This window comes from Hemitrygon akajei, chromosome 23, assembly GCF_048418815.1.
Source record: "Hemitrygon akajei chromosome 23, sHemAka1.3, whole genome shotgun sequence".
Lineage (NCBI taxonomy): Eukaryota > Metazoa > Chordata > Chondrichthyes > Myliobatiformes > Dasyatidae > Hemitrygon > Hemitrygon akajei.
In genome coordinates this window covers 33577711-33794573 of record NC_133146.1, presented here as the reverse complement: position 1 = coordinate 33794573, position 216863 = coordinate 33577711, and the positions used below count along the sequence as shown (strand labels likewise).

At 42.5% G+C, this 216863-nt stretch overlaps 1 protein-coding gene across 2 annotated transcripts; it reads left to right on the top strand.

Moving 5' to 3' along the window:
* Window positions 1-24425: 24425 nt before the first annotated feature.
* Window positions 24426-190124, top strand: rnls (renalase, FAD-dependent amine oxidase). 2 transcript variants are annotated; one of them, XM_073027362.1, is made up of 7 exons: window positions 24426-25095; window positions 37076-37181; window positions 38694-38839; window positions 44908-45060; window positions 183368-183541; window positions 184514-184689; window positions 188619-190124. In XM_073027362.1, exons 1-7 carry the CDS (start codon window positions 24978-24980, stop codon window positions 188769-188771), a joined length of 1026 nt encoding a protein of 341 aa, XP_072883463.1. In that variant the 5' UTR covers window positions 24426-24977; the 3' UTR covers window positions 188772-190124. The 2 variants fall into 2 exon arrangements, with proteins under 2 accessions (XP_072883463.1, XP_072883464.1); XM_073027363.1 differs by lacking the exon at window positions 44908-45060.
* Window positions 190125-216863: the final 26739 nt, after the last annotated feature.

Below are 216863 nucleotides of genomic sequence, written 5' to 3'. Positions count from 1 at the left end.
TTTAAATGGTAGCAGTTGTATGTGGTTGTGTTCAAAAAGCAGTGATTTTTGTCAATGATAGTTGGTGAGAATTTAGAACTGTTTTGCTCACTGCAGTTTCAAGCATTCAAGCTAGAGGGTGCCAGAAATGGCCCGAGTGCAAATGAAATGATTTCACTAGTTCAACAAGTTAGGAATTATGTAGAATTTGAAGGTATCAACAATCATCTTGAACATTACAATGAAAATGAAGATTTGAAGGACGCAATTGTCAAAAGCATTGTATGAAGGCAGTCCATTATCTGCACCTGGTGTCTGTGCTAATTTTGTTCATTTATAGTCAATCAGAAGTGTACACTAGATGAACTCCGTCATCGATAACTATTAGGAATTAATATGCAGTTTTATAGTGTAGTGTGGGCCGAAGATGACCGACGCCGCATCTGTTCATGCAGTTTCATTGAAACTGCCAAGCTTCTGGACGCTGCGACCTCACCTATGGTTCCCTTCATCGCGTTCACAGACCACAAGCCGCTTACCTTTACGTTCACGAAGGCGTCCGATCCCTGGTCGTCCCGCCAGCAGCGCCATCTGTCCTACATCTCTGAATACACGATGGATGTCCGGCACATCTCGGGTAAGGACAATGTTGTGGCAGATGCACTCCCTCGCCCTAACATTCATGCCCTTTCCCAAGGGGTAGACTTTGAGGTGCTGGCAGAGGCGCAGCAGGCAGACGAGGAGATCCCGAGTTACAGAACCGCAGTCTCCGGTTTGCAGCTCCAGGACCTCCCCATAGGCCCAGGCAAGAGGACCCTACTCTGTGACGTCACCACCGGCCAACCCCATCCTGTCGTCCCGGCACCTTGGCGGCGACGCGTTTTCGACTCCATTCATAACTTGGCGCACCCCTCCATCAGGACAACCGTCCAGATGGTCTCCAGCAGGTTTGTTTGGCACGGACTCTGCAAGCAGGTCAGTGAATGGGCCAGAACGTGCATGCACTGCCAGACGGCCAAGGTGCAGCGGCACACCAAAGCTCTGCTGCAGCAGTTCCACCCCACCCACCGGCGTTTCGACCACATTCATGTGGATATCGTGGGCCCCCTGCCAGTGTTGCGAGGAGCGCGGCACCTCCTGACTATCATGGACCGGTTCACAAGATGGCCAGAGGTGGTCCCGCTCACCGACACCACCTCCGATTCTTGTGCCCGGGCACTGCTCGCCACCTGGGTGTCCCGCTTTGGTGTATCGGCCCACATTACCTCCGACAGAGGCGCCCAGTTCACCTCCGGCCTGTGGTCAGCTATGGCCAGCCTTTTGGGGACACAGCTGCACCACACAACTGCCTACCACCCACAGGCCGTTTGACTGAAGGCCAGGAGTAGCTGGTTGATATTAGCTGGTTGGACAGGTGGACAAGGAATGTGGATGTGAGCTGGGTTTAAATAGGTTGCAGGTAATGAGTTGGAAATGAATGGCAGGTGACTCCCGTTACGTGGCTAGTGACTGGGAGGTGCCTCCTGATAGTATCCCACCCTCCTACCCAGGGCGATCCAGATGGATCTGATGGAACTTCTTGATGAGTGATGGATCGAAGATGAAACGGATCCCTCCCCGTTGACCAGGTGCTGCACACCCCATCCACGACAATGTGAATGCATCAACCAGCGAATCACATACACTGGGCCATTTTCCACCACCCTAGGTTCCAGATGTGCGGGCTCAGATGGGTTGAGTGGTCCATGGACAATGTATTTGAAGCAGGACACGCCGAAGGAGGGTCTGATCCTAAGAGATCATGGAAGCTGGAGATGGTAAGTGACTGGATTGATGTGGGATTTGGTTGAGCTTGCAGGAGTCAGTGCACCGGGTTATACCTCGGCTGGGCAGCCAGACATAGTCCCCAGTCGGAGTAGTCTGGCTGGGCTCTGCCAGCGGTTGACCTAATGGCAGTAGGCCCGTTTGGCAGCTAGGATGGCTCTCCATGCCCTCTTCCAAGCATTCCAGCAGCAGTGAACCAGTTCCCTGGCAGGCAGGACCACCACCATTGGCTCGTCTGAGGGGAACAATGGAGGTTAGTAACTATGAAGCACTTCTAAAGGGAACACACCTATGGCAGAGGAGGAGGATTGTGGGTCAGCTCGGAACAGAGTAAATTCTTCTTCCAAGTGGTTAGAGGTGGACCCTGAGCATGATGTCACATGTGACATGGGCTTCATTGTAGGTGGGAACCAAGGACCTGTAGCCAGAACTTGGTAAGCACCAGGGACCAGGCTGAGTGTGGACAAGTCAAGTTCTTACCCTGTGTCACATCCCAGTTACCTCACAGTGCAGGGCTTCAAGGTAAGCTGTGTGAAGATGTTGCCTACAGTTCCTTTTAAAGTACTGTGGTTGTCCTGGGGATTAACAATGCTTCCTCTATGGCCTCCGTTTTCTTTGCAGGAAAATTGAAAGATAGCAATATTACTCATCAGGGGCAGGAGTGGGCCACTGGCTGATATCTGGACAGAATAATATTATAGCTGATCTATCCCCAGTGTTTTTTATTTATCTCCTAACTTATCAAAAACCTATCAATCTCTGCCTTAAATGAGTTAAATGGACAACACCCTATTTATAAACAGTAAACCCAGTGCAGATGCTCCTACAAGAGGAAATATCCCCTTCATGAACTTATCCACGGTCAATGTAACTGAACCACAACTTCTTAATGCCCTTCTCAATGAACAATCATTCTCTGTAGATTTTGAATTACTTGTTGCACCTGCACACTTCCCTTTCATGAATCATGCACTCAGACTCCCAATCTTTGCTGCATCTCAACACTCTGCCATCTCTCACAATTAAGACAAAGTTCTTTAATTTCCTTGCCCAAATGTGATTTCCCGTAAAATACAGGACCGCTGGCATCTTTAATGGACAGGAACTGCCTTTTCAGACCCTGCCAAAGCATAAAATTACACCTGACGCTAGAAGAGAGGCACTGACGGAGAAGTGGCTCCAGCACAGGAATAACGTCGACAGCTGCCACTATCAGAAGACTGCAGAGAGATGGAAAGAGTGGATAGTGCTAACCACACAATTCCTTGACTTACACTTCCCTAACCCACTTCAAGAACAAGGCCAGCAAGTTTAAACAACAAATCTCCAAATAAAGTTTCGGATCACACACAATTGAAAATAACATGTTATCACCACTCTTAAGAAAATAAAACATGTGCTTTAAAAATATTTATGTTCATTTCATGAAATAAATTATATAAATTGCATTTGTTATAAAACAATTTTATGTTAAGAGTCTGGCTGGCAATCTTTCTTGACGATTATTCCTCTTCTATGACCAGATTGTTAATCAGAAATGTATTAATCTTCTGCTTGGAAGATAGAATGATGGAATTTTCGGATGTGAACTATAATCAGACCTTAACTTTTCTGTCAATGATTTTGCAGCATCAATTTCTCTCTTTCCCCTTTACCATTTTCCCCTGATCTCCTTCGCTGTGAGCTAAATATTCATTTGGTTCGGTTCGGATCCCGCAACCTGCATGTCAGCTGTAGGGGTGTTTCCGCATGTCTTGGAGCAGTGCCCACTCCTCTCCAGGCAGGACCACAACCCTTGTCCTCCAACCCGAAGGCTCGCCCTGGTCTCGAGCACGTGGCCTTCCTAGTTCTTCAGTGAAACTCATCGGCCCCGGCCAGTAACTTTGTCGACGAGGTCCTTCGCCCAGTGGTGCCAGGTTAACACCACCCCCTCACGTCGTTTAGCCCGCCAGCTGAAGTGGTGTACCAGGATGTGCTTCTTGGGGGCTGACGTGAGAAATTTAGGAGATGGATGAGGACCAGTGCCCATTCACCCTACGAGGTAGAGTGCGGCTGCCAGATATCAAAGGTACTACCTCTTTCCAGAGCCCCCTACACCCCTGGTTTAAATATTACTTTGCATGAAAGTATAGCAGGCTGGTTGTACATTTATTTCTCCTGTGTTGTATGCCCAGATACATAATTTAAAACAATTACTGGAAGCCAGTGCAAGAAGTCACAGTCAAACTATTGTTCTGTATTCGGGTACACTAACTGCTGCATCCTTTGTGTCAGCGGATTGGGCTAGTTATTACTGGCTGTCAAATGTATTATGGCCAGATTTCCTTGGCACAATCGTTGCATAAAGTGATTCCATGTCTCCACTTACCCGAATGTCCTGCAGCACCCCAGATGAGGCCCTGAATGCCAGCAACACTGAGGAAGCTCCAAATGGTTTGAAAGCTTTCAGGGCTGACAAGGCCCTATTCCCAGCTTTGCCAGGTGCCAGAGTATTTAGATACCTCTAGATGGGCTCAGATGTGCCGAGACATAAAATAACTAAATCTGAAAGTAACTTCTTAAATTAAAATTATTAAATGTTTCTAAAAACAAAAAAAATGGTAACTCATACAAATCTTGTACTGGTTTCTCCTGGCACCAGATATGAGAAGCAACTTTTCCCTTCCTTCCTAACATCAGGAAGCTGGGATTTCTAACACTTGCCTCAGTGGTGAGCATATTAACAGATATGATGTGACCACTACTGACATTTGAGTTTGAATCTTCTATCTCATGTACAGAAGTCTCAGACTGTCTTCCATTGAATGGGTAGACATTAACTATTCCATTTGGAGACAATCATTAGAAATAATATCCAAATCAAATCAAATTCAAGTTTAATTATCACTCAACCAGACATAAATACAGCCGAATGAACAAGCGTTCCTCTGGGGCCAAGTTGCAAATACACACACACACACACACACACACACACACACACACACACACACACACACACACACACACACACACACACACACACACACACACACACACACACACACACACACACACACACACACACACACACACACACACACACACACACACACACACACACACACACGCTCAGCAGTGCACAACCACTATAATCTGGGCCCAGCACATAAATGCCATTACGAAGAAAGCATAACAGTGCCTCTACTTCCTTCGAAGTTTACGAAGATTTGGCATGGCTTTTAAAACTTTGATTAATGTCTATAGATGTTTGGTGGCGATTATATTGACTGGTTGTATCACAGCCTGGAATGGAAACACCAAGGCCCTTGAATGGAAAATCCTACCAAAAGTAGTGCATATGGTCCAGTCCATCACAGGTAAAGCCCTTCTCACCTTTGTTGTCTTCTTGCTGCTGCTGTCAGGAAGAAGGCACAGGAGCCTCAGAACAAAAGGAACCAAAGGGAATAACTTCACTCAACTTCGCTTGCCCCATCACTGAACTGTTCCCACAACTTATGGACTCACATTCAAGGACTCTTCGTCTCATACTCTCAATAGTTATTGCTTGCTTGCTTATTTATTTGTTTGTTTGTTTGTTCTTTTGTACTTTGCAGTCTGCTGTCTTTTGCATATTGGTTGTCTGTCCTTTTGGGTGCAGTCTTGCATTAATTCTCTTGTGTTCCTTGGATTTACTGTGCAGGTCCACAAGAAAATAAATCTGTTTATGGTGACATATATGCACGTTGATAATAAAATTAATTTTTACTTTTGAATATGGTTGAGAGGGATAATAAATCAGCCCTGATGGAGCAGACTGAATGGGTCACATGGCCTAATTCTTCTATACCTTACAGTCAAGAGGCTAAAACAATCTGGCCAACTTTAGAAATGATTTTCCAACACTGCCGACTTTCCCCAAAGATTATGAAACACCTCCACTCGTAGTTTCTGATATTACTTCCTTCCTCTATCCTCACCAACCTTCAGTCACCTGAGTTATCCTCAGAAAGTCACTCAACAACTTTCTCAAATACTGCGAAGCGGCCATAAATGTTTTTATGCTCTGTTCTTATTGAAAAGGAAGACTTCTTGGTATCTAACCACTTTTGACTAACAAAGTTTCTGTTCCTATGACAACTTGGATAAATTCTTGCCCAACTCAACAGCAACAAGCAAGTCAAGAGGAAAACCTGAGTCCTAGTTCTGTCCCATGATTATTATTTTGAAATACAAGGGCTCCAGCAGGAATTACTCAGTCATGGGAACAGCACAAGATCTTGTGATAAATTAAGAAGCAGATTATTTCAAGGCCATAATGCAACCTCTATAATACATATTGCTGCTGATGACATTACAGTATTTGTTCTGAAGGGTTACTAATCCCAGTAGCTGGATGTGAAACTTCCTGCTAGATCTGGAAAACAGAATATAGTTTTTCTATATCCTGCCCTTCAATAAATAAGTTTGTAACATATCCTGCTCCTTTATCTTAAAAATTATAGGGAATTAATTCATGTCCATCTGTTTAATTTTCTCTAAATATTTGTCTCAAAACTCCCATTTTCTTTATTCTATATACCAACAAGCAGAATTTTCATGAATGACCATCTTGCATTAACTCCTTTCTAACAATTAAAAAGACTAATGAAAAGAAAACATTCATCAGCCTTTAACACTTCCATGTTACAAAGATTTTTTTCTTTGTGAGTAATAGGATTCAAGTAACAGTGTTTTCTTATTTTCACTAATTACAGTACAACTGGAATGCATTAACACATTTAACCTTGTTTCAGTCCTAAAAGATTAAGTTCATTGTACAAAAATGTTCAATGACTTTTAACTTTAATTGTAACAAAAATGCATCAAAGTGCCACACATTACAACCAAGTGTGGCATGTGGCCAAGTGGTTAAGGCTTTGGGCTGGCGACCTGAAGGGTTGTTAGTTTGAGCCTCAGCCAAGGCAGTGTGTGTGTCCTTGAGCAAGGCGCTTAACCACACAACACACTGCTCCTGCATGTTTATAGCCCAGTGACGGCGGTTGGTGCAGTATGGACAAGACAAGACAAGCCGTGCCTTTCTTTTTCGGAATACATGCAACAGGTTTTGTTTCAGCCTTATTTACAGTCCCACCTTCAGCTCAACTGCACTGGTACTGCTTTCTGCATTTGTGCTGACCCTTTGTTATCAATTTCTGCCCTTCTCTCATCTTCACATGTGCCTTCCGACTCTTCCTTCTGGCTCTCTGCCTTCATCACAGAAAGTGAGCTGTAAGGAAAGACAAAATTCCACTCAAAGTCCACAGACTACGACAAGTACAAGATATCTTACACCAGTGGTCCCCAACCACCGGGCCGCGAGGAAACGATACGATATGGCAGAATGAAGCGATCTGAGTCAGCTGCAGTAATAAAGTCAATTCAATTATCTCTAACAACCACTCTATTTTTATGGCACTTTGCCATACAACCACAGAAGCTGCCAATTTTTTCTCAATATTTCTTCCCAACATCCAGCAAGACTTCAAAGTAAACCAATGGCTCACTTGTACTTCCTCCAATCAGAATCCTGCAATCAATGTTCCCACTGCAGTCTCCACTTTAGGGGAGAAATTAAACACTGATTATGTCAGCATTTTGCAGAGCACCGGGATTCAGCCTACGGGTGGTGTTCTGTGCGTAACCCAAGAGTGGAGATGGTGTTCCCCGTGTCACCCTCATACAAGTTTTCAGTGTCCAACTGGTCAGTGCAAATGGTATTCAATGTGTGTAACCCAACAGTAGAGGGAGAGTTCACAGTGTAGCATCTGTGTACATTGGAGATGGTGTTCACCGTACACAATGTGTCAGTGCACGTGTGTTCAGTGTGTAACCTGTCATTACAGGTGGTATTCAATGTATAATCCACTAGTGGAGCTACTGTTCACAGGGTTGTTTACTTACCAGTGATATTCAGTGTACAGCCTGATGGTGGAAGTGGTGGTCACCGTGTGTGATCTGTCACAGTGTATAACCAGACAGTGGGGTTGGCATTCACAATGCATAACCCTCCAGTGGAGATGGTGTTCACAGGGTGCAACACACCTTTGGAGTCCTGTACTCACTCGTAAGATTGCCACGTTTGATGCTCCTTCCTCATGCACCACAGCAGCTCCTCCAGTCTCTCTGAACGAGAGCACAACGAAGCTGAAATGCCTTCCAGCATTTTGCCCATTCTTCATTGCTGCCCCATCAGAACATCACTGTTTGTAGGTCCTGAGGTGCAATGCCTGTTTCCATTTGAACAGGTGTTTGGTGGTCTTGGGCCTCCTGTGCAAGCCCTGGCTCTGACATCTGTTCTCACTCAGATGCAACGTATTGGTCACCTTATGAAAACACAACTCTGTCCTTCAGCATCCGATCTGTTATGGTCTTCAGATGGCAGAACAAATCGTGTCACTTACAACCTTCTCTGAGGTGTGTTCATCATTCTTCTCTTTTATGGGAAAGTTGAACACACATGAGAGATCAAAGACAGGAATTACAATTTTCAGGGAGGGAATACTTTGTTCATTATATGTGATAGAATGGAAGAGCAGACTTGATGGGCTGAATGGCCTAATTCTGCTCCTATGTCTTATGGTCTTCTGATCTTATACATGCAACTATACTCAGTGGCCACATTATTAGATATACCTGAATACCTGCCTTATCTAATCAATCAATCATGTGGCAGCAACTCAGTGCATTAAAGCATGAAGACAAGTTCAAGAGGTTCAGTTGTTGTTCAAACCAAACATCAGAATAAAGAAGAACTGTGATTTAAGTGTGATTTTTACCATGTTGGTGCCAGATTTGGTGGTTTCAGTATCTCAGAAACTGCTGACCCCCTGGGATTTTCACGCACAACAGTCTCTAGGAGTTTACGGAGAATGGTGCAAAAATGAAAAACGTCAAGTGAGCGGCAGTTCTGTGAACGGAGTTAATGAGAGAACTCTGAGGGGAATGGTCAGACTAGTTCAAGCTGACAGGAAGAGGACAGAAACTCAAATAAGCACACGTTACAACAGTGTTGTGCAGACGAGCATCTCTGAATGCACAGTACGGCAAACCTTGAAGTGGATGGGCTACAGCAGCAGAAAACCATTAGACCTTACGATACAGAAACAGAATTAGGTCATTTGGCCCATCCAGTTAACTCTGCTCTTTCATCGTGGCTGATCCAATTTTCCTCACAGCCCTAATCTCCTGCCTTCTCCCCACCCCTTCCTCCCCCATACCCTTCATACCCTGCCTTAATCAAGAATCTGTCAACCTCTTCCTTTAATATACCTAAAGACTTGGCCTCTACAGCTGCCTGTGGCAAAGAATTCCAGATTCACCACTCTCTGTCTGAAGAGATTTCTCTTCATTTCCATTCTAAAAGGATGCGCTTCTATTTTGAGGCTGTGTCCTCTGGTCTTAGACTCTCGCACAAGAGAAAACATCCTCACCACATCCACTCCATTAAGGCCTTTCAGTATTCCATAGGTTTCAATGAGGTCACCCTTCATTCTTCCGAATTCTAGCGAATACAGGTCCACATCCATTAAAATCTCCTCGTATGACAAGCCATTCAATCCTGGAATCATTTTCGTGAACCTCCTTGAACCCTCTCCAGTTTCAGCACATCCTTTTTAAGGGGCCTAAACCTGCTCACAATACTCACCAGTACTCACAATACTCACCAGCGAGGCCTCACCAGCGCTTTAAAAAGTTTCAATATTGCATCCTTCCTTTTGTATTCTAATCCTCTTTAAATGGATGTAATATTGCATTTGCCTTCCTCACCACAGACTCAACCTATAAATTAATCTTTAGGGAATACTGCAAGACTCGTTGAAACCTTTTGAATGTTGAAAGGCCTAGACAGAGTGGATGTGGAAAGGATGTTTCCCATGGTGGGAGAGTCTAGGACAAGAGGGCACAGACTCAGGATAGAGGGGTGCCCTTTCAAAACAGAGATGCTGAGAAATTTCTTTAACCAAAGGGTAGTGAATTTGTGGAATTTCATGCAGCTGTGGAGGCCAGGTCATTGGGTGTATTTGAGGTAGAGATTGATAGGCTCATGATTGGCCATGGCATCAAAGGTTACAGGGAGAAGGCCATGATTGAATGGTGGAGCAAACTACTTATGGTCTTATGACTTTAGTATTTTCTCTCCATTTAGAAAATAGTCAACTCTTCCATTTTTTCTACCAAAGTACATAACCATACACTTCTCAGCACTGTATTCCATCTGTCATTTCTTTGCCTATTCTCCTAATCTAAGTCCTTCTGTAGCCTCTCTAATTCCTCAAAACTATCTGCCCCTACATCTATCTTCATATCATCTGCAAACTTTGCAACAAAGCCATTAATTCCATCATCCAAATCATTGACATATAATGTAAAAAGAAGTGGTCCCAACACAGACCCCTGCGGAACACCACTAGTCACTGGCAGCCAAGTACAAACCCCATTTTCAGAAAAGTTGGTGTATTTTCCAAAATGCAATAAAACAAATATCTGTGATATGTTAATTCATGTGAACCCTTATATAACTGACAAAAGTACAAAGAAAAGATTTTCAATAGTTTTACTGACCAACTTAATTGTATTTTGTAAATATACACAAATTTAGAATTTGATGGCTGCAACACACTCAATAAAAGTTGGGACAGAGTTAAAATAAGATTGAAAAGTGCACAGAATATTCAAGTAACACCAGTTTGGAAGACTCCACATTAAGCAGGCTAATTGGTAGCAGGTGAGGTATCATGACTGGGTATAAAAGTAGCGTCCATCAAAGGCTCAGTCTTTGCAAGCAAGGATGGGTCGTGGCTCACCCATTTGTGCCAAAATTCGTGAGAGAATTGTTAGTCAGTTCAAAAGGAACATTTCCCAACACAGGATTGCAGAGAATTTAGGTCTTTCAACACCTACAGTACATAATATTGTGAAACGATTCAGAGAATTCAGAGACATCTCAGCGCATAAAGGGCAAGGTCAGAAACCACTGTTGAATGCGTGTGATCTTCGAGCCCTCAGGCAGCACTGCCTAAGAAACCGTCATGCTACTGTGACAATTATAGCCACCTGGGCTCGGGAGTACTTCGGAAAACAATTGTCACTTAACACAGTCCTTCGCTGCATCCAGAAATGCAACTTGAAACTGTATTACGCAAGGAGGAAGTCGTACATCAATTCTATGCAGAAACGCCGGCGAGTTCTCTGGGCCTGAGCTCATATCAGATGGACCGAAAGACTGTGGAACAGTGTACTGTGGTCAGATGAGTCCACATTTCATCTAGTTTTTGGAAAAAACGGGCGTCCAGTTCACCGTGCCAAAGATGAAAATGACCATCCTGATTGTTATCAGCAAAAGGTGCAAAAGCCAGCATCTGTGATGGTATGGGGGTGCATCAGTGCCCACGGCATAGGTGAGTTGCATGTATGTGAAGGTACCATTGACTCCGAGGCGTATATTAGGATTTTAGAGAGACATATGCTGCCATCAAGGCGACGTCTCTTCCCGGGACGTCCATGCTTATTTCAGCAGGACAATGCCAGACTACATTCTGCACGGCCTACAACAGCGTGGCTTTGTAGACACAGAGTGCGTGTGCTTGACTGGCCTGCTGCCAGTCCAGATCTATCTCCTATTGAAAGTGTATGGCACATCATGAAGAGGAGAATCAGACAACAGAGACCACGGACTGTTGAGCAGCTGAAGTCTTATATCAAGCAAGAATGGACAAAATTTCCGATTGCAATCTACTACAATTAGTATCCTCAGTTCCAAAACAATTAAAAAGTGTTACTAAAAGGAAAGGTGATGTAACACTGTGGTAAACATGCCTCTGTCCCAACTTTTGTTGAGTGTGTTGCAGCCATCAAATTCTAAATTTGTGTATATTTACAAAATACAATTAAGTTGGTCAGTAAAACTATTGAAAATCTTTTCTTTGTAATTTTGTCAGTTAAATAAAGGTTCACGTGAATTAACATATCACAGATTTTTGTTTTTATTGCATTTTGGAAAATATCCCAACTTTTCTGGAAATGGGGTTTGTAGTAGAAAGAGCTCTTTTTATTCCCACTCTTTACCTCTTGGCAATCAGCCTCTGCTTTATCCATACTAGAATCTTTCCTATAATACCATGGGTTTGTAAATGGTTACGCAGCCTCACGTGCAGCACCTCAAGTACACAACATCAATGGATTCTCCTTTGTCTATCTTGCTCAATACTTCTTCAAAGAATTCCAGTAGATTTGTCAGGCAAGACTTTCCCTTGGAGAAACCATGATGACTATGGCCTATTTTATCATGTGCCTGCAAGTACCCTGACAGCTCATCCTGAAAAATCGATCCAACATCTTCCCAACCACAGAGGTCAGACTAACTGGCCTATAGTTTCCTTTCTTCTGCCTCTCTCCCTTCTTGAAGAGTGGAGTGACATTTGCAATTTTCCAGTCTTCCGGAACCATTCCAGAATCTAGTGATTCTTGAAAGATCATTACTAATGCCCCCACAATCTCTTCAGCCACCTCTTTCAGAAGCCTGGTTTGGGTGACTTATCTACCTTCAGACCTTTCAGTTTCCCAAGAACCTTCTCTTTAGTTATGGTAACTTCATACACTTCAAGCCCCCTGACACATGGAATTTCCACCATACTGCTAGTGTCTTCCACAGAGAAGACTGATGCAAAATACTTATTCAGTTTGTCCCCCATTCCTACCTCTCCACCATCATTTTCCAGTGGTCCAAAAGCCACTCTCGCCTCTCTTTTACACGTTACGTATCTGAAGAAACTTTTGGCATCCTCTTTAATATTATTGGCTAACTTACTTTCATATTCCATCTTTACCTTCTTAATTACTTTTTAGTTGCCTATTAGTTTTTAAAAGCTTACCAATCTTCTAACTTCCCACTAATCTTTGCTCTATTATATGCCCTCTCTGTTTTTTTTATGTTGGCTTTGACGTCTCGTGTTAGCCATGGTCGTGTCATCTTTACTTTAGAATCTTTCTCTTTGAGATGTATATATCCTGTGCCTTCCGAATTGCTTCCAGAAACTCCAGCCATTGCTGCTCAGCCGTCATCCCTGGCAGTGTTCTTTTCCAATCAATTCTGGCCAACTCCTCTCTCATGCCTCTGTAATTCCCTTAACTCCACTGTAATACTGATACATCTGATCTTAGCTTCTCCTTCTCAAATCTCAGGGTGAATTCGATCATATTATGGTCACTTTCCCCGAAGGGTTCTTTTACCTTAAGCTCTCTAATCAACTCTGGTTCATTGCACAGCATCCAATCCAGAACAGCTGATCCCCTACTGGGCTCAACCACGAGCTGCTCTAAAGAGCCATCTCGTCGTCACTCTAGAAATTCATCCTCCTGTAATCCAGCACCAACCTACCTGCATATTGAAGTAACATTGCCCTTTTGGCATGCATTTTCTACCTCCCATTGGAATCTGTAGACCACATCCTTACAACAGTTTGGAGGTCCGTATACAATTCCAATCAGTGGCTTTTTACCTTTGCAGCTCCTTAGCTCTGTCCATAATAACTCAACAGCCTCTGACCCTATGTCACCTCTTCCAAATGATCTGGTTCCCATCTGCCAACTCTAGTTTAAACCCCACCATGCAGCATTAACCTACCTTCCCACTAGGATATTATTCCCCTCCAGTTCAGGTGCAAACCATCCCTTCTGTACAGGTCTCACTTTCACTGGAAGAGAGACCAATGATCCAAAAATCTTGCACCCTCCCTCCTACACCAGTTCCGTAGCCATGTATTGAACTGAATCTTCATAGTTCTAGCTTCACAAGCACACGGCACGGGTAGCAATCCTGAGATCACAACCCTGGAGGGCCTGTCCTTTAACTTAGCACCTAACTCCCTGAATTCCCTATGCAGAACTTCATCACTACCCATGTTATTGGTACCTACATGGACCACAACTTCTGGCTGTTCACTCTCCCACAAGAAGGCAGAGGAGTCAGATATCCTGGACCCCAGCACCTGGGAGGAAACATACTATCCGGGAATCTCGTTCTCACCCACAGAACCTCCTGTTCGTTCCCTTAACCAATGAATCCCTCATCACCACAGCTTACCTCTTCTCCCCCCTTCCCTTCTGAGTCACAGAGCCATGTGCAGATCCAAGAGCAGGGAAATAACTGGGCGGCGCGGTAGCCTCGTGGTTAGCACAACAGCACAGGCAACCTGGGTTCAATTCCCACTGCTGCCTGTAAGTTTGTACTCTCTCCCTGTGACCGTGTGTGTTTCCTCCAGGTGCTCCAGTTTCCTCCCACAGTCTAAAGATGTACTGGCCAGTAGGTTAATTGGTCACTGTAAATTGACCTGTGATTTGGCTAGCGTTAAATTGGTGGGTTGCTGTGTGGCGTGGCTCGAAGGGCGGAAGGGTCTACTCAGCACTGTATCATAATCAATCGATAAATAATTAAATAAACAACCATGGACCTGCGTGTAGGTTTTCATGAGCACTCCAGAGTGCAGGCCCAAGGACAGGGAATCAGGTTTATTATCACAGACATCTGTTGTGAACTGTGTTGTTTATGGCAGCAGTGCAGGTGTAACAAATTACTGAAGTTACAATATAAATGAACGAATGACTAAATAAAGCAAAAGAGGAAGAGCATGGTAGTGTTCATGGACTGTTCAGAAATCTGATGACAGAGGGGAAGTTGTTCCTAAAACATTGAGTGCTGGTCTTCAGGCCCCTGTACCTCATCCCCAATTGTGGTAATTAGGAGAGGGCATGTCCCAGATGGTGAGAGTCCTTGATGATGGATGACACCTTCTTGAGGCACGGACCTTTGAAGGTGTCCTCGATGGTGGGGAAGCTTGTGCCCGTGATGGAGATGGCTGAGTCTACAACCCTCTGCAGCCTCTTTCAAACCTGTGCACTGGAGCTTCCGTACCAGGCAGTGATGCAACCAGTCAGAATGTTCTCCATAGCACATCTTACACACATGCTAACTCTGTTCTTGTGTCTTATGATCTTATCTGCAGAAATTCCCTTAAAGTCTTCAGTGACACACCAAATCTCCTCAAACACCTAAGGAAGTGTAGCTGCATGAATGCCTTCTTAATGTATGGATTCAAATGTGGGGAGGCAGAAGTAGACCTGGGGTGAGAGATAGATATGCAGATCAAAATGGATATCTGGTCCAAGTCAAAGTACAGGAGAACAAGCATTGGTCTCAGCTAAAGAAAGCACGTATGTAAATGTAAGTATAGGCTTGCATGGGCCGATTTGAATTCAACAGTAGTTGTGCCTTTTGAGATCCCTGGAATCTTCCCTCTGGCTAAAACATTTAGCATGCAATGTGTTAACGTGCAGAGAGATCTTGGGTTTGATGTCCATAGCTCTCTGAAAATGGCAACTAGTAGGTAGAGTATTAAAGAAGAGGCATGGCATGTTTGCCTTCATCAGTTGAGTTTAGAAGTCACGTTGTAGCTGCATAAAATTTGGTTGGGCCACACTTGGAGTACTGTGTGCAGTTTTGGTCACCCCCTTGCGAGGAAGTTTTGGGGATGAGGTTTACCAGGATGCTGCCCAGACTAGAAAGTGTAAGTGATAAGAAGAGGTTGGACAATCGTGGATTGTGTTCTCTGGAGCATCAGAGACTGAGCAGAGACATGATAGAAGTTTATAAAGTTATGAGAAGCAGAGACAGGGTAGATAGTCAGAATCTTTTCTCTGGGGTGAAGTCAAATACTAGAGGGAAGAATGCAAGAAAAACTTAATTGCAGCAGTATCACAGGTACACTACATACATTTAAATACATTATAAAAATTATACATGTAAGAACACATTTAAAACAAAAGCCTATGGTAATGCAAAACAGTCAACGTAATTATAGTGCTGCTATACTGAGGTAGTGGTTGGGGTTGTCCATGATGGTTCAGGAACTGGATAACTGAAGGGACATAGTTGTTCTTGAACTTGTTGGTGTGAAACTTCAGGCTTCTGTACTACCTGCTCAAAGGTAGCTGCAAACTGATGGCACGGCCCAGATAGAGGGGATCTCTGATGATAGATGTTGCCTTCTTGAGGTAGCGCCTAAAATAGATACTACCAAAGTGAAAGGGACTTTACCATCAAAGTAAACTTTATTCATAACAAAAAATATTTACAAGAATAAACAATGCAATGCCTTTTCATTATTACATTCATGGTCAATGTGTTAAGTAGTGTTTTATTACATTCATTAAAACCAACAGGACTCCTGGGGTGGTACACTACTACAATAATTGAAGACTTCCTCACCCAACCCGGACCCTCCCTCTCCTATAGCTGAAAATCCCTATACTGTGGGCCTTCCCCATCACACCCTGGTGGTGGCTGCACCAAGCTTCAGTGTGTCCCTCAGCACGTACTCCTGCAGCCTGGGATATGCAGCAGCGTTCCCCTACAGACATCTCAATGTGCTAGCAGACCAACAAGTTTTGTGCAGACTAAAGGCCATCTTTCACCAGTTGTGAGGGATGTACCGTGGATTCTGGTTAATTGGGCCACTGGCTAACCGGGGCAGCCGCTTACTTGGGAGAACTCTTAAAGAACAAAATCAAATCAGGAAAATAGGTGGGATTCCCATCGTTTACTTGGGACACTGTGTCTCTTATTTGGGACAGGAAACTGTGCCGAACGGTTTCTTGTTAGTATCAGTCACGTGCACATTGTGTGGCTGTTAGACATAACACCGTGCATAGGGCAAACAATTTTTAAAGGCCATCAGTTATGTGTGTTTGTGTTCTAAAAGCAATGATTTTTGTCATTGATAGTTGGAGAGTAATATGCTGAAAAACAATTCATAATTGTTTTGCTCTCTGCCTTTTCAAGCAGAGAAATGTCCGAAGCAGTTGGGAGTGAAAATGAAACGATTTCATTACTTCAAGTTGGGTACTATGAAGAATTCGAAGGTATTGACAATCATCCTGAGTGTAACAATGAAAATGAAGATTTGGAGGATGCTGTCCTCAGGGAAATCTCCTGGACCTGATGGGTTCCCTGTGGAATTTTATAAATCATTCTCCTCACTTCTTTCTCCTCAGTTACTTTCAGTATTATCTGACTCGTTTAACTACGGCAAATTGCCACCCTCTTTCAATGAAGCATCTATTATTCTTCTTTTAAAAAAGGGCAAAGACCCAACAGAGTGTTCCTCGTACAGGCCGATCTCTCTGCTCAATGTTGATGTAAAGATCTTAGCTAAAGTGTTGGCTCATAGATTAGAAACCGTTATTCCCTCCATTATCTCTGATGACCAAACAGGCTTTATTAAAAACTGTCTCCCTTTTTTTAACATTCGGCGTCTATTTAATATTTTATACTCAGTTCCAACTGGGACTCCTGAATGTGTTATCTCCCTTGATGCGGAGAAAGCATTTGATCGTATAGAGTGGAACTACCTTTTGCAGTCTTAGAAAAGTTTGACCTCGGCCAAAGTTTCATCTCCTGGTTCCAATTGCTGTACCTGTGTCCTACTGCTTCTGTTCTAACTAACTTTCAGAAATCCCAAGTATTCAATCTCAAACGTGGCACCCGTCAGGGATGCCCCTTAAGTCCCTTTCTCTTTGATTTGGCTATAGAACCTCTGGCGATAGCATTTCGAAAATGTCCTGAACTGACCGGGATTTGGAGAGGGGGTGTTGAGCATAAAGTCTCTCTCTATGCTGATGACTTACTACTCTTTCTCTCATATCCGTCTACATCCTTACCTCTAATGTTTTCACTTCTTGACCAGTTTAGCCAGATCTCTGGCTATAAACTCAACTTACATAAGAGTGAACTTTTCCCAATTAATAAAGAAGCACAAGAACTAATATTTCGTGATCTCCCTTTTAAAGTAGTCCATAATCAATTTACTTATCTTGGAATTACAGTCACAAGGAAGTTTAAAGATCTCTTTCGTGAAAACTTTGTCAATCTTTCATATGCTACAAAACAGAATCTGGTACAATGGTCACCTCTATCTATGTCCTTGGTAGGTCGTATCAATGTTGTCAAAATGTATGTTCTCCCCAAATTTTTATACTTATTTCAATCTATCCCAATTTTTATTCCTAAAACTTTTTTTGATTCCTTAGACTCTATTATTTTGTCATATCTGTGGCAGAATAAGCGCTCTAGAATTAATAAAATCCACCTCCAAAAATCTAAAAAAGAGGGTGGCATGGCTTTACCTAACTTTCGCTTATATTACTGGGCAGCTAATATACGTTGTGCTGCCTTCTGGTCTTTCTTCCACGGTCAACCTGAGTGCCCTAACTGGGTGGCAATGGAGTTGAGCTCCACTAAAGAATTATCTATATCTGCACTTCTTGGCTCTGCACTCCCTAGCAGTCTGCCCAGATCAATAGCTAATCCTCTGGTTAGACACACTTTGCGTATATGGGCTCAGTTCAGGAAATGCTATGGTTTCCAGGGGTTTTCCATTTCTAGCCCTGTCGCACATAATCACCTTTTTTTACCTACCACGTTCGATTCAGCATTCCATGTTTGGTACAGGAAGGGCATCAGACATTTTGAAGATCTCTTCATTGATAACCGCTTCGCTTCTTTTCAACAGCTCTCTGTTAAGTTCAACCTGCCTAGCGCTCACTTTTTCAGATATCTCCAAATCCGACACTTTACTGCTCCATTAATTCCTAACTTTCCTGAAATGCCTGTGAAAAATGCTATGGACCTATTTCTCTCCATTAATCCACTAGGTAAAGGTTTAATTTCAATTATCCAAGATAAACTAGCAGCCTTACAACGGGCCCCTGTGGATAAAATTAAAATGGCCTGGGAGCAGGATTTAAATATCTCCTTATCCGAGGAGAGCTGGGACTCAGTTCTCAAATCGGTTAACTCAACCTCTCTTTGTGCTCGCCATTGTCTCTTACAGTTTAAGATTGTTCATAGAGCCCATATGTCTAAATCTAAACTATCTCGATTCTACCCTGGCATTAGTCCGCTCTGTGATAAATGCAAGAGGGGCGTGGCCTCTCTCATCCATATGTACTGGCTCTGTCCTAGCTTGGAGAAATTCTGGAAAGATGTCTTCACTACACTATCGGGTATTCTGAATCAGCACCTAGAACCTAACCCCTTAATTGCTCTGTTCGGTTTTTGGGGCGAGACAGATTTATGTCTGGGTCCGACCAAATGCCGAATACTATCCTTTGCCTCTCTCCTGGCGAGACGCTTGATCCTCCTTAGATGGAGAGATGTTGCCCCGCCCACTCATGCGCAATGGCTTAATGACATTATGGCCTGCTTGGACCTCGAAAAAATTCATTATTCAGTTCTCTATTCGGATTTAAAGTTCCATAAGATCTGGGGGCCTTTTATCGAGTACTTTCATAACCTTCCTCTTGACTAGGGTTTTTTTTTCTTTTCGGTCCCTTGCTTTCAGCTCCCTTTTTTTTTCTGGTAGTAGGCATTATTATCCTCTGTTGCTAAGTGTATTCACAGTCTGGGAGTTTGACTGTCCGGACTTATACTCTCTATATTGTGTGGTGGTTGGTCTGGAATTGTTTTTTTCCTTGTGTTGTGGGGTTTGGGGAGGACACTAAGCTCACTTGTCTTTAATTTAGGTGCTTTTTTGTTAAATTCTCTTCCTTTGTAGCATATTGTTATTGTATGCTTAACCTTGCTCTGTATTAATGCTCCTCACTGGGATTTGGGGTTTTTAATTTTGTAAAATGTTTTGAAAAACTAATAAAAAAAAATTAAAAAAAAAGATTTGGAGGATGGAATCATCGAAAATATTGCACGATGGCAGTAAATTATCTGTACTAGTTGGCTGTGCAGATTTTTCATTTACGGTCAATCAAAAAAACAAAGGCATATAATTCCTCCGAAGATAACTATTACGAACTAAAACATTTTCATGCTACTGTAGTACTTTAGGTAGTGTTCTAATTTGTTCTGCATTTCATTTTATTACATAACTTGCTACTCAGTTAAATAGTAGGGTTTTTTTCTGTTTTTATACCTTTTTAACTATTTCCGTGAAACTTCAGCTAATTGGGGCAACTGTTTAAATGGGCCAAAGTGAACTGGTCCCAATTAACCGGAATCAACTGTATTAGATTGAGTCCATCCACTACGCTCTCCACAGCTTCTTACCTTCTGTGCAATCGAAGTACAGGAATGTACATAACTTCACGGTGAGAGGGATAGAGTTTAAAGGAGAAAGGCGGGCCATTCCTTTTATGGAACTCGGTGCTGGGGTGGTGTTGAAAGCAGGTTAGATAGGTACATGAATATGCAGGGTTAATGATATGGATAATGAATTAGTTTAATTTGGCGCCATGTTTGGCAGAGATACCGTGGGCATTAGGGCCTGTATCAATGCTAAAATATACTTGCTCCCAACAACCTATGGGAGCATGCAACACTTTAGTACCATATGTACCTGGGTCTAAACATTTCTCCTACGCTTCGTTCAGTTGTTTCCCTTTACAATATAACTGACAAATGTATACAACATTTAGAAATGAAATTATAATAATGTAACCATATAACAATTACAGCATGGAAACAGGCCATCTCGGCCCTTCTAGTCCGTGCCGAACGCTTACTCTCACCTAATCCCACTGACCCGCACTCAGCCCATAACCCAGTCCATTCCTTTCCTGTCCATATACCTATCCAATTTTGCTTTAAATGACAATACCGAAACTGCCTCAACCACTTCTACTGGAAGCTCATTCCACACAGCTACCACTCTCTGAGTAAAGAAATTCCCCCTCATGTTACCCTTAAACTTTTGCCCCCTAAGTCTCAACTCATGTCCTCTTGTTTGAATCTCCCCTACTCTCAATGGAAAAAGCCTATCCACGTCAACTCGATCTATCCCCCTCATAATTTTAAATACCTCTATCAAGTTCCCCCTCAAACTTCTACGCTCTAAAGAATAAAGACCTAACTTGTTCAATCTTTCCCTGTAACTTAGGTGCTGAAACCCAGGTAACATTCTAAATGGATGAAATGATTTGGTTACTCACTTCCTCCGTTTCTTAGAGCTTAATTCATTTCTGAATCCAGTTCTGATTAAAGTTCTCAGATCATAAAACGTTAATTATTTTTCTAGTCGCGAATACAGTACTACCTGATCTGCTCAGTATTTGCCATAATTTGTTTCTGTTTCCGATAGCTAGCATTTGCAGCATTTTGCCTTGGTGCTCCCGACCCTCGGTTCTGGGGAAATTTCAACGCTGTGCGTTTATAATGCGCGGGCTATTAATTAGATCACTATATATAAAACATCTCCGGTTGTGTTTAAGGCTCTCGGCTGAACAGTGGAATCGGCTAAGGTGCATACCAGTTCCCGAAGTCTCTCACCTCGGTGTCCACCAGACCCGGGATACGCAGCTTCCACAGCCGCCTGTCTCAGTATCAGACCCCGCACGGCAAACTCATCACATCCTGAACGGAGCAAAAGCGCAGAGTACGGAGGCGTGTACACTGAAACAGAGAGCTACTGGAGGGGAACACGTTACGTAAAAGAAATAAATTACATTGTTATATATTTTAACCCGTCTCGTCCCGTATAATTGCATGACTTAAACTGTTTCTGCATCTGGCTCCACGCCTCATTTCCAGAAACCGGTGTGCTTACTAACTTTTTGCAAATTACCGCAACAAATATAATCAAGTACGATTTTCCCCGCAGATTTTCCCTGATATCTTCCAGCTCAATACAATTTTAAAAGTTCACCCCGCAATTCAGAAAGCGCGTAGGTTATTTCCCCGCTGACTGACGTTTCGTGATTACTTGGGTAACTGCTTAGTTGGACAACTCCATTTAACCGGAACGTAACAGGGTTAGAGGTCAACTCCGTCTCCCGCGGTGCAAATTAAAATGGCTCCTTTAACTTTAACTTGTATTAGTAATGCCGTGAAATGCGGTAAATGTTCAGTGGCGCATTTCACTTTTGTTGCAGTGTGTATAAGTTGTATAGAGCATGCAACAATCAAAGATGTAGCTTCAGAACTTGCACAATATTAGAACAATTTCGGACAGATTTAGTACAACAATCTTGACATCCGGTGGAGTTCTGGACATGCTGTCTGGTTAGATGGAAGTGTGGACCTGTAAAGTTTCTTTAGTGACTTAGTGTTTGCTGATCCTGGGAAAGAGGCTCGGCTTGAAAGCTCGTAGATGAATAATGCTTTAACTCAAAAACTTTCCTTCAGAATAACTACAAGTTTAAAAGGATCACAGCAGGTGCTGAAAGTCTCGAATAAAAAACGGAAGCTGGAAAGCCCCAGCAGTTTAAGCAACATCCCTGGAAAGAGAAATAGTAAAGTTTTAGGTCGCAGACCCTTCACCATTCACAGAATAAATCTAACATGGACAAAGGTCTCAATTTGCTGATTCTGTAACTCCACTTGCCACTAAACAGGTCTTCGCAATGACCCAAGTATCATTTGTTACTGAATTTCAAAATGAAATGAGATTTTAAAATTCAGTGTGCTCTGCACCTTTTCAGTTTAGAAACATAGATTTCAGGGTTGATGTTGGAAATGCAGGCTGATTTTAAGGGGAAAAGTTCAGGATCATATTAAGGAAAAGCTTTTGAATGTGTTCCGCTATATTCCTTTTCTGTTAAACCACAGTGTTGAAATGAAATACTGAAAAGTAACCATAGAACCATTGAACAGTACAGGCCCTTCAGCCCTCCATGTTGTGCCGACCCATATAATCCTTAAAAAAAGTACTAAACCCACACTACCCCATAACCTTCCATTTTTCTTTCATCAATGTGCCTGTCCAAGAGGCTCTTAAATACCCCTAATGTTTTAGCCTCCCCCACCATCCCTGGCAAGTCATTCCAGGTACTCACAACCCTCGGCGTAAAAAAACTAACATTGAACTAAAGTAAAATAAGCCCTTTTTTTTGAATAAAGCTTTGGGAACTAAGTGTGGAATTATTTGGAAGTCTACTTCCAGAATGACTTCTTTCCGAAGATTGGAAAGATAATCACAGTATCTGCATCAAGGAATGGTCACATTGAGTCTCGGCCCGAAGCTTCTTTTTCCAAAGATTCTGCCAGACCTGCTGAGTTCCTCCAGCATTGTGTGTTGCTTGGATTTCCTGCATCTGCAGATTTCCTCTTGCTTGTGATCTCTTAGTACCATTTACTCTCGAGATCTCGTGCATTTTAACAGCAGAGCAATCTGTCCTAACACCATCCATCTCTAACCCCTACCTTAGCCTCCCTGAGTCCGAAGCTTTCTGCCACGCACTACCACCAGCAGACCGGACAGTGCTGGTCCTCCCAATGGGCCTCATATCCGCTCTTGAAATTTCTGTCCACTGCTCCACATAGAACATAGGATAGTACCCTTGGGCTTACGATATTATGCCAATCTTTCAACCTACCCCACAATCAAACTAACCTTTCCCTCCCACTAGGGATGAATTTTCTTTCATCTATATGCCTTCGCAATCCAGTTTCTCATCAATTTCCAGTCCCTGGGGCCAGATGGGATATAGCTCAAGTTACCACAGGAAGCAAGGACAAAACTGCTGCACAATTGGGGAATCATCTCTGTGTTCTCACTAGCCACAGGAGTAGTACCAGAAGACTGGAGGATGGCAAATGTTATTGCATTGTCCAGGAAAGGTAATAGGAATAATCCTGGGAATTATAGACCAGCGAATCTGACATCAGTGGTAGGCTAACTACCGGGCAGTGTTCTTAGAGTCAGGGTTTATGCACATTTGGAGAAGCATCATCTGCCTAGGGATAGGTGATGTCTTTGTGAGGGGCAGGCCATGCTTCAAGAGCCTGACTGACTTCTTCCAGGAAGAGACAAAATCAGTTGATGGTGAATGTGGTACACGTGGATTTAGTAAGGCATTGGACAAGGCTCCCCACAGAAAGCTCATACAGAAGATTAGGAGGCATGGGATCCAGGGAAACTTGTCTGAGTGGAATTGGCTTGCTTGCAGAAGGCAGAAGGTGGTATGAGATGCGGTGTATTCTGCCTGAGGGTCTGTGTCTGCAGTGATCTGTTCTGGGACCACTGCTCTTTGTGAATTTTACAAATGACTTTGATGAGCTAGTGTAACGGTGGGCTAGTAAAGGTTGGTGGTGTTGTGGATAGTGTAGGTTCCAATAGCATATAGACAGGGATGCAGAGTTGGGCCGAAATTTGGCCGATGGGATTCAATCCTGAAAAGTGTGAATTGATACAGGATCGAACAGAGGACAAAGGTTAACGGCAGGATTCTTAGCAATGTGGAGGAATAGAGAGATATTAGGGTCCAAGTTCATAATCCCTCAAAGTTGATAGGGTGGTTAAGAAGGTGCATTGGCCTTTATTAGTTAGTGTTTTGTGTTCCCGAAGGCCATGAGGTAATGTTGCAGCTCTATGAAACTCTGGTCAGACCACACTTGGAGTATTGTGTTCCATTCTGGTTACCTCATTATAGGAAGGGTGGAAGCTTTAGAAGGATGTGCAGATGAGATTCATACCAGGATCAGAGAGCGTGCCTAATGAGGAAAGGTGAAGCAAACTCGGGAGCAAAGGAGGATGAGAGTGATGCACCATCAATAACTCACTCTGAGACGTAAGAAGCGAGATATCGGCTTTTATTGACTGGAAGAATGAACAACACTACATCCAGGAGAATGAGGCTGGGCTCAGGCCTCAATCGCCTTTATACAGGGGTCTGTGGGAGGAGCCACAGGAGCAGTCCAGACAGGTATATGTAGTTCACCAGAGGGAGGTTACTTGATAGAAGTGTATAAGATTGTAACAGGCATAGATTTAGTGGAGAGCCAGCACCTTTTTCAGCAGAGCAGCAATGCTAATAGTAGAAGATAATCCTTTTGCAGTGAGTGGTGTAAAGATTAAGGAAGATATCCGAGGTCTTTTGGTTAAGTGCCTGGAAGGCATTGCCGGTGGTAGATGCAGGTAAGAGTAGGAACGATTCCTGGGAGCTGGCTTCTTCTGGAAGAGGTTTTTCTAGAGCTCTAGGAGTTCGGAGATTTGCAAACTGAAGCACACGGCTGTCCGATGAGTAAGACGTCGGCATGCCTGGGATCCCGCTGCAATCCCGGGTAAAGCTTTGCTCGGGCAGTCGCCGTGCGCTACCGGCCGGGAGGTACCGCTCCCACCGCGCCAAGCCGGTTAGCAGGCTGGAAAGCCGCGGTCATGGCTCGCGTCCTCATCATCGGGGCAGGTCTAACGGGCAGCCTGTGCGCGACCCTCCTGCGGAGAGAAACGATGAACAGGCTGCATGTTGTGGTCTGGGAGAAGGCGAAAGGAGCAGGTCAGTACGAAACTGAACACAAAATGCTGGAAGAACCCAGCAGGTCTGGGCAAGTACCCATAGAGGGAAATAAACAATGGACATTCGGGGCTAACTTCCTTTAACAGGACAGAACAGTAGAGTGGGTGGTAGCAATAACTACGTGACTCTCGGCCAATTGATGGATGCCGGGGGCGGGGCAGACCCGGGGCTGCAGCTGCCCAACCTGGGCGCTAGGGGGCGTGTGCGCACCGGGCAGCAGCAAGGCCGAGGGTAAATGGGAAATTAATCCATAGAAATAAATATTGGAACGGATTCAGTCTGGCGTCCCCAAATTCCGTGTTTTCATTTTGTGAAGAAAAGGAAAGAACGCTCGTGTGAAGTTTCAAAGAGCAACTGCTGCATGATGCTTTGAAGTCACTTTATTATGAATTTCCTATTATAATCAAGTGTAGAAAGAAATAGCTTGCAGTCAATTCGCATACAGCAAGGACCCTGCACCCCCAAACTAGCACATGAAAAGGGGCAACATACAAAGAAAATCGCTGGACAAACTCAGCAGGTCAGGCAGCATCTATGGAGGGAAATAAACAGTTGGCTTTTTGGGACGAGACCCTTCATCAGGATGAGAAAGAAAGAAAGGGGGCAAAAGCTGGAATGAAAGGATGAGGAGTGGTGGGGGAGCACAGGCTGCCAGGTGATAGGTGAATCTGGGTACGAGGGGGAAGGTCAGAAGATGAGGGGAGAAGTGGAAACAATGGGAGGTGATTGGTGGAAGAGGCAAAGGGATGAAAAAGATGCAATCTGATAGGAGTGGTGAGTAGACCATGGAATGAACAGAAGGAGATGGGGAACCAGAGGGAGGAAGGTGTTGGTGCTGGGGGGGGTGGTGAGGGTGGGGGGGGGTGAGGGAAGAGAAGGGGTAATGGAATCAGATAAGTGAAAACAAGGGGCAGTTATGGTGGAGATAAAGGGGGGCGGTAGATGGAAATTAGCGAAACTGATGTTGATGGCATCAGTTGAAGACTTTCAAGACGGAAAATGAGTTGTTGATCCTCTAATCTGCATCTAGCCTCAACTTGGCAGTAAAGGAGGCCGTGGACAGACATGTCAGTGTGGGAGTGGGAAATGGAATTAAAATGGAGGCCACCATGAGATCCTGGCTGTTACAGCAGGTGGAGTGAAGGTCTCGCTGATGGAGAGGAGGCCACACTGGGAGCACCAGATACAATAAATGATACTGATGGACTCACATGTGAAGTGCTACCTCACCTGGAAGGACTATTTAGGGTCCAGAGTGGTTGTCAGGGAGGAGATATAAGGGCAGGTGCAATATTTGGAATGGTTGCAGGGATAAGTACATAGAGGGGAGTTGTTAGGGAGGATTTAGTGGACAAAGAAAACATGGAGAGAGTGATCTGTGGGAAACACAGAGAGTGGAAGGGAGGGGAAGATATGCCTGGTGGTGGGATTCCACTGGGGTTGGCAGAAGTTGTGGAGAATGATATGTTGGATATGGAAGCTCATGGGGTGGTACATGAAGATGGGTATCTTTCACTATTATGTCTTGGGAGAGCACACATATGAGAAATGGAAGAGATGCAGATGAGGCTGCATCGATAGCAATGGGGGGGGGGTGTGAGTGGAGAGAGGGGCAGCCCTGATTTCTGGGATTTCTCAATATGAGAACAGAAGTGGTGGAGATGGAGGACTGAGAGAAGGGACAGGGTGGGAAGAAGTGTAGTCAATGTAACTGTGGGAGTCAGTGGGTTTGTAAGAGATGTTGGTCGCTTATCTGTCTCCTGAGATGGGGACAGAGAGATCAAGAAATGAGGGAGAGGTGTCAGAGATGGACCAAGTGAACTTAAAGGAGGGTGGAAGTTGGAGGCGAAGTTGATAGAATTGACAAGTTCTGCATGGGTGCATGAAGCAACACCAATGCAGTCATCAGGGTAGTGGAGAAAGATTTGGTGAGTGTTACCAGTGAAGGTTTGGAACGTGGATGGTTCCACGTAGCTAACAAAAAGGCAGACATAGCTGGGGATCATGTGGGTGCCAATGGCTACACCTTTGTTCTGGGCAATGTGGGAGGAGGCAAAAGAGACATTGTTATGGGTGAACACTGACTCTGCTCCTCAGAGGAGGGGAACTGGTTGGGTTTGTTTTCAGAGATAGACAGAGAGCCCTGAGGCCTTCCTGATGGTGGGGGTTGGGTGGGGGAGTGTAGTATGGAAGTATACGGGGATTGGATGTCCATGGTGAAATGAGGTGATCAGGGCCAGGGAATTGAAAGTGGTTGAACTGCTGGAGAGCTTGTGAACTGTTGTGGATGTAGGTGTGAAGGGACTGAACCAAGGGGGAGTTGGGATACAAGCACACGAGTTCACTGAGGCAGGAATAGACAGAAACAGTTACCCTGCTGGTGCAGTTAGGTTTTGTAGTTAGATAGGAGGGCACATCCTTCTCTTCCCTCCTCTCTGCTTTCCACAGGGATTGCTGTCTCCACAACTCTCTGGTCTGCTCGTCCCTCCGAACTGACCCAGGCACTTATCCCTGCAACCGTCTGAAATGTTACACCTGTCCCTACACCTCTTAACTCCCCACCATCACGGTCCTAAACTGTCCTCCCAGGTGAATCCATCAGTGTCCTTTATTACATCTGGTTCTCCTGGTGCGACTCCTCTACGTCGATGTAAGCCAATGCAGACTGGGAATCACCTTTGCTCCACCTGCTCTAACAGCCAGGATACCTGGTGACAAGACATTTCAATTCCACTTCTACACTGACAGGCCTGCCTACAGCCAAGGAGAGGATTGGTACTGCTTAAAATGCTTTCCAACCTTATTTTAACTTACTTTTGACTTGATAAAGTTCAGTATCTAGATTTGTGTATCATGCAGTTTGAAGATGGCTTTAAATTTAATTTTACCTTGTGGCTTGTCCTTTTCTAGATTGAGTGATAGTGTCAGTCATGTGGAGGGTGTATTCCTGCACTGTTGTAGTCACAGGTTGTGCAAGAACTGTTGCAGTTTTCATTTTACAGCAAGATGGAACCAACAGATTACCAGCGTAAGTGAATCAGAGTCACCCACTGTTTTGTTCCTTACCAGTTTCTCCTTCATAGGGATCTTGCCCAAAGTGAAATCGGTCACAATTTGCCAAGGCATTGAGAATCAGGAAATGAAAAATAATCTCGGGGAAAAAATGTGCAAAACTAATTTTATAATACACCCACTGATTCCAGGAAGATCTATGGCTTAATGTAACCCAGCAGTGTTTATTGTCAAGGAATTTTTGCAGAAACATTTGTAATTCTAATACTGTATCTTCTAAATGACACATCCCTCATGCTTCTGAATACACAGAGAAGTATTCAGTTCCCATTTTACTGCTCCCATTAGCCAGGAATTCCTGGTCTCTACGAATTATGTAGATGGCTATGGGGAATGTAGACAATAATTGTTAAATATCAGCTATAGCACTCAGGGAATATTAATGGAGAATTGATGGCAAATAAGTCAGTTGCATCAATAGTGAGGTGGTCACACCTAGAGAACAGTGACCACTAGGAGAGTTAAAGGGTAGAAACTGGGACTGCAATGCTTCCCATGGCTTTTCCCCTAAGTGGCAAGTATACAGCTGGAGGGAGAAGCTCTCAGGGCACAGCAGCAGTAGCAAGGTTGGTGGCACTGAGACTCTGCAGGAAAAGAGAAGTCAGGGAGGGCAGCAGTGATAGAAGACTGGGTAGTCGGGGGGGACAGACAGGAGCATCAGAGATGCCAGGATGAGTTATTGCCTTTTGGGTGCCAAGATCATGGATGTCAAGAAGTGGATGCAGAATATTCTCAAGGGAGTTGGGGGTGAACAGCAAGAGGCAATGGTGCATGTAGGTGCCAACAACATACAAAGAGAGTGGGATGGGGTCCTGCACTGAAAATAGGGAGCAAAGAGAGAACTTCAAAAGCAGGACCTCAAGGGTTCAAAGTAAATTTATTGCCATAATACATATGGATGGATGGATGGATGGATAGATACTTTATTCATCCCCATGGGGAAATTCAACTTTTTTCCAATGTCCCATACACTTGTTGTAGCAAAACTGATTACATACAATACTTAACTCAGTAAAAAAAAAATATGATATGCATCTAAATCACTATCTCAAAAAGCATTAATAATAGCTTTTAAAAAGTTCTTAAGTCCTGGCAGTAGAATTGTAAAGCCTAATGGCATTGGGGAGTATTGACCTCTTCATCCTGTCTGAGGAGCATTGCATCGATAGTAACCTGTCGCTGAAACTGCTTCTCTGTCTCTGGATGGTGCTATGTAGAGGATGTTCAGAGTTATCCATAATTGACCGTAGCCTACTCAGCGCCCTTCGCTCAGCTACCGATGTTAAACTCTCCAGTACTTTGCCCACGACAGAGCCCGCCTTCCTTACCAGCTTATTAAGACGTGAGGCGTCCCTCTTCTTAATGCTTCCTCCCCAACACGCCACCACAAAGGAGAGGGCGCTCTCCACAACTGACCTATAGAACATCTTCAGCATCTCACTACAGACATTGAATGACGCCAACCTTCTTAGGAAGTACAGTCTACTCTGTGCCTTCCTGCACAAGGCATCTGTGTTGGCAGTCCAGTCTAGCTTCTCGTCTAACTGTACTCCCAGATACTTGTAGGTCTTAACCTGCTCCACGCATTCTCCATTAATGATCACTGGCTCCATATGAGGCCTAGATCTCCTAAAGTCCACCACCATCTCCTTGGTCTTGGTGATATTGAGACGCAGGTAGTTTGAGTTGCACCATATCACAAAGTCCTGTATCAGTTTCCTATACTCCTCCTCCTGTCCATTCCTGACACACCCCACTATGTCACCATACACATTTTCTTTCAGGCAATCACAATAAATACAAGAAACACAATAGAATCAATGAAATACCGCACTCAACAGGGCGGACAACAACCAGCGTGCACAAACAAAACCAACAAACTATGCAAATACAAAAAGAAAAATAATAATATTGATGTTAAATAAATCAGCAATAAATATCAAGAACATGAGATGAAGAATCCTTGAAAGTGAGTCCATAGGTTGTGGGAACAGTTCAGTGATGGAGCGAGTGAAGTTGAGTGAAGTTGAGTAAAAATAAGAGAAAATCTGCAGATGCTGGAAATCAAAATAATACACACAAAATGTAGGAGGAACTCAGCAGGCCAGGCAGCATCTATGGAAAAGAGTAAACAGTCAATGTTTTGGGCCGAGACACCTCATCAGGACCCTTCAGCTAGTCCTGATGAGGGGTCTCGGCCAGAAACATCGACTGTTTACTCTTTTCCGTAGATGCTGCCTGGCCAGAAGAGAACATGGCCTGGATGGTGGGGCCCCCTGATGACGGATGCTAGTTTCCTGCGACAGTGCTCCATATAGATGTGTTCAGTGCTGCGGAAGGCTTTACCTGTGATGGACTGGGCCATATCCACTACTTTTTATAGGCTTTTCTGTACAAGGGCATTGGTATTTCCGTACCAGGCTGTGACGCAAACAGTGATACTCTCCACCGCACATCTACAGAGGTTTGTCAAAGTTTTAGATAATGTGCCAAATCTTCACAAGCTAGTAACAAAATAGAGGCACTACTGTATTTCCTTTGTAATGGCTCTTGCATGCTGGACCCAGGACAGATCCTCTAAAATGATAACATAGATGAATTTAAAATTGCTGACCCTCTCCACTGCTGATTCCCGAAGAGGACTGGCTTATGGACCTCCAGTTTCCTGCTCCTGAAGTCAATAAATCAGCTCGTGATCTTGCCAACATTGAGTGAGAGGTGATTGTTACAGCACCACTCAGCCAGATTTTCAATCTGCCTCCTACATGCTGATTCGTCTCCACCTTTGATTCGGCCAATGACAGTGGTGTTGGCAACAGTCTTAAACATGGCATTGGATCTGTGCTTAGCCTCACAGTCATAGGTATAAAGCAAGTAGAGCAGAGGGCTAAGCACACAACCTTGTTGTGACCTGTGCTGAGGGAGCTTGTGAAGGAGACGTGGTTGCCAGTCTGAACTGACTGGGTGTGAGGAAATCAAGGATCCAATTGCACAAGGAGGTATTGAGGTCAAGGTCTTGAAGCTTATTGATTAGTTTTGAGGAGATGATAGCATTGAATGCCGAGCTGTAGTCAATGAAGAGCATGCTGATGTATGCATCTTCCCTGTCCAGGTGTTCCAGGCTGAGTGAAGAGCCAATGAGCTGGTATCTTCTGGGGACCTGTTGCAATTGTAGGCAAATTGGAGTGGATCCAAGTTGCTTCTCAGGCAGGAGTTGATATGTTTCATCACAAACCTCTCAAAACTTTATCATTGTGGATGTAATTGCTGCTGGATGATAGTTATTGAGGCGGGTTTCCACGTTCTTCTTAGGGATAGGTATAATTGAAGTCTGCTCAAAGCAGGTTGATACATCAGACTGCTGAAGCAAGAGGTTAAAGATATCAGTGAAGCTCTCCTGCCAGTTGATCAGCACAGGTATTTTGTACTCGGCCAGGTACCTCGTCTGGGGCAGGATGCTTTCCGTAATATCCTCCTCTTGAAGGATGCTCTCCCGTCTGCTTCAGAGACTGAAATCACAGGGTCACTGAGGGCTGTGGGAGTTTGTGAAGGTGGTCCATGTTTTGATAGTCAAAGTGAGCATAAGAGAGCATTGCTGTCATCTGGGAGCAAAGCTTTGTTGTCACCTATGTCACTTGGTTTTACTTTGTCGGAGGTGATAGTATTCAAGCCCTGCTGTGGCTGCCAAACATTCTTCAGAGTTTGGTCTGGAATTGCCACTTCACATGTGAGATGGCCTTCCCAAGATTGCACCTGGATCTATTGTATTTAACTTGGTCCCCAGACCTGAATGCCATTGATCTGGCCCCAGCAGACCGCAGATCTCATGGTTCATCTGGAGCTTCTGCTTAGGAAAGACTCTTGAGGGGACACACTAGTCTACAACCGTTTTTATAAAGTCCGTGACAATGGTGGTGTGTTCATTCAGATCCTGTGATGAGTCCTTCAAAATGACCCACTACCAACGAGAGCAATGCCACAGCTGCCCCTCAGCCTCCTGCGACCACCTCTTTGTTATCCTTATCTGTGGAGCCTTGCTCTTTAACCATTCAGTACATGGAGGACAGCGAAGTGATCGGATATCACAAAGTACGGAATGGGCACGAAACGGGAGGCATTCTGTAGTGTAACAGTGATCAAGAGTGTTGGGACCCCCCGGTACCACAGGTGATATGTTGATGATAATCAGGCAGAGATTTCTTCAAACAAGTCTGATTGAAGTCACCGAAAATGATTTGAATGGCGTCGGGTAGGCTGGTTCTCGTTTGCTAATCGCAGCACTTAATGCTTACTCAACACCTACCACTGGTGGTATGTAAACTGTGGTTAAGATCACAGAGGAGAACTCTCTAGATAAGTAGAATGGTTGGTACTTAATCATCAGGTGTTCCAGGTCAGGGGGAAGAAGAGTGCAACGAGACCACTGTGTCTGAACACCACCAAGAATTTATCATGAAACACAATCCAACACCTTTTGCCTTCATCGAATCAGGAGTCTGGTCCATTCGGTGTATTGAGAGCCCTCAGGTATCGATGTGTCCGGAATGAGCCATGTCTCCCTGAAAAGCAGAATACAGGAATTCTTCAATTTCCCTCAATACAACAATATCGCCCATGGGTCCTCAAACTTCTTCTCCAGCGACTATACATTTGCTAACAAGATGTTGGGTAGAGGAAGTTACATTCCCTGGTGTATCAGCCTGGCTTGGAGTCATCGCTTTCTCCTCTTACGGCCATGGTAATGTACCTTCATCCACTTAAAGGTGCCATACCTGCCTACTTGAGAGTTAAGTCCGCCAAGCCCTTCAGAAGGTCGTGAAATTGAGATGGCTCAAAAGTACATTACTTAAAGGGAAATTACAGGTTGCAGATTGCCGTGAGGGTAGTTCAGATGAAGTATATTTAGAAGTTTTGTAAGCAGCCTGCAACATGTTGCTGTGGTTCACCAGTGCCATCTTGGAAGGAGGTAATAATGATGTAGTAATTTCTGCATTAGTTGTAGTACCAGGCGCTAGTGAGGGTAGAATTAGAAAGATAGCTAAAATGAGTGTTTGGCTGAGGAGCTGGTGCAGGAGGCAGGACTTAATTTTCTTGGACCATTGGGATCTCTTCTGGGGTAAGGATAGCCTGTACACGTGAAATTGGTTGCATCTGAACTGGAGGAGGACAAATATCCTGGCTGGCAGATTTGCTAGTTCTGTTGGGAGGGTTTAAACTAGATTGCCAGGGGTTGACATCCTGATGCTGGTAAGAATTCAGGGGAAAATACTGTAGCCAATGAGAGTGAATTTAGTTGTCAGAATAGACAGGACACGGTAAAAGGAGAGGAAAAAATATTGGTTTAAGTTGCATTTAATTCAATGTAAGAGCTAGACAGGCAAGGTGTGTGATGGTTTGGCTCTGGAGACTGGGATATCATTGCCATAGTAGAAACATGGTTGAGGGAAGGACAGGACAAACAGCTCAGTTTTCCAGGATACTGGTGCTACAGGCATGACAGAGGTATGGGTAACACAAGGAGTTGCCTTCTCAGTGAAAGAGAACACGACAACAGTGTTATGATATTCTTGAAGGATCACCCAGTAAGGCCATATGGATAGAGTTTAGAAAGGAGACGGTTACTGTGATAAGATTGCGTTATCGACTCCCCAATAGACAGTGGGAGTAGAGGGAGCAGATATATAAAGAGATTACAGCTAGTTGTAAACATATCAGTATTACGGGGAAATTTTAACTTGCATAATATTGACTAAACTATAATAATGACAATAGCTTAGACTGAGTGGACTTTGTGAAACGTGTTCAGGAAAGCTTCCTTGGTCAATATACTCCTACTAGAGAGGGGCAACACTGCACGTCCTTCTGAAGCGTGAGGTAGGGCAAGGGTGGAAGTGTCTGCCAGTCAGCACTTTGGGCCCAGTAACCATAATTCTATTAGAATTAAAATAGTTATGGAGCAGGCTACAGCTGGTTCACAGGTTAAGATCCTGAACGGGGACAGAGTAAATTTTGGAGCCATTAGGTGGAATTTTGCAGATTGTTTGCAGGGAAAGGGGTATCTGCCAAGGGGTGTGAGATCCAGATTTTAGGTAGTGCATGTTCCTCATGGTGAAAGGCAAGTCTGGAAGGTGAAGGGAATCCTGGATGACTAAAGATATGGAGGCTCTGGTTAAGAAAAAGTAAGGGGATAAGCAATTGGAATCTAGTGAACTGCTTGATGATGCGTTTAAGAGAGTACTTAGGAGAGAAGTTAGGACAGCAAGAGGAGGATATGAGAAGGATCTGGCAAACAAGATCACAAAGGATTCTACAGGTAAAAGCAAAATGGTGGCTATGGAGAAAATAAATCCCCTTAAAGATCTGTGTGTGTGTGTGTGTGTGTGTGTGTGTGTGTGTGTGTGTGTGTGTGTGTGTGTGTGTGTGTGTGTGTGTGTGTGTGTGTGTGTGTGTGTGTGTGTGTGTGTGTGTGTAGCCAAATGAAATGGGTGACAATGCAATGAATATTTCCCTTCAGTTAAGGAAGTCTGGGAAATGAGTGGGTTTGGCTTGGACCACATTTGAATTAGCAGGGAAGAAGTTCTGGAGGCCCTGAAGTGTATTAAGGTAGATGAATCCCCTGGGCCTGTCCTGGTGCATTCTCAGACCTGTGGGAAGCGAGACAGGAAACTGCGGAGGCCTTTGCAGAGACTCTGACCACAAGCAAGATTCCAAAGGTCTGGATTGTGGCTAATATTGTATAAAAGGGGAGTAAAATTAGGAAATGACAGGCCAGTGAGTCTGACATGCTGTAGCTGGTGGGTAAATTGCTGGAAGGAATTCTGAGAGACAGGATCTACCAGCATTTGGAGAGACAGCATTTGGTCTGATTCAGGACAGTCTGCATGACTTTGCAGATTGGACGTTGTGTCTAACAAATCTTCTGGAGTTCTTTGAGGAGGTAACCAAGAGGGTTAGATGAGAATAGGTCCATTGATGTTGTATATACAGACTTCGGAAAGACCTTTGACAGGGTCCCTGATCACAGGCTAGTCTGGAAGATTAAATTACATGGCATCCAGTGAGAGATAGTGGATTGGATTTATAATTGGCTTACTGGTCCTTTTCTCTGGTTATTTTGGTTCTCAGATCTTAACCTTTTCCACTCATTCCTTTGTGTCTCACAGCAGTGATACAGAAGCATCTGGGACCAGGTTTATCTCAACTTAGATTTAATTGACAATGAGGGTCCGAGGATTTTACCTTCTTCTGATACTCTCACTGCAGTAGGGTGCAGGATCAGCTGAAGAAATGGTGTGGAGCAGGAATACCAAAATGGGAAAATAGCTCTTGTGGGATCATGTAAGGGCACGCCAAATCTGGTTGACGTACCATCCATGTAAAGAATATGGTGTGAAATTTTGTGGTATCCAAAGCTGCCTCCAGTCCGTACTCTCCTAAGCATGTCATGAAATCTAATATTTAAACATCATTCAGATTCATAGAGTCATCGAGCACCTACAGCACAGAACAGGCCCTTCAGCCCATCTAGTATGTGCCGAACTGTTATCCTGACTAGCCCATTGATTGGCACCTGGGTCAAAGCCTTCCATATATATTTCCCCTCCCATCTCCCATCCATGTATGTATCCGAACTTCAGATAAACTTTGAAATCGAACCTGGATCCACTACTTCGCCAGCTAGTTTATTTCATATTTACACCACTCTCTGAACGAAGAAGTTCCCCCTCAGGTCCCCCTTAAGTATTTCACCTTTCACCCTTAGCCCATGACCTCTAGTTCTAGTTCACCAAACCTCAGTGAAAAAAGTCTGCTTGCATTTACCCTATTTATATCTTTAATAATTTTATATACATCTATCAAATTTCCTTTCGTTCTCCCACACTCCGGGGAATAAAGTCCTAAACTATTCAACCGTTCCCTATAGCTCAGGCCTTCAAGTCCACATCCTTGTAAATTTTCTCTGCACTCTTTAAAACTCATTGATTTATTTTTCCTGTAGGTAGGTGACCAGAACCTGCACGCAATACTCCAAATTAGTCCTCTCCAACTTTTAACGTCTCAATTCCTGGCCATGGCACCAAAATGTATTCTTTTTCTCCTTGTGAATCTATTCAAATTAGTTAAAGTATTTGCTGCCATTGTGCAGGCTGTCATTTGAGGTTAATATGAAAGAGCAGAACAGGAATGTTAAAGTTATCAATCCATCCAGGATTGATGTAATGATATCAACAATGTACTCAATATACATTGTGGCCACTTTATTAGGTAGATCTGCGCAAATATCTAATCAGCCAATCACGTGGCAGCAACTCAATGCATAAAAGCATGCAGATGTGTGAACAGATACAGTTATTGCTCAGACCAAACATCAGAACGGGGAAGAAATGTGATCTAAATGACTTTGACCACGGAATGTTTGTTGGTGCCAGATGAGGTGGTTTAAGTATCTCAGTAACTGCTGGTCACCCGGGATTTTCTCACACATCAGTCTCTGAAGTTTATAGAGAATGGTGTGAAAAATAAGAAAAAAGATTCAGCGAGCAGTAGTTCTGTGACTGAAAAGGCCTTGTTAATGAGAGAGATCAGAGGAGAATGGCAGGACTAGTTCACGCTGACAGAAAGGCAGCAGTGACTTAAATAACAAAGAGTTACAACCGTGGTGTGCAGAAGATGAATGCGCAGCACATCGAACCTTGAAGTGGATGGGTTCATCCGAAGACCATGAACAGGCACTCAGTGGCCACTTTATTAGGTACAGGACTTACCTAATAAATCGGCCACTGAGTGTATTCTCTCTAGCTTCTGGTGAGAGTGTAATGAGAGTGTAACTTTGCGCCATGTGATGAGGAATGGCAATGTTAAAACTAAACTTTTTTTTTGTTTTAAGGGGGAAGAATGTGCACCACCAGGAGTCCCCACAATCCAAACTGTACAGCTGACCTAGGAGCACAGTACATTACAGTGACCCCGTACTACGCAGAAAAGCATCAGAGGTACTTGCTTTATATGATTAATCAGTACCAATGCAGCAACCTTGATAAAGCAACAGAACTGTTATAAGGCATCATTATCTTAACGTTAAAACAATGAGTGAACAACACAAGCGACACAGCCAACAACAAAACAACAGCAAAACGCGCTCCTTTCTCATCCTCCCTCTCACTCACCAACCCACCCACCCACTCACACACCCCGACAGGTCTCCAACTCCATGACAGGCCGCTTCCAAGCCTCTGACCTCCAGATTGACATCAAGGTTGCAGGTGTAGTGGACAGTGAGGAAGGCTATCTGAACCTGCTGGAAAAATGGCGGATAGAATTTAATGCAGTGTGGTGTTGCACTTTTGAGGACAAACCGGGGTAGGACTCACACAGTGAATGGTAGTGCACTGAGAGTGCAGTAGAATAAAGTGATCTGGTAGCATCACAGCTAGATAGGGTCATAAAGAGAGCTTTTTGCACATTGTCCTTTCTGAATTGATGTATTGAATACAAGTGTTGGGATGTTATTGGTGAGGCCAAATTTAGAGTATTGTGTGCATTTTTGGTCAACTACTTACAGAGAAGATATCAGTAAGAGTGAAAGAGGAAAGAGAAAACTTACAAGGATGTTGCTGGGACTTGAGGACCTGAGTTCTAGGAAAGGTTAGGACTTCATTTTCTGGAGTGTAGGAGAATAAGGGGAGATTTGATAGATGTATACAAAATTATGAGGGATATAGAGAGGCTTTTTCCACTGGGGTTGGGTGAAAGTAGAACTAGAGGTCATAGGGTTAAGGGTGAAAGGTGAAATATTTGAGTAGAACCTGAGGGGGAGTTTCTTCACTCACAGGGTGGAATGAGTTGCCAATGGAAGTGAAGGATGCAGGTTCAATTACAACATTTAAGAGAAGTTTGGATAAGCACATGGATGGGAAGGGTAGGGAGGGCTCTGGTCCAAAGTGTGAGCGATGGGACTAGGCAGAATAACAGTTCTCAATGGGCCAAAGGACCTGTTTCTCTGCTGTAGTGTTCTTTAGCTCTATGTTGTAGCGCAAGTTGTTTGAAAACAAATATCAGGATTTGTTTGATGAAGGGTTTCGGCCCGAAACGTCGTCACTACCTCCTCCCATAGATGCTGTCTGGCCTGCTGAGTTCTCCCGGCATTTTGTGTTTTTATCAGGATTTGAACTTATTAAATTCCAGTACAAGTAATCAATGTGGATCAGCAAGATTAGCATAGGGAGGTAGGCAAGGGGAACAGAATGTGGACGACATGGTGGAGTTTGTCTTGAAGTTTATGAAGACTTAGAAAAATTAAGATTAGATATAACATGGCTAAAGATTCAAGAAGCAACGTGGCTGGAGTATGAATTTGTGCAAGTCACCCTGCATTAGTGGAGTGATGAGATTTGCAAATTACCTTCGGATAAGCTCCAGTTCTATTTCAATTCAGTATTGGTGAATATCTCATTTCGATAAAGTGGAAAAATTGCAAAAAGACATCTGAATGATTTTTCTTTCAGTTTTTATGAAGAGTTGCTGTCACATGGCATTTTAAAACCCCTGCTCAGTCGTGTGGAAGGAATGACAATAAAAGAAGAAGGAATCCGTAACTATGTGGCCCCACAAGGGATCTCTTCTATTGTCAAATATTATCTTAGTGACTCAGGTAATGGAGCGTGGATCAATTTTATGATAGCTGTTTTGCCAAATGCTTAACAATAGCTGTTTGCCAAAGCAGAAGTTCTACAATGAATATATCCAAGTGGTGATGTCACACTTAATAAGTTAGTTGCAATTTATGAGCACGGATAAGGAATATTTTGTTATTTTTACAAGTGTTGATTTTACCTTTGAATTTGCTGAAAGTCTCAGAGCATAAAAGGAGGTTCAGGGAAAATCCAGCAACAACACATCTGGAGTTTATGAGTCAGTTAGCTAGCAGATAACAAATTATCTTGTGACAGTGTTAGTATTTTGAGTGTAAAAGTCTAGAGGATAACCTGTGGGTAGGTTACTGTACTAATCCTTGACCCTGTTAGATTACTGAGCAGAAAGAAACATAGACCTCATAAAGATAGGTGTGTTGCTATTAGAAAGGTAGTTAATTAGGGGATGTGCACTCCAAGAACGGTGTTGCCAACACAAAAGGTGATGTTAAAAGAGATCCAGGGGAAATGTAGACTCAATAGCAAACATCTCTGATAACTAGAGGAAACCACCAATAAAACAAATGGGTTGCTGAGTTATAAAGCACGTTTAACAAGAGTGGTGGGTTAAATACTGATCAGAGATCTGCATGAAGAACAGAGCCCCGTTGTGATCATTTTACTGCTCGAAAGGGATTTAAAAATTGAAAAATTCTTGATTAGTCAGGGCATCAAAGGTTACAGGGAGAAGACAGAAGAATGGGGTGGAGAGGGATAATAAATCAGCCTTGGTGGAATGGCAAAGCAGACTTGATGGTCCCAATGGCCCAATTCTGCTCCTATGTCTTATGGTCTAAGGTTGATCCATGGGAATCAGCCGATGTTTGCATCCGTTTGATGCAGATCACTTACCATTTGTCATTCTGTGAAAAACAATTCAATAGTAGATTGACTTTCATTGAAAGATACAGATGTTGACTGAAGAAATTTGGGAGTTTGAGGCATGTTAACATTGGAACCTCACTATCATGGCAGGAGCATAAGGGAGAGGGAGAAATCTGCCTTCCAAGCCCAAGAGGAATGCAATATAAAGCTATTATTTGGCAACGCTAGCCTACCCTTTATACACACAAAATGCTGGAAGAACTCAGCAGGTCAGGCAGCATCTATGGAAAAGAGTCAACAGTCAAGCTGGTTTGTTCAGGGGATAGGGACATTCACTGGAGAGAAAGGGAAGTGTTCTGCTTAGGGAACTGACCCTACAGGTTATGGAGATTTGACCACAGACCGTGGAATTTTGAATTAGTAATGTCTGTCCCCTGACTTCATCTGAGTGACAGAAGTGGCTTCATGTTGAGTGGCGAGCACTTTGCATTAGGCAGCAGCTTAGCTCCTGCTTTTGTCGAAATAGGATGTGTGGAGCTCTGTGGCAGGACGTGGTCCAACACCCGATGAGGCCAGTAGTGTTGAAGGTTTATTTCCCACCATTGACCTGCTGAGTTCCTTCAGCATTCTGTGCGTGGGTTGCTCAAGATTTCTAGCATCTGCAGAATCTTGTGTGTTTCTGAGATCGTGAGTCTGCTTGGGATAGGGTCTCTTTAGAAGCAGGAGGGGGGATAGGTTGTGAGGTCTTTTAGGATGATGTGGAAAGGAGGTAGAATGGGAAAAGAACCTGTATTCCTCTTGGCCCACAAGTGGTGCTTCAGGGGCCTAGGGAATTTAACTGGCCTAGGGTAAACTTGTAAATTTGGAGCTCAGTATAATGTTTAAGTAACCAGCTCTCTTCTCAGGATTGTCTGCAAACACTCTGTCCACTCCATTAACTCTAGTACTAAGCGGGTTAGATGGTTTTAAAAGTATTAAATCTCATCCCAGCCTTATACTGCCCATGTTGCAGGTTGAAATGATCACCAAACCATAAGAAGGAAAAAAAAACAGTGAAAGTTTTGTTTTACAACTCTTGCAAATTGGTTGTTTCTCAGTCCTTGAATAAGTATAGTTATTCATAAATTCTAATGTATTTCTTTATTTTTCCTATAAATGTCTGCAAGAAAATTAATCTCAAGGTAGTATATATTAATGTATATGTACTTAGATTTACTTTGACTTTGACTTGACTTTGAAAAGGAGGCCTATGTTGGTCATATAGAGGAAAAGGGCAATAGACAGACTGCAAAGCAGGTAGACCTAGAAAATAACTTCAGCAAAGCATTCAAAAACCAGTTCAAATATTTAGTGATCTTATAACTGGAAGAAATGCACCTTTTAGTCCATATCACTGAACAGTCATATTTCCAGTTACTTTGAACTCCTTCTCAGCAGATGACCTTTACCAGCTAGTGCATTGTGAATTATGTCAATCCCTGAACAGGAATTCTTTCAGTTCAGTCTGTGTGATTTATTCTGCACACAAAAGGCAAGTTAATTCTTCCTTGAGCTTCTTTATATGTTATACTTACAGCAAAACCGTTGCACTGTTGTCAATGCAAGTTGCAATGTGCATGTTTCCAATGTGCAATTAATCCTGCTGTATATTTCCATAGAAGCCTTAATTCTTCTTGACAATACTTAAGCAGCTATTCTTGAAAAAGCAGCAGTCCAAGTAACTAGTATTATGCAAATCTCTGATTTTCCAAAGATTAATGGAATACTGGAACTGATACAGCAAAGCATTACACAGGGAATCCCAACATTACTGCTTTGGGAAATTGGCATTGCAAGATCATGGTGCTTATGGCTTTTTAAAGAAGTAATATTGGCATGCCATGTAATACTATTTTAGTTTGAGAAAAACATGGGAATGGAATTTCTAAGCTAAAGTACTCCTATCTGTAATGAAATCACTTTGTAGTGAAAAATAATATCTCATGATGCAACAGTGCACATTACACAGACCATTGTCCATTTATGGTGCATTTATGGAAGTTTATTCTGGATTCTCACTGCAGATGATGTACCTTGTGTGGATGCAGTGAGGTTGAATGACACACAGTTATCACTTTGACACCATTTTCATGAAATGATAAGGATTTTGAACAATGAAGGTCTTTTGGGGGAGGGATGATGGTCAGTATTTGCTGTTAGATAATGATTGTGCTCCCTTCTGTCCAAGAGTCTTACCCACTAACCCTTCCTGCCAATGTCAGCAGTCATGCTCCTACCACTTTCCCTGTCTTTAACTGCCCCACAACCATCTCCCCCTGAATACTCCCACCGCACTAAATACCTCAATCACCTCTCTTGCTGATATTAACCCTGACCTGGCTTCATCTATCACTGTGGTGAATTACATATACCTGTCTGGACACGCCCCTCTGCTGACTGCTCCTGTGGATCCTCCCACAGACCCCTGTATAAAGGCGATTAGAGGCACTGCTCCTCCCTCAGTCTCCAGGATGTTGTGTGGTGGTCTCTTGCTGCTAATCGTGGTCTCTAGCAGCTAATAAAAGCCTATCATTCGCCTCCCATCTCCTAGAGTTATTGATGGTGCATCAATCACCTTCCAGCTTGTACTCCTTCCTCTCTCCCCACCTTCTTATTCTGGCTTCTGTCCCCCTCCTTTGCAGTCCAGATAAAGGGTTTCAGCCCAAAATGTCAACTATTTATTCCTTTCCAGAAATGCTGCCTGACCTGCCGAGATCTTCAAGCATTTTGTGCGTATTACTCTGAATTTCCAGCATCTGCAGAATCTCTTGTGTTTACGATATTAACTCCTCCCTCCTTCCTGCCTGCTGATACCAGTCACCCCTTCCCCCAACAATCATTTCCCGAACTAAAACTACCCTGCCTGCACAGTTTTTTTACATAGTTCAGTCTAGTTTTTGTACTGTGTCATGTAACACCATGATCCTGAAAAACGTCTCATTTTAACTATGCACTGTACATAGCAGTTATGGTCAAAATGACAATAAAAGTGACTTGACTTGACTTGAAGAGATTCTGGAGATACTGGAAATCCAGAGCAACACACACAAAATGCTGGAGGATCTTAGCAGCTCAGTCAGCATCTACGGAACTGAATAAACGGTTGACGTTTCAGGCAGATACTCTTTATCAAGACTGGAAAAGAAGGGGTTAAAAGCCAGAACCCCCTTCTTTTCCAGTCCTGATGAAGGATCTCAACTGAAAACACCAACTGTTTATTCATTTCCATAGATGCTACTGGCTTGCTGGGTTCCTCCAACATTTTGTGCTGTGATGGTCATGGGTATTCTGACTAAAGAGAGTTTATATTGTAACTGCCAAATCTTCAAAAGCTAGTTCACTTCCATGGCAAGTTATTGGCCAAGACCCATTGTTTGAGTGATGGGACCCCCTCCCTACCAAGAAGATACTTCCAGCTAACAAAGTTGTTTAAACACAGTTCATTTATTTTCAGTGATACATGATTAAATTCAAACATTCTTAAAATACACTTAAACACAGAGGATTTTCTATCTTATAGAAGATTTCCAAATTACAAGCCATTTCTAAAACACAAAGAATTTCCAAATCATTGATACTATTCCTATAAGCTAAAAAGACATACCCATGAGGTGCAGACAAACCAGTCATCTGTCGCAAAAATCAAAGGCAGAGGAATGAATTCTAATTTACTGTAATTCTATCATTCTTCTTGATGTTCCTGGACGATCCCTAAAAAGTGTAAACTGCTCTCTTAATTTATACTGTCTTTTTATCACCTGGGTAACTTCACACACATGTGATATTTTTCAGATACCTTTTAGCATAAGTGGTCTAAAAGCACCTGGAGACAGAGTTCCCAGGTACCCACAATTAATGCTGTGAAGCTGACTCCATAAGTACATAAATTTTCCAGCTATTAACAGATCTCTATTGATTTACTAAGTGATTATATCCATCTGGTCTGCAAGCTTCCTTGAACTAAATAACCTAGCAGCATTGTGTGGTTTGAAACAAGCCAAGTTAAATAACCTATTGGCTTACAATGGTCATCCTGAAAGGTTAGGACAGGTGATGTGGGGCAACATCCTGCATTCTATAAAGAATGGATCCGTTTGCATAGCTGTGTTTTTAAACTTCAAACTGATCACTCCCTGCCATTTACATTTTAAGAACTCCTGGCTCCTATTTCTGACCAGAAGCTAAACAAAGAATATTGGTTGGAAGTTTAACTTATTCAAAAGCAACACTTGGATCTTCAGAACTATCAGCTACTAATTTAGAAAGCTGAGCTCGGCAACAAACAAGAACTGATTAGGCTCTGAACAGTGAATATCCATCACAGTGTGTGTTGCTCTAACTTTAATTTGCCTGCTCTTGAAGAATATAAACATGCACTGCACCAGAAGCTACCAGAATTCATTCTTCACTGTCTAGTTATGATTCATTACATTCAAGAAAGAACGAGATCAGGAAATTGAAAACGATAAGGAATGGATGAGCACAAGTCTGTGATTTGCATTTTGCTTCAAATTTAATACAGGCCGTCCCCAGGTTATGAACGCCCAACTAACTGACATCAGTGGATACAAATGAGCTCACATAATAGTAATAAATCTGAAAGTTTAACATACATACAAATAAATTCAAAAGTCTAATGAATGTATGTTCATTCCTATGATTGGCAAAACCAGTTTCTTTTCTTACAGAACATGGAACATAGAACAATACAGCACAGCACAGGCCCTTTGGCCCACAATGTTGTGCTGATGTTTTAACCTACTCTGTGATCAATTTAACCCTTTCCTCCTACATAGTGCTCAATTTTTCTATTATCTATGTACCTCTCTAAGAGTCTCTTAAATGCCTCAATGACTCTACTACCACCCTGGCAGGGCATTCCTCTCTTTCTCCACTTTTGGTAATTGTTCTTTCATACCAGTCTTACGACGTAGTTTTGACACCTTTCATTGTAGTACAGTGGAGGTGTGGTTACCACATTGAATCACTCTTGTATATTTTCTGATTTATAAATAAAATTGACTTATAGACGTATGTGAAAATGGAACACATTCGTCACTTGGGGATGGTCTGAAAGTTTTGAAATCAGTGATTGAAATGTCTCTTATTTTTCTTTACCTCATATTTCCGTCTTTGTTCATTTCTACTTACTCTCAAAATTTAGATGTGTTGTACAATCATCATGTTACCCACATTAACCTCAAAGGAGGAAAACTGGAAGTCTGCCACAAATTCGGACCTTCAGAAGTATTTGATGCAGTTGTCTTGACAATACCTGCTCCACAAATTCTTCAGCTACAAGGAGATATGAAGTCCTGTGAGTACACTTTTTAATAAAGAGAGCAAAGAATCGTTATCATCATTTCATGCATCACGTCTGCCAACACCTGAGACTTGATTTTGTATCACAAAGTATGTGGATTCTTGGTGCTTTGGTATTCATAATTCTCACCAGTTCTGTCAATGTTATTCTCAATTTGTATCAAAGTGTGAACAATCAGCCAAACAGCAACATAGCTGTTTGAAATTCATATGCCAGATTGATTGTTCCAGATGCTTGGAAGGTAATGAGTGGTAATATGTGGTCAGAGTGACAGAGGTGGAGACAAAACTATATTTGATCAAACCAAAATGTTTGGACTTGTAGAAATATATATTGGATAATCCTAGCCGCTCTATGAGCCAGGTGCCACATGATCTAATTTCTAAATCTTTCTGTCTTCGTGAAGTCTTTTTCTGAGCTCCTCACTGTTTATTACAGTTTCAAATTTTGAATCATCTGCAGACTTTGCATACGCTTACACACACAAATTCATCAAAATATCAAGAAGAATCCAAATCCAATTTCCTCTGGAGTGAAAGGGAATCATTTACTACTATTTTTGACTCTCTATCCTGTAGCCAATTTCATTTACATATTGTCACTTTCCCTTAAATCCTATGGACTTTATTTTCCCAACATCCATTGTGTGGCACTTTGCCAAGATGCTACACACTGTCTACTACACAACCCTCAACATCCCCCTCCATCAAAGAACTAACTCTATTTCCTATTTACAATCTATAACAATTAAATGAACAGAATATTTAAAAAGTTACACCATTTCATAAATGCACCTGTAAGTTTACTTCTGAGTGACACGTATTGATGTCCAAGAGATTAACTTTCAATTGCTAGAGACTCCATGACGATCCCAAGAGTTGACATCTCCAGGAATATGGAAATAGAGTAGTTCTTTGAGAGACCATTGAATTGAATTAAATTGAATTGAATTGACTTTATTTCTTACATCCCTCACATACATGAAGAGTGCAAATCTTTACGTTACATCTCCATCTAAATGTGCAAGTGTAATCATAGTAATTTCTAATAATTTATAATAAATAGAGCAGTCAATATAACATAGAAATACTCTTACATCAGTGTAAGTTAATCAGTCTGATGGCCTAGTGGAAGAAGCTGTCCTGGAGCCTCTTGGTCCTGGCTTTTATGCTGCGATACCATTTCCCGGATGGTAGCAGCTGGAATAGATTGTGGTTGGGGTGATTCAGGTCTCCAATGATTCTTCGGGCCCTTTTCTCACACCTGACTTTGTAAATATCCTGAATCATGGGAAGTTCACAACTGCAGCTGTGCTGGGCTGTCTGCACCATTCTGCAGAATCCTTGTGATTAAGAGAAGTATTGTTCCCATGCAACCAGTCAGCATGCTCTCAATTGTGCCCCTATAAAAAGTTCTTAGGATTTGGGAGCCCCTACCAAATTTACTCAACTGTCTTGAGATGAAAGAGGTGCTGTTGTGCCTTTTTCACCACACAGCCAGTGTGTACAGACCACATGAAGTCCCCAGTGATGTGGATGCTGAGGAACTTAAAGCTGTTAACTCTCTCAACCCCAGATCCATTGATGTCAATAGGGGTTAGCCCGTTTCCATTCCCCCTGTAATCCACAACCAGCTCCTTAGTTTTGTAAAATTGAGGGTGAAGTTGTTTTCTTGACACCACTGTGTCAGAAAGATGACTCCTTCCCTGTAGGCCACCTTGTTATTGTGGAGATTAGGCCAATCAATGTAGTGTCGTCGGCAAATTTAATTAACAGATTAGAGCTGTGGGTGGTGACATAGTCATGGGTATACAGGGAGTAAAGGAGGGGGCTTAGTCCACAGCCCTGAGAGGCTCCTGTGTTGAGGGTCAGAGGGGCAGAGGTGAGGGAGCCCACTCTTACCATCTGCTGGTGATCTGACAGGAAGTTCAGGATCCAGCTGCACAGGCAGGGTCAAGGCCGAGGTCTCTGAGCTTCCTGTCGAGCCTGGATGGAACTATGGTGTTGAATGCTGAACTGTAGTCCAAGAACAGCATTCTCACATAAGCGTCCCTCTTCTCCAGATGTGTAAGGACGGTATGTAGAGCTGTGGTTATTGCGTCATCTGTCGATCAGTTGTGTCGGTAGGCGAATTGTAGGGGGTCCAATGTGGGTGGTAGCATGCTGCAGATGTAGTCCTTGACCAGCCTCTCAAAGCATTTGCTTATATTGAGGTTTATTATTGGTCATTAGTTATAGACGACAGCGGTTGTATTTGAGAATAGATGCCAGGCTAGGCTAAAATACTTCGGTTTCCAGGTTCATTGCCCTTGAATAGTTAAATGGTGTGCACAACTTGCCAAACTAAAGTAACGGTTCTTGATTTGAGCTTTTTTTTAGGATAACTATAATGTCCTTTGAAGCCCTGGTCATAAAACCAGCTTATTCTGTGGATTTTTCACTCCTTGGGTCCATTAAGTTCTTTATTTCCTTTATTTTACCAATGTTAATTTTGGCAAGTCCTTGTCCCTGAGTCATTAGTTTCCTCAGGATATCTTGGGGTAGTGTCCACCTTCTTTAGCATAAAAACTGGCTGTAAGTAATAGTTCAAATCTTAGTTTTCTTATTTAAAATTAAAAACATAATTGGTGTTTATTTTAAGAGACCCACGTTGTTTTTGAACAGCCTGGTTTCCCTTATTGTAGTTTTTCTATCAGATTCCCAGTTTTCGTAGAATCTGTTATGCCATCAGTCACTGTTTTTCATGTTTCCTGGATCTTCTGTTAGACTGTATTTTATATTTTCCTCATCCCCATTTGGTTGTTTATTTGTGAAGCAGAGCTCTTGCCCTTTAGGAGTATTAAACTGGTTCTGTGTTATATTGCTTCTGATGACTTCTTGCTTGTTCCATTGTGCTTTTACCATTCAAGCTGTCTGGAGATTTGAAAGCCAATTTTATCCAGAATAAGATTTGTGTAGCAGGTTTGAGTTTTATCCCTCGGATTGCTACGCTGAACTTTGTGAGTGTTTATAATTAAACATAAATGCACTGTTAGGCTGATAATTAAATGCAGTTAATTATCTGTTATAAACCGAATATAGCCTGCTTACTTGTTGGTTCTTAGAGTACTTTTGCAGGAAAGGACCTTGTATATATTTGAGCAATTAAATACTTTTAAGACATAAGCTATTCCTGGTGACATGAAATTTAAAGCCATGCTGCCTTTGTTAGTTGCTTGTCTAAGTCTGCCTTTGTGGATACTGCTGCTACCAGAAAAGTTTAAATTCAACACCCCCCCCCCCCCCACTAAAGCCTTTCACTATTTCTTAATTTTACTCAGAGAAACTTTAGCAAACAGATTGCCCCTTTTACCCTATCTGGTTGATGATATGAATTAAACCTTAGCCACTGATTACTCCAATTGCTTAATACTTCACAGTGATATCCTGTGGGCTTTTGACATGGAATACTGAGCTCCCAGTTCTGACTGTTATGCTATCAGTCGTCAATAACATCTAAGTGTCAAAGGCTTCAAGTTAAATTTCAATCTACAATGCATACAATTTATTTTTTATACTTTCTGTTTGTGCAAAGAAAATTTACATATGTATTGGCATTTCATTTATCCTTCTGTTCTTTTCTGCCTATTTTATATTTAGCTCCCCTGATCTGACTATCTTACATCTTATAGCTCTCTAATGATCTCTCATTAGCTGTCATTATCGTTGGTGCCAAGTTCATTGTATCCGGTGAATAGGACAAGGTCTGCAGATCCCCGTTCTCTTTCTCGCTTCAGTTTCCCTGTGCCCAGAAGGGGTTAGCCCAACCCCATTCTGATCCTGTCTCTCACTGTGCGATGTGGAGCAGACCATTCTGGTTCTTCTCTCCTTCTTCATGCAATACTTTATTTTGTATTCTGCTTCTGGTTTTCCCTAGGTCTACCTCAGTTCACAGATGCGACAAAATGATCTGTATGGTTGTCATACAAAAACAAAGTTTTTCACTGTACCTTGGTACACGTGACAATAATAAACTAACTTACAAACTTAACAGCGTTAAATGGTTTTAATGGTTCTGGGTTAGAGAGTTCCAAGCCAAAAACACTGAGAAAGTTTTCCTCTCTGTCAGCTTCTGCACTCTATTGCAAATGCATAACCTACAATGCTATTCATATTAATATTTATTTTGTGATGTTTCAGTCCAATTTATTCAGTCCTGGTTTATTGCAAAACTTGAGCACTGGTTAAAATTCTAAACGCATACTGCCTTTAAGTCTACCGTTATATCCGGCAAGCAACTCAACTTTATTTTCTCTTCCTTACTTGCTTCCCATTCTGACTAAATTTGTAACTCTGATCAGGAAGCACACTGTTTCAGGCCACTATTTTGATCAACCCCCAACTATAAGCAATGATTCAGCTACCCACACACTATATAATTAATCAGATGGGCATTTACAGCTGACAAATTGTTCAGTGCAGATGGTAATGGTGAGAATAAGGCTGAGGTCCAGAGCTTTCACAGGGAACCCTCCTTCTGCAAGAAATCAAATCAGTGTCTTCCATCCTGTGTGTGAGCACCTAGATGCTTAGTCCTGGGACATTTGTCTTCTAACACAGTTTCTGAGCTGAGAAAGAAGCCAGATCGGAATTCCTTAGAGTTCAGAAGAATGAGAAGTGATCTTATCGAAACATGTAAGGGTAAATGACAGGGCTGATATTGAGACGTTTCCTCTAGTGTGAATCTTAAACAAGGGGATGTTTTTATAAGATGAGCATGTAGCCACTTAAAACTGAATTTAATAGGAATTACTTCAAACTTCGAAGTACATTTATTATCAAAGTATGTATAAATTATACAACCTTGAGATTTGTCTGCTTACAGGCAGCCACAAAACAAGAAACCCAAAAGATCCCAATTAACAAAAAGACAGACCAAACCCAATCAAGAGAAAAAAAAAGCACAAATCATGCAAACAATAGAAGTAAGCAACAGCATTCCGAGCCAAAATGAGTCCATAACCAAATCCCGGGAGCAGCTGGAGTAGGCCCAAAGCCTCAGTCTCAAGTTCATCAGAAGGCGGGGGAAGCCGTCGCGATCCTCACAGACATGGAGAGGGAGCAAAACCAGCCTGACCCTCGCTCCGGTCCTGGCACCCTGCCCTTACAGTCTATCTGGGCCAGTGTTTAAATCATGCAAACACCGGGTCATGCCCCAAGGGGCCCAAGTGCAGGGCCTAGGCCTTGCCAGCCAGCCCAGAACCATTCTCAACCTCTCCAAGTCAGCTCAGTGCTTAGGGCGATGCAACCTCGCACCCGGTTTGGATGGATGGGTGCCAAAACCTCTTCGCCTTGACTCTTCTTCGAATGACTCACTCCAATTCCATCTCCGTCTTTGAAACTGCCTTGAACACGTTGTGCCCTAACTTTGCAATGCACTAGCGTGGCTCATCCCTCGAGACATCTTCACCTCCGCTCGCATCTTCATTGTTTGTGGTGATAGTATACCACAATTTACCACGTAAAAGTTGTTATTAATGATGTTTTAGTCATATTTCTTGCCTTCTGAATTACCAGTAAGCTGTCACACACTTGAGTAGCACCATACTTTTTGCAGAATAAGGTTAATCTCCAGAATTCTCTTTCTCAGGGGGTTGTGGAGGTGAAATTGTTGGGACTATTTAAAGCGAAGATAAATACACTCTTTTAAGGTGGAGGAATACAGACTATGAGGGAAGTGATACAGAAATAAGTTGTATCCTGGGGCAGATCAGCCATGATTATATTGATTGGCAGTCAGGCTTTGGGTGGGTGGGGGGGGGGGGGGGTTGGTGCTGGTGGCCTATATCTGATTCTGGTTTCTCTGAAACTGAAGTACAAATAAAATTCCACCAATATGTCTTTTCGTGTATTTACATCTGTAGGAATAAAGGAAAGTATACTGGAATAGAAATAGATCTTTTAGGCCTAAGTATGTTCCTAGATTAAATTAGATTGCTAATCAACCACATATATCCATTGACTGGTTGTGAATCCATAACCCTTAGTATCCCGACTTAACACAGGCATGTTAATCATAGTTTTGAAGATTTCATTTTGCCCCAAGTCCTGGTAACTTTTCTTGTGGGAAGCTTTTGAATTCAGAACTCAGATTTGTGTGAAGAAATAATTTTTTGTTATCATCTCTAATGGCTGAACTCCAATTTTAAGGTTATGCCCTTATTGTGTCCTTTCTCCAAAAGAGGAAATAATTTCTCAGCACACACCCTAATAAGTCCTTTAATTATTTTAAACACATCAATTTGATCACTCCTTAATCTTTTGCATTCACTGGGATAGAAATCAAGTCCGTGACCTTGTAACTTAACTCTTTCAGTCCGAGTAGCATTCTGCTCAATCAGCGCAAAGGCTGCTCAGGAAGCATGTTTAAAGAAAGGACATCACACACTTAGAAGTAAATGGGATTTAAAAAAGCACCTCTGATTACATCTGTAGGTGTTGCTTAGTAACTGCATCAGAAAGTGAGGATTGAAAAAAGGAAGTGAAATTAAACTAATTGCTGCTCACACCAAGGTCATGAAAGGTGAGTAAACCAGTAACATTTCTACATTCCTCTGGGGAATTTCGGTCTGAGTTCAGCAGTGATGTAACCAGTTCTGCTTTTCAATTTGTATTTTTAGAAGAGTATAATATAATGTCAAACTGTTTTAACAATTTACAAAAAAATCTTGTCTGACCAGCTACCTTCACCAACTTGTGTCTGTAGAGAAACACACTCCTTGGCCACTTTAATGGGTACATCTGTACACCCGCTCATTAATGCAAATATCTAATCAGCCAATCTTGTGGCAGCAACTCAATGCATAAAGGCTGTATTGTCAAGAGGTTCAGTTGTTGTTCTGACCAAACATTAGAATGGAGAAGAAATGTGATCTAAGTGATTTTGACTGTGGAATGATTACCGGTGACAGAAGGGATAGTTTGAGTACCTCAGAAGCCACAGGTTTCCTGGGATTTTCACACTCAGCAGTCTCTAGGGTTTACAGAGAATGGTACGAAAAACAAAAAAAAACATCCAGTGAGTGGCAGTTCTGTGGAAAAAGTCTCATTAATGAGAGAGGTTGGAGGAGAATGGCCAGACTGGGTCGAAGCTAACAGGAAGGTGACAGTAGATTTAAAGACAAGTGATTCAAAGTACATTTATTAACAAAGTACGTACGCAGTATACAACTCTGAAATTCATCGTCCACACAGACAGTAACGAAACAAAGAAGAACCATGGAACGAACCCGTTCAAAGAAAAATAGCAAATATAAAACCCCCACTCCCACCCACGCGCAAGAAATTGTGCAAGATGGCAGCAAAATGAAAAGAGCAGAAACACAGAATCACACAAAATCAGTAGATTTCAGCTCAAATAACCACACGTTACAACAGTGGTGTGCAGAAGACCGTCTCTGAACGCACATGTTGAACCTTGAAGTGGATGGGCTACAGCAGCAGAAGATCACGAGCATACACTCAGTGGCCACTTTATTAAGTACAGGAACTATCTAATAAAGAGGCTGTATTGTAAGATGGCACTCAATGTAACTTGATTCTGTACTATGGCAGATCTCTATGAGAACCATGACAATTACCTATTAGCCATCTGCAAAGATGTAATTTCTGAAAAATATACTTCATAGATTAGGTGTGCTTTTAAATAATATCAAGTCTAGAAATTGACTGTCAGTGGATTCTGAGGTTGTAGCGATCCTGAGATAGATTATTGTCAAAGCCTTGTGTCATTGCTGCTTAAATATTTACAATCCCAAAAGGTTATGGAGCTGGAAATGTAAACCAGGTCTGTGATAAATTATTTAAAAAGTAATCTAATGGTTTAAAGATTGTTTGTGCTAATGCTTCAGATTGTTGTTCTCTGCCTTCTGTTTGCCATCTTCATCTGCACGGATTATGTTGCGTTAGAGCTCAAAAAGCTCTAAGTGCAATTTTAGATCAAAGGAACTAAAACCTAAATAAGCCAAAAATTGGCAACTATGTTGCAGAAATAATCAGAATACAAATATAATCAAAACACAGGGTAACTGTGTGCTTCTTGGGTTCTGTGCTGGTTCTAATTTGAATAGATTAGAAAAGTACTGTATCAGTACTGAATATGTTTCATACTAAAATGTGCAAACCCAGGTGGAATGACTCCTCAGCTTTTCTCCTCCACTCCTGTCGAAGGGTTTCGGCCCAAAACGTCTACTGTACTTTTTCCCATGGACGCTGCCTGGCCTGCTGAGTTCCTCCAGTGTTTTGTGTGTTTTGCTCGGATTTCCAGCATCTGCAGATTTTCTGTTGTTTGTGACATGAACTTTATCACTTTGCCTAATGGTTTCCCTTGTGTCTGCTGGCTCTGTAGCTGTCTAATAGAGGGGATGTGCACAAAATAAACTCATTAATTCCTATTGTATTAGCCCATTATTGAACGTAGGGCATACAGCATTGTATAGTACAGACCCTTTAGCCCACGATGTTGTGCTGACCTTTTAACCTACTCTAAGATCAATCTAATACTTCCCTTTCACATAGCCCTCAGTTTTTCCATCATCCATATGTCTATCTAGGAGTCTCTTAAATGCCCCTGTTATATCTGCATCTGCCAGCACTCCTGGCAGGGCATTCAACACACCCACCAATCTCTGTGTTTAAAAACAAAATTACCTCTGACATCCCCCCTGTACTTTCCTCCAATCACCTTAAAATTATGCACCCTCATATTAACTATTTCTGCCTTGGGAAAAAGCCTCGGGCTCTCCACTCAATCCATGCCTCTTATCATCTTGTACACCTCTATCAAGTTTCCTCTCGTTCTCTTTCACTCCATGGAGAAAAGTCCTAGCCTGCTCAGCCTATTTGAACAGCATAAAGTACTAGGCAGTGTAACTTTGGCAACCTACCATAAGACTTCAGTTGAGATTCATTTCTTTTGATGGTGGTTGAACTAGATATTGGGTCTGTCTTATCACAGTGACCATTTGATGCAGTACACCTTAATTGAAGGCACAAAAACAAATCTTTGTCTTATACATCTAGTTTTCTAAAACACAATTAATAACATTCCTCATAAGTGTTATTAATCATGTGCTCAGATCTTGAGAGTAGTCTGATGAGTAGGAAAGGGCAGGATTTGGTGCAGTTTAATAGTGTTAGAAGGGAGAAAAGGGCAGGACAATTGCCTCAGAAGGCTCAGGATTCTAATTCACACTAGTGCCAAAGTGAGATGCAGAACATTAAAAGTAAAATCCATGATCATGTCTGCATTTTTCAGCAAGACATGAGGGATACATTCTATCAGTAGATAGAGCACAGAGAACTACAGAGTTGTCCACATGACAGCAGCTCGGTGGCTTTCTTGTAATATTACAAGGAGGATGTGGTGGACGAGATCCAAAAATGTAAAAGGAAAGTTCGAACAACTCCTTGAAATCGATTTAAAAGAGGAATCAAGATTCACGATTCAAGGTACATTTATTATCAAAGAATGTATATATTACACAACCTTGAGATTTGCTTGCTCACAGGTAGCCTCAAAGCAAGAGACCCGAAAGAACCCAATTTAAAGGGGAAAAAATAAAAATCCAACACTCGATGTGCAAGAGAAAGAAAAAAACACAAGTCATGCAAACAACTGAAGCGAACAACAGCATTCCGAACCAAAATTGAGTCCACAGATCCGAACCCTGGAGCAGCTCGGAGTAGGCCCAAAGCCTCACTTATCAGCTCATCGATGTTGGTCAGAATTGGGAAAACATAAATTTAGGCCTGGAGTAAAAATGTTCTTCATCAAAGAGTGGTCAACACATAGAGATACTTGGTAGTAGGAAAGACTGTAGAATTGTTTAAAGCAATTTGGATGCTGTAATCATTTTGGTATCTTTCACTAACATTTGGGAGAATTAACAAATATCGATTATTTATAACATAAAGGATTTGTGCAAAGCAGTATTTTTTATGGTGTTTTTCTCTATATAGGCAGATGGCCTCTGACAGCACCCACATATTGTAGCAACATATGGAGGGTATTTAGTCATGTGCATTTAAGTTCTTAAAGTGGTACAGATATGTCTATCATAGAAATGTGGAGATTAATTTTGGACAGATGATGATAGAGTAGACTTGTGGCTTTTCTCAGTAATCATCCTGCAGGTCGTCAGTGTGTCTGTTTCGATCCCTCCAGATAACCTGGCTTGCACTGCTATCTTCTGGAATTGATGTTGAATCTTCAAGTCACAGCTGGAGGCAACTCAGGAGAGAAGTTACATGGACAGGAGTATCGATTATAGCAATGATGTGAAAATGGATTTTGAGACTCAATAATTATTCAGTTGAGTTTCAGGTGGATGTGGCGCACCTAGGGAGTGAGCATGTTGAGTGACCAATAATGGGAGTGGTGGTGAGGGAATAGCAGATGCATGTAAAATCTAAAATCAATGCATTATTTCCAATACAGCAGTTAGAAACCAGACATTTCTTGTTCAGTTTTCAACCCTGAGAGTCACAGCTTGGGAACTGCTGAAAAAAGACTTCACTGTTCAGAAGGAATTGCCTGGCAACCTAAATGTATATGCAATCAAGCGTATGTGTTTTGTTTCCATCAGGCATTCTGAAATTGACATTGGGAGTGTGCGTAACAATTTAGAATTCTGAAAATAGCAATTCCACACCAAAGTGGATTACTTACTGGATCATTTACTGACAGCTTTGGCTCAGTAGGTAGCTGTTTCATTTCTGCGTCAGAAGTTTACAAGTTCAAAGTACAAAGTAAATTTATTATCACATACATATATGTTACCATATACTATCTTGAGTTCATTTTCTTCTATGCATTTACAGGGACAAAAAGAAATTGCCAAAAGAACTATTAACAAACAAAGATTGACAAACGACTGATGTGCAAAAGAAGACAAACTGTGCAAATAAAAAGAACAATAATACTGAGAACATAAGTTGTAAAGTGTCCTTGAAAGTAGGTCACAGAATTGGTTCAGAGTAGTGGTGGTTGAAATTATCCACACTGATTCAGGGGTCTGATGGTTGAAGGGTAATAGCTGTTCCTGAACATGGTGGTGTGGGACTTAAGGCTCTGTACTTCCTGTCCGATGGAAAAGGCCATGATACGGATGGTGGGGTCTCTGATGATAGATGTCATTTTCTTGTAGTAGCACTCCATGTAAATACACTCAATGATGGGAGGGCTTCGCCTGTGATAGACTGGGCTGTATCCACCACCTTCTGTAGTCTTTTCTATTCCTGGGCATTGGTATTTCCATACTAGACCGTGATGCAACCAGTTAGGATACTCTCTACTATGTATCCATAGAAGTTTGTTGAAGTTTTTGGTGATGTGTCGAAATCTATGCAAACTGTTCTGGCTTGCTTAGGAGAAGTTAGTACAATGACACTTCATTTCAGCTTTGAGGGAAAGCCCCATTGACGGAGGATGAGACATCATGCCACAAAGACTCAGACTGCAATTTCAGAACTTCGTGACAAGCTATCAACCTTGAACAAGACCAGAGGAGATCTCCCCGGTGTCCTCATTAATAGCAGAACATTAATATTACAGAATTTGGTTATCTGATAATTACCTCTTTGCTGTTTGCAGGAGCTAGCTATGCATAAACTGTCTGCCACAATTTGTAGATTGCAATATTGACTACACTTGCACAGTACTCATTGTTTTTAATGTAATGTTGAATTAAATGAGACCACGATAGATGCTACAGATTAGTTGATTTTATTTAGAGGTGTACATTTTCTAATTGAAAATCTACTGAAGGATCACAATTTATTAAAATAAAATTAATTCAAAGACTTTGCCTGTCAGAAATTCATTGTATATTTTGTGTGTTAAATTGAAGGCAAGGAGTTAAAATGATAAATCTGACCCAGGAACTGCATGACCAATGCAGGAACTGACTAGCAGAAAGATGAGGGAAGTACAGTGTTTCAGCAATATACTTTCGTTCATTGAAGAACACAAGGTGGCAGCATAAGAAAGATATTGGATAAACTACAGTGCAAACTAGAGGACAAACTTTGTTCTGGCAACTATTTGCTGCATTCACAGGTTAATCAGCTTTCTAAATTAGTTTTATAAGATTGTTACCTATTCAGTTGAATCTGTGAGCCCTTGAAATGTAGACACTCGCTTACTGGTTTCCTCATTAACAGTTGGTGTTTGATGTAACACAATAAAAACCAAAAAAATACTTCTAATTCAGGGTATTTTCAGTCTTGAGGGTATTAAAAAAAATGATGGGATCTATTACTTCACAGTTTCATTGGCAGTTAGTAAAAGATGCGTGTATTGCGTTCTGAATCTAGAATGCCACCTGGACCAAAATTTTAGCGCACTGAAGCCTTAGTATGGTTCCAGCTTTGAAACTGCAAGGCTGTTTCATTTAATGCCCAGACATTTTTCGTTTTGAACTCCTATTTTGGCCAGGCTCCACTTCCCCTCCTCCTCCTGGCCTAATTCCCCTCCTCTGCATTTCTTGATTCCCTGTTGATTGTAATTTTGATCCGTAATGGTGGCCCAGCCTTTAATACTCGCGCAATTAAATCCTGGGAATGAAAACTTCCCTGTATTTATCTTAACCTCCACGTTTAGCAGAATGTTACCAGTGCCTGGCATATGTCTCAGTGATTTAATTATCGTTCCTGACTGTTCAGAGCTATATTTAGATTTGTGTTGCAGTCTTCCTTTTTATGCAGTTTATAACCTTTCAGCCCTGAGACTTATTCCATACTGTAGCTGAATTCTACATGAAACAGATGTAGTTTGCAGGATTCTCTCCAAGAAGTAAAAGAGATTGGAGATAATTAGGAAGGGAAAGGATAAAAAAAAAGGATATATTTTTGAAAAGTTGGGGTTTTCTATCATTTCAATGAATATACCTTGGTAATCACATAACAATTACCTCCAGCTTTTTTAACAACCACAAGGGTGGTCACAGTATTTTTCACAGCCTAAAGCTGGTGTAAGGGGAGAGAGGAAAGATTTAAGGGGAACCATGAGGTAAGTTTTTCACAAAGGTGGTGGTGGATGTATGGAATGAGTGCCAGTAGAGGTGGGTAGAATTACAATGTTTAAAAGACATTTGGCCAGATACATGGATGGGAAGGGTTTAGAAGAATTGTGGGTCAAGTACAGGCAATTGGAACCAACTCAGATTGATATCTTGGCCCACATAGATGAGGTGGACTGAAGGACCTGCTAAAGGTGCTGTTTGATTCTAACGTGCAATCCTAAAGCACTGAAACAATGGACGTTTCTGTTATTGAAAAAGATCTTAAAAAAAAAGCCAACATAAATAAAAACCAAATATACTGCACTTGTTCAGGAGGTCAAACAAAATCTTTCGGGAGATTACTGTCATGTAATGAATGTGCAATATTAATTCCGTTTCACTTCCCATTGATACCGCCTGACTTGTTGAAAGTTTCTAGTGTTCACTGATTCATATCAGAAAACTGAGACTTTGAGTTATCTTATTTTCTAAGTAAAATACTTCTTAAACTTTTTGCTAACCTGTGCTGTACTTTACTACATGCATTTTGAATTATATTTTATTAATTTATTTACAGTATAATATTTTGGTGTATGTGTTGTGTGTGATATATGTCGTGCAGGTGCACACATTCCGGAGAGACATTGTTTCGTTTGGTTGTATATATGTACAGTCCGATGACGATGAACTTGAATTATAATTTTTTTACAGTCAGATCTGACTATTAAGTTGACAGATTTTCGGAAAGTGATCTGGCTCAGTGTGGTTATGATGCTTCATTGTACTCTGACAGAGTGGTGACTTTTAACAGTAACTTTCAAAAGGGAACTAGATAAATGCTTGATGGGCAGAAATGGTGGGAAAAAGGAAATGATAGAAATGCTCAGCAGGTTAGGTGGCTTCTATTGAAAAGGAAATAATGTTATTGTTTCAGATTGAAGACCCTTCTGCAATTCTGATTTTCTTTTACCAGAGTTTCCAACATTTGCTGTTTTTATCTCAACTCTTGGTCATGAGTGACAAAATGGAGGGCGCTGCTTTGTTGTGTTTGATATTGCCCTGGTGTTTTAGGTCTCATGTTTCGCCCTTGAGCCATCACGTGGCTGACAACCTGTTATTCTTTGTTGTGCAAAAATTTGAATCACTTTGTTCTGGGAGTGATTGTTTATCCATGGTTCACGGTCACTTGCAGAAGAATTTTATTATTTGAAAGAGATTCCCATAAAAGATTTTTCTCTCTATTTACCTTTTATATCCTTGCTTGACTTGCACAGAATAGCTCTCTCATTACCTACCCCTAAACCTGCCAGATATCCTACCTGACTCCCAGTTATTGCTTACCTCAGGTTGCCTGTCAGACTCAAAAACTCCTGACTCCTCCTCCTCCTTCCTCATCCACCTCCAATCATGTCCAGAGTCCCAACTATTTTTCTTCCGTTTCTCCCCCAAATCATCAGACCCTATCCCACAGTCACCTCAGAGCCTCCAAGAACCTCAGATCCTTGAGTGCTGCTGTCCGGTGTTGGCTCAGTGGAAGACATGGTGGATTTTGTGTGTTTGTTCATTTGTCGGCAGACCCCTGAGAAATACTTGTTCTTACCAATAACACCCCGCACCATCAGTTGATGGAACATGTCACTCAGGGACTTGGGCTAGACATGTTTTTTTGTGTGACTGTATGTTTCCTTGCTATTTTATATGTGCTTTGTGCTGTGTATGACAGTCAGTATTGTGTTTTGCACCTTGGCCTGGAAGAATGCAGTTTCATTTGGCTGTACTCATGGGTGTTCATGGATGATTGACTGATAATTGAACTTGAATTTGAACCTCCAATCCAATCCAGTCAGCACTAACCACACCCCAAAACACCGTCACCACCTTTGGTGCTAATGCTCCTCACGCCAATAACAGCACCAGTCTGATTAACAGTGGCGCATAATTGACACAAAATGTAGAATGGTTTTTGGGTACTGATAAAGTCAGAGGGCCATCAAGGCAACACAATAATATGACGATGTTTCCACGATCTGACTGGCTGTAGGCCTTTGTATTTTCAGTTTTTGCACAATCGTATTGGCATTCCCCCGATGCAGAGGCCAGACTCTTAATTGGAAATTCATTTCCATCACACTTTCTCAACATTAAGCAATTGAATGTCACTCTTCTGCCCTCACTGTGACATATGACAGTGTTCATTTCGGGGTTGTTGCTGACCTCATTCTGAAATTTTAACTGGCCTTTTCCATCCCAATGCTATTTCAGCGCCGTGAGCAAGTGGTGGCATCATTTTCACACACTAGTTTCGGAGTACATTCATCCTGTTGCTTGGCATTCCCGGGGCAATGTGATGCTCCCAATACTGCACATGACTGCAATGCTCACTGAATGTTCAAGATTCAAGTGTATTTGTCATGTGTACATTCAGGGAAATATGTCCTTTTGTTAACAGACAACACACCAAAGGATGCGCTGGGGACAGCCCGCAAGTGTGCCACACATTTTGGTGCTAACTTAGCATGCCCACAACTTTTGGCAGAACACAGAGCACATCAACAGCAGCAAAACAATCTCTCTCTCTCTCTCACGCACGCACGCACGCACGCACGCACACACACACACACACACACACATATTCCAGTTAATTTGGCCATATCGGGACCAGTACATTTGGGCCCAATTAAGAGGCTGCCCCAATTAGTGGAAGTTTCATAGAAATAGTTTAAGAACTATGAAAAAGACAAACTACTCTTTAACTGGGTAACAAATTATGTATTTAAATGAAATATAGAATAATAACACTAATGATACTGCTACAGTCCTATAAAACTAAAATAATAAAAGTTATACCAACATGTCTCCTGCTCCACTAGAGGCCCGAGTATACTGGACCACTGCTACACAGTAGTCAAGGATGCCTACCGTTCCGTCCAACGACCTCACTTCGGAAAATCGGCCCATCAGGCCATACTCCTCCTCCCGGCTTACAAACAGAAACTGAAGTGGGAGGTCACGGTGTCAAAAGTGGTGTTGCGTTGGACAGAGGAAACGAATGAGGTCCTCCGTGACTGCTTTGAATCGGTGGACGGGTTAGTATTCAAGGACTCGGCAGCTAACCTCGATGAGTATGCCTCAGCTGTCATGGACTTTATCTGGAAATGCACAGAGGACTGTGTGTCTCGCAAGACGATCCGGGTATTCCCTAACCAGAAATCTTGGATGAATTATGAAGTCCAGTCCCTTTTGAAGGCTAGAGCTGCGGCTTTCAGGTCCGGACATACCAGTCGCTACATGGAATCCAGGCGTGAACTTCGGAAAGCCATTAAGGGCGCCAAGAGGCAATATCAAGTCAAGTTGGAAGCCCAGGCTAACCAGAGGGATGCCAGTAGACTATGGCAGGGTCTAAATGAGATCACTGGGCACAAAGAAAAGGCTGAGAGTATCAATAACTGTAGCGCTTCTCTTCCTGACGAACTTAACGTATTCTACACAAGATTTGAACAGAAGAGGAGCATCCCGCCCCCTCTGGATGAACCGGACCCGGTGACATCAAGATTCGTCGTCACCGAGGAAGACATTAGAAGAGCCTTCCTGAAGATAAATCCAAGGAAGGCAACAGGCCCAGATGGCGTCCCGGGACGGGTTCTCCGGGCCTGTGCAAGTGAGCTGGCTGGAGTGTTTGCTGACATCTTCAACTGCTCCCTGCTTCAGTCTAAGATCCCCTCGTGTTTTAAGAAAGCAACAATAATCCCGATGCCGAAGAAAAGCAAGGTGGCATCCCTGAATGACTACCGACCTGTGACTCTAACATCAATTGCTATGACGTGCTTCGAGCGATTGGTTATGGCACACATCCACCATAATCTACCGGTCAACCTCGACGCTTTGCAATTCGCCTACCGGAGCAATAGGTCAATGGCAGATGCCATCTCTCTGGCACTACATTCTTCCTTAGAGCACCTGGAGAATAAAGACGCATATGTAAGGCTCCTTTTCATCGACTACAGCTCTGCCTTTAATACCATCATTCCAAATAAACTGATTCCTCAGCTCCGGAACCTGGGTCTTAGCACTCAGATCTGCAGCTGGATCTTCAACTTCCTCACAGACAGGACCCAGGCTGTAAAAATAGGGGACAAGCTCTCCTCTACAATCACTCTGAGCACCGGTGCCCCACAAAGCTGTGTACTCAGCCCCCTGCTGTACTCACTGTACACCCATGATTGTGTAGCCAAGTTTCCATCGAACTCAATATATAAGTTTGGTGATGACACCACAATTGTAGGTCGTATCTTGGGTAATGATGAGTCTGAGTACAGAGAGGAAATTAAGATCCTGGTGGCATGGTGCGAAGACAATAACCTATCCCTCAATGTCAGCAAGACGAAGGAATTGGTTGTTGACTTCAGAAGGAGTAGCAGACTGCATGACCCCATCTACATCGGTGGTGCGCAGGTGGAACAGGTCAAAAGCTTTAAGTTCCGTGGGGTGAATATCACAAATGACGTGACTTGATCTAACCAAACAGAGTCCACTGCCAAGAAGGCCCACCAGCACCTTTACTTGCTGAGAAAGCTGAAGAAATTTGGCCTGTCCCCTAAAACCCTCACTAATTTTTATAGGTGCACCGTAGAAAGCATTCTTCTAGGGTGCATCACAACCTGGTATGGAAGTTGTCCTGTCCAAGACCGGAAGAAGTTGCAGAAGATCGTGTACATAGCCCAGCACATCACACAAACCAATCTTCCATCCTTGGACTCACTTTACACCACATGCTGTCGGAGCAGTGCTGCCAGGATAATCAAGGACACGACCCACCCAGCCAACACACTTTTTGTCCCACTTCCCTCTGGGAGAAAGTTCAGGAGCATAAAGATTCGTACGGCCAGATTTGGGTACAGCTTCTTTCCAACTGTGATAAGACTGCTGAACAGATCCTGACCCGGATCTGGGTCGTACCTTCCAAATATCTGGACCTGATTTGCACTACCTTACTTTCCCCTTTCTATTTTCTAATTATGATTTATAATTTAAATTTTTATTTACTTTGATTTGTACTTCAGGGAGTGCGAAGCACAGAAACAAATATCACTGTGATGATTATACGCTCTAGTATTAATTGTTTGGTGACAATAAAGTAAAGTAACTGTGTATTAGAGTCTAATAGTTGTATTCTTTTCATTGACTGTAAATGAACAAAATCAGTACAGCTACAATGCAGATAATGGACTGTCTTCATACACCACTTTCGACGATTGCATCCTCCAAATCTTCATTTTCATTGTAACATTCAAGATGATTGTCAATACCTTCAAATTCTTTGTAGTTGATAACTTGCTGAAGTTCATTTTCATTTTCACTCCTGGCCATTTCTGACATCTCCAAGCCTGAACATTTGAAATTGCGGTGAAAAAAACAGTTCTGAATTGTCTTATTGCTTATATCCTGCCATCTATCGTGACAAGAATCACTGCTTTTTGAACACAAACACACACAACTTAAGCTGTTTAAAAACTGTTCACTCTAAGCATGGTGTAGTGTTTATCGGCCGCACAAATGCACACGACTGACAGGAGTTAAAACTATTCTGCAACAGTCTCTTGTCCCAATTTAGCAGCATAGTGTCCCAAGTAAATGGCTGCCCTGATTAACCATTAGTGTAATAATCAGAATCTACTATTAGATATCCGCCATCAGGACCTCCTCCTTTCACCCTACTGACGAAGGATCTCAGTTTGAAATGTCAACTGTTTATTCCCGTCCATCCTGTAGATTTTGCCTGATTTGCTGAGTTCTTCTAGCATTTTGTTCATAGTTAGGAGGCTAGGAGGGCAATGAATGAGCAGTCTGCTGGGATTTGCAATCAAGTTTCCATCACTGGTGTCATCTTTCATCTTCGCACAAAATTTAATATGTATGTTTTAATGTTTAGATATTTTTAAACTTTTTACCTTCAATTATTCTTCCATGTGAGCATCATTATGTTGGGAAGTATGTCATTCAGTTCCTTCAGCACCTTCCCCTATTCACTTACATCAAAGTTAACTTGTAGTTTTGATTTATAAAACAAAATGAAGCATAAAAAGAGACCACTCATCACTAAAAATGCTAATCCAGATAACATTAATGTAGCTATAACTCCATTTACCTTCACCTCAGTTTCCTAGCTCTTCAAAACGTGTCTTGTAAAGATTCATTGGCTTGATTTTGAAATTATCACCTGAGTTTCATATGTTTAATGGGGTGGTAGAGGAATGTAGGGGAACAAAGTTAAAGACGACACATTTCTTTAATATTTTAAGCAAGATTACTTTTTTATTTCCATCTTTTACAGTTTCAAAATAACAAAAAAAGGAAAAGGGCCCGAAGCAAAAGTTTGGACACCCTGCATAGTCAGTACTTAGTAACACCCCCTTTGGCAAGTACAATATCACAGCTTGTCACCAGCTAAGAGTCTTTCAATTCTTGTTTGGGGGTTTTTTGCCTATTCTTCCTTGCAAAAGGCTTCTAGCTCTGTGAGATTCTTGGGCCGTCTTGCATGCACTGCTCTTTTGAGGTCTATCCACAGATTTTCGATAATGTTTAGGTCGCAGGACTGTGAGGGCCATGGCAAAACCTTCAGTTTGCGCCTCTTGAGGTGTGTTTAGGATCATTATCCTGTTGTAGAAGCCATCCTCTTTTCATCTTCAGCTTTTTTACAGATGGTGTGATGTTTGCTTCCAGAATTTGCTGGTATTTAATTGAATTCATTCTTCCCTCTACCAGTGAAATGTTCCTCGTGCCACTGGCTGCAACACAAGCCCAAAGCATGATCGATCCACCCCCGTGCTTAACAGTTGGAGAGGTGTTCATTTCATGAAATTCTGCACCCTTTTTTCTTCAAACATACCTTCGCTCATTGCGGCCAAGAAGTTCTATTTTAACTTCATCAGCCCACAGGACTTGATTCCAAAATGCATCAGGCTTGTTTAGATGTTCCTTTGCAAACTTCTGATGCTGAATTTTGTGGTGAGGACACAGGAAAGGTTTTCTTCTGATGACTCTTCCACGAAGGTCATATTTGTGCAGGTGTTGCTGCACAGTAGAACAATGCACCACCACTCCAGAGTCTGCTAAATCTTCCCGAAGGTCTTTTGCAGTCAAACAGGGGTTTTGATTTGCCTTTCTAGCAATCCTACAGGCAGTTCTCTGGGAAAGTTTTCTTGGTCTTTCAGACTTCAAATTGACCTCCACCATTCCTGGTAACTGCCATTTCTTAATTACATTACAAACTGAGGAAACGGTTGCCTGAAAATGCTTTGCTATCTTCTTATAGCCTTCTCCTGCTTTATGGGCATCATTTATTTTAGTTTTCAGAGAGCTAGACAGCTGCTTAGAGGAGCCCATGGCTGCTGATTGTTGGGATGAGGTTTGAGGAGTCAGGGTATTTATAAAGCTTCGAAATTTGCATCACCTGGCCTTTCCTAACAATGACTGTGAACAAGCCATAGCCCTAACAAGCTAATTAAGGTCTGAGACCTTGGTAAAAGTTATCTGAGAGCTCAAATCTCTTGGGGTGCCCAAACTTTTGCATGGTGCTCCTTTCCTTTTTTTGACTCTAAAATTGTACAAAACAAAAATAATACACTAATCTTGCTTAAAATGTTGAAAAGTATGTTTCATCTTTAACTTTATCACTTTTGGAGATCAGTTCATCTTCTACTCACATAACTATTCACAGCAATAGAAATTTTTACCATTACAATTTCTGCTCTGAGACATAGCATTGCTCACTTAAAATATCGCTTCGGCGACTTAAGGCTAAAAATGCTAGATTGATAGTAGTGTTCAACTTCTGCCTTATCAAATTACCTCAGGTCAATGTATATGATACTACAGTCAGTGACCACTTTATTAGCTACCTCCTGTACCTAATAAAGTGGCCTCTGAGTGTGTGTTTGTGATCTTCTGTTGCTATACCCCCTCCACTTCGAAGTTCAATGTGCTGTGTGTTCAGAGATGCTCTTCTGCACTTCACTGTTGTAACACGTGATTTCTTGAATTACTGTTGCCTTCTTGTCAGCTTGAACCAGTCTGGCTATTCTCCTTTGGCCTCTTGCACTAACAAGGCATTTTTGCCCATAGAAATGCCAACTACTGGATGCTTTTTTTTTGCAGCATTCTCTGTAAACTCTAGAGACTGTTGAGTGTGTAAATCCCAGGAGATCAGCAGTTTCTGAGATATTCTAACCACCCCGTATTGCACCAACAATCATTCCATAGTCAAAGTCTCTTTGATCACATTTCTTCCTCATTGTGATGTTTAAACTGAACCTCTTACCCATGTTTGCATGCGTTTATGCGATGAGTTGCTGCCACATGATTACCTGATTCGATGTTTGCATCAACGTGCAAGTGGACATTGAGCGTATTTCACTATTTAACTGAAGAGCAAGTCAATTAACTTCAGGGGCATGGCCAATGTTTATCTCTCAACCAACACCATTAAATCTCATTATCTGGTCCTTACTATTAACGGGAACATGCTGAGTCCTAATTGGCTGTTCTGGTTCTTATGTTACAGCAGTAGTTATACATCCCTGACCGTGGAATCACTTTGAAAGTGATGTGAAAGGCATTATGTAAATACAAGAAAAAGATATTTTTTCACCTCTATAGAGAGCCTTGGTGTGGAGGTGGTGTGGTGAACTGCATATACCTGTCTGAACACGCCCCCCCCCCCCCCCCCAGCTGACTGCTCCTGTGGCTCCTCCCACAGACCCCGGTATAAAGGCGATTGGAGGCACTGCTCCTCCCTCAGTCTCCAGGATGTTGTGTGATGGTCACTTGCTGCTTGTGCTTTCTTCCAGCCAATAAAAGCCTACCTTAACCCACGTCTCAGAGTTATTGATGGTGCATCAGGTGGTAAGGAGCTGGGAGAGAAAGAATTATTGCGTGTAACACACATAAAATGCTGGAGAGACACAGCAAATCAGCAGCATTTATGGAGAGGAATAAAGAATTGATGTTTTGGGCCAAGACCCTTCTTTAGACTCCTTCGTCAGAAAGAAACATTTAGTTATGTTGTTCTGTTCACTGTGATGAAAGCCAGCACATTAGTCTCACTTGCCTATAACAAAATCAATATAAAGGCCACTGTTTTGTATTATTAATAGAAATATAATGTACAGCCTTTTAATTAAGAGAGGAGCAAAGATTTTTCAAAATGTTTTTTACTGTCACAAGATGCAATAAGTTCGGAATATAACTATAATTTCAGGAGCAGGGTGGTTATTGCTTTATTGTACAGAGTCTGTGTTAATGAAAAAATGATAAACAATTATTATTTAGTTATCTGACAGTTTTCTTTAAGTAAGAGATACTTCACCGCCTGGATTACATTATTGCTTTAAAATTCAAAGCATTGCTGCCTCAGGCCTTGTAACAACAATTTTTGCATGTGGCTCCTGGCCATTCTCTCGGGACAGAGGCATTGCCGGATAATGTGACATGCAACTCCCTAACAAGTCTCTGCATGTCACCAATACCCAGTGCCAATCCGCTAACAAAATTAGACTTCGTTTCCAAATTAACATTCTGCAGATAAGGATGTTGTTATGAATGCAAAGTCATTTTCCATTTTAAAGAGCTCCATTCTGCTGCATGCAAGCTGTTCTTTGAAAGATCTCTCGTTTGCTCACTGAGGTCACTCATTATGAATTATGCTTGCTAAAAATTTTTAATATAGGCAATCCTGCTCAGCGATAGACAAAAGAGGATATTTCAGCTGGTAGTAGGTTTCGGCTGAGAGGCGGAGATAGTGGTGGCGTGAGTTTAGTGCTAAATATATCCAACATCTGTAGCGTGAGGTCTGGTCTATTTTAACTCCTGTGCCTCTCATCACACCATCGCTGAGATGGTCAACAAGTGGGAGTGGATGTCCATCTGGCAGGAAATTGGGACACGTGGCAAAGCAAAGATGGCTGGTCGGAAGTTAATTGCTGGCGAGGAGTGTAAGTCCATGAAAGGGGAATTCAGATGGTTTGCTATGGATCTCTGGATATTGAATGCTTAAAGAAAACAAAGTACATTTCTCAGCTTCCTCTAGATTTTATGGGAATGTCCAACTTTGCCTTTGCTACACATTCTGCGATTGATTTTGCACACTTTCTGATGTTGGCTTCCCACAACCTTCATATTGGACTCTCAAACCGAGATCCAAACTTTAACATCTATTTATCGATACTCCAAATGAAGTCCACCTTATCTAGGGCTTTGTTATCTTAACTTTAATCCTTACATTGTCTCCCTTCTATTGAACTTTTACTACTGGAACCTCCGTATCCTAATATTCACCAGTGTAGCAGTCTAGTTTATCCTCTTGAACCCGTGATCTCTGATGTAGATGTTATTAAAGTCAATCCATTGGCAGATAAATAATTGCTAGATAAGCACATTAAAGTATTATTGCCCTGAAATAATCAATTTCAATGATCCTGAATCTCTGAACAATCACGACAGGCTATCTTTGTCACACGTGACGCATTTTGAACCGGGTAGAATGGTTGGCTGTGCTAAGTGTGCTGGCTTCCAATATCAGAATTTTGTGATATGATGTTACACCCCAGTTATTCTTCCAGTTCTGGCCCAGAAGTAAAGGTTCTTTATCTGGCCTCCCTTAACAGGGATGTATGGGACTGCACTCACCTGATTCTGTTTCTGCTCTTGTTTCATTTGAAGTACGTGGCACTGCTGGTAAAGCTGTTGTCTTACAGCTTCAGCAACCTGGCCAATCCTGACTCTCATGTGGCTGCACGGATTTTCCACGTTCCTTGTGTGACTGCAAGGAATTTCTCCAGTTCCCTCCCATAGCTCAAAAACACATCTGTAAGTGTGTTGATTAGCCGCTGTACATTACCCACAGAGTGTAGATGAGTGTGTTGCACTGCAGGGCGTTGAATCAGAACCAAGTTTATTTTCACCGACGTACTGTGTGTCATGAAGTTTGTTGTTATTTGGCAGCAGTACAGTGCATGACATAAAAAATCACTGAAAGTCACAAAATAGATTGAAGGTGTAGGGATCCTTAGTTTTCAAGAGATATTGAGGCCTTGGTTGGGAAAAATGGGAGGTGCTTGCAGGTATAGGGAAGTGGGAACAAATGTGGTACTTAAAGACTATAAGAAATGCAAGAGAATACTTAAGAAAGCAATCAGGAGGGCTAAAATAAGGCATGAGGTTGCCTTTGCATACAGGGTGAAGGTGAACCCTAAGGGATTCTACAGATATGTTAAGAGCAAAATTGGCATTTGGAAGACCAGTATGGTAACCAATGTGTGGAGCCAAAAGAGATGGGGAGATCTTAAATGCATCTTTTACATATATATTTACTTACGAGACGGAGACAGAGTCTATAGAAGTAAGGAAAATCTGCATCAACTTCATGGACTCTATACAGATTATAGAGGAGGAGGTGTTTACTGTCTTGGGGCAAATTAGGGAGGATAAATCCTCAGGGCTTGACAAGGTGTTCCATCAGACGCTGTGGGAGGCAAGTGCAGCCCTAGCAGAGATAATTAAATCATCCTTAGCGACAGGTGAGATAATGGAGGATTGGAGGATAGCCAATGTTGTTGCACTGTTAAGAAAGGCTTTAAAAATAAACCAAGTAATTATAGGCCAGAGAGGCTGACATCAGTAGTGGGAAAGTTATTGGAAGGTATTCTAAGGGACCGGATATGAGTATTTGGATAGACATGGACTGATTAGGGATAGTCAGCGTGGTTTCGTGTGTTGTAGGTTGTGACTAACCAATCTTATAGAGTTTTTCATGGAAGTTACCAGGAAAACTAATAAAGGCAAGGCAGTGGATGTTGTCTACATGGACTTTAGCAAGGGATTTGACAAGGTCCTGCATAGGATGCTGGTCATGAAGTTTCAATCACTTGGCATTCAAGATGAAGTAGTAAACAGGATTGACTACTTTACGACATTTTTACAACATTAGCTTTGTGGGAGAAGCCAGAGGGTGGTAGTTGATGGTTGCTTCTCTGACTGGAGGCCTGTGACTAGTTGAGTGCCACAGAGATCAGTGCTGGGTCCATTGTTGTTTATCATCCATATCACTGATATGGGTGACAATGTGGTTAACTGGATCAGCAAATATTCAGATGACACCAAGACAGGGGTGTAGTGGACAGTGAGGAGGACTATCATGGTGTGCAACGGGATATGGACCAGCTAGAAAAACGGGCTGAAAAATGACAGAATTTAATACAGACAAGTGTGAGGTGTTGCACTTCAGTGAGATCACCCAGGGTTGGTCTTACGCAGGGAATGGTAGGGCACTGAGGATTACAGTAAAACAAAGGGATCTGGGAATACAGGTCCATAATTCATTGGAAGTGGCATCACAGGTTGAAAGGGTTGTAAAAACAAAAGCTTTTGGCACATTGGCCTTCATAAATCAAAGTATTGAGTACAGGAGATGGGATGTAATGTTGAAGTTGTATAAGACATTGGTGAGACCTAATTTGGAGTATTGGTCACCTACCTACAGGAAAGATGAAAAGAAGGTTGAAAGAGTACAGAGAAAATTTACAACGATGTCGCCAGGTTTGGAGGACCTGAATTATATGGAAAGATTGAATAGGTTAGGACTTCATTCCTTGAAATGTAGAAGATTTGACAGAGGTATACAAAATTATGAGGGGTATAGATTGTGTAAATGCAAACAGACTTTTTCCATTGAGATTACGTGGAACTGCAGCTAGAGGTCATGAGTTAAGGGAGAAAGATGAAAAGTGTAAGGTGAACATGAGGGGAATCTTTTTCACTCAGAGAGCCGCAAGAGCGTGGAATGAGCTGTCTGCACAAGTGGTGCATGCAAGGTCGATATCAATGTTTAAGAGAAGTTTGGATAGGTACATGGATGGTAGGGGTATGGAGTGCTATGGTACCAGTGCAGATTGATGGCAGTAGGCAGCTTAATTGGCTCAGCACAGACTTGATGGGCTGAAGGGCCTGTTTCTCTGCTGTTCTTTTTTTCTGATTCTATGATTCTAAATTAATATATGGTGGAAGGGAAGAAGCTGTTGTTAAACTGTTGTGTGTAGGTCTTCAGGCTCCCCAAAGGTACAACTACATCCTTAACTTCCATACTAGGAGACCACAGTCAGTACAGATAGAAGATAACATATCCTTGCTGTTGACAACAAACTCAGGCGCACCTCAGGGGTGTATCCTTAGCCCTCTGTTCTACTCTGTCCACACTCATGACTGTGTGACTAGGCACAGCTGAAGCACCATCTATAAATTTGCTGATTGCTGTTGGCAGAATCTTAGATGGCAACAAGGAGGCACGCGGAGTGAGATAGATCAGCTGGTTGAGTGGTGCCGCAAAAATGACCTCACACAGCAAAATAAATGTGCACATACGCTACAATGATGTTGTGTGTCTGAGTCCGGGTCCTAATGCAAGTTTTTGAGATGGAAGCAAACAAGCTGCGATACGTACACACCTGATTCTGGCAAAGAATTCTCCATCTGCTGGAGACACCATGCGGTCACATCCCACTGCATCCAGTCACAATGTTGATTCAGCCATGATATCTCTCTTCTCATTACATGTCCAAAATGAGCTTGCATCGCAGCAAAATCAGTGATAATGAAGGATGCAATTTTTTAAATAATGATGGTCACAAAAGTTCACATTTGATATTTCCATTTCCATTTCAACATTTTACATTCTCTGCTTGTCCAACAGAGGTTTTGTTTGTGTGTGGGCGTGTTTCTGCAGGTATTTTAAATATTAATTATTATCACTCATTTAAATCTATTGCGTCTCTGAATTTTCCTAGTTCTCATTAAATGTTAATTCTGCCTCTCTCCAAAACTAATGCCAGACTTGTTTAGATTTTCCAGCACTTTTAATTTCATTTAAGTTGTGACTTTTGCATCTTTACGCACTCAGATGGAATCCTTCCCTTTGTCCCTAACAAAAGCAAATTTATAATTATCTTTGTTTAAAAACAATCAAATTGGTTAGGCTATATTGAGCTGTTGATTGCAGTACCATGTGCTCTTTGCTCATGGGCGTTGGCTGATTTTTATCTGTCTGGTTAGATTTGTGGTGAAAGGTGTTGAAAAAGTGCTTTGAGAGGAAAATTTGCAAGTTGTTGCTGCAAAGAGTTGGGTTCCTCACATAAGTTCATATCCCAAGCTTCAAGTGATATATCAGCTGACTGAACTGATCAAAAACTGAAATGCTCAGCAGCTCAGCCACACTTGTGGAGAGCAAACTTGTATTAATATTTCATGTGTGTTGTCTTCAGTCGGAACTGGGAAAAATGATTGATGTGAGTACAGATGTAGGGAACAGTATTTATTTGCTCCACTGCCAACAGCGTGTCAGCCATTACCTTGGAGGTGGGTGAGGCATATGATCCACAACCAGTGGCCAATTTTACTGCAAGCAGTGGTCAATGTACTCATTACACCATCATAATGCAGATGCTGGCATTCCAAAGCAATACCCATAAGATCTGGAGGAAGTCAGCTCTTGTTCTGATGGCCACTTCTCTTACATCAAGTTGTGCATAGGCCCTGGTATGCATCCTGCTATAGAGGATGGGGGGGGGTGGGGGGCAGCCATGTTGCCAGAGGAAGTTTTGAGCACCTCCGCTCCGTCCGCCACAACAGACAGGACCTCCCGGTTGCCACCCACTTCAACTCTGCTTCACATTCCCATTCGGATATGTCCATACATGGCCTCCTCTACTGCCATGATGAGGCCAAACTCAGGTTGGAGGAGCAACACCTCATATACCGTCTGGGTAGTCTCCAGCCCCTTGGCATGAACATTGAATTCTCCAACTTCTGGTAATTCCCTCCCTGTCCCTTCCCCCATCCCAGTTTCACTCTGCCTCCTCCTCCAGCTGCCTATCACCTCTCTCATGATTCTGCCTTCTTCTACTACACAGTGCTTTCTCCTTACATTCCTTCTTCACCTTTCCTGCCTATCCCCGCCCTGCTTCCCGTCCCCCACCCCTTGATCTTTCCTCTGATTGGTTTTTCACCTGGCACCTACCAGCCTTCTGCTTCCCACCCTCCCCCCACCTTCTTTATGGGGCTCCTGCCCCCTCCCTCTTCAGTCCTGACGAAGGGTCTCAGCCCGAAACGTTGATTGCTCATTTCCATGGATGCTGCCCAACCTGCTGAGTTCCTCCAGCTTGTTGTACGTGTTGCTTTGACCACAGCATCTGCAGTGTACTTTGTGTTTGGGATTGGCTGAGAGTTCACTCCAAGTTGACAGAGTATTCCACAAAGTTCTAAATGAACTACAGGAGCAAATCATGGAGCTCAAGCCCCTGATAAGGAATTCAGAGCCCAATCAGAGCATGCGATTATGTCCTTACTTTTGACAGTATGACCTGTTTGAAAATACCCGCTATACCATTTTGTCATGTGAATGGCGCCTATGTTATGGAGAAGAACTGAAGTCCATTCTGACTGTGATAGCTTATGATGTTGCAGTATTGCCAAATAAAGCTGGAGGAACTAATTAACAGTTAATTAAACACATACGTGGTAATATAATTTTAGTTTGAAAGACGGAAGTTCAGTGGTGAATGACTGCCAAATAACTAGCTGACGACTTGGCTATAATTCCCCAGTACAGATGAAGGCCCATGGGGCCATTTTGAGTTTGGGCAGGCAGTGGATGGAGTGTTTATGCCATCTGCCCAAAGATTGACTTGCTATTTCGAGGACTGGGCCTTATTAACTATTTCCAAAGTAGTGCTAACATGCAATGGCAGCTTACAATTTAGGTTAAAAGCAGAAAATGCTGGAAACACTCCAGCACTTTTATTTGTGGAATAGAAGTTAAAATTTCAGGCTAAAGACCTTCTGACAGAGCTAGGAAGACAACTTAGTTTTAAGTTGCAGAGAAGGTGATCAATGAGCTCCGGGAGATTTGTCAGACATGAATACCGACACACATCAGACTTCCAATATAACTCGGAGTCCTGCCATGTGCAGAAGTTCGCTGATGACACGGCCATAGTGGGGTGTGTCAGGAATGGACAGGAGGAGTATAGGAAACTGATACAGGACTTTGTGATATGGTGCAACTCAAACTACCTGCGTCTCAATATCACCAAGACCAAGGAGATGGTGGTGGACTTTAGGAGATCTAGGCCTCATATGGAGCCAGTGATCATTAATGGAGAATGTGTGGAGCAGGTTAAGACCTACAAGTATCTGGGAGTACAGTTAGACGAGAAGCTAGACTGGACTGCCAACACAGATGCCCTGTGCAGGAAGGCACAGAGTCGACTGTACTTCCTTAGAAGGTTGGCGTCATTCAATGTCTGTAGTGAGATGCTGAAGATGTTCTATAGGTCAGTTGTGGAGAGCGCCCTCTTCTTTGTGGTGGCGTGTTGGGGAGGAAGCATTAAGAAGAGGGACGCCTCACGTCTTAATAAGCTGGTAAGGAAGGCGGGCTCTGTCGTGGGCAAAGTACTGGAGGGTTTAACATCGGTAGCTGAGCGAAGGGCGCTGAGTAGGCTACGGTCAATTATGGAAAACTCTGAACATCCTCTACATAGCACCATCCAGAGACAGAGAAGCAGTTTCAGCAACAGGTTACTATCGATGCAATGCTCCTCAGACAGGATGAAGAGGTCAATACTCCCCAATGCCATTAGGCTTTACAATTCAACCGCCAGGACTTAAGAACTTTTTAAAAGCTATTATTAATGCTTTTTGAGATAGTGATTTAGATGCATATCATATTTTTTACTGAGTTAAGAATTGTATGTAATTAGTTTTGCTACAACAAGTGTATGGGACATTGGAAAAAAAGTTGAATTTCCCCATGGGAATGAATAAAGTATCTATCTATCTATCAAAGCCATGCTGATGTCTCGAATCAGATCCTGCCTCTCCAAATGTTGGTAGATCCAGTCCCTCAGAATCCGTCCAGCCATTTACCCACCAACAATGTCAGACTCACCAGCCTATAGTCTCCTGGTTTATCTTTTCTACCCTCTTTAAACAGTGGTACTACATAAGCCACTCTCCAGTCCTCCAGAACCTCACCTGTAGCCAGAGATGAAGCAAAACAAAAGGTAGAACAGCATCTCTACTTTCTCAGAAGTTTGCACAGGTTTGGCATGTCAATGGCAAGCATTTAAAGATCGCATGGATGAACTACAGCAATTGTTCATCCCAGTTTGGCAAAAGAATAAACCAGGGAAGGTAGTGCACCCGTGGCTGACAAGGGAAATTAGGGATAGTATCAAGTCCAAAGAAGAAACATATAAATTAGCAAAAAAAAGCGGCACACCTGAGGACTGGGAGAAATTCAGAGACCAGCAGAGGAGGACAAAGGGCTTAATTAGGAAAGGAAAAAAAGATTATGAGAGAAAGCTGGCAGGGAACATAAAAACTAATTGTAAAAGCTTTTATAGATACATGAAAAGAAAAAGATTGGTCAAGACAAATGTAGGTCCTTTACAGTCAGAAACAGGTGAATTGATCATAGGGAACAAAGACATGGCAGACCAATTGAATAACTACTTTGGTTCTGTCTTCACTAAGGAGGACATAAATAATCTTCCGGAAACAGTAAGGGACCGAGGGTCTAGTGCAGGAGTGGGCAAACTTTTTGACTTGTGGGCCACAAAGGGTTCTAAAATTTGACAGGGGGGCCGGACCAGGAGCAGATGGACGGAGTGTTTTGGTAATACACCTCATAAGAGAAAATAAAATATCATGGGATATGTAGAAAACATGTGCTTTAATTTCAATTGAAAATGAACAAATGCATTACAACAAAATATCTGTCTTTGAAGTCCCATGGTATTTAGCTATTTATTGAAATGACTTTTAAAACACTGAAAATTAAATGAATAAATACAGCTTTTTTAATAGTAACAGTTATTATTTTAAAGCACTGAAAATTCTGTTATCCTTCAAGATATTATCATCATCACTCTCCTCCTGACTGTCTTTATTTCAAAAACGGTAGGAGATGCAGGTCTACTTGTCCTGCTCCTTCTTATTCAATTGTCCCCTGTGCCAAAACTCAACAACGACCAGCACAAGGACAGAACAGTGACAGCGCGCCAGTATGCGGAGCGCATTATTTGATCTGGAGCGCATTTTTTATTTTGAGAACGTACGTGCACCTGCGCACTACTCATGTCCATCACTTAACAGAAATGACATGTAACATGTAAGGCTTATTGAAAAAAATATTTTCAAATGCATTTTTTACATAACACAACGAAGAAACTTATTTTTAATTTCAGTGGGAACAGTGTTGTTGGTCTCCCTTTTTAGCCAGCGCATCAAAGTCTGGATTTAGTTTTGTTGTGGCGATTCTCAGGATGGATCTGAGGTGTTAACAAGGTTTATTAATATAATTTCATCAAGTTCTGCGGGCCGGATTAAAAAGCTTAACGGGCCGCATATGGCCCGCGGGCCATAGTTTGCCCATGCCTGGTCTAGTGAGATGGAGGAACTGAGGGAAATACATGTTAGTAGGGAAGTGGTGTTAGGTAAATTGAAGGGATTAAAGGCAGATAAATCCCCAGGGCCAGATGGTCTGCATCCCAGAGTGCTTAAGGAAGTAGCCCAAGAAATAGTGGGTGCATGAGTGATAATTTTTCAAAACTCCTTAGATTCTGGATTAGTTCCTGAGGATTGGAGGGTGGTTAATGTAACCCCACTTTTTAAAAAAGGAGGGAGAGAGAAACCAGGGAATTATAGACCGGTTAGTCTGACATCGGTGGTGGGGAAAATGCTGGAGTCGGTTATCAAAGATGTGATGACAACACATTTGGAAAGAGGTGATATCATCAGACAAAGTCAGCATGGATTTGTGAAAGGAAAATCATGTCTGACGAATCTTATAGAATTTTTTGAAGATGTAACTAGTAGAGTGGATAGGGGAGAGCCAGTGAATGTGGTATATTTAGATTTTCAAAAGGCTTTTGACAAGGTCCCACACAGGAGATTAGTGTGCAAACTTAAAGCAGATGGTATTGGGGGTATGGTATTGATGTGGATAGAGAATTGGTTGGCAGACAGGAAGTAAAGAGTGGGAGTAAACGGGACCTTTTCAGGATGGCAGGCAGTGACTAGTGGGGTACTGCAAGGCTCAGTGCTGGAACCCCAGTTGTTTACAATATATATTAATGATTTAGACGAGGGAATTAAATGCAGCATCTCCAAGTTTGCAGATGACACGAAGCTGGGCGGCGGTGTTAGCTGTGAGGAGGATGCTAAGAGGATGCAGGGTGACTTGGATAGGTTAGGTGAGTGGGCAAATTCATGGCAGATGCAATTTAATGTGGATAAATGTGAGGTTATCCACTTTGGTTGCAAGAACAGGAAAACAGATTATTATCTGAACGGTGGCCGATTAGGAAAAGGGGAGATGCAACGAGACCTGGGTGTCATTGTACACCATTCATTGAAGGTGGGCATGCAGGTACAGCAGGCGGTGAAAAAGGCAAATGGTATGTTGGCATTCATAGCAAAAGGATTTGAGTACAGGAGCAGGGAGGTTCTACTGCAGTTGTACAAGGCCTTGGTGAAACCGCACCTAGAATATTGTGTGCAGTTTTGGTCCCCTAATCTGAGGAAAGACATTCTTGCCATAGAGGGAGTACAGAGAAGGTTCACCAGATTGATTCCTGGGATGTCAGGACTTTCATATGAAGAAAGACTGGATTCCAGCTTATACTCACAGGAATTTAGAAGATTGAGGAGGGATCTTATTGAAACGTATAAAATTCTAAAGGGATTGGACAGGCTAGATGCAGGAAGATTGTTTCCGATGTTGGGCAAGTCCAGAACGAGGGGTCACAGTTTAAGGATAAAGGGGAAGCCTTTTAGGACCGAGATGAGGAAAAACTTCTTCACACAGAGAGTGGTGAATCTGTGGAATTCTCTGCCACAGGAAAGAGTTGAGGCCGGTTCATTGGCTATATTTAAGAGGAAGTTAGATATGGCCCTTGTGGCTAAAGGGATCAGGGGGTATGGAGAGAAAGCAGGTACAGGGTTCTGAGCTGGATGATCAGCCATGATCATACTGAATGGCGGTGCAGGCTCAAAGGGCCAAATGGCCTACTCTTGCACCTATTTTCTATGTTTCTATCTAAAACTTTAATAAACATCTGTAGGTGCACAGCGGAAAATAATCTGACTGGTATGGAGATACCAATGCCCAGGAATGGAAAAGTCTACAATAAGTGGTGGATACAACCCGGTTCATTGGAGGTAAAGTCCTCACATCAGTGAGCACATTAAGCAGTTGTGCCACAAGAAAGGAGCATCCATCACCCAGGAACCCATAATCCAGGCCAGGCTCTCTTCTCACTATTATCACCGGCCAGGAGGTACAGTGGTCTTAAACCCCATACAACCGGGTTCAGGAACAGCTATTACCCTACAACCTTCAGGCTCCTGAAACAGTGTGGATAACTTTACTCAACTCAATGCTGAACTGACTCGACAGCTCATAGACTCACTCTCAAGGACTCTACAACTCATTATTATATATTTGCTTTTTATTATTATTTGCGTGTTTTGTCTTCTTTTGCACGTTGGTTATTTGCCAGTCTTCGTTATTTTAAGTTTTTCCATGCATTGTATTATATTTCTTTATTTTCCTGTAAATGCCTGCAAGAAAATGAATCTCAAGGTAAAATATGGTGACATATACCTACTTCAATAAAAAATATACTTTGAACATTGAACTTTGAAAAATCTGCAAAGCCTTGTCATTTTTTCTCTTTGCTTCCCACAAAAGCTCAAGCATGCACCAGATCAGGCATTGGGGATTTACTTACTTTAATACATCTTAAGGCCTCTAATACCTCTTCTCTGCTAATTTGTATGTGGTACAAGACAACACCACTCATCTCCCACATTTCCTTAGGTTGCATTGATTTCTGTTCAGTAAACACTGAAGAGAAAAATTCATTAGAAATCTGTCCCATTTCCCTTGGCTTCAGACGCAGGTGACCATGCTGATCTTTAAGGGGACATATTCTCTCCTCAGCCACCCTTTTATTTTTAATAGTCCTGTAGAATCTCTTGACATTTTACTTCACTTCTCCTGCCAGATCCTTCTCATATCCTCTTCTTGTCCTTCTAATTTCTCTCCTATATTCTTTTAGTCATTATGGGAATCGCCAGTTCCCAATTCCTTATGTGCAGGATATGCCTCTCACTTCTTTCTTAATCTGAGCCTCAGTATCTCTCATCAATCAGGGTTCCCAAAACTTTCCAAAGTCCAACGTTATTATCAAAGTACATACACAGTGTCTATAAAAAGTATTCACCCCCTTGGAAGTTTATTGTTTTATAACATTGAATTACAAGGGATTTAATTTGGCTTTTTTGGAAACTGATCAACAGAAAAAGACTCATGTCAAAGTGAAAACAGATCTCTACAAAGTGACCTAAATTAATTACAAATATAAAACACAAAATAATTGATGGCTTTCACCCCCTTCAAGTCAGTATTTAGTGGAAGCACTGTTGGCAGCAATTACAGCCTTTAGTCTGTGTGGACAGGTCTCCATCAGCTTTGCACATCTGGACACTGCAATATTTCCTTCTTCTCTACAAAACTGCTCAAGCTCTGTGGGATTGCATGGGGATCGTGAGTGAACAGCCCTTTCCAAGTCCAACCACAAATTCTCAATTGGATTGAGGTCTGGACTCTGACTTGGCCACTCCAAGACATTAACTTTGTTGTTTTTAAGCTATTCCTTTGTAGCTCTAGCTTTATGCTTGGGGTCATTGTCTTGCTGGAAAATAAATCTTCTCCCAAGTCGCAGTTCTCTTGCAGACTACACCAAGTTTTCCTCTAGGAATTCCCTGTATTTTGCTACATTCATTTTACCTTCTACCTTCATAAGCCTTCCAGGGCCTGCTGCAGTGAATGATGCAGCCACCACCATGCTTCACGTTAGGGATGGTGTGCTTTTGATAATGATTGGTGTTTGGCTTACACCAAACATAGCATTTAGTCTGCTGGCCAAAGAGCTCAATTTTGCTTTTATCAGACCATAGAACTGCCTTCCAGCTGACTTCAGAGTTTCCCACATGTTAACTCCAGCTGAGACTTCATGTGAGTATTTTTCAACAGTGGCTTTCTCTTTGCCACTCTCCCATAAAACTGCAACTGGTGAAGCACCTGGGCAACAGTTGTACGCGCAATCTCTTCCATCTCAGCCACTGAAGCTTGTAACTCCTCCAGAGTTGTTGTAGGTCTCTTGGCGGCTTCCCTCACTGGTCCCCTTCTTGCGTGGTCATCAAGTTTTTGAGGATAGCCTGCTCTAGGGAGATTTACAGCTGTGCCATATTCCTTCCATTTCTTGATGATTGATGTAACTGTACTCCAAGGGATATTCAGTGACTTAGAAATTTTCTTGTAACCATCTCCTGACTTGTGCTTTTCAACAACCTTTTTCGCAGAGTTGCTTGGAGTGTTCTTTTGTCTTCGCAGTATAGTTTTTACCAGGATACTGACTCACCAGCAGTCGGACCTTCCAGATACAGGTGTATTTTTACTACAATCAATTGAAACACCTTGTCTGCACACAGCGATTCTATTTAACTAATTATGTGACTTCTAAAACCAATTGGCTGCACCAGTGATGATTTAGTGTATCATATTAAAGGGGTTCAATATTATGCAATCAATTATTTTGTGTTTTATATTTGTAACTAATTGAGATCACTTTGTAGAAATCTGTTTTCACTTTGAGACGAAAGAGTCTTTTTTGTTGATCAGTGTCAAATTAAATCCACTGTGATTCAACATTGTAAAACAATAAAATGTGTAAACTTCTTTCTTTGTAATGGCACTTAAATGCTGGACCCAGGGCATATCCTCTGAAATGATGACACCAAAGAAGTTAAAGTTGCTGACCCTCTTTATCTCTGATCCCCCAATGAGGACTGGCTCATGGACCTCTGGATTCCTCTTCTTGAAGTCAATAATCAGCTCCTTGTCATGCTGACGATGAGTGAGAGGTTGTTGTGGAATCACTCAGCCAGATTTTCAATCTCCCTGCTATATCTCTGATATATTACCACCCTTCGCTCTGCCAACAACAGTGGTGTCATCGGCATTGGAGCTGTGATAAGCCTACAGTCATAAGTATAAAGTGAGAGGAGCAGCGGGCTAAGTACACAGCTTTGTGGTGCACCAGTGTTAAGGGATGTTGTGGACAAGATGTTGTTGCCAATCCGAATTGTCAGGGGTCTGCAAGTGAGGAAACTGATCTGGTTAAAGAGGGAGGTAGTAAGGCCTTGGACTTGAAAGTTATTGATTAGTTTTGAAGAGATGATAGTGTTGAATGCTGAGCTGCAGCCAATGAAGAACATCCTGATTTATTCATCTTTGTTGTCCAGATGTTCCAGGATTGAGTGAAGAGCCAATGAAATGCATCCTCTGTTGACCTATTGTGACAGTAGACAAATTAGAGTGGATCCAAGTTGCTTCTCAGGAAGGAGTTGGTATTCTTCATCACCAACCTATCAAAGCGATACATCACAGTGGATGTAAGTGGTACTAGGTAATTGTTACCACAGGCAGGTTACCACATTCTTCCTAGGCACCAGTACACTTGAAGCCTACTTGAATCAGGTGGGCGCCTCAGACCACTGAGGTGAGAGATTAAAGATATTGGTAAACACTCCAACCAGTAGTTCAGCACAGGTCTTTAGTATTCAGCTAGTTACCCCACCTGGGCTGGATGTTTTCCATGAGTTCACCCTCCTGGAGGATGCTCTCACTTCGGCCTCAGAGACTGAAATTACAGGGTCCTCGGGGGCTTTTGAAGTTCCTGAGGATGCCTCCATGTTCTGCTGGTCAAAGTGAGCATAGAAGGCACTGAGCTCATTTGGGAGTGAAATCCTGTTGTCACCTATGTTGCTTGGTTTCACTCTGTAGGGGGTGATAGCATTCGAGCCTTGCCCCAGCCGTCAAACATTCCTCAGTGGTTCAAGTTTGATCCAGAATTACCACTTTGCTCATGAGATGGCTTTCCGGAAATTGTACCTGCACCTCTCATATTTGCCTTGGTTGCCAGATTTGAATGCCACAGCAGATTGCAGATCTCATGATCCATTCAGGGCTAATGGTTGAACTATTTTGTTGGAATGCACACCTACAACTGTTTTTATAAAGCCCTTGACAGCCATAGTATATTCATTCAGATCCTCTGATGGTTCCTTGAACACAACCCAACCTACTGACTGGAAGCAATCCCGTAACCACCCCTCTGCCTCCCATGACCACGTTGCACCAAGGTCCAGCCTTGCCTTTCACACAAACATGCTGGCCTTGAACTCTTGACATTGCACTTTTAAAGGCCTCTCACTCGGCACTCACTGCTCTCCTTGCAAAACAATCTCAGCCAATCAACCTCTGCAAGGTCCTCCTTAATGCTCCAAAATTTGCTCTGCCCCAGTTCAGAGTGTTAACCTGTGAACCGGCCATATCCTGTTCCACAGCAATTTCAAAACTAATAGAATTATGGTCACATAAATATAGGAACATAAACATTGTGCCGACCCTCAAGCTTATGTTTGGCCTTGCTATAAACAAGCAGGAAACCACAGATAAATGGAGTGGAATGGAGAATTTAAGTGGGAAGCACAAGCAGTTAAGCACTCCTGCACAATTGGGGCTTGTAGGAAATCATGCAATACCGACTGAGCGGGAGGGTTTATGTGGATGGGAACAGGATGGCAATGAGTAAATCACAGTGGGAACAATATTTATCTAGATCAGGGGTTTCTAACCTTCTTTATGCTGTGGACCAATAGCATTAAGCAAGTGATCCATGGACCCACAAGATGGGAACACCTGATCTAGACAAACTGGCCTCTGGCTCGATGGCTTTGCAGCTAACTTGCCTCTATGTGAAACCTTTAATGACCTTGGGACTTTGTAGCCAATACTTTCTTTTAGAAAGGTAGTCATTGTTGGTAAATTGGTTTATAATGCAATCAGACTTTTTTCCCTGAGTTTGGATGAGACTACAACCAGAGATCATTGGTTAAGGGTAAAAGTTGAAAAGTTTAAGGGAAACGTGAGGGGAAACCTCTTCATTCAGAGAGTCATGAGATTGTGGAACGAGCTGTCAGCACAACTGGTGCAAACCAACTCGATTTCAACATTTTAGAGAAGTTTGGATAGGTATAGTAGGGGTATGGAGGGCTCTGGTCCCAGTGGAGGTTGATGGGAGTAGGCAGTTTAAATAGTTTCAGCATGGACTAGATGGGCCAAAAGGCCTTTCTGTGCTGAGCTTTTCAGTGACTCTATGACAAATATCACATGTACTGAGGTAGAACAAAAAGCTGTCTTGCATCCCATTCATACAAATAATCCATTGCAACAGTGCGTTGAAGTCATAGAAGGTAAAATGATAATAGAGTAGAAAACAAAGTGTTACAGTTATAGAGAAAGTGCAGATAGTCAATAAGATACGAGGTAGATGTGAACTCAAGAGTCCATCTGATCATACTGGAGAAATGCTCAATGACCTTATAGCAGTGGGATAGAAGCTATTCTTCAGCCTGGTGGTACATGCTTTCTGGCTTTTATATTTTATGCCCAATGGGAGTGGATTGAAGAAAGAATATTTGTGGTGGGTGGAGTCTTTGATAATGCTGCTGGCTTTACTGAGGCACTAACTATAGGCAGAGTGTATGGAGGTGAGGCCAGATTCTCTGTGTGCTGAACTGTGCCCACAACTCTGCAGTTTGTTGCAACCACGAGCAGGGCAGTTGTCATACCAAACCATGGTGCATCCAGACAGGATGCTTTCTATAGTGCAGTATAAAAATTGGTGAGGGTTGACGGGGACATGCCAAATTTCTTTAGCCTCTTGAGGCAGTAGAGGTGTTGGTGAGCTTTCTTGACCATCACATCTACATGGTTGGACCAGGACAGACTGCTGATGATGTTCACTTCTAGGAACTTGTATCTCCCAACCCTCTCGGCCTCAAACCTGTCGTTGTGTACATGTGCATGTGCACTGCCCCCATTCCTGAAGGCAATGACCAGCTCTCTTGTTTTGCTGACACTGAGGGAAAGGCTGTTGTCATGGCACCATATCATTTAGCTCTCTATTTCCTTCCTGTACTTTGACTTATCATTGTTTGAGTTCCAGCTCACTGTATTGGTATCAACTATAAACTTGTAGAAGGAGTTGCAGCAGAATCTGGCTCTGTTTTCATATGTGTACAGGGAGTAGAGTAGGGGTAGACGTAAGCAGCCTTGTGGGGCGCCAGCGTTGAGAATAATTGTGGCAAAGGTGTTCCTGCCTGTATTTATTGATTGTCATCTATTGGTCAGATGTTCAGCATCTTACTGGAGTCAGCAGGAAAGGGAGGTGGCTGAGTCATCAGCTGGTTGCTAGGTGAGGTGGCAGCAGGGTGCCATGGCATTTAGTGCTTGGAGCCCTCACTTACAGTGCTATGGGAATCATGTCTGGCTGTACGCATGTTTTTGGTATCTTCAAGAAATCGAATTACGGTAATCCGCAGCAAGGACCGATGCCCTGTGGTAAGCAGTTACATCTTAGTAGCATGGTGCATGTTTAACACATTAATTCACCAAAAGAAACCCAATGCAGTTTAAAATTGTTGAGGCAGGGATTCATGTTTGGTCAGTTGCGCTAAATAGACTGGGTATTATATGAAGCGCAGCTGCTGTTTCTATGCATCTTTAATGCTAACAACCAAAGCCAGGATTCAAGACTTGTTCTGTTCTTATCCATCTGTGCGTTATAGGCCTTTGTTCGCTCTGCCTCCTCCACTGCCAGATTCTGAGATATCATGATGGAAAAGATTAGGCTGAACTGGAGGACCTAGGTGTGGACTCCTCTAGCACTATCTTGATCAAAGACCCAAAAGTCACATTGTTCAAATAGGATCCAGCTGAGATCCTGCCAGTAACATTGAACATTGAGGAGAATGCTTTCCCAAAAGTTTTGATCTCTTCGTTCCTGCAGTTTAACTGCTTTCTTTGGATTTTTTTTTCTCTTCCCAATCCCTATCTCTTAAAATGGGCTGGCACTGACCATGGCACTGTTCACATCAATGAGACTTTGTCCTCATGTGAATGACTGATGTTCAATGTGCTTTTAGTCAGAAGTGGTTAATTTATCAAATATTGTGATGTCTGATTTTTAAACAGGTGGTTGAAAATCTCTTCCTTATGTTGCAGGAGAGCTGAATTAGGATATTTAAAATTAGCATCTGCTACAAGATTACTTCCACTTTATCTGGTGTTGAACAGAGCAAACTGCATGGCCATTTCTCCTTTTATACAGTAAAAGAGGAAGTTGACCTTTTCTGATAACTGTGTGCTGTTTGGTAGTGACTGGATAGAAACTACCAGTTTGGTATTGCCATTAACTCTGTTTGAGACTGACATACTTTGAGCAATATTTAAGTTTGTAATTGATGAATTAATTTAAATGAACCTTGTGCAATGTTGGTAGCACTAAACGCCAGGTTTACTTTGATGAGGCTTACAAAGCATGGGCTTTGATGAAAGTAGAATGGAAAATCTTGACATTGAGCATAGTTACATATAAAACTGATTAAAGTGGCTCAGTGTGCAAGTCAAGTCAAGTCAACTTTTATTGTCATTTCGACCATAACTGCTGGTACAGTACATAGTAAAAATGAGACAACGTTTTTCAGGACCATGGTGTTACATGACACAGTACAAAAAACTAGACTGAACTACATAAAAAACAACACAGAGAGAAAAAAAAGCACACAACAACTACACTAGACTACAGACCTACCCAGCACTGCATAAAGTGCACAAAACAGTGCAGGCATTACAATAAATAATAAACAGGACAATAGGGCAGTAAGGTGTCAGTCCAGGCTCTGGGTATTGAGGAGTCTGATAGCTTGGGGGAAGAAACCGTTACATAGTCTGGTCGTGAGAGCCCAAATGCTTCGGTGCCTTTTCCCAAATGGCAGGAGGGAGAAGAGGGGTGCGTGGGGTCCTTCATAATGCTGTTTGCTTTGCGGATGCAGCATGCAGTGTAAGTGTCCGTGATGGTGGGAAGAGAGACCCCAATGATCTTCTCAGCTGACCTCACTATCCGCTGCAGGGTCTTGTGATCCGAGATGGTGCAATTTCCAAACCAGACAGTGATACAGCTGCTCAGGATGCTCTCAATACAACCCCTGTAGAATGTGATGAGAATGGGGGGGGTGGGGGCGGTGGGAGATGGACTTTCCTCAGCCTTCACAGAAAGAAGAGACACTGCTGGGCTTTCTTTGCTAAGGAGCTGGTGTTGAGGGACCAGGTGAGATTCTCCGCCAGGTGAACACCAAGAAATTTGGTGCTCTTAACGATCTCTACTGAGGAGCAGTTGATGTTCAGCGGGGAGTGGTTGCTCCGTGCCCTCCTGAAGTCAACAACCATCTCTTTTGTTTTGTTCCCATTCAGAGACAGGTTGTTGGCTCTGCACCAGTCTGTTAGCCGCTGCACTTCCTCTCTGTAAGCTGACTTGTGGTTCTTGCTGATGAGACCCACCACGGTCATGTCATTGGTGAACTTGATGATGTGGTTTGAGCTGTGTGTTGCAGCACAGTCATGGGTCAGCAGAGTGAACAGCAGTGGACTGAGCACACAGCCCTGAGGGGCCGCCGTGCTCAGTGTGATGGTGTTGGAGATGCTGCTCCCGATCCGGACAGACTGAGATCTCCCAGTCAGGAAATCTAGGATCCAGTTGCAGAGGAAGGTGTTCAGGCCCAGTAGGCTCAGCTTTCCAATCAGTTTCTGAGGGATGATTGTGTTGAATGCTGAACTGAAGTCTATGAACAACATCCGAACGTATGTGTCTTGTCTGTCATGTCTTGGAATACGAGGATGAAAACTGACATCGAAAAGCCCCACAAACCAGTTTGCAGTGCCCACCAGGTTGACTGGAAAGATTCCATGTGCAAGCCATTTCAGTAGAGTAGCTAAAAGAGAACCTAGCTTGCGTGAGCCTGATAAACCCAACATTTTCCTTTCCTGTTGCGCCTATTTAACTGCTGGTTTGGTGCAGGCACTTCTTCCTTACAGACTTCCACCTGCAAAATGCCTTGAGGCAATCAGTTGCGTACAACGTGACATGATGAAAGGACTTGCCCGAGGATGTCACCACTTTGCCATGGTGGCAGGAGTTGCATGCTGAGTGCTTGTTGATTCTTACCCCTGAAGGACAGATGGTACTGAACTCCTCGCTGCCAATCTACGGCAGAATTTGGCATCAAGAGCTGGGTAGGAGGATGACTCATTGTCTTCTTTAAGCCAGCTGGCCAGGGACTTTCAACAGATTCATCATCCAACCTGGTCTTTTCTGTCTGGGAGACCTGACAGGATAGAGTTCAAGCAGGTTGCATTTCTGGATAGATAAAATAGAGAATATCTCCTACAGGGAGCGTATTTTCACCCCAATCATTCCTCCTATTGTACCTTCTTTCCCCTGATGGTGTTTTGATTCCCTGCTGGTGATTTTGAAGCTATTAGGTAAAAGTTAAGTTATGGATGCCTTATCATGCATACACTTTAGTAATAGGTTCAAATGAGGTTGATGCTAAGCTGCTGGGCTTTCTCCACTGGTCCTGTGCATGCTGTGTTTTAACTGAATGTTTTTACACTGCCCAGGTTTTAAAAGAGCAATGACAACACAACATTGCCACGTCAACACTTTGACGTCTCTAGCCATTTCACTGCATGCTTTCTGCCGAGAAGGTTCAGTTTCTGTGTAGTGCAGTGAAGGAAACTTTCCAAATGATTTGTAAACAAAAATGATGAGGGGTATAAATAGGGTAATTGCAAGCAGGGTTTTTCCACTGACGTTGGCTGACACCACAACTAGAGATCGTGGGTTAAGGGTGAAAGGTGAAATGTTTAAAGGGAAGCTTCTTCACTTAGAGAGTGCCGAATTGGGAAGGTCGGGTACAGGCCAAATTGAGGTGGTGTGGTCCAGGCCTCAGAGCGTATCAAGACGATCGAACCCGATGCTTGGATGAAGATTTAAGCGTTGTGTTGTATCAGAAAGGTTGGGTACAGCCTGAATCAAGGCAGCAGGGTTCAGGCTTTAGAGCGTATCGGGGTGATTGAACCCAATGTTTATTCGACGAGTTAGGTGCTGGGCCAGATGGTAAAGGTAAGGGTGCTGGGGCCTGATGCGAGCGACAGGCCAGTTCGGCTCACTGCTGTGCGACCTGTACGCAGCTCTTTGTTGAACTGCAGGTCTCGGACTCTCTTTGTGGACTTCAGTTCAGAATGCTATTTGCTTATGGTTAGTGCTTGCATGACTTGTTTCCCTTTTCTCTGCACATTGGATTTTTGACGGTCTTTTTTTATGGGTTCTTGTTTCATGGCTGCCTGTTAGGAGACAAATCTCAAGGTTGTATAATGTAGGCATACTTTGATAATAAGTGTACCATGAATTTTGAGTGTGGAATGGGCTGCCAGAGCAAGTTGGTGGGCACAATTTCAATTTCAATGTTCAAGAGAAGTTTGGATGGGTCCAGACAGGTAGATGGGAAGGGTAAGGAGAGCCCCAGGTCGATGAGACTAGGCAGTTTAAATGTTTCGGGATGGAATGGATGGGCCAAACTGCCTGTTTCTGTGTGACTCAATGACTCTAAACTGTCAGTGCACCTTGACAGGCCTATAATCTGAGTTTTTAACTTTGCTTCCTCTAGCAGCTGCCTGGTTGTTAATGCCATGTTTTAGCGATGTCCTGTGGTGATGCAGGCAGGCTGACTCAGTGAGCTGGGTTGGTGTGCTTGGAAGGCAACATGCAGGGAGACCACGTAGGCTAAACCTTTATATCTATTGACACAGTAACCCGTTACAGTGGGAATTGACCATACACGAGTAAGGGAATATGCTCAACTTTCTGGTCCTTGTGCTGCCTTTAATGCGTGACGGGTGGAAATGCCACAGCAAAATTTCATATACAGCTAAATTTTCAAGCGGATTGCATGACAGGCATTGCTGGAACTGCTGAATGGAGAATTGGTTGCTCATCATTCCCTCCAACGTTCCAATAAAGCATCTTGGATATTTGTGTTACTGTTCGAATTTAGTGTATGTGGGGTCAGAGGGGTGGTTCCATGAACTTCACTTTCTCTATCTGAGAAATGTCAACACAAATCGGAGATGGAATGTTTGGGCCTGTATGTGGCTCTCATTATTTTTAAAGTTACAATCCATGGCAGGTAATATGATGGAATATAAAGAAACATTCCCCCATAATAGCCTCCATTGCAGCCCTATTGAACTTACTATTATAATGGGGAAGAATGCTGTTGTAGTTCTCAAAGTGACATAGTGTTTTACAAGAGGAATGCCCCTTCAATGCATCATATCTGTGGCAAATCTCTTGCCCATCTACACTAACCTCATTTATCCACCATCGGACTTCAATGCCTTGTGTTTTCTGCCGATCTAAATATCTCTCAAACATGGTGATTGCTTCCATGGGAAAAGAATTCTGATTATCTATCCAATCCATGCCTCTTGTAATTTTAGCAGACTCTCAGGTCACCACTGAGCCTCCTTCACTCTGAGGAAAACAAATCCAGCCTATCCAGTTTTTGCCATGACAGAAGTCCTCCATCCAAACCACATCCTGGCAAATCTCCTCTGCACTCTTTCCAGTGCAGCCACGTTCTTCCTACAGTGTGTCAACAAGAACTACACACATTACTCTGAGTGTGGGTCTAATTAATGTTTTTTACAGTTTATATATAACTTTCCAACCTTTATATTCTCCACCCAATCTTCACCACTGTCTAACATATTGCTACTGTATGGGAACTAGAACCACCCCTCACCACCAAAATCCCTTTGTTAATCAATATTCTTTAGCTCCTGATCATTAACTGTATGTGTCCTACCCCTATTTGACATCCCACAAAGTATCAGCTTGCATTTGTTGGTATCAAATTCCACCTGCAAGGCTTCTCCCAATTTTCCACCTGGTCTACTCCTGTGACAACTTTCCATAACACTGCTAGTTTTTAGGTAATCTGCAAATTTAAAATAGTACTTCCTGCATTCACATCCAAACAGTTAACGTATATCATAGACAAAATGTGTCACATCACCAATCCCTGCACTGTTCGCAGACTTCCTTCAGTTCCATCTGCTTCCTATCACCAAGCTAATCTAGGATCCAATTAACCAGCTTGTCCTGGATCCCATGTGCCTTAACCTTGACCATGCTATTATGCAAAACCATGTCAAATGTCTTACTAAAACCCAAATTGACATCGACCACACTGATTACATCTATTTTCTTAATTACCTCAAAAACCCAATCAAATTGTTGAGGCAGGATTTCCCCCACACAAAAGCCACACTGGCTATCCCTGATCCACCTCTGCTTTTCCAAACACACGTAAATCACATTTCTCAGGATTACCTAAAAAGAATGTAAAAAAAATCAGTGTCAGGGCCCCAGCAATCTCCTCCCTTGCTCTCCATAGCAATCTGGGATGCATCTCTTTCAGCCCTGGGAACTCATCAGTTCTTTTACATCACATGACATTTGATACCTCTCCCTCTTCATATTGACTTTCTCCAGATTATTTGTGTACCAGTCCGTGAACTCATTACCTTCCAGCTTCGCCTTGGTGAATACGGATGAGTAATATTCATTTAGGACCTGGCCTGTATTGCCTGCCTCCACATAGAGGTTACCCCTCCGATCCCTTAGGCAACCCACACTTTCCTTGACTGCCATCATTCTCTTGATATACTTATAGAATGTTTAGGGATTCTTCTTAATCTTACTTGCCAAGCATATTTCGTGGCCCTTTTTTGCCCTCCTAATTTATTTAAGTTCTCTGCTACAGGCACTGTATTCCTCAAGACACTCCCTTGACACCAGTTGCCTGTTCCTGCCAAATCTTCCCTCATGAGATGATTAATTCTCACCTCTATCCAGCGAGCAGAAGAAGTCGAAGGATAGTGAATTCAGGGAGGGATACATGGATCAATCCTTCAGAACCGTTTGTCATCCAAGGCTCTCTAGTCATGGCATCTTTGCCTTCCACTCTTACTGCAACATGCTGGGCTTGAACTCTCACAAGCTCTCCTTTAAAATGCTCCTACTTGCCAGCTGTCATTTTACCCACAAGTATCTACCTTCATCAGGACTTTTCTTGCATTACTGAAGTCAGGTTTCCCCAATTTCAAGACCTTCCAGATTCAGATTCAGATGGATTTAGCCCCTGTACATCAACAGAGGTGTCACTTGTGTTAACAACCAACACACCCAAGGATGCATTGGGGGCAGTGTCATCACACATTCTGCCGCCAAAATAGCATGCCTACCGTGCTCGTCAGAGCAACACAGAATACAACAAAAGAGAACATACCAAGCAACAAAGCGACAGCAGTGAACACGCCCCAGTTCTCCCTCCCTTCCACCCACCCACCTATGCACATGCATAATCCTCTTAGCCCAGCACAGGCCTCTGCTGGATTCATGGATTCACACACACTGGGCTCCAACTTACCCTACGGACTCGCAGAGACAGGCCTTGATTGGACTTTTAATCAGTCTTAACTTGAGGACCAACCTTATCTGTTTCCATAACTACTCTGCAGTTTAACGGTCACTCTTTAAAGTAGTCACCCACCAACTATTCACCACCTGTCTAGTTTAATTTTCTAAGATAAGATCTAGTACTGACACTTCTCTAGCAGGACTCTTTATGTATTAATCTCGAAAAGCTTGCTTGTACGTACTCTCCACCTCTTGCATTAAGGCAATCCCAATGAATACTGTGAAAGTTTAAATCCTGCACTACTTAAACCCTATTGCTCTTACACATTTCAGCAGTTTGCTTACACATCCATCTCACTAATTCCTGATGGCAATGAGAAGCCAAGAATTATAACTTTAGCAAAGTGTTTGCCCCTCTCTTGTTCCTAAATTCTATCCATATGGTGTCATTGAACAATCCTTCCAGGATATCCTCTCTAAGTACTTTCTTGATGTTCTCCCTAATCAGTACAGTGTCTCCCCTTCCTCCTTGCACTCCCCACTGTCGTGTCTGAAACCTCTATTCCTGGAATGTTAAGCTGTCAGTCCTGCCCTTCACTCAAACACATTTCCATGATAGCATTAGCATCATAATTCCAAGAGCTGATTCATGTCATAAGCTCATTTGACTTAGCTGTGAGGCTCCTTGCATTAAAGTAAATACAGATGGTTTTGCCAGCCCTCCCACGTTTCCTATCCACTGTCCTTTATTCCCACTCAACTTGCATGATTTACCTGATACATTTTTCTTCCAATATGCTGCATTTCCACTTCATTCCTAAGTTAGCTTAAGCCCTACCAGGTAACGTGAGCAATCCTCTTTGCAAAGACCTTGGTCCACAACCTATTTCAGTGCAATTTGTTCTCTTGTACAGGTCCCATCTATCCCAGTAGCAATCCCAATGATCCAAGTAGCTGAGACCTCCCTGCTGCACTAGCTCTTCAGCTCTGTGTCGTATCCTCCTACTTCTGCCCTCACTAGCCCTGTCCACAGGGAGTAATCCTGAGATGGTGACCCTAAAGGTCTTACTTTTTACCCTTCTGCTTGAACCTCTCGGCTCGTTTTGCAGGATCTCATCCTATTTTCTACTAGGTTGTGCTCTAGGACATCTGGCTGTTTTCAAGTTCAAAGTTCAAAATAAATTTATTATCAGAAGTACCTACTACCTTGAGATTCATTTTCTTGCAGGCATTGACTTCTAAGACTTTCAAGATCGTTTAATATCATTTCCAGTTCACAACTGAAAAGGAGAATGAAATAATTGTTACTCTGATCTCAATGCAGCAGAAGAAAAAACAGTAATATTTTAAAAAAACAATAAATATACATACATAATATAGCTTGTATACATAGAATGATTACGTGACACTAGGCACAAGAGTGTCTGTACATAAAGCGACTCTGACTGAAATTGATAAAGTAGTGGTGGTGGGTTAGTTGGTTGAGGTGTTGATCAGTTTCACTGCTTGGGAAGAATAATTGCTTAGCCTCCTTGATGGAGATCTTCCATGATGGTACTGGCCCTTTTCCGGCAGTTTTCAGTGTATTTGTCCTTGATGGTGGGAAGGCTGGTACCGGAGGTGCATTGGCAGTTTTGATTACTCGATGTGGAGCCTTCCTGTCTGCTGTAGTGCAGTTTCGGTACCAGGCAGTGAGGCAGCAAGCCAGGATGCTGTCTACTGCGCATCTGTAGGACTCAAGTATAGATGTAAAAAATCCAGTTCCCTTCAGCCTTCTCAGAAAGTAGAAGTTTTGGTGAACTTTGCTGACTGTGTAGGACGTGTTCTGGGACCATGAGAGGTTGTGTGAGATGTGCACTCCCAGGAGTTTGAAACTACTCTCAGTTTCCACTGCTGTGCCACCAATGTAAAGAGGGGTGCAAGTGGCGCAAATTCTCCTCTGGCCGATAACCACCTCCTAGGTCTTGTTGACATTGAGGAAGAGGTTACTTGCCTGGCACCAAGCCTCGAGGTCTTCTCCTCTCTGTAGGCCATCTCATTGTCGTTGGTGATGAGACCCACCACTGTCATGTCATTGGCAAGCTTGACCATGTGATTGCTTGGATGTTTGGCCATGCGGTCAAGTGTGAGCAGAGAGTACAGCAAATGGCTCAACACACAGCCCTGGGGAGGGGCACCCGTGTTGAGGATGATGGAGAGGGAGGAGTGGTTGTGCATGCTGACTATCTGAGGAGTGTTGGTTAGGAAGTCCAACACCCAGTTGCACAGGGGTGTATTTATACCGAGGAATAGGAGTTTGTTCACCAAGGTCTGTGGGACAGTGGTATTAAATGCCAAACTGAAATACAGAAACAGCTTTCTGACATACTGTATGTGTCTTTGTTTTCAAGATGAGTCACAGTAGAACAAAGAAATAAAATAGAAAAAATGAAAAACTACACACAAAGACTGACAAGTAACTAATGTGCAAAAGAAGACAAACTGTTCCAATGCAAATTAACAAATAAACCAATCAATAGTACTAAGAACATGAATTGTAGAGTCCTTGAAAATGAGTCCATAGATTGTGTTCGGTTTTAAGGTGAGTGAAGTTATCCACACTAGTTCACAGTTTGATGATTGAAGAGTAATAACTGTTCCTGAACCAGGTGGTGTGAGAAGGCTCCTGTACCTCCTTCCTGATGTCAGCAGCAGGAAGAGAGCATGTCCTGGAAGGTGAGGGTCCTTGATGAGAGATGCTACTTTCTTGAGGCAGCGCTCCTTCTGCTCAGTGGTCAGTAGGGCTTTTCCTGTGATGGACGGGGTGGGATCCACCACTTCTTTGTTGGCATTTCTGTTCTTGGGCATTGGTGTTACCATACCAGACCACGATGCATCCAGTCAGGATACTCTCTGTTGTGCATCTATGGAAGTTTGTCAAATTTCTGAGAAAGTAGAGGTGCTGCCATGCCATCTTTGAAATGGCACTTACATGCTGGTCCCAGGGCTGACCCTCTGATACAATTAACACCAAGGAGCTTAAAGTTACTGATCCTCTCCGCCTTTGATCCCCAATGAAGAGTGGCTTATGGACCTCCAGTTTCTTCCACCTGTTGTCAATAATCAGTGCCTTTGTTTTACTGAAGTTGAGTGTGAGGTTGTTGTTGTGACATCCTTCAACCAGATTTTCAGTCTGCCTCCTATACGCCGACTTGTTACCAGCTTTGTCATCAGAAAACTTAAATGTGCCACTGGAGCTTAGGACTGCGAGACTAAGGACAAAGTGAGTGGAGTGCAGGTTAACACACACAGCCTTGTGATACAGCTCTGCTGATGGTAATTGTGGAAGAGATATTGTTGCCATTCTGTACTGACTGGGGTCGGCAAGTGAGGAAATCGAGGCTCCAGTTGCACAAGGAGGTATTGGGGCCTAGGTCTTGAAACTTATTGATTGGTTTTGAAGGGATTATATATAACTGCAGTCAATGAAGAGCATCAGATGTAAGCATCTTCTCTGTCCTGATGTCCCAGAGCTCAGTGATGAGCCAGTGAAATGACTTCTGCTGTTGACCTGCTGTGACGGTGGGCAAATTGAAGTGGATCCAAGTTACTCCTCAGGCTGGAGTTGATGTACTTTATGACCAACCTCTCAAAGCACTTCATCACGGTGGATGTAAGTGCTACTGGACGATAGTCATTGAGTCATATTACCATGTTCTTCAATCAACCATGGTGTGATTGAAGCCTGCTTGAAGCAAGTGAATACCTCAGACTGGTCCAGCCAGTCGATTAGAACAGGTGTTTGGTTCTTGGCCAAGTACGTTGTGTGTTTTCCGTGGCTTCACCCTCCTGAAGGATGCTTTCACATCGGCCTCAGGGACTGAATTCACAAGGTCATTGGGTCTGGTTGTGGGAGTTCGTGAAGTCCTCCTCCTTCAGTGTGTTCTGAGCCTTGCACCAGGGAGTGCCATACTATTCTGGAGCTACAGAAATGCCCGTCTGTTCCCCTCACTGGCAACTCTCCCATCATTACTGCTCACCTACACTTACTAACTGTAGCGCCACAACCTTGGCTGCTGTTGCTACTTTGAGGTGCCATTCCCACAACAGTTTCCGTAATGGTTTACTTATCTGAGAAGGGAATGTCCAGTGGGAGCTCCTGTGCTTCCTGCCCGCACTGGCTGTCCTTCCTGGCAGTCATCCACCTCCTTCCATTCTGAACCCGTGGACACCCAACTCACTAACTGCACCTTCTGCGAGCTTTCCCGCATCCGGGATGCGCCGTGGCAGATCCAGTCACAGCTCTTGCTGCTCGATGCAGCCTGGCGGGAGATGCCTCTGGATACACTTTCGGCGAGGAAAACTCCTTGATCTCCCGCTTCCCGCAGTCGGAGTGCACCACTGCTGTAGTTTCCATACCCTTTAGCCTCAACTTCCTTCTACTGAGAAAGCAAAGAAAAAAAAAGTCTTACCTTGCCACAACTCACCGTCCTCAATTAGGTTGTTTGCACATAGATCAGGCAACCTGTTCATCTGTGCAGTGAGTACAAGTGAGTCAGTGGTTTACCATGTATTGAAACCATGATGTGCACATTCAGAGAATCACGCTGCTACTCATCTCATTCTAGTTGTGGCAATGTGCATGCATTGTCGTTTGCAAACCCACACTAGCAAATCAGCAACTATGATTCGCTCACCATTTCTTTTTTACTGCATCCTATTTTGCAGAATTTGCTGTGTCTCCTGTTACCAGCTCTGCTCTGTACATTATCTTTAAAAGAAAACAAATAATCTGTACAAAAGCACATCCTTGTCCCTTCTGGTATCTTGAATGGTTATTTGAAAACATTTCAAATTGCTTTTAAAATGAGGTGAAATCACGCAGATTAAAATGTGTTGTTAGTTTAATCTGTCCTCCAAGGCCACTGTTTTAACATTTCTCACTAGTGTGTGCCCTGGGATTTGCCCACTCCCATTCCCCAGTGGGCACTGTGGCTTCACATGCAGAGATTTTGGCATCTACTAGATTTAAATTGAGAAAACAAAAGAGATCGCAATCTGGCAGCCTGTCTACTGATGCAGGACAACACCCAGTTATAAGCATCTCGTCGAGAAACAGTGGAGCAAAAGCTCAAAAATTAAACCAGAGGAGAATAAATCTTTTCTCAAATTATATGTTCAAATTCAATTATGCCAAAGGAGCAAATCAGAGTGATATGGCACAATTGCTTGACTCTTTATATTTAATTTTTAATTTTCCAATTCATTGTTAGTTATACTTGTCATGTACACTCAGTGGCCACTTTATTAGGTACAGGAGTGGAACCCACTGTGGTCTTTTGCTGCTGTAGCCTATCCACTTCAAAGTTCAACATGTTGTGTGTTCTGAGATGCTCTTCTGCACGTCACTGTTGTAACGTGTGGTTACCTGAGTTACTGTCGCCTTCTGGCAGTCTGGCCGCTCTCCTCTGACCTCTCTCATCAACAAGGCACTTTTGCCCAATTTTCTGTTGCTTCTTGCACCATTCTCTGTGAACTCTAGAGACTGTTGTGTGTGAAAATCCCAGGAAATCGGCAGTTTCTGAGATACTCAAACCACCCCGTCTGGCACCAACGATCATTCCACAGTCAAAGCCACTTCTAATGTTTGGTTTGAACAACAACTAAACCTCTTGACTGGGTCTGCACACTTTTGCACATGGACTTGCTGCCACACGATTGGCTGATTAGATATTTGCATTAACAAGTAGGTGTATAGGCGTACCTAATAAAGTGGCCGCTGAGTGTATTAGGTTGGTTTTTTTTGCATATTCAAAACAAAGTGCAGTCTAATTTTTTTTTATGCTGACAGCCACAGTGTTAGCAACCAGGAAAAGTTAAGAGTCAAGAATGGCTGCTTGGGGTCTCAGCAGACAAATAAATAATTCAGGCATTTTCCTGCTCTGCAGCAGAAGAGGCATCCATTTTAAATAAGCTATTGACTACCTCAACGAGAATACAGGGAGACCCAGTCAATCTTTATCCGCCCGAGTCAGAGCGTTTTAAAGCTTTAGATTATACTCTTTTGTCAGCAGTTTATTAAAATAGGAACATGTGTCAAGAGGAAGTATTTGAATTTAAAAAAAGAATGCATTTCTTAATTATCTAATGTAGAAAGACGCTGTAGTGAAAGGAGGTAAACTACTATTCAAATCAAAATACCAAGTTGTTTCACTAAATGTTCAGTTTTTTTGAGTATCTCTGCTGATCTTTCTCAGTGCAAATTAGTCATGTTTACATTTGGCAGTAATACCAAGGGCATGGGATTTGACAGTTAATCTGATATGGATGCAAAAGCATGTGAAGTTCTGAAAAGAATGGACTTACTTGAGATGTAACAGAGCAGTGGCTGGGCTTGTGGAGGCAGATTGATCTGTCTTTTGATTTAAGAGCACTTGACCATCAAGTTTATGTTATGAATCTTCAAGTTCAAGGATGATGATGATGGCAGTCCATGTATGCTTTAGTTTTTCAAGTTCATAGAAAAAGGATGACATTAATTGCCAATCTCCCTATTAAATGCCTGTATGGCGAACCAAGGTCTTGTGTTCAAGTGGGTTTTAGCAGCTCTTTGCTCTGAACTAAACCGACAGGATAAAACGAGCTTCGAAGACAGGGCACTTGTTGCGCTGGAATAAATATCTACAGAGAAATGATCAGCTTGGCTTTATAACTAATTCACCTATAATGACTTAAGTTAATTTTCCTGTTCTAAAAATACATATTACAGGATACCACTGGACACAATCAATAGAAATGGCTCTACCATCTGGTACAAATTTAAAGTCTGGATTATGTCATAGTATATTCATTCGTGGGAATAGGTTCGTTGTTCGCAAGCCCGGCACTTGCCCCTGAGAACATAGTGATAGCTTTTCTAGATGAATTGCTGTAGTCTGTGTTCTGAAAGTAATTCTGCTGGGGAGCTCCTGGATTTTGACTCCATGATGCAGGAGGCGTGCAAGACTTCCAGGCTGCCCTCAGCACAGTCCTCCCTGATTTGATTTGACACAAACGACATATTTCATTATGTTCCAGTACATGTGACAAATAAAGCTAATCTTTGAAAAAGATCTTCTTGATGCTGAAAGAATGGTGACATTGTTGCCAAATTGGAATAGCAAGAGATGTAGTGGGGAACCTGCTGGAAGTGAGGCTTACAAGGGTAAAGTAAATTAATCTTGATCCAAAACGTTGACTCCATTTCACTCTCCAAATGCAGCCTGACCTGCTGAGTTCCTCCACCTTTTTGCTCTGGAAACAATAGGTTAGGCAGCATCAGTGGTGATAGGGAAACTGAATACGTTTTATATTGATAACCATTTGTGCTTTCTCAGGTGTTCTCGTTCTACAGTTCCAGACTCTTTATATTTCTTTGTAGATTACCAGATCATTTTGCTGGTAGTCAGTAAAGACTTAATAGATCAGGGGCTCTCCTTCTGTAGCATTACAATTCCATAAGACATGGGAGCAGAATTAGGCCATTTGGCCCATCAAGTCTGCTCCACCATTCCATCATGGCTGATTTATTATCCCTTTCATCCCCATTTCTTCCAGCCTTCTCCCCATAAACTTTGATTCCCTTACTAACAAAATCCCAGCAACCTCCACTTTAAATATATCCAATGACTGGGCCTCCACAGGTATCTATGGCAATGAATTGCACAGATTCATCACCATTTGGCGAAAGAAATTCCTCTTCATCTCTGTTACATAGGGACGTCCTTCTATTCTGAGGTTATGCCCTTTGGTTATCTGGACTTATTTCAATTTAAAAAAATATCATTAATTTTTTTTGAAGAACAAGATCAATGGAGAATGCTTACCAATCAATAAAATCAATGATATGAAATCAATAGAGAACAGCTTATTCAGTAGAGCATTCCTGATAACAGTGGAAGTGGTGGAAAGTATAAAATATCAAGTCACAGTAGCTTTTACAACACATCCAATAGTCTACACATCTACATTAATATCAGTATAGCAACAGGTTGCTCTATTAAAGGAAAGGATACATATGATGGGCCAAATGGCCTCCTGTACTGTACCATTCTCTGATCCTTTTATAACACCTAAGTATCATAGTGGCAGCATTGTAGCATAGCAGTCAGCAGGTTGCTTTACAGCGGCAGATGTAAGATCAGGGTTCGGAGCCCTACAATGTCTAAAATGTTGATATGTTCTCCCCACAACAGTTTTCTCGGGATGCTCTGATTTCCTCCCACGTTCCAAAGACATATGGTTAGAGTTAGTGAGATGTGGGCATGTCGCGATGGTTCCAGAAACACGGTGATTCTTGCAGGCTCTCCGGCACAAAACTCACTGATTTGATTTGATGCAAACGATTTATGTGTGCCAAATAAAGCTAATCTTTAAAATAAGTTCACTTAATTGCCATTGACAAAGAATACAATGCGCTTGCTCCTGTATTCAGACAGGTTTTGAAGACTTTATGTCAAATAAAGTAGTTATGCCCTGCAATGGTGGTGGCACAGCTGCCCTGAGACCGCTTCAGCTGCTGTCTGTGAGGAATTTGTGCACTCTGCCTGTGACATTGTGGATTTCCTCTAGCCCTTTTAGTTTCCTCCTACATCCCAAAGAAATTACCACCATTTGGTTGGGCAAATTATCCACTGTAAATTGCCCCGGTGTGTAGTTGAGTGATCGATTCTGGAGGGTTGATGAGAACGCAGAGATGGGAACAGGATTAGTGTGGGAAGGGGTGATTGCTGGTTGGTGCAAACTTAATGGGGAAAGGGACTGTTTTCATGCTGCCCACTCACTGGACACTTTCTTGGGTACCTGCTGTGCCTAATAAAGTGGCCACGGACTGTATGCTCATGGTCTGCTGCTGCTGTTGTCCATCCACTTCAAGATTTGACATATTGTCCACTCAAAGATGCTCTACTGCACGCCACTGTTGTAACACAGATTTTCTTCTTTTCTTTTAACCGAACAGCTGTTTTTTTTTCTTTTGTTTTTTTTTGTTATGGGGTTTTGATTTTGCTTTAGATTAGAATAAAATATACCTTTTCAATGTAGGCCTCCGTTAGTCTCGATGGACCATGGATTTACACCTTGGAAAGTTTCCAGGGCGCAAGCCTGGGCAGGGTTTTTTTAATGGAAGACCGGCAGTTGCCCAAGCTGCAAGTCTCCCCTCTCCACGCCACCGATGTTGTCCAAGGGAAGGGCATTAGAACCTTTTCAATATTATGGTTAACTTACTATACATAGATATGGGGCATTTCAACCTTGTTTCTGTTTCCATAATATCGTAATGTATTTTGTATTCGTCTATGCAAGTAATTAATAAAAATATTGAAAAAGATAGAGTGCGAGTGGGCCTCAGACAACCACCAGCCAAGGTCTCACCCCTGGAAACCTTCACGGCCTTTGGTAGGCCGTCATTATCAGAGGCTTTTGAAATGTTTATAAATATATTTCATAATCAGGGACGTCTAGCAACAGCTTAAATGCAATTAAATAATCTAAACAATTATTAAATTAAATGAACATATTTAGTTAACAGTCAAATAGTGACAAAAATAAAACATGCTAAGATAAAGTAAAATAATTCAATTGATTTCTTTCACAAAGTTAACGAGTCCATTCGAATGACTGATCCATGGTTGTATGCCAGTCATCCCGGGCTGGATATATAGTTCAAGTGGACCCTCGCTCTGATCGATTACTGGACCAAGTGCTAAGTCCAGTGGTGGGTTCGGAGGTCAGATGTAGCTGGGCATGCACTAATGTCTGAGGTGAATTGAACTGCTGGCAACTTACATTCGGTTGCTCCCCACAGAACTGCCGATGGTCAGCCTGCTGTATTTGCCCCTGTAGACATTAAATCACGCTTTAGGCACTCTTTCCTACTTGTTATGGGAGCTTCAGAAGCAGAACTTAAAGCACCTTTGTACCCTGTTTACCTGGCACTGTCAATAGCTTTGAACTCAGGAAACATATAACAATGGTGAGATCCAGTCGTCTGCCTCTAACCCTCATGGTAATGCCAGTATTTAACAATACAATGATGACGCCAGGAACAGGGAAGCTAAATTTTAATTTTAAAATTAAAATTTTCTTTTACTGGTAGCTTTTTGATGTTAGTTCAAACTGATTTATTTTACTACTATTTTAAGAATGGATGATTGGAAAACCTAGACTTTTAGTATTCACTTATATACTGGAATTTTGTCAGAAGGCCCTCTGAAGACAAATAGGAACTGTTCTGTGTTGACATCATAACTCGTCTTGTAAATATAGCTCACAATGTTCATTGGCAAAATTAATATAAATGAGCCTTTCAGACAGACCAAAAGCGCTTCTCATCTTGTAGCACTTAGAGCTCTTCATCGGGGATTAAATTGACTCCAGAAATCAACAACTGCAAATTTTGCAAACACTGGCCTCTGTCAATGTCGTCTGTTCAAACTGCCTTTCTGATTTCTCCACATAACATGTGAAGCGGTTTGTAATAATCTCACTTTTGAAATGTAAATTTTGGAAACCTGGCACTGAGTGTGCAGTAGCAGAAATTGGGCAGTCTTTCCCCAGTCATCAACATATGGATGTATTTGCAATTTTAGCTAAATCAGGCCTGTTTTAGGAGGGTGAATGGCTTCTTCCTGATTCTCTGTCCCCGTCATCTGATAACATGATTAAAAATAAATAATTCACTCACAAATGACATCCACAAAACTTCTTATTTCCTCCCTTAGTTCCCTCAAAATTGTCTAACATATTGGCCGGCATAAAGTGGTTTTATTTGTATTAATTCTGTAACGGAGGTAGGCAGTGTTGTTTGTTAGTCCTCTTACTTTCTGCCGAGGAATGTCTTAGTCTGAATAAATCGATTCACATGCTTGGTAGAAAATGCTCGCTAATGTCTTCTTGTCCGTTACTGTGGTCAATAGAACAACATTGTTGTTAGAATTCTGCCGATGACAATATTGATAGGAGTGATCACCTCACATTCAGTGTGCTTATGAAGTTTGCACTGAGGGTATCTGCCATCTCGTTAAATGTAAGGATTTTGAAACAGGTCTAGCAGCTCAGAATTGACTGCCCATGAGATGTTCTGAGTCACCAGCGACAGCAGAATTTTTTCCATCACAACCACCTGGGTCAGCAAGACTCTTACTGTGCCATTCCCCAGGCTAGGTTATCAACGCTGATTGGATGAGGAAGTACTTTGCAGAGCAGCACTAAAATGATATGGAAACCTGGCAAAGCTGTAGCACAGGAGTATTGCAAAACCAGGGGGGTATAGACAGAAATAAGTAACCCCCAAAACACCCAAGAAATAAATAACCCATAGGAATTCAAATTGTAAACGCCATTACAATTTATATACTCCAAGTTCAAATTAGGTTTATTCTCAAAGTATGTACTGTATACATCACCATATACAATCCTGCGATTCATTTTGCGGGCATTCACAGAAGATACAAACAAATGCAATAGAATCAGTGAAAAACCTGCACGCAAACAAAGACAGGCTAACAGCCAATATGCAAAAGAAGAGGAAATATGCAAATGCTAAAAATAAGAATAATAAATAAAATTGAGAACATGAGTTCTAGAATCCTTGAAAGTGGGTCTATAGGTTCTGGAATCAGTTCAGTGTCAAGGTAGGTGAAGTTATCCCCTCTGGTTCTGGAGCCTGATGACTGAAGGGTAATAACTGTTCCTGAACCTGGTGGTGTGGGACTTAAGGCTCCTGTACCTCCTTCCTGTTGGCAGCAGCGAGAAGAGAGCATGGCCTGGATGGTGGGGGTCCTTGATCGTGGATGCTGTTTTCTCGTGGCAGTGCTCTTTGCAAATGTGTTCAATGGTGGGGAAGGCTTTACCTATGATGGACCTGTTGTGATGGTATAGTGGGATTTACTCTTGATGGTAATGTCCCCTTATTCTGTCTCTTCACCAGCAGTTGGAAACAATGAAGAACATCCTTTCTGCAATGTAAAATATCTTATAAAGCATGTTGTGCACAAGGATTAAGTGCATATTGGTCAGACCAATAAAGGAAAGTCGTCAAGCTGAACAGGGCGCAGAAGAGATATATGAGGATGCTGCCTGGACTAGAGGCCTGAGTAACAGGAAGATGGTAGCCAAACTGGATCTTTATTCCCTGGGATTCATGAGAATAAGTGGTAGCCTCATAGAAGTTCATAAAATCATGAGGGGTTGGCAATCACAATCTTTTCCCTAGGGGTGGGCAATCTAGAGGGCACGGGTACAGGACAAGATTTGAAAGAGACCCAAGAAGTAGTTTCTTGCCTCAGAGGGCAGTGAGTACCTGGAATGAGGAAGTGGTCGAGGGGGTTACTGCAACATTTGGATAGGATGCATGGACAGAGGAGGCTCATGGGCTGAATCACAGACAACTGGATACAGCAGGGGGGTTGCTGTGGTTGGCATGGACCAGTTAGGCCAAAGGGCCTGTTCCGTGCTGTATTACTCTATGACTCTAGGAAAGCCACAAAATCACAAAACTTCGCTCATTTGTTTGATTTCCTGAGGGAGGAGAGTAACCACAAGCAAAATCCTCGAAGGAGAGAAACTTGAGAAACATTTTCCAGGAAAAGGAGAATAGTTTTATATTTACTGACAAGGATTTAAAATGATAAACAGTTGAAGAATTTCAAAGACCCAGCAGTAGATCAGGAAATTGCCAAACCATTAATTTTTCCAATGTCCATTATGTGTGTGTGAAACCTCACTGATGGCGCAGAACCACGCAAGCTGTAGCTTTCTAACACTCTTTGAAGAATGCAGAAACATATATAAGAAATTCACAATAGATGCACTTTGCCTGGATTCCCACAAAGAAGGAGGAAGTGCTTCTAATTTCCTATCACAGCATCAGCAGAATCCCTTGAGTGAGATTATGCCAGTTCTATAGATTTTCCACCAGATCTTTGCCAAGAGCTCAAGAGATGTAGTTTCAAGGGATTTTCTCATTTGATTTTACTCCCATACACTTAATGCGACTGTGGTTTACACTATCTGAACACATGCTGATGGTAATGCACCCTAACCACTGCCAGTACATATTAGAGACTCGGGGCAATTTTACTCAGGATGTTCTGCTACATTCCAACAGCAGACAAGCTTCTTTGCCACCAGAAGATGCTTAAGAAGTATCAAATTACACTTAAAGCAATAAGAATTAGCTGGTGTTTTCGTGCCCTTATTTGATTCAAATGATCTGTTGCATTTCAAATATGTTTACATCAAGTGAGGGATTAGCCTGGAGTCCACAGGAATGAACACTTATGGACACTGAAGCAAGCTGAGAGAAAAACGGCAGAGTGTTTCCAAGGTAAATATTGAACAATAAATCACATCTATCTTGTATCAACTTCACTTTCATTTGATCTAGTCATGAAGCATCTGTATTTCCAGATGGCACTGGAAATGAGGCGACAATTTTCAGCTTTTCCTTTCACATTCATCCTATTAGGGTATCAATGCCAGGTCTTCTGACTCTACAAGAGTTAGTGATATTTCGGATGATACAAACGATCTTCCAGAATGCCTTCAGGCAGAGTTGCTAATTCTAACAACAGTATCAATTACCTAGTTCAATAGAGAAAGCAATAGCAACATCCTCTGCAGGAATAGTATACAGGTTGAGTGAAATCATACCGTACTCACCACCTCAAAATACTTCAGTCAATCCGTATGTTGACTAAGTACGATAAGCTACAAGGAAAGGAGAACTTTCTTTAAGTTCTTATTCTTCTTCATCTGTGATGACTGAAGAATGCTTTGTGGGATCTGCAGTTTGCCGCAGATAGGGAATGGGTGGGTTCTCGTAGATGCTGTCCAACACCTGTGTTCTTTGTGCTTAGCTTCCTGTTTCAATGAACTCAGTACCTCCTCATGTCCTCCTTCTTCATTTTGAGTTCTCGTGGATTCCCATGATGGAGACAGGATATCACCGTTTATTTTCAGAGAGTCTTTGAGAACATCCTTGAAGCGATTTTTCTGCTTTCCTGGAAGTTTCTTCCCAGAATGGAGTTTGGAATAAAGTGCTTGTTTTGGAATGTCTGGTGTAAGGCAGGTGGACGGTATGGGCCACCTATCGGAAATAAAGGAGTGTGAATAAAGGCATTGTTCTGGAAGGATGTTGGTTTGTTTATCTTGCAAAACGTTTTGGAAGATTTAGCAGAGACAATGTTGATTGAAGCTCTTTAATAATTTAAAGCATCTTCTGTAGGTTGTCCATAACTATGAAGCACACAAGAAGATGGGGATCACTGTTGCTTGATAGTTCATTTATTTTGTGGCAAGTTTGAACATTTTTTAAACAATCTCTTACTCATTTCACTTAAGACTAAGCTGGTGCATTGATGCCACTGTAATTGTGCTAAAGGCAATGGTATACTGTATATTCTCATAATTTCTGAAATAGAGAAAATAATCCACATTTTCCATGATCTTCTTATGACTCTTCATTTGTGGTCATTATTCAATTTGTGAAGCACATTTGTTCTTCAGACATTTAGTTCCTTTTTATCATCTGAAGTACTTCACTGATAGAAAAAAATATGATAGAAACATAGAAACATAGAAAACCTACAGCACAATACAGGCCTTCAGCCCACAAAGTTGTGCTGAACATGTCCTTACCTTAGAAATTGCCTAGAGTTACCCTAGCCCTCTAAGCTCCACATACCTATCCAGGAGTCTCTTAAAAGACCCTATCGTATCCGCCTCCACCACCATCACTGGCAGCCCATTCCACGCACTCACCATTCTCTGCGTAAAAAACAAACCTGACATCTCCTCTGTACCTACTTCCTAGCACCTTAAAACTGTGCCCTCTCATGCTAGCCATTTCAGCCCTGGGAAAAAGCCTCTGACTATCTACACAATCAATGCCTCTCATCATCTTATACATCTCTATCAGGTCATCTCTCATCCTCCGTCGCTCCAAGGAGAAAAGGCCGAGTTCACTCAACCTATTCTTATAAGGCATGCTCCCCAATCCAAGCAACATCCTTGTAAATCTCCGCTCTACCCTTTCTATGGTTTCCACATCCTTCCTGTAGTGAGGCGACCAGAACTAAGCACAGTACTCCAAGTGGGGTCTGACCAGGGTCCTATATAGCTGCAACGTTACCTCTTGGCTCCTAAACTCAGTCCCACGATTAATGAAGGCCAATGCACCGTATGCCTTCTTAACCACAGTCAACCTGCGCAGCAGCTTTGAGTGTCCTATGGACTCGGACCCCAAGATCCCTCTGATCCTCCACACTGCCAAGAGTCTTACATTTAATGCTATATTCTGCCATCATAATTGACCTACCAAAATGAACCACCTCACACTTAACTGGGTTGAGGTGGATGTGGATCTCTGCTTCAGAAAATACAAGCTGCTTATCCTTCATCTTGTCGGCGAGACCGGAGTTCAAAGCCTAGTTTACGGCGTGCCATCATCTGTGATTCCAGCATCCGAAGCTTGGAGTTTGGGTGCTCATTCATCATCATCTGCAAGTCCTGGATCGATATCGAAGGTCAATCAGATTTCCAGAAGCTGAAGCCCGATGGCCAGAGTCTCAAGTCTGTGAGTCCTCTGGGGAAGTTGGGGCCTAGTGTCTGTGAATCCACAAGCCTGCTGAAGGCTGGAGGCCAAAGACTGCCTACACTATGGCTAGAGGACTGTGTAAATGTGTGGGCAGGTGGCTGGGAAGGAGGGGTTTGTTTGGCTGTTGTTGATTGGCATGTTTTTGTTGTGTTCTGTGTTGTTCTGCCGAGCATTATGGGCATGCACTGTTGGCACCGGATTGAGTGGCAACCCTGTGGACTGCCCTCAGCACTTCCTTGGGTGTACTGGTTGTTAATGCAAATGACACATATCACTGTATTTTTCAACGTACATGTGATAAATAACCCTGAATCTGAATTACCACACCCTGACAATGCCAGTGCATGCGCACATTTGAAGGAAGATCATTAACACAATTAGCAGCCATGAAAACACCCCTGCTAGATTTCAACACCAGGCCCTTTTGGCCAGTGTACTTTTTCTGTGATAATGCAAGGAAAGTGAACTTTTTATTTATTGGCCATGTTGGACTAATGAGATCTTTAAACAAAATGGTAACAACCTCCAAAATGCAATCTCTAACATTATAGATCATCTCATAGAGTTATATGAATCAGACCCTTCACCCTGCTCATCCATGCTAACCAAATACCTGCCTCAGCCAGTCCCATCGGCCTGCATTTGGCCCATATCCCTCTGAATCATTTCTGTCCATAAACCTGTCTAAATGTCTTAATCAATTGGATTGAATAACTGACAAAGAAAGATGTCAAACTTGCATAGTTTCTTACTTCTTGTTTTGTGGATAATCAGGAAAGTCAAATGATCATGAGTTGCATATCTCAAGCAACAAATAGATAAAGTAAGACTGACTAAGTTGCAAACATAAACTTTGGCAGTAGCATTTTAGGAAGACTTAGAAATAGTATGAAATAATTTTGTTGACTTGGACGATTCCAAAGTTACTTCAAAACCATCTCCAACGGGATTCCACCATCAGGCATACCTTTCCCTTGCCCCCCCCCCCCACTTTCTGCTTTCCGCAGGGATTGCTTCCCACGTGGCTCCCTTGTCCATTCATCCCTCTCCACTGATCTCCTTCCCGGCACTTATCCTTGCGAGCGGAACAAGTGCAATACCTGCCCCTACACCTCCTCCCTCACTACTGCTCATTTGTTTCACCAGTCCTTCCAGGTGAGGCGACACTTCACCTGTGAGTCCGTTGGGGTCATATACTGCGTCCGGTGCTTCTGGTGTGGCCTCCCGACGTAGAGACCCGACGTAGATTGGGAGACCGCTTCGCCAAGCACCCACGCTTTGTCCGCCAGAAGAAGCAGGATCTCCCAGTGGCCACCCATTTTAATTCCACTTCCCATTCCCATTCTGATATGTCAACCCATGACCTCCTTTACTGTTGTGAAGAGGCCACACTGAGAATTAGGGAATAACACCTTGTATTCAGTCTGAGTTTCCTCCAACCTGGTGACATGAACATTGATCTCTCGAATTTCCAGTAATGCCCCCCCCCCCCACCCTTCACCATTCCCCAACCCCCTTTTCCCTCTCTGACCTTATCTCCTTGCCTGTCCATTGTCTCCCTCTGGTGCTCCTCCCCCTTTTTTCTTGCATGGCCTTCTGTCCTCTCCTGTCAGATTCCCCTATCTCCAACCCTGTATCTCTTTCACCAATCAACTTCCCAGCTCTTTACTTTATCCCTCCCCTCCCGGTTTCAGCTATCACCTTGTGTTCCTCTCTCCCCTCGCCCCACCTTTTATATCTACTCCTCATCTTTTTTCCCAGTCCTAATGAAGGATCTCAGCCCAAAACGTCGACTTTACTTTTTTCCATAGATGCTGCCTGGCCTGCTGAGTTCCTCCAGCATCTTGTGCGTGTTGTTCAAAAATAGGTATTCTTTTGGTTGTCCATTTAATGTAACCAGCACTGAAACACATTTCAATATATTTGCGTTTAAGGGGCTGCTCATCCTTTTTACTGGACCTGTGGTGGTTAACTTTGAATCCTGCAGAATCCTTCTGAGTGAAAACGTTGATCCTGCATTTCCAAGGAAGTGTGGCTCATTATTCAGAGAAGATATTGAATTTCTGGTTTTAATTAGTTTATTCCATTAATTGTTTTAAATTCTTTTATCATCACAGTTGATAGATTAATTAAACAGTTACATGAAGAATTTTTTAAATTTCTGTTTATCCGTAATCCATCAGCTCTCAGTCCTTTCGAGCTGGGGTGGGGTGTTCCTCATCCATCAATAATTGCTTGGATCTAGCTTTATGTACCCTGAGGAATAAGAGAATTATAGGGTGAAGTCCATGTGGTATATAAAACATTGACAGATTTTAACAAGATTGATACAGAATTGGTAGAAAGGGAACCCAGAACTTGTGCAGATAATCTTGAAATTTACGAGCAAAATGAGGAAGCATCTATTTCACACAAGGAGTAGCAGAAATTCAGAAACCTCTTTCCCAAAAGTGGTGATGCTATGACAATTGTAAATTTCAAATTTGGCGATTTTGTTTTACAAATAAATGGTATCAGGGGAAGTGGATCAAAGGATGAGCCACAATTTAATTGAGTGATGCAGCTCGGCAACCTGCCCCTAATCTTATGTACCTGTCTGCTCTTCCTGTTCATTTAATGCATGCTTCCTACACTAACACCCCTCCACAGACAGACAGGCAGACAGACACACCCTCTCTCTCTCTCTCTCACACACACACACACACACACACACACACACACACACACACACACACACACACACACACACACACACACACACACACACACACACACACACATTCTCTCCCTGTCTGTCTTTCTCTCTCTCCCTCTCTCCCCCTCTTCTCCTCTCTCCCTCTCTCCTTCTCTCCCCCCCCCCCCCCCTCAGGAAGGCCAGTGCAATGTTATTATTCATTTTGAATAGACTGGAATATAAAAGTAAGGATGCAATGCTGAGATATTATAAGGCATTGGTTAGACCACACCTGGAGTATTGTAGGCAGCTTTGGGCCGCTCATCGAAGAATAGATATGCAGTCATTTAAGAGGAAGTTTACGAGAATGAGCCAGGGTTAATGTATGAGCAGGCACATACTAACCAGAGTTTAGAAGAATGAGGGGCAATCTCATTGAATCCTACCAAATACTGAAAATCTTAAATAGAATGAATGTGGAGAGGATGTTTCTAATAGTAGGACAGTCTAGAACCAGAGGAAACAGCTTCAGAATAGAAGGACTTTAGAACAGTGATGATGAGAAATTTCTTGAGCTAGAGCATGGTGAATCTGTGGTATTCATTGCCACAGACAAGTCCTTGGGTATACTTAAAGCTGAGCTTGATAGATTCTTGATTAGTCAGGGCATCAAAGGTTACAGGGAGAAGGCAGGTGAATGGGGTTGAGAGGGTAAGTAAATGAAGGGTCAAATAGCCCAATTCTACTCTTATGTCTTATGGTCTACTGCCTTCCCCAAAGGAAATTTCAGTATCCATTTCTGCAGCACCTTGAGGAAGATAGATAAAATGGAGTTGAACAAAGTCAGTTCTCTAGATAGATCTCTCTGAACAACAGACCATTCTTGTACTGTGCAATAATGCTCTAAGGATTATACAGTGTGAATGCAGTGGTGTTAATCTAGTCATGCTCCTCACAAACTTTAGTGCTTCCACCACCTTTGGCACTTCTTGGAAAGTCAGTCTTACTTTTGCCACATTCTCTATTCTCTCTACTCCTTATTCCCCTTGAACGAGATTAACAGTCAATAAAGTGAAAGGATGTATTGATGCAGCAATTGCCCTTTTATATTTGCAGCGATCAAATCCCATTAGACTGACTGTAACAACCAATCCAATGCATCAATCGACTGCATTGTTAAGATACAACAGGGAACGGTGCTGCTGCCAAAAAAATTGGGGAAACTTTCTTCTAATGAGAGAACAAGGGAATTGGAATGATCTTTTCAGGCAGAGTGCCAAGAGCTGTTCCTCCGAAGGTATGCGTACAGCTCTTCCAAATGTTTGTGCATCTCTCATCCTTTCCTTCCTCTACTCAAAGGGGGAAGAGAAGCAAAAATATCAGCTTTCAGACAGAGCAGAAAATGACCTAAAGATCCCTATAATGAATCAAAAGGGACTTCAACAGATCTCTACTATTGCGAGCTTCAGCATTGCCTAGTTGGCAGAAGACTGAACAGCCTGCACTCTGTTTACAGGACTGTCGATTGGCTCATGAAGCATGCGGCATCTCATTACTGTCTATTAACTGGAATCTTATGAAAAGGGTTTTTGACAGGGTTGCCCATGCGCATTGTTTGTATCTTCTGGAGTGAGTAGGGATTTCCTGCAGACCTCATTCACAGGATTAAGTGCCTTCAATGGCTAAGCAAGACCAACGGTTACATAAAGAATCATTTTGCAACACAGCCATTTTCCTTTGCATAAAGACAGTTAGATGGTACACGGCACGCAGCAAGATATCAGTCATTCTTTACTTTGTTCCTGCTGTTTGCAATTGTATTTGAATTTTTATCTAAAGGGTCATTAAGTCCCTACCAAAAGGAGCAGTTGAGACGTATATAGGAAACCGAGGCAGGTGCTTAATGGAGAAAGGAGTGAAAGGCTATGCTGATAGGATTCCATCAGGAGGAGGCTCAGATACAGATTCAGATTTATTTATTACATGTACATCGAAATAGACAGTGAAACAACCAACACACGCAATAGATAGATAGATAGATAGATAGATACTTTATTCATCCCCAAGGGGAAATTCAATGTTCCTCCAGTATATCACATAAACACAAGACAGACCAAGACTAACTGACCAAAAAAACCACATAATTATAACATACAGTTACAACAGTGCAAAGCAATACCATAATTTGATAAGAGCAGACCATGGGCACGGTAAAAAAAAAGTCTCAAAGTCCCAGATAGCCCATCATCTCACGCAGATGGCAGAAGGAAGAAACCTCCAACGTGGCAAAACTTCCCGATGCAGCCTCTGGAAGCACCCGAGCACAGCCAACTGTGAGTCCGTCCGAAAACTTCCGACAACTTCGTGCCTCCGACCAGCCCTCCGACACCGAGCACCGAGCACCATCTCTGCCGAGTGCTTCAACCCCGGCTCCGGCCACCAAGCAACAGGCAAAGCCGAGGATTCGGGGCCTTCCTCTCTGGAGATCTCTCCGATCGCTCAGTAGCAGCGTCAGCAGCACAGGCATGTCAGAAGTTTCGCCAGATGTTCCTCCGTGCTTCACACATCCGTCTCAATCAAATCAGGATTGTGCACGGCCCCTACTTACAGATAACGGATATTCCTTACTGGAGTGGCCGCTGCGCCCTGCGTCGTCGCGCCGCCATCTTGATGTTGGGGGCAGCCCGCAAGTGTTGCCACAAGTCAAGCCGCCAGCATAGCATGCCCGCAATGTTCAACAACACAACAGACATCAAAAAACAACACAAGCTGCAGCAACAATACCAACACAAGATGACAGCAAAACCAGCCCCTTTCCCTCCCTCCCACCAATCCACCTTCAGACAAGACTCCATCCTTGGACAGGCTGTCTTTGAGCCTCCAGTCTTTGGCCCCAAGCTCTCAAACTCTCAGGCACTGTCCCTCCAATGTCAGTTCTTTGGCCCAGACTCCCCAGCTCACTGAGATTGGACTTCCAACCTCCAGTCTTTGGCCTGGATTCACAGACTTGACCTTCAGGCCTCTACATCCAGACTGCTCAGAGTTTCTACCTCTAACTTGCCATCTTCTTCTTCTTCTTCGAGCTTTCAGGCTTTCTACAGCCAGATGTGCCAAGCTCTGGACTTTGACCTTCAGCTTTGCCCTGTGGACTTCGCCGACCTCTGGGTATTGACCCCCCAGAACTTGCCAGTCGTGAGCTTGAGCTTCAGGCCTCCGCACCAGGGCTCAACAATCATGCGTTCCTCCTTCGGGCCTCAACTAACGTGACCTCCAGGATCATTGAACTTTGACCACAGAGCCCCCCCCCCCCTCCCCCGAGGCCTTGACCTCTGTACTTACACAGAGCTCCAATCCCGGTGGCCTGCTGGGGGTCATAAATTCATTTGAAACATAAACTTTGGCTTAGTGTGGTGAAATGGGCTGTATCTGTGTTGCAAATTTTAAATTGGTAAATTGGGTTATCATTATTGCAAGCACAGTGAAGAACTTGCCTTGCATACTGTTTATACAGGTCATTTCATTACAGCAGTGCAAGATAAAACAATAACAAAGGGCTAACTGAAGTGTTACCATGACGGAACAAGTGCCAGGTAGACAATAAGGTGCAGGATCATAACAGGGTAGATTGTGAGGTTAGCATACTAGAGAACCATTCAATGGTCTTAAAACAACGAGAAGGAAGTTGCTCCAGCCTGGAGGTACGTGCTTTCGGGCTTTTATATCTTGTGCTCGATAGGAGGGGGGTCCAGGGTGGGTGGGGTCTTGGATCCTGCTGACTGCTTTACTGAGGCTGCAGCGAGTAGAAACAGAGTCTGTGAAGGGGAGGCTGCTTTCTGAGATGTGCTGAGCCAGGTCCACAACTCTCCACAGAGTCTTAAGGTTATGACCAGCCAAGAGGCATCTGGAAAGGAAGCTTTCTCTGGTGCTTTGATAAAAATTGGCGAGGGTCAAAGAAGACATGCAAATTTCTTTAGACTCGTCAGGAAGTAGAGATGCTTTCTTGGCCATGGCATCAATGTGGTTGGACCAGGACAGGCTATTGGTGAAGTTCACTCCCAGGAACTTGAAGTTCTCAACCCTCTCAACCTCAACATCGTTGATATAAACAGAAGAATGTGTACCACCACCCTCCCTGATGTCGATGACCAGCTCTTTTCTTCTGATGACATTGAGAGAAAGTTAGTTAGCATGACATCATGTCACTAGGCTGTCTATCTCCTTCCTATACTCCAACTCATCATTATAACAATTATATAATTGGTTCAGAGAAGTCCCCACAGAATCTTAGGAGCTCATCAAAATCCACAAATTCTCAGCATCATTAAGAACACTATTGTACCTGTCATCCAGGTAGAAACCACTGAGGCAGTCGGCTTTCTCTATAATTGTTATACCAAAATGCAATGTAGTTGGTGGCTTTAGAACAGGTCTCTTTTCATGGAGAGACAGAAATACTAAAACTTGTCTTAACCAGGTGGACCCTGCACTCTAGCCTTTACCTTTCTTCCTTATCTTCCTTCCTGCTGCTGGATTTTTACCTGCCCCCCCCCCCCCCTTTGCTTTGCAATTGTCATAAAGTCAGTGTGCTGACTTTGAGTCTAGAGCTGGGCACTCCGTGAAGGGAGTGCTTGGGCTATTCTTACAGGCACTCAGTTGGATTTCCAGTTTATGCTAATTTTCTGGTTGCAAATCAAATAATAGAAATTTACAACCCAATGAAAATGCATTCAGCCCAAAATATTTACTGTATGTTGGTCGGAGAAGAGTTCTTCAATCTCATCTCAACTTCCAGCATTTTGCCTATGACCCTGTAGATCATGGCTAGAACTCCCTAGATTTTACTTCTCACTTCTATAGAGGGGTTATCTACAGTGTCCAATTAACCCTGCCAAACAGCATGTCTTTGGCATGTGAGGGCAAACTGGAGCTCCCAGAAGAAATCCACAGTCAGTGGGAGCACTCCACACAGACGACACTGGAGTTCAGGGTTGAACCTAGGTCACTAGAACTATGAAGCTTCAGCTCTACTAGAACACAAGAACATGAAGAAACTCCAGCAGGACTAGGCAACCTGGCACCTGAAGCCTGACTGCTATTCACTGAGATCATGGTCATTCTACCACGAGCCTCAACTCCTCCTCTGGGCCAAATCCCCGCAGTTCTCAAACACGGATCTTTTGAAAATGTATCTGTCTGCATTTTCTAATGCCCCATGAGATCGCAGAGAGTGACAAATCTCAGTGAGGTAAAGAATGCAGTTTGACAGCTGTTCCTTTCAGTAGCATGGTTTCAGGGGCAACAGCATTTATAAAATCCAACTCTTCTGTGAGTAATTAATATCTGTTGTTGAATAAACTCTTCTTGGAGATGATGACTGGGAATGTCTAGTCTAGTGGTATGTATATCCCATTCTCCATTCTTCCAATCAGGAGGAATGGACGATGGGGTATAAATACCACCAGACTAGACATGCCCAGGCATAATCCCTGATGAAGATGGCAGAGTTTGTCGTCGAAACTTCAGTTGAAGTCAATACCTGTACCCAGCTGGAAGCTCGAGAAGAGTTTATTCATCAGAAATGCTGGGAAAGCACTAGATCCTTTTTCAGTATCTATTGCTTTTCATACCAGATGGGGATGAATTTAGAATTAGATTTAGAAATATTTCTGATCCAATGAGCTCTTACCTCCCAATTATACCCATCTGACCAATTAACCTACTAACCATACACCTTTGGAATGTGTGAGGACACTGAAGAGGAAACCCATGTGGACATGGAGGGGATGTAGAAACTCCTTACAGACAATGGCGGAATTGAACCCGAGTCATTGGCACTGTAATAGTGTTACACTAACCACTGCACTAACCTGTCACACTGTAAATTTCTCATGATTTTCACTGCAAGTTTCACTGTAAATTCAGTTTTTCTTGTTGCAATGCAATTGACATCCTTTGTGACAATTTTCCACTGGGGTAAAAAGTTACAGGAAATGAAAAGTCTACAGAAAAGTAGAGTTTCTGAAGTGTGTAAAGTGTGTAAAATTGCTCGACTTTGTCTAAAGTCAATTTTCAGTGGCAGAGAACCATTTCCAGGTTGCAGAGTAGCCCAGCAAGTAGAGCCTCTGGCTCACATCTCTCAGAACTTGGGTCTGATCTTGACCTGCTGTCTGTGTGAAGTTAGCATGTTCTGTTTGTGACTGTGGAGGTTTCTTCTAATTGTTCAGGTTTCCTCCTTCATCCCAAAGATGTATGGATTAGTAGGTTAATTGATCACTATAAATCGCCCCGTGTGTAGATGAGTGTTGGAAAATAAGAGAGAAGGGCTAGGGTTAACGTATGAGGAGCGTTTGATGACTCTGGGCGTGTACTCTCTGGAGTTTAGACTTCACTGAAACGTTTTGAATATTAAAGGGCCTAGATAGAGTAGATATTGACAGGATGTTTCCAGTAATGGGAGAGTGTAGGACCAGAGAGCACAGCCTCAGAATAGAAGGATGCCCCTTAAGAACAGAGATGACGAGGAATTTCTATAGCCAGAGGTAGCACATCTGTGGAACTCATTGCCACAGATGGCTGTGGAGGCTGTCAGTGGGTATATTTAAAGCAATGGTTGATAGGTACTTTATTAGTAAGGATATCAAAGGTTACAGGGAAAAGGCAGGGAATTGACGTTGAGGCGGTTAATAAACAGCCATGATAGAGTGGCCGAGCAGATCTGATGGGCTGAATGACCTAATTCTGCTCTTCTGTCTTATAGTCTTACAGGGTTAGCATAAGAGGGTATTATATTTTTATTTAGAGATACAGGCGGAACAGGCTCTGCTGGCCCAACCAACTGCTCCAACCCCCCTATTTAACCCTAGCCTAATCACAGGACAGTTTACAACTACCAGTTAACCAACTAACTTGTACGTCTTTGGAATGTGGGAGAAAACTGGAGCACCAGTTCATGGGGAGGAATGTACAAACTCCTTACAGTTAACATTGGAATTGAACTCCGAGCTCTGATACCCCAAGCTGCAATAGCATCGTGTAACCGCTATGCTACCGTGGCACCCCACAGTTAGCACTGCGAGCAGGGTACTTAAAGGTCAGCAGAGACTTGCTGGGCTGAAGGACCTGTTTCTCTGCTGCTTCTCCCTTTGCTTGTCTACGGCGGTTGATGTATGAACTAATTCACCACCAGTAAATTCAGAAGACAGAATTGCTGTCTGGTAAATCATTGATACCACTTGTTGCATACTGCTTTTAGTTCTTTTGTAAGATAAATTGCAGGGCTCCAAGCACTAATTTAGTAAGGTTTTATTAATGAATCGTACAGTTGTTTTGCACGGAATAAGGCCTCTGCTTAGTAGAAGCACGTAGTTACAGCTTCCACGTCGACATTTGAAATGACTGCAGAGAATGGGGCTCCGTACTCTGGATGAGAAATTTCAAACTTGGCCCTATAGCTGATTAAATGTGTTCCTATTTAGAAATCTAGTCAGTCCTTCTTTAAATGAAAATGCATCTAAAATATGCTGTTATGAGTAAATGCCATGCTATGCATAATCCATATTCTGTTCTGCATTATAATTCATTCAAATATTGTTCAGTTCCATGACGTGATTCTTACTAATGTTGAGTGTTTCCTCGCATTCCAGCAGATTTTGTGTGGGTGTTTTTCTTTTTCCCGGGCATAGTAGTAATTCATCTACATTTTATGCTTTATATTCCATCATGAATAGTTTTGGGTTTGAGTTTCTCATCTCAGCTGACACATCAGTGCTGTACTGAAAACTCTTGTGTACAGTGTGCTAGAAATTCATCTGTGGTCGTTAGCACTAAAGGCCCCATTGTACTTCACCTCGAAAATTTATTCCATTAATTCATTCCATCAACTACAATGGAATTAATTGCAGAGGTAGCATGAATAAACTGATGTTATTTTGAAACACATTTAGCACTGCCCACCAGGGCTGTAGATCTGTTTAACTAATGATTCATCTAACTGCTCAATTAAAGATCCCGAGAGGCATTCAGAGTTGTTCCAATTTACCGGCCAACATTCATCCCTCGACTAACACAGATCAATTGCTGTTTGTTCTACCTTTGCTGTGGAATATCTGCTTGTCATGTTTGCCAACAAAAGTGACTTCACTTCTAAAGTAACCGACATTTATTTTGCAGAAGTTCCTCAGTTGTAGAAGTTTGAAAAGCTTGCTGCCTGCAGCCCAAGGAAGTGGCAGGAGTATGTGAGTTTTTAGAGTCCTCATGTGTAAGCCTAGATTATCACTTCTCACCAAGGGAGCTGCATTCTAGACATAATTATTCTCGAAGGAGGAGAGTTGATTAGATGCCAAAGAGACTGAATTGTGAGGGGAATGGGTGAAATACTTAGCAGAGTAAGAGGGCAAACAATGTTTCATATGAGCTTCTTGGCTTGATTAATGATGTACATTGTTGGTAACAACTAGCCTACATCACCCAGTTGGATTACCATGATTTTAGAAGCTCCTTACAAAATGTTTCCATCTATTGGAGAATCATATACAGCCACTACCTACCTTGTCCACTCAAATGGGAGCTGAGATGGTGCAATCTGAACGGGGACACTCCTTAACAACATAAGGCATAGGAGCAGAGTTAGGCAATTTGGACCATTGTGTCTGCTTCATCATGGCTGATCTATTATCCGTCTCAACCTTATTCTCCTGCCTTCACCTCATAACTTCTGACACCCCAGACAGACTAGGAGAATGGGCAAGAAAGTGGCAAATGAAATATAATGTTGGAAAATGGATGGTCATGTACTTTGGTAGTAGAAGTAAATGTGCAGACTATTTTCTAAATGGGGAGAAAATCCAAAAATCTGAGATGCAAAGGGACTTGGAGGTTCACTTATAGGTTGAGTCAGTTGTGAGGAAGGCAGGTGGAATGTTAGCATTCATTTCAAGAGGTCATGAATACAACAGCAGGGATGTGGTGCAGAGGCTTTATAAGGCACTGGTAAGGCCTCACCTTGAGTATTGTGAACAGTTTTGGGCTCCTCATCTAAGAAAAGATGTGTTGGCTTTGGAGAGCGTTCAGAGGAGGTTCACAAGGGTGATTCCAGGAATGTAAGGGTTATCATATGAGGAAAGTATGATGGCTCTGGGTCTGTACTCGCTGGAATTCAGAAGGATGAGGGTGGGGAGATCTCATTGAAACCTTTCGAATGCTGGAAGGCCTAGACGAAGTAGATGTGGATAGGATGTTTCCCATAGTGGGGGACAAGAGGGCACATCTTCAGGATAGAGGGGCATCTATTTAAAACAGAGATGCGGAGAAATTTCTTTAGCCAGAAGGTGGTGAATTTGAGGAATTTATTACCACATGCAGCTGCAGAAGCCAGGTTGTTGGGTGTATTTAAGGCAGAGCTTCCTAGGTTCTCACCGGCTGGTGGTGTAGTGGCATCAGTGCCGGACTTCAGAGCGAAGACCCCCAAGTTCAAATCCAGCTGGCTCTCTTGCACATTTTCCATCTGCGCTGGGTTGAGCATCGAGCTAGCAACTCGGCCTCGTAAAAATAAGAAAGCCTGCTAAAAAAAATGCTGTCACAATGGAGTCCCGATGACTCCACTTAGGCTTTCTTCTTCTTCATAGGTTCTTGATTAGACATCAAAGGTTACGGGGAGTGAGGCTGAGGAGGGGAAAGAAGGATCAGCTATGATTGAATGGCGGAGACTCGATTGGCCAAATGGCCTAATTCTGCTCCTATGTTTTATGGTCTAAGAACCTATCAACTGCTGCTTTAAATATACCTAATGACTTGGCCTCCACAGCCGTCTGTAGCATCGAACTCTCAGATTTACTACCATCTGGCTAAAGAAATTCCTCCTCATCTCTATCCTAAGGACTACTTCAGCTGTCCTTGCTCCTGCTGTTCTGCAGGGTCCTCCTTAAGGTCATTGAGTTGAAGGTGGATAAGACCTGAACCAGATGGACTACACCTCAAAGAAGTAGCTGAAGAGATTGTAGAGGAACTATTGTGATCTTCCAAGAATTAGAGAGTCAGGAATGGTTCCGGAGGACTGGAAAATTGCAACAGTCTCTCCACTTTAAGAAGGCAGGGAGGAAAAAGTAGGAAATTATAGGCCTCTTAGCTTGATTTCAGTGGTTGGTAAGATTTTAGAGTCCATTATAAAGGATGAGGTTTCAGGGTACTTTGACTTAAAGTCAGCATTGTCGTTGTCGCCAAGTTTGCAAATGATATGACGACAGGTGGAGGGGCTGGTGGTGTGGAAGCAGGGAGCCTACAGAAGGAATAACATTGGTAGGGTGAATGGGCAAAAAGGTAGCAGATGGGAAGTGTATGGTTATGCACATAGATAGAAAAAATAAAACCATAGACTATTTTCTAAATAGAGAGAATTAAGAAATCAGAGGTGCAAAGAGACTTAGGAGCTCTAGTACAGAATTCCCAGAAGTTTAACTTGCAAGTTAAGTCAGTAGTCATCATCATTATGTGCCGAGTCATGTTGTACGATGGGGACGATCATGGTCTATTGTTCTTGACAAATTGTGTAGAAGTGCTTTGCCATTGCTTTCTTCTGGGCAGTGTCTTTACAAGATGGGTAACCACAGCCATTATCAATACTCATCAGAGCTTGTCTGCCTGGTGTCAGTGGTCACATAACCTGCACCAGCTGCTCATACAACCTCTCACACCTGCTCCTGTGGCTTCACGTGACCCTGATCAGGGGCTAAGCAGGTGCTACCCCTTGCCCAAGGATGACCTACAGGATAGGTGAGGGAAGGAGTGCATTACAGCTCCTTTAATAGGGAAGTATCTCCACTCTCCCACCCTGCTACCCAGTCAGTAGCAAGGAAGACAAATGCGATGCTAGTATTAATTTTAAAGAGGCTTATAATATAAAAGCAAAGGTGTAATCCTGAGGCCTTATAAAGTGTTGTTCACATCAGATTTGGGGTATTATAAGCCATTTTGGGTTCCATATCTAAGAAAGGATGTCCTGGCATTGGAAAGAGTCCAGAAGAGTTTTTAAAGAATGTTCCTGGGATGAGAGGGTTAATGTATAAGGAGCATTTGAAGGCTCTGGACCTGTACTCACTGGGGCTCAGAAAGATGAGGAAGGATATCTCATTGAAGCCTATTGAATATTGAAAGGCCTGGACAGAACAGACGTGGAGAGCATGTTTCCAGGAGTGGGAGAGTCTAGTATCTGAGGTCACAGCCTCAGAATAAAGGGGTGTCCCTTTAAAATTGTGAAGAGAAGGAATCTCTTTAGCCAGAGGATAATTAATCCATGGAATTCTCTGCCACAGACAGTCATGGAGGCCAAATCATTGAAAATAATTAAAGGTGAGGTTGATAGGTTCTTGATTAATATAAGTGTTAAAAGTTGCAGGGAGAAGGCAGGGGAATTGGTTTGTGAGGGAAAAATAAATCAGCCATGATTGTTTGGCAGGGAAGACTTCATGGGCCAAATGGTCTAAATCTGCTTCTATCTCTTATGGTCTTATGAAGAATTCATTTTTTGTGCATTTATTGATTAAGAGCAGTTATATACTTAGATAATATACTTACTCAGCTGCAAAGTTCCAATTAGGGTAAGATTGTGTGATCTATCTCTTACTTTCTATGAGGTGGAACTATTTAAAACAAGTCCTTGTAGGCCACTGGGGTAAGACTTCATCCAGTGCCTGGAGACATTGTATATGAACAAGGCTTAGCAGACTAGGCACTGGGGTTAGACTCCATCCAGTGCCTGGAGACATTGTATATGAACAAGGTTTAGCAGACTAGGATCTGAAACTTCTTTTTGCAGAAGTGAAAGTGAAAAAATTAAAGCACCTTCGGCTGAGTCTTTGTTTAGCCTCTTTTAAAGCAAGACATGCACTGTAAATTCTATAAATGATGGAATATTATTTCTGTACCTAACCACAGTGCACTGGAGCATTGCCGGGAAGAGGGAATGTACTTGCAATAGATCATGAAAACTCTGCTGTGTTGTGCATCTATCTTGAACCCAAAGCTATGACGTGGAGTGTTGTCGCAGGAAAGCAACATCCATCATCAGGGACCCCCACCACACAGGTCATGCTCTCTTCTCAATGCTGCCATTGGGAAGAAGGTACAAGAGCCTCATGACTCACACCACCATGTTCAGCAACAGTTACTACCCTTTAACCATCAGGCTCCTGAACCAAAGGGGATAACTTCACTTAACTTCACTTGCCCCATCACTGAATTATTCCCACAACCTATGGACTCACTTTCAAGAACGCTTCATCTCACATTCTCGATACTTATTGCTTATTCATTTATTATTATTATTTCCTTTTTTATTTGCACAGTTTGTTGTCTTTTGCACACTGGTTGAAGGCCCAAATTGATGTGATCTTTCATTGATACTATTAGGACTATTATTCTATTATGGATTTATTGAATAAGCCTGCAAGAAATTGAATCTCAGGATTGTATATGGTGACATATGTGTACATTGATAATAAATTTACTTTGAATTTTGGATTTTGAAGTAATGGAAGAAATAGGAAGTAGGTATATGTTCAGCAGTACCTCACTATGGTGTCAAATTGAGTTTGTAATTACTCATTTAACCACGAGCAATCTAGTTCCCATTATACTTGTTCCAATGTATTGATTGACATTGTATTTTAATTGTTTTGCCTTGTGGCTCAGGCAGATAGAATTGATGTACCGTTAAAGTACTGTTGTTAGGATTAAGTGACTGTTGAGGTTTTTTTTACTACGACTATTGGAAGTCTTTAGAAAAAGAAACGGCTGGAGATCAGTGTTAGGTAAGAATACGAGTAGCCTCTCGCTTTCAAAGTGAGAACCCAATATGGGTATTACAGACAGGACACAATGCCATAAATAGAGGGGAAAAAAGAATAAACTACAAATAGAATAACTGAGCAAAGAACGTAGACACAATTACATAGAACACTATAGCACAGTACAGGTCTTTCAGCCCACAATGTTGTGCTGAATATAACCTACTCTAGGATCAATCTATCCCTTTGGTCCTGCATATTCCTCCATTTTTCTATCATCCATGTGCAAGGTACATGAGAAGGCACGACAGCAGCTGGAGGAATGCAGATGGATATCTTCTTCTGTACCAGCAGAACCGTAACAGGCGAACTGATGGAATAATGTTCAACGACTTGAGAAGACAGGATGGATTTGAGCAACCCTGATGGGCTCAGACTGCATCTTCCGTTGCTGCCACTTCTTTCATTTGCACCAGGAAGGCCAATTTTTCTGGCATTCCTTGAGGAAACCCATTAAAGCCGTGCAGAAATCTTTCCTGCAATCCCGCTTCAAGCAGAGAAGCCAGCCAGCAATCAGAATCAGAATCAGGTTTAGTATCACTGGCATATGTCATAATATTTGTTGTAATGCAGCAGCAGTAGATTGCAATACATAATAATAAAAACTGTAAATTACAGTAAATATAAAAAGTTAAATTAGGTAAGTAGTGCAAAAAGAGAAAAGCAGAAGTAGTGAGGTAGTGTTCGTGGGTTCAATGTCCATCAGAAATCTGATGGTAGAGGGGAAGTAGCTGCTCCTGAACCTTTATGCTCTTGTACCTGCTCCCTGATGGTAGCAATGAGAAGAGGGCATGTCGTGGGTGACACAAATCCTTAATGATCGATGTTTTAATGATAATAAAGGGGCCTCGCTCCTTGACGATGTCCTGGATGCTGGTGAGACTAGTGCTCATGATGGGACTGACCAGGTTTAAAACTTTCTGCAGCTTACTTTGGTTCTGTGCAACACCCTGCACCTCCACCCCCTCCCCCCCATACCAGAGAACGATTCAGCCAATTAGAATGTTCTCTGTGGTACATCTAGACAAATTTGTCAGTGTCTTTTGGGACATACCAGATGTCCTCAGAACTCCTAAAAATTAAATGTAGGCCGTTCTGTTTGCCTCAGGACTTCTCATCTGTGATGCTGACCACAGTTTACATACCACCAGCAGCCCATTGTAAGGAAGCACTCACAAATCTGCACAATGCTGTCTGTAAACAAGAAGCGGCCCATCCCAATGCATTTCAAACTATAGTTGTCAACTTTAGCCAGGCTTGTTTGAAGAAACTTCTGCCCAATTTTCTCCAGCATGTAACCTGTTGCATCAGAGGTCCCAACACACTAGACCATTGCTACACTACAATAAAGAATGCCTATCATTCCTTCCCAAAACTGCATTTTGGCAAGTTAGATCATTTGGCTGGACTCCTACTACCTGCATACAGACAGAGCCTAAAGAGCAAGGCCCCAGAGATCAAGACAACTAAGAGGTGGTTACGGGAGGCAGAGGAACGGTTACAGGATTGTCTTGAGTCAGTGGATGGGGCCATGTTCAAGAACTCATCTGAGGACCTGAATGACTACACCAGGGTCATTACAGACTTAATTAAAATGAGTGTTTCCCCACGAAATCATTTAGGGTTTTCCCCAATCAAAAGCCCTGGATGAACAATGGAATCCAGAACATGCTGAGGGCCAGATCTGAGGCATTCAAGTCTGGAGATCAAGAATGCTACAAGAGATGCAGGTATGATCTCCAGAAAGCCATCTCTTGGGTGAAGTGGAGATTCTGGACTAGACTGGAATCAATGAGGGATGCTTAACAGCTGTGGCAGAGTTTGAGTGCCACAACCTCCAACAAAGGTAAATCTTGTGATGTAAGGGACAGCAGAACTTCACTTCCAGATGAGTTCAATATGCTTATTTTGATCACCGGAACAGTGAGGAACTATCACACACCCCTATACCTCCTGAGGAGCCTTTGGTCTCAGTTTCTGAAGATGATGTACGGCTGCCTACAAGAGAATGAATCCAAGGAAAGCATTCAGTCTGGATGGTGTATCTGGCAAAGTCCAAAAGACCTGTGCTGACCATCTGGCTGGTGTATTCACGGATATCTTCACCCTCTCACTCTGCCAGTATGTGGTACTCACCTGCTTCAAGCAGGTTTCAATCGTGCCAGTGTCCAAGAACAGGATGGTAACCGGTCTAAATGACTTTCGTCCTGTGGCAATTACATCCACAGTGAAGAAATGTTTTGAGAGGCTGGTGTTGAAGCATATTGGCTCCTGTCTGAATGGTGACTTGGATCTGCTCTAATTCACCTACTGAAACAACAGCTCTACGGCAGATGATATCTCGTTAGCTCTTCACACAACCCTGGAATATCTGGACAGCAAAGGTGCAAACATCAGGAAGCTCTTTATCAACTGCAGCTCGGCATTTAACATGATCATCCTCTCAAAACTAATCAGTAAAAACTCCAAGACCTGGGCCTCAATACCCCTTGTGCAATTGGATCCTGGATTTCCTCACTTGTAGACCCCAGCCAGTTCAGATTGGCAAAAAATTCTCCACAATCTCCATCAGCACAGAAGCACTGCAGGAGCGTGCACTTAGCCCCCTGTTCTACTTGTTTTACTCCTATGACTGTGTGGCTAAGTACAGCTCCAACACCATATATAAGCAGTCCTGCAAGTGCTCCTGCACCTCCATTGTCCATACCTTCTTGGTCCTCACTACTAGTGCTCCAGTCTTCAGTCTCTGCCAATGCACAGGGAGTAGAAGCACAGCCAGATGATCAGACTTTCCAAAGTGTGGGCGTGGTATGGCACAGTAAGCTCTCTTGAGGGTAGTATAACAGTGATCCAGTGTGTTGGCTGCTCTGGTTCTACACATGATGTGTTGATGATAACTATTTAGAGACTTTTTCAAACTGGTCTGGTTGAAATCCCCCAAAATGATAGAAGGCATCAGGGTGCACTGTTTCTTGCCTGTTGGTTATGTCCCAGGGTTTGTTGAGCTTGCTTGACATGGGCCTGAAGTGGGAAGTACACTGCTACCAAGATGTTGGCTGAAAACTCCTGCAGCAGGTGGAATGGACAATAGTTGATCGTGAGATGTTCCAGTTCGAGTGGGCAGGACTAGGACAGACCGCCATGTTTGTGCACCGCAAGGAGTTAATCGTAAAGCATACTCCTCCTCCTCTGCCTTCAAAAGACTCAACAATCCTATCTTGGCAATGAGTTGTGAAGCCAGTGAGTTTTATCACTGTGTCTGGAATGGCGGGGTACATCCAAGTCTCCGTAAAACAACAAGCACAAGAGTCCTTGATTTCCCTCTGGTTCAGCAATCTTGCTCAGAGGTCTTCATTTTATTGACCAGAGACAGTACGTTTGCCAACAGAATAGTCGGTAGTGGAAGTCGGAACCCTCTTCTCCTTAAATGAACTTTTAAACTAGCATGGCTACTCAACTGAGAAGCAAGCCAGAACTGCTCCTACTCGATAGAAAAACCAGCCAGGACTGCTTCAACTCAGCATTTGAACCCAGGACCATCTTGCGCTATATCTGAATGTCTCATGTGGATAACTGGAACAAGCTTAAATGGCCAAAATGTTGTAATATAAAAATCCCCACTGTTTAAATTAATATTATATGCCTTGGCAACTTCTTGCACAAGGATATGCACTTGGACCTTGTTTCAGAGATGTGAAAAAAATTATTAACAGTGGTCATTTTGGCGATCTCTCTAAGAATTTTATCCAACTCACACAATAACCTTCTCTAAAGCCACAGAATTTACAACTAACAATGTTCTAAAACAGACACGACAGGCTAGAGTTTTGAGAAATTATGCTTTTTTATTTTTTATGCAAAACATTCTTTCTGAAAAAAAAGATGATGGCCTGTATTTAAAAGCATATAAAGGATTGACATGCATAGATGAAAGGTTCCTAAAGAAAGGGCCCACAAGCAACAACATGTGCAGACATATAACTATATATATGTGGAGTATCTGTAATATCAATTGTGAACAGCAATTATTGCTGTTTAAGGCTGTCGCCATTTTAGAAACTGGGTTATATAACCAATTTATCTCTGAGCTGAAAAATAGTTCCTGACTCATCCTCTTCTGAACCCTTGATTAACCTACATTTACCTTACTTAACCTATATTCACCCTCTGAGCTCCTTGGGTTTCAAAGACAAAGGAGGTGGTTACACTAGACAACAACATTTTTTGGAAGTGTGGCTTCTTCAGAAGTTTTTTTGTTTATGATAGACCACTTAAAGCTGAACTCAAATATAATTTCAGACTACTTGTATCACATAGAAATTTGAAGAAACAAGAAAGTAACTTTTATTATCTATAATGTGTTTAATTACTTAATGGTGCCAACGCTTTGCAATAATTTAACTAAGCTAAAAATGTTTTGTTGATGATTTTCATTTGTACTTGGTGTCTCAGGCTTCTCGCTTAAGTGTCCAATGATAATCAGCCAACAGTGATGGATTCCAGTTGCCCTGATACCATTTCTCCATAACCACATTGTCCTGGCAAAATCTTTCAATGTACTCGTCACTGACAGCACCAAGAGTTACAGGGAAGAAATCAAATTGAATCTTTAGTGACATTCTGCACTTCTTGGTTTTGTTTGCTTGAACCATATTGTCAACCAGCTGCACGTTTGGTACTCTGTAGTCGCTAAGAAAATTTTCAGCAACATCCTCGAATGCTTTTCATGCGATTTTCTCTGATCCCACTAGAAGTTCTTTGGATTGCCTGTCATTGGTGACCTGTTTGAACAAAAATGCCTTCCTTAATTTTGACATCAGTTATTCTGACCTGAATTATGAATTGAAATGACAAATATCGGTGAGTTCAAAAAGTAGTGATAGGGAATTTTTAGATGATTTTCACAATCAGCAGCCCAAAATCCATAAGATACGCCCAAAAATATTCAGGAAGCAAAATCTTTGTTGTCCAGCGTTACTGACTTCAGAAGAACTCACAAGACTCACATCCCTCTACGTCAGCGGCACAGCAGTGAGAGAGCACATCTTGCACAACTTCTCATGGTTCCAGAGCACATCCTTCAAAATCAAAAAAAAGCTCACCAAAGCCTCTACTTTCTGTGGAGGCTGAAGAGATCCGGACTATGGACATCAATACTCACATCATTCAACATATGTTCCTAACATGCTGCGTCACCACACGGAATGGAAACTGCACTGCGACTTTCAGGAAGACCAGGTAGTCAAGACTGTTGACACCTCACCAGCATCAGCCTACTGGCCATCAAGGCCAAGAAATGTGCTGGGAAAAGCCCAGTAACATCATGAAGGAGCCAACCCATCCTGCTCATGGACTATCTGTCCCACACCTATCAGGGAGGAGGCTATGGAGCATATATGCCAAAATCACCATACTCAAAAACAGTTACTTTCCCCAAGCAGTAAGGCTGATCACTGCCTCTGCATATTAATTCCCCCCACTACACTCCCAGAATCACAATTTTTCTCATTTCCCCAGAGTCACCAAACCTACCAAATGTTAAAAGGACCAGATAAGGTGGATGTGGAGAGGATGTTTTTTATGGTCAGGGCATCCAGAACCAAAGGGCATAACCTCAAAGAACAGAGGTAAGGTGGAATTTTCTTAGCCAGAGAGTCGTGAATCTGTGGAATGCTTTGCCACAGACTGCGGAGAAGGCCAAGTCCGTGGCTATATTTAATGTAGAAGTTGATAGTTTCCTGATTGGTCTGGGCATCAAAGAATATGGAGAGAAGGCAGGTGTATGGTGTTGAGTGAGATCTGGAATTAGCCACGATGGAATGGCAGAGCAGACTCGATGGACTGAATGGCCTAATTCTGCTCCTGACTCTTTGGGTCTTATGGTCTACAGCACTCCTGTGCCTTGCATTACTTTATGGACATAAAATCAATCTAGCTATAAAAGCTATCTTATATTTATTGTTTTTTTATTATTGTGTTCTTAATCTTATTGTGTTTTTTGTGCTGCATCAGATCTGGAGTAACGATTATTTCATTCTCTTTTGCACTTATGTACTAGAAAAGACATTAAGTAATCTCGAATCAAGCTCATTCAGCTGTGAAGGTTAAGGATCCTTCAGAAAAGAAGAGCTTAAGAAAGGTTCAAAATACTAGGTAATGATAGAGATCTAGAAGATTATAAGGCTAGCAGGAAGGAGCTTAAGAAAGAAATTAGGAGAGCCAGAAAGGGCCATGAGAAGGCTTTGGCAGACAGGATTAAGGAAGACCCCAAGGCATTCTACAAGTATGTGAAGAGCAAGAGGATAAGCCATGAGGGAATAGGACCAATCAAATGTCAACAGTGGAAAAGTGTGTATGTAACCAGAGGAGATAGCAGAGATACTTAATGAGTACTTTGCTTCAGCATTCACTACGGAAAAGGATCTCGGCGATTGTAGGGATGACTTACAGTGGACTGAAAAGCTTGAGCATGTGGATATTAAGGAAAAGGATGTGGTGGAGCTTTTGTAAAGTATCAAGTTAGATAAGTCACCGGAACTGGATGAAATGTACTCCAGGCTACTGTGGGAGGAGAGGGAGGAGATTGCTGAGCTTCTGGCGATGATCTTTGCATCATCAATGGGGACGGGAGAGGTTCCGGAGGACTGGAGGGTTGCAAATGTTGTTCTGTTATTCAAAAAAGGGAGTAGAGGTAGCCCATGAATTTATAGACCAGTGAGTCTTACTTTAGTGTTTGGTAAGTTGATGGAGAAAATCCTGAGAAGCAGGATTTATGAACATTTGGAGAGGCATAATATGATTAGGAATAGTCAGCAAGGCTTTGTGAAAGGCAGGTCATGCCTTACGAGCCTGATAGAATTTTTTGAGGATGTGACTAAACACATTGATGAAGGAAGATCAGTAGATGTAGCGTATGTGGATTTCAGCAAGGCATTTGATAAGGTACCCCATCCAAGGCTTATTGAGAAAGAAAGAAGGCATGGGATCCAATGGGACATTGCTTTGTGGATCTAGAACTGGCTTGCCCACAGAAGGCAAAGAGTGTTGTAAATGGGTCATATTCTGCATGAAGGTCGGTGACCAGTGGTGTGTCTCAGGGATCTGTTCTGGGACCCCCTACTCTTCGTGATTTTTATAAATGACCTGGATTAGGAAGTGGAGGGATGGGTTAGTAAATTTGCTAATGACACAGAGGTTGGGGGTGTTATGGATAGTGTGGAGGGCTGTCAGAGGTTACAGCAGGACATTGATAGGATGCAATACTGGGCTGAGAAGTGGCAGATGGAGTCCAACCCAGATAAGTGTAAGGTGGTTCATTTTGGTAGGTCAAATATGATGACAGAATATAGTATTAATGGTAAAACTCTTGGCAATGTGGAGGATCGGCGGGATCTTGGGGTCCGAGTCTGTAGGACACTCAAAGCTGCTGTGCAAGTTGACTCTGTGGTTAAGAAGGCATACGGTGCATTGGCCTTCATCAATCATGGAATTGAGTTTAAGAGCCGAGAGGTTATGTTGCAGCTCTATAGGGACCTGGTCAGACCACACTTGGAGTACTGTGCTCAGTTCTGGTCGCCTCACTACAGGAAGGACGTGGAAACCATAGAAAAGGTGCAGAGGAGATTTAAAAGGATGTTGCCTGGATTGGGGAGCATGCCTTATGAGAATAGGATGAGTGAATTCAGCCTTTTCTCTTGGGACCGACAGAGGATAGAGGTGGCCTGATAGAGGTGTATAAGATGCTGAGAGGCATTGACCTTGTAGATAGTCAGAGGCTTTTTCCCAGGGCTAAATTGGCTAACACAAGAGGGCACAGTTTTAAGGTGTTTGGAAGCAGGTACAGAGGAGATGTCAGGGGTAAGTTTTTTTTACGCAGAGAGTGGTGAGTGCGTGGAATGGACTGCTGGTAATGGTGGTGGAGGCGGATACAACAGGGTCTTTTAAGAAGCTCCTGGATAGGTACATGAAGCTTAGAATAGTAGAGGACTATGGGTAACCCTAGGAAATTATTAAGGTAAGGACGTGTTTGGCACAGTTTTGTGGGCTGAAGGGCCTGTATTGTGCTGTAGGTTTTCTATGTTTCTATCCACTAAGTATACAGTATGTACTGAACAATTGTGCAAGACAAATAGACAAAAGATTCTGCTGTAACAAGAAATTGAACACAAGAAGAACTCAGCAGGTCAAAGAGCATCTGTGGAGGAAAAAGGTCTAAGCTGACGTTTCAGGTCAAGATTCTGCATAAGGCATAAGAGGGAAGAGGAAAGACTGTGAGCATGAGGGAAGGTATGGGCCGAGGTAACAAATGGAACCAGATAAGGGGAGAAGGATGATGGGCAAATGAAACCAGGCAGTGAGGGGAGAGTTAGGAAGAAGAAACCTAGGTGTACAGATGAGGGTATGTGGGAGGAGATTAGGGGGTGATGTGGGTTATCTGAAACTGGAACATCCACTGGCCATGCCATTGTGATGTCAGCGACTCAAGTGGAATGTGAAATATTCGTCCAATTTGCCTTTGGTCTTTCTGTAGCAATGGAGAGGGTGGAAGACAATCGGATGGAGTTGGAGAGCAAAGGAAGGTTAAAATAACATGCAATCGGAAGATTGAAATAGCTTTGCCAACAGAATGCAGCTTCTTCGCAAGACTGTCACCACTCGTTTTCCCCATTGTAGAGGAGGTCACCTGCAGTAGAAGAGGTTCAGGTGAACACCTGTCTCATTTGGAAGGGCTGTTTACATAGTGGTGAGGGAGCAGGTGAAGGGACAGGTGTTCGACACCCTACCACCGCAGGGGAAAATGCCAGTGGGGGGTGAGAGCAGGGAGAAATGGGTGGGGAGTCATGAACAGAGCGGAAAGGATAAGATGTACCTGATCGGTTAAGGATAAGATCAGGAAAGAATAAGACACACCTGAGTGGTGGGATTCTTTTGAGGCTGGCAGACATTGTATAAGAAAGGGAGATGAGTATTGGACATGCTAGTAAAGGAAGCACCTGCAGAGAGAAAAAAAAAACAAATCTGTAGGTAAATGTTCTGCAAGTGAGTCTGCTCAGGGCTAAAAATGGGTGCAGATTAATTTCCACCTTGGCAACTCCAGTGTATTTTCATTAGCCCCCGTCTTCAGGTTCTCATTAAAAGGATTGAATTCTACAGTATTTTTACAGAATTTAATTGTGTCACCAAGTGCTGTTTGATTAATTGCCAAAAGAAAGTGAAGTGCAATAATGAAACTATTAATTGTTTGAATTAGAATAGATAATTACCTAATGTGCTAAATATAGCAATCTGGATTTTGAACCACACGTTTTCTGTTTTAGACAAGTCAGGCTTCAGTTAATTTCAATGACTCACTCAGGAGCAAAAATATCCTTGATATTTTGTATTAATCAAATCGGCAAGGCCACAAAAAAAAGTATAATTTTTCCTTACAGTGCACCTTTGATGGCTCAGTGAATGCCTTCAGTGTGTTGCTGAATTCACATGTGGAAGGTCACACACTGAGGTCTTAACCTGTGTTAAGAAGGCTGGTTTTAATCAAATATGATGTTTGGGCTTGCTATAATTGACCTTAGTGTCCAAAATTTGGAGCGGAACTGCAAGAGCTTCCACATTCTAACAAATGCCTTGAAATTGGATTTCAGGTTTATTTGATGTACTAATTAACGTGAATACCATTCATGTCTCGAGGAAAAAATATTACATTTTCAAATGAGACATTTGAAAGATCATCAGGGTGATTTCCACCTAGAAATATCTTGAAATAGGGTCTGTGATGAGACCACACTCAAACGAATGTGGCTGCTGCCAATTTGCTGCACAGCAGTCTGACTAGGCTGTAAGCCCTTAAAGGCACAGTCCATGCACAGCCAGAGAGCCACAATGTGTACTACGGTTGGTGTAGAGTAATGAGAGGCTGCAGCAGGGAGAAAGTTTAGGAGTCAACTATGAATTCCTGATAAATGAAACCAATGCCATGATGGGGGTCTTTGGACTGGTGATGGGGCCAGGGTTGAGTGAGACCTGCCAGTGTTGCCTACAGAAGGAGCAGGCAGGAAGTGATTCATGTTGTCTCTTCCAGAATGATAATCCATTGTCATTCAGATTTCATGATCACAAGGCATGTTCAGGTGAGCTGCATGTAGTTAGCACACTCACATCTAAACACACTTCATCACACAGACTGTTACCCCATCCACACCTCATCCCACCCACACTGGCCCTGATACCTTCACCCACACACAGAGGGTCAGGGCTACTGATGTCTATCACAAGGTAACTCTTCTCCATTTTAACTAGGACAGCAAGTGGAAGGGACCCAACCTAGGCAAGTCCATCGATCTTATCATCATGCACTGATGCCCAAACCACCTCATGAACAGTGGCTCTGTGTAATTTGCCAGATTACCCACTAACAATGTTTCATCGCGACTACTACATCCTTGTATCACCCAGAAATTTACTAATTATGCCTCCTATATTCACATCCAAGACATTAATATACATACATTAATTTACTTACTGACTGATGAGGCTCATCGACCTGTAGTTACCAACTTATTCTATAACTCTTCTGCTGCCTCTGTTTTCAATGTGCTTGAGCAAAAGCTTGATTGCCATGAGGTATTTGGTGAAACATTTTCCTTAAAACTCATAGTCTCATTGCAGAAGACCATATCATTGTGCAATGATTAGACAAGCCATAGCTGGCATATTTTTTCTGATAATCATTTCAGACAGCTTCCTATAGCAATTTGATTACCATCTCATATATCTTGTTCCTTGTCTGTATTGTCCCTGCAATATTATGCTACATCTATGGCAGGTACTATAAGAAAGAGCTCGCATGATGAAATTAAATATTCATTGTTTCCTGCTGCCTTGGAGCTCCCTACTTACATGAGTAATTGAAAGGGCCAGGAATAGTTGAGAGAAAATTGGTGAAAAGGATTGCTTGTGCAAAAGAATATGATTTGTATGAACGAGAGAAAATCTGCAGATGCTGTAAGTCCAAGCAATACTCACAAAATGTTGGAGGAACTCAACAGGCTGGGCAGCACATAGGAAGAAAGTACAGTCGATGTTTCGGTTGTACGATGAACTGAATGAAAAGTGCTTCTGCTGCTGTAACTTCCCATTGTACGATTTGTATAATTTGAGATAGTCAACAAGAAAATGGCTAAAGCGAACTTTTTGAAGTCTGTTGAGGGATTGACCATAGTTGAATGTTTGTGGGCTTCATTGGCTTGAAATGATAGCCCTTCAATAAATCTGCCCACGCAGTGAATGCCAATCCAATATATATATTGCAACATATGTTATTCATAGAATGCTGAACAGCTACCATTGCTGTTAAGCTGTAGTCAAAATGTCTCGCAAGCAGAGTACAGCTAATGAGGGGAAAATGTGTGTGATATTGAGGTCAGAGTTATGTGTGGCTCACCAGGAGATGTGCAGATTCTTTAGAAATCCACTTACATCGTGGAGACAGAGAGTCACTCCTGGATGTATTACAGACAATATAGGTGGACTTTTAAAGGAGAGCCTGATTAATTGCTTCTTGGGTCCTCCCAGGTGAGTTTTGCTGAAACATGTTGGAGTTAGGCATCGTGGTGTGGTTTGGAGAAGGTAGCTTGGCTCCAATTAGCAGGCTCTTTATGAAATAAATCTCTCTGTGAGGGAGTCCATTATTGTCCATGCCTCCTCCTCGTGCCCTGTGAGAGGTGAGGCTGCTGTTGTTCCAATGAGGTGAAGCATCCTGTGATTTCTTTGCTTATCCCCTGTGTCTGCTGCTCTTCATCCTGAACTGCACTTTCTCCAGGCTCTGAGTCTCCTTGTTACTTTTCCTCTGGTGTGATCCTAGAGGCAGTGCCAACTGTTGCACACTGTATTGAAGTCGTGGTATCTGGTTAGCATATTTTGTGGGAGTTCAGGAATACCTGCATCTTTACTTTCTTACAAGGTTAAGGAGGTTCAACGAACTCCTACAGATGTATTGTTAAAAGTATCCTGACTGGTTGCATCAAGGTCTGGTATGGCAATGCGAATGTGCAGGAATAGAAGAAACTACAGACAACAGTGGACTCAACCAGCTGACTGGCATATCCCTCCCTACTATCAGACATCTACATAAGGCACTATCTCTAGAAGGCAATATCTATCATCAAAGATCTCTGGTATCTGGGCTATGCCATCTTCTTGAAGTCCCAGCACCTGGTGCAAGAACATTTGCTTCCCTTCCAACCATTTAGTTCTTGAACCAACCTGCACAACCCCAATTTAACAACATTATGACCACTTTGCACCACAATAAACTTTGTTTTGTGCTCTCTGTTGGATAATTTATGTTGAATTTATATTTTTCTTGTGAATGTTGTGTATCTAATGTCATGTGCCTGTGATGCTGCTGTAAATAAGTTTTCCATTGCACCAGTGCGTGCATGTAACTGTACATATGACAATAAACTTGACTTTGATTTTGTGTTTTTGGAAAGCCAATTGCTTTTTCGACAATGATCTGAGCTCTTGTTGCATCAGTGGTAGCTGTCGACTAGGAGCACAGATTAGTGTGAGGAGCCTGGAAAGTCGAGGACAACAACACTCTCAGGATCCATTCCTCCTAAAACTGCTCACTGCTGAAACTGTCTAACAGTGTGGGCTCACTGGAGATAAAGGCATCATGAGCTGTTGGCATTGACCATGAGGAATGCCAGCTGCATACTGACTGAATGGAAATCTCTCCTGTTCAGGAAAAGGTTTGTGTTATTAATGGCTCTCTGCCCTTGTGGGAAGGCAGCAGTGCTGGAAAATCCCAGTGCCAAAGATGAAATGACAGTTTCTCCACAAATACAGTGACTTCCCTGATTCCTCCTTGAGATATAGCAACAATTTTCTGCTGCCACTTTTGAACGTACCGTGGTGAGGGAATTAAGAAGGAAAGTGACCTTGAGCTCTGTGGGGAGAGCAGTCAAGACAGGAGAGTGTGGCCAATGATGGTAACCATCTCGGCAAGCTGAGCCTGCATCGCTAGTGTCTCTGAAGTATGCCCACCAAAGATAGGCTTGTCTTTGCCTCCTGTACCAAAGTCCCTGGTCTTTCCCAAGTTACAGAAGTAATGAGCTGTTCTGTGTAGATAACATTGGGCAATAAGCAACTTCTTTATTGAGAAATTCTATTCTTAATGAGCCTGCTAAAATGGAGTCTCTATGAGGACCAAGTTACCTTCTCCATCTTGCAAGCCGTAACAGCCTCATGTTTCATCAACAGTCCGTGGGAAGGGCCCAAATGATGCTAAATGATCCCTCAGATTCAAACAGAATGAAAGAAAAAAGTGAGACAGGAAGGAAAGAGTACTTCAACTGCTTTATCACCACGCACGTGTTCAGATCTCATTTCATTTGATGAAAGCACAATGATTATGGGTCTAGTCTGTTTCAAACATGTGACTTAGCAGTGGTCAAGAGTGTAAAAGACATACAGGATGTGGTTAGTTAAACCAAACACGAGTTTTGCAGCACTGTCTCTTGCAACTTCCTGTGTGCACTTTTGAAGTTGTTTGTGAGTTCTGAGGCTGGTCATGTAATCTCATCAGACTGTCCCTTTAAATAATGAAGATAGCAACAAAATGGCCATCGTAGGTTGCACTTTTTGATTTCTGATCTATTTTAGGAACCCCCGAAACGCCACTGTATGGATGAAGCTGCTATTATGGGTGACCACATGTCCAAATGTGCATTGTGCCTGAAAATCAAATGATGTGATAGGTGTGACTTGGCCTAAGAATGAACCATGGACCGAACTACTGAGGGACAGTTAACTTTTGTACTATCAGTACCCAGAAGTCATTGACTAATTGATCCTATTTCTAGGCTTATGAATTTTCACTAGATGTTCTCACTGCATTCAGCTGGGGTACAGGACAAGAAAGAAAAGAGCAGCATTTATACAATCAGAGATACAAGAGGTTCCCCTGATGGCATAACATTGATTTCTTCCCCTCCCCATTCGCTCCTTTTCCATTCACCATTTTGGCTCCCCTCTTACCACTTCCTTTCTCCTGGCTTGCCTATCACCTCTCTCTGGTGGCCCTCCTCCTTCCCTTTCTCCCATGATCCATTCTCCTCTCCTATCAGATTTCTTCTTCTCCAGCCATTTACCTTTTCCATCTATCACCTCCAGTTTCTCATTTCATCCTCCCTCCCTCACCTCCCCAGTCACTTTCCCCTCACCTGTCACCTGCCAGCTTGTACTCCTCCCCCTCCCCCCCCACCTTCTTATTCTGGTTTCTCCCCTCTTCCCTTCCAGTCTTGATGAAGGGTCTCAGCTCGAAACGTTGACTGTTTATTTCCCTCCATAGGCGCTGCCTGACTTGCTGAGTTCCTCCAGCACTTTGGTTGTATGTTGCATTTATACAATGCCGTTCAGTGTCCCAATATCATCACTTCCAGAAAAAATATTAAAACTGAAATCTAAAGATGAAAGAGTTCACCTGTAAACTTGTGTAGCATGCACTGTGAAATGACCACTGAATGAAGTGTTGGTTGACAGGGATTGTCTCTGGAACAGCAGCTTCTCGTGTGGCAAGGAGCTGACCCCCTCAAGAGAGAAGCGGAACGTAAAATAAATCAGTGACTAAAGAAAAAAAACACTTAAATTGCTTTATCACCACACGAGCATGTTCAGATCTCATTTCATGTCATGAAAACATAATGTTTGTTTTACTGGATGTAATCTGTTTCAAACATGTAACATAACAGTGGTTAAGAGAATAAAAAATATACAAGACATGGTTAGATAAACTGAATATGGCCATATGAATTGACTGTGCAAAGAAGAAAACAAATGTGTGCCTATTTTAGAGGTCAGAAAAGCAGTAAATACAGCTTAGCTATTGTTACATGCCATTATAGATCCATGTTTCGATACTCAGTTATTTAACAATGCATAAAATGCCATCGGTACAATGCATTCTGGTTAATTGGGCCATCAGTTAATCGTGAACGAAAACTAAATTGAGAAAATAGCCCGGATTCCCTTTGTTTATTTGGGACAATATGCCGCTTAATTGGTACAGGAGACTGTTGCCAAAGAGTTTCTAACCAGAGTCATTTGCATGGCCATTAAACATTACACCATGCTCAGAGCAATAATTTTCTAAATAATGTCAGCTGCATGTGTTTGTGTTCAAAAAGCAGTGATTTCTGTCACTGATATTTGGTAGAAGTAAGCAGTAAGACAATTCAAAACTGTTCTGCACACTGCGGTTTCAAGCATTCAGGCTTGGAGATGCCCAAAATGGCTGGGAGTGAAAATGAAACACTTTTGCTATTTCAAGTTAGGAAGTATGAGGAATTTGAAGGTATCGGCAATCATCGTGAATGTTAGAATGAAAATGAGGATTTGGAGGATGGAGTCATCAAAAGCATTGTATGAAGGCAGTAGATTATCTGCACCAGGTGTCTCCACTGATTTTGTTCATTTACAGTCAATCAAAAGAACATGGCAGATAAATTCCTCCTTTGATAACTATTAAGAACTAATACATAGTTTTATGGTACTGTAGAGGTATTGATAGGGTTCTAGTTTGTTCTGTATTTTATTAAAATACATAAATTGTTACTTAGTTAGACAGTAGTTCATCTTTTTTATACTTTTAAACTATTTCCATGTAGCTTTGGCAGCCACTTAATCAGGCCAAAATGTACTGGTCATCATCTGTCCCAATTAACTGGAATCCACTGTATTTACTAATTAAAAAAGCAGTGGCCTCACGTGTAATAAGAGAACTGAATAGATTCGTAATGAATTCAAATTTATGTTTGTATAAGCATGCTGCTTATAGGAATGTCTTTTATTACCAAGATTATACCAAACCAAATTCAGAGAGCAGCACAAAAAAAAATAGAATTAAAAATACATTTAATGAGATCAGGAATTTCCAATGTGCTTCACAGTGCAATCTTGTTTTTGTTATCACCATGATCCAAAGAGGTCTACCATCGGTCTTCTCCTCATGTTGAACTACAGGCTGCTTCTTGGGGAAATTATCTAGCAAAACAGAGTTATATTACATCTTGCCAGACTGCTTGCTTTGATGAACTGCAATTACCTCCAGGGACAATTAAAGTCACTGGTAGAAGTGGGAACAATTATAAGATTTGAAAGGCATCTGGACGGTAACTTGGTAGGAAACTGAATAAGAAAGGTTTAGAGGAAGAGAGAAAAGTGCAGGCAATTGGGACTATCTCAACTAGGTAACTTGGTCAGCACAGACAAGTTGGACCAAGGGGCCTGTCTCTGTGCTTTATAGATCAGTGATTCTATAATGTTCCATTTACAGTTATCATCAAAACCATTATCTAAACCACAATACCATTTTCTTCCTGACTGTCAAGCTCAATCAAGGTTGTCCACAACCTTGGAATTATATTTGACCCTAAGCAGATTCCTACGTCATTGATGCTTCATCAATAAGGAGCTCTAACTTCTACCAATGTCTCTTCCTCCATCTCAGATCACTTGCTGCTAAACACTTTGGAATAGGTCATTCTCAATATAACATATGTCTTTTTTAGTTGCTCATCCTACACCTATCCTAGAGGACTGAGGAATGAGTTTTTCTGGAGGATGGAAAAAGCGGGATCTCCTAGTGGCCATCCATTTTACTTCCACTTCCCATTCCCATTCTGATATCTCCATCCATGGTCTCCTCTACTACTGCGATGAGGCCACGCTCAGGTTGGAGGAGCAACACCTTAAATTTTTGTCTGGGTAGCCTCTAATCTGATGGCATAAACATCAATTTCTTGAACTTCCGGTAATGATCCCTCCTTCACCATTCCCCATCCCCTTTTCCCTCTCTCACCTTATCCCCTTGCCTGCCCATTCCTTCCCTCTGGTGCTCCTCCCCTTTTTTCTTTCTTCCATGGCCTTTTGTCCTCTCATATTAAGTTCCCCCTTCTCTAGACCTGTATCTCTTTCACCAATCAACATCCAAACTCTTCACTTCACCCCTCTTCCCCCCAAGTTTCACCTATCACCTTGTGTTTCTCCTTCCTCCCCTCCCCCACCCTCTAACTTAGCTTTTATTTTCCCCAGTCCTGCTGAAGGGTATCAGCCCAAACCATCGACTACACTCTTTTCCATAGATGCTGTCTGGCCTACTGAGTTCCTCCAGCATTTTGTGTTTGGTGGTATTTGATTGATCATGAAATAAAGGCAAAGAACCGAGGACCCAGATTGATACATTGGGTATCAATCAATGGAATCCATTGTACAACATGGCATACTGGTGAGAAACTAACGATTCTGCAGAACAACACACATAAAATGCTGGAGGAACTCAGGAAGTCAGACAGCATCTATGGAGAGGAATATACAGTCAATATTTTGAGCCAAGATCCTTAATCAAGACTGGAAAGGAAGAGGGCAGAAGCCAGAAGAAGGTGGGAAGAGCGTGAACAAATACAGATGAAAGGCATAACGATGGACAGGAACAACGGATGAAGATTCCTGGATTCCGGGTTCTCAGATGACATAGACTTGGATGTGTGAGCAAAGTAAGAGAAAGTGCAGCAATATTACGTGAGGAACTAACCAGACATCACTAGTCAGTCCACAACTTAAATACAACATGCAGTTTTAGTCATCACATTACTGGAAAGATGCAATTGCACTGGGGATTTGTGAGGTTATTGCCAAAATGGGAAATTTTTAGTTAAGGAGCATAGGATGATTTGTACAGTGGAGACAGAGAGAGACATAACTGAAGTATATAAAATTATAAGAGGCTGAAGCAGGGTTCATTTCAGGGAGTATCCAGAAACTAAGTGGCATGGATTTATGTTTATTAGTAAGGGGTGTAGAAACTATTTCGCTCAGCAAATGGGGTTGGGAGAGGTAAGGGGCATCTAGAAAGCATCCCCTGAAAGTGCATTGTGGTCAGAAAGCCTCACAACATTCGGAAAGCAGCTGGAAGAGCAGTTTTGGTATTTACACCCGTGGATCGGTTGGGAAGTGGGAAGTTCAGTTTTGTTCAGTGTGGACATGTTGGGCAACTGGTCTCCTTCTGTGCCATAAGTGTTTAAAATGTTATGGTCACAATACAGTAAGGGTAACTTGAAGAAAGATCCAATGAAAGCTTGAGGCTGAAGAATGCAAAACAAAATAATGGCAGCTTACTGCAGGTGAGAAAGAAGATTTGGAGATTTTCTTTTGGCTCTTTAATCCAGGTAGCTTTGGACTTGCTGGCATTTGCATTGGGACCTTGAGAAAGCAAAGATTTTTTTTCACTTTGTCTTATAGTGCTAAGTATTGACAACAGTGTTTGCAGTTCCCAGTTAGTTTTTTGGTCAGTCGTGATCCCAAGGTATTGAGGGTGAGGGATCAGAGGAATAAAAATAACATTAAATAAGAAGATTTAATCCTGTCTTGTTTTGTGTGGAAAGGATATTTGTGATTGTGGGGAGTCTCGGGTCAAAGGGCACAGCCTCAAAATAGAAGGATATCCCTTCAGAACAGAGAGGAGAAGGATTTTCTTTAGCCAGAGGGTGGTGAATTTGTGGAATCCATTGCCATGGATAGCTGTGGACACCAAGCTGTTGAGTATATTTAAAGTGGAGGTTAACAGGTTCTCAATTAATAAGGGTGTCAAGGGATACAAGAAGAAGGCAAGAGAATGGGGTCGAGGGGGTAATAAATCAGCCATAATGGAATGGCGGAGTAGACTCAATGGGCTGACCAGTCTAATTCTGCTCCTATGTATTGTGGTCTCATGATTATTGAGTGACATTTCTGTGGACTGTATGTTACTTGCTCCTTATCAGCCCATGCTTGAATGTTGCACATAGGCAGAGACTGCTTCATTACCTGAGGAACTACAAATAGAATTGAATGTTGCACTATCATAAGACCATAAAACCATAAGGTATAGGAGCAGAAGTAGGCCATTCAGCCCATCTCTGCTCTTATATTCTATACCTCTAGAAATGAATGCCAACATTGCATTAGCCGTCTTCACAACCAACTCAACCTGGAGGTTAACTCTTAGGGTATCTAACACAAGAACTCCCAAGTCCCTTTGCATCTCTGCATTTTGAATTTTCTCCCCATCTAAATAACAGTCTGCCCATTTATTTCTTCTACCAAAGAGCATGACCATACACTTTACAACATTGTATTTCATTTGCCACTTCTTTGTCCATTCCCCTAAACTATCTGAGTCTCTCCACAGGCTCTCTGTTTCCTCAATACTACCCGCTCCTCCACCTACCTTTGTATTATGGGCAAATTTAGCCACAAATCCATTAATCCCATAGTCCAAATCATTGACATACGTCGTAAAAAGCAGCGGTCCCAACACCGACTCCTGTGGAACTCCACTGGTAACTGGCAGCCAGCCAGAATAGGATCCCTTTATTCCCAATCTCTGTTTTCTACTGATCAGCCAATGCTCCACCCATGCTAGTAACTTTCCTGTAATTCCATGGGCTCTTACCTTGCTAAGCAGCCTCATGTGCGGCACCTTGTCAAAGGCCTTCTGAAAATCCAAGTTCACCACGTCTACTGCATCTCCTTTGTCTACTCTGCTTATAATTTCCTCAAAGAATTGTAGTAGGTTTGTCAGGCAGGATTTTCCTTTCAGGAAACCATGCTGGCTTTGGCCTATCTTGTCATGTGCCTCCAACAACTCATCCCTAACAATCAATTTGAACAACTTCCCAACCACTGATGTCAGGCTAACAGGTCTATAGTTTCCTTTCTGCTGCCTCCCACCCTTCTTAAATAGCGGAGTAACATTTGCAATTTTCCAGTCATCTGGTACAATGCCAGAATCTATTGATTCTTGAAGGATCATCGTTAATACCTCCGCAATCTCTCCAGCTGCTTCCTTCAGAATCCGAAGTTGCATTCCATCAGGTCCAGGAGATTTATCCACCCTCTGACCATTAAGCTTCCTGAGCACCTTCAAAGTCGTAATTTTCACTGCACAAACATCACTTCCCTGACACTTTTGAATGTCCGGTATACTGCAGACGCTTTCCACTGTGAAGACTGATGCAAAATATGCATTCAGTTCCTCTGCCATCTCTGCATCTCTCATTACAATATCTCCAGCGTCATCTTGTATTGGTCCTATATCTACTCTCGATTCTGTTTTACCTTTTAGTATCTTCTTTGCTATTATTCACCAGTTTCCTTTTATAGTTCATCTTTTCCTTCCAATGACCTTCTTAGTTTCCTTCTGCAAGTTTTTAAAAGCTTCCCAATCCTCTATCTTCCCACTAGCTCTGGCTTCCTTAGATGCCCTCTCTTTTACTTTGACTCTGACTTCACATGTCTGCCACGGTAGCGTCCTTCTTCCCTTTGAAATTTTCTTCTAATTTGCAATATATCTGTCTTGCACTTCCCTCATTTTTCACAGAAACTCCACTATGCTCGTCTGCTGTTCTTCCTGCAAATGTCCCTATCCAGTCAACTTCGGCCAGTTCCCCTCTCATGCCATTGTAATTTCCTTTATTCCACTGAAATACTGACACATTGGATTTTATTTTTTCCCTTTCAAATTTCAATGTGAACTCGATCATATTGTGATCACAGTTCCCTAAGGGTTCCTTAACCTTAAGCTCTCTTATCACCTGCGGATCATTGCACAACACCCAATCAGCACAGCCAATCCCCTAGTGGGCTCAACAACAAGCTATTCTAAAAAGCCATCCCTTAGACATTCTACAAATTCTCTCTCTTGAGGTCCAGGACTGACCTGGTTTTCCCAATCCACTTTCAAGTTAAAATCCCCAACGATTATCATGACATTGCTTTTCTGACACACCTTTTCTATCTCCTGCTGTAATTTGTATTCCACATTCTGACTGCTGTTTGAAGGCCTGTATACAACTGCCATTAGGGTCCTTTTACCCTTGCCATTTCTTAACTCAACCCATAGAGACTCTACACCTTCCAATGCTATGTCATCTCTTTCTACAGATTTAATATTATTTCTTATACACAGAGTCACACAACCCCCTCTGCCTACAAACCTATCTTTCTAATACACCCTATATCCTTGGACGTTCAGCTCCCAATGGCAGTCATCCTTTAGCCAAGTTTCAGAGATGGCCACAACGTCATATTTGCCAATCTGTAGCTGAAATTCAAGATTGCCCAATTCATTCCTTATGCTGCGTTCATTCAAATATAACACTCTCAGTCCAGTGTTTGTTGCTTTCTGTTTTAACTGCACCACAACTCTATTGCCCTGTAACTGATGCCACTGGCTGTGATTAAGCCTCATCTCCTGCCTATTCTTTCTATAATCTCTGTTGCGCGCTATATTTGATTTATTTCTGTTTTCCTCTTCCTCAGCCCTAACACTCCAGTTCCCATCCCCCTGCCAAATTAATTTAAACCCTCCCTAACAGGTCTATTAATTGCGCCTGCTAGGATATTGGACCCCTTTGGGTTCAGGTGTAACCCGTCCTTCTTGTACAGGTCGTACATCCCCCAGAAGAGGCCCCAATGATCCAGGAATCTGAAGCCCTGCCCCCTACACCAGTCTCTCAGCCACACATTAATAGGCCTGATCATGCTATTCTTTTACTCAATAGCACATAGTACAGGCCGCAATCCTGAGATTACTACCCTAGAGGTCCTGCTTTTCAACTTCCTACCTAACTCCTTGAATTCTCTCTTCAGGACATCCTCCCTTTTTCTACCTATGTCATTGGAACCATCGTGTACCAAGACTTCTTGCTGTTCACCCTTTCCCTTCAGAATACTCTGCACCCAATCTGAGACATCCCGTACCCTGGCACCTGGGAGGCAACACATCATGTGGGTATCTCTATCAGAGCCTCCTGTCTGTTCCCTCCCCTATGACAACGGCATTCCTCATCTTCCTCTTTCCCCTCTGCACCACGGAACCAGGCTCAGTGCCAGAGACCTGATTGCCATGGGCATCCTCTGTCGGTTCATCCCCATCAACCGCATGAGAAACAAGATAACGGTTACTGAGGGGGATGGCCACAGGGATGCTCTCTACAATCTGAGCTCTTCCCTTCACTTCCCTGACCGTCACCTACCTAATCTAACTCCTGCAACCTCGGGGTGACTAACTCTCTGTAGCTCCTCACTATCCTGCTGTTCACTCTCCCTAATAAGCTGTAGGTCATCGAGCCGCAGCTCCAGATCTCTAACACGGTCTCTCAGGAGCTGCATCTCGGTGCACCTGACGCAGATGTGGCCATCTGGGAGACTGGAAGATTCCCAGGATTCCCACATCCGACACCCAGAGCAAAATACTAACCCTAACGACATGCTTCCTATTCTTCAAAAAAATGCAAAATCAAAAATGAAGTCCGCCTACCCACTTACCTCGCCGAAGCCTGAATGAGCCAAAGCCTGTTGTTTCTACTCTCGCCACTGGCCTACTCTGACAATGGCCTCTCCGCTGTCATCAGCAAATGCTTTCATCTTATGATGGAGGATGGTCAGTTGTGAAGCAGCAAGTCTAGTTTGTTGATCATCCCAAAGTTTCTAGAAGATTGGGAAGACGTTTTTCATTGAGTCAAGGAGACTAGCCCATTGTTTATGGCAGTGGATTCATATTCTAAAAGTTGTGAGTTCAGTTTTCACCCAAACGGTTTATGAAACTAATATCTACGATAGTTTGACCGCTGTTATTAGAACATTAATAAGTATTGTGATATTTATTGAAGGCCCATTTAGTTTGCTGATGTTCAGTAAAATCTCTGCCACCCCTGCTAGTCTGGCTAATTTGTGACTTACATCCGACACCATGTGGTTGATTTTTATTGCACTCAGGATAATGAATGACAGTGACCATGACTAGAACTAAAGGTCAAGGGTTAAGGGTGAAAGGTGAAATGATTAAGAGAAACATGAGAGGGAACTCCTTCACTCAGAAGTTGGTGAGTGTGGAGTGAGCTGCCAGCGGAAGTGGTGGGTGCGAGTTTGGCTTCGACATTTAAGAGACATTTGGGGTGATACACGTTTGGGATGGGTATGGAGGGCTTTGTTCCGGGTTGATGGGCCTAGGCATCATCTCTGACCATGGTACTGAACTGCAGAGAATGAAAATGGTCCTTAAAGGATAGATGAAATGGGGAATTTTAAAAGCATGGTGAAGAGAATTAGGCATGGTGTAGAATGAATGGGCTGCTGTTGAATGACTTGTTTTTGTCAGCATTAAATGTCTATTCAACCTCTACAGTTTCATGAACCCAACATGTTCGTTCTTCTAAGAAGATAAAATTCTAAAAATCAGAACAGAGAAAGTTAATATCCAACTCAGTTTGGAGCACACAGTTTGGAAAGTAACTCAGAAACTTCAATTATAAGTTAAATTAGTGAGAATGATTTAACTTTCTGACTCAATTTTTATGTTTTTGGCAGTGATTTTTTTTGCAAACTATTAGATTGTTATCTTGGATAATCTAATCTGGTTTCTACATTGAACAACAACAAATTGTTTCCCTATCAACGGTTATGCTAAAATGATATCACAAATCATGGAAAACAGCATTCCTCATCTTGCAAAGAATCTTCAGTCCATGTTCAAGAACATTAATGCTTAGGAATTCCAGCACTCCTCGACGGAATATTTAATCCAGTACTGTGTGGTGCAGCCTGGACAGAGGCACATTTGCCATCCCCTTGCAAAGGGAATGCAATCAAATGTTCACTGACTATTGTTACCATGCATACAAAATAATGTGGATCATGACAAACAAACCTTGAACTTGGTGCTGCTGCTAGCACCAGAATCAGATTGGGAACTGCCCTTAAAGGGCATTTTTTCCCCCTACGTCACAGCACTGTAGCAGGGCCTATGTCCTGGTGATGTTCTTGCTGCAATGGCAGAGGCAGGGAGAGGAGAAAGTTTAACTCTGGTTTCTCAGTCTATAACCTCAGGGTCCATGGAGGAGGTGCAGAGGAGTAGAGGGTCTTTTGTACAGAGACCATCTAGAGGCAAAAAGGTTAATTTCCTGTTGTGTAGTACTGACTAAGGCTGGGCTTTGAGGAAAAAAAACATTAGGCATATATTTCAATAAAGACTGTCTAACCAAGAGGGATATAATGTACAACAATTGAGATTCATGTAGTTGTTCAAGTTTTTAAAAAAAGCAATGCACTGAGGAAGGTAAAGTTGACGCTTTGACATTAAAGAGGGGAAAATGACGGGTAGATACAGTATCGTTCAATCATTGCATAGCTGGAAAGGAATCTTCTAATTAAATTATCGTATGAATTTATTAAGGAATAAAGTCCAGCTATTATCTTGGGAAGGATCTTGAGATTATTGAAATGATTGTGGAAAAAGTTAAAAGAGAGCTCATTTATTAAAATCTGAATGTAAAATGGTGGCTAATGCTCATAACACAGAAATGAATATGACATCTCTTTTTTTTAGAACATTTTATTAATATGTTTTGATTTCAAATCTGTTAGACAATCAGTAAGTCAGACATCTCGTGCTAAACAAACATTGTGTACCAGCTTTGCACATTCAAAGGGACGTTGATTCCCTGTAACACATTTATGGCTACATTAAGAGAATGATGAATGTTGCAATATCACCACTGATGTCCTGCAGTTGAAAATATGTACCCTATCTGCAGATTTTATGCAGATGTGACCCCAGGGACAGCTGGCAGCCAGCCCTTTCTGGAAGGTTCTAAAGCAGTACTGGCAAAAGACAAAAATAAAGTCAGGACTTTATGGAATTAAATGACTCCTTCTGGAGCTACATACATTAAGCTGTGTGTGGGAAGATCTGGGAGCCATTAATTTGTGGGTGGAAGTGACCTCATCATTAAGGACTGCTGAGAAAGAGAGAGAGTGCGTGCACGTTGCCTTTGCCAATTGATTTACATGACGCAGGCAATTCTTAAAATGGTATCAAAGAATAAGTGGATGAAAAATGAAAATGGTATTTATAGTGACATTTTACTCTAGTATAGCTCACAGTGAAACAGCATCTTGTGAGTATAATTTATTATTTTGTGAGTTGCTGTTATAAATGGACTTAAACACCTGACCATCCTCTCCTTAAAGCCCACACAGATTAAGCAAAACTGACCCTTATTAACCCATTGAGACAACATCTGTTCTCATTTAGTGCCACAGTCAACATATAACAGATTGACTATCTAAAGTTCCATACAAACCAGTATTTAATGTTCTTTTTTGAAAATTTTCACAGTTGAAGATCACCTAACTGTTCTTAAAATATCGAGGTAAGTCAAGAGACTGGGAATGGAGAAATTCAAGGTGTTTAGCAGATGAAAGGTCAGTGAGAAAGGGTAAGAGTGAGATCAGAGGGGAAGTACTCAGAGAAAGAGAACATAAGACTTTGTTCCCTAGAGATACTTTGCTATTAAAGAATCTAAACAGATTGAATGAAGTAAGGGGCCACAAGTGGGGGAGGGGGAGAGGAATAGGCCTATCACATGATTTAACAGGAAATATTATTTAAATATTTACAGTCAAACTGGTAAATTGCTATACTTGAGAGGCTTGGCAGTGTAGGTACTAGCAAGATATAACCCCATATGGGTTGACCAGAACTAGAGATTGGTTTCTCAAAGTAACAAGGTTACTCACTTGAGACAAGGATAAGGGAACATTTCTTCACTCAGTTGAGTTCTGTTTTCCAGAGGATGTGGAGGCATTTTGTTGAACGTAGTGGAGATAGGGATTAGATGACTGATCACTGTCAAAGTTAACCACAGAAGGAAGGGCAAGGCAGAAAGGTGCATCTGAAGCAGTAGACCATCTATGGACCGGCTGAAGCAATCACAAAGGGCAAAAAGGCCCAAAAGGCCCTATTTATGCTCTTAGCGCACAGAAGGCACTGGAAATCTCAAGGAAATCTTTCATAAGCCACTTGTGGCATTAATCTAGTATTGAATTGCTGTACACTGTATAACTCCTGTAGAATACGTGGCTGAGAATTAGCCTAGTTCCCTACCCAAAGCCAGATAAAATGAGTTGCTAGTTTCTTATTAGCAAGGCTGATACACTTGACTATAAGTAAAAATCTAACTAAAGCTTTTGGTGAATCCACTCCAGAGGCACTGAAAAAACCACAAGATGAATTCTGGTACAAATTTTATTTTCATATCCTCCGCAGTCTCCCGAGCAGGATGCCAGGCTGCTTCTTCACTTTCCTGAAGCAACTCTTGAAAAACACTCTTAAAGGGGCAATGTTTGCTTGAAAAGAAAACAGTCTGGGAATTTTCTCCTGTAGCTTGATCTCTGAAAGCAAGCGTCTACTTAACGCAGCAGTCACGGATTCCAGTACTTCTGGACCTAGCCCAGAATGTGTGTGTGTGTGTTTCTAATCAGAGGCTTGATATGCGACTACTGTAGCAAGAGCTATTGACCTTACCGGTTCACCACTGCCAGGTGCCCAACACAATCATCTTCTTCCAGATAGGTGTTACTCTCAGTGGTTTTCTGTGTCACACCTACTCCCTCACAGTCCTCAGAATTTCTGTTAGCCACCCAATCCCTGGCTTCCGGCCGCCACCACTCCTCCATGGATTCAGATGGTTGATGGGAGACTACTGTGAGGAGCACAGCCCCCAGGAATGACTGGAATCCGCTCAATATTTCATGAGTTGCCCGGCAGATCAAGCTCATTTGCCCTGGTTCATTATGAATTAGCCTCAGTTCAAGTGGGCCATTCTACTGCCATTTCCCTTCCAATTGGCTGCTGGTCTGTGTGAAGGCACACTGGGAGAGGCCCATTGGCAGTTTAAAGTCCATCTCCCTTGCATCCCCCAGAATGCCCACTGATAGAGTGGAGGAGACAATTGAGAAGAAAAATGGCAGCACTTTGGCCATCAGTGTCCTGGCAGTCTCTTCCATTGCAGTTTCCACCGGGGAGGCAGTGTGCTCCATGTTGGACACTTGCCCTATACCCAGATCATCTCATGCTCAATTAGAACATGACAGATTGCTTCATGACCAAAGACGACCTGTGTCCTGGGGTTGAGAGGGAGGAACGGGGCTTGTTTTTGCTGTTGTTGCTTTGCCAAGCAATGTGGGCACACTATGTTAACACCAGAATGTGTGGTGAAATTTATGGGCTGCCCCCAGCACATCCTTGGGTGTGTTGGTTGTTAACGCAAATGATGCATTTCACTGTATGCTTCAACGTCTTTGGGATAAATAAACCTGAATCTTAAATCTCAAAATTTTAAATCTTAAATCTTATAATCTGGAGCTCTTGTGCTGCCCTGCTGAAATTTCCATTCTCTCCAATTATGATGGGTATAGATAGAGTGAATGCAAGCAGGCTTTTTCCACTGATGCTAAGGGAGAAAAAAACCAGAGGACATGGGTTAAGGGTGAAGGGGGAAAAGTTTAAAGGGAACATTAGGGGGGGGCTTCTTCACACTGAGAGTGGTGGGAGTGTGGAATGAGCTGCCAGATGAAGTGGTAAATGCGGGCTCACTTTTAACATTTAAGAAAAACTTGGGCAGGTACATGGATGAGAGATGTATGGAGGGATATGGGCCAGGTGCAGGTCAGTGGGACTAGGCAGAAAAATGGTTCGGCACAGCCAAGAAGGGCCAAAAGGCCTGTTTCTGTGCTGTAATGTCCTATGGTTCTATGATGCATGGACCCAGGCATGACCAGCTTCTCTGTTGCTGCATATCTGTGATGTGAACTTCACCCTGTGCACTCCATCTTAATGAACAGTCCAAAACTACTGGGGTGAGTAAGGAATATTGGAGGTCCTTGTTGAAGAGGGAGAAGGTTATGTGGCAGGGCAGGGAGGCTAATTCCTGAGGCAACTACCAAACAGAGGAAAGGGATGGTGAATGGCAAGCGCTAAGCTGAAGAGGGAGCATTGGCTTCCCGCAGTGCTGAGTAATTTCTTGGAATGCCTCTACTTTGAGAGCAGATGGAATAAAATTGACCCTCTAATCCACATTAACCTCGCTTTCTCTAACTTTTGGTGATTTCTCCCTCCTCCTACTTCTCTCTTCTTCCATTCCCCATTTTAGCTCCCCTCTTACCCCTTCTCTTCTCCTCATCTGCCTATCACCCCCCTCTGGTGTCCCTCTTTCTTCCCTTGCTCCCAAGATCCATTTTCCTCTCCTATCAGATTCCTTCTTCTTCAGCCCTTTAAGTTTTCTACCAATCAGCTCCCAGTGTCCCGCTTTACCCCTCCCCCATCAATGGACTTCACTTATTATTACCTTCTACCCGCACTCCTTCCCCTCCCCCCAAATTCTTATTCTGGCTTCTTCTGCCTTCTTTCGAGTCCTGATGAAAGGTCTCTGTCCAAAACACCAACAGTTCGTTCCCCTCCATAGATGCTCCCTGACCTGCTGGGTTCCTCCAGCATCACTCTGGATTTCCAGCATCTGCCAAATCTCTTGTGTTTATGGCTTTCTAATTCTCCTATTTTAACATTCCTGTACAGTATATTGATTACATTCTATGTCCACAATCTCTAGAACTTCCTGCTTCATTGACCTCCACCTGGATGGAACCTGTCCTTTGACATGTTCCATCAGCTCGTGGGTACTGAGTACCACCTTGGGGCATGGGATCATCATCTCCTTCAAGATCCCCTCCAAGTCACCTGACATCCTGACTTGGAAATTTATCCTTCATTGTCCTTGCAGCAAAGATCAGCAACTCCTTGTCCAGCTGCACTGGGTGGGATGTGGCAAGGGTGTGGTACGTTAGCCGTAATTCATAATTGTTCACCACTACTGAGTCAACAGTAATTACAGGGACCAGCATTGTCCACTTACACAGGTGAATTGTTTTGTTCCTTTCAGCGGCTTGTGGCACATCTTCTTTAGTGCTTTTATCCACTTTTAACAAGGCCAAGTTGCTAGCTCGATGCTCAACCCAGCACGGATGGAAAGCGTGCAAGGAGCCAGCCGGATTCGAACCCAGGCCACTCACCTCGAAGTCCAGTGTGAATGCCACTACACCACCGGCTGGTTTCCACAGGTGAATAAAAGAACAAAATCTCCTAGGAGGAAAAGACGCTTATTAAAGTGTGGCTCAGTTGAAGATATATTAACTCGAGCAAGCAACGCTGATGTGTGCAAGGATATGCCATTACATGCAACAAGCAGAAAGCAGAGTGAGGTGACATGAAACACGCAATTGACAACAGGGGAACTATCACTTGGAGTAAGACCAACATCCCAATGCCAATGTGTGGCAGCGGAGTAGAGTACTGTGAGGCAAACAAGGACCAGTGAGAGGCTTGGATTAGTTCCTACTGCTAATTGAATGATAAGCATCTGGAGAGTGGAATGAGAGTTTTGGGATGGCGAAGAGGGAAAAGGAAACTACAAGGTACGATGCAGCAAAAGGGTCTAAGACAAATTTCTGGCCTAGGCTGAGTGTTAACCATTTTGAAATGTTGCAGCCATGATTTGAAGGTGAGTCTCAATTTCAGGTATAAGTTCATTCTCACCATGTTTACATTCTATGAGGTTCCCCTCAAAGTCCTGCTCTAGACCGGAGCTTTAGCCCTGTTGGTGTTGTTTAAATGCCCATGCCTGTGCCTTGGAAGATGTTCAGTTCCAAGCTCCTCACCTTCCTCACCTCTCAGAGCTCCAGACTCCAAGGACATCAGGCCTGGGCCTCCCTAACATCCTTCATCTAATCTCCAGGCTTCTTCCTGAACCCCTGCACCAACTGGTGAATTGCGCACATTATGCCGGAATACCTGTCTGTGGTGATTGGCAATGAGGATCAGTATTCAAAATTATCTTGAGCTTCTCATGTATTTCAGTAGCCCCTGAACTCGGAGCCCAGGCTGAAAATCTTCCTCAATGCAGTGTATTCCTCAAATACACTCCTTTAAAGTTGTAAAATTAATAAATGTCATAAAATAATATTTACAGATATTATGTTGTACTCTTAGCAGTTGAATAATGAAATGGAAATCATTTTCCTCCCCCTTCCTGTTGCACTGCTTTCATTGTAAAGTGCATCTGGCTGATCAAGGATCATGCAGTAACAGTAATGTTGTCCGGGGGAATTCTGTGACTGAGAGCATCCATTCCTTGGAGATGAAGCTGAAGCCCAGCAAAGGGAGTAAGGGAGGACCTAAAAGGACAGGAACTAATTATAGACGAATGAGGCAGAGTTGAAGCCGCCAGTGCCCTTCTATGGACATTTGCTTTTTGGCAATTCTCTCCCATCACCTTGGAAAGTGTTGATTCATGCTCGGGTATAATTCCATGGGTGCTAGCTTTCTTCGTGTGTAAGCCTAGAAGGCAAGTGTCAGCACATTCGTAGAGAGCCACACTGCTGCGTATGATTCCACTTTCATCCTACATCCTTCAACCTATTTGCTATGGTCTGTGTTGTTCTGACAAACATGGCGGGCATGCTAAGTCGCTGCCAGAACATGTGGTGATACTTGCAGACCGCCCCCGCACATTCTTGGGTGTGTTGGTTGTTAACACAAATGAGGCATTTTACTGTATGCTTCGATGTAGATGTAATAAACAAATCTGACTATATCCACAACAGCACATCCCAAGTCAAAGTCACTTAAGAGAAAGAAGTTTGGTTGACTTTTTTTTTAGTTAACCTCAGCCTATACCAAAGAACACTGAAAGTAATTTCTTTATTATTTCCATTGCTATGACCCAATCAACCTGTACAAGTTTGTATTAGGACAAGGCCATGACCAAAGTATTGGAGAGGCTGTATCTTGGATGTTAGATATCTTAGTGAAAATGGGCAGGTGACGGGTTAATTCTTTGGTGCCTGTTTATGACTGTGTCACCCACAAAGACAAGGGCAAGTGTTCCTTTTGTTCCCTTTGATTGGAAGTATTGGGGTGACCTAAAACAGTTACCTATCATCTTGAGTAAAAGCACATACAAGATGCTAAAGGAACTCAGAAGGTCAGGCAGCATCTGTGAAAATGAATAAACAGTCAATGTTTTGGGGAAGACCCTTCATCAGGACTGAAAAGAAAGGGGGGAAGATTAAGGAATAAACAGGTGGGGAAGGGGAGGGGAAGGAGGACAAGCTAGAAGGCAGAGAGTGGACCATTGGAAAAAGGGAAGAAGGGGCACCAAGGGAGGGTACAGGCAGGTGAGGAGTAGAGACAAGAGGCTAGAGGAGGGAAGGGAGAGTGAAAAAGGAAAAAAAATAGGAACCGGTTCACAGAAAAGAAAATGAGATCCAGCCTTGACAATTGGAGCTGCTGCCACTTCAGTAGAGCAAAGGGGAGAAAAGACCAAAGGTATTCACCCAGAGTCAGCCATGATCTCGAATCTTGGAGATGATGAGTTCAGGTCCCTTTCAGGAGGTTGGAGGCTGAAGAAGGCTGCCTGTCCCTTGGTGAGAGGGCAGTGTATGTGCATGGATATGTGAGAGGGCAGAACGAGGCTTGCTCTTGTTCTGCAGAACATGGTGGGCATGCTACATTGGCGCCAGAATGTGTAGTGACACCGGAAGACTCTCCCCCCCTCCCACCACACACACACACACACATTTCACTGTATGTTTCGATGTGCATGTGATTAATAAATCTGAATCTGAAACCTGAAATCTTATCTGAGTGTTGGATTACCTTTTGAATGACACCAGACTCTCCTGTGCACAGAAAAGATCCCAAAGAGGTATTTTGAAGAAGAGCAGGAGCACTACCCTGTGCATTATCCCCAACAAAGTCATTGATAGAATTTATCCAGACTTCATAAATTTGTTTCCTTTAATTTTGTTGTCACACCTAAACGTGCAATGTTACCTGTAAAGTACTTGAGGGTGAGCAGGGTTCTTGAAAGACAGTATTTCTCCCTTGCTTTACTATCCGGGAGTATATAAACATTGCAGCATGTGTAGGGGTTTCGAGCTCAATAACCCTATTCCAACAATGTGGGCAGAACAGTTTCCAATCACCCTTGCCATTTTGGTTATTCAAGGGTGTTGTGCTTGCTCTGGAACCTAGCAAGGATCAGTAATAGTCAACGTGTTTTCATTCAGCTAACTTTATTTGCTGCTCGGGTCCCTGGAGCTCTAGTTCATGAATGCAGCATTAATTCAGATTGTCTTAGTGCAAACCATACTAAGGGCTGGAGCCTTAAAAAGGCATTGAATCCATAATGCATTATGCCTGTTTCAAGCGTGGGTAAGCTAAAGCACTTTCTGGTCCTTACACAATGCAGAGTGAAATGGAAGTGTGTTCTTGGGCCTCTCCTGTTGCAGGAACAGGAATGGATCATTCACCCTCTTGACCCTGTTTGGTCACAATTAGATCAATACATTCCTCTGTCTTAACTCTATCCGTGCACTTTGATTCCAGAACGAATGGTTTCTTTACCTAACAATCTTTAGATCTCAACTGAAACATTTGCAATTGACCCGCAGTCTCAACTGTATTTTTCATGGTGAAGTCATGAGTTGCCTTGGCACTTTGCATAGGTTTTTCCATCTACTTTGAGCAGACCAATTCCAGTTTTAAGACTATTCTAGCCCCCTTTTACACTCACACACAAAATGAAAGGTTCTCCCAATTCACAAGCTTTTTAAATAATCTTTAACTCTTTAATTAGAGCACTACTTAATATTCTGTTTTAAGTGAATGCAAGTCTGGTCACAATCCATGGCACAGAGAAGATCTGAAGGCTCAGTGTTAAGCATTCATTTCTACTCTTGGGCCAGTCACGTATTCCTACTATCGAGGTACTAATTAGTAGTTTCTCCTTCTGGCGAGGCCACAGCGTTCACATGGCCAAGACCAGATTCTTGAAACAGACACTCTATTTGTCACAGAAAGAGATAATCAGGCAAAATCAGATGGAAGAAGACTCAAAAGACCACAGATGCTGGAATCCACAGCAACAAACAGTCTGCTGGAAGAACAGTATCTGTGAAGGTCCCGATGCAGGGTTCAGAGATATTGACAATTCCTTCCACAGATGCTGGTTAACTCACAGAGTTCTTCCAGTAGATTGTTTGTTGCTAAAGATTCAAGGATGTGCTCATAACTACCTCTAAGAGTTGCAATTGCTGGATATCCCTAGTCTTTAAAGTGAAGGAGTATTCAGAAGCATTTCAAATCTAAGCATCAGAATCAAACAGAAACTGTGGGTGAGGAATGGAAGGAGCACACCAATGGGCAAACTGACCTTTTGATCACCCGGTCAGGGATTTTCTATGGAAGAACCTGCTGCCATCACCACCTTAGAACCAACAAAACCTGAGTGGAAGCAAATCATCTTAATTCCCAAGGAACTGTCTGGAAGAAGACGGAGAAGGAATAGAGAGATCTTTTCCTACAAATTCTTAAGCTGGACAAATAGGCCAGGAGAGGAAAAACTCTGTCATGTAATTTATTTGCACCATCAAAGCGACACTGTCATAGTCAATGACATCAGTATTTTTCCTTAGAGAAAAATTACCTTAGTAAGTGAAAGTGCATTCTTTTAATTACAAATATCACTTATAACATTTTCCCAGCTTTTCCAGATAGGCTTTTACACTCCAGTGGGAATTCAGAGCAACACATGCAAAATGCTGGAGGAACTCAGCAGGTCACCCAGCATCTTAGGAAGTTGTTCGCACAGGGATTTAAAGAAAATTTCTACTGCATGCCCAAAGGTTGGAAATGGCCAAGAGACACAGTTGCTTTATTTTCGAAGAGCCTTTCCTTACAACCTAGTATGATTCCCCACATAATTTGTGCACCAGGGACAAGGGATCTATTTCTTAAGGTGTGAGATATTTCTGATATCAGAAATCCCTTCTGGGAAGTCCCTGCAGTGATCTGTACTGTTATAATTCAGCCATGATATCATGGGCTGTAAGAGCAAAGCAGCAGAAAAAACTCTGGAACTTTGAGGTAGGATTACAACCTTGGCTCCTTCCCAGCATCTGGTATTTAATTCAATATCTGTTGACATTTATCTGCAATACACTGTAGTTAAACTCTTATATCTGTGTATTTTCTGCCCACAACATCTTCCTCTCTGTTGTCATGCACTTACATCATTTTCTAACCATGATATAAATTAGCTTTCCCACAATGTGTAGTGGTTATAGAACAGGCCTAACAAACCAGAGGCTGTAAGTTCAAATCTAGTTGAGCAGGCTAAGAAATCAATTTAACCAAATTTGGTCATTTGGTGAGTTGGCACCAGGACAAATTTCCATCAACATTGCTGAGTTTATAAATTCTGTAAAGGACTTATTGAGATCCTTCAAGTGAAGATTCAGCTTGGTCTGGGCCCATGAATGATTGATTATTTATGGATTGATCATTGGCCCTGAATGGTTGATTATTAACTCAGGACAATAAATGCTCCATTGTCAGGTTTGTCACTGTTGTGGGAAAAGGATTATTAACAATGGAAACAGTCTATGTCATCGGAGAGAGAAGGCTGGGATGACTTTCAGTAAGATGGTTGTCAAGAACTTTATGTGCTACAGGTGGACCTCGACTTGTTGTGTACCGTGTTGCCACCTCAATGGACGATGAGGATGATTAAGTTGGATGTCTTCGTTGTGATCACATGACCCTGTTGGACATTAGTATTGTGGAATACTGCAAGTCCAGTTCGCTGGTTTATTGGGGAGACCGATGGTGGGGGAGCTGCGTTGCCTTGGTTGTGGCATGGACTGGGCCCTCATTCATGCCCTGGATTCACTTGTTGCGGCCGCTGAGGAAGGAGACACTGGAGCTAGCTGTATGCTGGTGGATTCCATGCTGGGTTGAAGGAGGTTGGCCCCTCCCATCAGTGCTGCCCTCTAGTGTTTGCTCGGTGGAAGATAAACTGGGTTGCATTGATCTGCAGCTGCACTCTGCAATACAATGAACTGCTATGGGCTGTCCTTGCAGAGACGTGGCTCCAGCACAGCCTCCACGCACCATCTTTCTACAGGTCATGATACTCAGTGACTTGAGCTACATTATTTTTAAAATAATTTTTGTAACAATGTCTTTCTGTTATCATAATTTTTATGTGCTAATGTACTGTGTGGTGGATGTAATTGTAAGCTCTATGTTTTGTACCTTGATCCCAGGGTCACTTGGCTGTATTCATGTGTATGGTTGAATGACAATTAAACTTGAACTTGAAACAGGGATTGAAATTTTCCTATTCTTGTCCCCACTATTTTGTGGAGTTAAACGATCTCCTGACACCTGAAATGCAGGGCAGTACAACCCTGTTTTCAGACCTATGCCCGTCCAGTAGACTACATCTCTTGGAAACTCATTAAGCCAAATATTCTTTCCCATCAGCATGCTGTAATACTGCAGGGAAAGAGTTGTGCGTTCAGCTCCTCAATGAAAAGCTAGCTTTGCTTTCATCCATTAAACAGAACTCATGAGCATTAAAAACGTAACCCAATTGGCTATAAAAAATACTTTGTCCTACCGTCCTGACTGAAAAAGAAAGTATCCTCAGAGCAGCTGGTCTCACCATGTCTCCAGGGATGCTGAAAATAAATGTCGATCACTACTTTTCTTGAAAGCCAGTGATTTCAGTATTAAACTCTACCTCTGTGTCCTCTACACCTCCTACCTATTTATGGTGTTTCTCCCCCAAGCCCTCACCACTGCCCTGGATCTCCTAGAGCCTATATGTGACTCCCTATCTTGCATTCCTCTTCAATATTCAGGTGGTCCATGGGTCCGTGAAACACTAATCATTAACTTTAATGAGGCTAGACTCTCTTATTGCTAAGATCCCACATAATTGTGAATAATGATACCAAAGGTTAACTATACTTTATTAGTGTTTTGGAATGATTCCTTAGAGGGTGTCCAACTGGTTAGTGTGTTAACCAAAGTTGATTGCTAGCACAATACGATATTGTCACTTACTTCAATACGGCAATAATCATCATATAACTTAAGAAATAATGCAGTCAGCTAAGCTGAAATGACGTTATTAGAAAATTTACTCAAAATAAATGGATATATTTGGGGCTCTCTTGAAACCACAGCTCAGCTTGTGGTGCCAGGAGACACTTGCAGCAGGGGAGCTAAACGAACAAAGAAAAATACTCTAGATGTTTGTTTTGATGTTGTTTTGTGAAACCATAGTGCCATTTTCAGTTGTTTATTCATAGGGTGTGGTGCCATTGCCAAGGCTAACATTATTGCACTCATTCCAACTTGCTTTTCAAAATATAGTGAAGATCGTCCTTTAAGTGCTACATTCCATGTTGGGAAAGTTCTCCCTTAGTGCTAAATAGTGAGTTCCAGCAATTTAACATGAGAAAAACAATATAATGAGAATTTATTTCCAAGTCAGAAGGCTGGGTAATTTTTAAGGGAACTTGTTGGTGGTTCTGCCCTTGTTCTGGTTCGGTTGTAGAGGTCATATATTTGGCAAGTGCTACAGCGTACCTTGTGAATGGCACATCGGCAATCAAGAAAGTGAATGCCCGTCAAGGTGGTGGATCAATTGCAAACCAGCTGGGTTGACTTGCCCTGGATGTTCTCAAGCTGCTTGACGATGCTGGAGGTACAGCCATCCAGGAAAGGTGGAAAGTCTTCTACCATGGTCTTCCCTTGTGTCTTGTTGTTGGTGAAATGGTCTAGGAGTAAGGAGATGAGGCCTACTTCAGAATCAGAATCAGAATGAGGTTTATTGTCACTGATGTATACCATGAAATTTGTTGATTTGCAGCAGCAGTATTGTGTGATACATAAAGTATCCTAAAAAATTACAAAGCAGAATTACAAAATAAGTAAGTACAGTAGTGCGAAAAGAGACAAAAAATAGGACTGTTCAAAAACCTGCTGGCAGAGAGAAAGAAGCTGTTCCTGAAATGTTGAGTGTGTGTCTTCCAGCTCCCATACCTTTTTTCTGATGGTGGCAATAAGAAGAAGCCATGTCCTGGATGCTGAGGGTTCTTAATGATGGATGCTGCTTTTTTGAGGCATCACCTTTTGAAGATTTCTTTAATTCTGGGGAGGCTAGTGCCCATGATGGAGCTGGCTGGGTTTACTACCCTCTGTAGCTTTATATGATCCTCTGCCTCCATACCAGATGGTGATGCAAACAGTTAGAATGCTCTCCGCAGTATGTCTGTAGAAATTTGCTTGACTCTATGATGACAGACCAAATCTCCTTAAACTCCTAACAAAATGTAGCCACTTCCATATTTATTACAGTATTTAATTTGTGTTTCTTCATGACATGCTAGATTTCATTGGTGAAGTTGACCATGGCAACGTCATTGAATGGCGAGAGGAGGTGGTTCAATGTCCACTATTTGAAAATGGTCACTGCCAAGGAATTGCCTGGCACGAATGTCATTTATCATTCCTCCAAGCATTCCTGAATGGGGTTTTTTTTGTATCGTGGAAGGGGCTACTTTATTCCCTTACAGGTTATGGATAAGGGTCACCAACAAACATCCTGATGTATTGCAACACTTGGAAAATGCTGGAGAAACTAGATGCTGGAGATTGGAGGATCAGGCAGCATTTTTGGAGAGGGATAAACAGTCAATATTTCATGCCCAATGTATGACAGTGTTGAAGGTCATCGATGACATAGCTAGATTCCACCATGAGAACTCTTTTTCTAGTGTTCTGAAGCTGAGGCGATTGACATCCACCGCCCACAGCCAACTTCCTTTCTGTTAGGCCTGACTTTTTTTATTTCTGTTTTTTTTTTAAATTTCTGATCCCTCTGACTTTTCCTATGGCTCCTTGATACTTGATGACTTGATTTCACATCATGCATGTTTGCTGTCAGAGTCGACCATGCTCACCTCAGCTCTGGAACCGAGCACCTTTGTACACGTTTGAACTAAGACCGTCATGAAATCAGGAGTGAGGCATACAGGCCAAAGCTAACCTGAACGTTCATGATTGAAAGAAATTTGGTGGGGCTATAGAATGGGCTACATTAATATTGCCATGCTTTTTGGATGTGGAATAGAATGGGGGTTTTTCAACTTTGTTAGTCTTCAGCATCGCCAGTTGGATAGCTTTCACTGTATCCAATACACTGTTTCTAATATCACATGGAATTGCCTGAAACCTACCTTCTTTGATGTCTCACAACTAAAGTGGATGCTGAGATTTATCATCCACTTGCCAATTCTGTCTGAAGAATTGAATTGAATTGACTTTATTTCTTACATCCTTCACATACATGAGGAGTAAAAATCTCCATCTAAATGTGCAATGTGCAATCATAGTAATTTATAAAGATTTATAATAAATAGAACAGTCAATGTAACATAGAAATACACTCAAATCAGCGTGAGTTAATCAGTCTGATGGCCTGGTGGAAGAAGTTGTCCCGGAGCCTGTTGGTCCTGGCTTTTATGCTGCAGTTCTGTTTCCCGGATGGTAGCAGCTGGAATAGATTGTGGTTGGTGTGACTCCGGTCCCCAATGATCCCTTGGGCCTTTTTCTCACACCTGTCTTTGTAAATATCCTGAATCATGGAAAGTACACAACTACAGATGCGCTGGGCTGTCCGCACCAGTCTCTGCAGAATCCTGCAATTAAGGAAGGTACAGTTCCCATATCAGGCAATGATGTAGCCAGTCAGGATGCTCTCAGTTGTGACCCTGTAGAAAGTTTTTAGGTTTTGGGGGCCCATACAAAACTTCCTCAACCATCTGAGGCGTAAGAGGCACTGTTGTGCCTTTTTCACCACACAGCTGGTGTGTACAGACCACTTGAGGGCCTCGGTGATGTGGATGCCAAGGAACTTAAAGCTGTTTACCCTCTCAACCCCAGATCCATTGATGTCAATAGAGGTTAGCCCGTCTCCATTCCTCCCGTTTTTGTGACATTGAGGGAGAGGTTGTTTTCTTAGCACCATTGTGTCAGAGAGATGGATGCAAGCCTTGAGCTTTTTATTCATTTGTCAACTCCCCTATCATTGAGAGTGTGGTTTTTCATGAAGCCTCCTACTTCAGCCAGATTTTTATCATCATTACTCACAACTGGATGTGGTAGGGCTTCAGAACTATGATCTGATCCATTGTACACTAATTCTGCTATTTAGCAACTCACACCAGCCATTGAATCTAGAACATAGAACATTACAGCACCATGACCAATTTCTAACCAAATGACTTCTGGTCAAGATGGTGCCTGCATACAATGGTCCTGCAGTCAACATCTTCTGGATAGATCATGGAACCATATATTTCACTTCTTTTATGTCTTTTAAGTTTGTTTTTCAACTTGAATGTGGTTCTGGGACTTTTGGAGACTGTGATTTGCAGTTTGGAGATTCATTCCGGTGTTTCAGTGCTCTGCAGTCTCCAAGGGGATCCCGGGAGGCAGAGGCAGCAAGTGGGAACCTCGAGGCGAGAAGGCTGCAAGCCAATGTTCGACTCCATTTCACCAATTAAAGCTTCCATCATTTGCCTCTTCAAGCAATGAGGGAGATTCAAACGCCGGCTAGCTGCCTTTTTATCACTGGTGAGATCACTCTGCTAGGGAGAGGGGGAGACTGTCTTTTTATCGCTGGTGAGGTCGCGGTCGCTCTGCTGCAGAGGGGGAAGCCTGTCTTCTTATCACTGGTGAGATCACTCTGCTACAGAGAGGGAGAATGTTGCCCAGGTTTTCTGTGTTTTGGATGTGGTCTTTTTTTTCAGTCTTATGGTTTTTTTGTATTCTGTGTTTTTCATCTCATCTTTCTCATTTTTTTGTGTGCAGAGGAGGGAGATTTGGGGGTTGATGTGCCTGTTCCAATTTTGTTCATTTTTTTGTGAGGGGAGGAGGGAATTAAGGGTTGACGATTGCGCTACTGTTCTTTTCTTTCTTGGTTTTGTGGCTGTCTGGAGAAGAAGTATTTCAGAGTTTTATACTTTGATAATAAATGAACCTTTGAACAATGATGTTGTGCTGACATTTTAACCTGCTCTAAAATCAATCTAACCTTTAAGTCATTGAGGCTCACGCTCAATGATTTAGGAACAGCTTCTTCCCCTCTGGCATCTGATTTCTGAATTGAACCCAAGATCACTACCTCACCACTCCTTTATTTCCATTTTGTACTACATTTAACTATTTTAAAAATATATACTTACTGTAATCCACATTTTTTCTGTTGTTACGTATTGCATTGTACTACTGCAACAAAGCCAATAAATTGCATGACATATGTCGGTAATATCAAACCTGATTCTGATTCTGATACATAACCATTGATTTTTGTATCATCCATGTGTCTACCTATGTATTTTATTGCCCCTAATGTATCTTCCTCTAACCTCCACTCCTAACAGGGTGTTGCACACACTTACTACTCTCTGTGTAAAATACCACACAATGCTTTCCTCCAATCACCTTAAAATTATCCTGCCTCTTTTCGCCATTTCTGCCTTGGGAAGAAAGTCTCTGGCAAACCACTTGATCTGTGCCTGTTATCATCCTATGCACTTCTGGTAAATCACCCCTCATCCCTCTTCACTCCAAAGAGAAAAGTCCTAGGTTGCTCAATCTTTCCTCATAATACATATGCTCTCTAATCCAGACACTCTCTAATCTGCCGCAGCCTCTCTAAATCCTCTGCACCCTTCCTATAATGGAACGACCAGAATGGAACACAATATTCCAAGTATTGTCCAATCAGAGTTTTTAAAAGTTGCAATATTACCTCGAGGCTCTTGAACTCATTGCTGTAACCTCATCATGTTACTGCTTCATATTTATGTTCACAGTGTCTGATGCTTTATTCTTATCATTGTACCAGGTTAAGTTCTTTGGTTTGATTCTATTTATGAAGATACTAATCTAGTCTATGAACCTACAGGTAGTGGTGAAATGCAATTCCGGTGGTAGTGGTGGTCAGTGGTGTCTAATATGTGACTAGTTTTGGGCTGCCAGCTCTTTTCTAATTGCCTCCTATTTTGCAAGGACAAAATAACATATAACACCATCTTCTGTCTGAAGATGGGTTGCTTTCTGAAAAGGTTTAGGATCCTTGAGCTCAATCTATAAATGTAACGACAGTTATTTCCAGTGGAGAGCAGCCATTTTTCTTTTGCCAATACAGTCATGGACAGAGATACTTGCAAAAAATACATTATTGGCATTAATGTTTTCACTGGAGGTTGGTTCGTTCAGTTTCTGCTACAGACCCAACAAAGAGCTGAATTCTCCAGATCTTCGCCAGCTCATCAGTATCAGTGGAACAAGCACGAAATGCTGGTGAAACTCAGCAGGTCAGGTAGCATCTGTGAAGAGAAATCAATAGTCGACGCTTTGGGCTGAGGCCCTTCGAAGGATCTCAGCCCAAAATGTCAACTGTTCATTCTTCTTCACAGATGCTGCCTAACCTGCTGAGTTCCTCCAGCATTTTTGATATTTTCCTCTGGATTTCCAGCATCTGCAGAAGCTCGTGTTTACATCAGTATCGATGTTATGGGGCTACTGTGGTCCTATATTCTGTGCTCATCTTTACTTTTGGCTTCCTCCAAGTATTGGCAAGCTTAGAATTCTGATTCATCAGCTGAGGGAATGTTAATCAGTATGATCTTTATTCATTTGAACCCTTAGGAATATGAATCCACATCGAGGATTCCTAGAACCACTTGCTTCCAAATGCAATCCCACCTCTGTTGAGTCACTCCTTCCTGTGGGAGAAGAAATAATCACAGACAGAGATGGATGAGCTTCTTTCTGTGAATTTCACTAGGTCAGATTGGCTAGTCTGTTTGGACCACCCTCTTCACCCTCCCCACCTCCCAATTATGCCACATATCTCCAGATATTTTTAGAGAGAAAGATTCTGCAGTTTAGTGGCGCTGGGTATTTTTTTCCCTGTGCAATTACTGTATCATGTGCATTCCATCTTGTGGCAATTACTGTGTCATGTGCAGTCCATTTTGCTGTATTCTATCAGATTTTCATGGATAGTGTATACCTGCTAGCTATATCAGCGCTCTGTAAGAGTGCTTCAGATTACTGAGAATCTGAAGTTAGATATGAGCCAGAAACAGAAAGGACAGTAGGTTTTATTTACTGAAGGACCAGGGAGATAAAGCTCTTAGTTCCAAAAGCTTATTGGGAAACACAAGGGAGACTGCAGCTGCTGGAATATAAAGGGACACACAAAATGCTGGAGGAACTCAGCAGATCAGGCTTGGAGTAATGTATAGTTGATATTTTGCATTTGAGACTCTTCAACGGGACAGGAAAGAAAGATGGGAGATTGTCAGTATAAAAAGGTGGGGGGAAAGGGCAGAGCAAGAACCGGCAGGTGATAGGTGCATTCCAAATGAGAGAGAGGGCTATAGCAGACATCCCACCTCTCCCGGAAGTTCCGGGATTCTCTCGCATATTGATAGTGGCTCCCTGACGCCCGCAAATTATATACAATATTGCAGAAATTGATTTTTTTTGAGAGCGAGAGAGGGAAAGAAAGAGAGAGAGACAGAGAGAGCAAGTGACAGACGTAGCGAGAGAGTGACAGAGAGAGCATCCTGATTGGTCTCTCTTTGTACTAAGTAGACCTATCAGTTTTCTCTGTGGGTGGGCTTTACAGTTGAGCTCTCTCTGTCTTTCGTTGTCCATCAGTTCAAGTTTAGTGTTCTGCAGCGCCATGGCAGAGTGTTCCAAAAAAAGAAAATATAAAACGTACTTCACCCCACACTACACTAAAGTGTACCCCTGCCTAACAGGGGTAAAAAATAGTGAAAGTGTTGCTCGCTGTTCTGGCAAAATGCTCAAATCTCCCAAGCAAGCCACATCACTGTACAAGGAAAGTTTACAAAAGAAATAGAAAAGCTATTGGCATTAGCATTTAGCTATTAGCATTGAGACTGCCAACAAACTACTCAACAAGGAATGTGTGTGTGTGTGTGTGTGTGTGTGTGTGTGTGTGTGTGTGTGTGTGTGTGTGTGTGTGTGTGTGTGTGTGTGTGTGTGTGTGTGTGTGTGTGTGTGTATAAATAGTTTCAATATGTGATCAAATAAATTGTTGTGTTCTTTCATAAACAAATGTCCTGATACATACACCCTTGGAGTCGACCGGGGGTGGGGGGGAAATGGGGTTGCGGGAGGCAGGGGTGGTGGTGCTACCTCCCTGAAATGAGTTTTTGCAGGGTGGCCTGTCTGCTATAGGCAGGTGAAGGAAGCAAGAAGCTGGGAGGTGACAGGCAGAAGTGACAGAAGCTGAAGATGATGAGATCTGATTGGACAGTGGACCATGGAATAAAGGGAAGGGTGCAAGGAGGGGAACTGGAGGAAGGAATGTGATGGGCATATTGAGAGTGTGGGGGAGGGGAAAGTGGTTACCAGAAGTTAGAGAAATCAATGATCAGGCCGTCAGGTTGGGGAGAGCTAAGAAGGAATGTAAGGTGCTGTTCCTTATTGGGAAAGGGCATTCAGAGAGACTTTTGTTATCAATTGTTATCAATTTGATGTCAATCTTTCATCTTGTGAGTGTAGGCTCTCAATGTCCTGCAGCCTAGCTTCTTACAGATATCTGCAAATTTCTCATAGTTTTGGGCTTCGCCCACGCAGTGACGGGTGTGCATATACACTGCAACTTAAAGAACTTGTAACAATGAAGTTTTTGTAATCCCATCTGGTCCTAAAAAGCATAACTGAATGTAGAGTATAGTTCATTTCTGTAGCAACAATGTGGTGTAACTGGACTGGAAAATGTTAATCTTATCATCTGTAGCAGTCCCCTGTAAAATTCTTTATGTGGGTGGCAGACGTTTAAATATAGTGCTGATTTTTTGCATGTGGGTTAAGTGTCATAAGATAAAAGCGGTCAAAATGAGACTAAAAGTTTTGCAGCTTTTAGCCTCTTTTAAACATTGTTGCTGGAGTTTGCTATCTTGTCTGGGATACAGATTCTTTATCATTTTGTTACTTACAATTTAGGATTAATATTGATTAATTTCAGTAGGTTGCTACATATAAACAATGTTCAAAGAATAATTGTTTCAGTTCACAATATCTTATGTTTTGGATTTATAAATTGTTCTGAAAAAAAAGCCTCATTCTCGACTCATCAAGTAAACCCATTGTGATGTAGTACGGAGCAGCACATATCATAGAGATGTAACAGATGATAAGAATAGATCGAGTGGATAGCCAGAGACTTTCTCCAAGGGTAGAAATAACTTAAATGAGGGGACATAGTTTGAAGGTGAATGTAGGAAGGCAAAGAGAGGGGTGTCAGAGGTAAGCACTTTACACAGAGAGTGGTGGGTGTGTGGAACACCCAGCCGAGGTGGTAGAGGCTGACACATTAGGGACATTTTAAAAAACCCTTAGATAGACAACATGGATGATCGACAAATGGAGGGCTATGTAGGAGGGAAGCGTTAGATTGATCATAGGGTAGGTTAAAGGTCAGCCCGCATGTTGCTGCACTGTGCCGTGCTCTGCGTTGCATTATCATCCTGGTGGACCTGGTCCTTCAGCTGGGTTGAGGTTGTTGAGCTTAGGCAGATTGTCAGAAGAAGAACTGCAATTCGTTTCACCCTCAGCATCCGCATCCTCAGAAATCCTTTCTCCCTTTGCTTTAGATAACCCATAACATATAGCTCTGTGTCCTCTGCTTTTTCTAGCCATCGGTTCTTGGCTGGTGATGCTCCTATAAAGATACATTACATTACTAAGATGTGTATAAGTGGAAGCTGTTACCATTATCACAGTTGATTTCAGTATCCTTGGAAAAATGAAAGGAAACATTAGCCCAAAGTTATTCTTCCTTTTGTCACTTGGCTAAATGTACATGACTCACAGAAAAAAATAGAAACTGCAACTTTATTTTTTTTAAACATCAAAGGGAAGACTTTTTGCTTCTCAATTTGAATGTAAGTTTGGCTTGTCTACACCAGGCAATAATTTGCTCCTTCAGATTAGCAACCACAGGCTTAGTTGGAAAGCTGCTTCTTGAAGTGCAAGTGGATAATTTGGAGGTGATATAACAGATACACAAGGGCAGGTCCCATGCCATTGATCACTGCTTTGTGAGAGTTACTGGGGAAAGCAAAAGATGGAGATAATTTTCAAGCCACGTTCTCCCAGCTTTTAAGTAACTCTGTAAAAGAAAATAGTTGTGAACATAACAGTAACTTATGTGATTATTAAAAAAATCATTGGTAGAGAAATCTCTTTGGCAGAAAATGTTGTCCATGCTACATAGTGGCATCTGTGTTACTGTACTTCTGTCAAAGTAAATGCAAGTATACTCGCTCATTAGTACCTGTGAACAAAGGCGAAAACACGTTATTCCAATTTGGAGCTGTGTAAGCACAGAACATGTCTCATTGCAGGTGTTCTAAGGAAGTAGGTAGCATTAGACAAAGCCTCATCATAATTTCAATCATTGGTCTTTGTTGTCTGTAATTTTATCATCTTGCTAGGAGAGTATGGGACAATGTCAAGGCAGTATTATTGGCAGGCAATTCCACATCGAAGAGCACTGTCCTGAAACCATAATCTCACAGGAAGTTGCTGAAAAGTAGTATTAAAATGAGATATAAACACAAGAGATTCTGCAGATGCTGGAACTCCAGAGTAACACACACAAAATGCTGGAGGAAATCAGTAGGTCAGGCAGCATCTATGGAGAGGAATAAAGAGTTGACATGGCTACTCTTGGTATACTTATCAGTTGATATCCATGAACAAAACACCGTGGGGTGGGGTCAATGTTCCCTCTAATTTGTGCAAAGATCATGTACTATGCAATAATTTTGCCCAGTGACAACAACATGTGCGCACTGCATTTTATACATAGCGGTTTTCATGTTAACAGCTAGCAAAACATTGTCAATAAGAACTTTGCTCTCCTCTGGGTTTGATTATTTTCACTCTCGTTCATCTGCACTCTCAGAAAACATACGTAACAGACCTGTAGTGGGTAATGAAGGATTTTCCCATCAGAGCATTTGCACACCATCCATATGTGATTTGCTTGCTAAATGACACTTTAAAACATCAGGTTTCCAAACATCACTGCACTTTTTCCCACTTGCAAATTCTCCAGCAACTTTTGCATCGCGACAATACACGCAGGTAACGCTAGTTTCTGTATTTTACATAAATATTTCCCGTAGCTGCACGTTCTGACCTCATGAGCTTTCAGAGTAGCAGTTTCTGCTGTTTCATTAAGCCATTCCACTTTAAATGAACTAGCAGTTCTTTTGTGTTTCACATCCTCTGCTTCTTTGGAATGCAACATAGTGAGTCAATAATTTCTTTCATAAAAACAATATCAATAAGCCAGTTCTAAAATCTACAGACAAATCATTGCAAGCCCCACATTGTCAACACTGTCCGCATCAGAAACCGGAAGAAGAAATGTGATTGAGTGCGATCATGAATTATACTTAACATGTCAACGAGGTCGAGGGTGACAACCTCTTGTAAGCAGTTTACATTCCTTTATGTGCTAGTAGCAAAAGGTGCACACACACACACACACACACACGTACACACACACACACACACACACACACACACACACACGTACACACACACACACACACACACACACACACACACACACACACACACACACACACACACACACACACACACACACACACACACACACACACCTTAGAGGGAGCATTGGGTGGGGTGCCACCATTTTCTTATCAATCATTTTGCCCACAGAAATAAAGGTCCAACTAGTGGTACAGGCTCTCAAACTATCTTCTCAATAAATTAAAATAAACAATGTGAACAGACAAAGCTCTTGCCTTCCTGTTTGCCTTTTTGCTTTGTTCACTTGTCTGATACAGATGTCGACTAGTTACAAACTCTCTTCTCACTGCTACCATTGGACAGGAGGGACAGGAGCCTTAAGGTCCACACCACCAAGTTCAGGAACAGTTATTGCCCTACAACCATCAAGTTCTCATTATTATTTTTATTTACAGTTTGTCTTCTTTTGCACATTGGTTGTTTATCAATCTTTGCTTTTGTATTGTTTTTCATAAATTCTGTTGTATTTCTTTAATTTCCTGCAAATACCTATAACAAAATGAATGTCAAAGTAATATATGGTAACATACACAATATGTACTTTGATAATAAATTGACTTTGACAGAACCCTGTGTTAACCACATCTGACAAATGAATGAGCTTCTTTAATATAATTAGATTGTTAGGTCCGATGTATATACCTGCGTTCCTTCCTACAAATGATAGAACTAGTATCCTTTGTTTCTTTGCTTTTAGAGATTGTTCTTTCTTATCAGTCTTACACGTTTTTGATGTGATTCATCTCGGTACTGTGGAAGTGAGATTACCGTATAGAGTGATTCTTGAGTGATTTCTGACTTATGGACAAAATTAACACATGGGCATTTGCTAAAACAGAGCCCATTCATTACTCAGAGGCAGCCTGCACTTTGAATAGGCCAACACCTCACACAAACATGTCCTATAGAGTATCATGCAGTAATAAAACTAGTATTTTCTGATCTTTAGTCTTTATCTTATTCAAAGTCCATTGTACCCGTTTGGAAGGCATTTAAAATAATTTTGGTAGTAAGACTGTTAATCCAACATTGACTCTATCTATACTTCTCTCTGCCTCGGTAAAGCAACTAACATTATTAAAAACCCTAGACATACTCTCTTCTCCTTTCTCCCATCGGACGAAAGATACAAAAGCCTGGAAGCACTTGACACCAAGCTCAAGGTCAACTCTGTTCCACTTTTACAAGGCTATTGAATGGCTCCTCGGGCGACAAGGTGGAGTCTTGAACTCACCATCTACGTCGTTACAGCCTTGTACCATATTGTCTGCTGGCATTGTGTCTTCTCTATAACGGTAACACTTTATTCTACTTTCTGGTATTGTTTTTCTTTGTATCATTTCAATGCATTGATGTGATGAAGTGATGTGTACGGCTGGCATGAAAAACAAAGTTTTTCACTGTACCTCTGTACACGTAACAATAATAAGTCAATTTATCAGCTTACAGTTTAAGGAACTTAAGAAACTGGAACTGAAGTAAGTGACTTGGCATGATTAACTTATTATTAGTTAATTATTTATGTTTTTATATTGCTATATTTCTTCACTATTCTTGGTGCAGCTGTAATGAAATCCAGTTTCCCTCGGGATCAGTAAAGTATGTCTGTCTGTCTGACTCAGCTCCTCAAAAAAATAGTGGCACATCTTTAGATCTGCTTCAGCCTTGCATCGCATATCATTGATCCCCTGGATTTTGAAAATGAATCAACCCTTAAATATATTCAACAATGAGTATCCACAGCTGTCTCTGATGGAGAGTCCAAAGATTTACAACTTTCTGAATGAAGAAATTGTCGTTTCACTTGATTCCTCTAGATATGTCATCCATCCTATCCTGAGACAAAACCCCTTTGATCTAGGTTTCCCCAGACTTCCCCAGGAGTCTGCAAAGATTCGGCATGTCGTTGAAAACCTTGGTAAACTTCTATAAATATGTGTCATGGCCTGGTATGGAAACACCAATGCCCTTGAGTGGAAAATCCTACAAGAGGTAGTGGATTTGGCCCAGTAATCTCGCAGAATCTGCTTAAAAATCCCTTCAGAATCTTGAATGTTTTGACGGGATCATCTCTCTGTGAATAAAGACAGATTCAAATCTCCATTTTCTCTCAAATCCTGCATCCTAGAATCATTCCAGTTGAGCTTTGTTGCTTTGCTTCCAAGGTAAAATATATCTTTCCTGGAGTCAGAAAACCCAGGCTGCCCATTCAGCCGGGTGTGGTGACACCAAAGCTCAATACAACTGTAGCAAAGCAGTCCTACTGCATTAACGACCAACACCCCGTTTGCTTCCCAACCGCTTGCCAAGGCAAACATTTTGTCTCTTTCTTGGGACCAGTTAATGTCAATAGCTTCCCAGACACAGATCTCTCTCTGGCAGTTAAGGGCAGAGTATTGGACACACAAGGACCAAATGTACTCAGTAAAATAAAAATGAATGAGAATGATGATATGCCTGAGAGCTTTATGAAAGAGGAAGGATCTGATTTACTGTCTTCTTTCTCTTGTGCCTCTTCATTGATGGTCACAAGTGCAAAGTTGTTCTCAGCAAAGTCTCAAATGCTGCTTGGCTCATTCTAAACCACCGAACAGACCATGACCTCTCCCTCACTGCAGTCACTGCTCACATACTGTAACAGTCCTGGGTCAAAGCCAGGGATCGAGGCCTGAGAGTCTGGAGGTCCAGATTGGGGCCCAAGGGTAAATCAGAAGTCCAGATTTCGAGGCCCAACGGATGGAGCCCCAGCTGTGTGAATCTCTGCAGGGCCCCTAGGGAAGTTGGTTCCCAATACCTGCAAATACATGACTCCACTGGCAGCTGGGAGTGGAAGATGGCCTGTCCTGGAGTTGGAGGACTGTGTGTGTGTGTGGGTGACTGTGTGTGTGAGGGAGGGAGGAACAGGCCTTGTTTTGCTGTTGTTTGGTAAGTTCTACTTTATTGTCTTCTGTGTTGTTCTGCTGAGCATTGTGGACATGCTACGTTGGCACCAGAATGTGTGGCAATACTTGCCGGCTGCCCTAATCGCAATGGTTGTTATCACAACTAACTCATTTCACTGTTTTTTTCAATGTACATATGATAAATAAATCTGAATCTGAATCCCCTTTACAATCTAACTTAATACTCGTGTTTGGGATCTCTCTTAGCCTCAGTCGGTCTCCCATTTATGCTTTCTCGCAGCCGTATATTCACAGTCCACACATTCCCCAGCTGAACTCCAACTCTGTAGCTCTTTGTGATGCCAGCGAGCCAATCCTTCGAACTATCCCCGTGCTCGGCAAGAAACGGAGAAAAGGAACTTTTCCTCCACCCCCTACCTTGTTTTCCCTCACTGCCTCCCTATAAATGTTAAATCCAATGCAATTTGAGTTGGACTCACAACAAACAAAATTTAACTTAGATTAAATTTCCTGTGACTCCATTTCTATGTATATGTGATATCCGCTGGTCCTTCCAGAATAAACAGCTTTGTACTTGAAAAACAGAAATACTCCAAAAGAGCAAAAATTGCATTTTGTCAAAAATCTAAATATAATGTTGAGTGGGAGGGCACATGTCCCCAGTCTCCAGTTGAAGATTCATTTCATATCCTGAGCTCACTGGCAATTCTAAATCCATTGCTGCTGCCATCTGGCCTTGTGTAGTTTTTTCCTTTTCACCTGCACCAAAAGTCATTGCAGGTTGCTACTTCCTGCAGCTGCCATAGTGACAAGGCCATGTCCCACTGCACTTTGAAGGTAACTCCTTGTCTTACAAGCTCCACAATCAGGGCTGTTTTTGAACTGTCAAGTTTTGGGTGTTGTGCCATTCGCTGGCCAGCTTGTGCTTGTATTAACTTCTTGCCAGAAATAAATAAAACTGAGTAAATTAATGCTTTACCAAAGGAAACAAAACTAGAATATTCCCTTTATCTCAGGCCAGAAATATTCTACTGCACTGAGCACAGAGGATCTTAATACACATAGATCTTAACTTTATTCATTTTTTAATGCGTGAAACCATGTCAGCAATCCTTATTTTCCATCTCTCGCACTCTGTTTTAATTTACATTGCAAACAATGTTGTTTATTCATTGCGACAAGTTTGCCGGAGACTTTCTGGTTTATCAAGATCCACAAACTCTGCTGTAAAGAGGTTCTGAGTGAAACCACATGTCCATAGGCTCTTTCCCAAAGAGAAATTCTAACTTTGACATCAAGGACGGGGCATTACAATGATGGCACATTGTGGCATAGTCCAAGAGGTTTTTAGATAGGCACATGAATATGCAGACAATGGAGAGATATAGATCATGTGTAGAGAGGAGGGGTACGTTTAATTTAGCATCGTGCTAGTACAGACATTGTGGGCTGAAGAGCCTGTTCCTGTGCTGTACTGCTCTATGTTCTCCCTGATGCTTCAAACTATGGCCTGTAGGGTGAGTAACAGCAGGAATGAGAGGGAACCATAACTCTGCTCTTCAGAAGAGGAGCTATAATGAAAATGCTTCTATCATATTCTGGTTATTAAATTGAGTGCCAGTTGGTGTTATCCAGGACAACCCACAGGTAGCGACTTAGCAGAATACAGATCCTGTTTCAAAGACACAGATTCTGCAGATGTCAGATACACAGAGTTGGAGGAGCTCAGCAGGTCAAGCAGCATCTATGGAGAGAAATGAACAGTTGATATTTCGGGCCGACGCCCTTCATCAGATTCTGGTATTGGCTACTTCCATTTTCTTTTGCCTCTAGTTCTAATAAAGGGAGGTGTGGGGAGAAATGTGTGGCCCCAACACCAGATTTATATTTATGTATCTTCACCAAAAAAAGGGACAACTTTCTTTCATTATTACCAGCTATGGTCTTTTCACGATGTCACAATGCTTTGTACAACCAAATAAACATTTGTGGAGCGGATTATATGGCCAGATACAAAATGCTTGTGTTTTTCAGAAAGAGCATACGACACTGTGAGAAAAAACAGCCTTTCCTATTTTGGTAGCAATTTTAGCTGAGCACTGCTGTTCCACTCCTGCCTGCGATCTCTACATTGACCTGAGAGGATTTACAGCACTGTAGTTTAATGTCCATCGCAGAAATACTTCATCAATCCTGTAGCACAAAGGGCAGCCTTTGACTATGTGTTCTGAATTGAGACTCAAACTTTTCCGATGTGACACCATTGCGTAGCAGTTAGCGTAAGGCTTTGCAGTGCCAGTGACCGGGTTTCAATCGATTTCCTCATGTTCAGGGGTTCAGTTGATGCTGCTGTCCGTAAGGAGATTGTACGTCTTCTCCATGACTGCATGGGTTTCCTCAGGGTGCTCCCGTTTCCTCCCACAGTCCAAAGACATACTGGTTGGTAGGTTAATTGGCTACATGGGTGAAATTGGGCAGTTCATCCTTGTTGGGCAGAAGGGCCTGTTACTGTGCTGTACCTTCATATAAATATAATAATAAAGATGGACAAAAGTAACTTTGAACAGGAGAAGGGACATTTGTGGTCACAGTTATAAACTCACACTACAGATCCTTCAAACCAACAAACCACACTAACTAGCAAGCCTTCACTTACACTAATCCCATTTTATTCTCCTATATTTCCATCTACCACACGCCTACACACTAGGGACATTCTGTTTTTGTACCAACCTGTTCATCTTTGAATTTGGGGAGTTGTGGGGGTGGAGGGGGGGACATGACCACCTGGAGAAATCTGATCCCAGGAAGAGTGTGTCGATTCCGCAGAGACAGCATTGGAGGTTAGGATTGAACCCAGATCACTAGAGCAGTATGGCACTGCCACCATTACGCCGCCCCCAAAGTTCTCCTCGATGGCCTGGCAAATATTTATCCTTCTACTAAATAAGAAGTTCACATTATTGGTTCGTTAGCTCATTAGTATTTGTGGGGCCTTGCTGTGTATACATTGGCTGGGGTATTCCCTGCTTTGCAAACCAGAGTGAACTGTAAGTGGCTGTAAGGTGCATTGAAATGGCCTGTCATGACAGGTCCCATTCAAATGTGAAGCCTTGCTTTCCCTTTCCCACAAACATAACATTGCAAATGCATGCACAGTATATAAATGCTGTACAGTCTTGCATTGCATGGTTTTCAACTCATCAATCCGAACATCTGGTTTATTATTTAATTGAAAGTAGTAATATTCAAGCCAAACTGTGAAGCAATGTCTGACCTCCAGCGTCAGTCAGCCAAGTTCTACAACATAAGCAACTATATGTAGCTTGGCAACAATGAATGGTAAAATTCACCATGTTATTCAGTACATAGAGTCATAGAACAGTACAGCACAGAAACAGGCCTTTCAGCCCATCTAGTCTGTGCCAAACTATTATTCTGCCTCATCCCATTGACCATATCCCTCCCATTTATGTACCTATCCAAATTTCTCTTAAATTTTGAAATTTACATCCACCGCCTCCACTGTCAGCACATTCCACCCTTTCTCTACCCTCTGAGTGATGAAGTTCCTCCTCATGTTCCCATTAAACATTTCACCTTTCACCCTTCACCCTTAACCCATTGTCTCTAGTTTCATGACATCACCACTTACCCTAAGAGAGCTTCATGAACAATAAAAGAAAGCCATGTGGTTGTGCAATTTCTCTGATATCAGTCCTTCTTAAAAGAAAGAAATTTCAGTAAGTTTAACTTAGAATAGACTTACCTTTATCTTTGACCAATAGAATTGTCAATGCCTCTGTTTTTGCTAACCGTGAAAGAATTCTGCTTCTCTCTCTGACCGGCTATCCATCCGACTATACTGCCTCACTGGTTTCTGCTTCCATTCTTATCACTGATAGGATGTTGACCAAACTTCACTTCCACAACCACATCTCTTTCCTCGCCATGGCACCTTGTTGTCATCCAATCAGAAATATTCTTTGTCCTATCCATTTCTCCTCCATTGTCTCTACAATTTAAAGCTAACCTGTCTTCTCTCTTTCTCAGATTTTGATCTGTGACTCTATTTCTCCTTTCTACCGATTCTGTCTGAGTGTTTCCAGCAAATTCTGTTTTAAAAGAGGTATTAATCTTTTCTTTTTCAAATTAACAACACCGTGTAAGAGTAGATAATAATTATCTGATCAACATATACAGTATATGACAGTCATTTATGGGTTGTTTTAAAGGTTACTACTCTAACTTTATAGATGATTGACATATTTGGTTTTGTACTAAAATATTATTGTACCTAATCTCACTGGAGACAGTAAAAAGTAATAAATGGCCAACTATCACTGGCTGCAGTAGGGCACTTTTGCTATTTACTGTACATTTTTGGCAGTTGAAACCTAAGCAAAGCAGCCAATCGTTTAGATTTGGCATGTAAAACTGACTAGATATCTAACAGGTCCCAGATTGCTTCAGCCACATGCAAAGCAGTTATATAACCACTACTTGAATACTGCTAACCCGTTTGTCTTTAATTCATCCTAAGTTTAATAAATATGAGTAAAAATATGTAAGTATCTTTAATCTATACAAGTTATACCATGCAAATTACCATAAAGACCATAAAATATAGGAGAAAAATTAGGCCTTTCAATTTGCTCCGCCATTTCATCATGGCTGATCCATTTCCCTCTCAATCTCATTCTCCTGCTTTCTCTCTGTAATTTTCATGCCCTGACTAATCAAGAACCTATCAATCTGCACCTTAAATGCACCGAATGACTCTGCCTCCACAGCTGCCTGTGGCAACAAGTTCCATTGATTCACAACCCTCTGGCTAAAGAACTTCCTCCTCATCTCTATTCTAAATGAACATCCCTCTGTTCTGAGACTATACCCTCTGGTCCTAGAAACATCCTCACCACATCAACTCTGTTGAGGCTTTCAACATTTGATGAGATTCCCCCCACTAACCCCATTCTTCTAAATTCCAGCAAGTACAGGCCCAGAGCCATCAAACACTCCTCATATGATAACCCTTTCATTCCCGGAACAATTCTTGTGAACCCCCTCTGAACCCTCTCCAATGATGGTACATCGCTTCTTAGCCCCAAACTGCTCAGAATATTCCAAGTGAGGCCTCACCAGAGCCTTACAAAGCCTCAGCATTACATCCTTCCTTTTATATTCTAGTTCTCTCGAAATGAATACTAGCATTGAATTTGTCTTCCTCACCATTAACTCAAACTGGAAACTAACCTTTAGGGAATCCCACGAGGACTCCCAAGTCTCTTTGCACCTTGGATTTTTGAATTTCCTACCTGTTTAGAAAATAGTCTATGCTTTTGTTCCTTCTTCCAAAGGTGCACGACCATCAGTTCCATCATCCAAACCAAGGTGTCCCAACGCCAGCCCCTGCAGAACACCAGTAGTCACCGGCTGCCAACTAGAAAAAATTCCTTTTGTTCCCATGCTTTGCCTCCTGTCAATCAGCCAATCCTCCATCCAAGCTAGTATCTTTCCTGTAATACCATGGGCTCTTATCTTGTTAAGCAGCCTCATGTGTGGCACCTTGTCAAAGGCCCTCTGAACTTCCAAGTACACAAATCCACCAATTCTCCTTTGTCAATCCTGCTTGTTATTTCTACAAAGAATTCCAACAGATTTGTCAGGCAAGATTTTCCCTTAAGGAAACCATGCTGACTTTGCCCTATTTTATCATGTGCCTCCAAGAACCTTTAGACCTCATCCTTAACCATCGACTCCAATATCTTTACAGCCACTGTGGTCAGACTAACTGGCCTATAATTTCCATTCTTCTGCCTCCCTCCCTTCTTGAAGAGTGGAGTGACATTTGCAATTTTCCAGTCCAATTTCACTTTTAATTAGTAATTTTACTTGAAACCACTGTCTAGCTTTGGAGCAATATACAGTATGTAGTGCATTTCAACCAATTTTAGGGTTTGAATGTACAACATATTGCCTGTATAATTGCTTTATTTGTATAGAAGTTAATCTGTTACACAATCAAATCCCATGTTACTGCAGTTCAGATAATGGAAATTCACCCTTTCAGAATTCACAAGTCAGAATAAAAGTTCACTCTTACAGAATTTCTGTGATAAGAAATAAAAAATATATACTAAATATTATTTATTTTCAACTTGAATGTCTTGATAAATGTGCATATAATATAGTTTCATGTTATAGAAAATTGGGATATGAACCAATTTCTCAGCACTCGTTCCCCTTGTGAATGCAGGGTTGCTTGTACATGTGTACCACAGACAAAGCATGTGTTCAGAGTCCAAGCTTTCATATCTAGTCAAATAGGTGCCCAGACATCAATGCAGATGTATTTTAACTTGCGCTCAGAGCGTGTGCACGTATCTAAACAAGTGCTCACAATACAGTGTGTGTGCATTTAACATGTGTACAGTCTTGTGCACGCACGAATGCACACTTGTATTCGGAATTTCTGTGCTTGCAAACTTAAATGTATGTCCACGGTTCTGTACACCTACATATCTACCTAAACTTATGTTCAAATATCTGATCAGTGTACTAAAACGTACTTAGAATTCGGAGCACTTTGCCAAAGTTGTGCTCAGTGTTCTCTGCATCTGTAACTAAACTTACATTCAGAGTTCTCCCTCGCCTTCCTCCTGCCCCTCCCCATCTCACTCCCTCTCCCTTCCCCTCCCCTCCCTCTCTCTCTCCCTTCCCTCTCCCTCCTTCTCTCCCCCTCCCTACCCCTCTCTGTACTCGCCTCCCTCTCTCTCCCACTCCCCCTCCTCCTCCCCCTTTCTCTCCCTCTCCCTCCCTTCCCTCCCCTCTCCTTCTCCCCTCCTCCCCTCCCCCTCTCTCTCTCCCTGTACCCCTCCTCCCCGCCTTTCTCTCCGCTTTGTCTCCCCTCCCCCTTCCTCCCTCTTCTTCCCCTCCTGCTCCCCTACCCCTCCCTCTCCCCCTCCCTCTCCCTCCCCATCTCTCCCTCCCCTCCCCTCTCCCTCTCCCTCACCCTACCCCTCCTCCCCCCACCTTTCTGTCTCCCCTCCCTCTCTCCTTCCTCTCCCCCTCCCTCTCCCTCCCCTATCCCTCCTCCCCCCCCATCTCTCTGTCTCCGCTCCCCCAATACGTAGTTTTACAGACACAACATGCATCCAAACATACACCATCGTAGTGCAGCGGTTAGCGTAACGCTATCACAGCACCAGTGACCCGGGGTCAACTCTGCCACTGTCTGTCATGAGTTATCCCTGTGACTCCGGGTGATCTGGTTTCCGCCCACATTTCATAGATGTGCAGGTTACTAGATTAACTGACCACGTGCGTGCAGTTGAGTGACATAGGCTTATTGGGCCAGAAGGGCCTGTTCACCGCACTGTATTAATAATGCTTTTTAAAGAAAAATGTTCAAAGCTCTCCATACAGGATGTGTATTTAAGCATATTGTCAGCATCCTGTGCACGTTTGTATCTAAACCTGTGTTCAGAGGTCTTCCTACGTTCATTAATCTTTGGTCAAACTCCTGCATATGCACATGACTCCTTAACATACAAAGGGTTGTGTTCCTGGCCAGGTCACTAATCACACACTCTGCCTGGGATCAGGTGCATGTTGCGAGAGCCATTGAGTGCACAGGCTCTCATACTGTATACCTTTTGTACAGCTACCTGTGACTTCAGTTAAAACTCCGAACTGAACACCATCTGTCACAGCGGGGATTTCAGTCAACCCTTGTGCCGTGTCTGTTCACTTTTAAAAAATCTCTATGTGAACACATCAAGTCAAAGTCAATTTATTATCAAAGTGCCCTGAGATTCACTTCCCTGCAGGAATTGACAGGAAAATAAAGAAATACAATAGACACTTTGTTAATGCATTCATTTCTTGTTGAAAAGGGAATAGTACAGACATAAAGGAACACCTCACTTCAGCCATTCACAAGTGTAGGCGTTCGTATGTGTGTCAGGGAGTGTCTTATATCTAAGCATTCTGTGTATGTGATACAAGATATGATATGTATTCAAACATGTATTCAGTGTACTGGCCATGTTTACCTAAATGTGTTCTTTCTTTGTATCCGAACGTTTGTTCAGCGTTCCTTACATGTGTACGTCAAATATTTCATACTGCTGTATTAGAATTGGGTGTAAGTTTTTATGTAGCAGTGTATAACGTGGAGGATCTGAAGTGGGAGCAGAACATCAGCTCCATCCTGAAGAAGGCCCAGCAGCGGATGTATTTCCTGCGGCTCTTGAGGAAATACGGTCTGCCTCAGGAATTGCTGCTGCAATTCTACACTGCAGTCATTGAGTCTGTCCTGTGCACCTCCATCATTGTGTGGTTTGGAGCCGCCACCAAGCAGGATAGAACCAGACTACAGCGCACAATGAGGACTGCCGAGCGCATTATTGGAGCCTCCCTGCCCTCTATTGTGGTCCTGTACTCTTCCAGGTTGAAGAAGAGGGTGGGGAACATCATAAAGGACTCCTCCCATCCTGCGCACGGACTGTTTGATCTGCTTCCGTCTGGTAGGCGCTTCAGATCCCTCCAGACTAAGACTAATAGGCACTGGAGAAGTTTTTTTTCTACTGCGGTCACTTTGCTGAACAGTTAACTGCCGGTTAACTGTCGGCTAACTATTACTTGGATTGCACTACCTGTATGTATAATCTATATTTTCATTTATATTTATCATTATTATTGTTATGAGCAGAGAGACAACATCTGCCGGAAGTAAATTCCTTGTATGTGCATAGGTACTTGGCGATTAAAGTCTGATTCTGATTCTGATTCTGATTCTGATATTGTTATGTTAGCCTGTAATATTACCAAAGCATTAAAACTATGCAGCCACTTGTCAGTTCCACAGAGCCAGGTGTCGAAGGGTCGGGGAACCCTGAAGGAGATTCAAGGCCAGGTTGAGGTTGGTTAAGGGATGGATGGATAGGGAAGGGGGTGGTTCCTCACAGGAAGAAGCCAGCATGCAGGAGCGTGCAAGTAGAGGCCTTAATTACCTCTACTTGGCTCCGACGGGCAGGGGTTATGGTTGGTGTACTCAGCCGAGAACTCCTGAGATGTGCACGCTGTTGCCTGGCCCTTTGTGGCAAGGGACTCCCAGACAGATGGAAGAAAGAAAAATAATCAAGGATGTTTCAGAAATTTTAAGGCCCAGAACATTGAGTGTTTATTGATCTCCATAGATACTGCCTGACCTGCTGAGTTCCTCCAGCATTTTGTGTGTGTTATCAAAGCATCTCTAAGAGTGTGCAACATACCCACTGATTAGTGAGAATATCTGCCGCATGACCCACTCAAGATGAAGAAGGGGCATTGTGGATCTTCATATAATTCCATACTTCCTTATGACATAGAAAGAGGTCACTTCGACCCATCGAGTCTTTGCCAGCTCACAAAGCATTCCCATTCCCTCACTTGTTTTGTCAGTAGCCTATTCTCCTGTCCATGGTAATGTTGTGTGAACAAAATCACTGGAGAAAATTAATTAATTTTATTCAACAAAAGAAGGAGCAGCAGGAATCATATCAAGATGCTTTCGGTCGAAAAGTCTGCTGGCCCAGTGTGGAGCTCTATATTTTATGTGTCAAAGATCAAAGGACAATTCCATATTTACAATGTATGGACAATGCTTTCTTTGAAACCATGTACAACCTTCACACCTCCTGATTCACATCAACACCACAGACATCGAAATGAATTTTAATCAGCGTTGTCTGGTCTGGGATCCACTGCTTTTTGGACCTCATTGTTCAGAGCTGCTCTCCAAATTAAACGCACAATACAGTTTCAGACGTGAAGACTGGCAGCCAAAGTCAACTGCTAATTGTAATGTCCTAAACCCAAAAATCACTCATGTCCTAAACCCAAAAATCACTCATGTCCACAACACATAGCAGTTAGCATGATGCTATTACAGCTCGAGTTTGGAGTTCAATTCCGGCGCTGAATGTAAGGAAGTTGTACGTTCTCCCCTGAAACACGCTCATTTATTCCAGCTGCTCCTGTTTCCTCTCACGGTCCAAAGACACACCGGTTAGTAGGCTAATTAGTCTTTGTAAATTGTCCTGTGTCTAGGCAAGAGTTAAATGGATGCGTTACTGGGCGGTACGGCCTGTTTGGCTAGAACAGCCTGTTCCGTGCTGTATCTCTAAATAAAAATAAATAAATGAATCTCTCCCAGATTCCACCACTCAGCCACACATGTAGTGGCCAATTAAACTATTGGCAGGCCGTTGGTATGAGGGAGGACGAGTGTGTACCCTGGGGAAACTCATCGGGTAACAGAGACTCCAACCAGACTGTAGCAGGGGGATCACTGTTTTGAACCAGAGCCATTAGGCAGCAGCTTTACCAGCCGCGTCACTGTGCCACACATTGCCCCGAGACCCTCAAGTCCCTGCAGACAGAATCCCAGTGTAAACTGTGGAAGGAGTGCGTTGCCTTCAAGTTACCCACCACTTGTAGCAGAGTCTGAGGGTCCCGTGACGGCCTCTTCGACCACCACAGCACAGACAGAACTAGAGTGAAAACAAGTCATCTTCAGTCCTGAGCGACTGCCAAAGAAATAGGTAGAAGGTCAGATCATGGGGGCCAAACCCCATTCCACTGAAGTGAGGTCTATTTGTCACTTAATTCTCAATAGACCTGCATCAATATTCCTTCATGCCATAAATTGCACAGCTTTAGAATTACCAACTGCAACCTCACCCTTTCTTCTCCACTTTCTTCTGTCCATTGAGGCACTTTCTGTTATGAGCTCACCACTTATTAGAAGAATGTTTATAGCTGCAATAAAATTTTAATATCATGCGCTCTCACGGTCAATCTTGTGGTGCAAAAGTACATTTGCTGCTAACCTATTTCAAATACATTAAGGGCCTGATGGGTTAAAAAGCTCGTTCACTGCTGGCTATGAATCGTCAGTGTGGATTTTGCAGAATGGAACCTGTCTCCCGAGAACTAAATTGAGAGTACTTAAACTAATTTCATTTCTGACCCTTAACACCCTTCAGAGACGCAGGTCCCTCGCCCCATCTGTCTGAGCTGACTTTCAGCCAAAGTCCCATTAATAAATCCTTGATAATGAATGCATTATTGTAAAGCATTCAAAAATTTAGTCAAATAAAATTTACTGCATGAAAGTAACTGATTTTTCCACTATTATTCTTTCCTTAGTTATAAATGAATCACAAAGGCAAAAACTGGAAACTGTGAGATATTCCTCTCGATTTGCCTTGGCCCTTTTCTATGAAGCAGGCACTCAGATCGATGTCCCCTGGGCAGCAAAGTATATCGTCAATAATCCCTGCATACGCTTCATCTCCATCGATAATAAGAAACGCTGTTCAGGTCAGTCCTGCTATTCTTTTTCTTCACATCAACTAGGCAGGCACTTTACCAGTATTCCACTGAAAATTTATGTCAGTATTCACCAAGCTCTGATCCTGTGGTAGTAAAATGTCCTTTCCTTTGGATGAGTTGTGAATTCCAGACCGGGTTGCAATTCTATGCAAGCGTCCACCTAGTGTCCTGGCCAATAAAGATCCCTCAAACAACACCTGATACAGAGTTTCGATCCGTTATGTTGGCAATTTCTTTCATCCACAGATGCTGCCCAACCTGCTGAGTTCTTCCAGTAGGCTTCTTGTTGCACCTTCAGATTATCTGCTCATTTTCACACTGTCATTGTGGAACTTTGCTGAGTATAGCTGGGCCACGTTGTAACCACATTATGCCAAATTTATTTCATTGATAGTAAATTGTCTTGGTTCATCCTGAGCTCATGAAAAGTGTTGCATTGGAAGTCTTTCTTTCATATCTCCATCTTAAAGAATTGAACAGATAGTGCAAACACCTTTATTTTTGCCTTGTTATCACCATCTCCTCTTTCCTGAAGACATTGGAGTGGATTTTCAATTTAACACCCAGGCAGATTACTGGTATTAGATATAAATGGTGGCTAAAGAAGAGGTTCATCTTCCATTATCATTGTAAATCACACCAAACACTGTCCACACCTTAGCTACTTGGACAAGTTCAGGTGACCAATAAGAGGCTATTCTTTTCCATAAATCCTATCATAACTGAGCCGACAATTTAGGATGCTTCCATCCTTTAGACATCCTGATCCATTGTACACGTTAGATCCTATAGCTGTCAACAAGAAATGGCACAAAGAAATTTGAGATAATTTGAATGTGGATTGATTGGTGACACCATTCCCTTTGTGAATGCTTGACTGTGTTGAAAGGAATCAGCCAGTTTGAATCAGTACTATCTCTAAGTAATTCTTCTACCAATTTTTTTTGATGGCATGTGTAGAGGTACCTGAAGTCGGACCTTCAGTGGTTGTTCACACCACTGTTCAATTTGGAGCTGAAAGCGTGCATAAAAGTAAAGAAGACGTGGAGCCTCTGATCCTCGACCAGCTGCAGCAGATCCTGCCAGGACTGCCCAAGTCTATCAGTACCAAATGTCACAAGTGGAGGTATTCGCAGGTAACTCACCTTGTCTAGGTCAAGCTTTCAGAAACAAAGCCCATGCTCTTTTTGTTTTGCATGATTACTCTTCAAACCAGAGAACAGTACTTTCCAACGAGGAAGGTATCTGTGCTTTCGGGTTCTTTGCAGCACATTTAGAGAATGCACCAGGCAAAAAAAACCAATCATTTTATCCAACAAGTCTGGAATGCTGCCAATATCTCCAGGTTTGCATCCACTCCCTTTAATTCAGTTTGACTTTATTTAGTTGTCTGATGAAATATTAAATTGACAGACTGAGTTCTGGGACTGAAATTAATTTGTCCTATTCTGTAGGTGCAAAATCACATTGACATCTAATGATCAAATGATTCCACATTTGGAAATCTAACATTGAGTAATAAATGAACAATCAGCGGTATTCTGCATTTTGGTAGTAATGTATTGATAGGCATTCATTCTGAGGTTGGTGAACAAAGGGAGGTGGTCATGCTGGTACAATGAGGATATTTAAGAAACGTTTGGACAGGCAGATAGACATGGATAGGTTCAGAAGGATATGGGCCAAATGCAGGTAAATGGGACTAGCTCAGTTAGGCAACCTGGTCATAAATGCAAAATATTCTGCAGATGCTGGAAATTCAGAGCCACACACACAAAATGCTAGAGGAGCTCAGCGTCTATGAAAATAAATAATCAGTCAATATGTTGGGCTGAGACCCTCCAACGTGGTCAGCGTATTTCTGTGTGCTATAGCTCTGTGATTCAATGATTATCATGAGAAGGAAGTGGAAGGGATTTTCCAAAACTCCTGCCATTTACTGGCAAACACACGTTAATAAAATATTGGGAGAAAACTTGGAAGTTTTCTTTAATCTTCCAAATAGATTTCTGTTCTACTGCCCTCCATTCGATAACTCTTTGCTGTTGAATTATCAAGCCGGTAACGCTATAAAATGCTCAAAGCATCCGGCAGATCAGAAAGCAATCTGCAAAAGGCAAAACTGCCTTTTATCAGAGCGGAGAAAAGTTAGAATCAAACCGATCTTAAACTGTAGAGAACTGGGATGGTGGTATGAACAAAGGGAATACCTGTGCTAGGGTGGAGATTAGGAAAGACTGAATGCACAGAAGGTCATGCTGAGACAGTAGTGAAGGATTAAAGTCATGGAGCCGTACAGCACACAATCAAGCCCTTCGGCCCTACTTCACCATGACAACAAAGATGCCTTCCTGGGTTTATATGACATTCTCCTGAATTTGGCCCCTGTCGCTCTAACCCAGGGCTTGCCAACCTTTTTTATGCCAATTACCAATACCATTAAGCAAGGGGTCCATGGAAACCCCTGCTCTAACCCTTTCCAGTCCACAAACCTTTCCAAATGTCCTTGCTGTTCTGTCTCAAAGAGGGATAACAGAAGACAACAAATAAAAACAGAGGCAAGAGAGAAAAGGAAAAAAGAGAACAGAATCCTTTTATGGAACTATACAATACAACTGGAGAAGCAGTGCTCTTTAGAATCTGGAAATGTGAATTATTTACAGAGGAAGCTGGATTTACTCAGCAGGGCAGTGAGAGGAATTGAGTTACTATATATTATCACAATTAACTGGGAAAAGCTCATTATCTGAAAGTATCTAATTGAAAACTGGGTCGTGAGGGCTGTAACATACCCAGTGTGAAGATGAGATACTGTTACCTAAAGGTGAGATAGGCACCTGACAGAGAATAATTTACAAAACCGTGGACAGAGACAGGGGAATAGGGGAGGTGGGTGTTCTGTATGAAATCAAAATAAACCTGAATTAGACTCCTTCTGTGATTCTAGACTATTGGAAGTGGCCTTTCATACAAGTATCTTGCCCATTGGATTTTGAAAATGATTTGCAATGCGGGATGGGTTGTAACCTGGAATAACTTAGCAGCATAGGGGAATCAGTCTTTCCAAGGTGACATCCAAATGCTGAGATCGAGGTACAGCCCCAAATGTAGAAATCCCTTGCCATTGCTCAATGTACCATTTTGCATTCTCTTTACATACATTTTGAAGCTGTGCATTACTCCCTGCTCTTTGCTTTCCCAGATTCCTCTAGATGACTGGGATAACACCAGGTGTGTGGTCCTTCTACTCCAGTCACTTTGTAATTTCCATGGTGTCTTTAAGGGCAGTCCTTTAAGAACTCACTGATAAAAATAACATCAAGTCAGTATGAAGGGAGTTGGCGTTCGCCGATGGATGAATCATGTCACAAAACAGCACAGATGCACAAATTTCTTGTTAGCATGTAGATATATTCAATTCCCCAATTTACAAAGGCTTCAGTTTTATTTTCTTGTATAGTAACTGACCGTTAATGAGAACTAGTGCACTAGTTTCACATTGACTTAATTGAGCATAAAAGTCTAGATTATAACAAATATTTGTGCAATACTTGTCATGCATTGTCCCCTTCTGATAAACGATGTGTTTAGACCATGGTGATACAAATCAGGATTAAATGCTAATTGTGATGGATTCACCAAACCATACATTGTAATCAATTACATTAAGAAATAGATATTTTCATTGGCAATTGGAATGGACAAACACAATTTTCTACTACATATACAAAATGCTGGAGGAACTCAGCAGGTCAGTTAGCGTCTATGAAAAAGAGTAAACAGCTGATGTTTTGGGCCAAGACCCTTCATCGGAACTGGGGAAAAAAGATGAGGTCAGAGTAAGAAGGAGGGAGAGGGGAAGAAGAAATACAAGGTGGTCCGTGATAGGTGAAAATGGGAGAGGGGGAGGGATGAAGTAGATAGCTGGGGAGTCGATTGGTGAAAGAGGTAAAGGGCTGGAGAAGGGGGAATGTAATGGGAGATGACAGAAGGCCCCAGAAGAAAGGGAAGGGAGAGGAGCACCAGAGGGAGGTAATGGGCAGGCAAGGAGATAAAGAGAGAGAGGGAAATGGGAATGGGGAATGAAGGGGGGGTCAGTTACCAGAAGTTTAAGAAATGGATGTTCATGCCATCAGGTTGGAGGCTATCCAGACGGAATGTAAGGTGTTGCTCCTCCACCCTGAGCGTGGCCTCATTGCGGCAGTAGAAGATTTTCTGCTGTTATTTTTTAGGAGTACTTAGCACTCTTAATTTAGTGGATTTAGACGATTTGTCTATTACTAGAGTCATTTCCCTAAGTTCTTAAATCACCTGATAGGTTTTTATAACGAAAATGAGAGACAAAACTCAGAGAATGAATAACACTCAGAATGCTGGTGCCATTCAATTAAATGTTGAATGTCATCATTCCTTTTTTGACACTGCCAGATGGAAGCTGTAATTGGAAACTGCTGGCAACAACAATAAGTAGATGCACCGCTGGTGGCATCTTCTTTCACACACTATTAATTTCACACACAATTAATAAACAGTCTTGTAGCACGACTGGTAATATGACAGTGCGAAATGGGAATCCTCAGGAGGGATCGTAGTAGATGGGAATCCTTGGACAGGAGAATGGGACATAGGAATCCACCAGTTCCTTAGATGAGAGGGTAGTAGATGAGAATTGTTGAGAGGATAGTGGGATATAGGAATACTTGACTGGGCGACTGGTGGAGGGTGTTTCTCAGGAGGGAGTTGGGAATCGTCTGGTGGGAAGGCGGTGGATGGGAATCAGTGAAGGGGAACACAAGAGACGGGAATACCCAATTGGAAGCTGGGAGACATCAGGTGGGAAGGGTAGCTGAGAATCCAAAGGGGGAATGTAGGTGATGGAGTCACAAATGAAAAAAGGGAATCTTTTAATGAGAGTAGTGGATGGGAATCTTTGGTGGATGGGAATTTCTGGAAAATGATGTGGGAGACAGGGATCCACAGCTGAATTCCTGTGGTAGGAAATGGAAATCCTCAATGGGAGGGGGAGCAGATGACAATACTGACTATATTTGCGATTTTCTTGCAGGTCATTGACGCTGTCTCAAACGTTCCAGGGCAAATGACTCTCAACACTCAGCCTCTTCTTGTATGCGGAGGAGATAGCTTCACACACTCAAACTTTGATGGGTGCACAGAATCAGCTTTAGCAGTCTCAAGTGTATTGAAATGTCATTTATAAAATTCTCCCTCTTGTACCTGAATGTTTCGCATTACCTCTGAATCCCTCACTCTGCTCTCAATCTCTGGGTGAATTGAAAAGCCTTCAAATGAATTTAGCATGAAGATAATGTTTGCATTTAAGCTAAAATGTAATGGAAGCATGTGTTACGCATTTGACGTGTAATCTAGGGACACTTTTCAGAGTACGCTAAAAAATTACTGACTACCAGTGACAGTATTCTAAGGCAAAAAAGACAGAATGATTTACAGTGACTAATACTATTAATTGGAACTTCAGAAAATGCAACTACCAGCCAATTTTCGCACTCTATGTTCATGTATTGTAACTTTTTTTGCTCTAAACCGCAAATTGAAGCAATTGCAGTTTTCACAATGAGGAAAAGTACTTTAAGATTTTCTTCAGATTTTACATAGAACATAGAATAGTACAGCACATTACAGGCCCTTCGGCCCACAATGTTGTGCCGACCTTCAAACCCTGCCTCCCATATAATCCCCCACATTAAATTCCTCCATATACCTGTCTAGTAGTCTCTTAAACTTCACTAGTGTATCTGCCTCCACCACTGACTCAGGCAGTGCATTCCACACACCAACCACTCTCCGAGTGAAAAACCTTCCTCTAATATCCCCCTTGAACTTCCCTCCCCTTACTTTAAAGCCATGTCCTCTTGTTCTGAGCAGTGGTGCCCTGGGGAAGAGGCACTGGCTATCCACTCTATCTATTCCTCTTAATATCTTGTACACCTCGATCATCTCTCCAAAGAGTAAAGCCCTAGCTCCCTTAATCTCTGATCATAATCCATACTCTCTAAACCAGGCAGCATCCTGGTAAATCTCCTCTGTACCCTTTCCAACGCTTCCACATCCTTCCTATAGTGAGGCGACCAGAACTGGACACAGTACTCATTTTGCTTAATTTCTGAAAGAGAAAGTATCCATTCCATAGTTATTTTCACCATGGTACTCATTTACTAAACTCAGCTGGCGTTTGGAACTTGCTTCTCTCACTGGGTGAGATTAAGGTTGTTCTGAGCCCAGCAGGGAGGCGTACAGGTTGCACCATCTCAGGGGAGTGGAAATGCTGGCAAATCAAAGCCGACCTTCCAAGTTTGCATCTTCTTTCCCACACCCCCGACTCCATCTCCCAAACCCCTGGCAATCTATGACGTAGAAGCAGGAGGCCTCTAATGAGCATTGTATGGCCATTATCAACTCAGACGGTTAAAGGCAGAAATTGATCTGGTAATTTTATATTTGTGCGTTTAAGATTTGCGTTTCTCCCTTATATAAGCTCTGGGTCCACATCACACATGACACTGGTGTTACTGGAAATAAAAGTTAAAATATTTGCCTGTTTCCCATTTGTCTTATTCTCCCTTGCCTCTTTTCTCCCTCTTTCTCTTCACCTGCTTTTCCTTCCTTTTCTGTTTTCTTCACTCTCACTTTTTTTGCCTTGCCTGTTTTCTTCCTGTGCAGATTTTCCTTGCCTGGGCAGCTTTCCCCCTCTTGCCCATTTCCTCCTTTCTTCAATGCCTTCAGGACTCTCTCTGCCAGGTGTTACTTGAGCTGATCTTGCCAAGCTTTTAAGACTATCTTGCGCACAAAAGAGGCTGTAATAGAAAATCAAATCACTAGAATCAATTACAGTCACCCAAACCCGTGCTCTCCTCTGCTGACAGATCCATATTGTCCTCACCACACTCACCTTTAATATGTTGCCTTCTGCTTTAGAAAGAAAAATTTTGGTTTAAGGTGATGCAGTACTTTTAATTGGAAAACAAAGTATTTTATACACATCTTTACAACCATATATTTGGCTTTAGAGCATTCACTGACATTTAAGCAACCAAAAGACTGCAAATGTAAAGTCAATAAGGCTGTTTCACATCACTCTTCAGTGATCTCTGCAAGGAAATGAAGTAAATGTTGAATTCTGCTGGGCATTCTGCATCCCCAAAGACAGCAGGTTTTATCTGGCACATTTTGTTAGAATCCTGCTGAGACCTAGTGTTTGAATTCTTCAGTGCAGCCCTTGCCAGCAATGTAAATAGTTGTAGATATGCAATGTCATTCACAGTAGGGTAAAACTTCAGCTGAGTAATTGGTGACTGCTGGCCAAACAAACTTGCCTTCTTTTTTCAAAAAAACTTTCTGTGAAAACAAGGCTCACGATTGTTTCCTGTGCAACTTTCTGATAACTGTGTGCAATCATTCAGAATAACCGAAGGTACATTTGAATAGCTAACAAAAATTCTGCTCTCCCTAACGCATGTCCTTCATTCTTTGTTCTTTCCTTTCTTCGCATATTGAACACAATTCCTTTGGTCTTTTTTACTCCAATTCTCTTTTGCTATTTTTCTTTTGTTTTACCTCAGTTACTTTTTAAACAAATGTCTTAGTTTTCCCATTGATCGTACTGTAGATGGTCCTAGACTCCCCCACTACAGGATACATCCTCTCCATGTCAACTCTATCTCTGCCTTTCAATATTCAATAGGTTACAATGAGATCTCCCCATCATCTTCTAAGCTCCAGTGAGTACAGGCCCAGAGCCAACTAATGCTGCTCATATGTTATCTCAACCAACACACACAAACTGCTGGTGGAACGCAGCAGGTCAGGCAGCATCTATAGGGAGAAGCACTGTTGACATTTCGGGCCGAGTCCCTTCATCAGGACTGTTTCAGGTCTCGGCCCGAAACGTCGACAGCGCTTCTCCCTATAGATGCTGCCTTGCCTGCTGCGTTTCACCAGTATTTTGTGTGCATTACTTGAATTTCCAGCATCTGCAGATATGTTAACTCTTTCTTTCCCAGGATCTCCTCTAGACCCTCTCCAAAGCCAGCACACCTTTTCAAGTTCAGGTTCACTACTTTGTTTACTTCTTTAAGTAAGTCAGCATCCTAATAATGAACTGACAGCAAAAGAACTAGCTTGGGTTGGGTTACATTTCTGTGTACGCTTTCTATAGCATAAATAGTAATGCTGGTCATCATCATGAAGAATGCAACAATAAAAGATTTTAAAAGATTACAATATTAGCTTTATTTGTCACATGCACATGTGGAGCCACACAGTAAAATGTGCCATTTTGTGTCAACGACAACACTGTCCCTCTGAAGACTGAGCTGAGGGGAGCCCACAAAACAGTATGCCCGCAATTCACTAATCCTGACCCCAACCCATATGCCTTTGGAATGAGGAATGGACCTGGAGCACGGGCATAACCCATGTGGTCACAGGGAGAATACACAAACTCCTCACAGATAGCGGCATGAATCAAACTCTGATCGGTGACCGCTGGCACCGTAAAGAGATCACAGCCAGTATCGTTGCCACCCATTTCCGGCTGTATGTGGTGTTTGCACGATCCCAAGTGGGCCTCCGAATATTCTGGTTTCCTCCCATTTAAAAAGGCAGAATTCTTGGTAGGTTCATTGGCCACTGTTGCCCCTTACTCCCCCAATATTGTAATTTTTCATTATGTTGGGGGGGGGGAGACTTTACAATTGTAGTCAATTTTGGTTGCTTAAAAGCCAGTGAATGCTCTAAAACCAAATATATGGTTGTAAAAAGATGTGGTCTCTAAACCTGTGTTCAGAGAGCAGAGTCACATTGTTGTGCTGGTTGAACAGACATTAGTCAAGAAAAGCCTTGGAAACCTAGTTTATACCTATAGCATCTCTGAAGTGAAAAGGTACAATGAATCGTTTGCCTCTCACCACTGAGGTAGTTGGGTGTAATTGACCTTCATCCCACTTGTCACATATTATCATTATCCCCACTCCCCAAGCCCTTCCACCCCCAAATACACATACACGCAGGCATAGACGCAGTAAGCTATGTATTTCCTTGTGATACAGTGTGGCTAGCAACACCCTCGCCCAAGGCAGTCAACCGCGATCCTTCATCAAACGCTCTGAGTTCCCTCATCCTCCCAGAGGCAAGCCGAGTCGGAGTTTACTTTCACACACACATGTATGTGTTTGCTCGGGTGCAATTAAAAACTTCATTTCAGCAGGATCACGCGCACAAAGCATCATATAAGCAGCATTCACAAGAAAATATAAATATGTTTTATGCACAATTTTTACAAGAAAAGATGCAATTAGAACAAAAAGGATTAAGATCAACTGTAGTGCAACGTAATCATAATGTAGCTAAACTGTAGTGATTAGGGTTTTATCAGCATCTTCATGAATCGAATGAACGGAGTAGCTGTTCTTGAGCTGGTGCTGTAGGACTTCAGGCTTCTGTACCTTCTGCCCAATGGTGAAAAATTAGTGTGGCTAAGATTGTGGTTTAATGATTTAATGATAGACATTGCCTTCTTGAAGCACCGCCTCATGCAGGTACTACCAGTGGTGGAGATGGATGTGCCCATGAAGTACTGGCAGAGTCCACTCGTTCATTCATTATGTGCCATGTCGTATGAAGTGAGCAATCACGGTGTTTCCTTGACCATAATTGTTCTTGGCAAATTTTTCTACAGAAGTGGCTTAGCCATTGCCTTCTTCTGGACGGTGTCTTTACAAGGTGGGTGGCCCCAGCCATTTGAAGTACTCTTCAGACATTGGCATCAGCAGTCGCATAACCAAGATTTGTGATATCCACCAGCTGCTCATACGACCATCCACCACCTGCTCCCATGGCTTCACATGACTCTGATCGGGGGGGGGGGGGGGGCTAAGCAGGTGCTACACATTGCCCAAGAGTGACCTGCAAGCTAGCAGGGGAAAGGAGCACCTTATACCTCCATTGGTAGAGACATATCCTCACTCTGCCAACCGAAGAGTTCACTACTTTCTGCAATATCTTAAGTTCCTGTGCATACGAATTATCATACCAAGCCATGATGCAACCAGTCAGGATACTTTCAATGGTGCATCTGTAGAAGTTTGTTAGTTTTCAGTGACAAGTTGAACTTACTTAACTTCGTAACTAGTTAAACGCAATGGAGGAACAGTTACTGGAGTATGCTACAGATGGTGAAACATGTAACATATTGCAATGACCTGCAGTTGATGTGCAATCTCTCCAGAGTGAAGGTAACATTCACAGCTCACAAGAGACCCCGGGCCAATTCCAAGAGTTTTCAGGCATGAGCATACTGTGAGAAAATGCAGATATTTCCCCATAGCCCATGAGTGGGCCTCTACCTGGCTGATATCGTGTTGGACTAGGGCCTAGGACAGCAGCAGGAAATGCATCTCTGTCGAGATGTCTACAAAGCCCTTATAATGATATGCTTTTGAAGAACTTGACAATGAATTAGTGTTTATACAGTTTTATAGAGATTATATAGACAGTTTTACATAAAGATGCTGACCAGATTACAGATGAAATATAGGGAGAATCGGGCCTATCGTTCTATTTAACCCAGTCCATTTTTTACATTACAGTGACTATTAAAAAGATCTGATACGTGTATTCATGAGACTTCTGTTTGTCAGTTGTAAAACCAAAATAATGTTAGCAATAAATACGCACGAACATAGTTCTCTTCAAGTTGTACGATTTAAGACTGTAGCAGAATTAGACCATTCAGCCCATTGAGTCTGCTCCAACATTCCATCATGGCTGAATTATTTTCCCTTGTGCAATTGCAACCTTATTCTCCTGCCATCTCCCCAGAACCTTTGACACCCTTACTAATCAAGAACCTAACAACCCTTCGTTTTAAATATACACATTTTTTCTAGTTCTTTTTTGATTTTTCCTGCAGTAGTTCTGTCCACCAGTCCAAATTCCCGTCTATGCTTTCCTGATCTCCTACAGAAACGTCTGACTGCCATCCAGATGGAGGGTCTTGACCCATAATGTTAAGTGTCCACATTACCTCCCTCCTGCTGCCTGACCTGCTGAGTTCTTCCACACCTTTTTGTGTTGCTGCAGATTTCCGGCATCTGCAATCCACCGTGTCTCCATGTTCTACTGGGCTTTCCTTACTGACAAGGATAATGGCCTCCCCCGGATGATAAGGATGGAGGAAGCTGTAAACTATGGACTCTGTGGGGGCTGAACGTAGAACAGTACAGCACAGTACAGGCCATTTGGCCCACAATAATGTGTTGACCTTTTAACATACTCTGAGATCAATCTAACCTATCCTCCCCTCACACAGAGCCATTTTCCCATCATTTATGTGCCTATCCAAGAGTTTCTTAAATGCCCCTCATATATCTGCCTCTAGTATTATTCCTAGCAAGGTGTTCCATGTATCCAGCACTCTGTGTAAAAAAGAAATTACCTCTGACGTCTCCCTATACTTTTCTGCAATCACTTTAAAATGATGTCTCATGGTATTATCCATTTCTGCCCTGGAAAAAAGACTCTGGCTATCCACTCGATTTACCCCTCTTATCATCTTATACACCTCCATCTAATTGCCTCTCATCTTCCTTCTCATTCCTAGCTCATTCAACCTACCTTCATAAGACATGTTTCATTAGGTTTCAGCCCAAAAAGTCCACTGTTTACTCCTCTCCATGGATGTTTCCTGACCTGCTGAATTCCTCCAACATTGTGTGTGTGTGTTTCTCTGGATTTCCAGCATCTGCAGAATCTCTTGTGCTTCTGATCTGTGGGATTTGGTGTGATCCTGTCCACTGTAAGCCCCCCCACACCCCCCCCCCTCAACAAGACCTGCCTGCAATCTGCATCTTCTTGTTGGAATACAATGGTGGCAGGCAGGATCCAAAAGGAGATTCCTGGATTCATACAATGAGAACTCAGTAAACATCTGTGACTGGAATTGGAAGCTTCTTTTACTGCATGAGCAGTTCATTTGACCACCCACCCTACCCACTGAGTAGGGTCACAGCAATTGTCCTGTACACTTTTGGGTCTGGATTCTGTTGAATGGCCTCGATGGTCAGCAGGCACAGATAGGAAATGGTTAATTTACCCACAGGACCTTATGAAAGAAGAAGAAAAAGAAATCACCTTCAAGAGAAAGTTAATCAAACAAATTTAGAAATAAAATATTAACTGACATCAAGTAATTATTTTGTAAATTGGTTTAAAATCTATTGTGCAGCTGATCCAATTAGATTTGCAAAACTAACCTTGCACTTCAAAACCAAGAGCAAAATGTCACTGAATAAATATGGCACCTGTGTTAAATAGTGGTTAATCCATTTCTCAGCAGAGTTTGAGATTTGCATGAGGTCCCTCATTTCCTTCCAATACAATCTGCCATTTCAAAATAATTATGAGGGGCTTCATTGAATAATCTTTTGCCTCTCTAAAGAAAACAACCCAAGTTTGTTCAACTTCTCTTTAAAGCCATGTCCTCTAATCCAGGTAGTATCCTGGTAAACCTCTTCTGCACCTTCTCCAAAGCCTTGACGTCTTTCTGTATAATGGGGCACCCAGAACTATATGCAATACCCCAAGTGGGCCTAACTAGATTTTTATAAAGCTGCAACATATCTTTTGAACTCAATGCCTTGACTAAAAAAGACAAGCATACCATATACCTTAGTAACCACCCTATCAACCTGTCTAGCTACTGTTTGGGAACTATAAACTTGGACTCCAAGATCCCTCTGTATAGCAACACTGTTAAGGTACATATACCTGTATGTCACCATATATAATCCTGAGATTCATTTTCCCGTGAGCATACTCAGCAAATCTATATAACAGGATCAAAGAAACTTCAACCAGAGTGCAGAAGACAGCAAACCACGCAAATGCAAGATGTAAGGTTCACTAGTCCATAGCTTCCAGGATTTCCCCGGTTCCCTTCTTGAATATTGGAACAACATTAGCTAATCGCTGATTAACTATGAAAACTCACACTCATGCCCCAATCACACTTTCTTTATCTGTGCACAAGGAGAACAGCATGGGCCCTGTCACCACACTGATCTGAAGCCTGAAGAGAGGAATGGCTAGCAGAATTGGCTAGTCGTTACAGATATTGACCAGTTGGTCAACTGCGTATGTTCAGATTGCTTATTGGCAAGATCAATCATCGTTCACAACACAGGTATTAAAAGTTAATAGAATCAACAGACAATACTTAGAAGGTAGCAAAGTCTCTTATTTGGTTTGTGTGGCTTGCATGCTCCTGTACGATGAATGTCTTCAGTCCCCTGCTGTGCAAAGGGAAACTATGCTCTTCAAAAATCTTTCTTAAAACACCTTTCTTGCCTGGACATTATCTTAACCCCTGCCTTGCTGCATCTACCACACTGGGGCCAATTATCTTCCTCCTGCCCCAGGATTGGCTTAGACAGGCAAATTAACTGGAGACAAACCCAGGAACCATTCTAGTTTGTTTTCTCAACTATGCACAGGTAGATTTCACTCAGCATCGAGAGAAACACCGGCACAGCCAAAAAGGGCATTTTAAAAAAAAATATTGGAAACAAACAGGACATGCGATGTGCATAACCAAATGTTTTATCAACTGACAAAAACATTACATCAACAGGTCAGCTACAGACACCACAAGCTGCTGATGGCAACATTGTGGTCGGCTGCTCTCAACTTACATCGCAACTGCACTGCACACTCCCTTTTTGGTCAGGTCGATACTCATATAGTCTAACCAACAATGCCACACCTATAATTTGCAAGTGCGACAAGTAGGAAAAAGCTGAAGAATGTGTGGTTCTCTGAAGTAATCTGTTTTTCTCTTCTGGATTGTCTTTGACCACAGGACACTCCAGGGCAGCAGGTACCCATCTCGATCAATAGTAAGCTGCAAGGTTACAATGCAGGAGTGATTCTCCCCTCTTATTGCTTATTCACGTCATCTATATGGAGTGGACTCCTGGATTTCACTCAAGAGCAGGGTGTTATTGTGTTTCAGAGATGCACAGCTGACCCATTCCTTGGAGCTGTGCAGTAAACATTGGTGCAGCTGCAGGAGTTCACCACCCCTTTAGGTATAAAACTAGAATTAATCCATTCAGCCCAGAGAGTTTTCTCTTGCTGGTGTTTTTTTTTTCAATTTCATTGCCCCAGTTCCACCTATGACCCTTAATCAACTTACCAGTCAAGAACCTACCAATCTCTGCCTTAATTACACTCAATGATTTGGTCTCCACAGCCCTCAGTGGGAACAAATAACATAGGTTCACCACCCTCTGGTCAAAGAAATTTCTCCTCTTCACAATTTTAAAGGGGCATCCCTTTATTCTGAAGCTGGGCCTGTAGATCGTAGACTCTATCCAGGCCTTTCAATATCAGGTAGGTTTCAATGAGATCTCCCCTCACCCTTCTGAACTCTGTAGAGTATGGGACTAGAGACTTTAAATGCTACTCATACATTAAATCTTTCAACCCTGGGATCTTTCTTCTGAACTTCCTCTGGATCTGCTCCAGGGCCCATATACATACAGGGACAAAATTACTGGCACTATTCCAAATGCAGTCTGACCACGCCTCATAAAGCCTCAACAATATATCCTTGTTTTTATATTCTATTCCTCTTGAAACGAATACTAACGTTATGTTTTCCCTCTTCACTACTGATTCAGCCTTGTTTATTTTCCCCTTCATTTTCCAATGCCATCATTAAGTTTGCTCCCACCTCCATTCTTGGCAACACTATCTGTATCGTCACATTAAATTTTATATAAACTGTTTCCTCATGCCATGTTTAGTTCTATTGTCAGTTACCTTAAGTCTGGGTCCACTGGTTACTGACCCATTTGCCACATGGCAAAAGGCTTTGAGCATGTCTATTAGATCTCATCTTCATCTTCTGTGCAGGAGCAAGGAGAAACCCAGTTCCGCTTGACCCTTCATAAACTCACATTGCCTGTGAAGGATTCAATACTAAGGAAAGGAAGTTAGTCTGTTGGAAATAGTACCGGATAATTGTTCGTCACAAACGTCACTCACTGGTAACCAGCCAAAGCCTAAAAGTTGTGTTTTGTAATAGAGGAACACTACAGTGAACTGTCAGGACAGCTGAAAAGGACATTGGCTGCAGTCTACCACCACAGCAGGGTTGGTATGTGTCCAGCACAAAGAAGTGGGCAGGAAATTCATTGCAGACACTACCCATCCATCAAACTGCCTTTTCCAAAAGCTCCCTTCTGGAGAGTGCTATAGGGCTGTTAAAACAAAAATATCATGCCATCTTAAAAATTACTCCCCTCACGCAGTTAATCTGATCAATCTTTCCAGTTAGCCTCCTCCCCCCCACCCCATCTATTACCTCATTCACTGCACTATAAACTACTTTTTATAATGCTATTTACATTGATAATACATGCTGGCATTTATGCACATTTTATTCCATATCTGTACTTTAATTATTTTTATATAATTCTTTATGATAAATGTTGAAAGTTGTTTTTGCTGCACGTCACACCAACACACCATGGCAAATTCCTAATACACGTAAATGCGGTGGTTGGCACCCACCTGTCTCGAAGGACGAGTCAGATGGATGATGATGATCATCATTGCAAGCCTGGGCAGAAGGGATGAAGATCCTGAGACGTCCAGTCATCAAGATCCCCCTCTCAGCCTCAGCAGTGTAGTGCTAAGGAAAGGTTATGAAGCAATATGTTTGGCATAATGTAAATGTATATGGTGAATAAAGCTGATCCTTGATAATGGGCACAGATCATGTTATTAGCCAAAGCTTGCAGCAATGTCCATGGTTTGAAATCATTGTCTTTCAACAACTGCAACTATCTATTTTTCACGAGTGTTCTGATACCAGCCAGGGAAGGTTTTCTCCTGATTTTGGTTCAGTTTTGTTTCATCAGACTATGGTGATGCTTCATTTAGTCAAGGAGCAGCTGAGATCTAGGTTCTAGGGTCTAGTCAAGGATCTAGGTTCAACTCTCACTCCTGGTCTTGTGCGCATGTGGAACTTGTATGTTCTCCAGGTCAGCCATGATCTTATTGAATGGCGGAGCAGGCTCGATGGGCCAGAAGGCCTACTCCTGCTCCTATTTCTTATGTTCACCCCTGGGAGTTCTGCTTTCCTCTCACATCCAAAGACGTGCAGGTTGTGGATTAATTGGCCATTGTAAACTGCCCCTAATGTGTACATCATTGGTAGGATCTGGGGATTTGATTGGCGTGTGAGGAGATTAAAGGGGAATTAGTGTTTGATCGGTGGGTACTTGAAAGTCAGTTTGGATTTGGGGGGCTGAAGGACTAGCTTCGTTCTATATGATTGATTAACTCAATAATATCTGAGGTAAGCACTTAAGTGTCATCACAAAAAAAAGACATGACAGTGCCTCTGTTTTTTTCAGAAGTTTGCATATATTTGCCACATCAGCTAAAACTTCCATGGATGCACGGTGGAGAGTATCCTAATCGGTTGCATCATGGCCTGGTGTGGAAACGCCAATACCCAGGAATGGAAAAGTCTACAGAAAGTAGTGAATACAGCCCGGTCCATCACAGTCAAAGCCCTCCCTATTACTGAGCACATCTACCTGGAGCGCTGCCACAAGAAAGCAGCATCCCCCACCACTCAGACTGTGCTGTCTTCTCACTACTGCCATCGGGCAGGAGGTATGGGAGCTTTAGGTCCCACGTCACCAAGTTCAGGAACAGTAACTATCCTACAACTATCAGGCTCCTGAACCAATGTGGTTAACTTCACTCCACCTCAACTCTGAACCGATTCCATAACCTACCGACTCATTTTCAAGCAATCTACAACTCATGTTCTCAATATTTGTTTTGCTACATTTGTCTTTGGCTCACTGGCTGTTTGTCATTCTTTGTGTATAGTTATTTGTAAATTCCATTTTATTTATTATTTTCCTGTAAATGCCTGCAAGAAAATTAATCATAAGGCAGCATATGGTGATATATATGTACTTTGATAATAACTTTACTTTGACGTTGACTATAAGTGGTATTGATGTCAAGAACTGTCACTTTAATCTCAGCACTGGAATTCTGCACTGTTGGACCAAGCTTTCAGGGAAGTCTGGAGCCAAGTGGTCCATAAACTGTGTAACATTAGCTGATTCATCGGTGTTTAAGTGCATAGCTGTTGATCCATACCAATACAAGGGCACACAGAACAGCAGAAGTCCAAGATCAAGTTTAATTGTCATTCAACCACACACATGAATACAGCCAAAAGAAACAGCGTTCCTCCAGGGCCAAGGTGCAAAAGACAGTACCAACAGTCACACACAGCACAGATAGTTATGAAAGCAGAATAAGCAGTATAATACAGCTTCAGTCCCTGAGAGTCGTGGCCTGTGGATTGATGGTGTACAGGATGTTGTCCTGGAGCCATGCTTCTGCAAGAACAAGCCCGCAGCAGTCCTCATCATGCAATCCAGCTTGTTTCCCACCGAACAAGCACTAGAAAGCAGCTCTGACAGGGGGGCCCAGCCCCCAACCTAGCTAGGCTCCTGCGCCTCTGCTCTCTCCCACACTGCCCTTCGTGTTCTTCTCCCCGGGAGCTTGCAGCTGGCAACACCGCAGCACGAGGGCCTGGTCAGTGCAGCAACTGAGGCCACGCAGCTCCCCTACCATCGGTCTCATCAATGAACCAGTGACTCGGATCTGCTGTGCTCTACATTCCCAATGTCCAACAGGGACTTGTCATCACAACAAATACATCAACCATTTGCACTATTTATTGGAGCCTGCACCGCCTCTGACGCAGTATGCCACAAGCCCAGCTCCACCATGATTGAGCATCTCACCAGTGGGATAAACCAGCAGTACTCAACATTCTTAACATCCAGCAATGTCTTGCGATTGTTAAAAAGAGGTGTACATCTTTGTTTGGACCCAGAGAGGCCACTGTGACCAAGCATGCTGCCATCTTACTGTCTGATAGTCATTCACTAAAGTCAACAGCAAAATCCCGCAAGGGCGTGTGCTTTGTGCTTTGCTCTGCTCTCACCACACAGCTGGGAACAGCTCAAATTTTTCTTATAGATTTGCCAATGACACCAGTGTTGTTGGGAGGATCTCAGATGGTGAAGATGAGGCTTACAGGAGTGAGATAGGTTGGCAGGTTCAGTGGGGTCGCAACAACGACCTTGCACTCAACGGCAGCAAGTCTAAAGAACTGATTGGCACCAGGAAGGGGAAGTTGGAAGTACACAAACTAGCCCTATCTCAGGGTGAGAAGCGTGGGCAGCTTCAAGTTCTTTAAGTTCATTTATTGTCATCTGACTGTACATATATACAACCAAACAAAACGATGTTTCTCCGGATCCCAGTATACCCTCAAATATATATCACACACAGCACATAAACCAAAATATTACCATAAATAAGTTAATAAAATATAATTCAAAATGCATGCATTGCTCAGTACAGGTGAACAGTGAACAGCTTGCTGCCCTAGTGACAGGACCTCAGTAGTGGCAGGGTATTCATTAGTCTCACTGCCTGAGGGAAGCAGCTTTTACCCAGTTTGGCAGTCCTGGTCCTGATGCTTCTGACAGTAGTGGGTCAAAGAGATTGTGGGGTGGGTGGTAGGGATCCTCAACAATGCTTTGAGCCCTTTTTCTGCAATGTTCTGAGTAAATGTCACAAGTACTGGGGAGGGAGACCCCAGTGATCCTCTCGGCAGATTTTACTATCTTCTGCCGAGTTTTGCGATCCGATGCCACACAGTTTTTGTACCACACAATGATGCAGCCAGACAGGACACTCTTGATGGTGCTCCTGTAGAAAATTATTCGACCAGGCGCTGGTAGCCTTGCATGGCTCAGTCTCCACATAAAGCTTAGACACTGCGGCGCTTTCTTGACCAGTGAGGTGGTGTTGTGGGGTTGTCCATTATGTGCACACCAAGGAACTTTGTGCTCTTCACTCTCCCCACGGCACAGCCGTTGATCTGGGATGGACAGTGGTCAACTTGTGCCTTCCTTAATTTTGTCTGGTCCACATTGAGACTCAGTTTATTGTTCTCACCCCATGTGACAAGCCTCTCTACCCCCTTCCTCTCTGTACACCAACTCATCATGGTTGCTGACGAAGGCAGCCACTGTCATTTCATCAGTGAACTTGGTGATGCAGTTGGAGCCGGATCTGGCAGTGCAGACATGAGTCAGCAGCGAGAACAATAGCACACTGAGCTCGCAACCCCGGGGGAGGGCACCAGTGCCAGCATGTTGGAACTCGAGATGTTGCAGCCAACTCAGACCGACCGGGGCCCTTCAGCGAAATACTGTTACAGAGAGGGGTGTTGAGTCCCAACGAGGACGACAGTTTACCCACCAGGTCTGAGGGATGATCATGTCATATGCTGAGCTGAAGTTGATGAACATCCTGGTGGGACAGGACTGGGTGGAGGGCCTAGGCTATGGCATCATCAGTGGACCCGTTGAGCAGTAGGCGATCTAGAAAGAGTCCAATGTAGCTGGAAGGTGGCATTTTATATGATTCATTACCAGTTGCTCAGAACACCTTGTGATTGTGGAAGTCACTACCACTGGGCAGTAATCATTTAGGCCAGTTAGCTTAGCTCTTTTGGGCACGAGAATGATTTATGGCGGCTTTGAAGTCCGTAGGACAGTGGACTGTTTCAGGGAGATATTAACGTTGTCCATTCAGAACTCTGTCAGCTGAACCACTCAGTCCCTCAGCATCAGACTGGGTACATGATCTGGCCCCGGAGCTTTGCGTGGATCCCCCTCTCCTCTGCTGCCGCCAGAGAGGATGCCTGATCCTCAGGGAGAGGGGGGACTTCCCCGATGTCACAGCATTCAACACATCAAATCATGCACAGAAACCATTCAGGAAGGGAGGTGTAGCTGTCATTGACGTGCAAGGTGAACTTGTAATTGGTTATGGTTTGCACACCTCGCCACGTGCACCGCGTGTCCCTGTGCCACAGGGGTATCTTTGGATTCTCTGTGTGTTCTCGTGCTTTGCCTTCCTGATGACATGGGAGAGCACGGCTCTTGCTGACCTTAGAGTCATCCTGTCCCCCGATCTGAAGGCAGCGTCCCAATTCCTAAAAAGTGCATGAACCTCTGCAGTCACCCATGGTTTCCTGTTTGCCCTGCCAGTCTAGTGCTTAATAACGGTAATGTCCTCAGTGCATTTTTCTATATAACCAGTCACCAATCCCACAGATATATCAATGTTGATGTGATGATTATAGTTTTCTGCCCCCACTGAACGTGCTCCAGTCTGTGCTTTCGAAGCAGTCCTGTCGCGGTGAGGTGGCACCTTCCAGCCAGGTCCTGATCTCCCTGGGAACTGGCTGGACTCATTTAACTGGTGGACTGTACGCAGGGATTAGCAGAATGGATGTGTGGTCTGAGTATCTGAGCTGAGAGCGGGGGCAACCTTAAATGTCGGTATAAACCAGTTCTAATATATTCTTTCAACTGGTTGCAAAGTTGACATGCTGATGGAACTTTGGCAGGACTTCTTAAAGATAGGCTTGATTGGAGTCATCCGCAACAATAAAGAAACGACCAGGGTGAGTAGTTTCGAGGCTGCAAATGGTGCCATAGAGCTCCTACAGTGACTCCCCAGCACTGATGTAAACAGCAATGATCACAATGGCAGTGAACTCCCTCGGGAAGTAGAAGGGCCTGCACCCCACCATTAAAAACTTCATCTGCGGTGAGCAGTGGGCCATTACTACCGAGGCATTCACACACCAGTTATTATTGACAAGGGCAGACATTGCAGCATATTTGTATACCCGAAAGGAGATTTCATCCCCTAGCCGGATGGCTGAGTCTGGCGTGGAGTCCTGGAGCCACTTTTCTGTCAGGACAAGAGTGCAGCAGTCCCCTATTTCCCGATGGTTCATTCACAATGTAGGTAATCCAGCTAATTTCAGTAATCAAGTAAAGGAGATGGTGATGGACATTTGGAAGACTGAGCCTGCACTGCTACCTGTTTAATATTGCTGGTGAGGATATGGATCCAGTGAGGACCTACGTATCTGGGGATGCACCTAGAGTGGAGCACCAACACAGAGACTATGTATAAGAAGGCCCAGGGTCACCTCTACTTCCTGAGGAGACTGAGGCCCTTTGGAGCCTGCAGGCCTCTCCTTCACGTTCTACCAGTCTGTTGTTGCCAGTACCATCTTCTGTACATTAGTGTGTTGGGGCAACGGCATCAACATGGGTGATGCCAACAAGCTCAATAAACTGATTAGAAAGACTGGCTCTGTTATGGGAGTCAAACTGGACTCACTGGAGGCTGTGGTAGAAGAAAGGACCCTCCAGAAAATCCTGGCAATTCTGGACCATATTTCTCACCCTCTACGTGCCACCTTGGCTGAACAGAGGAGCACTTCTCGTAATAGACTAAGACAGCTGTTCTGCTCCAAAGAGTGCTATATAAGGTCATTCTTACCTCTGGCTCTATAATGAGACAACCTATAGCCAGGAAAGTGAAGACCCCCTCCTGTTAGACTGCTTGAGGTAACTTGTTTTTTATTTTTTCTTACTTATCCTAATATTTGTATATCTGTGCACTTGTAGCACTACTGTGACACTGTAATTTCCTTTGGGATCAGTAAAATATCTATTTAATTTAATTTAATTTAATTATTGTGATACAGTGAGCAACAGGCCCTTACAGTCCTTTGTGCTGCACCACCCAGCAGCCCACCTATTTAACCCTAGCTTACCCACAGGACATATTAAAATGACTTGCAGATTTTAGTGCTCTTTATGATCAGCACTGTTTTTCAGTCATAGAAAAGATGAACAAGTCAAGAAATTTCACCGTTGATTGGAGCAACTGTGCACACCGCCATCTTGGGTGTCAACGTCTCAGAGGTTCTATCCCTGGGGCCAAAATGTTGAGGCACACCACTGTCTCTGCTTCACTAGGAATTTGAGGGGCATTAGTGTGTCACCAAAGACTCAAGTAAATTTCTGCAGATGTATTTTCGAGAAAATTCTGATGGGTTGAGAGGAGATCTTGTAGAAACACATAAAATTATGAAGGGGATAGATAAGATAGAGGCAGGAAAGTTGTTTGCACTGGCAGGTGTGTCTAGAACTAGGGGACATAGCCTCAAGATTTGGGACAGTAGTTTTGGGATGAAGATGAAGAGGAACTGCTTTTTCCAGAGAGTGGTGAACCTGTGGAATTCTCTGCCCAATGAAGCAGTGGAGGCTACCTCAGTAAATATATTTAAGACAAGGTTGGATAGATTTTTGCATAGTAGGGGAATTAAAATTATGGGGGAGAGGCAGTTAGGTGGCAGACTCCTGCTCCTATTTCTTATGTTTTTATGTTCTTGCATCACTGCAGGCACTGCACAGGATTGAAAGAGGCTGCAGAAGGTTGTGGCCCCTGCCAGCTCCACCACGGGCATAATCGTCCTCACCATCGAGGACACCTTCAAAAGACGATGCCTTAGGAAGGTGACATCCATCACTAAAGACCCTCACCATCTGGAACCCGCCCTCATCTCTATGTTACTGCTGAGGTGGTGGTCCAGGAGCCTGAAGACTCACACTCAATGTTTTAGGAACAGCTTCTTCCCCTCCGTCGACACATTTCTGAACGATCCATGAATCCTCCTTACCCTCTTTCTCACTATTTATTTATTTATTGTTTGTCGCTTATAGTAATTCTTGTCTTGCACTGTCTAGCGGCCACAAAACAATGTTCCACTTTTTATGCCAGTGATAATAAAACCTGATTCTGATAGATCTTTAATGCAGCACAGTACTCCTGCACTAATTCTCTTAGTATCTAACAATCTGTCACCAAGCCTTGATAGAGTGGATGTGGAGAGCATGGTTGGAAAGTCTAAGGCTAGAGGACACAATCTCAGAACAGAGGGGCATCCTTTTAGAACAGGGATGAGGAGGAATTTCTTTAGCCAGAGAGTGGCAAATCTGTGGAATTCCTTGCCACAAGCAGAGGCGGAGGCCAAGTCTTTCTGTATATTTAAGGCAGAGGTTGATAGATTCTTGACTGGTCAGGGCATGAGATTGGGACTGAGAGGAAAATTGGATCAGCCATGATGAAATGGCGGAGCAGGCTCAATAGGACAAATGACCTATTTCTGCTCCTAGATCTTATGGTCATTTTGCGGATGCTTGAGTGTAAATTAGTAGATAATTAATGACTCGGACTGAATTGGTCCTGTTGGGTCCAGACAGGGAATAGGTGGGCATTTCCACACATTGTCAGGTAGCTACCAACATTGTGGTTGCCCCAGAACAGCTAGGCTGGTACTATGCTAGATGTGAGCATTGGACTTCAGCATTCCTGACTCCTGGACTGGAAATTCCATGATACACAATTTTGCCAGCCGATGCTGTGGAGGAAACTGAATCTCGTGATGACGAAGGCCTCAGCAGGAGGCCTTGGCTGGCCTGACTCAGCATTTGGTTGCACAGGTTTCAGTCTCCTCATCTCTACTTACACCCTGGGCCCAGTTATCACTGAGGGTGGGGATGGCAATGAAGCTTCTTCTTCCTGTTTAATTATTTACCAATATTTCTGATAATGGCAGAACTTCAGGGCTTTCATCAGAATCAAATGATTATTGCCAGGGTTGTAGCGTGTTTTCAGGAAGTGAGAACAAATTCAATGATCCCATTGGACTGAGATGTGGACTAATGTAATGATATTCTAAAACACATTACAAAAAAAACAGAAAACAAACAAAAAATAAAGATTATGAAAGAAAGATAAAACAATAAAAGATATACAAATGGTCAAGGTTCAACTGAAGCAACAATAATTGAAAGATGATTCAAGAAGATACCTAGTTTGGCCCTTGTTAAAATGATATTTTCACTTCCTGTTTAATGGCAACTTCTGAATTAACAGGAATTAATCCATAAACAGTTGGACAACTGTCTCCCTCTGACAACACCCCATCTTCCTGAACTCCATCCCACTGAGACTTTGACAATCACTCTGACAATATCACTGATATTGAGAAACCATTTGAACCATCTTTTGATTTTCTCCAAGATCTGCTATTCTGTTCCAAAACTGTAATCACAGCTGCTCAGTTTACGCCAATCTCTCATTGTGTGGGACTGTATAAAATCAAAGCCGTGCTCTCCTGCCAGCAGCGTCTATAAACTGAGTTCCATCTGTGGTGACTTCTATCCCAAGAATGCTCACGTCCCTGTTACTGGGTAAATTCCTGTGAAATCTTTGGGTGTTTAGATGAATTGTTTACAGAGATTTCTGGTGCAATTTAAAGTGATTTTGTCTGGGCTTATTTGAAACTCCTTAAAAATGGATTCCCAAATAAAACACAAGTAAAACTTTGCAAACAAACTATTGAATGAAGGACTTTGGACATTTTGTTTTTTTACACTAGAAGATGCTACAGAAAATTAAAATCTCTGAGTTGCACATATAGAATGGTAAATCCAGATCATGTCTGCTTCTCACAAGTGAAAACTTAAATCAAGGATTACTTGCTTTAGGCTGAAGCCACCATGCATTTACTTGCTGTATTGAATCTCAGTGGACACTTTATTAGGTACAAGAGTGGAAGCTGGTGTGATTTTCTGGCTCTTCTGCGCGCCACTGATGTAGCACATGGTTATTTGTGTTACCGTCTCCTAACTGTCAGCTTGAACTAGACTGGCCATTCTCCTCTGACCTCTCTCATTATCAAGGCATTTTCACCCTCAGAACTGCCATTAATTGGATTTTTTTTTGTTTTTTGCAGTATTCTCTGTAAACTCTAGAGACTGTTGAGTGTGAAAATCCCAGGAGATCAGTGGTTTGAGATAGTCCAACCACCCCATCTGGCACCAACAATCATTCCATGGTTAAAATCACTTCGATCATATTTCTTCCCCATTCTGGTGCTCCGTCTGAAGCTCTTGACCATGTCTGCATGTTTTTATGCACCTCACTGAGTTGCTGCCATGTGATTGGCTGATTAGATACTTGCATTAACGAGCCAATGTGCAGGTGTACCTGATAAAGTGGCCATTGAGTGTACGTAAAAGTAGTTAACAATAATCAAGAATAGAAGGCAAGATAAAAAGAAAGCACAAGGCACTCCTGGATTCATTATTGAGGGAAAGGCCTTTTGCATTCAGTTAGAATAACAACACAGCACAGTAGCATAGTGGTTAGGATCATCCTATTACAGCACCAGCAATCTAGCTTCATTTTCACTGCTATCTATAAGGAGATTGAACGTTCTCCTCGTTACCGCGTAGGTTTCCTCCAGGAACTCTGGTTTACTCCCACATTCTAAAGATGTACAGGTTATCAGGTTGTACAGGTTCAATTTTATTCCAGTGGAAGAGGATGAGTCAAGCGATGATGTGAGCTATTTCACACATGATAGACAACTGCAAATTCCATTGTTTGATATGAAAGAGGTCTAAAAAAAAATCATCTCACAATGATGTATACTTGAGCCTAACAAAAGGTAATTTAAACAAGCACTGTATCCTGGCATTAATGTCTGAATTGCAGACTACTTTCAAAACAAATGCTCAGCAGTATTACACAACTGTAGTAGTGTATTATTTTGATGTCAACACTCAAAACTCATGAACCCTGCTGATATGCCAAAGAAAGAAATTGCCAAGAAAGAAAATTAGATGACTACATTGAAACAAGATGCAATAAGAACTTCAAGAAAGGAAACTATATTCAAGTGAAATGGCTCGATAGGAGCCAACTGGAAGTTTTACAGCAGCAGGGGTAGTTAACTCATCAGAGGCCTCAGAGGACAACAGAAAAAGACACGTGGTGACAAATCCCTTCAGCTCCGACAAGATATTTATGAGGTTGATATTCCCTAAGGATGAACAGTATTGTACTGTTCATGTTGAGGTATCTTCTGTTGCAGCATTCTTGATTCTGAGGCAGAACATTGTAACTTAAGTACCTGCTCAGAGGCTGATGTACCAGAGCACCAGAACTTCAGGAGTACTGGACAGTCAGTGTCAGAGGAGAAATTAGATCTGGTCACTGTCTGCTTCCTCTGGTGGGTGTAAAAGAAATCCTGGAAGCATTTGGAAGAGAAAATGTTCTGTCCAACATTTATCCTTTAATTATCATCACCAAAGTTATGATTATCTGATGGTTGTCATGTTTTTATACCAATCTATAATCTGTTCACAGAGACATGTTTGCCACAACTTACACAGACATGGTATATGTTCATTCTATTGGAGAAATTCCCTTGTTTTCACTTACGTTCCATTGCTGTCCCAACTTATTTCTTCCTTTCTCGGCTGTGATAAATGAAACACTAACTGTTCCTCATTCCTACATACTGTCTGAGCTGCTTAGGTTTTCCAGTATCAACCATTTTCTGTTTTTTTTTCCATATCCTACATGCGTACTTTTGGCCGGCAGTGTAAGTACCACCACCGAGAACCCATTACACAGGCTGAGTAACTTGGTGTGCTGATAACTGTCCCCATAAATCCTTTCTACTTATCCTATCACAGACACACCTCTTGCTCTGCACATCTCTCTTCCACTTCTGTCCTGCTGAAACCTTACTTGTACCACCTTTTTTCTCTGTTCTGACAAAAGATCACAGACCCAAAAGAGCAGACTCTGTCACAGTGAGTGCTGGCAACGGCTGAACCCAGGTGCGGAGGAATGGCAGGCTCTGACACAGTGCGGGCAATGGCTGAACCCAGGTGCGGAGGAATGGCAGGCTCTGACACAGTGCGGGCAATGGCTGAACCCAGGTGCGGAGGAATGGCAGGCTCTGTCACAGTGCGGGCAATGGCTGAACCCAGACTCGCAAGTAGAGATGGAAACAAGATGTTACACATAGGAATACCAATAGAACATCAGTGGCAAGGCCAGGCAGCACCACGAGACACATCACTTTCCAAGTACACATGGACTCCATGAAACATTAAACGAGAGTCCGCTTTAAATAATCATAGAATGAAGAAAACTCATGCCAGTCACAATTGACTTGACAAAAGAGGGCTTAACAACCAACTCTGGTAAAGACTACAATTAGTAAATACAGGCGCTTGAGAAACCTAGAAGTCCAATGCTCTACGGCAAACCGCAGACGCCTCATGACACCATTTTTGTTTCAGATTTCCGGCATCAAGTTGTTGCATTTTCCGTGGGTATTTTTTTTTTCATTTGTATTCTACCAGGCTCATTTCACTCCAGACTTCATTGCAATCTTGGGCCAGACATGAAATCCCTTGGTGAGATGAGCAAGATAGCATCGAGGATCTTGGCAATATTGAAGCCAGTAATTATCAGGTGGGAAAACTTCTTCTGCTACAGTTGTACAGGGCACAAAATTAAATGTGCTCATTGGAGACTAAACATCTCAGTCCACATCCATTACCCCATTAGTTCCTCAGCGATGCATTCCTTGTTGGTGACCTCTCCTCTGTCAGTGTTCCCATTAGCACAGGGGTGGGGGGGGGGGGGGGGAGGGAGGTCACAAAACAGAGTTTGCAGGGTTAGCATGATTGGTATAAAAATTCAGGGACTTAAGTAAGGAAAAGTATTATATAAAGAACAGTTCTGATTTCAGTGTACTGATAGATGCCAATTCAATTGTGATTTTCAAAGGAAAAGTCTAAGACCAGGCTAAAGAGAGGAAACAGAAGGACAAAAAAAACCTATGAGATGGATTTGGCAAGCAGGCTTAAAGATAGTCCTAAGAGGTTCTTCGGTTATTTTAACAGTAAAAGAGTGACTAGGGAAGGACTGGGTCCTCTTAAAACCCATCAGGGCCTCCTATGTGGAGCTGTAGGAGATGGCCAAGACTTAATGTCTATTTCTCCTTGGTGTTCACCAAGGAAAGTATCCTGGATGCCAAAGAAATTAGGGTAATTAGTAGTGACGTCCTGGAATATATGCATATTACAAGGAGGACATATTTACAACCTTGAAGTGCATTAAAGTAACTACATCTCCAGCGCCTAATCACATGCACTCCTGGACCTGATGAGAGGCCAGGGAAGAAACTGCAAAAGTTCTAGTAGAGATATTTACTTTTTCTTTTTGCTACTGTCGAAGTCCTAGACCAGGGATGGCCAACCTGTGGCGCATTGGATGATTAGAAGTGGCGCATTGCACCCCAGTGATAATCATACAAAAGTAAGCCTACTCATGCAAAAAGTATTAACCAAAAACCGATTTGTAGAAAAAAAATCTATCAGGAATTCAAGTAGCTTAGAGCTAGAAATGGGTTTTACTGAGAATAAATCTAAGACTTAGCAATTATTTTTAGTGATTTTATTATTTTGTGGACATCTTTTGGCAAATGTTATCTTCTTTCACATTAATCTATTTTCAATTTAAAAAAATTTTCAATGAGTCAAACTAGGAAGGAAGAACTTTTGTTCTGCAGTCGTTCCATAACTGTTCAATACACGTTTGATACTTGTTTGATCCTGAGGCGCCAGGCATCTACACCAGCGGACATTGTGAACATTTGCAGTTTTGTAGTTTTTCAAAAATTAAGCCTTGTTTTTACATTCAGTTACCCATCACAGTACAAAAGAAAATGAGCAAAAGAAATGCAGAAAGTGATAGTAAGTGTGAATTCAATGAACAGTGGGAAAATGAGTTCTTATTTTTTTAATTAATTTTTTTATGAGTTTCTACAATACAACTACAAAAAACCCATCAACAAAATGGAGATTAATACAGTGCAAAACAAATGTGTCTAATATATAATTCATAACAATAAGGAAAAAGCACCCAAAATAAAATCATATAAAGTTAGTATCCTTCCCGCCCTCCCATTACAAAACTCCAGGCCAATCATTACAATATGTAAAAGAAAAATTAATCAGAGTGTTCCACCCCACAGAGCTGTAAATATATATAAAAAAGAATATAATGCCTACTACCAAAACTATAAAGTAATTCCCATAAAAAAAACATAAAACTTACAGGGAAAAAAGCTGAAAGTAAGGGATTATGGTACAGAAGAATAAACTTAACCTAAGAGTTATGAAACTTTATGTCTGCATTGAGAAGTGAATAATGAATCTTTTCAAGGTCTAAACAGGACATAACATCACTAAGCCATTGAGCATGAGTGGGTGGGGCAACATCTTTGCACCTGAGAAGAACTAAGCGTCTACTCAAATGAGAGGCAAAAGATAGTGTTTGACATTTAGTCAGACTCAAATGCATGTCTGCTTCAGCCAAGGTGCCAAAAAGAGCAATCAGAGGGTTAGGTTCTAAGTGGTAATTAAGAATATGGGATAAAGATTAAAAAAAACTTCTCTCCAGAATTTCTCTGGACTAGGACAAGCCCAGTACATATGAATAAGAGAAGCCTCGCCCCCTTTACACTTGTCACAAACAGGACTAACGTCAGGATAAAATGAGTTCTTATTTATAGTGAGTCCGTCAGGAAAACTGTTGTGCATTGTTTGTGAAAACACTTTCTCATATAATAGAAGACATGATCTTAATAGACCCTATAAAACACAACATCAGACTGAAATAGAAGGAAAACTGAAGCTAGTGCTTGGGTCTGAGTAACGGAAAGAATACGTGATTAAGAAAAAGGAAGAAATCTAAAGAAGACAAGATATATTTGTTAGAAGAAGTTAAGAAAGTTTAGCGATGACAGAAGCGTCCTACGGAATTGCTTTAACGTTGGCCAAAAAAGGGAAGACTTTCTCTGATGGAGAAGAAATTGTTAAGCTTTGTCTCCAAATGTTTGCAAGATGTCTTGGTGATAAAAAAATCGAAAGGAAAGTAGACGAAATTGCTCTGTCAAAGCAAACAGTTACGAGATGCACCAAAGAGCTCTGTCATGATGTATCTGAGCAACTGAAAGACCTTGTCCATGCTTGTACTTTCTTTTCTTTAGCTTTGGATGAATCTGCTGACATATGTGATGTAGCCCAGTTAAGCATTTTTATAAGAGGAATTGATGATAATTTTAGCATCTTTGAAGAACTTATCAGTCCTGAGTCGCTTCATGGAAAAACAAGAGGATCAGGCATATTTGACAAAACAAAATCATGCCGAGAAAATCTACAACTAGATTCTAGTAAACTCATCGGTGTTTGTACTGACAAAGTGCTGTCATGCTAAGTAAAGCCGCTGGGACTACAACTTTGCTTGAAAACTTTTTAGGTCATCCTCTACTAAAATATCACTGCGTTATACACCAAGAGTCACTGTGTGGAAAAACTTTAAATTTGCAGCATGTTTTGTCACTGTTTGTGAAATGCGTGAATAAAATCAGAGCAAGAGGATTAAACAGACGAGAATTCAGTGAATATTGTGAAATGTTAGATTTGGAATATGGCGATCTCGTCCTTCATTGTGAGGTGCACCGGCTTTCTGGAGGACAGGCTCTGAGTAGATTTTGGAAACTGAAAAATACTGTTGATAATTTTCTAGAAGAGAAAAATGAGCTGCCTGAGGAAAGAACCCTTTTATGTGATCACCATTGGCTATTTGATTTAACATTTTTTAGTTGATGTTACCAGCCATCTCAATGATCTAAATTTGAAACTCCAGGGCAAGAACAAATTGTTTCCTAGCTTAGTAAATGAAATCAATGCATTCAAGATGAAGTTAAAACTGTTCACCTCTCAGTTAGAAAATGAGGATTTGAGCCAGTTTCCACACTTAAAAGAGCAGAGTGAATGTGCTGAAGATAATGGCAATTTTACAAAATGTATTGGAAAAAATCAGGTTATTGCAAGAGTCATTTGAAAGTCGTTTTCATGATTTTGCTAAAGAAGAAGACTGCATATTTGCATTTATAAACCCATTTTCACTTAGTGAACAAAAAATCATGAAAATGCCTAGTAATGTACAAATGGAACTTATTGACTTGAAAACAAATTCATTATTGAACATGAAATTTGCTGAACTTCCCTCAGTCCCAAATGCTTCTGACATGATTAATTTCTGGTGATCATTACCCTGTGAAGATTTTCCAGAACTAAGAAAATTTGCCCAGAGTTATATTTGTCATTTTGGAACGACGTACAGATGTGAACAAGCATTTTCAGCCATGAAATTGATTAAAAACAAAACGAGATCGCGATTGACTGATTCAAATTTGAAGAATTCTCTGCTACTCTCAGTAACTGATTTAACTCCAAACATTAAAAGCTTGGTGAAATCAAAACAGACTCAAAAGTCTCATTAAGGTAAGTAATGTTTATCTTGTGTTTATATTAAATCAATATATCATGTAAAAATGCTAAATATGTCTATATTAACATATTTTTACAAGAATTGAATGGGGGTACAAGAGTTGCCTGGCACCTCTGAACTCGTGAGTGAAAAAATTGACGCATGGAATGTAAAAGGTTGGCCACCCCTGTTCTAGACGAACTTCATCAATGTTGTTCCATTGTTCAATAAGGGTAGCAAGGACATGCCAAGGTACGGCAGGTTCGCCAGCCTGGCATCAGTAACGGGAGAATTACTGGAGGGAATCGCAAGTGACAATATCAACCATCACTTGGATAATTAAGATTTGATCAGGAATAGTCTGCATGGTTTTGTTTGTGGACAAATGTGCTCTGATAAATCTTTTGGAGATTTTCAAAGAGGTATCTAAGAGCACAGATGAAAGTAGGGCAGTGTATGTTGTCTATATTAAATTTAGTAAGACCAATTACAAGGTCCTACACGGAGGCCGATCTGGAAGATTAGGTCACATGGCATCCAGGGGGAACTGGCAAGGTAGATTCAGATTGGCTTGATGATAGGAAGTGGTGAGTGATGGTTGAAAGTCAAATAGAGACCAGTGATTAGTGGGGTGCCGCAGGGCTCAGCGTTGGGGCCTTTGAAATTCATTATTTGTGCAAATAATTAGGACGTGAGTATTAGCAAGTTTGCTGATGCTACTAAATTAGGAATCTTGTTGATAATGAAAAGGGTTACAATGAACTACAAAGAGATCTTGATCAGTTAGGGAGATGAGCTAAAGAATGACAAATGGATTTCAACTTGGATCATTGTGAGGTGACATTCAGACTGGGATAAGACCTAAAGAGTGAATAACAGGGCACTGATAAGCGTTGTGAAACAGTACAAATGCCTAGTTAACTGAAAGTGGTGGCAGAAGTAGACAGAGTGGTAAAGAAACTATTTAGCTTTCAGTAGTAACGACGCTGAATTTAGGAGTAGGGACATTATGTTGCAGTTATGTAAGCCGTTTGTGAGGCTACACCTAGAGTATTGCGTACAGTTTTGGTCACCCTGTTATAGGAAAATCGTTGTTAAGCTGGGAAGGGTGCTGAAGAGATTTATGGGGATGCTACCTGAACAAGCTGGCCTGAGATACAGGGAAAGGTTGGCTATGCTTTTAAAAAGTGAGGGGGGACCTTGTCTGCGGAATGGAATATTGCTTACTTATTAGTAACTTAGCAAAGGCCAATAAAAAGAACTGAGGCGTAAATGGAGTGGCCATTGTCTGAGGGGCCAGGGCTGGAGTGGGCGGCTTTGGCTCAACAGGCTTCCGGGAGCACAGATGGAGGCTCTAATTAAGTTTCTAGCAAGTTTATTTTCTCAACCTTTGCCTATAAGTATATAGTTAATGACCTGAGAACGGATCCAGGGTTAGAGGTATGTTCTTTGGGTGAGATATCAAAACTCTGGGAGACCTCCATTCTCCCTGATACATTTCAAAATATCTATAAATTATAAAACCTTGAAATTTGTCTGCTTACAGGCAGCTACAAAGCAAGAAACCTGAAAGAACCCAATAGAGGGGGGGAGAGAGAGGGGGGGAGAGGGGGAGAGAGAGAGGGGGAGAGAGAGAGAAAAAAAACAAACCCACAAATCATGCAAACAATAAAAGCAAGCAACAGAGTTCAGAACACTGGAGTAGGCCCTTAGCCGCAGCCTCGGTTCATCACATCGTGGGGCAAATCACCACAAAGCTCACAGATAAGGAGCCTGGAGCAGCCGGGGCAGTCTCACAGCCTCAGCACCAGGAAAACTGTAGTAAAAGTCATAGAAGAACGAGCAGAATAAGCCTGAACATAGCCTCTGGTCCCAATGCCCCGCCTTTTCAGTCTATCTAGACCGGCTTTTAAATTATCCAAACATTGGGTCGTCCGCTGCACTAGGATCTGGGCCCTCTGCATCGATACGCTCTGGGCCTGGACCTTGCTGCCACGTTCCAGCCTGTACTCGGCCTTTGAAAATCAGCTTGGCACTTCGATTGATCCAACCTCACTACCGGTTTAGGTGGACG

Excerpts from the sequence above, each read along its gene's own strand:
- rnls (XM_073027362.1), top strand. The coding sequence starts at position 24,978 with ATGGCTCGCGTCCTCATCATCGGGGCAGGTCTAACGGGCAGCCTGTGC. Across the intron at positions 25,096-37,075 it reads GGAGAAGGCGAAAGGAGCAG|GGGGAAGAATGTGCACCACC; the intron begins GTCAGTACGAAA and ends TTTTGTTTTAAG. Across the intron at positions 184,690-188,618 it reads ACAAGTGGAGGTATTCGCAG|GTCATTGACGCTGTCTCAAA; the intron begins GTAACTCACCTT and ends ATTTTCTTGCAG.